This window comes from Fusarium coffeatum, assembly GCF_003316985.1.
Source record: "Fusarium coffeatum strain FIESC_28 chromosome Unknown BRIP53273_contig_77, whole genome shotgun sequence".
Classification (NCBI taxonomy): domain Eukaryota; kingdom Fungi; phylum Ascomycota; class Sordariomycetes; order Hypocreales; family Nectriaceae; genus Fusarium; species Fusarium coffeatum.
In genome coordinates, this window is record NW_022157873.1 from 344 (window position 1) to 275,566 (window position 275,223).

Here is a 275,223-nt window from a genome sequence, read left to right on the forward strand (position 1 = left end):
CCGCCGTCTTAGCAACTGTCGTGCGCAAGATCGTTGATTGGATGATTCAGTGAGGAAGAGCGGATGTGTCCCGGTCTCTCGATGCTCGTGTTTTCCTTTGCTGCTGGTCGCCAGACGAGTTTCTGCAGCTGTGCAGGGCCAATCGTATTGATACAACGATGATGTAAAGGCACAGATATTTGGTCCGGAGGTTCGATGGGTGATGTATGAATGATGTGCGAAGGATACCAATTCCTTGTCGATTGCATATATATAAGGATTGATGCTGCAGTAGTAGAGAGTTGATGTCTTGAGAAGCCGTGGCCACGAAATCATCGATATAATATACTGCTTACTTTACTTCTTAGCTGAAATACAGACTCAAGATATGACAACATACGACGGGGCATCTCTTGGACGCCCACACAACCACTACGTCTCTAGCGGAGATGGCTTGACAGTACCATGTCTTGTTACTCTGCCTACGTACCTATCTACCTACCTACCTAGTCAAAATAGGATCTGATTGACGGATGTTGGTTCATCAGTTCCTTGGTTGGCACCTGCAGCAAAATGCTTCCCACGGATCTTGTGCACGACAATGCGTACAATATATTCCTCCCCAGTATCGCCATGCTGTCATTAAGATTGGTGACTCAAACATCCAATACTGTCTTGAACTTTGCATTCGCAGTCATTGCATTGTCCAAACCTACTACGCCCATTTCCAACATAGTTCGGTCTGCATTAAACAATAAGGGTCCAAGTCTCAGTCTCCATCTCGGTCCCTTAGCAAGAGATGATGCAAGGTTCAAGGGTCGCCCTTGGAATCCCAGGACAAAGCACAAGAACCAATCGATGCATCCAGGATCAGGGGTTAGCTTGTTGACAGAGGGGGAGTTACCGACAATGAGTGAAAAGAATCTACATAGTAATTCATCGAGTGATGTGGGGGTTCCAGCTACATAGTGCACGTACAGTACTGTAGACCATGTCTGTTCATCGATATGCACCCTGCTCCAGACTGATGCTTTATTGGGATCACGCATAGACTCGATGCTATGATGAACTAAAGTAACGCTGCACATAGGCTGCATATCAACCCACAGTTAACGCGGTCTTAGATGCCCCTTCATCAAAGGTCATTGGTGTTTTTGGATTCCTCCACCATCGACTTCTGTCGTCGAGACCGGAATATTCGATCCGGAGCGGCAAGATACGGCACAGATGCGATTACTACCTATTCATAGTGCGACCTCTCGAGTGAGTCTGAGTGTTGCTGGCAGGCAGAGATATCGATGCCGCAAAAGATACTTGTTCCAAAGTTTACACTAAGCACTTGACATGTCACTTGTGGCCAAGAGTATAACCCAGATAACCTTTTGCCTCTACGATGAGCCAGGTCTCTTCCAAGCCCTTCCCTACAATGTCGCCAAGTCGAGGCTCAACTCCTACCTAGCTAGGCCAGAACCTGATGACATAGTAACCCAACAGAGGTGGAGTTTGCTTGCGACTCCCAGTCCCATACCCAGTCCCCAGTCCCCGTCCTAATCCCAGTCTTAATTCCAGCTCAAGTCCCAGTGTTCCAGTTGCAGTGTTACATTGTTACGATGGTGCATACATACATAATTCCGTCCAGACCTCGCAGCGCTAGACGCATCTGCGTTCTCTTGAAACTGTTCCTATACAAGGCTAGGTCCTCAAGTCATGAGTTCGGCTGTGTCTTCTTACCAAGGTAGACAAGCTTTTTGCGGTACCTGCGGCAGCCGCTTTCACCGCAGGGCTTCTGATCGTCTGAGACAACTCGCACTTGGCGAACAAACTAACCCAGAATCGCAACTCTTCAGTCTTGACTCTGTGCTCGTTGGATCACGCTGCAGCGGCTAATAATTATAATATCCCTTCTAGGGATGATATGTACGAAGCTATGCGATGTGTGTGTAGAAAGGTTCCACACATGCCACCATCAAAACGTGGCACGATAGTGTATTTCCATAGTCTCACAGAGTCTGTAAGTCTCATTTTGGCGCTGGCTCACGCTGAATGGTACTTTGTGAATCTCAATGCCGAACAAGACCTCGGTATGCTAGGCCGATATCAGATAGTCAGTGGAGTAGGCACGGAAGATAAGTGGCCCATCTAAGCCCACCGATAGTATCCATCAACGCCAAGAAATACTCAGTTGCATATCTCTCAGAAGAGCTTCAGTTTCGCATATCTCTTTGCGTATGGAGAGGCACACGCAGTACATACAAATCGTGTTCGTATTAAACCTTTGACAGCCGTGCAAATTTTCAGCACGAGATCGAGATTTTGGCATTTTGAGAGTCAGGAGCAAAACTACGAGTTCTCAATGGCGAAAACACGATGATCAACAGCTTGGTCTACTGTATAGGTATGTAGGATCTTACTGCACAGGCAAAGCGGCATCTCGATTCACTATAGTCCCCCTGTAGGGATTACAAGGCTGAAGTAAGACATCGAACTAACAGCGGACCAATATCTCCTTGATCAGAAACTCTGTCGGTCCGCCGTGCTGCGTCTAAGCGATATGAGACAGCTGCGCGCAACTCAGCCACTAAGAACTCGCTGTACTGAAGGATGCGGTTTGTCTCGCGATCTATGGCAAAGGCCAGAAAGTCCATCTTCTCAAGTGGGTCTAGAGTCACGAACCTCAACTTCATGAAGCTCGCATCGTGAACTAGATAGGTGCAGTAGATAGGTTCTGCGCCTGTGAATAGGGGAGACAACCGCCAGCTTAGAAACCTTGGCAGATTCATTGGCCGAGACTGCATCACAAGGTTTCCTATCCTGTTTGAGGGAGTTGTTGAGCTCCTATGCCTCGTCTTCTCGGGTTAACGGAAAGCTTCCTCGAGTCAGGTACGAAGATCGTGATCAGAGAAAATGGTCACGGAGGGAAGCAACATGGTGTTAGATAGGAGTTGGAACCCAAGAGACAAATCGCATCAAGGCATCTCGTTCAGTGTATCCATAGCCAAGAAGCTCTCAAGGCTCTTTTGATCGAGTTTCCTAGTTGGATCTCCACAGATCAACCTTGAAGTCGGCCGCTAGAGGCACGTTTTCAGCCTTCTCGAGATAAAAGGCTTGCTAAATGCAAGCTCCTGAGCTATAATCCCAGTCTCTGTTTAGGTTCGTGAACATAGTGATTGTGGTTGTATGTAGTGTTGTGTTGTGTTTGGATGCCGGTAGCGGAACCATGGCAATAAGGCAGTTTAGTTGCATCTTGCAAGGTTAGCAATGACATCCGGTTCCTCGCTTGTTGGCTAACAGATGAAGCTATCTCGGGTTTCGTTTAAGCAGCTCCAATTTTTGCCAGATATATTCTAGCCCAGAAACCTCACCCTGAGCATCTATATCCATTGGCTTCTCTACGAAAACGACGATTATCATTCCTTCTTTGGATCATGATTTTACGACTCGAATCGAACAACAGATGCTGGATCGTGCTTTAGTCCTTACGTCAGAGCGTAACGGGATATGCATTAGACTGAACTCTGAATCTGATATCCCGGCCGAAATTAGCTGATGAGATGTACTGTAGATGTTAGTGTTGCATGTAGATATCACTGTGTGCTAAGGTAAAGCAACGCTGTAATGCAACGCAGCGATCTAATTTCCGTTTCCGCGCAGTGTAGTGTGTCTGTCTGCTGCACGTCTTCATGCCTTGCGTCAAAGCTTCGACTTCATGACTCGAATTGACTTCTGTCCAGAAGCTTTGACGTCGGCCACAACGTGGCATTCAGTTGCCGGGCTCGTACTGTAGCGAGTGTGGTTTAGTGGTATTAGTAGTGCTACACTGCTAATGTATTGTGTGGTTCTCGGTAGTGGTCCATGCTTTGCGAAACAAGGGACGACGAGATGGAGGCGTTTTGCGCCCACTAGATCTCATTACCGTTACATTGTAACGATAATATGGCGTTTCGTATCGGGGGCTTCGATAATTGCCTAGCTAATAAGATGCAATCCTAAAACTGGCTCTAGAGTCAAACGTCAAAGTGAACCCCAACTGGGATCTGGGGTTAGGGAAGGAGCATTGGCGGTTACAACTTCCTTCAAGGGGTCAGAGTCAGTCAACAACTTCTGAGGAAGGAACACAGTGGACGGACTTTTCCCACCTCAACCCAAACTCACCACGTTTCCCAATTGTTCTACTTGTACTGTAGATACATCAGTTACTCGATCGATCCTTGAACCTCAGCTGAACCAGTTCATTCATTGACTAATATTACCAGCCGCCTCGAGCCCTGCACATCCATTTTTGTCCCGCAACACTACCGTACTCCACCATAACTTGCAAGCTACCCACTTTCAGTGCCATCGTCACCTAGGCTTTCAGCCAAACCAAGGAACAAGGGCTCAGCGAGCATGAGCAGCAAGCAGCCTTCTCACGAACGAAGCATTCATACCCAGTCCACCCATCCAAATCCCCTCAAACACGGTCAGCTAATTGACGCCAACCTGTACTCAAAACGCACCCCTCATAACTTCCATGTGGCTGTGTTACTGGTTTCCGCCACTGTGGAAGCAGTAAAGCTTCCATGAAAGCTTCTTTTGATTATCATCAAGGACGGCAAGTGCCTGGGTACAGTACCAGACGGTAGCACCCTGGCTCAGTTCCTAATTCAACCCTCCAAGTACCGTACGGACATGTGCTAATGGGGCATCGGACGCCGAATGTTGGCCCGACCCAACACTGGACTAATCCAGGAAACTGGTGCCGTTGTCAATCTTGAAAGTTGTCAAGTCCCGGCCGATCATGCTCAAGCCAGTATCCTGCATTGCAGAGCATAACCGGGGCGTTTGCCCAGGGCAAGCAACGGGCCACTACAGACTCCCACCGCGCAACGACATGACGATGGCATCGATGTCCCTGATTTCAACCCAAAGGGTGATTCGGACTTGGAATAGTTGACGGCGTTCCAAGGAACGACAACGTTCCGAGGTCTTGTCCTTGTTTGGGTGTCCAACTGACAGCTAAAAGACTTGTTTGGTTCTAGTGATGGATGGTATGTGCCGAGTTTGAGTCAGTTTCAATACTGGCTACATCTAGGACGACCAAACGATGAGGACAGCCGCTTTTGGGTCGTTTTCCGATCACACTCGGCCATATAACAAAACCTCGACCTATACCTATAAATGTTCTACACACATTCGGCCATGAGCAAAGCATATTGGCGGAAACGGATAGGGCCACATTTCACCGTGCCTGAGCGGCCAAGGGGATTGTGAATCTCATTTGGATCACATCGCTAGTCTCTTTCGCGACTAATTGAGTTGGAAAACACGACCAACCTTGCCGCGATGGAGCTTCCAACGCAGAACGACCCTGCCCATTTGGCTAGAGGGTTGTCTAAGTGGGCTGACCGGTTGCAAAGTGTCAATGGATCAAGCGCCTTGGCGCTTTCCATACAGAGCCTCCCATTGTCAGCCGTGCTGTAATTATCTTTACTCTGATTCCTCGGCGTGGGCGACGCCGCTTTTCATGTGGATTGAACTACATAATAGTTAATACTTCCTCACAGACGTCGTTGCGCTTGCTTCTTACAGTACAGTACGCACAAATGCTTAAACGCATTATGTGATCAAAAAGGCTAGTACAGCCAATGGCTGGTTTCACGTTGAGGATTTGACTACCTATGCATACCTATGCATTAAGGATGCTGATCGCGTGACCGAATTGCAACGGTTTCGGTACAATGGCTTTGACAATACGACGAAACGACACATGTTCAAATGGAACAAAAGGCGAAACAGTTACAGACTGAATCCAGTACGATGCAGGGTCCCAGTGGGCAGCGCTTGTTCTCTTGGCTCTTTAACAATACGGATCTTGCTTTCACTCCTAAATGGAGTCGATCTCCACAGATCAGCAAGTGCTTCATCTGCTATCAAGATGTCCAAACTATGAGATTCGAGGTCGAACATGTCGATATTGTCGCTTCTTGAACTCTCTTTGTGCAACTGTGTCATTGGTTGGTGGTTGCATCGCGGCTTCACTCGCTTTTGGTGCAGAGAAAAAAGACAAGTTCTTCTATCTTTTTCAAAAATCAGTCCATTAGGCAATGCGTCGCAGAAGATCGCGAGCCTACCATGCTGCGTACAAGTGTACGGGCTACGGACATTCTCTAGCGCTGTTGATGTCATCACGATCTTCGTCACTTTAACGTTGCTGATCTTCGCTTTCTGGCAGTAACTAGTGATGCAGGACAGTGCTAGGGTGCTATTCAAAATATCGACGTCGTTATAGACAATCATTACACAAGTCAGATCTCGATAAGCAAAGGACTTTATGAGTTGCATCACAGATGGCACTGATTTCATCATAGCTTGCGAAAATGCACTACAACGTGCAGGTACTTGCATAGAGATCAACATCTGGAGGCTCTTTCAAGCAAGTCGGTACGATCCCGGCGGACTACTGCTTCAGAATATTCTTCCGGTCAGAAGGATGGTAATTCCACGAGTCGGTTTTCGCTTTCGTATGGAGGGATATGATGAAATGACTGAACCTGGTAAATCTGGGGGGAGACGTGGCCCAACAGCCCTCCTGGCAGGTAGGCTTGATGCTTTGCATGCAAGCGGTGTTGGGATGCTATTTCGCGGTGTTGGTGTTTTAAGCTTCCAGTTCAGGCTGGATCATCTCTATCAACGCAGATCTTTCCAAAGCAAGGCTGCCGAGGTTATAGAAGCTCAGTCAGCCCAAGAGCCCTATGTACTATGCCTAGTACGAAGCTACAAAGTTGTACTTCCTGAATACACTCCGAGACTCTATCTGATCGGCGGAGCAAAGTGTTAAGGCTCTCGTTGTTTTCATCCGGCAAAGTGGTTCGAATACATGCACCTCCGCCTAAGCACTGTCTCGACCTTCGCTCTTGCTTACGTCTTGACCGTGGTGATCATAGCAATGCCTCAGATTTCAATTGCTATGGTTTATAGTTTGCCACCAGTTGTGGTAAAGCTCGCGCCTCGCGTTGCACATTGGTCACAAAGCGAAAAGTACTTTTCCAAGAGCCTAGTACTGTTATGGAATCGATCTAGGACTCTTATTATGTATGTACCTGCCTAGGTACTGTTAGGAGCAGTACTGAGGTCGGTAGCCCCGTCCAAAGTCCGGCCACGGGGCTTAGGCTGATTACCTAGTTAGTAGCCTCAAAAGATGAACGACAGGAATACCAACGTTCACAGGCGACTCAAGAAACAGGACAATTGCGGAGCGATTCTAAGGAAGAGTCCAGTTGACGCGGATCGTGCTATTCCAGACCGCTCGAGAGCTTTTACAGCGGGTTCAGCTTCTCCACGTTTTTAGAGTCGAGCCGGCGATGAATAATCCCACTTGATGGGTATCGAGAGATAACGTTAACGCCAGGAACCTATGAGGGCTATGGACCAGTGTTTCGTGGATCTCATCTTAGATGTGGTTGTTGAGGCCATGGGCTGAACAATGCGCATGTCTAGTGTTGTAATCATGCCCAACTTTTGCTGGCACTTATACTGCGAGGTGCCCAAAGTGTCGAAAACAAGGCGGAAACGGACCAGCTTGAACAGCCACGAAGGGATGCTATGTCGACTAAATGGCACTGAGTCCACTCGGAAGTGTGCGAAGTATCGTTCACGACTATCCAAACCTGTTTGATAACTCGACTTATAAGCTATCATCCCGTTTCCAGAGTTGTTGTTTCGAAATCAGTCGATCGTAGCCGCTTATTGCCTACATCATGGAACGGATAAAAGTAGAGTGTGCTCTATGAGAAGGGAAGTATTCCTTTGTTTGAGAAAATGAGACAACTTATCGTCAAAAGTTGCAGACAAGTTTAGGGTAAGCTAGCTACTAGGTGACAGAAACAACATCCTCTTTAGTCTGGGCAGCAAAATAAAGCAGCTCAAGTACTGGTTCAAGCTGGCGTAAAGTGTCTGAATTATTTCATTTTTCAGATCTGTAGCAGCTGACCTTTCTAGTACCCTGACTACCTGACGACCGGACACAAGAGCTCTGCGCACTGCCGAAATAGCCAATCATAGGTGCCTGTCATTTGTTGATCATGTTGGTTTTGATTTAAACAAGGGTTCAACCATTCCCGGCACATTCCCCTCGTCATGCCATGAGGCGTTCTTCGGAGCGCTCCGATCTCACATCTATTCAAGGAACAGGCAGGTACAGTAGGCTTAGGTATAGATACAAGGCTCAACCAAGCTGAGGCGATAGGAAAGACTACCTAATGTACAGATCTAGAACGGCGGCCTCACGTAAACGTGCCGAGATATGTTTTAAACGCCGGTGGAGCGTGCCGTTTCAAGCCGACGCACCGAAAGTTGACGGAGAATTAGTCAGTTAGTTTATCTCAGATGTCTCAATTGGAAATGTTGAGGTTTGATATTGTGGACGGTGATGCCGAGAAACAAGCCGCTAGTTTTATCGATTTCTTCTAGAAGAACACCCCTGAAATCTGAATCATACGGCCGGAGATGCTAATGCCACGAGAATGAACTGAGGCGGGTATGATTGCCGCACCGGGTAGCCTACTGCCCGCAAGATGCCGCAATTACTGCCGCTCATGAAGATAATACGGCCTTTTGCGGCGCGAGTGAGGTTTGTAGTTTGTATTTAATCAGCCACCACCCTTTACGCGCGCTCGCGGGTAATGTAGGGATTTCACTAGATTGGGTTGAAGCTGAATTGAAGCTGAAGCTACAGTCCAGTCTATGTAAGTATACATCGGGTTGTCAGGGTCTGTTGTTCTATAACAGACCCTATAAGAAGTACATCCATGATGGGAATTGCTACACAATATGGCCCAATACTCTCGCTTCACGGCGAATTGTCCGGATGAGCCGATTTACTGCTGACTATTCTGCTTTGCGTTATTGACAATCAGCACATCTCGGTCCATGTACATGCAAATGTTGACCAAAATGATGCGAAAAAAACTCGCAGACAAAAGATGGTTCGAACTGCACTGTCTATCAACCATCCGACGACTCGGGCATAGTTCGGTGACTGTTTGCGCCGGACGGCTTCGGAAGAGTCTGACATCATTCATGGCCGAAAGCCGTCATGCAAGACAAGAGGTACAGTACATTCCGACGTCAAAATTCATTTGCCATATCGTATATCCTACGTCAGGATAAAGTAAAAAAGGATGCTTCGGAATGCTCATTGATTGCAGAAAACACCAACCATTGCAACTTCCCTCACTAAACAAAACCTCGCGACTCCAATACACTTATCGTTCTTGCGCCTTTCTCTAGGTACCTCTTACCACGGAATACAGATACAGAATACCGAGTGAGAGCTGAATTGACCCACACTGGGTTTAAACCGCGCTGCAACCCACCCTCTGCTATCGTTTCCTCGTCATACGATCTTGATCTTGGAATCTCAACCTTTCGCGCCTTGGAATAGATAATCCTCACTCCCGCGACCGTCTTTCCCTCCTAATCAACCGCTCTCGTCACCAATCGCATCGCAACCATGAAGATTCTCACAAAGGAAGAAGAAGAGGCGCACTACTCGGCCGTCCTCAAGGGTGGTTTTGTCGGAGGCAGTCTTGGTCTTGCAATCGGTCTTGGAGGCGTTGCCCTTGCCTCAAGACGATACCCTGCTTTCCGCGGCCTCACTCTTCCCTTCAGGACCTTCCTCGTCACATCCGCCGGTACATTTGGCGCCATCATCAACGCCGATCGCTGGTCCATGGATTTCCAGAAGAAGCAGAACCCAATGAACTTCTATGAGGATCAGACTCAGCGCGCTCAGCAAATTGTCCGCGAGAACCAGACTACCATGGAGCGATTCATGGAGTACGGAAAGGAGAATCGTTACTCGATTGTCTTTGTCTCATGGCTTGCTTCCATGGGTGTCGCTTTCGCCATGGTCAGCCGCTCGCCCATGAACACAGCCAACAAGGTTGTCCAGGCCCGTGTGTACGCCCAAGGCCTTACTCTCGCAGTTCTCATCGTCTCTGCGATCTTTGAGGTGAACGACGCCAAGAAGGGTGAGGGTCGCTGGCAGACCGTCATGGTTGTTGACCCCAACGACCCCGAGCACAAGCGTCTCATTGAGAAGAAGATTCACAAGGAGGAGTACGAGGGCCAGGACCTCTGGAAGGGTAAGTTACATATGCAATTCTGCAAGAGAGAATGAAGCTAATTCGTGTAATAGATATGGTTGCTGCTGAGGAGCGACGATTGGCCGCAAAGAAGGAAGGCCAAGCAAGCAAGGCCTAAATGAGTCTTTGTCTCATACATAAACGACAGACTTGCCTTACTCAAAAGCATCTCACATCACAAAATCACCTTGAGCCATTTATCATTAATACCGCTCGAAGCGAATCAATTGAGTCTATATGGAGAGAAGAATGGGGAAAATTGTACACTCATGGTGGTATGAGTCGGGAGTTTCATAAAGCGTCGAGCCAGAGAGGAAAATTGGCCTGCCATTGCCCTTTTGGACAAACACTAGAGCCAGTTATTCATTTGTGTGTTTCTACTATGATTTCCATGGCGTGGGTGGAAATCATCATGACCTCGTCGAAGGTTCTTCTGGCGCAGGTTTTGGGTGGAACTTGAATTGCTTTCATTATTTCATAGTTAGCCATGACAACAAAATACCACGAATTTTCATGAATACTACACACGTCAAATCTAGAAAACTACAAAAGATGATCCAGCATCTTAAATTTCTCTATACTAAACAAAAGATCTGCACCGTCGACTCCCTGCTAGCTCCCTTGATTAAGGGTCTAGTTACCGTCCCATAACAGCAAATCAATAAGTAAAACACACTAATATATCCAGAAAAGAGCTGCAATAACTTTTGCTATTACACCTCGATGGTGAAGTGGCTGATCTGCGAGTAATACGCATGAACGGCCAGCTCTAGTAGCATAACGTCGCCAAACACCTCGCTTCCATCGAAACCTCCAATAATGATAAGACGACTATCGTACAGCACCGTTCCATGATAGCCACGGCCCGAAGGCGCCTTTCCATAAACCCTGCGTCTGTCCCATGTCATTGTAACCAAATTCAGGAGCAGGACGTCGTTGGAGTATTCGCTTCCATCGTGTCCGCCGATAACGAAGAGATATGAGCCGACTATTGTGGCCGTATGCGACAAACGACGATATGCAACAGGGATGGCCACTGCTTTCCATACTTGCGCGTCAACGTCGTATACCCACACGTCGTCGAAGCATTCACCGCCGTCGGAACCGCCGAAAATGATGAGTTTGCTACCGACCATGTTGGCTGTGTGATAGCCCCTTGCTTTAGGACGATAGTCTTTGGTCCCGGGACTCGCTTTATCAGAACTTGAAACTAATCGCCATGACATTTTGTTGACATCAGCAACGTCTAGTCGCCAGATATCATTTAAAGCCCGGACTCCGTCACCACCACCAAAGATATAGAGGCCGTTCTTGTACAAACAAGCAGTATGCGCCCTTCGTTTTGATGGCATCTTGTCCCCTATGATCCTTGGCTTCGTCCATCGGAAATTTGTCGTATCCAAAACATAAACATCGTTGTAATACTCAGGCCCGTCACCTCCACCGAACACGATGAGCTTCTTGCCTACAGCCGTACACGTCATAGCTCTCAAAGGAACAGGTATATCACCCACGACATAAGGGACAGTCCAGTGGAAGGAGTCCGCATCCAGCACATAGAGATCGTTGAAGCATGTTCTTGAGTCACATCCGCCAAAGACATAAACGTTTGAGCCAATGATAGTTGTCGTGTGTGCACGTAATGAGGTATGGGAAGCACCCGACACGGGCGCCCTGGACCAGTACATGCCGGATGCTGGCGCCACGTCGACCTTGGGAGCTGACTTCGGGTCCGGCAGTAAGGGATATGCTGTGTATGTATCTTGAGACATGCGAGATCTATGTGTTCCATATCGTGCGGCAGCTTGCGCAGTTGTCCGACTGGTTATAGCGGATGTCGAACGTGAAGCCGTAGGTCGCCGAGTACGTCTATCCCCCTCGCTCGATGCATCGCCGGCGTTGTTGTTCAATGAGGTAGGCGGGGGTTTGTGAGTGGCTGTCCTTGAGCTCGTGGTTGCTCCTTGTGAAGCGGGTTGTAATGCTGGCTGCGAGGGGGGTACTGAAGCAGATTGTGAAGCGGATTGGGAGCGTTGTCGGATAGAAAGATCTGAGGGTTTTCGACGGTTTGCTTGTATGCTTTTACTGGCGAGATGACCTGGCGTATGGCTTCTCGGCAAGGGCATCTGGTCGCTTGACTCGTCATCATCGTCGGAATCGTCGTCAACAAAGCTCCCTCCTCGGACTGGAGGTGCTGGAGCCGGCGATCGTTGCTGTGGTTGAGCACCTCTTGCATTAAGGAGCGATTTATCGGGAGACCTCCGCGGATCTGCCATGACTTCGTAGGTTCTTCTTCATAGCCTGTGGACAAGGCGTTGAGCTTGTGACTTGGACCAGGCGAGGTGGGGGAAGAGGTGAGCTTAAGTGGGAGAGCAAAGACCACAATACGTATACAAGTGGTCGAATAAGATGTGATAAAGAGCAATCAACCAGAAAAACACCCCAATTGACGATGCGCCAAAGCCGTAAAGCGAGGGAAAGGAGGATAGGCGAGCTATTGATGGTGATTGTGATAGTAAAGGAATGCCCCATATGCCAAAGCCCAGGTAGGACAGGACCATTCATGCAACGTTAGAGCTGTCCAGGGTCAAGTCTGACAATTGGCTTCTGTCGAGTCCCAAGTACCCGAGTACGTCTTAGCGATTGTAGCCCTGAATCTAGAGCGCTCTTAGTGAGGCTTGGGCCCCTGTGGATAGCTGTGGGGATGAGGCTCACTGGTGTCGCAAGTACCAGGTACTTGCCTGTGCCCCCTCTGACCTCATAGCCTAGAACGGAAAGAGAGCTGTTAGTGCAGCTGAGGTTGGGGTTGGTTTGGTCTCTGAGACGACCCAATCGAGGAATTTTTTCTATGTACAATCGATCTCAGTTTGACAATTGATCGTTTAACAGCGGGGGCAACTGGCAAACACTGTCAAGTTTATTTTACTAGCACCTAACTGGTGATTGTCTAAACGGTAAGGCAGCATCTCGAATACTTGCACTGTTTGCGAATGAGAAAGTTTTCTCGTGCAACCTCACCTGCCTCTTTCCTTCCGCTCTCTTACACACATCCACTCACTTCATAGATCGCATACTCATTTTTACAGTCGTGGTTTCGGCTTCAAACCTCGAACTTTCACATACTTTCTCAATTATTCAACTTCTCGTCGAATCCCTCACTTCATCAGTATACCATTACTATGAGTGAGCAACCCGATGCCAAGATGGGTGGTGTCTCCCCAGGTCATGAGCACGCCGAGCTCGTGGCTGATGCCAGCAATATCACAACATCCGCCGAGGACGGAGAGAGGGCTTCGAAGCGAGTTAAGATGAACGACTCGATTCCCTCCGAGTCTGTGCCTGGAGAGGGCCTACATGATGCGCCTGCTACCAAAGAAAACGGCGATGTGACAAATGGTGACAAGGAAAAAGTGACCGAAGAGTCAAAGTCGGACTCCAAGCCGGAACATGTTGATGGACGTACCAAGGGAGTCGCTCCTATCAAGAAGGAGTAAGTTGCCTAAGTTGTAGTGAACCGAAGTATACTGACTCCGGCAAGGTATCTCGTTGACATGTCAACCTACAAGGATACATCCACCGATACCGTGAATGACGACGATGCTGCTGAGGCGCGTGGCACTGCTGAAAACGAGGGACAGAATGGTGACAGAAAGTCGGGCAAGGGCAAGAAGGAAAAGAAGAAGAAGGGTCAAAATACAGAGCGTGACTTCGGCAAGTTTGACGACGCTTTTCGCCTTTGCAACAGCCGAGCTTTTTACCCCGAATTTTCACCCAGAGAGTGCAAATTTGGCGATCGCTGCAACCTCTGCCACGATCTTCGCAAGTACCTCGAGGAGGGACGCCGAGGTGATGTCGAGACCTTCGAGGGCAAATGTCCTGTGTTCGAGGCCCACGGCCATTGCCCTGCGGGCTGGAAGTGCCGCTTTGTTAAGAGCCACATGAAGGAGGTCGAACACGAGGATGGAAGAAAGGAACTGGTTCTTATTAGCACTGCCGCCAATGGTGGTGAGAATGGCGAGCCTACAGAGGAGGCATCTGAGGAGAAGCGACCCGCCATTTACAATGTTGTCGGAATGGACAAGAAGATCGCCCTCAATCGTAAGCGAACTGATTTCACACAGTCTGACCAAATCATCACCTGGATGAATAAGGAAGCCAAGCTGAGCGAGGAGTTCATGAACCGTCGTAAGAACCAGTCCGACGAGGGCATTGAGGATCTTCGTGCCCGCTTTGTCGACCCCCCTTTTAAGCCTTCCGAGAAGCGTCGTCTTTACTTTGGCGCAGAGACTCCCACTTTGGCACCTCTCACTACGCAAGGAAACCTGCCTTTCCGTCGACTTTGCGTCGAGCTTGGTGCCCAACTCACCTACTCTGAGATGGCTCTAAGTATGCCCCTCATTCAAGGAACAAAGGCCGACTGGACGCTCCTCAAGGCTCACGAATCCGAGCTTACTCCCCCCAAGTTCAACCCAGGCTCTGTTCCCATCTTTGACGACTACGACAACTCCAAGGATCTTAAGTTTGGTGCCCAAATCTCCGGAAATAACCATTGGGTTGTTACAAAGGCTGCCGATGTCCTTAACCGCTACTGTCCTCACCTTCGTCTCATTGATCTTAACTGCGGTTGTCCTATTGATATGGTCTTCAAGTCTGGCGGTGGATCAGCCCTTCTTGAGAACTCTGGCAAGCTGGAGCGCATGATTCGAGGAATGAATGCCGTATCAGGAGAGGTTCCCATTACTGCCAAGATCCGCACTGGTATTCGGAACTCTCGCCCTACCGCTACTCAGCTCATTGGTAAGCTGGCTTTCGGAGCACGAGAGCACAGAGAACGCCTTGGAGCTCCCGGATGTGCTGCCCTTACCCTTCACGGTCGTAGCCGTGAGCAAAGATATACCAAGAAGGCTGATTGGGGCTACATCAGCGAGTGTGCTGCCCTCATCAAGACTTACAACAAGGAGAAGGACGCCCTGACTGATACTGCTGCTGAGCCTGACGCCAGCACTCTCCCTAACAACAAGGATGGCCGTATGTACTTCCTCGGTAATGGTGACTGCTACTCCCATGTCGAGTACTATGAGCACATTGAGAAGGCTCGTGTTGACACCGTCATGATTGGCCGTGGTGCCCTCATCAAGCCCTGGTTGTTCGAAGAAATTGAGAAGGGCCAATACCTTGACAAGTCGTCCAGTGAGCGTCTCCGCTACATTGAGAAATTCGTGCGCTACGGTTTGGACGCCTGGGGCTCTGATGAGCTTGGCATCGGCTTCACTCGCCGTTTCCTCCTTGAGTGGCTCAGCTTTGCCCACCGCTATGTTCCTATTGGCTTGCTCGAGCATCTTCCTCCTGATCTCAACGATCGTCCTCCCAAGTACGAGGGCCGAGATGAGATGGAGACCCTCATGGCGTCGAACAACTTCAGAGACTGGATCAAGATCAGGTAAGTTGCAATCCATCATTGTGCTCAGTTGATCGAAGTGCTAACAAGATGTGTCCACAGCGAGATGTTCCTCGGTCCCGTCCACCCGACATTCAAGTTCCAGCCAAAGCACAAGTCCAATGCGTACGAGGCTGAGGGTTAGTAGAATTGCATCAAAAGGCGAGCGGCGTACGGTAGTGTGAAAGAAAAGGTTAAGTGATTTGTTGTTCGTTTTGGTTCACATCTTTGCTATGTGGGGAGGCAGGTCTAGTCAGGGGACGATGTAAGTGATACATATGCATTTCAATGTCCGGACTTCTCTAAGAAGCTTCCGCTGCGAGAAGGACATATAACTCCGGGACATATTCCCACAAATAGGAATGTTTTATATCTGTTGATACTAGTATTCATACATATGTCAAGTTAACAACCGTAAAGAGATCCGCTCAACACAACCAGATGACTCACAACTACGATCCTCACTCTTTTGAAACTACTTAAACATTACATGTAGTCACTGACCTATAACCAATACTGGGACTGCATCTCAGCGTGCAGTACTCAGGTCCGTGCCGGAGGCATGACCGAATATATTGCCCGGCAGCACGGAACGCTTGGGCGATCGACGGCTCGGAACACCTGAACCATGCCAAGTCTGGGGAAGCAATCTATGCATAAGGTCAGGCCAGAGATCTACCATAGCTCGGGTTTAAGTAATGACTACGAGGCTGTCCAGTCTAGCTCACGAGACCCTTAGACCTTGACACTTGGAAGTTCCAAGTCCGGAACTCTGATTCCAACTTCCAATTGGAACGCACAATACTTCACACGGGAGACAATGACTTTGATGATTAAATATGCAATACAACAAAGCGCTAACCAAGCTCTATACCGCGGCTTGATGAGTGAATGTATATGATGTGTATCTTCGTGGGATTATACCTCCCTTGGCATCGCAAGACATAATGAACCCGAACGCTAGGAACTAATGTGTAAGAAAAATCCAACCACAACTCCGTGATGACTTTTGTAATCCAATCACCAAATGCACCTTCGCCCTATCCAAGACAGAATCGTACATCCTCTCGTCTTCGCATGGTATTATCGACGTTTCGGTTTATGTTGCAAGAGATTTTATGAGTAGAAGTGGCTTCTCTGCATGCCGTCGGCTGTAGCGTACTCCTTGCCTCCCTCAGGGTGGGCAATTGAGCTTGTCAGCGAGTTTGCGCGGCTGTTCTCGCTGGGGGCAGCCTTGAGCTTCTTAGGCTCTTGGGCCGGGCGCTTGATGACCTCAAGGTAGGTGGAGGGTAGATAACCTTGGCGGCCATCACGAGCTCGGCATTGCCACCATTCACTGGGGTTGCCTGAGGGGTCGTTCTTGTTGAGAACGGCAACGAGATCGCCCTTGCGAGCCTCAAGCTCCATACCAGTGTTGGGTTGGGGAAGGAAGTCGAAGGTGAGTCGGCAGAACTCGAGCTTGGAAGGGTCGACTGGTTGCTGTGATTCCATGGCCTGAGCCTGGAGACGCTTTTGCTCCTGCTCTTGCGATGCAGCAAGTGATCTTATCATCTTGGACATAAGATAAGGAATACCGAAAGCGGCCAGGACAAAGAAAAGAAGAGGCTTCTTGCTAGCCTTAGCAGGAAGAGGGTTGCCATCGGGACCAACGCTGCGTCCTTCGAACATAGCGAAGGCAGCGGGCGTGAGAGCTGTGGCATCGGCAGGCGGCGGTCTACCGGTAATCTTGGCAATCAAAGTTCGGATCCATCGCATCAGAGTGAAGATACCCAACACTGAACCCAGAGTATCCCTCAAATTACCAAATTGTTCGGCGACAGAGACCATAGCTAGCAGATATTAGTAACTATACCATTGGATCAAGAGATGAGCAAGTACTTACCGAAAAAGCTGGAGTGAGTGGCCATATATGTGCTTTCGAGCATCTGCGCGAAACCACCAAAGGCTGTGACTATGCCCTCAAGCATCTGGAAGGTAGCTTGCGTGCTGTTGTTGAATGAGTTTGTCAAGCTGTTTTGGTCGCCAGGCATTCCCATACCACCACCATACATGCCTCCTCCCATGCCGCCGTACATGCCACCTCCATAGCCACCATATCCTCCGCCGTACATGCTACCATAACCACCGCCGTAGCCTCCCATGCCGCCCATGCCACCCATTCCGAATCGCGAGTAGGGACTGGAATAGCCCGACGAGTAGGCGCCGCCCATGGAGCTGTAAGGGGATGAATTCATCCTGCTGTAGTTGGCAGCGTTCTGATTGACGGTAGAGTTGAGAGAAGCAGGGCGATTGGGGAGCGGAGGTGCGTTAGATGAATCGGTTGTCGATGCGACAGTGGTTCCAACTGAAGGAGAGATAGAAGGGGCTAAGTGTCAATGGTAAGCAAGCGAGCGCTTAGATGCGGCGGATCAGATGTAGGGAAATGACATGGAACATGGAACATGACAGAGAAGTAATGGAGAAGGATGAAAGAATGAGAATTGGATGATCGCGACTTACCAGTAGCGTTCGCAGCCGCGCCAGGCTGCTCCCAGGGCTTGGGCGGAGAAGCCATTAGATCCAATGGAGAAGTGATGATAAAAAGTTGTCGTAAGGAGGAAGGGGATAGAAACCGGGGCCGGACAATGAATTACCGAACAACGGTATCGTTTTACCAGAAATCCTAACGTCTGATCTGTTGAGCCTCCTGGAGAGAGTTGACTTTGCTTGGTTACTCGCTTGGTTGCCACTCCTCGTGACGTTGGGTGGTGGACCTCGGGAAGTGTACCGGACGCAAGATCGGAGACTGACTCCGTGATTATATGCAACCCCCAGTTAGCGTTACCGTGGTCGCGCGGGGACGGCGGAGTTGCCTCGGGATACGGGTAAAAGTACCGCCGAAAGCGAAGGAAGATAAAGGGTCGAGTTGTCGCAGTCTCGAGAAGGGGAAAAGGAACGATAAATGTGATCGCGACAAGGCGTGGGCGTCGGAGGAGATAAGAAGGAGAGAAAAGCCGAGAAAGATGGAGTTGATTAGAGATAGAAAAATAGTGGAGCTCAGGCCTAGGCCTGGAGCTGGAAAGGCAGGCGCGTCCAAGTTTAAAAGGGCAGCAAAATCCGGGGGCGACACGAGACTGGGGGACCGAAGCAGGAGCCAGACCTCGGCAGATTAGAGGTTTAGAAGGTAGGCTCCGCTTTAACTTACCCGCCAACTCTCATTATTTTTACCATTTTGAGGAAGTAGCGAACGACTCGTGCGGAGTGCGGAGTGCTTGCCGTTGGAGATGGTCGTGATTATCCAAAGTTTAAACAGTAGTTTATTCTTTCCAATGATTTCCAAGTCAATGATATGATATGATCAGAAACCAAGCCTTTAATCTTGTCAAACGCCAATTGCAGTCACTCTGTTCTTGCTTCGTTCAAAGCCGTTTTACTGCCCGTTAGCCGGTTGAAAACTTTCCATGTGACGCTGAGGCTTTCCGGTTTCGCCACAAACCTTCGGCCTCCCCATTGAGTGCTAATCATAAGCAAGTTTACGTCAGTCCAACAGACTTCATCATGGCTCGAAACAGAGAAATTACAGATGTTGTTGGTTCTTGAAAAGCCCTTCCATTCTGGACTTCACGGGACAGTCATAAAATGAGGTCTCATAAGTTTAACCGTGCCTGCATGGCGGGTTAGTAATAATATGCATTATCATTCTCTTTATGGGGAGGCCGTCTGAGAGCTCTGTAACATGCATACTATGTTCACTGGATCAGAGGTTAGGTTATCATAAGATGAAGCTTCATATGCAGGGGTGAAATAGTGAATGAAACACAATCTTAACAGACTACGAATATCTTTGTTCAAGTGCCGGATGAACAGTTTAACAGCCAATCATATACAACGACTTTACTATCAACTCAACCACAACAACAAACAACATCATGACAGGAAAACGACCATCAAGTCCGGGCCTTATCCCTAACCCGTTCATCAAGAAACGAAATCTAGAATGGACGTTAGACTCAGTATCGTCCACACAGCCACCCACGACCGCTGATATAGAGTCCGGTTCAGCTACTGTAGACGACCATCTGACCCGTTTCAAGAACCATCTCTCAAAGCATATAATTTCTCCAGCCTCATTATTAATATCTGACTATGCTTCACTATATACTGCCAACGCTGGAAGTCAGCAAGGTGCTCACTTTGTCATCCATCAACATGACCATCCTGTTGCAGGCACGCACTATGACCTCCGCCTTCAGATCAATGAGACGAGCAGTGTCAGTTGGGCGATCATGTATGGACTTCCGGGAGACCCAAACTCTACCCGATTGAATCGCAACGCGACTGAGACGCGGATACATTGCCTCTGGGTACGTGGACAACCTTTCTTCTTGATACATAGACTGACTTTCATCTCAGAACCATCTTATAGAGACAGCATCAAACTCAACTGGCTCTCTTCTCATATGGGATACCGGAACATACAGTATACTGCCTCGCAAAAGCAAGCACTCGCCATCCGAAGATCCAGCATCACAGCCTTCTTCGCCCGTGTCATCCCCTACATCAACACCACAAGCTCTTCTACACGAAGTTTTCCAGAATCGAAAGATTCGTGTCCGTCTCCATGGATCTCGTTTACCCGATCCTTATGTCTTGAACCTTCGATTGACCAAATCAGAAGACGTAGCTGGCCGAGCGAGAAGTGGGAGAACACCTCGCAAACGAAGACGTCGTGGGATGCAAGCCCAGACGCAACCTGAGACAAGCGACGAGGATGATAGCGATGATGAAAGTGAGGACGTTCCTGCAAATGCTGACTCTGGCGTCAACACGGAGAACCTCTCAGCTATGGAGCGTGAGATACGCGAGCTTGAGGACGAAGAGGTTCGTAGGACGAATTCGTATCCAGGGGCATCCAATACCATTGGCAGCGTACATCAACGTCGATGGTATCTTTCTCTGGACCGCCAGGCCTGTGGTTTTGTTGAAAAGCGAACTAAGGGTCGCTCATTCTGGGAACGAGGGGACTCTGCAGAAACCGAAAACGAAGAGGCTCAAAATGGACGCTTGACATATTCATTCTATGTCCGCGGATCAGACTACGAGCGTAGCGTTGTGACGGGCCGTAGAGGCGCCGACATCCTCAAAGATGAGGGAGTTGACCAATTCGTTCAGCGCAAAGGCTGGAGGCCAGTATTGAACTAAGACTTCTTTACGGATACCTTCGGAACATTTAATTATCAAATTTCATTGTTTACACTATATAATTTACCAGGCTTGTGCCATGCTTCCCCTTTACCTTGTCCGTGCATGGTTGTATAGCTCATCTATTCCATACCTAACGAGGATCCTATCCTGTAGGCTGACCCAGACAATTGCCCAGTAACTTTGATACGCTCAAACAAAATCATCTTAATCAGATTCGTCAAACGCCTTTCCATGCTTGCTAAATCACGGATTCCCATATCCGCATTGAATCACTCCATTCCTGAACGAACACTCCAAAAACAACGAAAAACACACTTTTGAAGGCAGTATTACACTTTCTTTCAAAGTCCGATTAATTCTTGGGTTCCACAAGAGTCGGTGCGATTCGCCTCTTCTTGGGCTCTTTGCTCTCCTCCTTTTCACAGTCGCTCGCATCGCGCTTGTTGCCTGCAACACTGGCAGTCGCACTTCGGGGTGTCTCAGGAGGCGTGGTCAATGGAACACCCGTCACCTTACCCGAGTTTGCTGCAGCAATACCTGGAACGTTGCCAGAAATAAGAGTGGGGTTGGTAACTACTCCAGCAGCAGGGACGGTACTGGCTTGTGTAGTGACAGTGGCGACTGACGAGGTGGAATTTGATCTCGTAGGTGATGATGGGCGTTGTGAAGCAACTGAAGCCGACTGAGGAGGAGACGGCGCCGTAAAAGAGCTTGCCGAGTTGCGATGCTGGTGATGTGAACCATTGGGGAACGGTGAAGGTGGTGCAAACGCGTTTGTCGGCGTGGGCATAGGAGTACTCTGGTTGGACGACACAGCTGTCTGAGTCTTGGGAGGACCAACTTCGCCCTTGTAGACTTCACCCAGTTCCCCAGCTGCAAATGACAAGGTAGAACAGAACCCATCAGACGAGGAGATCATCAGAGTCAGACCATCGCTGGACCTAGTTGATATATTAGTACTGTTTCAGCTCTCCGAGTGACGATTAAACTTACCATGCCAAATCAGTAAAGGTCGCGCAGTGCAGGTTGCTAACAACGCAAATGGGAGTCTTTTGCTGGGTATCATAAAGTAGAACCGAATCTTGCGTGGCTACTGCATAGACCATGCGATAAGGGAGTGAGAATGCAGGCTTCGGGCCTGGGGTAGATGATGCTGCATCCGAGCTCGATGTTTTGGATTCAGACGTGCTCGATGGTGGTGGAGGTGGATCCATGACTGAAAGAGCTGGTGATGGCTTCGACAGAGGCTCAGGAAGAGACGGTATGGGCTCTTCAGAGGAAGATGTGTCAATGGTAATATTCCTTGTCACTGGAGGAGACTGTCGTAGAGTGTAGTAAATGGGAGAGCACTTGACTACGACGGACGGCTTCTTGTGGCCGGGCAGATGGGCAATTGGGGCCTTGTTGATACCACCACGAGTGTAGATATAGACAGTGTTGATCACCTCGTAAGTGGGCTTCGCGTCTCTCTCGCTCAGGTGTTGGTTCTGATATTGTCCAGAAGGAGTCAGCAGCAAGCTACCATCTGGGGTAAAAGTAAGACGTCGGAAGAAGGACGTCAGGGTCTCGTTGGCGTAGAGGTTGGCATTCTTCATTCCCAAGCCACTGCTCATGGCTGATGATGGCTTTGGAGAAGGATCCATGGGCATGACAGCAGGCAAAGGCATAGAGGGTGCCGGTGATACTGATCGTCGAGAGGAGAACGAAGATCGACGGCTGTGGCTGACAACACTCGGAGGGTTCATGGGGAGCGCGAACGAGGTGGGTGTACCTGGCGCAGAAGGTACAGGTGATCCAATGGAGGGTGGAGGATCGAGGACGGAGAGCGAAGAGCGATGGCCAAAGTCGGGAGGGGCTGGGCTGCTGGAAGAGATACGTCGAGGAGGAAGATCGGCTTTGATATGGCTGGCAAGTCTAGGAGTCTTGTCCTCTGCGTTGAGAGTATATTGGCCATCCTTGGTCTTAAGAGAGTAGATGTGAACGGATCGATCGGATGACTGGGTCGCGATGTATTCGTTAAGAGGATCCCAGGTAACACCCTGGACGTAATGACTGTGCTCGGCGATCTGGCGCACTAATGTACCTATTTGTTGTGTTAGAGGCTGTTGGGTATCGAGTCGGTGGTAATCGTTTGCTGACCTGACTGAGCATTGTAGATTCGCGCAATGTTATCCATGCTACCAATTATGAAGTGAATGCCGTCAGGAGACCAGGCCAAGTCATAAATCTCTGCACCACTAGAACGACACATATGCTTCGCCCGCCATGACTCCTTGTCTTCCGGAGCATCAGACCCAAAAGCTGTCTGTGGTGTTTCGCTTGGTACCCAGAGAATCACGTTGCCGTCGTCGCCAGCGGAGGCTAGAAGCTCGCCTGAAAAGAAGAATGTTAGTGGGGAGAAAGAAGAGGAGTTAGTATAGACCAACCCTTGGGTGCCCAACGAACAACGTTGACAGCTTGGTTGTGCTTGGAAAGAGTTGAAAGGTATTCGACCTTTCGGTCCTCGCCGTCAACTTGAACCTTCCATATTCTGATATGATTATCACCACCAGCTGTAGCTAAACGACCCTTTCCGGAGGGCTCGAAGTGAGCTGAGTAGACAGGGGCATTTTGGTCATGCCAATTGATGATGAGAGGAGCGGCTTTCATCGTGAGGATTCGTTTGGTCGATCAGGATATGATGGAAGCTGCATAGGTAGGGAGAGGCCTGATGAGGCTGTGGGAGAAGAGACAAGGAAGATGCTCAATTGCTCCCACACTTTGAGTTATGAAGGAAGTCGACGATCGAGGGTGAAGACGCGGGAGTGGAAATTGAGAGAAGAAAAAGAAAGTCAAGGCGAAAGTGGACTCGTTTTTTTCTTTGGTTGTAGCTATTATCGATGGTATCGGCAGTGATGGAAATCGGCAGGCCGGTATTAGTAGCTGGAGACTAATGGGTTCCAGTCTGTAGAGTAACAACGGGTCGGGTGTGAGTTTGATGGTGGAGAGCTCCAGGCTGGAGCTGGTGTGGACCTTTTAGAAGCCTTTGATTAGGTTAGGCGGATTGCCAAGCTGGGTTCTAAGGGGGAAAGAGCAGGTAAGAGTCAAGTAGAGTACTCTGTATCCGTAGGTAGAGCGTGAATTGATTTCGGTTGAGAGTCAAAGGGAGAAATGGAGAAATAAAGAAAAGAAAGGAGAGAAAAGAGGAGTAAGGAAGAGTAAAACGGCACGATTGAGGTTTATTCCGACCAACTACACGATTCTTACTTACTCTGACACTTGCTGTAACCGATTCCATCTCACTCTCCCGTCATAGGAACAAGGCACGAGGCACAGGGCGTTTGGCCTATGCAGGGCGCTGTAGGTGGAAGTTTTCACTCCAAGACCAAGACCAAGTTTAGTTACATACCTCTGCCTAGTAAAGTTGCGGCGGACGCGCGGGCGATCACATACATGGGGGAAGATCCAATGGAGAGCAATACAGGAGATGCATGTCACGAGGGGGAAAAGCAGGGCAGCGGAACACACGCAAACGCAATGCTAGGTACTAGGCTAGGCTATGCAATGCACTGTCAGGTACCTTAACGGATACAGTACTCTAGTCAGTTTAGCGATGTATTTCAGTGGGAATGATTACAGCTCTCGAACCCAATCGCGAGACACTTGCGTCGCAGCCAAGCTGCACCAACAAGTTGTTAAACCTTGCCGTACAGCATTACGATCCAGCATTCATTGACTATCTAGCAACTGCTGCCCTGTAGTCAGCGAAATGGATGTCAGAGCGGCTGCGTCTTCTGCTAGGATCCTATGGACGGTTCATCAGGTGCTGAGACGGGCTGGGTTGTAGCACCAAGTTGGTGATTGATGGGGGCCAAAGCTCATCAGACCAGAAAGGAGGCGAGTCTGTAATGTACAGCGCATCGGACAAGGACTAGTCTAACTGCAGACGTGAAATCATGAAATAAGTGATTCATCAAAGGAACAGAAAGTCTAATGCCCCCTTTCTCTTCTATCGTGCTGCCGTTGTCTTACCTCTGTCGTATGAAAGTTAGCGTTCGTATATGGAAACATCCGATGACAAGCAAAGTACAGTACGGAAACCAGCCGCTGGAAACACAAAGGGAAAGGTAAAACAAGTGTTTCGATTCCGGTTGGCTGCCTCTTAAAGACATGGATTCATGTTTCTTTTCATTGTATCTGTACGTGGCGTTTACTTTGGTCTTGGTTTGAGTTTTGTGCCTTTTCTCTGTGTCTAAAGACACTTGGCTTCCCAAATGTGTACTAACGTCCCCCTCGAGTAAACAAAAGACTTGTATTTAGCCCCAAATCAGCAGGTTATCATATCGTATTCGAGCCAACTGACATGACAGTCAACTGAACGTGCTAGCCAAGTGGGGGGTAGGAGTGTCCTACTGTACTGTACGCGGGGGAGGGAGAAACATGTCCGTCCATTGCCAGCTGAGAATGTTGGACCTTTGTTAGATGAGAGAGGTTGGTCGTCAATTAAATAGCCAATCAGGTTGAATAATTTGATCATCCGCAGAGCTATCAATGGCCCGAATCCCAATCACTATGGAGACCACGACATGTCTTGTCCTGCTGTCAGAATCCTCTGACCGTATTAATCAATTTGTGTAGAAATGTAGCAGGGGTAATGACCAGGTCTATCCGTGCAAACTAGTATTCTCAACACTTGTTTTCAGGAGTGATTTTGAGGCATGATTCGGTTCCTGGTCATTCTCGCCGTCATGAACTGTAATCTCGTTTCCGTTTCTTAAAACCTACCTGTCGCCTTCTCGGCCACACTACGGGCATTGAGTTCAGGCACATCTTACTGAACTTTATTCACACCTCCTTGAATCGAGAAATATTACTTTGTCATCTTTAACGAGTATGAGTGCCCGGTGATCTTGATATATATACTGAAACTTGCTTTAGGTATATGAAATATACATGTTTCCTGGCCAGCGTATATGTACAACGTCACAGTATTAGCCCAGTCACCTCTTCATAGTCCTATGAGGCAGACAGTGACTTGTCGTCCATGGACATTCTAGTAATACACGTGGCAATGAATAGCATTGCAAATTATACTGCAGCGCTTCCCGTAGGCGGTGACGGTCCAGTACGAGTTCCCCATGGGTTTGGCATAAATCGGAGGTGAGACAAAGATAAGCTGCCTAATACTACAAGTGCTATCTTTCTTCCCATGGGCTCACGGTTAGTCCAACGTATATACCCGAAAGATACATACCTGGTCATGCCTGTTTAAATGAGTTGGTATGGTTGCTTACATGCTCTCTTGGATGAAAGCTACTGCCTATTGAATGGCAACGTCGAACATAACCCATCTCGCAGGGTGCTAGAAGAATTGACCGCTAAAACCATAAGAGATGAAATAATTTGGTCAACTTTTCTTAACTTAGGCTAGCATTTATTCTACTTTGTTTCTATAGCCTAAGTTTTAGAGGATATTTCTTCTGTTGCCCACCTAGCTATCGCATATATAGACAAAGTTGTCAGTATCTGAGCAGTGACTACACACGTACCAAAGAGGCGCTTAGTCAAGAAGCTCCATAACAAACCGAAAGATGCCCGCGATAGGGACGGATCGGTTGCCGCTTGAAAGCTCTGGATGTTTCTGAGCCCATGGCTATAAGGCTTGTGCATGAGATGTATGCTCCAGGTACTATCAGGGAGATATAAATCTTTGCCTACAAGTCACTGTAAGTGTTAGCTTGGAGCATCCGCATATAAGTTCCGTTTCTGATTTTTGATAATTGGAAATGCTGTCGAGACCATTTCCTGCTACCAAATGGCCAAGGGACTACCCTTCGCGATGGCCTGTACAAGTGGATGCACTGATGCTTTTAACCACTTCTCTTATGTGTCGATATAACTATTTAACAAAGGGCTCGAAAGGTTTTCAAGGGCGTCTTCATATCAGTCCCTTACTCTTCAAGTGAGCAGACTAGGAGTGTTGGCAGAGTTCGTAATGGCCATCATTATACCAGTGCCTCAGGGAACTATCAGATCCCGACAAGAAGCAAGAAAAAGATGATTCAACAGGAAGTTTCCAGATTCCATACTGCTTAGTCTTCGTTAATATGGCCAGGAGGGCTGAACTGCTATCTTGTAGTCAAAACTGTCTGGTAACATACCTCCTCAAGTACCTAATTGGATGAAGAAGGAACTAGAAGAACGGGCTGGCATTTTTTAACACAAAACCATGGGCCTCTGATAGGAGCTATGTCTGTAAAAGAAAGCCAAGTCAAGCTTCGTTCCGGTGTATGTAGTGACAGCACGGCCAATTAGACTTGCGTGGGAGCCTCTAGAGATGTCATGATTGCCAAATTAATCTTCTCGGAAACATACGGAGAATAGGACTATTCGACTGCCGAATTGACGCCTTCCCACTTCGGTCAGCAGCTCTGAGCAGAGTGTCGTTTCCCAAATGGTAGCCCTTGGACTCATATAGAGTAGGGGCGCTATTCGGATTGGGGTAGATGAATCTTCATGGCGGCAACCAGACATGCTGAACATCATACTATCTATTGGTGAGCGCAGATAGCCCCCGTTATATCGACACCCGGGTCAGAAGAATCACATCTTTCTGTATTCTCAAGAAGATTTGCTTGCTGTTGCGCCATGACACAGCAAAGCTCTGTCCGAAGTTGCTTCTGGGTAGGCAATTCTGGACACTTGCTCAGCCCTTGATGAAGAACTTGCGATGCAACAGAAAAAAGATTGAATGTTACGGGATTTCTCGCTGGTATCTGCATTCTCCAAGATGCTCTAGTACCTACAGAATAATTGTCAAGGCATAGTTCGATATCTGATAATTGGTACCTGCGGCGAAACCATCATACTTTCCCTCAATAGCGAGAGCGGGCAGGATGAACACGGGATATATAAGTCCAGAAGATAAACGGGTAAAGCTGTAAATTCAAGAACGAATGTTACGTTTCTCGGGGCTTCGTTCATGCCTATGCTGCATACCTATCTCGGTTGTTGGTGAATTCGTCTGCGTTCTAAGAGCAGCTATGATACTATATGAAGAACACACGCGTTGTGTCTCATTTAGCTTGGTCTATTCAGGTTGTGTTGGTTACTGTAGTTCTCGATGTCGATTGCCCCTGTCAGTTGAGCTCCTAAAGTCAGCGACTATCCGTGTAAGCCATACTGTGAGATTATAGTACGTCCCAACCTGGCATATAGCCTCGCCCTATGGTTTGACCGCTTCTGGCAACTTTCAATTACGAATTACTGCTTTTTAGAGACCTTGGTGCACCAGGCCCAACCCTCTCCTATCATACAGTTGGGACAGCGATTGGCCTAGTAGTTCACCGCAAAGGTAAGAATAGGTATGCGTGTCAATAGGGGGAGCAGGGAACACATAGTACCTGAAATCGAAGTCACGATTTCAAAAACATATCTTTAATCTCTGAGTGAGTCAACGAGTCTTATGAATCATTGACGTCGGCATTGGGTGAACGATGGTTTCGCATCATTCGCAAACTACAGATAATGCATGTCTTGAAGCGCCACAGCTGGGGTTATACTACGCAGTAGATCAAGGTCGGCTGGTGAGTCACACCGTTGTATGTAAAGACTCTATGGCTTATGGGAGGGTTGGACAGAGGAAAAGAGTGACTGCAGTTGTCGATCAAACCGGTACCGAAGTATGCAACTGAAGATGTTCTTATTTTTGAGGATCAACAGGCTGCATCTTCACACGATATTGTTGAGCACCATGCTGCCTGAGGGTTATCAATGGAGAGAACCTACATAGGCATCGAAACCTATTATCCACCTACAATATATATTGCCTGGTTCAGGGTAGCATGCTGTGGTTCTCGAGGTGCTTGAATTGAGCCGCTGCTTATCAAGCTCAGTGGAGTGGTGCTGCCAGAAGTTGGAGGTCCTTCCTTAATCGGCTGGCCGGGGGCCCACCTTCCAATGCCAGGTTAAGCGACGCCGCACGGGCCAAACGTCCCGGGTAGGGTCTGAACGGTTCAGACGGTATTTCCTTCCACTCCACCGGCGCCGAGTGGGGGTTTGCCTTAGGTAGCCCAGATTCCTTGCATCTTACTTACAGCTACAGCTTGACCGTTCAGTATCATTTGTCTTCTTGGCAGAGATTCTCGATCTTCATGTTCATGATCTTTTGTTAGTCCCAAGCTATCAAGGCAACCGCGTACAAAAGAACACTGATGCCTAAACGACCCTCCGCTCTGTCTAAGGCTTCAATTTCACTGCCTATCTCACTATCACTCAAGATGGCTGCTACTGATTGTCGCGATACTCGTTACAGTACAACACAGTACATACTCCGATTCTCCGCCAACCACGCAGGGTTGTTTCAAACTCCGTCAGTCCTTCCATTGGCTAGATCGGAAAGACCCTGCATTGTCACTTATGCTGGCTGACGAGCGGTCTGAATGCCGGCCTCATTTTACCTCTGGGAACTACCACAATGGACACAATAAGGCTCGACAAAGGACATTGTCCTATTATGCCGGTGTTGAATCTATAATGCGGCTGTACCCAAAGGTACACTCGTTCTGCACACCATACATCATACCTTGCAGTAAAATCCTACTCTTTGTGGATCTGTGGCACCTCGCCGTGAAGAGTCACAGGCAGCCTGGTTCACTATCTGAGGAACTTTGCAATTCACTAACCATCTAAGTTAGACTCCCAACCAACCCATGATGTTGCACCGCCTACAAGCAATACTGTATCTTGAGCAACCCAACCCAGCTCGTTATCCCTACAACACCCCTCAATTCATCCATGCAAGACCATTTTTGAGCGGTTGATTGTTATTATTAAGCACCAAGACTTTTGAACTTGACCCAAAAATCACACTTTGCCGTCTTATTTCGTTGACTCAATCCACCCAAGCGCGGAAGACGGCAACATAATATGGGCCCCGGCTTTTTCTACATATCCTAGAAGCGGCATCAGCCAGCTTATTCATTACATGTGCAGAATGTGACTGACTTGAGAGGATCACATAAAGTCTCTGTTGAACCCTTGCCACTTTTCTTGCAACCTACTTCTCTCATCTCCTTCGTTTTCAGGCATGTCGATCTAGAGACTGCTTTCGGTATACATTCACAAGATCTCAACGCATCATCAAGCATAACTGCTATTATAAGAACGAGCAACACAAAATATCGCCTTCAGGCGGTTACCGCCTTTGTTTCTCAGAGCGCTTCGTTTGTGGTCTTACATATCGGTCATGATGGCTATCAATAATATCGATATTGCTCTGACTGGCACGGGCCTTGGTCTCGTAGGATTGGCCACTGCTCATGCTTTAGTCGCAGCCATCAACCAACTGCGGAAGCGCACTCCCAAGGATAACTTTTATGAAGACGTCGATGGGAAAAGTACGCCAGAGAGCATTGCTGCCTTCTCGAACCGGCTACCCAAACTCTTTATTCTCGCCTTTTCTGTTACCGGCTTTGGAACATCAACCGCCATATCAGTGCTATCATTTCTTTATGCCCCTTTTGGAGAATTGTTTATTAGAAACTGGCTTATCGCAGCCGCGTGGGTGAGTAATTTGAAGCCGCAAGTATTTTCAAGTGAAACTAACGATTTTCCTCACATAGGCTCTAATTGTTCTGCATGCCATCTCATTAAGTGCCCACCACTCACCTGTAAAGGTCCACGACCTTGGACTCTGGCTCTTGGCCTCTTCAATTGTTGTTGCGGCTATTACTGTACCCCAGTTAAGCAGGGAAGCCCAACATGCTTCGCACGAGACCCCCGCTACTCTTGCACTTCGTTCTGTGAATGTCGGCGCTGCCCTCTTTCTCGGCCTCTTCAGCGTATTACTTCCACGCCGACCTGACGTTTTTGTTGAAGATCGCAAGGTCGATGGCCAGTGGACTGTATCTGCCTTCAACCGCTACACTTGGTCCTGGATCAGCCCTCTCATCAAGTTTGCTGTTCAAAAGAAAGATCTCGACGTAACTGATGTTCCTTATCCGGACAGGACTCTGCGAGCTGAAGGTCTGAAAGAAGACTGGTTTGCAACTAAACCTGGGGTTAGCCTTGTACGCTCGGTATTTTGGGCCTACAAAGGCCCATTTGTGTTCCAGTTCTCTCTCACCACCTTTCGAAATGTCTTGGCTCTTCTGCCTTTCTGGGCTATGTTACGAGTCATCAATATTCTTGAACAGCGTGATGTGGGACTGGCCGGGTCATCAAATCTAGAGCTTTGGGTTTTAATATTTGCCATGGCTGGTTTGAACCTTCTGGATGCTTGGGTTGAGGGATGGGTTTTCTGGTACTCGTTCTCATGCATCGCTCTCCCTATTCGGTCTCAGCTTTCAACGCTTATCTTTGAGAAATCTCTTCGACGCAAGAATGTCAAATCTGCAGAAAAGTCAAAAGAGGCAGACGAGTCGCAAGAGACGCCTGACAAGAAAAAGGAAGATGAATCTGACGATGGTTCGAGCGTGCTCAAATCTCAACAAGCCATCGTTAACCTCGTCGGCGTTGATGCTTTACGAATCTCCAACTTCACAGGATTTCAATGCCTGATTTTCAACAGCATCTTCAAGTTGTTCTTCTTTTCGTTCTTCTTGGTTCGACTCATCGGCTGGATTCCCTTCATCGCTGGTTTCACGGCCTGGGGTCTTACCCTTCCTGCCAACGCTTATTTCTCGAAAGAACTGTTGGGCAGATCAGACAAGCTCATGAAGCTTCGTGATGAGAAGCTTGCCGTGGTCAACGAAGCTCTGCTCGGCATGCGACAGATCAAATTTGCTGCGCTGGAAAGTCGTTGGGAAAAACGTATTCTGACTATGAGAGAGAGGGAACTCAAAACTCTTTGGGGACTCTTTGTCATCGATACCGGCCTTTTCGGGTGTTGGGTCGTCAGTCCTATCCTTCTCGCCGCGACATCTCTTGCCGTTTACGCTATCGTCAATGGTCAACTCCTACCATCGGTTGCTTTCGTCAGTATTGGAATCTTCAAGGCTCTGGAGGTCTCACTTGGTGTACTGCCGGAACTTATCACAATGGGAGTCGACACTTATGTTTCTCTAAAACGAATTCAGACATACCTCAACGGCCCTGAGATGAAGCAGACATTGTCTGAAGGAACAGAGGTTGCCTTTGAGAATGCAACTATCGCTTGGCCTGAGGACGACGAAAAGCCCGATGAGGATAGGTTTATTCTTAGAAACCTGAACTTCAGCTTTCCAACCGGTGAGTTGTCTGTTGTTTCAGGAAAGACTGGTACAGGAAAGAGCTTGCTGCTTTCTGCTATCCTTGGCGAGACAGACATTTTGGAGGGCTCTGTCTGTGTGCCCCAGACCGTCTCCCCTGAGGAGCGACATGATGCACAGGCTCACCCTGGCGACTGGATTCTTCCCGGCTCCGTCGCTTATGTTGGTCAAACCCCGTGGCTTGAAAGTGCTTCTCTCCGTGATAACATCTTGTTCGGCCTGCCCTTCATTGAGGAACGCTACAATCAGACCGTCGAAGTGTGCGCTCTGAAGAAGGACCTACAGATTCTGACAGATGGCGATAAGACGGAGCTCGGCGCCAACGGTATCAATCTCAGCGGTGGACAGAAGTGGCGAGTAACCTTAGCTCGAGCTATCTACTCGCGTGCTGAGATCTTGGTTATGGATGATGTCTTTAGTGCTGTCGATGCACATGTTGGTCGACACATTTTCGAGAAGTGTGTCACAGGCGATATCTGCAAAGGACGAACGAGGATTCTTGTTACTCATCACGTTGCTCTGGTCCAGTCGAAGGCCAAGTACATTGTCGAGCTTGGTGAAGGTATGGCTCTGCACTGCGGTCTAGTAGCTGACTTTGTTCGTGATGGAACTCTGGATGAAATCAGACAGCATGAAGAGAGTGCACAACCGGCTACAGAAGATGAGACGACGGATTCATCTACTGCTGTCAACTCCTCAGATGCCTCTGTCACCGACCCCACTGAAACAAATGAAAACAACCCATTGCAGAAGGTGCCTTCCAAGGCCGCTAAGCAATTTGTTGAGGAAGAAGCACGAGAGAAGGGTATGGTGAAGAAACACGTTTATCTTACTTATCTCAAAGACAGTGGCGGTGCCCGGATGTGGAGTATCTGTGCTATCGTCTTCCTTGCTTTTGAATTTGGAATTCTCGGTATGTCTCGAAGTATCCAAGTATGTTGTCTTGCTAACAATTCTAGCTCGAGCATGGTGGCTTCGAATCTGGACTGGTGATGTCGACGAGAGTGTTTCTACTGGCAGTATTCATCAACAGCACGGCCATGCCTCGGTCTTTTCACTGCAACATTTCCCATACAACTCTGCACCTGAGTTCAAGGCCGCATCTCATTACGATTTGAAATACTATCTCTGGATTTATATTGCAATCTCATGTGTCACAGCAGTTGTTGGTACTTTCCGATTCTTTTGGGCCTACTACCTTGCCATCAAGGCGAGTCGATCGCTCTTCGAGAAGATGTTGTTCACGGTTCTCCATACTCCCCTGAGATGGCTTGATACCGTTCCTGTTGGTAGAATTCTGAACCGATTCTCGTCAGATTTCAACATCGTCGACAATCGCATCACTATGGACTGGACACAATTCATTTCCAACCTTTTATCTTTAGTTGGTGTCTGTGTCGCCGCCTTCTTTGCCTCTGGTTTTGTCATTCCCTTGGCCATAGCCTTGTTGGGGCTTGGTTGTATTCTGGGCAATAGATTCCTTTACGGTGCACGACCATTGAAGCGACTTGAGAGTACTTGTAAGTCGCCCGTTTTCGAGCTCTTTAACGCAGCACTCGCGGGTGTTTCTACGATCCGAGGATACAAGAAGTCCCGGGTCTACATGGACAGGATGTATCAGAAACTTGACACATGGGCCATCATCACTTCCTATATGTGGCTTGTCAATCGCTGGATGGGTCTGCGCATGGGTCTCATTGGCACAATTTTCTCGATAACTGTTGGCATCATTGTCATCGTCAGTCCTAGTATGGACGCCGCTCTTGCCGGATTCACCTTGTCCTTCGCTATGGACTTCGCCGAGAGCATTCTTTGGACCATTCGAAACTACGCGACTATGGAGCTGAACATGAATGCAACGGAGCGAATTGTTGAATATACGGAGCTCGAGACTGAGTCACTTGAGGGAGAGAAGCCATCTGCCGCTTGGCCTACATCAGGAACCATGGAGATCGACAACCTGGAGGTCTCTTATGCACCTGATTTGCCACCCGTGTTGAGGGGAATCTCTTTTGATGTTAAGAACAACGAGAGAGTCGGTGTTGTGGGACGTACTGGTGCCGGAAAGTCCTCCCTGACCCTTGCTCTGTTCCGATTCTTGGAAGCTCGCTCTGGCAGTGTTACGATTGATGGTCTGGATATCTCCAAGGTTGATTTGCATAGCTTGAGATCCCGCCTGGCTATTATTCCTCAGGATCCTGTGCTTTTCTCAGGCACCATCAGATCTAACCTTGATCCATTCGAGGATAACACAGATGATGAGCTTCGTGAGTCACTCAGTCGTGTCCACCTTGTCGATTCTCAGCCCGCCACTCCCGCGAACGAACCCTCCTCGCCAGCAACGTCAACAATCGCTGTCAAGAACACAAACATTTTCCGAGACCTATCAAGCCCCATCTCTGAATCTGGCGGTAACCTTTCACAAGGTCAGCGTCAGCTGCTATGTTTGGCCCGTGCCATCGTAGCTCGGCCCAAGATTATGGTGTTGGACGAGGCCACTTCAGCTGTCGACATGACTACTGATGCACTCATCCAGCGCAGCATCAGAGAGGAGTTTACTGATAGCACGTTGATCGTTATTGCACACCGTCTTAGCACGATTGCTGACTTCGATCGTATCCTTGTCCTCTCCGAAGGTCAAGTCGCAGAGTTTGGAACGCCCAAGGAGCTCTACGAGCAACAGGGCGTGTTCCGCGACATGTGCGATAGCAGTGGAGAGAAGGAGAAGCTAAAGCAGACGATATTTGGTTAAAAATGGAAGGAATTGAGAGATTTATTCACTAGATGAGTTGAATCGCAAAGTAAAAGTATTAATTGAGTTTACACTGCAATTTTCAGTCGGCCATCTCAACGATTGAGATGGCAAACGAACGGGTACATGTTTTATTTCTCATGTTACGTCTTGTCCTCCAGGGGAGCTTTCATATAGGCTGGTCTCTTGAGATATTGGTGCAAACACAAAATGATTTGTGAATCTGCAAAGCAACTCTGACTGAGAATTTGTCCAGGTGAAGCAATTATTCGAGCCTTTGACAAGAAAGGGGCCAACAAATGGCCAGAATGAAGAGGTCAACCAGTCTTCAAGGCTATATTGGGCAAAAAATGTGGCTCCGCCCGGGTTCGAAGAGGGATCTCTCATGGTGTTAACAAAATGCCATACTTGACGGTCAAAATTTTGGGCCCATGTTGGTGGCTCGCATGCTCGTCGAGCTTCGATGTAGGGTAGGTGGGATGCCATGATCTTGCTCGCAGCAATTCTTTGATACACGTTGCAAATCATACCAACATATCAAAAGAAGTGTAAACATAAGTTGTTAATATTAGATACTTAAATATTCAAACTGTGGTGCATGTTGTTTTCGTACAGTTGCGGTGCTCGACCCAAACCAAAACACAAGTGGCATTGAGTTATCAAACGTTGTTCTGGAAATCACAGCATAAACGAAGCGGCAACCTGAAGCTTGCAGTTCTGTGTCTTTTAACATAGTCATTGATTTAACGTTAATTCTTCAAGTATGTACCTGGTAGTGATATTTCCTGATGCGCATTTATCATGATATACAGATTTTATACAAGTCTCCATTCCTGGCCCTCCCATTTTATTTTCCAGACTTTCCAAACAGAGAAGTAATGTAGTCTCCGAATGTAGAGTTACCTTGAGCTTGTCTCTGTTTTCTTTGCTCTGCCTGGCTATCCCAGATCTTCTGGACATTGCCGGCGACCTCGGCCTTGGCCTGCAGATCGGCGCGAAGAGCAGCCTCTTCAACCACACGCTCCTCAGCCGGTAGCTTGTCCAATTGCTCCTTCCACTGTTGCTGGAGTTCTTCTGTGGGCACGACGGAGTCGTCCTTGGCCTTGGGCAGTGTAGATTTGAAGACGGGAACGGGAAGACCTTCGGCCTTGGCCTTTTCTACTGCCTCTTCGTGCTTCATCATCCGTTGGTAGAGAGCGTCGGCATGCATTTGGATATCCTCCTCCACCTGGGGTGATCTGCCCACTACTGATCCGTGGCCCAACGCACGAAGGAATCTCTGTATATAGTTAGAAATCTGGAGCATCAAATATCAATCGTGAGCAACATACCGATTGCATCATGTAACATCTCTCAAATCTGCGCACTTGATGTCTGCACATTTGTATTTGGTCGTCCCAACTTCCATGCTTCATGCAATTCACCCACTCCTCTTGATACTCAGCGCAATTCTCCAACGCCGCTTTGCCAATGGCTTCCTTTCGCTCCTTGTACGCTTCCAACACACCCATCAATTTTTCATGATCGGTTGCCGTCTCGGCTTCAATTTCGGCCAACGGGCGGTAGTTCTTCCATAGGTGCGCATATCGTCCGTCTTGATATAAGCTCGCTGAAGGAGCAGCTGGCTTTGGAGTTTGTAATTCTGTTACTGCGGCATCGAAATTGCTGGGTTGCTGAGTCGCTCGGGGAGGGTTCGTGGGTTGGGATGCTGGGTATTTGAGGGGAGATTCTTTCTCGAGAAAGTCGCGGAGGCTGGGGTCGAGTTTTGCTAAAGGGTCTGCCGACTTATCGGTGCCCATAATCGAAGATATCCAGCCCATTGTGACAGAGGCGCTTAATTTAGCAGAAGTAGAGGGTAGAGAGATCTGTTGGAGCTGGATGCGAAATCGACCCTCCAAACTTTCAGCATAGCTTCAACTGCGATAAAGTGGAGGTATGAATACGATACTGGCACTGTACGAAATACTGTATGTCTACTACATTTACAACGTTGCCAATCAGACGAAGCTCATATCAAGAAGAGCAATTCAAAGTTGAGAACTACAAAGCAGCTAATGTCACACAATTGATCCAGATGTGGTTTTGGTCATCAATTGTCATCGCTATTTTATTTTGAAGTGAACAGCACCTCATTTCCAAAGCCGAGCCATGTCTAGATATCATGAACGAAGAGCTTCATCACGGACGCAACAGCATCTCACAAGTTTAAGCATGAGCTCTTCACTGGTATTTTTGGTCGGTGAATAGTCAAAGGTATGAACGTAATCTTGAGATCATGACGACCCTTTTCCTAGCCATATCACGCCCGATTGAACCATCAACCCAAAACAATTGTCTTCGTGAATCCTTTTTTATTCGCGATTGCATCTATAGCACAATCATTTGCAACGCAACATCCGGTGTCCGACCCTTCAGGGGAAATTTTCCATTTGCCCTGATGCTTATCACGCCTTAAAAATGCCAGAAGAAAGTCCCAACTTAAAACTTAGAGAACTTCTTAACAGACTTGCCGGTTCGGGGCAGGACACGCAGGACGTTGAAGCGGACCTTGAATTCATGTTAGCGATCATCCCTGACACGTAGAGATTCCAAATTGTTCGGGCCAAACGTACAGTCTTGCTGAGAGGTCGGCACTGGCCAACGGTGACCTGGTCACCCTCCTGGACACGGAAAGCGGGAGAAACGTGGGCGGCAACGTTCTTGTGGCGCTTCTCGTAACGAGAGTACTTAGGGATGAAGTGGAGGTACTCGCGGCGGATGATGATGGTTCGGTGCATCTTGGTGGAAACGACGGTGCCGGTCAGGATACGGCCACGGATGGAGACGAGACCAGTGAAGGGGCACTTCTTGTCTGCAAGGTCAAAATGTCAGCAATGCGCTCTCCATATAAATCTTTCCCATCATTTGTCTTCCATGACACCCCGTCATTCGTTCGTCTTCCTCGTGCATTCGTTTGGCGATTTCGTGTTCGTTCTTCGTCCTCAAAATTCCCCATGTCCTAAATTCTTTCGCACGTACCGATGTAGCTGCCCTCAATGGCGGTCTTAGGGGTTCGGAAACCCAGACCAACGTCCTTGTACCATCGTCGGCCACCCTTGCCCGGTCGGGTGGACTTGGTCTTGGTCTTCGAGTTCTGGAAGATGTGAGGCTGCTTCTGGAAAGCACGCTCCGACTGGACGGTCAACTCGGTCGCCCTGATGGAAAGGTTAGCGACTCATTCGTTTTTTCGACATCGGATATTTCGTTTCGCTGTGACTGACATCTTGAATTATCCTTCTCGGGCAGGTACCGTAGCGAGATGGCGTGTCGTAGGTTGCTGGTTGGGCGGATGTTGAGACTGGCTAAGGCGGACAGTAGTTTTCGCTGAGATGGAGAAGTAGGGCAAAAATCAACACACATTTCTAGGTTAGGGCTTGGAAAATTTATTGCTGCGCCACAGCTTGATCGATGGTACACGTGATGGAGGATACTATTGTGGCTAGTGTGATACACGTGAGCTGGCGCCAGTTGCTTGTTGCACTTTAAAGTGGATATCTCGGCGACGTGGGTCCCCTGCCCCTAACAGCGCTGCCGAAGTAAACAAACACGCGTGAGATGGATGGATGTAGTTAATGCATTGCTAGTCACAACCCACTATCAGTTTATCGCCATCGCGCTTCATGTTGGGGAATGAACTTGTACCAGACAAGATTCAGCGACTTACTCACACACAATGGCGCCTGGCGATGCCACTCTGCCCGCCACGCGGCGCACGCGCAGATCAATCGGTGCGCATACAGATGTTAATAAAGCTTTCGAGAAGGAGAATGCGACAACCGACGTCACAAGTTCGCTGGCTGCGAATCGCAAAAAGTCAAGGAGCAAGAGTTTGGGTCCTGGCGGCCTAGATGCCCTTATGAAGACCAACGGGAACAGAAGAGCTGTGAGACATGATTCTTGTTTCTGTTATTTAATTCTATATCATGTACTAATAAACTCAGTCTCTTGCCGTCCCTACAAGAGCCGCCCCGCGTTCAATCCTAAAACCAACCATGCCAATTCCCGAGATACCCCCCTTGAAGCCCAGACAACCAGACCTAATTAACTTTGGAACACCGACACAAGAGATTTCGACTCCTACTTTGCGCAGCTCAGAGAATAGTGGATCTAAGATTGCTGTCAAGACCGAGGAGGAGCAACAAGCCGCAGCACGAGAACGTGAGGAGCGGGAACGTCGCGATGCCCGTCGCAAATCACTTGCCAACCGTCGCGTATCATTCGCCGCCGAGGCAACACTACATACCTTCCACGAAGTCGAATTCAATCAAGATTCAACAACATCTACAGATTCGACGAGACGAAACTCTACTGCAGCACAGCAGAGACAACAGGATGAGGAAGACAGGAATAACCGACGAGGCTCAGGCCCTCCTCAGATCGACTTTCACGACTCCGACGACGATACTGCGACGACACTTTATAGTTCAGATTCCGAGCCTGCAGATGCGGTCGAAGAGGTTGCTGATGTTGAAGAAGATGGTGACGATGACAGCAGCGAGTCTGACGACGGAACGATGATGACTGTCGACGATGTGACTGGAACAACAGCTGCCTCAGATCGGTCTGTTGATTCTGACGATGGAGAGTCGGCCACACTAGACGAAGCCCTTCGACTGGCTGCGCGAAGAGCCGGTGCCCAACAGCTTGAGGACGACGAAGATGATGACGATCTAGACGACGACGAAGAGTTCATTCCCTCGTTTGGATGGGGTAAAGACGCAAACAAGCAAAACATCGCTGCTCAGGACCAGGAGAATCTACCACCTCCACCCCGCCCTCAACAGGCTCAACCGAAACCACACACAGAGGATCCTACAGAGACAAAGATGAGCATGGAAATGGACATGGATATGGATATGGACATGACACGCGCAGTTGGTGGTATAATCAAGCCTCAGCCAAACCAAGAGTTCGACCCAGATGAAGACATGTCTATGGATGTTACTCGTGTGGTGGGTGGCATACTTAACCGTCAACCCCCACAAGAACGCAATGCAGACGAAGATATGTCCATGGATGTCACACGTGCATTCGGCGGTATTGTCAACCAACCTCAAAAAGCGAGCGCCCCTGTGGATGACGAGGAAGACGAAGATGATGCCCCAATGGAAGAAGCTACTATGGAATTTACGACTGCCATTGGAGGCATCCAACGCCCACCACCTACTGAAGAGGATGACTCGGATGTTAATGAGGACATGTCCATGGAACTCACCACTATCATGGGTGGGGTCTTGGGGAAGAACAAGAGGAAGAGCATCGCTGCTTCCCGAAGGCGTACAGTCTCTCAACCTGACGATGAAAACGACGATGACGCCCCGATGGATATAACTCTTGCAGTTGGCCAAATTCTCTCAAAACCGGACGAAGAAGAAGAAGACAACGAAGATGAAGGTGACGCTACGATGGGCATGGATATGACTACTGCTATTGGTGGTATTCTCAACAGAGTAAAAAATGGCTTCCGAGATCTGGGCAAGAGAGTCATGGAGGAAGAAGCTGATAGCGCAGCCCACCCAGACGAAGCAATCCAGGCCGCCATTAGCAAAACTCCTGCTAATGACTACCTCGCACCCCCTGCTACGAGCGAGATGCAAACCACCACCCCAAGTCCCCGACGCTCAAAGTCTCCCGCAAAATCTCCAGCAAGTGTTTCGCGAAATGCCACCAACCCCAAGATCCCAACGCCTCAACGAAGCACTCGAAATTCTAGGACGCCCTCACCTGTGAAGTCGACAACAACACCACAGTCAGCCAAAGTCAGGACTCCAGCATCCGCCAAACCAGCTACACCTCAGCTCGACTCAGTTGTATCAGAACGGATGACTACTCCTCGTTCTGCACAACGGCCCCTTTCTGCTTCTCCAAAACGACCATCATCCGCTAGAACTACCAGAGTCAGTTCCAGGACTCCGTCGCCTGTCAAGTCCACTCCCAAGCAAGGGCTCTTCCAGAACAGTTTCAGAAATGGCAGTCGGACACCGACAGTCACGTTGACACCTCAACGATCACTTTCGGGACTTGGTGCAGATCGACCTGGACTTGGGTCACCGCAGGTCACTGCACTCTTTGACCGCCGAGGCTCCATTGGCGACGTGGCTACTAACTTCGTGCCCGGAAAACGTGGTGTCATGTTCGAGGATCCCAAAGAGATGACAGAAGAGATGGACCGTGAAGCTTGGGAAGAAGAGGAGAAAGAGAATCGTAGAAAGATTCTCGAACGGGAAGCTGACGGTGCCGAAGCTACGCTTAACCTGCGCGAGATGATCGACAGCCTGAGCCCCAAACGCAAGCCGCTCAAAGGGCGCAAGAGTCTTCACGTTGGGAGTGCGAAGGGCCTTTTGGGGAAGAGACCGAACGAGCTTGATGATGAGGAAGAGGCCGAAGAGAGTGATGGCGTGAAGAGACTCAAGGGTCATCAAGGAAGCCCAGTGAAGAATATCAGACTCCAACAGCCGCCTTCTAAAGAAGAGACGACGGGGAGACTGAACCTTTCATTCCGCAAAAGCTTGGGGCCTAACACGGCCACACCGACATTATCTTCACCAGCGAAGCCTGACGCAGCAACCACACCAAGGCACCAGGGAAGATTCAAGGATGTCGCAGATGATCGAGCTGGCCATCAAGTCAATTTCGATGAATCGCCTGTTAAAGACGCCGAACAACTGGAAGATGAAGCAGAGGCAGAGGACGAGGCAGACGGAGAAAGAGTCCATCTCCAGGACTTCTTGAACATGACTTCTATCCGCTTCATGGAACTGACAACCACCAAGCGCCGTCACACGCAAGCCCCTGGAACCCTCGAGAATGGATTCCTTGACGAGGGCAAGGAGGACCTCTCACTTGAGCGCTGTGTTGTTGCAGGAGCCTGCACTGTCCCAATGCTCGAGCTATACCAGCACTCCTGTCGTGAATTAAAAAAGTATATCTCCGAGGGTCGTAGGATTGTCAAGGAGATCGAGACCGATACCTTTGAGGACAACCCTCCGCTGTTCAAGGAATATATGGCAGCCGCACCTGACGTCAAGACCTTGATGGACAAGCAATTTATGAACGTCAAGAATCACGCCCGCCTTCTGAGTAAGGCTATGTGGTACGAGTGGCGAATGAAGTTACAAGAGGGTTTGAGACAAGGCCTCCTAGGCATCGACGAAGGCATGGAAGCCGATAAGGAACTTTTGGATAAGCAAAAAAGTCTTCTTGATTCTGTCCTACCTGATATCGTGGCTCGTTACAAGTCGCTCGTGGAGGAGAGCAACAATCTTGAGGAAGTCGCCCGAGAGCTTGCCGACTGTGATCCTGCTGATCTCGAAGCTGCTCGTGATGAGCTTGCCTCTCTCGATGAAGATGTTGAGTACAAGAGAAAACGCATCGCAGAGCTGAGAGAGCAGTTTCAAGCCTCAGAAGTTGAGGTTGAGGATTTGATCACCCAGAAACAGAACTGCATTGATGATATTGCAGAGTCTGAGAAAATTCGAGAGGAGTGTCGTGGCTGGACGAGCACAGAGGTTAACAGCCTCAAAGGTACGTGTTCTTGGCAACTTAATAAATGATTACTAACCCAATGTGTAGCTCGAGTTGATGCTATCGAGAAACAACATGGCTGGTCGGTGACTGGTATTTCTGGCACTGTTCTATCTATGGCATACAAACGTGAAATCGAGATTGTTTTTGATATCACGGCATTCCAAGAGCACCAACCCAACACAACAATAGATCTCTGGTACATCGCTGTGGATCGAGAAGAAAACCCACGACCAAAGACTACGGAAAAGGAGTTTTTCTTACAAACTATTCGCGATTACGCTCGTGCACTCCCACATAATCGCACCGAGGTTTCTCACCTCCTCAACAGTGTGCAGGTTGCTTGGGACAAGGCGAACTTTGTGTCGTCACAAATCGAGCGACTCAATGCCACCTTTCCTACTACAGTACAAAGGACTTCCGACTCAAGTATAGCAATCACAACATCTTTGTTGCTTGTGCCGTTGGAGAGTCGTGTGGAAGTCAAGTTGGAGCTCCACAGTCAAACAAGTGGAGATGGCCTTAATATGGCTCTCAAGCCTGAGGCTAAAGTAATGTACGGCGAGCACTTCAATGTTCCCAAGGTCGCTGACTTCCTTGCGACAAGGATAGGCAAGGCTGTTGGGGCTGGTGAGGAGCAGTGGAGTGATGTGATGGTGGAATTGCATGGGCGATTGATTGCAAGAGGCCGTAAGGGCTAGCCAACTTTACAGACATAGTAAATAATGAGTGATGACGGGACCGGTAGCATATGGGAATCAGAAAGCGGCGTTGTTTCGAATTAGATACCTAGGTTTGGCTTTGTCTCTTTGTCAGGACATGATAGTATTGACCGCATAGTAGCTTTGTGATACATAATAAATAGATGTGACAAACAACAATGCAGAAACTCTTTCGCTTCCATTCATCTACCACGCTAAGCTATCTATTGACATGTCTTCTGGAGTACCTGGTGATTGTTCATGCTTGTACATGATGTTCGAATTCAAAGTGTGGTGGGCTAGGTATTGAACAATCGATGAACACTACGAGATTGAACATTAGAACAATTAATGAACCCAGAAAGATTTAACGTTCCTGTATTCATGATTCTGAACACAATTCAAAATGTAAAAATTTAATAGGGTGGCATTCTTTGAACATGTACTGGCAGTGACAGCCAGCTGCCAGGAAGTGACGGCAGTGCTCGCCAATGTCAATCGTCGACACTTGAGGTTTGATTCACAGCAAACAGATTCTGCTGGCACTTCTGTTTGCCTAACCGTAATTCAATTTCTCTTCCTTCCTTCCTCGATCTCTTCTTTTCTTCACAATCATCACAGAAGCTTCACACTCATCAGCCAGTTCGCGCATCAACATCAACATTCAAGTGAGTTCCCCTGAGATCACAACATATCGTATATATCTACACTACGCTTCACATCAACTTCACCTTCGCATATCGTATACTGCAGTGACAGCGAGAAAACTAACGGTTGCATCTTTGCAGGCCATTCGCTTTTTTCCTGTTGTTTTCCCACAATCATCACAGAAGCCTCTCTCTTGATAACCAACACGTTTTCCACCACTATCCTCAAGTAAGTCTCCTCGAGATCGTAGTAACCATACTCGCTTTCGTATACGACGGACAAACTGACGGTTACATCTTCGCAGGCAATCTGCTTTCTCCCTTTTTTTTCTTTCGACAGTCACAGAAGCTTTGCTCGTGACAAACAACAAGTTCGCACGCCACACCCAAGTGAGTTCCCCTCAGATCATAGCATATCGTGTTTACCTACACACTTGAGATTCACTTCGCCTTCGTGAATACTATATACTATATTGACGATGGGAAAGCTAACAAACACATCTTTCAGACAACCACCAAGATGCGAACCACCGATCTTCCTTCGTGGCTGTGGCTCCCGCTCCAGGATAACTGCGAGTGGGATTCCCCATTAAACATGGGGAACTGCTTTGACGAGCAGTACCACAACATCTTCTTCGCTATGATGAAGTTGTTGATCGACCTCACCAGGTTCACGACGTTCCCGTTTCTTCTCTTCGTCGCGGGGATGTATGCAGAGTGTATGGCCAACTTGCCCATGGCCTTCCTCTCAATCATCACCATCATCCCCATGATCCTCATGCGGCTCATCTGGGCAGAAGAATACCACATCCATGGGGGTATGGGCAACCCCGTGGTGGCTTATTCTGTCAAGACCTGGATCATTCTGTCCACACCAAACATTGTTTCGTGGGCTCCCAGTGCCGCATTTGCGGTGAGTCAGTGGGTGCGAATCGTTGATGAAACCATTATTTCTCTTCGCATTCAAACCCACTCCAGCTTCGACTTTGAAATTCTGTTCCCTGACTTCTCGGCCGGGAGTGTCTTGGATTCAGATCTCAGTCAATCCGGTGCGGAAGCCTGGATGAAGAAGCTGGTGCAAGAGGATCAAGACAAGAGACAGTCTCGACGGGAGGAAGAGGAGAGTGCTAGGGCGGATCAGGAGAAGATGGGGCAGGCCTCTTTGCTGGTAAAGAAGCTCAACAACGAAACCCATAACGTCATCTGGAGAGCTATCAGCAAGAGGCGACCACAATCCATCCTCGGACGTCAGTCAGTTCTATCTCACCGGCAAGAGACTGAACTGCTGGCTGAAGAGAGGGGCCTGAGCAAGACTGAGATATTGGCTCAGCGCTATGTGGTCGTGCCGGTGGATCAGAGCGCTCAGTCCGCTGAGATTGCTCCCGCTGGCTCCTCCCCATCAACTCCTCCTCCCCCTTACACTCGCAAGACGACACCGAAGAAGCCATCTTCTTCTACCACCACCGCCGCCGCCATCCCCGTCCCCTCCCCCTCCCCCTCCCCCATCACCCCTGCTCGAGAGGAGCAGAGGGCCGACTTCTCTCCTGTTCGAGAGCCTACGCCTAGCGTAGTGACTCCTCGACAGGAGGTAGTTGAGCCCATCCCATCCCTGCCCTCTCCCGCAATCTCTGGCGTCGGTGTCGTCTCCTCTCCCCAAGTCGTCGATGAACCCATCTTTCCCCTCGAAGAAGAGCTCCCTCCCATCGACAGCCTTCCTTCCCCAGAAGCGGCGGGCCTTGAACCCGTCCGGCATCCATCACCCCCTGAGCAGGCCGCCGCTTCTGACGCTTTCTTCATCCCGGAGATCCCAGCGGAACTCCTCATCACACCGATGAATGAAAGCGGGGTTGGCTCGGAGGAGAGCCTTTATCAGGGGCTCTTCCAAACCACTCCTCACATCTCCGAATCTTCCGCCTGGGACCCGTTCTCCGACCCCCTTCTCGACTTCTTATCCACCCCCTCTGGCTACGTCCCAGAAAGCGACCTTGATGCAGGCCTTGATGCCATGTGTCGCGACGCAAGCCAAGAGGGGGCTGGCGACCAAAACGGGAACCATGGCGAGAAAGAAGAGGAACATCACCAGCCTGGGGACGAGATGGCAATCGATGTTGAATGCGAGGATGTTGAGATGGAAGAGCAAGATGAAGGTGAGGTACAGGTACTGACTTCGTCGCAGGCTGGGGACGTTATGATGGGAGAAGGGGAAGTCGGGTACCCGACAGAGGAGGAAGAGCAGATCAGCGAGGAGTGGTGGGCGGCCTTGGCAGATCTGCTCGACCAAGACGACTTTGAGCTCGGCGATGCGTCCGCGCAAGCGGCCATCAACCAGTCTGCCCAGCTCTCAGTCCCTCAACTCCCACTGCCCCAGCTCCCAGTCCCCCAGTTCCGTGAGCCACAGCCACAGCAGCCGGCCTCCATCTTCCATCTCCCTCTGTTCCAGCCGACACAGACCCCCCCTCCAGACTTTGGCATGTCGGAACAGGAACAGTGGGAACTCGCGATGGAGATGGATGCCGAGTTCGACAGCGAGATGGTCGACGCGGTGGACCACTCTGCCCCTCCTCCTCCTCCTTCTGCCCAACAAGTCTTTCCGATGTCGTTTGCCCGTGTCGAGATTCCACCACTACCACAGGCCGAAGCGTCTCCTGCCGATCAGTCTCAGCCTCCTATCCCCGGGAACGAACAGTTCCAAGGCGAGACTGAGCAGGAGGTCGCGGAAGCACATCTCCCACTCCCATTTGAGACACGCGGCAACGCATCGAAAGACAAGCAGAGAAGGGATGAGGCCCCTGATCCGGCCCAGCCGGCCACCCAGGAGCAGATGGAGAAGAGGAGGGTGCTGAAGCCGCGCGTCAGGGGAGCGAGAAATGCTGTGCACACTCTGGTCCCGGGGTCGATAACTGCTCTGACTGCAACACCAAGCTCAAGCTCAAACAACACACAAGAGCAACAGCAGCAGCAGCAGATTGTCGCCCCGGTGATGATGGGAGGACTGATGCTTCCTGGAGGCAACCGTACCATCACAACCCTCACATCAGAGTTGCCAGCAGCACCTCAAACCCCAACCATCTCTGCTGAGCAGAAGGCCGCCTTCGAAAAGAAGAAGGCGGCCCAGATCAAAGCTCAACAACAGGCGAGGAAGAACAAGAAGCCGAGCATCTTCCACCAAAAGCCTGCCGCACCAGGGCGCTCGGCCCCTAACACACCCCGACAAACCTCCTCCTCCTCCTCCACCTCCTCCCCGATACCACAGATCAAGGACCCAGGCGACAGGGTGGCTGCCGAATCTATTTTCGGTACGCCTGGGTCTGGCAAGAAGAACGGTCTAGTGATCCTCCCATCTATCCCGCACCATTTACGGGACCAGGTTGCAGGTCATCGACCTGAGAATGAAGGCGAAGACTAAGTGACCTGCGACCTGAAGATGGAGGTGAAGACTAGACACCACCGAAGCAAGACCGCCCTAATTTTGGAACGACAATCTGTTTATGAGCGAAGGAGTTTTGGACTTCACGAGAGATTTTACAATGACTTGACGGAATGGATGGCAAGTTCAATGATCAGAGCAAGTTTGTGGCCATCAAATGGACAAGGAATTTATACACACACACACACACACACCACATACCACACACTACACACACGCACGCAAGCACGCACGATGGTCAGAGTAAGGTCATGGCCATCAAAGACAAGAAGTTTATACACACACATACATATACACACACAATGACCAGAGCAAGGTTATTACTATCAAATGGACAAGGAGTTTCACACACGCACACATACAGACACACACATACACAGACACAATGATCAGGGCAAGGTTGTGGCCGTCAACCGAACAAGGAGGCTATATATATATGTACAAATACTATCTATTCTTGACCCTCATCCAACCGCTTGTTCCCCGACGTGGAGAGCTTTTGTCTCCAACTTGTAGATCCTTATTGATCTGACTTCCACTTCCTGGCTCCTCCTCAACTTTCCATGCGTCATCATCTAGAACTTCCCAATCAGGGGTGGGCGCTTCGCTGAGTAGTTTCTTCTTGAGTTTGTCTGCAAGTTTCATTGGGCCGGGGAGTTTGAAAGATTTGCTGAACTCGCTACCTTCTGCTCCACCAAGGTGGTAGAAAGTTGTGCCGTGGGAGTACTGCCCGAACCGATTGCCTTGGCCATCGATTTCGTTCTTCGGCGTGGCCGGGTCTTTCTCGGAAGATTGGTGATTTATCAGAAGACTGTACAGGTTGCGACCCATGTTACAAATGTCCTCGAAAAGGGCCTTGTCGCCAATCGACACTCCCTGTGTGTTGCAAGCCCAAGCGACATTGTAAGCAAGCAGAGTCACACCTTCGATAAAATATGAAAAAGTGGCCGGATCTTCCTTGGCTAGTTGAGAGAGTGATTTGTCTATGAATAATGGCCTTGGCCGCGAGACACGTTGCGACTCTATGTCTGCGGTGCTGGAGGACTGGCTTGGGAAAACGGGGTCTCCAGGTCTGTAAGAGGCAGACAAATTGAAAATTGTTGGCCGGGGGTAGTCTCGATGGGGAAGAGTGATGGCAGCTGGAAGGCGAATAGAAAGATAGTGTGAAGCGAGTATCAGAAGTTGACAAATATGACTGAGCGATGTGGATATCATCTCTGGTGTTGACGCTGTGGAATGTCAGCGAAATACTTGAAACCCATGCGGTAGAGCTTACAGTTCATTGCAGTCAAATCGACAACCGGGATACCACCCAGGTGATATTCGTATTTACTAGATGGGCCTTCTCTAACCCGTGTAAGTCCATATAGCTTGGCTGCTGCCATGCAGAGGAAAGACCGAGTGCGGGCCAGTTCATCTGCACACTTCGTCCAGCGGTACTTGTGCATGCCGGTCTCCCTTTCTACCGACTTTTGTCGTTTCACTCTGCGCTCGATAAGACCATCAGATACTGCAGCGATATCGGACTTGCGTCTCGAAAGAGCAGCTTTTCGAGCCTGGATCTCCTCCCTGGCAGCTTTTATATCATTTCTGAGTTTATCAGCAGCGGCCAAGATCTGGGTGGTTCTATCTTCCGCTGTTCGTTGCTGCGCCTGAAGGGAATCTTTCCGATCCTTTGTCGGAGTAGTTGTCTCATTCAAAAGATCGTTGATCTGTTTCTGAAGAGTCTCATTTTCGATGAGAGCCATCACATTCTCAATACGGCCGTTATAAATGGCACCTCTGGCATCCGCGGCACAAAGAAACGGGAGACGCTTGGCGTCATGGCTGCGATGACAGATATCGCAGTCCATCATGGGATATGTTGTTGCCACTGGGTATGACGTTCTTATCTTTCTCCGTTGATCTGAGATTGATCACAGTGGCCAAATTCAGCCTTCGGGTATTGAGTATGCAAAGAAAGAGAGCATATTTATACGATCAAGTCAGTTTCCTTTGAAAGGTGAATGAAAGGCAGATGACTGCAAGTTTCGAGGTTAACATCGAGTCACGAGTGATCAATAACGACAGAAACTGTGGCGCATGTGTTTCAGCCACCTTTCCAGGCACCCAGCTGCCAGCACCTTCCCGGACCCATCTTTAAGCAAGTGATTAGGAGCATCCACTTCTAGTCCCGCCCTGTCATGATTTGATTAATCAAGGCAGGTACAAAACAGCCTGCTGAACTCAATTTGAAGGTCAAAGGAATTCTTTTTTGAAGTTCAACTCTCTTAGACATGCTTCAGTCAAGTATTCAGCTCACTACGCATCTAGTGTTGAAAACCTAGAGACTCCAAATCACTTGCTGTCCGACGCAGATCGAGGTAAACGAACATTCAAGTGCTCACTTACACTACCTACAACACGACCCCTGTTGCTTGGCCGACTGGAACCCTGTCGATCCAGCGCGACGTGTCTATCTAACATGGATCCACCACTTCCACCGCAAGACGACGACGTGAACCGTCAAAGAAAAGACGAAGTGAAAATTTCAGACTCTCAGGAGGCCAACATGAACAACATGAACAGGCATTCGTATACCAACAGCAGAACACCGGAACCCCAGACGGATCGACGAGCCAGTATCTCTGACTCGCCAGAGACTCCCGGCGTTCTTGAAGCTTTCGATTGGGATGAGTTCGAAGCGCGTTATGAGGCTGCTTTGCGCAATGCCGACGAACAGGAGCGTGAAATCTTGAAAGAGGCAGATGCCCTTGCAAAGGTAGATCTCTATGTCATCAACAATCTGTGACAAAGCTAAGGCATTTGCAGTATTTCAAAGTCTGGGCAGCTGCAGCTTCGGCCCATGACGATGAGCGGGCAGCAAAACGCTTACAAACCCGAAGACGCTTTGTGAACCTCGCCGAAGACAGAATGGAACGAAAACAGCAGCATTGTAAGATTGTGCTACGAAAATCGATCTTCTATAAAACTAACATTTCATGTAGATGATCAAGTTGTGAGAGCCTTTGAAAATGCGCTGGCTCTTCTCAAATCACTATGAGTCTTGCAAATCGCAAGCTCGTGGTCTTTGACATACATCGCGCACCCATGGCAAATGTGTACTTTACCTGGTCTCATGAGCCAGATGTTTTGGCACTGCACTCTTCATGCATTTTTACCAACGCAACTTCCCTTACAACATTTTGTTTAGCGTTCTTGCTCAAACTGCGCGGGTCTGTTATTCACCGACACGTGACGTAATTCCGCTTTGCTGGTCGCGTCTTCCCCCAATTTCGCCAAATCGCAAGGCCTATTTTAAATCTTGACATCGCGTCAGAAAACCTTCAATATGCCCCAGCCTAAAGATTTCACAGCAACAGGTCCGCGTGGCATACCAGACGTCTCTCATGTATGTTCCCTTGGAAATTCCTCATGTTTCTGTACTGACTGCTCTAGGATGACCTTTTTGCTTTCCATGAAGCCCACTTCTCACAGGTAGCCCTCGCTTCTTTTGGGAATGATTTCATTGATCCGCCGAGTCAAGATGAAGTTCAATATGACGCCGCTGGCGATTCCTGGGAAGAAGACGATGGGTTAGGCTATTATTCGGATGGTGTGAAACGAACATTAACGGACGAACAAATCGAGATATTCCGACACTCCGAACTCGAGGCTTTGCGCAAGGAGAAAGAGAAGGAGAAACAGCTTAACGCCAAAGCAGATGCAAGGATGGGCGAACGCATGGACTTGGGCGACGATAGTTCTGCTCTCTCGCAAGCTGAAGGCGCCCCTTCTGCATTGCCAACATCCTTCCAAAGCAACAAGAAGCGGAAGCGGAAGAAGGGATCTAAGCGTCCTGAACCGAAGCCCGACCTTCGAAAACGAACATGGGATGTTGTCGACAAAGGTCTGGACTCACTTGAGTATGATTAAACTTAACACACTTTATGACTGAGAGATGCCACCACTCCCGGACTTTATCCCATGCTATACGCAGTTATGCCGGATATAAACTGTCACATTATACAATACGCTCTCCGATCCTTGATCTGATACAGGACGAGCTCGATCAGGTGGGAACATATACTATACTTCGCCAGACACCAGGAATATGTAAGTTGCCTCTATTATTTTTTAGCATTCCTCATCATGATGAAAACCCTTCGTATCGTCATCCTTAGTCGGATCGGGACTGGAGGTGTAGGAGGCATCGGCTTCTGCTGATGCTGACACCTTTGCAGGCCCGACATGTCGAGCAATTAATCTTCTCTCTGAAAGATATATTAGTTTCTGGCTGTAACTCCAAAAACTTTGTTTGTTCGGGCCGCTAACCTTTGACTATAGGTGTTTAACAATTCGCTGGGAAACTATTGACTTCTAGTCCTGTCTCACCAAACTGATCCTCACACGTTAAGTGCCTGGAGCGATTCCAGACTTGTGAGCTTCTGTTAGTTTCACTCGCTATGCCCTGGCAGTATACACCACAGGATCGGATACTGGTTGAGAGATCCTGATACATTGACGGCTAATGACCTGTCTGACCATGATATGTAAGATAAAAGTAGAAGTGTCGGACCATGCAAAGACAGTGAATACCGCCGCTTACTTCCATAAGGAAGTGTTCTAATAAACTGTCTCCCTTTCAAGTCGAGTTGCTATAAATAGGTATCTACTTTGGGTGATGCTACGCAGAATAGTCGTTACTTCCATAACGATTTAGCCAGAACGTTACGAGATCAGATTTTCTTTCATACAAACAGGCCAGTTGGTCACTTCAGTCGTTTTCAGTTCAGGTGAATAATAAATGTTGTACGTGGTGTCACTGCATTCAGTTGAGACAAGACAAGGACAGAAACAAACGGGCAGTCGAGACCGGGTCCACAGACCAAGCTCTTGCCTTGTGATCGAATTCAGGGTGCTCGTGCCATTCAATCTCTTATCGCGGATGAGCCGATAAGCGCCGCAACCAATCACGGTCTGGCCCGCCCGCCAAAACAACGGGGTAATCCTGGGCTGGACCCGACTCGAAATGCCATCCCACCTTGATTTTGCAAACCCAAGTCAATTCAGGTCCAGCCTCTTCCTCTTCAGCCTCCGACCTTGGGCCCGCCAAGCTATATACCGATAACGAACTTCCTCCAACAGCATCTTTAGTATCACGACTATTACCTCCGATTATCTTCACCCAGCAAAACACCCTTTTCACCCGTCAGAGGCGCCTCTTGCGACGCCCTTGCTCCTTTGCCCATCATGGCGCGCGTCTACGCCGATGTCAACCAGAGCATGCCCCGCAGTTACTGGGACTACGACAGTGTTAATATCAGTATGCCCTCTCCCACGTGAGAGCCTCGCCGACGACGTAGCTAATCGACATTTGTAGGCTGGGGTCTCCTGGAAAACTACGAGGTTGTTCGAAAGATCGGTATGTCAACTACTACGGATTTATCGTTGACTCATTAACACTCTTGTGTGCGCTGCAGGCCGCGGAAAGTACTCCGAAGTCTTTGAGGGTATCAATGTTGTCAACTACCAGAAGTGCGTTGTCAAGGTCTTGAAGCCTGTCAAGAAGAAGAAGATTAAGCGAGAGATCAAGATCTTGCAGAATCTGGCTGGTGGACCCAACGTCGTTGCCTTGCTTGACGTTGTTCGTGACTCTCAGGTTGGTCCTTTGTCTGCTCCCCTAGCTTTCCGGGCTCCAACTAATCGCAGCCGTAATCAGAGCAAGACACCGTCTCTCATCTTTGAGCATGTCAACAACACCGATTTCCGAAGCTTGTACCCCAAGTTCAACGATATTGATGTCCGATTCTACATCTTCGAGCTCCTGAAGGCCCTCGATTTCTGCCACAGCAAGGGAATCATGCACCGTGATGTCAAGCCTCATAACGTTATGATCGATCATGAGAACCGAAAAGTTGGTCACCCCGAAACCAACCGGCGATTTCACGTTTACTGACAATTCCTAGCTTCGTCTCATTGATTGGGGTCTGGCCGAATTCTATCACCCTGGCACTGAGTACAACGTTCGCGTTGCATCGCGGTACTTCAAGGGTCCCGAACTTTTGGTCGATTTCCAGGAGTACGATTATAGTCTCGATATGTGGAGTCTCGGAGCCATGTTTGCCTCCATGATCTTCCGCAAGGAACCCTTCTTCCACGGCAACAGCAACTCGGATCAGCTCGTCAAGATCGCTAAGGTTCTCGGTACCGACGACCTTTTCGATTACATCGATAAGTACGAGATCGAACTAGATGCGCAGTACGACGATATTCTTGGTAGATTCCAGAAGAAGCCCTGGCACAGCTTTGTCACGTCTGAGAACCAGCGATTCGTCTCCAATGAAGCCATTGATTTCCTTGATAAGCTATTGCGATACGACCACCAGGTTTGTTTATGAGATCTTGATTTGGAAGCTCAGTGAATTTAACCCATATACAGGAACGTCTGACCGCCAAGGAAGCCCAGGGGCACCCCTATTTTAACCCTGTCCGCGACCCCGAGGTCTTCAAGCAACATCTCGCAGCTGCTAACGGCGCTGCCAACAAGTCTTGAGGGTACCCCTAGTCGTTATTCCCCGACACCCATCATCCACGACTATCCATCTTGTGGCATCCTCTCACCCATGATACCCTTCGACCGGCGGTTTACCTTTTTGTCGGTCTTCACCACCTGATAGGATACCAATATTAGGAAGAGAATCTCCCAGCCGAATTTAATTCAACTCTTTTCCCCCGTGACACCGTGTCCTGGCCCGGGGGATTTCCTGGGACGAACCCGCGAGAATCGTGGCCATGTGATTATATTCACGATTTTGGACGTGATATACGAATCGATCGATTTAATGAGAGGGAAAGCTCGCGCAACAAGCCCTGATCCCAGACATGGATTTGAGGGTGATGTGGGATGAGACAATGTGGTTTCGGCGTTCCAGGTTCTTGGGGTTATGGCACATTGGCACCGAGGGCTAATCTAATCACCAACACTGTGCTTTTTCTAGGTCGCTTCGTATTGGACGTCATTCTGTTACTTTTGGGTCAGTCTTTCTAGTAGCGTGAGAATCAATAAAACCAAAGCGCTATGCTTGTCTGTTTGCTATATACTCTATGTTTATGCACCAATTTCTACATGGCAAATCCACCTCGAGTATTCCCATGAAGCTTTATGGTTGTCAAATGCAAGTAAAGCAATAGTCCCGTCCGCAGTGATACCCATCTACACCGCATACCCGTACTGTACCACCCGGCGTCTTCACCGTGCCGACAGGACTAGACACATCATGGACACGTCTCCTACTGGGCGTCCTATGAATGTCTCTCGTCAGAGTTGTAGACCTCCAAACCTTCTTCGAGGATGGTCGAGCACTTGTTGATTTGGAGTGTGATTTTATTTTTCGTGTTAGCTCGTCGCGGGTACCTTCAGGGTCTGAATCGGAATCTGACACAAAAGATAGGAGGGAGCGTCTTGACGATGGCGCACGTTTTGTACGGATAGACCTGTGGCGAGGGGTATGGGGTTTCTGAGAGCTTGAGGGTGGTTCCAAAAGAGATTTCCTTGTATCTTTCGGTTTCCTTGGCGTTGAGGTTTCTTGAACAGAGGTATCTTCAGGTAGGGTAGGAAGCGGCTCTTGATCCCGGGTGTCTTCATCGTCGCTAGTCAACTGAACAGCATGACTATTGACCTCGGCGGACTCATTGCCATCATCAGCAACTCGGTTTTCGAGGGCAAGGGAAACGGGACTGGACGGTAATGTTTGATTGCCTTGGGCATTCTCTGGTGAGATCTCGCGATATGCTGGTGCCTCCTCCATGATGGTGTCATCTTCTTGTATAGGGGACTCTGGTTTCTCAGGTTCTCTTTGTTCCTCTGTACCATGATCTATATCCTCGATAACTTCCATCGCTTCCGGCGCATCATCCTCTGACTCTGCAATGTTATCTTCGGACTGCTCCAGCGACTCTCTCGATCTCCGGGGCCTGACGTGCTCATCCGAGGAAGGGCATTGTATCCTGTCAGAAGCAGAGTTCTTGGGTTTGGTTTTGAGGAGCCATCTGATTTCGTGCGCTAGGCGATGCGATACCTGAGAATCTTTGTTCTCTGGAATCTTATCGGCAGCTTCGTGCTCGGAGTCTTCTGGGGCATCGCGATCATTATATATAAGCTCGTGTGTGTGATCCTTCGCTTCACTCCGAGCAATTGGAGCTACAACTTCCGATTTCCTTGGCCTTCCGCGTTTTCTTTTCGGAGGTTGAGAAAGGTCACCATTTGTTGGTACAGTAGTAGGAGCAGGTGATGGAGGTTCGACCTTCTCAGCTGGTACTGCCAGAGAAACATGAGTCGGTGTTGTTTTCGTAGTGTTAGCTGAGCCTTTCGGCCTTCTAGGCTTCCGCTTGAGCGGCTGTACAGCATCCTCTACCACGTCGGCGCTTTTTCTGCCATCCTTCATCGCAGTATCTATGGCAGTAATGGGTTCAGCAGTGCGATCATGATGTCTTGGTGGCACATCGGATGCCAGAGAAAATATTTTGGGGGCTGTGGTCTGCTGTTTGGGGACTCTGATTCTTGAAAGAACAAGGGGTGCCTCGTCGTCTGATAGTTCCATCGTCGAGATAGTATTTGGAATGAAAGGGCTTAGCTCCTTAGTCTTCTCATTGGATTGAGACGCTTCAGGGGCACTGCTATTGAATGGAGTCGCCGTGTCTTGCGAGTCTGGAACAACCATTTTGGAAAAAGCTGGTTCCAGACCTCGTGTTTCTGTTGACGGTTGGTTATTTTGCGTCTGCTCGGAAGATGGGGGCTCTTCTCCCTCACTATCCTCGCTACTCAGATCGACGCTTTGATACTCTTCTCGAATGGATGGGTCGACCCTATGTATCTTCACACTCACGGTGTTCCCCGACTTGCTCATTTCCCGTGCATCTTCCCAGGAGATTTTCCCCATATATTCCGTCTGCCTTCTGGCTCTACCAGAGCGCCTACGCCCAGAGTCGTCCTTCTCCTTGGGCGGTGACGAAACTCTAGTAGGGTTGGTGTTGGTTTCTTCAAGAGATATTTGCGAAAGAGGCTGGACACTGCGTCTCCTAGCCGGGCCTTTCCCTTTCGATGGAACCAGACTGGAACGCACGATGGGCGTTGATTCTGTGGTCACTGAGCACAGGAAATCGTCTTCCTCGTCACTGGCATTGATAGTTCGATCAGACAATGGAAGTTCCTGTCTAGGAGTCTTCTCTCCCATGGACCTGGAATTTGGTTCATGGCCGTCATCTGCAGCCTCCGTTTCGCTCTCAATGGGGACGTCACTTGAGTGCTTTTTGGAGGCCTTCTTGAACGAGCCTTTCATGGAACCCACTGGTTTAGTTTTCCTCGCCCAGTTGCGACCCCAAATGGAGCTTTGCCCGTTGTTGCTGGGAAAGTCGTATCTTCCTCCGTTGTACCATGGTCCAGGCATGCTCGGTGGCATGTTGAAGTAAGGAGGGATATCGTCGCGACCCCAAGCCTGCATAGGAAATCCAGGCATCATTCCCCATGGCCCAAAACCTGGAGGTGGCATTCCGTAGCTAAGAGAAGGACCAGGTCCAAAGGGTGAGGGACTTGATCGAGCATCGTCGTGAGGGAGGTCAAAGGGTGACGCTGTAATTTTGTCTTGTGGCGGTTCATCTTGACTGCTGGCGATGTTTGGAGCATTTCCCATCGCTTCATCGGCCCCTTCATTTCCACCAGGTTGACCTGCCTTGTCGTCCTTCTCTTTCGTCCTTGCTTCCTGGGAACTCTCATTTTCCGTTTGAGAGTCACGAATCTCAGTGATCGGTGTTTCGTTGTCAGAGTATTCGTCTGTAAGATCCTCAAGTAGAATTCCTTCGTCTTCATCAATGTTGCTGTCGCCTTCCACCCATAGACCTTCGACGTCGCCCTCATCGCGCATGTTGTGCAAATGACCATTGTTCACCACAATCTCTCCGGTAGCCATATCGATTTCATCTCCAATACCTTCAAAGTCGCGACTGTACTTTTCGATAATATGAGCCATAGTGGCATGAAGTTTCTGGTTTGCGTTTGCTCGTTTCAGTGCAAATTGAATATCTGGGTCCCGGCGGATCTTGAGTTCCTGAGGATGTGAAGACAGCTCATCGTCGTCCTCTTCATCTTGGGCGTCTTTGTGAGATGAAGAGCCATGCCGTCTCTTCTTTGTAGGTGGTTCCATCGTCACAGCGGTCCTTCATGTGAATTGGTTTTCTTTATGATTTCAAGAAGTAAGTCACCGGGAATCAGCTTGCCTATGTATGTATCCGAACAATGAATTATGTATGAACTCGCTGTCTTCGCATTCTTTGATGGTGACATGGAGAAGATGAATTATGGTTGGTTGGAGGAGCAACTACAGGAGTCGAGATGCGCCATGACGCGATCCAGGGCCGTGCATCGCGTAAAGTGGTTTCCATCTTATCGTACATTTGGTGGGGTGAAGGTTAATAACATAACGTCCTCAGCACTGGCATTGACGACTTTGCACGATTTGATACAGGTTTTATATGAAAAGTTTAATCAGAAGAAGTGATCTATGATATTTAACCAGGCGCAGTATTCACCTAAATTACAATTCCTTATCAGCTGTTGCGACAATGATCTCTTGAGGTTGATCACATGCACAAAGCAGCCTGTAGCTGCCAATAGCACAACGTCACCGCTAAGATCGACCTTAATCCAACCCTGTCTCACTTTCCTACCAGCTTCATCATACCCAACACCTTCACTTCCCAGATCGCTATCAAGAGCACTCCTAGCTCATATCAACACTCAGACCATGCGATTCTGTTAGACGGAATATGAACTGCCAAAAATGCCGCCAGCCCCTTCGGCTGGACGGTTCCCTCGAGGATCTTAACCCAGCCGCCTTTGATGTTCTCGTTGGTACGTTATCCAGACCAAGTCTCGTGCGCTCTTTCTAACCCAAGCTTCAGCTTCGACATCCCCGCAGACCCTTAAGAAATCGTCTGTCCCGAACCCGACGCTTGCGCAGCCACACGATCAATCGCGAAAGTCACTATATGACAGGGTATCACGGAATGCAGGACCCCCGACGTTCAAACGCAATCATGGAGGACATCCTCGCGACTCGTCCATGTCTTTTGTACTATTATCCGATTCACAAATGGTCCGGCCAAACCCACCATCAGAACCTCCTACGACACCAGCAGTACTGCGCCGTGCTAGCTCTAGCAAAAGCAATGCGGATAACCCCGATGCGCCTATGGGAAGTGAAATGGATAGAATCAACCGCCTCTTTGCTGTGCTATCCGCGCGGTCTGATATCGATCATCCAATATGCGTCGAATGCACAGAGATGCTTGTTGAGGGTCTACAAAAGAAGCTTGAGACTGCTTCGCGCGAAAGGGACTCATATGCCAAGCACCTGAAAGAAGTCAAAGCGAACAAACCAAGCGAGGAAGACATGAAGGCACAGGAGGAAGCGCTGCGAAAGGCCGAACAGGACAGGGCTGCGGCCATGGAGGAACTAAAGAAATTGGAGTCGGAAAAGACTTCATTGGACGAGGAGCTTGTGGCTCTTGAGGAGGAATCACGACAGCTGGATAAAGAGGAGGAGAAATTCTGGAGAGAACGCAACGAGTTTGCTACCAGGATGGCCGATTTCCAGGCCGAAAGGGACAGCATCAACGCTAAGTATAGTAACGACTCGCAGCTTCTGGAGAAGCTACAGCGGTCTAATGTGTACAACGATACCTTCTGCATTAGCCATGATGGCAGTTTTGCAACGATTAATGGCCTTCGGCTCGGACGCCTATCGAACAAACCTGTGGACTGGCCTGAAATCAACGCGGCTTGGGGACATGCACTGCTGTTACTGGTGACAGTTGCAGACAAACTGGCATACAGATTCGATGGCTATGACCCGCAGCCTATGGGCAGTACGTCCAGGATCATCCGATACGATATACAGAGTCCTTCATCCAGCCGACTAGGCAGTCGTGCGGTCACTGCACCCCCAAAGAAGCATGTGCTCGAGTTGTACAGCTCCGGAGACATGCCTCTCGGACTTACCTTTATGCACCGGCGTTTCGACAATGCAATGGTGGGCTTCCTGGAGCTTGTGAGGCAGCTAGGCGCGTTTGTGCATCGGCAAACGGAAGCCACCGGCACGCCGCTTAGTTTGCCGTATAAGATTGACGGTGACAAGATAGGGGATGTGAGTATCAAACTAGGCATCGCCCAAGATGATGGTTGGACCAAGGCGTGCAAGCTGACGTTGACTTGCTGTAAGTTTCTGCTCGCTCATGCCAGCAACGTGACGTCGAATGCAAGAAACGGGGGCAGTTAATGGAGGAACAAAGAGAAAGGCTCTTTCAAGATATCTAGTTTGCTGTATTTGCTTAACTGGTTCGGGTAGGTGAATTATTAAGGAGTTTGGGCATGCAAGATGGCGTTTTTGATACGACCATCGAGGCTATACGAGTCTCCTTGTCAAGTCTATAGAGGAATCTAACATCATGGATAGCAATGAATGGAATTTGGGCCAACAACTGTTCAGTCACTGTATTCTGGACATGTTTGCCTAGATGCGCCTTTCCGCGGCAGGTGCAAGCTTCCGTTCCCCCCCAATCTTCCTTCCCCCTTTGAACTACACTGATGCTGCACTGCACTGCCGGTGCCTGCCTGTAGAAACTTCTCGCACTTAAAGCAACACTTCTCTCAGTTGCCTCCACCCTTTATTTTCTTTTACACAACCCCATCATCTTCATTCCTCCACATCCACCCCTATTCACAGATATCCGGGTCCTCGTCATGGTGAGCTGCAACAACTGCGGCCAGGACGCACCTTTGCGATGCGCTGGATGCAAAGGCGCTCCTATCTACCACGATGGAGAAGAGCTCGCTGCCTCCTACTGTAGCCGTGAATGCCAGAAAGCCGACTGGCCTCGCCACAAAACAGCTTGCCGCAAAATGAAGCAACGCAAGTCTCTGCTCCGAGCAGTCACGCTTCTCAAGTCAACGATGATTTCCCATCGAGAGGCTCAGTACAACTGGAACCTGACCAAGATCGAGCCTCGTGAGAAATCTTTGATACTCAAGCTGAGTCGCAAGCGCTGCAGCCCCCTAAAGCCTATCAAGTTTCCAGATCATCTCACTAGCAATGATGACCACAAGGAAGCGGCTCTGTTGAAACGCATGGGCCTCAAGACACTGTGTGTTCTTGGGCCCATGACACGAACCCTACTGCAAGGTAACGTAGACCCCGACCCTTCGTTCTCAAGTAACTTGCTAATGGTTGTTCTATACCTAGGCATTGCATGCAATCTGGAGACTTTTAGAGTCAAAGTCACGAACCCACCCTACCCAGCTATCCTGGACCCTGCTGATCCAAAGGGCTTTTACACCTTTATGGATCCAGGAGAGCACATGATCGTCGTGGCGACTCTTGGTGCAAACGAAAAATGGGTGGTTGATATCACAGGATGTCAGTTTGGTTTCAGAGGCGTCCTATTTCCGTTCGAGAAATATATCACCGAAAAGCATTGCACTATTATCGACACTCTTGGCTCTTACACGCAAAATGAAACCTGGGACCAAGAGAACATTATGTCTCTTCTGGGCAGCCCACCACCGGAACAACGGGCCTTCATCGCCAAGGAAATAGAGGATCGTCGACACTTTGCTGCTCTGGTCAAGGAACACGTCAACCGCAGCTTGATTGAGGGCTCTGATGCTGAATTCGCCGCCAAGGTGCTTGACTTCTCCCAGAAGGTGAAGACTCACATGTCGAGTTGTTAATTTGATGATCGATTTCTGAAGGGAATACTGAGTGACGGGAAAGGGCATATTCGGCAGACCTCTAGTGCTGTATGGCAAGCTTGTGAAGTTCTCAAATACAATGCATTTACCAAGGCACTCTAAGACTTAGGCTATCAAAATAAAGTAGCCTAAATGCTTCTCTAAGAGCATAAGATAACTAAAATATTTCGTCCCTTATGCTTATAACGGTCAATTCATTCGATACCCTACGTTGTGGTTATGCCTATGTCCCTCCCCTGTTTCCATTCTGAACTGTCACTGACCTTTCACTGCTTGTGTCTACCTATAGAGTATTCATGCACTCAATGTAAATCTCTCATCGAACTTCTCTATCTATATTATCGGCAATACAGCAATATGAGATATCCATCATTAAACCTGTGAGCACTTATTGCCGAATATTGCCGCGATCATGTTAAGAAGCATTGTTATGACCATTCGCTATTGCTCGATCGCCATTCTCTGCCACTCCATCACCCGCTCGACCAACCAGTCACTCAAGATGCATGGTGTGCGAAGATAAAAATGTTATTCAGCTGTATACAATCTGTGGTCACGATTCGTCAAAGTAAACAACCCTCCCTGCTTGGTAAATCGTGACAAAGTACGTACGCATTCTAACTCACACCCGAAAGAAGAGAACGATGGCAGTAAATAAAGAAATCACTCGCTATCCTCGTCAGATTCAACGACGGTGTCCTCAAAACCCTCAATAGGGACCGCATTCTTGATGTAGTCACGGAAGCCACGACTCATCTTCACCACGGCCCGAAGGTGCTTCACGCAGATCGTGATGTTCTCGGAAGACTCTTCTTCAGCTTCGTTCTCAGCCAGAGCAAGCGCGGTTTGCATTGCATTGCGAATCTCTCGACCGTTCCACTTGAGGCTGCGAACCTCTTGGCTCTCCCAGACAAAGTCGCGAGCAGCACTGGAAACATGGATCAAACCATTAGAATCTCGGCTCAGGCGATCGAAGTTATGGCTCCAAATGCGCTCCCGGTCCTCATGTCCAAGACTCTTGTAGTGCAAGGCGACATGAATGCGGCTCAGGAAGGCACTATCAAATGATTGAACACGGTTGGTGGTAAGGAACAGGACACCACGATAGTACTCGAGGGCTCGGAGGAATACCGAAACCAGGCCATTTCTCTTGATGTCTGAAGAACGACGACGTTCGAGATAGATGTCGGCTTCGTCAAGAAGCACAAGGGCACCATAGCGTTGACCCAATTCAAGGAAATAGCTAAGGTTGCTCTCAACGTGATAAGAGTCGACACTCAGATCACCGCTAGTGAGGGAAATGAGAGGTCGGTTGGTCAGCTCGGCGATGCACTCAGCAGTGCATGTCTTTCCGACACCCGGAGCACCGTGAAGGAGGAAGATTCTGCCCTCACCCTTATTCTTAACAAAGTCGTTACCCCAGGGTGACACTCTTCCTTCACCCATGTCAGTTGCAAACTTGCCAATAAGAGCCTTCACAGTCATCTTGACTTCATCGTCAAGAACAAGATACTTGAAAGCTTCTTTGTCTGTTTTGACAGGCTTCAAATTAGCGATGCTCAAGTGACCCCAGCGCCGATCGCCAAGAATGAATCCCGGCATAGTCTTGCTACAGACGAGGTAGAACAAATCGCTTTCTGGCGGAGAATCTTTAGTTGGGTCAAGATCCTCAAAGCCTCTGTAGGGTCCATCCGAGTCTTGGTTTGAGCGATCATCCATACAGACGTCGCAACCACAACGTGGGAGGTTTCGAGGCAGATAGTCCTTAGACGGATAGACCGCAGAGTTCTGTCTTGGGGGGCCCCTGTATCGGCCGCGGCGGATATCATCTGTTCCATCAAAATAGAAACTGTCGAATCCAGGAGCGTCGCAGATGACACGGCCGCTCATGAATCCAGTTGGACCCCGGGACTGTCGATGAGTCGTACCAGAGTTTACAAGAAGACCCTCATAGTCCATGTATGTAGGGCGCTTCAGTAATTCCCAATACAGCTTTCCAAGTGCTATGTTCTTCTCCTTCATTGTCACTCCACCTTGGGCTTCCAGATCCTCGGGCCAAAAGGCCATAGGAATGACGGAAAGCCCGCCAATTTCCTGCTCACCAATCCATGGAGAGAGATCGAAACTATACATGTACCGATTGACTTTTGTACCGTTGGACTCGAGCATCCAGCAGTTGACCTTGTATGCATCTCGTGAACTAGTGTTCACATTCTGGCCATTTCTAACACTGCTGACGACGTATGGAGCCCAGATATCATGACGTTTGGCGTAGAAGACTTGGCCGGGCTTGAGGAGAAGCCAAAAGAGGTCGAAAGTGGCCCTAGGAACCTCGAGTTTATGGCGTTCTTCCTCACGACGAATCTCTTCGCCAAGGTTGTCCTCAAGGAACTCAAGTAGGAGGTCGATATGATTAGCAGTGGTGGCAGCATACTCAGAGGTATGGGCTGCCGGCTGATGATCCTTGTAATGAGCCAACTCTTGCCTATGATGATACAGAACCTGATAAGGTGCATCAACCTCGACTGTCTTGCCTTCAAGATTAAACTTGGGGTAATAGGTCACGACAGCCTTGAGAGCATTGATGAGATGAGCTGAGTGGATGTTCATGAAGGGGCGAGAGATGCGAGGAACATAGGAGTCGACTTCTCGATCTCCATCCATAGGACCATCATCATATCGGAGGCCAGATCCCTCGAACACGTCGGTGATAGGTCTGTCTTCTTGGTTGCGTGGGGGATGAGGGTGACGATTGTAGGGTCTGGTGCTTCTCACGGGAAAGACCTCTGTGACGATTTCTATCACAGGCTTCTCATTAAGTTTCTCGCCATCGGCATCACCTTCTTCACGGTTGCGAGAGAATGGGGGAATGGTCTTGAAGGGCCGAGTGCTTTGTCGACGTTTTATGACCTGGTCCCTCGTATCAAGATACTCGACGACATGAAGGACATCTGGGACCTTGCCGTTGATCTCGAGGGTTACTCTCTTTGGGTAGAGGCTATCAGGATCATCCCATACCCTGGGCGGAGGAGGAGGATACGGGTAGCCGCCCATTTGGGGCAAAGGAACAGATCTGGAATCAGATCTAGTCCTGGAAGGCAGATCATCGAAGCTGACGATGGAGATGTTATCTTCACCACCGCTAACTTCGGCTTCATATGGTTGAGAAGCGGCCATGATGAAGTGTATGAGGTTGGGGAGAGGTTAAAGACTTGAGTGTGAAAAGATTGAAGTAGATAGTAGATAATTGATAAAACAAAAGAGATGAGATTGGAAATATCAAGAGAATCGAGGTAAAGAAGGTAGCTCCTTCTTTATAGACTCGAGTCCAAGTTGTGTCACTCAAAACTGCCCTATCATGACAGCCATGCAAGAGCCACCCAATCAGGCAAGCAGCTCTACCCAGGCAGCAGTAGGCAGTTTCAACCTACAAGTCCTTGGTCCTTATTATCATGATGTTTGCCTTGGATGGTGCCTCAGGTCGCACGGGGTGACATCGTCTGCAGCCCGTTCAAATAGAAACAATGAGTACCTATCAAGAAACGCTTATATGCAGGCTGCAGCTCAGCCGCTCTGTTGCGGAGGAGGGGCTTGCTGACGATCTCTGGGACGAACTTGAAGAGACACAGAAAAGAAGAAGTTATTTAGATAATGCACAGTAAAATAGTTGAACTGTTCCTCAATTAATCGCTTCTTTAAATACCTATGTAACGTTAGATCTAATTCTCATGCTGTTTCATGGAAATTCGGTACTCAGCTCAGACCAATTTCCAGGCCATGGAACTAGTCAGTGAGACAACACTTGATGATCCTAGCAGCGACTTGTATCGACATACCAATAATTCTCATCCAGGAGATAGAACAGGTATCATTTCTTATTGTTCCGTTTTGAATCCCTTTTCAACAACTCGAAATATTGTTGCTTGAATAACATTTGCACGGCCTCCAAGATGCCCCGCGGTACGCCTTGAGTTAGCCCGCTAATCATGCAATACGACTGACTCTCCGTAAAAATGCGGAAACTTCTTGACGACATTAGTACAGCATGTGATTTCTTCTAGAATTAGTATAATAGCAGTTAAGAACAAGACTGGAATATATAAAGAAAAGATAAGATTACTGTTAGTTGCTATGTCTGTTAGTATAGATCCAGTTCTTCTTACTATCCAACTACTAATGGCTGTGGGAGACACCAATTGAGATGAGCAAGGGTCAACTTTCAACTCGAAATGCTAGATGTTACATACATCTCAATACTATACTAAGCTAGGAAAGACTGATTGGTTCGCTGGACAAGTATAACTGGTTATGGGGTCAACATGATGATCAAACTCAGTATTCTAGAGTTATCAGATGGATTGATCTTATCTAGGTAGAATCCCCATGTTCTTATATCCTGGGTTTATAGGGTCCTGTCTATTGATGACATTCAAACTCCCTTGGTGGTCTTGGATCAGGGGTTCGTGTATATAGATCCCATATATCTACATATACAGACGCTATGGATCTCTCATTGACAAAGCCAATGGAGCCGTTTCAAAAACGTGCATGTGCCTGAATCTAACGGTGTTGACGCTTGAAGCTCAGGGGTTCGGAGACAAACAGGCGAACTGTGGGGGTCAAACGTGTTTGACAGGAGTCCGTGAATAGTCAATGGAACACACTACATAGAACAAGCCTGGGTTGTAGAAATGCCCACTTCTACAGTATGCCATTGTTTGACCGGAGTTCAAAACACCAAGATCTCGTGGCAGTCTGCCTGTATCTACACATCTCTACAGTCCGAATGTTAAAAGTGGCAATGGAGGACAACTGCAATATAAAGAAGTCAAAGTGACAGATAAGTGTAGTTTATTGCTTCAAGACCAAATATCCAATCCCAACCAATGTTACTAAATCAGGATATCAAGGCTACCAAAACTCCTTCCCAGTTCAACTTCGTCTATATCTTATTTCATAGATAAGACATCCAAAGCTGGTCAACAAGCTTAGCAGCATCCCTCGTCACAGGCACAGAGACCGCAGCAGATCTCGCATCCAGCCTCTTCACCACCTCGCATGGTCATGTCAGGCTGGGGCTCAGCAGTCTTTATATACCGTGTTAGTTGGATAAGGTATCGGGCTAGCTCTACACTTACAGGCTGCTGTGTAACAATGTCTCCGTTATCAGAGGTCATGGGGGCTTGCTGAGTGGGTTCCATGGCAGCGGGCATCTTGAAGATCGAGATGAAGAGAGATGAATAACAGGTAGGTAAGTGGTAGGCTTTAAAAGTAGAGTTGTTGGTTAGAGTTGTGTAGTGTGTAGTAGCAAGATATCACTTCCACGGCTAGAGAAGACGCTCTTAAGTACCTCGAGACAACCCCAGAGGCCTCTCTCAACACCCAAGACACAGCCACTCCTCTACTTGGAGCATCACTGGTCATCTCCAGACTACATACAAGCATGATTGGTCTCACCGTATGCCCATGATCGTAATTCAACTCCAGCTCAACTTGAACAAAGCCCCTTCTCACAGAGTGACGTACGCGCAAGATGCCGCGTAGCCGTCCCGGTCTGGACCATTGTTCACGGCTGCTCCCGTAGAGGATAAGAGAAAAAGATTCAGGCCAGGGTCCAGCCTTTCGAGGCATGCTACGTTGTAGAGCAGACGGCAAGTCTAGGCCGAATATGGCGGTTTGCTGGGTTTCTATTGGTCAGTCAATGTTGCTGGGGCTGGTCAGCAAGTGTTCCGAGTTATTGACCGGCACGTTGACTGCCGAACGGCGAGGTGCCGAACTTCCGGGACGCCCGCGTTTTCGGTTTTATGGCTTATACAACCCTGCAAGCCTGAACTGTATAACGTCAACCATAGAAACCAACAACAAAAAGGACACAGCAAGAGGAAAGTGGAACGTCCAAACAAGTCAAGGGATAATAATAGTATCATTCTAGTATGTACTCAATAATATGGAGAGAATGTAAAGGGTGAAACGAATAACCAAAACCACAAGCTTAGATAGAGGTTTCAGAGGGCCCTTTTCAAAGTTTACTATTGGAACAGCTAGTAATGTAGAAGCAGATTAGACGCCACAAAATGCAGCCTGCAACACATCAATTGTCAGATTAAAGCGTTCCGTATAACCCCGCAAGATCTTTATTAAGGGTATGTAGTTCAAAGTAATAGTCGAGTTATCCTGGGTTAGCAAGGTCAAAGCATTCGGGTCGTAGCAAGTCGATCAGTCACCTTCACAGCAGATTGGCAAGCAGGCAACTCGAGGCGAGCAATAAATCGATTTCTCTCGACTCTTGTCTCCTGATAACTCAGCCATCGCCATGTCATGTCGACTCTAGGCCTGAGTGCCTTTTTTGTCCTTTTTTTCTTTCTTGTATATCTTCTTTTTAGTATTTCGCAAGCTTGGCCGCCTTGAAGCGACTGACGCGTTCTCGTCCACCATCCTGCTCCTCCAGAGGCTGTATGGGAGATTCGTCTTCTTTGAGGAACCCACCTTCTCGCTGAATGAACTTCTTTCGCAGTTTATGGTGCTCATCCGCAACTTCTTGCAACATGAGTTCGTCATCGAATTCGTTGGGTGGTTGAGCAGCTTTTGTAGGTTCACGCTCGACTAATTTGTCAGCCAGTGTTGTACCGTCAGGGCCAGTAGGTGCTGTAGGTCGATCTTGATCGATGAATTTGGCGGGCACATCAAGAGGTCCAGGAGGAACAGTGTCTCTCGTTTTCTTGAACCGCGATGGTTTGCGTGTGGACTTGGCGGGTGTGGTATCGGAAGCCTTGGGGGATGTGGAACGCTCGACAATAACGTCACTCAACGGTTCCACTATAGGTTCCTTTTCCACAATGGAATCTTCTTGTACAGGGAGAGATGTGGGTTCGCTCTCCTGTGCAATATCCAGACTGGAAGCAAAGCGCACGCCCTTCTTGCTGTTGGTCGTTTCCGGTTGCTTCTCCTTAATATTTGATTTGGTGGGCGCAGGTTTCAACGCTGAGGCCGAGGCTGGCGGTGATGGCGTTGTCGTCGCAGCAGTCGGCTTTATAACAATACGTCCAATACCCTCCTCTTTACCGCCATCCTCTTCATCTGCACTCGACTCGGCGTCTTTGTCCTCTGGCCGTTCAGTGAAACGCGACTTGATGCCTAGCTTCTTTTCCAGCTCAAGCATCCTCTCACGGTAGTCATCCGTAACGACGCGGCCCGTGTATCGGCCATACTTATCTTCCTGGTCATCGTCATCTTCGAAGCCTTCGTCGTCGCTATAATCGTATTCATCGTCGTCGCTGTCTCCCTCTTCGAGTTGCAATTCAGCAACAACAGCGCCAACTTCGCCAGAGTATTCGAGCATCTGTCGCCGTAACTCTGCGTCCTCCTCATCCTCATCGTCGGGGATGTACGCTTGGTCGTTAGTGATCTTCTCCTGCTCTTTGGCATGGTTCATGATCTCTTCAACACGCTTAGCATTACGCGAGACTTGGGGCGTGGGGCCGTCTTGCATTTTAGTATCTCCAGCAAATGAGACACCTTTGCTGGCAGAAGGTGCGAGCTTGGTGGCCTGAAGATCTGTCTCTTGAGAAACAGTCTGCTTTGAGGACGAGGCTTCAGGTACGGGCGCGGGCGCAGGCTTTGGAGCAGACACGGGCTCGGGCTTAGATACAGGTTCTTTCTGTTTAGAACTCTCTGCGGGTGAGGCAGAGTCATCATTCTCAGAATCCTTGATACCGGCCTTTTCAAGGGCCTTCTCGATCGCAGGCAACGCGCTGTCAGGCTGATTCAGCTTGTACGAAATGACATTGTCATCTTCGTCAAGCTCCTCGATAATTTCTGTCATCGGTAGACCGTCATCTTCAGTGAGATCTGGTTGCAGCTCGGTAAGTTTATCCTCGGCAGTGCTGATTTGCTTCTGTAGATTTGCGATGTTTGTAGTAACATAATCGATGCGACGTTCAAGGATATTCAAGATCTGCTCGCTAGATCGGTGTGTCCTCTCGCCGAAAATCTCATCAAGTTCGCGATCCTTCAGTAGCTCACCCTCAAACCCGGCGTGGATTGTCTTGAGTTCAGTGTCGCCATTCTTGCAAGTAGACTGAACCTCTTCCTTGAGCATCTCATACTCGGCATCCCAAGTCTGCCAGTGCTTCAGGGCACTCTGCAGCTTGCTGATGTCATCCTCGAGCTGCTTTTGTTGCTTTTCAATATCCGAAATGTCCGACATATTTACTAACCCGGTGCAGCTGCTACGAGGCTGCAAGACAGAAATGAGAAAGAGGAAGAGGAAGAAAGTTTGTGAGGCGCTGAAGTCATGATGAATGGTTCGGGCTCTCCACTAAGGAAAAAAAAGTTAGGAGCTGTTCTTGAACAAGGCCGGACTAACTTCGGCTAACGGGACTAACAAGCTACAGTACGAGCTGTCAACTCAGGCCCCACTACAGGTCCAGGTCCTTCCATCTTTAGGTGCCTCCAGCTGGCTGGCGATCTGAACTTTAGCGTCATGCACGCCCTTCATATTACAGACAAAGCCTTCCTTCTGCTACTCTATCTCCCAGGATACAATACGAGAGTGACATGAAGTTTTCACACTGCCGGCCAAGTATCTCACAACTTACCATGTATTTTGTGTGAAGTCATGTTACGATAGGATCATGGTCGATCAAGAACAAGTACAGCAAGAGCTATCATCCAGGGAACTCATTGAAACCTGCTTGCAGAAGTGATATCAATTAATTATACCGCAGGAACGACTCATGACAACAGCTACCTGCCTATCTCGATTTCCCCGCAGCTATAGACCGCTTTATAAAGCCCAAGAGTTCTGTAACTACCTAAATCCATAATCTCTTCTCCATCAACTATTCTCTTTATCATCTGGCACCTCCACTTACACGCTTCTGTCTTATCACGGCCATGGCAGAGTCCAACACCAAAACTCTCGAAGCGAAATGCTACTGTGGCTCTGTCCACTACACAATCGACGTACCAGTCTCCAAACTTCCACTCCTCACTCATCTCTGCCACTGCAGTCTCTGCAGATTTGCCTCAGGAGCACCATGCGTCTTTCACGCAACACTTCCAGAGGGTGTAGAGCCTAGATTCGTGGAACCGTCCTCTCGAAACAGCATGACGAGCTATCCAATTGGTAAAACTGGTTGGCCATGGCTTTTCTGTTCGACATGCGGCTATCATATCGCCTCAACTGGACCGCCTGACAACGAGTTCTGGACAGTTTCTACATCTATCTTTATAGATGCTGCAGACTGCTTTGATATACGCAAGCACATCTTCAGCAAGTCCACCCAGGATGGGGGTATCGCTAAGACCTTGACACACATGAGGGGACATGAGTTCATCGACTGGAATCCCAAAGATGACAGTCCTGAGGCCAAGATTGTTCGGTCACAACCCGAATTTGGAGAAAATGGTGAAGAGCGTCTTCGTGTTGAGTGTCACTGCAAGGGTGTATCCTTCACCATCCCCCGACCAAATCAGGCAGTCAAGGAAGATAAATACTACTCCGCATTCGTTTCTCATAGGGACAATACAAAGTGGTATGCTACTTTTGACGCTTGTGACGACTGCCGGCTCGTTAACGGAACACACGTGGTTGGCTGGACATTCATTCCTCTCTCAGTCTGCGAGCCTCGCATAGGACATGACCTTCTCACCGGCACAGCGAAGACATGTAAATCATCAGATAATGTTGTGCGATCGTTCTGCGGTGACTGCGGCGCCACAATCTTCTTCTCCCACAGCTATAGGAGGCCAGATGATGACCATCATGTCGTTGACTTAGCCACAGGCATTATCAGAGCGCCTGAGGGCGTCATGGCAGAGAAATGGCTCACCTGGCGGGCAAGAGTCGCCTGGGCTGATAGTGGAAAGAGATTTGACAACGACTTTCATGAATCATTTCAAGTCGGTATGAAGATGTGGGTGTCGGAGAGAGAGGGTGAAATTGAGGATTATAACATCGGCTGATCGGTCCGGGGCAATCGGATATGAGCCGAAGAGTATGCATATTAGGGGAGTTGTTAGCGATGTTGGATCAGGCATTTATTATTGATGCAGAAAAGTGCTTTGTCTATGTTGGCTTTTTGAGTCTTGACAAAGACAACGACCAAAATGCAACTTTTCCGTTTGTATTTAACATAAACTTCATCCCTCGTTTCATTCATCATGGCTCTTATCAGCGGCGTTCTCTCCCGAAAGGCCGTCACTAGTAGCGGGAGGCAGACCGAGGAAAGCATGCGGCAAGATTGTCTCAGTAAGAGGATAAACTCTCAATTAATCAAGTCAATCGATTGGACCAACAATTCTACTTCACTGAAATTAATTACCTGATCATCGAGAAACATTAAGCTTCTTCAAGAACTGAGCCAATTGGACTCTCACGGCCTCACCCTACACCTCGTTGACTACGAGCGAATTACCCGAGTTTTCTGCGAGTCACCACTGGCCAAGACAACTTTCATTATAATTGTTAAGACATTTTGACTTCAATGCGTTATGTCTCTTGGAGAGCTTTTAGGCAACCTTTCAGCTTTATAGTAGTACAGCGAACATCTTTATCCACCATGGCTTCGTCAAACCGGTCTTACAATGTACGTCATGACTGCTTCCATGAGATGAGGAGATATACTGATCTATAACTCAACATCAGGACGCGATTGATGCGCTCAACTCACTTCAGACGCCTTATGATATAATTGAAGCTCGTCGTAAGGCTGGAATAAAGCCAAATGCCGTGTCCATCCAGGAGATGAAGACGTATCTTCATCGTATTGGATATACTGTAAGATGAGACCATCAGAGCAGGGAATGATGCTCATAAAATCACAGCCATCCGATTTGGACAAGCTCAACATAGTACATGTAGCAGGAACTAAAGGCAAAGGAAGTACTTGCGCCTTCGTCGACTCTATCCTCTCTCAGTACCAGCACACCAGAGGCACGCCCCGCAAAACCGGCCTCTTCACATCCCCTCACCTCATCGCTGTCCGCGAGCGCATACGTATCAACTCGGCCCCAATCTCAGAAGATCTCTTCGCAAAATACTTCTTCGAAGTCTGGGATCGTTTGGAATCCGCACCAAAGGATGAAGCGGACAAGCTTATGCCTCCTCGACCCATCTATGCTCGCTATCTAACCCTGATGAGCTGGCATGTCTTTCTCCAAGAGGGCATCGACGTTGCCGTGTATGAAACGGGTATTGGAGGGGAGTTCGATGCTACGAATGTCGTTGAGAAGCCAGTAGCTTCAGGGATCAGCACACTAGGTATTGATCATGTCTTCGCCCTGGGCGATACTGTAGCCAAAATTGCATGGCATAAAGCAGGTATCATGAAGACAGGCAGCGCGGCTTTCACCATCGAGCAAGTACCGGATGCGGATGAAGTGCTCAGAAAAAGAGCCGAGGAGAAGAGCGTGGATCTGAAAGTCCTCGATGTTGACCCTCGACTAAATGCCATCAAGATTCGACCAGACGCCATCTTCCAGAAGCGCAATGCCACACTAGCCATTACCCTTGCTGAAACGGCACTGGAGAAGATTGGCATTGATCTCTCACCGCGCTCCGAACCTTTGCCAAAGGAATTTGTGGACGGTCTTGAGAAGGTTGTGTGGAGGGGTAGATGCGAGGTTAAGAAGGAGGATAAGGTGACATGGCATGTTGACGGAGCTCATACCTCTGACAGCCTTAAGATGTCTTCCAAGTGGTTCCAAGATGAGACTTCAGGACGGTAAGCCTCTTGTTACGACGACGTACAAAGACTAAGCTAACATGATCTCAGCACCGGTCCTCGTGTTATGATCTTCAACCAACAAGGCCGCTCTGAAGCCGCTGGCTTCCTAGAGTCCGTTTTCAAAGCTACCAAACGCGATGGACAGCCTGCTTTCGACCATGTGATTTTTTGCACAAACGTCACATATGCTGACTCCGGTTACAAGCGAGACTTTGTCAACCACCAGTTCGATCCTAGCGAAATTGATAAGATGACGGTTCAGCATAAGTTTGCTGAGAAATGGACAGAACTTGACCCAAGTGCTGTCGTCAAGGTTATGCCAACTATTGAGCAGTCTATTGAATACACTAGACACATCGGAGAGGATCTACCAGAGGGCGAGACGGTGCAGGCACTCATTACAGGCAGTTTACACCTTGTCGGTGGTGCTCTGGGAATATTGGAGAAAGCCGATGCTCTATAATCATGATGAAAGCCAAAATGAATTCCATTTCGTGGGTGTATAGGAAGAAAATATTTATAATAGACCTTCGGGCTCCAAGGCTCGCAACATACCCCCTGCAAGATACATGCTCCCTGTTGCCAAAACCTTTTGATTCGGGGCTGCGACTCTCCTTGCCTCATTGACTGTATCTTGAATATTATCAAAAGTCTTGATCTGACATCCAGTTGCCCTCTGTTTCATTGATTCTGCAACTCGCGTCTGAACTGTTAGGTCTCTAGCTTCATCACTGGAAGCTTTCTCCTGATCATTCCTTGTAAAGAATGCATGGCTGAAAATGTTCTCTCGTCCTGTAACCTCTTGAATAGTATCAAGAAGGGTCGCCAACAGTTGTGTCGCATCTCTCTCCTGCTGGTTAAATACTAATATCGCAGATTCATCTTTGCCAATGCTGGTAGCGAACCATTTTGCGACCTCCTGCATACTATCTTTGGTATGCGCACCATCAAGATGCCAACCGATATCGCCCTGCTGAATGATCTCACATCGTCCCCTGAGACTTGCTTCTTTGAGACCAGTGACCATCTTATCAGGGAGGTCCAGCAAAGCAGCCGCCGGATCAACATCCATGCCCAGATGGTGACGCACAGCAAGGACGGCAAGAGCTTGGTTGTATTTCTGGAAATCGCCGGGCAGTTTTCCAACTACACCTCCCCATCGCTCAACGCTCGCATCGTCGAGTTCTGTAAGTTCGGCGCCCTTTTCCGTCGCCCGTTGTTGAAGGATTTGTCTCACACTGGGCTTCTCATCCATTCGGCGCACAAAGCCACGTACTCCCGGCTTGAGAATACCTGCCTTGTGCCATGAGATTTTCTCAACCGTGTCGCCCAACATCGCAACATGGTCTATGCCCAGTTGTGTGATGACAGCTGTCGAAACAGCCTCTGAGGGAACAATATTCGTAGCGTCATATTCGCCTCCGATGCCGCACTCGAGAACAACACTGTCGACTTTTTCCCGTAGGAAAATGTGCCAAGCAAGAAGTGTCATGAAACGGAAGAAGAAGGGCTTGGAATTGGGCCCATTGGCATCCGTGATACTCTGGCCGTCCTTCTTAGCGGCGTCGGACAATCGTTCCCATAGCTCAAAGAAAGCCTCTGCAAAAAGAGCTTGGGAGACCTGCTCGCCTTGAATAGCGATACGCTCGCGAGGGCTTACGAGATGCGGGCTTGTATAGGTACCGACAGTCTCATATTGCTTGAGCATGCCCGTTGCAAATGCACTCACAGAGCCTTTGCCCTTTGTACCCGCTACATGAATATGCTTAAGACGGGCGAGATCTTTTGGCTCATATCCAGCGCGACGAAGCCATTCGCGCATCTCTGGGAGAGCAAGCGCATTCAGATCTTTGGGTGGCCCGGATGAGGCATTTTGAGCGGTCGGTTTGTCGAATAAATTGGTGATTTGGCGGTTTGAGTAGAGCGTAGACAGAAGCTTGAGAGCTTCATTATAGTCGCGAGATGCGGTGGTGACGCTCCTTCGTGTAGCCATTATATGTGTTGTGAGATGACTCTTAATAAAAGAGCAGCGTTGATTCATCTTATCAATCGAGAGTACATTGGGAAAGTATTAATCCGGAGGGTCAAGGCGAGGTTGAGCGAGGCTCAATTCAATGATATGGGTTGTGTCATTGGAGCAATGGAGCTCAGATAGTTAGGTCATGTACCTAGCCATTACATACTTCACTTTTTGCCTGAGATATTCCGCACTCAAGTCCGCCAGAATTTGGAGAAGACATTTTGAAGCTATCCATAGATCGGAAAACATGCTCATCACATAAGTATCTGTGTTCCAAATTTCAATAAATTCAGCTTCTAGGTATCTCTGACAAACAGCAACTGACACCTTGTTCAGGGTCGTCCGGTATCAGTCAGCAGAAAGCAATCAAGCATGGAACTTGATGAAGATGTCGACGATAATGAACAAGCAAAAGATGGTAACCACGCCCTCATCGTCTATTGCTATCTAATACACGGCCGCCCAGCCTTTCTCTAGACATGACGACACCGGGATCCAATTATACACAACAAATGAGACATCCCTTTTTTATTTAATCCACACGGAGACTCTGAAGACGGGCTTCTGTAGCAATCACCTAGGTATTATGTTAGCAAAGTAAAAATGCAGATGAAGGGGTGATGGAACTTACGTCAAGAGCCTGCTGAACCTCCAACACCTTGCGAACCTCACCCAGCCAATCCTTGCTCAAGGTCTTGGCCCATCCATCTAGACCGTTAATTTCTCGTGCAGCAGAATCCAAATCACCCTCTTCCAAGTATGTCTGGGTTCGAGTAAGAATGCTCTCCACGTCGTTACCGTCAGCAAGTCCTTGCTTCTTGAACATGACGTGGCTGAGGACCCAGCTGGAAGCGTGGCTGGCAACACCGGCCTCATCGGGTAGCAGAGAGGCCTTTCGGACCTCGTTGGCGACACGACGGAAACGGTCAATCAGCTGGGAAGAAGTAGAGATACCGCGTTGGTAAGCGGCAGGGTTGACTGAGGCAATAGCAGCATTGACAACGGGATCGTCAGAAGCGATCTCGCGGAGGGCGACAAGCTCGCGGATAAAGGGACGAGGGTGGTGGTCATCCTCAAGGCTGGCTCGGACAGCCTCGACAGCAACGTGGAGTTGCTGGGTCTTGAGGTTAGTGTCGAGAACTTCGTTCCAGCCGGTAGTGAGCTTCTCAAGCTCTCCAACAGCAGAAGACAGAGCGCTCAGCTTGCCCAGACGGCTCTGGCGCTCCTCCTCAACTTGCTTCTCGATATCCTTGGTGAATTCCTTCTTGAGAGCCAAAGCCTGCTGAGCAAGCTGGTTCTGGAGCTTCTCCTCGTTGACCTTCTGTTCACGCTCGAGGAGAGTCTTGACACGGCCCTCGTAGTTCTCTCGGACCGTCTTCATTTCATGCTCAAAGTCTCGTTGCCATTGGTCCTCCTGGCTGATCATGGTGTTCTCAACGCGGTCAATCAGGTCACTAGCGGCCTTGTCGAACTCCTCGATCTTCTCTCGGACTTGCATGGCAGCCTTCTTCTCGAACTCGCCCTTCATACTCTTAAGCTTGCCTCCAACCTTGGCGATCTCACTCTTGGCCTTGTCAACGGAGGTGCCATACTTGCCATGAGCACCATCGGCGTTGATAACCAGGATAAGGTCGTTGACCATGTGGACAAGGTCTTGAATAACAGGCTCCTTGGCATCCTCAAGTGATAGCAGGTCAATTGGCTTCAGAGGAGGGAGCTTAGAGGGCTCGTTAACTTCAGGGGCCTTGAAACCAGTATCAGATTTGGTGGGAGCGGCCTCCTTCGCAACTTCCTTGGCTTCAACAACGGGAGCCTTGGCCTTAGCCTTGGGCTTGGGCTTGACTACTTCCTCAACCTTCTTCTTGGCGGCGGCAACGGGACCAGCACTTGAGTGACGCTCGGCCTCAGCAACTCGCCATGAAGCGCCGCTCTGAGCAGGAACTCTGACGGCATCCTCGGTGGCTTGGGACTTAGATCGGCCGGTAACGTTGGGGAATCGCTTCTTGTAGTCCATTTCCTCGAGGTAGAGGACAGCCTGCTCGGCGAATGGGACGTATTCAGTGAAGAAGTCGTGGAAGTTGTCGCTAATACGAGAGTACCAGACACCTCCAGCGAAACCAACAACACCAAGAACGAGAAGGGTGAAGACAAAGTTCTTCAGTCTTCGGAAGAAACCCTTCTTCTTGGGAGCAGGAGGCGGGGGAGGAGGTGGTGTTCTGGGAACCTCTCCGATAACAGCCTTGGTCTCGCCGACATCGTCGATAGTGGTCTCGTGGATTCTCTCGGATGAGATAGTCTGGGAAGGTGGCAGTACGGGTTGCTTAGCATCGAGTTCGGGCTTCTTGTCGACAGCGTAGAATCGCTACAGAAAAGTCAACGCGGTTAGCTGATTGCTACATACTAACACGAGGTGTGACGTTGTAAGGCAAGGGAAGCTTACCTGACCAGCAAGAGAGGCAGTCCGCGTAGCCGCAATGGGCCATTGGCGGGCAGCAGCGGCCACAACGGGCCTGCCGCCAAAAGCCCTCACAGACTGAAGCGAAGTTCGCAACATTGAGGGATTGCAATGGCGAACAGGGCGCAGTTCGCGATGCAGTTGTATATCGGGTTTGATGGAGTTGAGAGCTGCTTCAAAAACGCTCAGGGTAAAAGTTCGGTAAAAGCCAGCTCCCGGTTCCGCATGGAGCTAAATGTTAGCACAGCGGCAGGAACCGGGTGACGCAACTGCTTTATCAACTATCAAAATCTTGAATATGATGAAACAACATTAAATGACCATACTACCTAACTATATTTGGAATGGCAGAAAGGCTCGTACAATAATTCTCACCATGATGGTCTGAGATTGACTCTTTGAGAACTTTTATAGTAAGATAACGATTGGTTACCTGATCACATGCTCAACTACAATGCAACAAAGCAGCAACAAATCATGGCATGATTCCATTAAACTTGAGAGATGAAAGTGTTTCGGTACATGCTTCACCACTACCTTCCAAGTGAAGTCAGACAAGTATCGTGATGGTATCCAAGTGAGCGATACGTTCATTGGAAACAGTGGTGTCAATCATGGTACCTCTTTTCCGGTTTTTGAGCGTATCATATCCCACCCATACTCCACTCCACCTCAGAGTTGGCAGGATGTTTACTATTAACACCAAATCCTAATCTTGCACGAGTGATTGAAACCCTTTCGACGTACTGTATCACCTCGATATTATGATAGCATAGTTGCGTAATTCATCTAGTGACAGTCATCTATTAAGAAGCTGCGAAGAAAAAGAAATGCTACAGAGCGCCTCGTACATATCCCCTGTCGGTTCATCTCATGAGCCACTCTATATCTTCTGGCATGCTCAAGTGCCGAGCTCCAGCAACTTCAAGCATACAAGCCACCAATGCTACCAAGCAACAAAATTCAAGTTCGGTATTAAAAAGTGTGGACTGAACTGATCCCTCCAAAACCAAAGACTCCAGTAAATTATATGACACGCCCCAGCTCATTCGTGACCTCAGAGTTCGTTAAAGACGGCGTATCGTGCAAAGACTCACGCTGAGGCTCTGGTGATGCATGCGTGGGCGTAATGAAAGGTTGTGTCTAATCTCAATGCTTCGAACTCAGGGTCAGCTTAGCAGCTGCAAGGACCGCTGACGTTGGTGTTGGAGTTCTCGGGAGCCAGGCTGACTCCTGGTCGTTGACCGGGACGAGCATGTCGGGGACCGGCCTGGTCCAGAGGCAGCTTCTTAGCGATGGCTGTGAAAAGGGTCTGAACGTTCTCGGCAGTCTTGGCTGAAGTTTCGAAGAAGAGAAGACCAGCTTCACGGGCGTAAGCCTCAGCATCAGCAGTGGGGATGGCTCGCTTGTCGGGCTGCTCGGTGACCAAATCCAACTTGTTTCCTGCAAGAGCAATGACGATGTTCTCGTTCGCTTGGCGTTGAAGTTCCTTGACCCAAGCCTTTGCCTTGTCTAGCGATGCCTGCGGAAATATTAATATGTGTCTTTAAAACTGCTCTTCTTGATAGGCGTACCGATTGGGTGATATCATATACAACGACGGCGCAGTTTGCGTTTCGGTAGTACATAGGAGCCAGCGACTTGTAGCGTTCTTGGCCAGCGGTATCCCAGATCTCGAACTTGACGGTAGTGTTCTCATCGAGGGAAATGGTTTGAGTCAGGAAAGCAGCACCGATAGTAGACTCGCGATAAGAATCGAATTGGTCCTGAATGGCATTGATAAGTTACGTGTCTTGCATAATGAGGTTGGTTCAACAACTGCTTACCTTGACGAATCGCAAGACTATTGAACTCTGAATTAAAAAGTTAGTAGGTCGCTATTTCAAGGCGCTCGTTACAAAATACCTTTCCGACGGCAGACTCGCCTGTGACGAAAGGTTAGCAAGCATGTCATGAAACAAGGACGGGGTTGACAAGACTGATGTAACATACCTAGAAGAACCAACTTGAACTGCGCAAATCGGGTGTTGGTGCCGCGGGCGCCAGCGGGAGGTTGTCGGGAAGCCATACTGATAAACGAGGATGTGGTTTCGGGATGGAGAGATATGGAGAGAGTCTATCAAGAATGATAGAGGTAGTGTAGTGGCGGTATGACCTGGGCGTTTGGGATCGGACGTGTTCTGGACAACAGCGTGGAGAGACGGACGCTCGGGCTGAAAATCGTATCGAGGTGATTTCGCAACTAAAGCGAATCGAGGTACAAGGTAGGACTGGCGGGCGACGATGGGGATAGGTATGGTTGGTACTGTATGAAAAGACAAGAGTCGAGGCTGAAGGTGAGAGGCGAGTCTTAGGACGGGGCTTCGCTTCTTTGATTAAGACGAGACGGGATGGATGGGATGGGAGGTCACTAAGTGACTGCCTTGGTTCCTTGGTTGTGACTGGTTCAAACGGCACGAGGCACACGTCAGGGTCAGGCAGGGCCTATTTTTTTTGGTGAGGGACACCCACTGTGCCACTGTAGTCGACGGGAAGACGGGGTCTGGAGAGGTGCGTTTCACTGGACACTTGCGCAATCTAGTGGAGGTAGCGGTACTGGTCGTAGCACTAGCCTTCAACCAAATTTCAGGTACCCCTACTCTCGCACGAGCCTCTTCCAATCAAACATGTGACGTGCATCCCGCGGGCGCCACAGTGGTCCCCTCAAGGGCCCCATCGTTCCGTCATTACGATTTCCCAATGTGGCTGTGCTATAGCTTCCAGGTTCGCTGGCCTCATCAAGTTATTCGCTAACTAAACCATCTCATCTCAGCCCATCCCTCACGTCGAGTCCCTTTTTTTTCTTAAGTTTACTGTACTGTCTTTCTCAGCCGTCAAGGGCAGATAACTCGCCAAGTTGGCCACTAAGTCCCGGGCTTTACTATCCCTTTGCTTTCTTATTCTCTTTTCTAATCTTCCACCCCGAGCTTCAGCTATCATAAGCTCCGTTACAGCATATCCGATACAATGGCGCACCTAAACACTCCCAAAATGCCTTATCGTGACATCAATGTCAAGATCGCCAACGATTCTTATACATTTACTTCTCCATCCTCGCCTGATGCGCCTGCTCTTGTAATCGATCGTCCAACTGGTGATGTCCGTCTGGCTGATGGCAGCGCCGCATCCGCCAAGAGAACGACTCGTGTTTCTAGTATTGCTGGTATTCTGGGAATTATCCAGCTTCGTCTTGGTTCGTCTCTGCTGCGACACACCTTGAGATGATCTCTCAGGTACCGGTTTATGCTCTATAACTAACCATACAAAGACAAGTATGTCATCTTTATCACAAAGGCCACACCCGTTGGCCGCCTCAAAGGCCACATGGTATACAAGGTTGCCGCCACCGAGATTATGCCCATGCGCGAGCGCTTGATCCACGACCCCGATGAGGATATCTTCATACAGCTTCTCAAGAACTTCCTTGCTTCAGGGCCCATGTACTTTTCGTACTCGATTGATCTTACCAACTCCTTCCAACGCCAAGCCCAAGCCGACACTTCCAAGCCCTTGTGGATGCAAACCGACGACCGGTTCTTCTTCAACAAATACCTCCAGAGCGATCTCATCGATTTCCGTACTCGAGGCGCCCGATCGCAGCCTGGCGCACAACCTGGTGTCGACCCCTATATCCTGCCATGTATCTTCGGCATGTTCGAGATCAAGCCCACCACCTTTAAGGGCAACCCCCTGACTATGATTCTTATCACCCGTCGATCGCGCCACCGCGGAGGTACCAGATACTTCACTCGTGGTGTGGATGAAGAAGGACATGTCGCCAACTACAATGAAACAGAGCAGATCATCATCCTCAATGACAGCAACAGTGGACTGGGTGGTTATGCAGGCAGCTCTGATATGCAGAGCGGAAAATTTGGCGCTGGCGCCGGTCAGGAGATGCAGATCTTCTCCTATGTCCAAACCCGCGGCAGTGTTCCTACCTTCTGGGCTGAAATCAACAGCTTGCGATATGTCCCTAAGCTTCAGATCCGAGGCATTGATACGGCTTTGACTGCCGCACAGAAGCACTTTGATGAACAGATCCGCCTGTATGGTGACAACTACCTGATCAACCTGGTTAATCAAAAGGGGCGAGAGGCTCGTGTCAAGGAGTCGTATGAGAAGATGGTCGAGAAACTCGTTTCCGCACCCAGGGAACGACAAGAAGCAGACCTACTCACCGAGGAGAAGTTTACCACCATCCAGCCTGAAGGAAAGCGTCAGGAGTTCGACCGCCTGCACTACGTATACTTCGACTACCACAGTGAGACCAAGGGCATGAAGATGCACAAGGCCTACGCTCTGATTGAGAAGTTGGCCGATGCTCTCGAGAAGCAGGGCTATTTCCGTGCCGTTGATACCCCCTCTAGCGTTGAAGGCAAGCTTGATGCCCGCAGCTATCAGACCAGCGTTATGCGTACCAACTGTATGGATTGTCTTGATCGAACCAATGTTGTCCAGAGCATGTTCGCACGATACAAGCTTGACCGTATCTTTGAAGATGTTGGTTTCATGCCCCGCGGCTCTTCATTCCGTGACGAGGATGCTGCTTTTGAGGACATGTTCCGCAACCTCTGGGCTGACAATGCCGATGTTGTTTCCAACTCTTACTCTGGCACTGGCGCCATGAAGACAGATGTTACCCGTACAGGAAACAGAACCAAGGTCGGAGCTCTCCAGGATGCTCGAATTGGTGTCACACGTTACTTCCGTAACAACTTCCTCGATGGACCTCGACAGGACTCCTTCGATCTCTTCCTCGGAGCCTACCGTCCTGGCTCGACCAACATTGGCACTACTCTGGTCTTTACCGACCGTCGTCCGATCTTGATCCAGTCTATTCCTTACATTCTGGCCTTCAGTGTCTTTATCATTCTTGTTGGCCTCTTTACCCGCCGCGCACCTGATACGAGTGCCCTGCCCCTTCGTATCTTCCTTTTCTTCTGGATGGCCATTGCTGCCTGGTCCTTTTATTTTGTTTGGAACCACGGCATGCTTTACGTAAGTGATATACTGCACAACATTTCAAGACTGATTCTAACCTCAACAGGTCAACTGGCCCCGTCTCAACCCCCGACCATTTGCCGTCGAGGGCTACAACGAGCACTTCGCAAAGGCGCGCAAGGACTCTGTTATTGGAACATACGTGGCCAAGCATGAGAGAGGTCTCAGCACGGCTAGATACCTCAATGCTGAAGAGGGCAAGAAGAGGATTGAATAAATTAAAAACGGACGTGCGAATCTGAACTGCAATGCGGATGCTTTGCTTTTATGGGGTGGCTGCGTAGCTTTGAGCTTTGTTTTACTCGAAGACTATTAGAACTTGTTTATTCCTTTTAAATCGGCTGGACGGAATTGGGATTCTTAATTCATTTTATTTATCATGTTTGCATAAATCTTCGCTCATTGCGCCGGTTCGCTTTGATCTTTCCTTTACGCAAACAATCTTATCTATAAGGGAACGCAATGGCTCACATATATCCTTTTATCTTCTAATTGTATCTGAAAAGTTGTTCTGGATGATGCTTGTCTTGACGGTTCACTCAGGTGTGGTCTAGATTTCGCACTTTAGTCTTGTATTGAGTATAGGCGCAAATAGACACATGTCGTGTCATATAGGAGAGCCGCGATAGCAAGGCTACTCTCCCTAATTATTAAAACTAACGTACAGATATGGTGACAGGAGCATGAGTTAAACAAATGAAATAATACAAGAGGTATCGCTCAGATAAGCCATATGCTCCGAAGCTAGATGCTATTACCATAACACAAGGCGCCGCGCCATGCTGCTTCCCCATAGATATAAGAAAGGGGTATCAAAACTGGATAATGATATGTATCCGTGTAGAAAGAAATAAGAATGTGTGTAAGAATGGTAAGGATAAGGATAAGAAGGAATGATGGGAACCCTTTAACAACACCTAACCCATGAAGCAAACTCCTGTGATCTCCGGTCACTTGCAAACCATGTCATAGTGTAGAGGATTGTCTTGGAGCTCACAGCCATAGGAGCCATCTGAAGCCTTGCCAAACGCCTTTCCCGAGGCCCAGGAAGAGTCTGAAAATGGTGACGACGAACCAGACGTACCACATGAAGCCAACAAGGGTCCACTCAACGAAGGACCACATGCCACGACGGACCCATCTGAATCGTCTACGTCTGTTGCGCATCATCTTTTCGGTCAAGTCAGTGACATGCTTGACCTTGAGGAGCTGACCCAATGCCAAGTCTCTTCCAGTCTCATCGGCTTGGTCTGATGCCTCGCGTGTCATGCCTGACAGCTCATCTGCGATTCGTGAACGAACACACCAGATACGCTCTTCGAGCCTTGGTTTTGTTTGTCCTGTAAACTTGTCTGCCGATGTCTGCCATTGCTCCATTGAGTGCTGGATAGCTACACCAAGAGTCTCACTGGCCAGACGGAAATGATCGGAGCAGGGAATTGCATCATCTGATGGTAGAGACTTCTTGGGAGTCAACTTGGCTATGTCAACCCATGGTACGCCTACCATATTTGACTGTGGAGAGTTGCCTAGTTCTCGAAGGCTATCGTTGGAGAGAGGCTTCTTCAACTCATGTGAACGACGAGAGATTTCCATGGCTTTGATGCCAGAGGTAAGAACAAGTGTGCGTAGTCGAGCGACTTCACGTCTTGAAAGCCGTATTTCTTGAGAGATGGGCTGGTTGGCGATGGACCATTTCCTTGCTCTGAAATTATCGGGTTCATCGGACCGAACTATTGGTATCGCCTCATCTGAAGCCTTCTCTGTGCCTCGAAGGCCATCTTTGGCACTCTCTTGGCATGACTCCGCTTCTGACATTGCGGGCTCAAATGCGGATACCTTCTCGGCTTCTTGTTTGAGAGGACTGGATATACTCGAGATATCGAGTGGGGGAGGTCTGTTCATATGGGCACGAGATGGCGAGGACTGTCTCTTCCTGACGTCGGTCGTTGACTGACCATGCGTCTCTGCCATAGGCTGAAACTGCGGCATTGCGTCCAAGAAATGTTTTGCACCATGCTGTGGTTCGGGCTTGTTACGCTTCGAATTCACCCGGGACAGATTGAGTGAAATTCTTGATGATCGTCCCTTGGGTTGATCATTGTCAGATTCATCTGATGATAGGATGTCGCTGGGTGTTTCCATGGGGGTATCTTTCTTCCATAGAATGTCCCCGATTTTCGAGACGCTACCTCGGATCACTGTATCGATACGAGGACCTTTGAACATACCCCGCAGACCAACTTGATCATCTCTGACACTGCTGACGCTGCGTTGATGTCTATGGGCTTCAAAGGTCTGTCGCGAATTAGAAGGATGTCGTTCAAGCGGCTTCGCTTCCATTGGGGGAAGAGGTTCCGGTGTAGAAGGTCTTCTGCTGGAATCCTCTGTTTCCACAATTTGTTCTTCGGGCTCATCGCGGATCTTGTCCTTGAAAATTTGCTTGACCTTTGTGAACGGGTTTCTAGACGGAGATGATGAGCGGGAAGAAGGAGCTGAGAGGTTCAAACCAGTAGGAGGTGCCGATAGGCTGACCCGTGGAGCGAGTTCAGGCGACGGTTGAGGAGAATCGAAGCCTTCCTTGCGGTTTCTTCCATGCAGGGATCCCCCACCGGTATGTCTTCCCAGCTTTGATAGGGGCGGAATATCCAAAGAAACTCTGTTGAGCGTAGGTCGAGGCTCTGAATCTTTATGGTCAGGGGTGCCATTAGAGAGCTTCGCTTGTGAATTGCGTTCAGGCGAAGTCAAGCTCTCAACTTCGTTATACTCAGCCTCGGTCTCTGGGACGTGAGAAAGTCTCTGTTGTTGTCTCATGTCTCGAGCGACCATCTCCAGCATTTGCTTCTCTAACAATTCGGTCTCGTGGCTGGAGATTGTGCCTCGGCGTGCTCTTCCATCATTTGGCGCATCATCCTCACTGCCAGAATCATCTGAAGACGACCCCCTTCTTCTGAAACGGCGATGATGTATGGAACCGCTGGCTCGGTGGAGTTTTTGTCTGGCCCGATCTCTATGACCCGGTTCCGACCCCTCTGTGTCGGTTTTCGTGAGTTTGTAATCGTATGGGTCTGCATTGCCATTTGTCTCCTCCATCTTCTTAGTTGTGAAAGGTGAAACTCCGCTTCCAACAAGTTCAAGATCCTCTGACTGCTTCGACATTGGCCTGCTCATGACTTCCTCCGTTTGTGGGTATATCTTATTCAAGTTTCTGTCCTCAATCAACTGTTTGTGGTGATCTTGTTCAAGCCAATAAGCATCTGCAACTAGATCGCATGGCTCAAAGAACCAGTCCACTCGTGGACGTCGGGCTCGAGGGGCGGCCGAATCTGCAGCCAGCTGGGAATCAACCTCCTCCGCCGCAGGAAATGGTGGTATCACTGAACCGTCACTGGAAGGTAGCTCCCTGACTCTCTCTTCTGCTTCGCTGACCCATTCTTTGACCGATTCGACGTCAGAAAATCCTTGCTTGTCGCCATCAATAGCCATTCGTTCACGGGCTCTTACTTTCCGGTTGCGGATATACTGCAAAGGGTTGTATTCTCGACCGAGAGGTACCATAAGCTCCCTGTTTCCGAAAGCTCTCATCTTCTCCTCCGTAGGCGAGCCGGCAGGACTTGAAGCTGAATTTCTATCATAGCCGGTCTTGAGAGGAGGAAGGACTTGTAGCAGGCGTCTATACTGTGCCATCAGTTCCAAGTGCTCCCTGGCTTTCTGCGCCCTTGCCAAGGTTGAAGTCGAAAAGTGATAACGGTAAGAGACGTCGGCAGCAGGTTCGAAAGGAGGAGGGCGCAGAGGACTACTGGACCTTACACCTGGCAATCGCGGTGTAAGAGACTGGTTCTGAATTGGTGAAACTCCTCTGGTAGCCTTCCTTTGTTGTTGAAGATGAGCTCTGAGGTTACTGCCAGCCTGAGAGTCTTGGACAGGCCCCAAACGAGGAGGGTTTCCACGGCTGATGTTGCGCCGCGACGCAATGCGTCGTGACTCGCTCAAGTTCAACGCCATATTAACAATTTGGGTTGAGTCCACGTCAAGCGCAGTGCCTGGGTGCGACGTGTGCGCCCGTCGGCCTCGCTTTTGACCATCATTCCTCTTTGATATATGAAGGTCCTCCTGGGATGTATCTGGCGACACGACGCGAGCTCGAGGACCACTACCGGAGCCAATACCGGAGCTTATACCGAGGCCAAATTCCCGTTGACTGCTGGATGAATGTGATTCAACATCTTTCCCCTTATGACGAGATTTACTTCGGTGTCCGCGTCGCTGTTTATTAGAGTCGTCATCGGCAATTACAGGCTCCTGAAGCAAGAAAGCACCGCTCGGTTGGGTCTTATGCGGTCGCTTTGAACGGGCTCGTTTCGGTCGGCCAGCTTGGAGGCCACTGGTAGCAGCTGCAGCACCACGAGATTTGTGATGGAATCGTGGAAGGGATTCGTCATCGGAAAAGGCGAGGGGTCGTTCGGGAGGAACATGGAGGAGGCCGTTGATGCTATGATCGCCCCTTTCCGCGACATCATAACTAAATCTCCCTGGAGGCTCGGGGGTGCCCAGACCATCCCGTCTGCCATATGCACTCAACGAGGAGGCAGCACGAGAGTCGGCCATAGCGCGATGGTTACTGCATATAAAAGAATGACCTGTACGCTCGCGATGATGATGGGAGCGGGGAGTTGTCGTCAGAGTTGATGGAAAAAGCAGCTTAGCATTGTTTTTCGTGATTTCAAGGGTCCTTGTCGATCAAAATCGCAAGATCCTAGTCAAAAGTGTTGTCCTTGGTGACGATGGTTTTCGGGGGGGCTAATTACGGTGATTATGACGGCGTAAATAAGGTTGAGATCGGAGTGGATGCCCGGCGAGGGAATCCGCCTCAGGAGGACATGGCTTTCTCTAGAGAAGGTACACGAAGACACGTCGCAGCGATAGATGAATGCGTTGGTTGAACAAGCGACAAGACTTTTGTTAATACTTTTTAATGCTGCATATGCGGACCGTTGATGGGAAAGAATTGGATCCAATGAGTTGTTATGGATAATCCTTGGACAATGGAGATTGAGATTGGACGGTACAGTAAAGGCGCCTGTAGAGCTAAGGGTCCTAGAACGTCACGGGAATGGATGAGACGCTACAAGACCGCTGACCTACAGGGCGTTTTGGCTCTGCGCCTTTCCCACCTATCCTAGACACAAGCGTGGCGGGGAGTGACGCACGCATGTCTCGAAGTGGCAGCTCATCATTGATTGAATACAAGCTTTCAAGGGGTAACCTACACTTTATTCCAAGTACCGGTTTGTCTCAGGTCCATAACTACCGATAAGTGATAATCACATGAAAGAAATTTGACTTAACCAGAAGCCAACTTTAGCCACGGCAGAGGAAGGTCTAAGTCAGCACGCGGGAACTGGCTGAACACAGATCAATGGCGGGGAGTGTCAGGGGCATCCCCGATTTCAGAAATAGAGTCATACGCTTGGAATTTGACTCAACTGATAGAGTTTGGGGCGGGTTAATTTTAGTTGAGTAGTTTTATTTAAACATTTCTTGCAGTGGTTGTTTTGTCTAATGATACAGATCTCTTTCCAAGCCCGTAGCTGGGTTAGGAGGACCTTGGTAGCTTGCATGAAACATGGTATTGTACATGATCGAGAGAAAGAGGGGTATATCATCAAGATCGCCGTCATTCTCTTCCTGTTTCCTCTTTTCTCTCACGCCGCGGCTGGCAAAGTACCGACAACCTCCTCACATCTGCCACACAGCGCGTCTTCGACAGGCGCCACATATTTCCAGCATCGAGAGCACTTCTCCTGCTTTGGTGGAAGCACATGCACCTTGATCTTGGCATCTTGAATCTCAAACTCCTTCTGGTAGGCCCATTCAGGCTTCTCAGGAAGAGGTTGGTTCAATTGTACCGACGACACCACAAAGATATCATGCAGTTCATCTTCATAGCGTCCAAGAACAGCTGCCGCTTTGCCGTCTTCGACCTCAAGGATGACTGAACTCTGGAGAGAGCTGCCAAGCACCTTGGCTGTCCGTGCCTCTTCTAGTGTTGCCTTTACAGCGCTGTGAACCTCTGTGATGGTGGATTGATCCCTGCGCACCACATCTTGAGGAAGCGTCAAACGCAGAGGGTCAATAAGGGGAGCGTTGTATAGCTGACGAGCGGGGTTTTCCAAAGACCTAATTGTTATTAGCGCATGTAATCATGTTTGAGCATCAATTGGCAACTTACGTGTCTTCGGCCATCCATGTTGGCCGATGCGACCATGCTTCTTCGACAAGCATAGGGGTAATCGGTGCCAACATGCGCAGGAGTCCGATGAAGATGGGTTCAAGAACACCACCTCCATCACCACAGTACAGCCGGTCCTTCAGACCCTCCAAGTAGAATGCTGAGAGGTCGGCTGCGACCCAGCGGTTAATCATACTAACCGCTCTGTAAAACTCGAAGTCGTTGTATGATTCCATCACCTGGGACATGGTATCCGAGAGCTGTACAAGTGCAATCTGGTCCAACTTTGTCAAAGGAGTCTGGCGGGCTTCTTGATTCAGTGACCCAAGAAGCATCTTGATAATCGTTCGGTACTTAATCAGTGAAGTTTGAACAGGCTGAAGAATGGTTTGTCCGATGAGCACATCCGTTGTGAAGTCAGCACTTGCTGCCCACAAGCGAACAGCATCTGGGCCAAGACCAGCAGACTGTTGTTGACCTTTCTTAGTCTTGACAGGTCCCAAAAGGCTACCATCCATAACCTGGCTAGGAACGATCATGTTGCCCAGTGACTTTGACATTTTCTTGCCTTGGCCATCTAGGGTAAAGCCGTGCGTGACCAAAGTCTTGAAAGGGGCAGAGATCTTGTTGGTAGTCTCCTTTGACTTTTGTGTTGCGACATAAGTTAACAAGCTGGATTGGAACCAACCACGATGCTGGTCAGATCCTTCAAGGTAAACATCGGCTGGCCCCTCAGTCTCCGTCCAAGAGCTGCCGCTGTCGAACCAAACATCCATAGTATCAGTACCTCGGCGGTACTTGCCCTCGAGGTTGGAAGGAATCCAAGCAGGGTCATCTGGGCTATCGGAGAACCAAGCAGATGAAGTACGCTCCTGCATAACTGAGATGATATGCTCGATGGTCTCTACTGTCATCACAGCATTGCCGCTCTCATCGTACAGCGCTGGGATGGGAACACCCCATGAGCGTTGGCGCGATATACACCACTCGCTGCGACCCTTGACAAAGCTCTCGAGACGAACACGACCACCTTCCGGCACAAAGCGGACGTCCTTCAAAGCCGCAAGAGCATCCTCCTTGATGCTTCCGACATCAGCAAACCATTGGGCCGTAGCACGAGTCACAACAGGCCGCTTCGTTCGCCAGTCATAAGGGTATTTGTGGCGCAGCTTATGGGTTCCAAGCACATCGTCATTTACCAAGTCCAGGACAGATTGGCTCCCGCCATCCAAGATGGAGGGTGCGGATGTGAGCTTCTCAGGATCATCGGGGTAGGCCTCTTTGGTGAAGAAACCGCCGTCATCGATAGGAGCGAATGCCTCAATGCCAAGTTTGGAGCAAGCTTCATAATCATCCTGTCCATGTCCTGGGGCAATGTGAACAAGACCAGTACCAGAGTCAGCAGTGACAAAATCGGCCTCAATAATGGGTTGAGATGGGGCAGATTTGCCTCGTAGTCGGTTCTGGTACTCGAGACCCTTCAAGCTGGAACCATGAATGGAGTCAGTCACGACTTGGAGGTCTGGGAGCATATCCCTCATAGCCTCCACTCGATCTGACGCAACAAGGTAACCATCCGAGCCAACTTGGATCAAGGAGTAGTAGATGTCGTTGTGGATGGCAATAGCGCGGTTGGCTGGGAGAGTCCAGGGCGTTGTTGTCCAAATAGCTGCATATAGCTTGCCGTTAAAATTGGCCAGTTCAGGTATCGAGGACAAGTCGGAAACAATTGGGAACCTGATATATGCAGCTTTCGAGACATGGTCGTCTCGGTATTCCAACTCTGCCTCAGCGAGCGCTGTCCTCGATGAAGCTGACCAGTAGACCGGCTTGTGCTTACGGTAAATCAAACCTCGACGTACCAGATTCTGAAAGACACGCAGTTGCCTGATCTCAAAATCTCGGTCCATCGTTGTCCATCTCTTTTCCCAATCAGACATGACAGCAAGTGCCTGGAATCCCTTCATCTGATCCTTGACTGTCTTGGAAGCTAACTTCCGCGCTGTATCCCGGATCTGTACAGGAGTCAAGCCCTTAGTAGCGCTTGTTCCCAATGCCTTCATCTCGATTGGAAGTCCATGACAGTCCCAGCCTGGTCGGTATGTCACTTTCCGGCCTTGCTGCACCTTTACACGCACAGTCATATCTTTGAGCACCTTGTTCAGGGCGTGGCCAACATGAAGGTTGCCGTTGGCATACGGAGGACCATCATGAAGTGTGAATGGCTTTTCTTCCGGGCGATTCTCCCCTTGCCATTCATACAGGTCATCGGTACATTGTCGAAGATACTCTGGTGCGAGCTTGGGGTTCGGTCGAGCACTGCGAAATCGGCTAAATTAGCTCTCCATTTTCGAATTTCGGAGGCTCTATAGAAGGTGAACGTACGGGAAACTCGACCGAGGTAGTCTCAGGGTCGACTTCCAAGATTTGAGCATGATCGCTCGAGGACCATGTCGCACTTGATCGGCTGATTTCGAGAGTTGAGGTCGGCACGGCTGAGCAATGGAGATTTTTGACGCTACCTCGAAGCGTTCAATTGGCGATGCGCCCGCTCGGACCAGCTGCAAGGCTGAGCCCAAGCTCGTCACAGCACTTCATTACAGTGGAAGCTTGAATTTTAGCGTATCCGCGTCGCGACTTACAGTGGACGATCGCCTATTACATCACCGAATTGAAGCCTAGTTCAACCACTTCAAGGTCTCATTCACGCTTCCCTCGACAACCTCATCTTGAGTGAACGCCAACGAAATGGCTCCAGTGCGTCGGTATCTCAGAATATCCAAATATTCGGTCCTTGAGTGCCGAATTTATCTCGACAATCCCGCTCTAGCTCAATCATGGCTTCTCAACCCTCGGAATCCAATATTGCCCAAGGTTATTGAGAGCATCCGTCCTTTAGTCCTACCAAAGCTTCGTGAAGAGAAAGAGAGAATGATGAAGAAGAAGAGCAAAAAGAAGAGTATCAAGGATGTGATCGTCTCCGGTAAGCCCATCCTTTATGCTGGACGGTTTGTTCAACGGCTTATCTTGCTTAGATGAATTCGAGGTCTCGATATTCTTGACAGAAACAAGCACAAGACATTCTCTTATTTACAGGACCAAACATTTCAGGGACAAGCTGCCACCGAAGCTTGAGTCTAACTCATCTAAGCTTATCGGAGAAACGGACAGCGTTCCTGTAGATGTTGACGATGAATTTCGCGCCCCAGTTCTACAAGAGGATGATGAGGATGAGGTGAGATTGTCAGATATTCCAGTCGCCGAAACAACGACAAGACGCAGCAAGCGCCAGAGAGGAACAGCAGACCCGGATCAAGATGATTCTGAGGCTTTTGAAGATGATGAAACAGCCTCGGCCATTGAAATCGACTCAGACACGGAGGCGCCCCCGCACAAGAGACCCCGGGCCAAGGAGGACGACGGTCTCAACACAAACGATGACAAGAAGAAACTTGCAATGGATGTATCATATGAGGGATTTGCAATCTATGGCCTGGTACTGTGCCTCGTGGTCAAGAAGAGAGCGAGCGCTGCAGCCAGCAACAGCGGTGGGGTTGCAAAAGGCCGGCCAGAAGGTCAAGCCATGATGGAAAATTGGATATCGTCAACTCAAGTGCCGGTTGGAGAGGATATCCCATAACCGATCACGATTACACTTTCTTCGGGGTGTCGAAAACTCCGCGCATGCAAGCAGAGTGTCTCAGAAGCATATCAACCAACATGACGTCCTAGAATGGCGTGACCATGCATGCAATCACAATGGCAGGTCGACGAGAGCTGACCCGAATACTGGGGTTGACGGACGGGAACTGCGGATACGGCCGCCAGATCCCTGAAAGGTGTTCGGACTGGCTGCGGGCGCCAGAAGTAGACGGACTCCTGTCATGGTCAGTCTTGCAATTTGCCAATCGCAGACCGTGGCCGAAAATCATCGCAACGGTCAGATTAGTTCGATTGGGCACATTTCGATCTGCTGCTTAGCCTCAATCGATGCTTTTGACGAGGGGATAGTATCATGGCTACGGCCCACCTTGACCATGTCGCTCAGACATGACCGTCAATTGTCGGCCTTGATATCTCTTGGCATCCATCGGGGCATGGGTCGAGGATAAACTCGGCACGGCGAGAAAGATCTGGAGTCGAAAAACACCAAACCCCTGCTGCAAGCTCCATTGTGATGCTGGCTTAGGTGCTATTCTCCTACATGGCTGGGTCGTAAATTGGACCACAGTAGCGCGAGTATGGGCAATATCAGAGCTTGGCTAAGCGCATGTCTCAGTGATATGACAAGCGAATATCTCTACAAGCCTGGTGTCCGGAGAAGTTACTCCCAGTTTCGTGTATATGCCGCAATTGCTTTCGGTTCTGTGTTTGCGTATCACCAGACATACCCTGGCCTTGTCCGGTGGCATAATGGGTCTTGTTGAGTGCCATTGAGGCTTTTTTTATTGTATCCTAGTCTTGCTACAAAGCCTCGGCAGAAATATCAATGACATTGAAGAGTTTGTCTAAGCGAGGGTTCTGTTGTGAGGGTTGAAAGCGGGTGTTGAAGAGGCCCTGCATCGATGATCCCTAGTCCAATATTTCGTGAGAGACCGGATACTCGGAGGTCAATTCACTGCCGACAAAAGCATATTCATTGTAACCCTACAGTCGATCACATATCAACTGTTCAAGCTAGGCAATTATGAACGCAGTTCATAACGTTAAGACAGGTTGAACCCTGAAAAGGCAGCCATTATTAATTGTACATGTCTCAGACCATACGGTGAGGCTGGCTTGGAAATTGAATTGATATTTGACACCCAACAACCATGTCAGCCACAGTGACTAAGAGGCAAAGTAGGCTGTGAGCTTAAATCTATTGACATAATAACCAGTAATGTCTAATTTAGGACTCGAGCTTTTAATTATAGGGTAGTAACCGTAGACACGGAAAGTTTCGTCCGTTGGTTTCAGTAATTCGTTGATTATACGAACGAGATACTAGTAGTACTACTGTGCTCAGCTAATAGCGGAGGGCACATATTACATACACCATTACGAGGCCATGTAGATCATGAAACTACAAGAAAAGGAGCTGAGGTTACCAAGAGATGATTTATGACAGAATCATCCAAGGCTGAGCCGATATAACAGCTGTTTTGGCGTGGTACAAGTAGTGCGGATACGGATACGTTACCTTGAGCGCTGTGATGTAAGTCCTTGGGAGTCATACAGAACAAACCCCCGTGGACTTGAGCAAGACACGGGAAGTTCGGAGTTTGTGGTCACAAGATACATACCCAAAGCATCATCACGATGTATGATTGTCATTGTCCCCTGGTGCCTGGTACCTTGTGCCTTGTGCCTGAGATGGAGGGGGCGTTTTTGGTGAAGCTGAGCAGCCGCTGGCAACAAAGTTGCGGTATGAACCGGCACCAACAGCATAAATCTTGCCGGTTGTCTTTGTTGAATGTCTCAAAGATATGACTGTATCGAAACATCCCGAAGACGGTGTCTCAGACAATTGATATCGAAATGGGTGTGGATGACATGCCTAGTACAGTAGCAGCTAAACTATCACTACCGCTAATCAACTAACATCGAGTAACCCCGCATCCGTGCGATGACAAACTCAAGCAAGGATCACGGAAAGCTTCGTGGAGTTAAGTTGCAGCAGTTTGATAGAGTTGAGTTAGGTAGAGTGAGTGAGGGGATCGATGAAACCTGCGTTGTAAACTCGGTGAGCTAGGTTCATGTAGCCAGCCGTGGTACAAGTGGTGGTTGTACCTTGTTGTCTGAAGGGACAATGAGAAGTTGGTGACATGGATATTACACTTGTTTGTTAATTCCTTGCAAGATGCATCCTTGCTTTGCATGCCTCTACCTACAGATGTTTGTTCTTTGTTTTACACGCCACCTCCTTCGTTGCCCTGCTCTGCCCTGCCTTACCCTACCTTGCCTTGCCATACCCTGTCTGCTCTGCCTTGCATATGACTCTTTGACACTGCCCACCGGTATAACGGCATGATGTGTGATATGTACGCAATTCTTCATCAGCATCAGCAGTAAGATTCCGGTTATCAATACGTGGGCATCTTCTTACCGTATCAAACCCCTCTTTTTGGCTTTGGCCCGGCCTATTACCTCTCGGCCGGGACTCACGTTGACTGTCGTGGCATCATACAGTTGTGCTTACAGTCATACTCATGCATGCATGCATTTGCATTCGTTATCATGACATCGCATCGCTTCCCTTTCCCCATGCGGAGGATCTGCTGCTGCCAGACCGGGGCCTTGGGTTGCTCGGACATGCGAAACATGGGCCTTTCGATATCTGGGATTCTGTACGTCTCAGCCTTCCAGGCTTTAGACAGGACAATCCCATGGCTGTGGCAGGCATCACACCAACTGACCTGCTGTGCCACTGCTAGTTTCTGGTATATGGCATGGTTGCAATGTAGAGTTGATCAGGCAGACACACCATGAGATATACTGTTGTATCTGGTTTCACTGATGTTGTGTCTTGTCCTGTCTTGACTGCCTGCTTCTACCTGGTGTTGCCTTGCCTTGTTTTGTTTTACCTTATCATGGTTGCTAAGATTTGAAGCTTGCTTGAGTGAGCTTGAGCTTGAGAGCTTCCCCTCATCCGGTCCCGGTCCCGGCCCCCTCAACGATATAGCTCATTACCTAACTAAGCATAAGAGGTCATGTTGGATGATGACTTTGCAGACCGGTTATTCGTTACCACTCCAATTGAGTTCAGAACCAATAATGATCTTCAGAAAATAGGGCGCCGTTGCAGACTTTACTTCACCGTTGGGTTCCAAGGTAAGCTAAACTACGGGTTGCTGCAGCACATAGAGCTGCAGTAAGTCTAGCGTCCTGGAGGATTCGCCAACTCAGCATCCATATCCATATCTATAGTGCTCTGCTGTAGGCATCATAAAGGACCATGCATGAACTTGTACGGGTCGTTGCTTGCAAATAACACCTCGTGACTCCCTTTTGCAGGCTTTAGAGCACTTTAGTCTTTGGACCTAAAAAGATCGACCTAATCTCAGATCCTTTGGCCGTTGTTAGTGGCCGCCTGTTAGCTCTCACCACCAGCGGCAACCACACAGACAACACCACACGTCTCGCATTAATCTCAATTCTCGCATATACATAACATCAAGTTACAGAAAACTTGACCGCCAGTTTCTGACCCTCAACTGCATGCATAATACACCATAGCATAGTTTAACCGGATCGTGGAGAATGACGCTGAGTTGACCGAGACATTTCAAGCTATACCTTGCAGTCAATATGGAGATAGTCCCCGCTCGTCAGAGGCCAAGAGTATTAATCAGTCGATTTGACTGTGATAGCAGGTACAGTAGTTCGACACTAGTTAATCACATATGTGTTATCGTCAGTCATCATATGTTGATACTGGTGTAATAGTCAGGGTTCTATGACATGGTTTCTCGCGACTTCGTCTTTCTCACAGACAGAACCCCACGATCTGCAACGCATCGAGTTACATCCGTTTCTGTGGACGTCCTGTCATTTCTCCGCAACGACGCAGTAGACGCATCTCCAGTATCCATCACCGCATTCCTCAAACACGTCCTTGTCGGGCAGAATTGCATCTCGTCTAGTTGGACCCTCGACCCTGAACAACAACAATAAAAATGTCGCACGCAGGAGGTCGATCGACGCATATCTAGGACCCGCAGCGGGCCGATCTGATACTCAGTCGCTAACAACATCCCCTGTCATAACCTATCCCTCGCGAGTTGAGAGCTCCCTGTAATCTATCACGATCCATTCGTCTGCATTCTGACTCTCTCAGGCGCACACTTGAGTTGACACAGGCTCACACACATGTGCAACTAGTATACGAGTATACGACCAACAGACACACACACACACAACCCATCATCAGCTGAATGTCGATCATGATATTGATCAACCAACAAAGTCTCAGAACAGAAGATCAGGACAATGCGCAGTATAGGAAGTTGCAAGCGTCAGTGATGTTCGGTTCGTACCCAACTAGGTAATTCGGAGCATGTCATGCACGCTGACGTTTGGAGAGTAGAGTGCGCTGAAAGTCTGCAAAGCATTGATACTACAGCACGCAATGCACAAAGGGATGCGCTAATAACCCCAGCCGTGCTCTTGCCTGCCCGTAAACTTTGCAACAATCTGTATGTAGTCCACCGGAAACATCTGGGTATCTGTAGAATTGGGCAGGCTGCGCACAAAGTCCCCTGCCTTGCAGTATGACTCCCAAAATGATAGGGCCGCAGGGGAGGCGGCCAGGTCTCGCTCAACAGACAAGACATAACCCTATGTAGGCGTCACCAGTCGCGAGGGGGACTACACCCCGACTTGTCAAGCAAGGGCTATCTTGGAAGGTCGTCAAGATAGAGAATCCTCAAATGGCAACGTCGGTCACAACCCGTGTCGGGCTTGGACTCTAAAGACAGGTCGTTTATTGCGGCTGTATCTGTGCTCCATACAGAGATGGAATATGCATGCCGAGATGCATTGCCTTGGTCGAGTATCTACCAACGTGGAGATAGCTGCATGTTTGATGAACACCTCATATAAAATATGCAGCTCATGGTCCTATCCGAAAGGGACCGTGCCCCCTGCGATGATAACCTTGCGAATCATCACCACGTGCAAGGGTTACTGGGGGTCTTGGTGTGAAGTGTGAACCCTCGCTCATAAGATGTTGCAGCTGCAGAATAGTGGTGAGCCAAGAAATACTGCAACCGAGGCAGCGCAGCAGGTTGAGCACATTACCAGTTGAACCTGGATAATATGCACATGATCTGTATCAAGTATGAGCCCACAATGTATGTACAAATGGAAGAAGTTGTTTCGTGGATAAAGCACAACACCACAAGTTTCATAGTGTGGGCGGAAGAACTCGCATGTCTCAGACTCCAAGACCCGCCCCCAATAGTTGTAGGCAGCGAGAATAATCGGAGATATCGGTCAAGTAAGCACGGATAACCTCAAACAAAAGAAGAAAAAAAAGAAAAGGTGACAAAAGAGTCCCGTCACTCTGAGCGCAGTAGCAGTAATAGTCGCAGTTGGGTTACATCGTCGGATCGATTAAAGGTTTCTCGCACAGGGAAGGAAATACGCCACGTAAGATTGTTTGTCCCAATCAAGAGACTCGATGGTGATTTTGACCGCCCAAGTCAGCCTCCAGATTCAGGGCCATCGTCGCCAAAATTATCACCATCAGCATCAGCCTCGCATCATTTCCCCATGACAGGGGGTCGGACATTGAAGAGTCCGTGGGTGCATGATAGGTGTCAATAATAACCAGGCATCCCTAATCCATGTTGCGGCTGGCTGGCTTGGAGATAGCAACGGTCCAGACCAATAGTTGAGCCATGAAGGTGTCCAGGAGGACCGAAAGAATACGGTAATAGTGACAATCTCGGGTTCAAGGCTGCATGATGGCCAAGACCTAGACAGCTTCATCCGGATCATCGATTCTCAAGACTCATCGATGCCAATAATATCTTGTTTCAGAGCATGGAACTTGTCAGAAGCCCTTCAATCAATGCTCCGGTCAATCAGGTTTCTTTCCAGGGAATTCCCCATCCGTGCACCTGCAATCAGATCACAAACATACGTGTCCCAGTCCAGGTGTCGTCGCTTCAGTCGGGATGCGGGAGCATAGCATTGAAAGGGGGCTTCGTATCAAAGCTGACGACTTTGAAACTGAGACACACGCTGAAGCTTATGATCTGATAAAGTACAGAGGGTACCGTACCGCGTTGTACCTGTTTCTCCATGCCCGTCAGAATGATGGACACGAACTGGTGCTGGGATCGTCAGGGGAGCGCCACACTGCGCCATCGTCATACACATCCCCCTGGATCCCACGTGGAGAGGCCTAGAGCGAGAGAGCGAGAGGGTGCGACAGTGCATGCCCCCGGGGAACTTGAGTCTTGTGGCTTGATAACCTTGTACAATAAGCTGAAGGGTAGGTCCATTACGGATACGTATATCCATACATAGCAACTGTATCGATAAGGTACACTCCGTACCTGGGGATGCTCAAGTGGCGCCTCCAATTGACTTCTGTGGCTGGCAGCTGAACTCGATCAGCCAACCATTGCTTTTGATAATGAGCATTCTTTGGGCTTTGACCTCTTTTTCGAGGGACTCTTTGTCTTTGCAATGCTTCCGTCAGCACAATAGTTAGTGTTTGCTTATTATAGCCACTCAACTATCTCAGGCTGAATTGAGACAACGCATGAAATATTCAGCCAGGCTGAAATCCAAAGTTCGAGGCCAGCCGAGTAGGAGTAGAGTATTACTATCGATATGTCACTGACATGATACGGAGACGGGATATTGTCTTTGAGCGGAGTCGGCTGAGGGCTCAGCTATTCTAAGATGAGACAGTGGAAGGCTGAAGTTTCTTCATCAATCGCGATGCGATGCTCCGAAAGTCGGCCACTTGGTTTAGACTCAACTAGAAACCGAGAGATTGGTTCTGACATGTTGATGATGACTCTATCATAGGCACGGGCCAGTAACGGGGTATAGAGTCTTGCCGCTTGCGGCACTTGATCTCAAAGTCAAACATCACGAATGAGAAGAAAGGGGCCGAATTATCAGCAACTCCGTAACCTTTCGGCATTATAACATTACGAAAAGAGGGGATGCTAGCACTCAAAACCAAGTTTCCCAGCTCGTGGTGACCCGGCAGAGGCGTCAAGACGGTCTTGCCAAGCCGTGTTAAAGTCCGACCGCTTGGATGAGTTCAACGGTTTGTGGGAAGACCAAAGACCAAAAGAGGCTGGCTGGCTGCAATTTTGTCCAACTCTTGGACCTAAGCCTCATCTGGAGCCGAGGCACGGCGTCTCCGTGATACAGGTACGCAGCATCATCAAGCTTGACTGTGACTGGTCCATCAACCCAAAACACGCTTGAGACGGGTTACGGTGATCACTGATCCCTGTTCTGAAGAAGACAATTGGGTCGGCCGCTTTCATCTCGGTAAACCTGGCAGCCTAGTCTGGCGTCTGGTCTGGTTACTGTACCACTGGCTTGGTACCGTCAGAGCGGAACGGACATATGGAATACGTACCTTTGAGTTTGGTGTTGGTGTTGGCGTTGCTCGGACAAAACTACCGAGAATGGATGGTTAGACGTTGCTTCTGCGTCAGATGATCAGAGACGTACCAATACTCTGACAGATATTGGTAGCGTAGCATCAAAGGAAGACCTCATGATTGATCGTCTGCAGGCATTCTTTTTTGACAAGACATGACAGACCGACTGAAATCAGGGACAGATACGAACCTGAAACCTATTGGTCAACAAGATATTCTCATTCACATTCTCTCTCTGATCGGTGAATTGATTGTTTGATCAGTAAGCGGGTTCATAGTCCGATAACAATTTGCCTCTAGTTTATGAAGATCAAAGACTATCTTTGTTCTCAGCGCAACCAATTCCGCCCTTTCGTCCGGACCCTGAATAAGGTGAAGATCAATAACCATTGCAAAACAAGCGGTCTCATGTCTTGTCTCCATATCGTTTCCAGTCGAATTTGCCACCATTCCCACTTTCTGGGATTCATTAAGACTCTGAAGTCGGTGAAGCAAGAAAATGTGAAGCAGATTCCAAGACCCGGCGGTCTGGAACAGAGTACGGGGTCTTCATCTTAGGACCCCGGATTAAAAAGGAAATACATTCGCAGCTATGGCTACCGTAGCATTCGATTTCGATAGCGCAGAAGAAGCAAAGAAAGAACAAATAGAACTTGGTAAATAGTGCGACAAATCCACCTGGTTTCGAGTTGGGTTTTTTTGTGGTCTTTTTTGTGGTTTTAAAATCGTCATCATCGGCTTGAGATGGGATGAAACTCGAGTGCCATAGTTTAGTGTCTCCAGCCTCGTCACGGCTCCTTTTACTGGTGTTGTCCACTGTATTTTCACTGCCGACGACCTATTAACCTCAAACTCCAGCGCCCAATGGCCCTCTAATGGCCGTTGAAGCCGGCTTATGTTTGCCGCTAGTGTCGAGTTTGCCACCACCCGTTGATTTAGTCAGGGGCACCAACACAAAATATCCTTTTAGAGGCAAATTACCATCCAATCTGGAGATGTAGGAGATTGGCTGAAGGGGGCTTGCATTGCATACGTCGCCCGTCCCGAAATCTCATGTTTCCAGTTATTGAGGCTGAAAACAAGAGACTTACTGTAACTTTGTGGAGAGATTATTGCTTAAAGGGATGAATAGTTCAAAGTTCAAACTGTGGTCAATGCAGGGTCCAGGGATGTAATTTCCCAACAGAAGCATGACATAGGAGAATAAGAGAATAAAGAATTCTGTCCTCTATTCTACGGCATTGACCGATAGTCCGAATATGGGGACGGGACGAGATGAGATCAGTCAGCACACAATACAAACAGTGGAGGTCTACTCCGTAGTCTAGGCATGGAAGACAAGACAAGGCTGGCGGTCTGAAGATGGGTTCTATTCACAAGGGGGCACGTGCACAGACTGACTGACTGATTATTATTGACTCCATTTGAGAGGATAAAAGTTTTATGAAAATTGCAGGGGCTTTTCATTTGACAGAGCCACACTTGGAGACACACCCTCTCTCTCATCTCAGCATGGACCAACTATGAAAGAGATCCATTTTGGATGGTCCATTAATCTTGAACCAGCTTGACCAGCTACAGCTACAGCTACTCAACCAACTTGTACCGACCGACCGACCGACCGTTGGACAACTCACAACTGTATTGATGGATACGGTTCGATTCTCGCCAAGAACCTCATGACGCCCAAGCCGTAAGTTGGGCCGTGTAACCTGTAACATATGCCCAAACATACGGGATGTCGTGCATGAAAAATACTGTTTTTGACTGTCAAAGTGGGAATTCTTCTGTATGAGCGGTCTGCATCTACGTAGGAGACCCGGTATATGGGGAACGGTTACTATGCAATGCAAGGCAAGGCAAGTCTATCACATACCGCAGCGCAGCAATGCATCGCGAGCGTCTAAACGGACAACGCATCAGAGACGACTGAGACAAAGGGTCTTTTAGCAATAGCAAATCCCTGTGTTGGCATTGGCGTTAGCATTAGCATTAGCATTAGCATATCAGTCCGTCTCACATGTTGCAGTTGGGCTTGATCAAAATAAGAGTGACCCAAACTGGCGGTAAGATATTACAACACACAGACAGAAGCCGAGGTGCATATTCAGCCGCGTCCTAAACCAAAGTCAGCCACTGAGAGGGAAGATATTCATTCATTCAGAAGCATCCATCGCATCACTTCTTTGTGCGCTAAATTACGTCGTACTCTACTCCATAGATGAAATCAACGTCCGAGCTTGGCTCTAGAAGAAAATCCCGACCTTCGATTCCTTCCAAAGAACATTCGAAGGTGATCCGGGCTCTTTGTCGGTGTGTTTAGCCCAAGTTCCAGTTATCGTGTCGTGGTGCGTGGGTTGTTGGTCCATCCTCATTTTCGGTAATCGCGGACATCCATGCGTCAGCCTCGGCCAATACAGACGCCTCAATTTTGTGTCTGGAACTTCCGAAGCGTCTCCAGTTTATGGAAGCAATCGAAGGTTTCGTGGAACAATCTCCAATTTCTCTCTTACAAGCAACAACCTGGACCAGGCGTTCGATTAAGTTCGGAAAACTCGGGGTCCTCTCTTGGAAGCCATCACGGACCATGGGCATGAATCATTATTGCAACCATCTCTGAGATCTTCCCAATACGAAACCAAACTGGTGGAGACAACCTCACATGGTCGGAATTGCGACATGTTGATAAAGGACCCCTATGAAGTCATACCAATCCATCAAATGATGATCTCGACCGTGTTCGATGCCCGAGCTCTTCGCTTCGCAACGCACAGTCACAATCGCGGTGAGATGAGGTCTTTTTTGCAGTGCATGCAGTAGAGTAGAGTCCCTAGCAGGCGTGGTCTTAGGAGAAGCGAAGATCTGCTAACCTAACCAAACCAAAACCACAAGGGGGGGTCAGAGCAGAAGAAGACGAAGAAGAACAAAGTGGAGGTTTCATTTCATTAAGAGCATGCATGTCCAGTGCAACAGAATACGAATAAGCTACGGATACTTTGTGTACCGTACACCGTTAATCTAATGCTGGAACCGCCAAGACACGGTCTGGCGAGTTGGGGATTGCAACGTCGCTCGGCATTGGGAAAAGTCAGCACCATCGTCATTTTTGTTTTTTCCCTCTTTTTTTTGTGCGTGTGAGTCATCGTCAGACTAAGACTAAGACCCCGGATGCATGCTACTGTATGCTGAGGATTGGGGTAATAAACGGTTGGTTGGTGTTGTCAGACAGGGATACAGATCCAGTACGGTGTCACCTGCGAACCATCAATATCAGACCCTGGTTCAGTATCGAATACAGTGCAGTGAACAGTTGTGAATGTGAAATCTACAGTAGGGCTGCAGTCAAGTCACTACCATCTGGCTGAACTCAATAGAAACGGCACAGAAAGACAAAAAGAAAGAGGCGGCGGCACAGCAAATCGTTAACACGCCACGCGACGTCCATGTTTATAACCATGTCGATGCCTTTCAATATGCCAGATCTCTAATAAAAGAATGGCGCTTACAATACTACGTAGTAATCACGACGGCACGTATACAAGGCTGGCAGTGCTATGCTACCTATTGCTATTTTGGTCTTCTCCGTGAAGCTTAAGGAACCTTCGGAAAAGCCATGCTCAAACAAGCCAGCTGTGCCGTGTCAAAGTCAGGCACAGGCACGCAGACTACGGTAGTGCTCTCTGAGTGCTCTGACAATCTGCCCATATCCCGTTGTTTACAGTTCGACGCTTCAACCGTCAGGGAAAGAAAGTAGGCCTCTCCCCATATACACTGGAATGTATTATCGGAGGCGGCCCGTCTGTCTAAGCAGTCAAGCCAATACAAGAGCTCCTTTCACTGTTAAGGTTTTCTACGACACCTAGCCTAAGTGATGAGTAAAAAGACGGCTTGTTGAAGCGGGAGTTGTCTTGCTATACCGGGCCATACTGCCGACACCAAGGAAAGAGAAGTAACCTGAAACGAATACGTGTATTGCACACGCACTCATCACTCATCAGTAAATCGGCGTTTACGCTCCGTGCGTTAGTTGATCGTGTGGCATGGAATTGCCGGCGACCGAAAAGAGACGGAAAATGGGAATTTACCCTACAATTGCTTCGCCGTAAAATAGAAACATGCCAGCCAAGACAAACAAACACGTGTTGCCAGGCCGGGATTTAGGATAAAGTCAATTCTGTCAGATCTGAGACCTTTTGCAACATGTCAGAGATCATTTGACTTTTGACTACCTATGTAGTCTATGCCGAGGTAGACAAGCAAACACCGGTATGGCACGAATATAGTTGAAATTGAATTTACAACACTATCCCCCACAATGAAATAAACTGTCTATGAGCTGGAAGTCTAGGCCCGTCAAACCGACAGAGCAGTCCTCTTTGGCGCCCAATCATGCAGCTGAGCTCCATAAAGTCTTATGCAGATGGAGATGCACATGCAGATAGACACTACACATGCATGTAGATGTGTATCAATTATCGGTCAGTATACAGTAGTTAGTTAGTTAGCTACTGTAGTTGCTGTGGACACGATGCTTGCTTCTCTTTCAGCGGTCAAGACAACAATTAATTTGGCATATCCATCGATATGCAGGCATCCTGCAGGCTCAGCCCTAATTCTTTGTTGTTGAGCGTGGCCGTAAGCTGACCCAAATTGCGGTACAGTAAGTTAAAATTGGGATCCATCTGTGCAACACGAACTATTCAAAGCGGTGACAGAAAAAATTCAACACATTCGCCTCCCCCTGGCGATGTCCTGTCCTGGCCTGGTCTCAGCTTCGCAAGGGGGGCGGGCTCACCTCACATGTAAACGGAAACGGAAACGGGATGGATGACAGGTTCTGCCTGCTACTCTGCTTGGACCATCGAAATTGGACTGGACGTCATCTAAACGGAAGACTCTCCACTATGGAGGGAGCCTAAGAAAGAATTGTGACCAGGGATAAGTCCTTCTACGAAAGCTTCCATGCGACGTTCCATACCAGGATTAATTGTGATAATGCTGTGGAACCGACCCCCAAGGCCCCAACAAAGAGAAGCAGAAGCGAAAGCGGTCATGCTAGCGGCTCCTCTCTGGCTCATTCTCTTCCTCTCGCTCTTGTTTCACAGTCTTTGGGGGGACACACTGGACACTTGGCTGACGAGGATCAGTAGCCGTCTAAGCCGGCCAACCAAGAGCCAAGTTGGGTTTTTATGCCAATAATTACCTGATTTGGCAGGAAATGGATAACTTGGTGTATGGGATGGACAAAGAAGAATAAACGGTTCGGTAGCCGGACTGGATGGAATGAATCAGTCAGTTTAGTCTAGATTTTCCCACGAGGAAGAGTAGATTTTTTTTTGGTCTAATACTAGCAGCCCGGTCTGTCAGTTCCCCGCCATCAACTTTACTGGACAGGAACTGAACGGGTTTCGTTTTCCTGTTTGTGTGCGCCTCTACGGCGGAAGCCGCTCTGCTAAGATTGACTGGCGTTTGATAGCGTCAAGACACAGTACAGTACTGTAGAGTATCATGGCTTTCTTACGGCAGAAACCAACTGCAGGAAACTGCATGGAGAAAGAACAAGTAATTCACAGTACAGTAGTATAGAGCCTGCCTTGTTGTTGTGTTGTAGTCCTTGTCTTGTTGTTGTACTGCATTGGCAGCTTACCAGGTAGATAGCCCAGCTGATCTACTCAAGATCCAATAAGAGGCTGATTATACGCCGCACCAAGCAGATATTCGTCATAATGGCATTTGCAAAGATCCTCCGCTGTTGCTTTTTTGGGGTCTCTCGGCATTCAGAAAGTCCAATTGGCGTGTTTGCGTGCAGTATTCTGTCAACTAATAGACATACTGTAGATAGAACCCCTATCATACCACTTACTGTAATGCTGTGCTGTACAAACTGAAACTAATGTAATTTGCATGCAGCAGAATCGGTGAAGAACAATCAGGCTGGACGATGGATGCATTGCATTGTGCTACTGTATGAAAGGGGATACGGTAACGGATACGTATGTACATAGTAATTTCATTAACGGAGTGTAGATACGGGGTCGGGTCAGGAATTATGAGTTGCAATTAATTAATTAATTATTGAACGCACGGGTGGATTCTATTCTATTCTGCGCTGAGTTGTGCGACAGGGGGGCATATTACAGTACTGGACCTGGTCTTAGGTGAGCGGACAGCTCAGTCTATGCTCAGTTATGCTATCGCTCTTATCGTGTTTCAATTTCCCAAATGATTCTATTTTCATTTCTACGTAATATTCTATTTTGGCCCATTGCATTACTTTACTAATCCCCGCTCTCCCTTTTTTCTCCATCGTTTTAGTTCCAGCTCAGTCAAGACGAGACGAAAAGAATAGAACAGGTGTATCATGTTTATCGTATTTGTCCATATCAATCTGATGCGGTGTAAGAGAATGATATTATAATGGAGCCAATTGACTGGCTGCTTCGCTTCGCTTGAGGGAGAAAGAGAGGAGCCTCTCTCGTCTCTCTTGCTTCAGGTTGAGGTACCTGGGGTCAATGTACCTCGACTGACGTATCTACATTTTTTTCACCCTCGTACGAGAAGAGACAGACCTTTTCTTGCCTAGCCTGCCCTGCCCTGGCCTAGCCTAGGGGGGGTTCAGGGTGTGTGTGATATGAGGCGGGGCGTTCATGTTCATCAGGCTGATGGGCGTGTCTTCACTCCCTCCCCTCCGTTTTGTGAACAGCACACCCCCTGTATCCAGCAAGTGGTGCCCTGTGTCTTGCGCCCTGGCTGCCCGGGCTGGGCTGCTTCACTTCAGATTACCTTTGACTTTGGCTAACTAGGTGAGAGAGCTGGGCTGGAGGCACAAACATCAGGGAATACAAAAAGGGCAGCGACCTCCCTCTTCCCCACGACCAAAAAGATCACTCTCATCATCGACTCAACAAAGAATCTTATCTAGCATTCACTGCAGTCTAACTCTAGCTCATACTCTCTTACACACGAGCACTTATACACACAACAACTCTATCTACTTACAACCGAGCTACTACTACTCGGTTATCTCAACAACTACTCGAAGCCTTTTATACTTCAACTACAACAAACAAACCATCAAGATGCCTGCTCAACGACCTTCGCAGCTTCCTCCCTGCCCCGGCCCTCCTCCTAGCCGCCCTCTGCCTCCTCTGCCCAAGCGAGGTTAAAGCAGATCGACAATTATTCGACGGCACACCAACTCTACTCTACAAACAACATGACATAACATCATCATCGTCATGATACTCTCTACCGCTCTTGGCTTCAGTTACACAGCATCAACAAAGGAACCAACCAGCTGCATCTTATGCAACATGCGAACTCCAACTCGAACCCCTCATGCATCTAATTAATCAACATGATACTTGGTTCTGAGAGCTGCAAGTCAACTGCAACACTACCACTACTACATCACACACATCACATCATACCTCGACTGGTTCAGCCGTCGAATCAATCAACCTGCTTCCACCGGAAAACTTCAGCAACCACCACAAGCTGTCCCTTTTGGCTGGACCGACCGGACTCTTTCTTCACCTTCACTTCTACCGCGTGCGCCTTTCGCAAACAGCGCATCAACGTTACAATACCCTTTACTACACTATCTAATTATCTTACACCATTTTTGAACCAACTTCTCTACTTCGTTCAACAACTTATTTGGGAGGACTATCAACATCACTTTTTACTTTTATGTTCCACGGTCTTTCAGGAACTGTATCAATAGACAGGGCATTATCACGGCGTCTCAACATCATACACCACACTTCTATCAGTGTGAGTGTTTTGGACTTATTGGTTTTACGATGAATACGTCGGGTTGGGAACATAGAATTATCATTGGGGAGAGGGAAAGCAAACCTCGAATCCCTCAGGAGCAAATGGGAATTATGTCCACTGATCACTCAGTGTTGACGGGAATGGAGAACGAGATACCATGTTTATTATTACTACAATCAATGCAATACGCAATGAACTACCACACACACAATCATCTTCTTTTAATCATCAAGTGAATTATCATGTCTTGGCCCCTTTCTCTGCCCTGATTGAAAATATTAACTTTTTAGTTCCTGGCTTTTGTTTCTTGGCGAACCGATGGATCCTCGTTAGTGAGGCCTTGTTAGGTATTGGAAGCGAAAGCGAAGTGCAATACCCATACCCATCCATCCATTCTTGATTATTGCGTTACTCAAAATTAGGTACAGACGGGACTCTCTAACCCCTGTTCTGCAAATAGCGGCCTCGTGATCGTTGCTTTACCCTTGCTCATTAAGTTGATTACTCTACTCTGCCTGCTCTGACTCTCCCTTGCGTCGCTATTATCTTACCATAAGCAAAGAGAACTAATTAATAATTAACGGGATTTACAATTGCCGCTCGCTTTCATTCCCAACATGAGCAACCCCGTCGCCTTTCGCCCTTTGAACCACCTGCGCCGCGCATTTGCAGCGTCGATCAGAACGGCTGGTGCTCGCCTCAACGACAACTGAAACTCGCAGAGTCACCCCTTAAACAAGGGCTTTTGAATATCCATATCCATATCCATTGCACTACAGATACAGATATAGATACACACATCATCAACTCATAGGGGATAATAATAAATATCTAATAGTAATGTTAAAACGTCTAATCTATGTTACTTGTCGGACCCGACAACGCCGTGGCTTGGAAAAAACCTCCTCCTATTCCCAAACTTGGAACTGTCTCCGGAGCGAGGAACGATCGATTGACAGTCGTCATCCTTTTAGCTTATTTAGAGAGAAAAAAAATGGCTTTTTTGTTACCAGTTTCACGCAAGAGGCTAATTTGATCTCCCCCTAATTCACCTTAGTAGCTCTTAGCTTCAGTAGCAAGGCAAAGCACCTGTCTTTGTCACAAGTTTTGGATCGGATGGATGGCCGAGTCCCAATTAAACAGATGGGCTGAAATAGTGTTTCTGTCTCTTTCAAAGACCGTCCCTGAATTGGCGTGACGCCAGCCGGATCTCCGTTTGTTTGCTGGCCGAGTCTCTACAGTCACTGGATGGTTGGTTTGGCTTGACTTGTTAGTGGTGGTTTAGATCCTCCCAAGTCCGAGGCCCAGGGCTACTCTAGTCAATGTTTGCTCCTGTCACCAACGTGGTGGTATGAGTATTGATTGGTACCCCAAGTTTCCCAGCTGATGAAGAAGAAAACCCACGTTCGTGGTACTGGAGCTTTTTGGGCTTGCACTAGTTGCCTTGTTTGCTTTGCTTGTTTGCCTGCCCGTTCTCTTGTTCTTGTTTCTCACAGGAACACTAATAGTGCATCAAGGGATCGTCAGTTGCCCGAAAAAGGTAATCCTGCATCTTGATCTGGGATGAAACAAGCGGTCGCGGGTTTACTGCAGACTGCAGCCACAGGGCTGCCTATCTTTGACAGTTTTGGCGTCCTCTAATTACCATGTGGCGAATATGGTTAAAACTTTTCTTCGTCACTGGAGACTTTGCTCAATCGGTGCCTGTCTCAGAGAGCGTCGATCATCTCCATGGCTCGTCTGCCCGTCTTGTTACCGCTCTTGCTTCAGGGGTCCGGGTGAAGGTTACCGAAGGGTGGCAGGTGGCTGGATAGTCACTCTGACTTACCTAGAGATAGTCACTTGCAATTAGGAGTTGGTTGACGATCCTTTGTCACCGGCTCGTGGCAGTTACGCAATCGAGGATGCGTGTAATTACCAATCAATCTATTGTACCTTGAAGCTAGTGAGCTTCAACCAATTATCGATGCCTCAGACCGAATTCGCATTTAGGTTTTGTGGCATTTCCTCCGGTGTAGGTTTGTTGGTGAGACGTTCAAATTGATGTGGCTCAAATCGACCACTAAAGTGATCTACAAAACATACACACATAACGTGTAAGCCGTAAATATGTAATCTTTTCAGCTGTCATGTTTGTCACTGCAACTGTCACAAAACCCTGAACGGTCTTGACGGTTTCGTCTTTTGGGTTGGTCCAAGACTGAACCAACAGTCAACGTTGGTATGTAGATCAGAGGGTGGACCTGAAAGTGTAACCTGAAAAGGGAATATGATCAGACAGCTTCAGTTCTAGAGTCAGAGTTAACTGACTCAAATGGCCACAGCAGAGATAGCGAACATAACAAGAAAGAAGTCTTTTTCAAAAGCCATCACGAATGATATTCCTATTCGAGAACATCTTCTTCGGCCCCGAACGTGGTCAACATGTGGCCGGCATGGGGGAGGCTTGATCGTTTTAAAGCCCAGACTGTTTGAGTGGAAACAAGACAAAAAAAGAATAGATAAAATGGAATTAAATGGTGTATTCTGTGAAGGACAATTAAAGTTTGCAAAGCACATTTTGTCACTTACACCTCTGGTGGATATCTGATAGCCGCTTTCACAATCTCGTCACGTGGCTACGCGCTGTCACATATCGCATCGCCTACTCAAGCGGGTCTCCTGTAGGTTAGCTGGAAATTCCCCCACTGAGGCTCTTGAGCTAACAGCCCGCATCAAAGATCAAAGAGCCCAGACAAGGCTGGCGTTTTGAAGGCTTCAACAAGTTCCCCGAGTCTAGGATCATCAAAGTTTTGACTTGTAGATGTTGGCGTATCGCCACGAGATCTATCACAAACCTTCTTTTCCCCTCCCGTCTATCCTGTAACTCCCGCGCGCTTCTTCTTTGACGCCGACTCAGACTCACAGTTATACCCCAACAACTCCGGGATAGCTTCAACCCTGGCCCGCCGCCATGATGGATCTCCATGTATGGGGCTCAGCCTTTGGCTTGCCGTCCATTGATCCCGAGTGTCTTGCTATCATCACATACCTGCATAGCTCTAGCCCTGCATCAGACTGGCGCTTGATTCCTAGCAACGACCCTTCCGTCAGCCCGTCCAGTATGGCTTATCCCGTCCCGCTGTCTTACATTGTCTGGCCCGAACCTTGTTCCATTGCTAACCGTTTCATCCAGATACACTTCCCGCGCTTCATCATGAGGGCGTATGGGTTTCTGGCTTTGCACCTATCGTTCAGTACTTGACCGACAAGTCACTTGGCGACAACTTGGACGCTGGCCTAACCCCCCTCCAGCAGGCTGATCGTGTTGCGTACACTGCCTTCTTGTCTGCCCATGCTGCTCCCTTGTTGGACCTCTCGCTCTACGTCTCAGCGGCCAACTGGTCAGCTACCACTAGACCTGCCTACAGCACTCTGTTATCATTCCCATTGACATGGACAGTTCCACCGCTGCTCCGTGCGGAGGCGGTCAAGCGTGTTGAGCATCTAGGCTTTGCCGATATTGATACCGACTTTGATCCCAATGGAAGTCTCCACCTATCATCAGGAAGAGATGCCTTGCCAGAGACTTTCCGCAGACATATTCCTGCGCGGACAAAGAAGACAATCCACGAGGAGATGACCCCTGAGCAAGCTGTGCTCATCCGTCTCTATGGCATCACAGAAGACTGTCTCTCTGTAATGGATGATCTCCTCAAGGATGGATCTGATGAGAAGGCATATGGTTTCTTCAAGGGCACCGAACTCTCATCTTTGGATTGTCTAGCCTTTGGCTACCTTGCGCTGATGCGTGACGCTCCTGTGCCGAGATCTTTCCTGAAAGACTGGATCATGAAGAAAGCCCCGAGGTTGTCCAAGTTCGTTGATGATATCAAGACGAGACATCTGCAGGAGTCTAGCCCCTTACCCTGGGTTGAATCAAGTCAAAATACTGCATTGCGCATTGGGAGCCGGACTTTGGATAGCATCCTTCACAATGTCCCTGGACTCGGCGAAGAGTACGCGACTGAAGTACGAAAACGTGCTGAAGGAGGCATCACCGGCATCGACAGCAGGTCTCTCATGCTGGCCCTGAGTCTTCTTGCGACAGGCGCTGCTCTTGGATATGGTTACCACACATACAAGGCCATGCAGCCTTTTGGATCAAGGATACAAGTCTGGCAATCATACCAGAACAAATCCAAGTTGAGCCAGTTTGGTGCCCTTGGTTCCATGTTGGGCAGCGTGCTGGGAGGACCGGCAGAGGCACCTCGTCCTTCTCACTCGTCGAACCAAGCTCGCTTCGTCGAAACCGATACGGAAGTCGATTAAGAAAAATAAAAAAGAATATTGTAACATTATTGTACATTTTAATAGACAAACAAACTACCAAACATCCTCCTATTTGGAGGGAAGACTCTAGAAAATGTTTCCTTCTCTTTGTCTAGATGCTTTAGACTATCGTTATGTTGCTCGTGTCGTGTAAGAACCGTGTCTAACACAGCGGTATCGTGGGTTTCCATCCTTGATGGGTTGTTTTATATCTGTCTGATCTCTTTGCCCACCATCTCAGGGCGTTCAATCTCCCACTCGTCTCTCAACACCGCAAAAGTAAGATCTGTAACTAGTAGACTCTGACCAAGACTCCACACAAGCGTGATGGCATAGAAGAAATTGGCGTTGCCACTTCCTGCATAGATCCAGAGATGGTAGAAGGCTGGCCCAAGGAATGTTGCATACAGCAGCGTCGATGTAGTGACGAAAGCATACCGCATGAGTGGAAAAACATGTCGGAAGAGCGGAACTGTAGACAGAAACAGACTGGCATCTGCAAGCGAAGGATAGGGCTTGAAGATGGAGAAAGTACCCAGAAGAATGACCAACACAGCCAATGGCTGGGGGCGCAGACGAATAGAGAGCGCCGCGGGATAAGATGCGAGATGCAGCCAGAAAACACCCAGGAAGAAGGCTCTGAAGGAGTCAAACATCTCAATGAAGAAGTACCACCACAAGCCAACATTGGGTGTCAGGTCCGACAAGGTCAACTGAATGCCGTATGTGCGAGCGAGGAACTCCCAGGAGTTGTTGGCAAGCAAGAAGGACATGCCCAACAATGACACAATGCAGCCAAAAACAACAGCTACGTTGGTAGCGGCAAACTTGACAGACGATGCAACCCGGCGCTTCTCAAGTTGACAGTCATATGCAAGGAGAATGACCGGGGGCAGGAGAAGGATAGGATACATCGACAGATAAGAGGCGAACGATAGAGCGACCATGGCGTTGAAGGGAGAGCCTTGAATAGCCTTGGTGATGGCTAGAAGAATAGCGCAGTTGGTGAAGACGCCTGTTGATCGTCCGATACATGTCGCAATGGTGTATGGGTTGAACAAGAAGCTGCAGCTAGTTAGTACTGTATTCGTAACCGGAAACTGATGTCTCCCTTACCCAGTAGCAATTGCAGCACTGCCAAACCTATTCGCACGGCGCGGCGATTGGAACAACCTCGAGTTGCTCGCCACCCCTGAGTCGGCAATCTTGTAAAGAGCATCGGCGCTCAGGAGGTCGACGGCGATGTAAAGTAGATGAGTGAAGATGGGCCAGCTCTTTACATCGGGGAGTAGAGAGAACAAAGGCAACAGCAGTGGCGCCTGGTGGAAGACACCACCTTCGTATGGAGAAACATTATTCGTATATAAGAAGAGACCCTCCTGTACTGTAGAATTGTAAGCCTTTGACTCTTGAAAATCGTCATGCAACGTGGGGTTGCTGCTTACAGCGCTTGAAGCTTGTGACGGGGGTTGATATCTCGACGCGACCGGTTAGTAGATCGGGGAGGCCTGGAAATGCAAGAAAGAGAATGAGTCGGAGCAGGGCAGCACCGGCGAAAACGCTGGCTTTGCCTCGCAATGTCATGTTGTCTGACATTGCATGCTCCAAGCGAATGTTGTAGGTATAAACAGCTGAAAGAGGTTCGCGATACTGTCCCTCTAGGATAGGTAGATTGGAGGCCACTTGGCGGGTTGAGCTCCCTGCTTGGCGGCCCCTCCACCTTCGGGAGAGGGGCCGCTGAGAGAGCCGCTGGAGCTCATCCCGAGACTCCACTGTATTCGCTGAATTGGCGATGCCAGGCGCTGGAAATGCGCTTAAGGGTGCTGAGCATGTCCCCGGGCGGTGAGCGCACCATGAACCAATGATGAGCTTCCAATCGGACCTTAGCCCACATTAGCGTCGGATCAAGGCGGTACAAACTGGCATAAAATTTCACGTAGGAAAAAAAAGTTGAAAGATTGTAGGAAAAAGTGCCCCGCTGGTTTCGCTGCGAGATACAAACCACCTACAAACACCAAATCTTTCAACCACAATGCCTCGGATAAAGAAGAAGGGCCAGACCGGCGCGGCCAAGAACTACGTTACCCGAAACCAGGCGATTCGGAAACTACAGATCAACCTTCCTGACTTCCGAAAGTTGTGTATTTGGAAGGGAATCTATCCTCGCGAGCCCCGAAGCCGAAAGAAGGTTTCCAAGTCTTCTACCAGCTCGACCACCTTCTACTACACCAAGGACATCCAGTACCTTCTCCATGAGCCTCTGCTTCAAAAGTTCCGCGATCAGAAGGTCCTTGAGAAGAAGATCTCTCGTGCGCTCGGTCGAGGCGATGTCACTGATGCCGCCCGTCTAGAGGGCAACGCTGCGCGACCCGAGAAGACTGGAAAGCCTCGCTACACTCTTGACCATGTCATCCGCGAGCGCTACCCTACCTTTATCGATGCGGTGCGCGATCTCGATGACTGTCTGTCAATGCTCTTCCTGTTCGCCAATCTGCCTTCCACCACCTCGGTTCCCGCCAAGATGATTGCCCGTTGCGAGCGCCTGTGCCTCGAGTTCCAGCACTACCTCATTGTGTCGCAGAGCGTTACCAAGTCTTTCCTGTCTATCAAGGGTATCTACTACCAGGCCAACATTCAGGGCGAGGAGGTTCTCTGGCTCGTTCCCTACAAGTTCAACCAGCGCGTTGTTGGCGACGTCGACTTCCGCATCATGGGTACTTTCATTGAGTTCTACATGACCCTACTTGGCTTCATCAACTTCCGACTTTACACTTCTCTCGGCCTCAAGTACCCTCCCAAGTTCGATCAGGCCAAGGATGAGGCTGGTGCTGAGCTTGGCGCTTTCACTCTTGAGGGCAAGACTCTGGTCGGCGCTGACGAGAAGGAGCAGAAGACATTGGAGGCTGCCGAGCACAAGCCTGATCCCAAGGTTCAAGCCGCTGTCAACAAGGTTATCAAGAAGATCAAGGGTGGCAATGCCGACGATGAGTCGACAGATGCGACCGAGAACCAGGTAGAGGGTGAAGACCAGGAGACTGGCGCAATCGACAAGTTTGAGCCCGCAGCTCCTGGTGGCGATGTCCTTCTCCAGCCTTCCAACACTGGAAGCAACCGCAACAACCTCTTCTCCAACCTCACCATCTACCTCTCGCGCGAAACCCCACGACAACCTCTCGAATTCCTCCTCAAGTCTTTCGGCTGCAGACGTGTTGGCTGGGACGCTGTCCTTGGTGACGGTGCTTTCACCACCAACGAGCTTGACCCCAACATCACTCACCAGATCGTCGACCGACCCCCTGTTCAGGCTTTTGCCGAGGACGAGGAGGCTGACGGTGATGACAACCAGACCGCACAGAAGCTTGCCGCCAACCGACGAGTTCCTGGACGAACATACATTCAGCCTCAATGGGTTTGGGACAGCGTTAACGATGGTGAGCTGAAGGAGGCTCACATGTACGCTCCTGGCGCTGACCTCCCTCCCCATCTGAGCCCCTTCGTGCAGAGCGTCCAGGGCGCCTACGACCCTACTATTCCTTTGGAAGAGCAGGAGCCTGAGGCCGAGGCCATTGAGGCCCAGAGCGACGGCGAGGATGAGGTTGACGACACTGCTGAGGGCATGGATGTTGCTGATTCAGATGAGGGAGAGGATGCCGAGGACGATGAGTTCGGCGGTTTCTCCGCCGACGAGGAAGAGGATGAGGAAGAAGAGGAGGATGCTGAGGCACGACAAGACGAGCTAGAGGCTGAGCTTACTGGCGGTGCTGTCAAGTCTAAGAACACAAATGCTAAGGCTAAGGCTAAGGAGGATGCCCGCAAGGCTCTTTCCAAGAAGGCCCGTGAGGAGGCTGAGGATCTTGACCGCGCGAAGGGTATGCTTAGCAAGAAGAAGAGAAAGCTGTACGAGCAAATGGTGTACACCAACAACAAGAAGAGCGCTGAGGACCAGAAGCTGCGGGCCAAGAGAAGAAAGCTGGAAAAGGAAAAGGCCAAGGGTAAGGCCAAGGCGTAATTTGAAGTCACTGTTTAATACCATTCCGATAGATTTTAGTTATACGCGATTAAAAGCAGTCATTAAATGTTCCGAATCTGGAGTTTTTGAGATAATTCTACTGTCTTTAAGTTTTGGCTGTGCATGTTGTTCTTGCCTGTGCGAGGTGGATAAACTTGACTTTTACTTTGCGACGATAACCTCTTAAAAACTTGTACTTCGCATCACACAAACTTTTACCACCCAGCACGTTATATCCGATTATTATGTGACTTTTCGCAGTCTTATTCGACTCTGTTCATCTTTTTTCTTTTTACAATAATAATCCAGCATCGAACAACAATGGAAGCTAGCGCCACCGCCTGGGAGTTAGACAGCGATGAAATCGCATCCATCGCTTCTGAAGACTTGAACGCCAACAGACCGAACCGCTGGAAAGGACCCAAATCGACATGGCGCACTCACACAGAGGAAGACCGTCAACTATGGCAATCGATGAAGAAAATTGAAGATCAGGATCTCTCAGTGCATCTGTACAATGCATTTGCTCTTAAGCGGCAAGCTCAAAACCCGGAAACGGCTCAGAACTTAGTCGTCAAGACAGTGAGAAACCCTTGGATATTGGATACTAGCATGAAGCGAGACAGGGACTAATGAGATATATAGGAAAATGGCCAAGAGAATGTTTGGGTACCGCCTAAGGCATGGACCGCATGGCCATTAAAACACAAGCATGTGCCCAAAAAGCGTTTAATTGATGAAGAACATGACGAAGATGATCGCTTCACCTTTCGCAAGCAGGAAAAGATCATGCCGAGCACTGAGCTGGAGGAGGAGATTTCAGCCACCATACTGAGAACCGCCAAACGCCGCTTTCGCAGAAGCAAGGCCAAGATGGCCAAACCATCTATTGAAGAGCCTGACGATGAGGATGAGGAGAACGATGATGACACGTCTGAATCTGAATCAAGGGAGTCATCAGCCAAGCCAGATACGGACGCGGGGGAGAACGAGATGGCACTCGACGAAGATTATAAACCAAAGCGCAGAAAGGCTCCAAAGACATACGAACCGGTAGAATCTGCCAACGACGAGCATTCATATGCTCTTCTACGACCATCAACTAGACATATCCTTTCAAAACTTGATGATACACTGGACATTCTTCGCAAAACTCGTGAAGCGGGCATGAATTATGCATCCGACTCTTCAACCGAAGAAGATTCAGATAACCAGAGTCAAAGCGGACAAAAGAAGCCTCGCGGCCGCCCAAGAAATATATCTGAGGGAGTTTCATCTGCTTCCGACTCAGCAGCTCCCAAGACAAAAAATAGCAGACGTGGTCGGCCACGAAAAATCCATACCCCCCGAGATGGAGAAACACACGAAGAGATGCTCCAGCGTGTCGCCCGCGAATCTCATAGGAAGATTCCCGTTACGAAAGAAGATAGGGACGCAGCTTTCGAAGAATGGGTTCGTAAGGGTGATGAGATTATCGAGCGTGAGCGATCTTTATCTATCAAGCGTGCGAGATCTCAAGGTTCGGAGACAGGAAACGAGTCGGGCACAGATCGCAAGCGGCTCAGATTGGGTCTTCGTGACTGGAGCGATGTACTCGGTGCGGCCGCCCTAGCAGGATTCTCTGGCGATGTCATTGCGAAAGCAACACGACGATGCGCTGACTTATTTGGAGAGGGAATGGTGGTCCGTACCTTGAACGAAATACCTGCTACAAAGGGTAACGGCACAAGTACAGTCGAATACCGTCCAGAGCCTATTCAACTATCCTATTCCGATGAAGAAGCCGATGATGAAAGCGATGATGCCGCAGACCTTGCACAACGGCGAGTCGCATCCCGTCAAGCCTCCCTCGCGCAATCAAGCCGAAGCCCTGATTCTATCCGCAGCACCAGCCGACGCTCAACACGCTCACCAGGCCCGCCATCCGGTGCCAGATCTCCAAGGTCCCAATCTAACTCCGTGGGAGGCTTATCATTCTGCCCGATCCCTTCGTGTGATCGCTCAGTGAGAGGCTTTACTCGTAAGACTAACTTGCGACGACACTTAGAGCTCGTTCACCAGGGACAGGCAGAGGAGCTCGATAGCGACGATGAGGTGCTGGGTGGCGTGCATGTTGACGGCTTCTTGAAGCCCATCGTACCAGGAAAGGGATGGAGGGGCGAAGACACCGTGCAAAGAACTAGAAGGAAGGGGGTCTTTAGGGAGAAATCTGCGACAAGCCGGGAGGCGAGCTATGCTGAAGACAATTTGTCCTCATGAAAAGAATGAGTCGGGATGCTCTTTTAGAGGGGAAGGCATCATTAGCATGTTTGAAACTAGAGCAAACAGCATGATGGCATACTGATAAGACCACGGGGTATTCATGGTGGTTTAGCACGATACCAAATTGGTGTGGTGCTTTGAACTTGGTCGCTCTTAAGAGCTGATAGACATAAATCACAGGCCACAAGAAAGTTTAGAATCATACAGGTATCATTACTTTAATTGTGTAACAGTCAATGGGTATCAAAAATACTCAAATAACCCTAAATCACTTAAAACCACCACAACAAAGGAACCGAAAGTGAATGTAACCCGCCATGGCCATGCTTCATACAACACCAGACACCAGATCCAAAAACACGCTTCATGTACAAACAATCATGAGACAGTATCGTAAGTGGGAAACCTAGTTGATTCTAGGGCTCTTCCTCCTCGACAGGCTTTCCTCGAGCGCTGTCGGGAGTGTGTTCTCGCCGCCCTCAGAGATGATGGGATCCCTGCTGCCAACCTTCTTTGTGCTGCGAGTCGCACGCGTGTTGCGCTTAAATAGTGGCATTGTGCGCTCGGGAGGCATGGATGATATGCTGGCCCGAGGGTCAAAGCTAATGGATCCGGTTGTGAGGTTGCCTGATGCATTGGGCACATTGGGGTTCACCTCTCTGAGACTTGAGGGCATACCGATATGTTCAGGGGCGCTAGCCATGGACATACGTTGCGGTGGCCGAACTGGGGAGCTCACCATTTTCTGAGGACAATCGAGATCAGCAAAGACAATGGTAGCATCCTTATCGGTCGACTCGCGCTCCTTTGTTGGTGTCATGACCTCGTCAATGCTTGAAATAATGAGATCATGGTCTTGAGTACGGGGGAGATCGGTAGGGTAGTGGTATTGGACCTTCGCAGGGGTTTCACCGGTAGGTTGGTATTCTTGAAGAGTAGTCTTGGTGACATCCTCACGCAGGTTAGCAAGAGGGCGACAGAGCTGATCGTTCAAAGGCTCCAGGCCTTCCTGGAGATCACCAAGGTCAATCTCCATCTCCTCGCCCAGATTCTTGACACGATCGAATGTGGACTTGAAGTGAGCCGAAATGTTTCCAAAAGACTCCTCGACAGTGTTTGACAGAGCCTTGACAGACTGGTTGTGAGCCTCGTGATGGTGACCGTTCTCAGTCCTGGCTCGAGTGACGAAGTCGTCGAGAGCTTCCATTTGGACGTCGAGATCCTTGATCTGCTCATCGACAACACGAACAGTCTCAGCATGCACAGACTTAGCAGTAGCTTGAATGGAGCTACTGTGGTCATTGGCAGCTGTCCAGTCATCCTTGAGCTTCGTCTTGAGCGTGTCCCGAGACTTCTTGACTTCCTCGAGCATCTCATTCTCCTTGGAATCCCAAGAGGACATGCCCTCGCCGTAAGTGTCAATGGCCTGCTCGAGGTCGGTGCTTGTAGCAGTAATGCTCTTCTGGATCTGAGAGGCCTTGACATGGAAACGCGACTCCTGAGTCTCGGCTGTGTTGTTGATAAGAGTCGAGATCTGAGCCATGAGCTTCTGGCGGTCGTCAACAGCCAGGCGACGCTCTTCAGTCAGGGCATCTTGAATTCGAGAAGAGATAGTGGCGTTCTGTAGGACGATGGTATTGGTCGCGGATTGTAGTTGTCGCTTCAAGCTATCGCACTCGGCTCTCTGGGCCGTAATGTGCTTGACAAGTTCTTCGAAGATAGTCTTGAAGTCCTTTCCAAGAGCGCTGTAGGAGTTATGTAGCTGCAATATGTTAGTAGCTATTCTCGAGCTGGAAATGGCAAATCATACCTGTCCGTGGAAAGCAGTCATTTCACTCATCATATCTGCTGCGATCCTCTCAGCAGAGTGGGAGATGGACTGCAGGCTCTCTCCCATACGCTCCTTGACCGTATCACGAACAACCTTGATCTCCTCCAAGACTCCATCCATATCTTCCTTCGACTTTTGCTTAGATTCAAGCAATTCCTTCTTAGACCCGGCAAAGGTATTGAGGTGCTCATCCAGGAAAGCTTGTGTGGATGATAGTTTGCGCAGTTCCTCATCAACAAAGTTGCCCATACGCTCTCCAACGCTTGAGATATGTTCTTGCTGCTCCCCCTGGAACTCCTCGATTCGGCGCTCGACCATGGTTGTGACATCAGCAACTTGATCTTGAGATGTCGTCCATGTGTTTCGGTTGATGGACTGAAGGTCCGACTTTCGCCTGTTCTTGGCATGAAGACCATCAACATCGCGGACTGTCGTATGGAGCTTGTTGATGAGTTCTCCGCCAACTTCGGTAAGCTTCTGCTCTGTCTTTTGGTGCGCCTTTCTGATCTTGGTCTCCTCAGCGAGCGACTTCCGTGTTGCTGATAAAACAATCTCAGTCTGGTCCAACACTTCCTTCGTATCGTCTAGCTGAGCCCTTGTACCCTCGTGATCCTTCTTGAGACCCAGAAATGTTGACTGGAGGCTGAAAAGCTCCTGAACTTTGTTGCGCAGGTTGCTTTCAAGAGTCTCAAGCTTAGCAGTCTGTTCTTCGTTCACAATACGACGAGACTCGCTCTGTGCCGTCATCTCCTCATATACCTCATTGGAAAGGTAAACACCATTGCGTTGGCGGGTAGCAATGAGCTCGCTCTTGAGCTTCTCGATCTCCATGGTGAATTCCTTCAATAATGTCTTCTTCTCAACCATGGGATTCTGCTGAGGCTTGTTCTTGATGTTCTTGGCTCTAAAAGCATAGTCCAGTGTCGATATAGTTTCTTCCAAGTTGCTCTTCGCGGGGGAAATAGTAGCAATAATGCAGGTCTTCGTTCGGCCTCCAAGAGAGTCTTGCAATAGTCGAGTCAACTTGGATTCTCTGTAAGGAATATGGGAGCTCTTGTCCACGAGAGCATTAATGACTCGACCAAGAGTCAAGAGAGACTTGTTGATAAGACCAGCTTCAGCGGCGCGTTTGTTTTCAGCTCCAGATCTCTGAATGTTCTCACTTCCAGCCAAATCGACGAGATTCAGCTTTCCAGCACTAACAAGAGCCTCAACACCATGCTCATTAGGCTTTCGGACGTAGGCTGTGATAGTAAAGACTGTGTGACTACGAGAACTGAGATCGTTGCACTTCGTAGCCGCCACCTGACGCTTCAAGCTGCCCTCCTGGAGCACTTGAACACCCTCATTGGCGGTCTTGATGTGCTTCTCCTCCATGCCCTGAACAAGCGTGCTCGAGTGGCCTTTTCGCGATGTGTCGTCGTAAATTTTGAGCTTGGCACCGTCTTCGGAGGCAAGTAAATCGCGGAGTTCTTCGTTGTAAAGTTCGATGAATGAGCACTTGATGGTGCTCTCGGCGTTTTCGAGTTCGAGCTTGGTGAAAAGAGTCTGGAGCACTCGAGGAATGATGCCGGCATCGTCTGAGAGCATTCCCATTGTCTCAGTCATGTCACCAGACATGGTGTATGTTTTACCGGTGCCTGTTTGTCCGTAGGCGAAGATCGTGCAGTTATATCCGGCAAGCATCTAGAAGTATGGGTCAGTAACCAAAATCTGCGACCTCATATCCATAAAACCCACCTCGTCCAGAATAGGCTTCACTGTGTCGTCAAAGACCATGTATTGATCGGCTGCTTGAGAAAAGACGCGGTCAAAGTTGTAAGAGCGGTTGCTCAAAGCATTTGAGCCCATAGACAACTCAACAACCTTTCCCCTGACAGAGTCCGCTGTAACAACGACATTGCTGTTCTCCTTGACCTCGCGCTCGTTGCGTCCTCGACATCGAACAACGACCTGGATATTTGTCTCTTCCGTACTGGCCTCAGCCTCAAAATCGCGTTCCTTGCGCTTATTGCCGATGGAGTTAACAGTGGCCGTTGAAGCGACAGATGGAGTCGGTGAGACCGCGCCGTTGCGCGTCGCAAGTGAAGAACCATATCGTGTTGATGGCGCTCGTGTACTTGTTCTCACGCCTGGGCGGGAACTTGGAGGACGGACACTCGAGGTACGAGAGCTCGGAGGTGCCATTGCGATGCGGCTTTGCTCCCGCTCGGAGCGTGTCGTGCGTGACGCCACGATGGGCAACTATTTGGGGGTTTTCGCTTTTACTATGTGTGTTAGGAGAGGCTGTTGGGATGCCTCGTGAGTGCTTTAGCAACTGCACATTCGCTTGATCGAGAGCCGAAACAAAGAAACAAAATACACGTTGAAACTCGAAAACTTGAATACTTTGTGTACGTAGATCGTGGAGGGGCTGCGTGCATATAGAATAGTTAATGGTGACGGCAGGGCTGTTTGACATGGACATAAACGGTAAATAGTCCAACCGTGGAACCATGTTTTGGGCCCACGAGCGCTAGAGTCAACACAGACCTAGCGTCTATCACCACAGCAACGGACCCTTCAATGCTACTCTAACAAATCCATACAATGAGACATGTTAAAGGTGAAAGTCATACAATTAATAAGTCATTAATTCATGTCTTGTATGCAAAAGCATCATGAGATACTCTATTCCCGATCAATAATCTAGAATTACAACGTAAACGGTATCGAAGGCCCTCGTAGCCCAATCAAGTCTTGACTCTACTTGGCCAATACAAGCAATTAAACCCCAAGTTATGGACTTCACGGATTACTATTCCGTGTCCATCTTGTCAGGGTCGTCTTCTGCCTTTGTGTCTTTTGCTGACCCTTCAGCTTCGTCTTCCTTTTTTGCCTCGGTCTTGCCATTATCAGCATCATCCTTGGTCTTCTCTCCTTCTTCGTCAGAGTCTTCTTTGATCTTCTTGGGAGAGTCGCCTTCGAGATCTTCATCTGCCTCCCGTTTCGTACCAATACTCTCTGCGCTGGGACTCTTGGCCTCGCTCTCGCCATTAGCTTCGCCGTCAGCGTCAACATCATCCTTGGTCTCTTCGTCATCGTCGTGTTTCCTGCCCACTGCTGCTTCCACATCGATTCCTTGCATCCCCATGCCACCTTCAGACATGAAGCTTGTCGTTGTGGATTGAGGTCCTGTATCGCTCATCCCGATTTCTTCGGGGCCTCTGGCGTGTGGTGTTTCCTCTTCTTCCTCTTGCGCTTCCTCGTCATCATCCTCTTCCATCGTCATGCGCTCTCCTTCATGAGCAGCTTCCTGAGCTCTTGATAGCTGACTCACAGGAACCACTCCGGCGCGTTGTTCTTGGCGCAAGAGTTCGCCCTGGGTCACTCCTCGAGCATGGCCCGTAGAATGAATGCCATTGACACTAACGGACACAGTCTCGATGATGCCTCCACCATTGGGCCCTTCGATTGTCTCGGTACCTTCGCTGTGAATCTGTGCTCCAGGTGTGTCTTGCGAACTCTCGGGGCTCCGTCTCGTCAACCACGGGATAGGCGTTAATAATGCGCCTCCAAGTGCTTCATCTGTACCCAGTGCTCCCGCCGTAGGATTGCTCCATGAGACCGATGTTGCAGGATCGCTGGCCTCTTCTCCGTTTAGATGCATCGAGGACATGTCGGGAATAGGCGGTGGAAGAGGATATGTATCTGTACTTGACGTCACCTGCACTACGCGATCAACGGCATGTAGGTAAGGCACAACCGCCTTGTAATGCGCTTTGGGCCGTAGAATCAGTTCGGCAAGTCGTTGGATGGTGTGGGGAGGATGTGTCTTGAAAGTCTCAAGGTGTTTTGTGATTTCGATTAGCATATCTGCCAGCTGCTTTGGCAATGAACCTTCGATGGTTTGTGTAGCGGGAAGCGAATCTGTTGTTGATGCTTCCTTGTTCGTTTCTTGAGAAGAATCGGCTGGTTGTGATGCGGGCCGCGGCGACGTGCGCGCTGCTATAATGGGCTGGGGTACTGCAGGCGGAGGCGGTAATTTGGGTATAGGGAAGTCATTGTGTGCGATCTGAAGCGATCAGTTTGTGAGTTTATCGAACCATGATGTGCAGAAATACCTTGTCGAGTCTGGTAATTATGTCACTGCGCACTGCAGGCCAGGCCTCTCTGTTATGGTCAGAAATCACCCTCGAATAAATACAGAATAGCTGTAATCTTACTTATCGACTGTTGCGCCAGCGGCATACTGGCTAAGGGGACCGTTATCGCTATCAACCTCCATGATTTTATGATGCGCAAGTAATGATGATATGCGATGATGTTGAATCCACTAAGTCGCGATTGTCCGTCGCGCAGCTCTATGGTGGGGTTGTAAATATGGGGGTGGACGTCCCGTTAGATGCATGTAAACTTAACCTACACCAAACGGTGGAGGTTAAGTGTTACCAATATACGTTTCTTAAACAGCCAATCGCCATTGAAGATGTATACTATTTACAGATCTGATTTCCTACCTTCTTATTATCTTTCATCGCTAAGTCACGGCTGGTAGGTATGTGCATCAACAGTATAGTGCTAGTGCATTGTTAGGAACAATCCCTACGCCGATTGCAAAGATGCATGAGCTTTGTCACAAGAAGATACCAGACATTCACGCCGACGAATGCAATGGGAATTATTTCTTGTTACATCGTGTTAAATATATACGCGGTTTACCGATTATTACTATAAATACTAAAATCTCAGAAAACCTCCTCATTTCAAGTCGTCAATCAAACCTTCAAGCCATTACACCTGATAAGGGTTATACATCCACTTAGACGGCTCAAACATGACCTCAAACTTGGCGCCATCATACGTTCCAATAGCACAACTTAAGTCATGGAAACCTTCCAGTCCAGTCACAGGCAGATCCTGCTCAGCATCTGTCTCCTCATGAAGGGCCCATCCACCCGTCATAGTGCCATTGCGGGTGAAGAAGATGTCAACCTGCGGCTTCGGTCCACCAATAGGACGGAGCGTCATTCCGATACCGTACGTGTCACCACGTTGGAAGGGTTGAGTGAAGTCGCGACCACCCCAGCGGTCGTTGACGTACTTGTGTCCGTCGTCACCGTGGATTGCTAGACTGCCGCGGTGCCAGCCTGGCATGCGGAATGAAGGGTATGGCAGCGCGGTGAAACCAAGAGCGAGGAATACCTCGGGGCTGTCCCGTGCTACCTTGACTTCGTAGTAGATAGTCCTTGGCTGACCCAGGCGAATAGGATCATGTCCAGTGACCGAGTAGAGTGGTGGGTAACCAATGATACAACGATCGGGCGAGTTCTTCTTTGTCCAGCCCTGCCAATGTCCAGGCTGCAGCCAGGTGAGCTGACCACTGAAGCCTACGGGTTCCATGAGGCGGATATTACCCGCCTGAAGAGCCGCCTTTCCAGTTTGATCCAGATAGATAGGATCAGTCATAGGATACGATTGACACCAATCCTCACCAGCGTTAGCCTTATCCTCAGTAGCATTGCTCGTAGGCGATCTGTCGTAGCCGCTAAAGATAGCAGGAGGTGGCGGGAACAGTGAGGTATCTGGCACTGCTACCTCCCAGTCGTGCTTAGGGGGAGGTCCAGATGGAGGTGCATACTCTGGCGGCGCACCTTTGCTGGGAGGAGGACCCGGAGGGGCATCGTACTGTTGTGATGATGCATGTCCTGGAGGAGGTCCTGGGGGAGCATCATACTGCGCTCCGGCCTTGCTAGGTGGTGGTCCCATAGGCGCAGAATATTGCTGTGATGAAGATTGACCGGGCGGTGGTCCTGGAGGTGCAGAGTACTGTTGCGATGATGACTGACCAGGAGGTGGTCCTGGAGGCGGCGCAAAGTCCGAAGCCTGTTTCCTATCCGGAGGGGGTCCTGGAGGTGCTGAATAGCTGGATTCTCCCGCGTATTGGTTGGGGTCATTCTGAGGGTTGTATTTGCTCTTCTTCACATCTCCCTGGCTTTGAACCGATGCTGGTCTCTGCACCGGACGTGGCGCCGGATCATTATTCTCTTCCTTCTTGCTTCCGAAACACATGATGATTGTTGTGATGATGTTAAGATTAGGTGTTGTGAACTAGGAAGTAGCTTAAAGTATGACGATGTTGGAGCAGGGATCCAAAAGTGGGCACATGCAACCACTTATAAGCTTAATTGAGTTGGTTGCACGACAGTAACCAACAACGAATCACTTTATTGTGAAGTTGAATGTGGAGTGAAAAGAATTGAAAAGAATACTTATGGAATATGCATCTTTCTCGTGGCCTTTATTCGGAATCATGTAATTTTAAAGTCGTGGCTGTGCCGCTAAACTTCCACAAACACCACGCCGCTTTGAGCTTGCACAGCCCCTTATGTATCACGGGGAGGCAAGAAAAGCCTAGCTTTTGACAGAATCGGGAATAATGCTCGGAGGAATAGCCTGAGCTTAATCTCTAAAGAGCCTAATGTGTGCGAGGCTTGTACGGTGATGATTATGTTTTACGCTCAAGTACGCGAATACGCAAAGTTTCACATGTTCAAATTCAAATCAAAGGCAGTGTTTATGATGATTATATTATGATATTGAGTTGATATTATCGTTATTTATCCTCTCGTAATTTGAGTATCATAAGTCCTAAACTATGCTTCATGGCCATCATGGCCTATGTGCATCATGCCTTATTCGACATGTAGAAGAAAACTATCATCTATTCTCACCAACTGACAGCTTTCAGAAGGCAGACTAAGTACCTCCACCCCAGGCGCTGGCATCCTGTTCATCAGGGTAGAAGAAAGCCACAACGGCGATGATGATATACACCGCACAAAGCAATGCACCTTCAAGGTAGTTACTTCTACCGTCCAGTACCAAAAAGTTGACAATAAATGCCGAAACGAAGAGACAAACAGTCTCAAACAGCGTAAAGTACAAAGTCATCTCCTTATCCATGATCCATCCCAGGATCACCATAAAGGGAGTGAGGAGAAGAGCAATCTGGATAGAACTTCCGACAGCGACACCAATTGCGAGATCCATGTTGTTCTTGTAGGCGACTTTGATAGCGGTAACGTGCTCAGCTGCGTTACCAACGATAGGCAGAATAATGAGACCGATTCCAACTTGGTTGATGTGTGAAGTTTCGATAACGGCCTCGATAGAATCGACAAGGAACTCGGCGCAGACTGCGACCAGGGCCGTGGAAATCAGAAGGAGAATGACGGCGGCGAGTTGGGAGAGATGTTCCTCTTCATCCTCTTCCTGCTTGTCGAGAATCTGAGCACCAGGGGCATTCAACACAGGAGGAACATGAGCCGGCAGCATGGCGCCGGGAGCCCGAAACTGCAGGCGATCCGGGAGGGAGTTGGTACGTCGAATGCCATAACGAACAGTGGGAGCTGGACCCGCGGGCTTCTCGGTGAAAACGGGAGCAATGGCTTTAACGGAGATACCTCTCAAGGGGAATGGTCGCTTGCCCCCATTGGATGAAGGACCAGCTTCGAGGTCATCCTGGACCGCAAAGTCAACACGGCGAGGTTCCCCTTCGCCCTTGATTTCAGGTACATTCTCGGGGACGTTGTTCAAAGATTTGGTACCGTCGAGCTCCGTTTTAGCCTTGCGAGCCTCCTTCTTGCTCTTGCGGTGTCTGTGTCGGCGATAACGACGGCGTCGGCGGGAGCGTTCTGCCTCTTCATCATCGTCGTCAACCGCGTGCTCACTTCCTTCATAAGAAGGGAAACGGGGGACCCGATGGCGAGAGGCTCTTGCCTCAGAAATTTCATCCTGGGGTGAGGTGTTGTTGGTTACAAACGAAGCCGAACGGGTTCCCTTGGTGTCAGCGGTATCGGCAGAAGCAGCGCTAGATCTTCGGTGCCGTCTATTACGAAGGACCTTCTTCATTCGCTTTCGCATAGTACCGTGAGACGAATCAGAATCCGATGAGTCGGAACTCGAGGATGAACTGTCATCAGAACTGGAAGAGTCCAGCAGACCGGCGGCAGGACCAGGTGCCAACTCGGCATCAATGATGTGCTGAGGAGTGGACTCGTACATGTAAGCATGCGACTTGAGCTGGAACATGAGGTAGATGACATAAACTAGAAGCAGAACCACACTGGTTGCGCGACTGATCTTGAGCGACTCCTGGTCAGCGAGGGCATCACTCTTGAAAGAAGCATGAAAAGCTGTCGGCAAAACCAGACTGATAACACTCAGACTGAGCAGACAGGCGCTCATCTGGGTAACAGTGCTGTTATAGACCTGTTCACGGAATCGTAGACCTCCCAGAAGCATCGCCATTCCAAGAATGAGCAGCAGATTTGCTAGCACACTGCCAAGAAGGGCCGACTGTACGACTCGGATTTCGTTCTTTACCAGAGCGAGGATAAAGATGATCAATTCAACAGCATTGCCTGGGAACATGTTAGTTAAAGCTCGGAGTGAGTAGTTGTGTATCGACTTACCAAAAGTGACGTTCAACAACGCACCCAAAGCATCACCCATCTTTCGAGCAACAGATTCGGTAGCGAATGCCAAAAGTCCAGCAAGAGGGATGATTGCAACTGCATTCATACCAAAAACAAGACCTGCATGGACGCCATCGATCTGAGCGACGGCGATACCGACAGGAACGAATATCAAGAAAACATTGAGCCAGCTATAAGTGACACTGATTCTGATACTGCGTTTGACTTCGGCCATAAAACCAGTCTTTTTGCTGGTTGTACTTGAGATTTCTTCTTGGGCAGGCTCTTCAGCCTTGCCAGGAGGAGTCTCTATGACAGACCCCGATCGTGCAGCCTGAGACGATGTGTGAGAGGGGACATCGCCGGCAGAGGGGATCTTGAGCAGGGAGTTGTTCCTGCTGCCATTTTGTTTATTCGAGTGAGTCTTTTCGTTAAACTCTTTGTTTCGAGGTTGCTCATTCAAGCCCTGAGCAGTGGGCGCTGCGGGTTGTGCACCAGAGCGACTGCCATCTATATTGGGTGGTTCAGAAGAAGCTTCCTTCATCGAACAGGTGTTAGGTACTCGGGAGAGTAAGAGTCGTAACAAAGGGTCAACTATCAAGTGAAGATAGTTGTCTTGGGGCTTTTGGTGAGCTTGAGAAAGTGTAGTCGAAAAGTGTAAGTGAGAAGATGTAGAAGAAACAGGAGCCAAGGCCTTGGCTTTAAGGCGGGAAGCTAGCCAAGTTTCCTAGGCGTGAGTGTAGGCCGGGGATGACGCTGTTTGTTTAGTGGAGTACAGTGGCGCTGGTGGAGAATAAGTCACTGTAGATAATGGCTGGAACTGGCCAGACCGAGAGTCCAGTGTCTGTGATGGATATCTGATGTCGTCAAACAGCTGAGGCAGCCCGCTAGAGAGATGTCGTGATTGGTTGATAGGAGATGTGTCAGAGGCAAAGTGAGGCGGTGCAGCCTCACGTCGATGTTACTAACGTAGCGAGCGTTTGCCTCCGAACTGGGCTCCCTTTACAAACAGATCTCTACGATTCTATCCCATTCACTCTGAAATTCCAGCAGTGATTCAATTCTTACCAATGTCTAATCTGTGACAAAGACCACCAGGCAGACTCGGCTTTCATCAAAACTCCATCATCCACGAGGAGATCCAACAAACAGACTACTGGAGACACAACAATAAACAAGAAGCTTAACCAAGATATCCCCGTCTTTCTCGGCAGCAAAGTGCCGGTATAGGCTTGGCATGATCACAGCAAGTGCTCATTAACCCGATATAGTAAGAGATCGACAGGAACCACAATCAAGTTGTGGCTTGACTCCCTCCATCTCAAGATGCTGTACTGTATCAGTGTATCAATCTCAATGATTGATAATGATTACTTCGTACTGTGCTTTACGCAAGGAGGTCCTGTTTTCGTTACGACCACTAGCGAATCTGACACAGCTAGTGACGTGGTATGATCTGCCAACAAAGCATCAACCTTCCTATCGTCAGACGGAGATAGCGTTCGGGTGCAACCTAGGTCGGATCCGAAAGGCGAATTCAAGTTAAATCACCGACGGATTGAATACGCGAGCCTGCCCAGTGACATTGCTCAAGTGACGTAAGTATCTGTAAGGATTATCTCAACTCCAGAACATGATTTACCAGATAGCTACCTATCTACCAAGGTAGGTATTCTTTAATTTCCTGTTGACAAGCAGGTATATTCACTGCCTACCTTAGTACCTATCAAGCACACCTAATTGTGGCGCATGTCTGACTCGCACAAACGCTTGTCGTTTAAAGGCTAGAATCCACCTTCTGACTCGCATCTTCCTCGGCTACAAGAACCTCAGTTTGCTTAGAGTCTGGGCTTTACAATTATCCTAAGCTCGAGAATGGATTCTGAACTATGTGATCTGTTCCTTGGAGTTCTTAAACCGAGATCTAAGCTCATTGGGATAATACTGCATTGAGTGCCTATTTCAGGCAGTATAAGCTGATAGGATGCTCTCTAGACTTAATGCTTCATACAACTGGGTTAGCAGAAAAGTTACTCTAAGCTTTAGCAAATAGTATAATACCAGACCTAAGCATACATAAAGTATCTGATATCTCGTCTTTTATTCTTCAACGGTCAAAGCCTGGGGTTCCTCTGATAGGACATCTCATGTTCATGATCAGGAAGTATCAGCCTCAAAACATATATAAGCCCACAGCGGATCGTCAACTGCCTGAGTCGATCACGGGTACCGGTCCACTAGTTACTTTGTCAACCACAACGACTAGCGACAACTCACCGTCAAAGCACGATACTGACCGCCAGTTGTAGGCAGTCAAAGCACAGTCCCTACCTCGGTATCAGTAAAACTTCAAGCCACCGACAACATCACGAATAGAGAGACAAAAACATAGTATTGGAGTTTGTATGAGGTCTCTTGATTTCGTATACTAGGTATCTAGTCTAGAGTTGATATGTTATCTTCAACTAAAGCGTATTCAATAAACCCTCCTTCACTAAAAAACAAACATAACAATTCATCAATTGAAAAGAAAGGCATTTCAAGTCACATTCGATTCGTTGGGCTTCGTTCGTTAATGTCTCCTTTGAGACAAATCTTGGCTGAGATGCGTTTGTATAGACACAGACAAATAAAATAATAAAACACTTTCTTCCTTTACTCCCCCATCTTTCTCTCCCTTCCTCTTTCGCGGCGTCAGAATTATACAGAAACAAGGGGATTGTCCAGCCCACATCTTGTTCCTCATCCTTCCGCTGATGATTCAACAAACTTTGCATAAACCGAGTAACTGTGTGTAGTGGAATATAACTATCCGGGACCACCAAAGTCTCAATCTCATATCCCCTTTGCGCCATGATGTGTGTGTGTGTGTGTGTGTGTGTGCGAAATATGTAGTTATGTGTGTGCGTGCGGAAAAGGACCAACCCCGGGTGGTCTCCAAGTTGCGATTGGGCATCGTCGAGAGCCCTTGGTGTTCGTCCCTCATTACTGGTAGCTTGAATATGTGTGTTGTGGTGTTGTGTGTCCCGGCAAAAAATAATAGACAATGACAATTATTGCATCCAACTGCGAACATTGGTGCGGAACTTCCGGACAAAAGATCTTTCAAATTGAGACGGTACGCCGTTAACTCCAGGTGCTTCACGCATGCTTTGTTCACCTATCTTCACCACCTCTCGCCTTGCCACGTCTTCTGAAGAAATCCATGACACGTTTCGCGGCTCCGCTGCTTCCTTCATGACCACCATCATAGGCGTCCGCGAACTTCTTGTGGCTCTTGTGAAGAACACCTGGGCGGTCCTCACGGCTGCTTCCGACTGGTCGTCCATCGTATCCTTCAGACTCAGAGAAGTCTGCTTGGTAAGGGCGAGATCGTGAGTCGTTAGGTCGTCGCATGTCCACCGATGAATCTGAACCAGTGTTCAAATGGCTGCCTCCCTGGATATAGGTAGGGATCGCGCTGGGCCTTCGGCCATCCTGTTGCTGAGACCCGTAGCGTGTGTGATACACAGGGCTTGACTGTGCTGTGTCACGCTGGGGGTACTGCTCGTAGGGTGCATCGAAGTAGGGCTCGCTGTGTCGAGGCTCATCGTGGTTGCTGTAGCCGCGAAGTTGCTCGGTTCGAGGATGTTGAATAGGCAAGTCCTGTTGTGAATCGGCCTCAGATCCTGTCACGCTACCCTCGTTCCTGCCAAGACCCATAGCCTTGACCAGAGAAAATCGACGGTTTTGCTTGTCACTTGAGCCTTGAACACTGCCACTACGCTTCTTGCCAAGACCAAGGGAGAAGGATCTTCTAGATGCCTTCGAGTCCATTGATGGTCTAGGGCCAGCGTCCTCGCCTGGCAACATGGTGTTTGACATGCTGACAGGTGGGTACTTCCTCGATGACTTTTCGGCCTGCGGTTGCTGCGGTTGCTGCTGCTGTTCAGGTCGTTTCTTAGATTTGCCACCAAAGATGGATCCGCTGCGGCCCATGATCTTGTTGCCGAGATCACCCAGAGTGTTCGATCGCTTATGGCCCCTACCGGATGCCTTGGTCTCGTTCTGGAATGTGGACATCTTCATCACCTTAGGAGGAACGCTACCAACATCCTTGGCAATATTACCTTCCTCATCGGGGGTCTGAGGCTGCTGGATTCGGCCGTGAGCATTTGTATCGGCGATTGTAGGTGGTGCAGGCTGTCCATAGTTGCCATGAGACTGTAGACCCATCGATGTCGAGGATTGCATTGATCCTTGTGTTCGCGGTCTTGTTGTGGCAGTTCCACCAGTCATGAAGGCATTGTCGGAAGTGGCGCGAGTATCGCGAGATGGTCGGTGGGGAGGAGGGGCATTCTTGTGCGAACTTTGAGGACGCCTTGATTGCTGAGCACGAGAAGCATTGTCCTTCGTCAGTGGCGGCTCGCGAGGCAGGGGTTTCTCAGTATTAGGCTCCGGAGTATCGGCAGCCTGCTGTTGTTGGAGAGAGTGAGAACTAGGTTTCGAAGGCGCGGCCTCGGCACCACGTTGAGTTTTCGTTGTAGGAGCCACGTATTCGACCTGGACTGTTCTTCGCTTAGCATCCTTGGGTGTGCTACGATGAGTAGCCTCAGCCTCAGGATCAACACTGCCATGCGTCTTGGCCAATCCTCCAACAACAGGAGGATGAGATTGCTTGTGCTTCGAGGCTTCGCGGACGGAGTTGCTTCGGGCGACTGTGGGAGCCTCGGCGTAGTCGTCATCGGGAGAAACACCGGAATCGGGAACCTCTGAAGGTAGTGTTGTCGAGCTGGTGATGAACTCCACGAGGTTGGCATACTCGCTCAGCCAGCTGTGTCGAGCAACTTCGAACAGATCCGCTCTCTTGCGGGGGTTAGGAACGAGGATGCGGCGGAGGAGGTCTCGGGCGTGAGGGGTGACATATTCGGGGAAGGTCAAAGGCGTTGTGACGATGTACTTGTATAGGAGGTTGATGTTGTCGCCTTCGGGGTTGGCGGGATCGTCGTCGAATGGGAGGTAGCCAGCAAGCATGGCATACTACAACAGGTCAGCTCAACAGTCACTTTATGTACGCCAAGCGCGGAACTTACCAAAATGACACCACAACTCCAGACATCCACCTTACGACCAGTGTATAGAGAATCGCTAACAACCAATTCAGGCGCGGCATAGCAAGGACTTCCACAACTTGTCTGCATGAGATCACCCTTCCTGGAGCCGTTCATCTTGACGCGATCCAAGCCCATTCGCTTCACGAACTCCTTATCGGTCAGGTTGAGCTCCTCATCTTTGGTCAATTCCTCGTTGGCATCGAAGGTGTTGGCGAAACCAAAATCGGTGATAATAATGTTGCGGTTACGGTCGAGAAGCAAGTTTTCTAGCTTCAAATCTCGGTGTACTATTCCCTTCTTGTGTAGGTAACCAACGCCAGAAATGAGCTGGGCGAATAAGCGACGCGCAGCATTATCTTTTAGGTAGCGGTGGTTGAGGATATAATCGAAAAGTTCACCGCCGGACGCGTATTCGAGAATGATACCAATGTGTCGGTCTGTCTCGACCTTGTCGATCAGACGCACAATGTTGGGGTGCTGAACCCCGCGAAGGATGGCAACTTCGCGGTAAATCTTAGCAAATCGAGAGGGGTTGCTTCCAACGCTGTCCCTCTTGATGAGCTTGATGGCAACCTGTTATCGTAAGTATGGAGTCTCTTTAAGGGTAAGTACAAAAGCTTACTTGAACGCTGCTGTCCTGTTTCCAGCCCAGCTTCACTTTGCCAAATTCACCCTCACCAATAGTGTTGCCGAGAATGAAATCACCAAACTTGGTATTGCCCTTATGGCTTTTACTATGGTCGTGTCGGCTTCGCTGCCTTCGTTCCTCGCCATGTTCACCCGTTGCGACAGCGGGAGGAGGCATAGCCGAATTATCGCCATTTTGCTGGTGGCCGGCATGGTTGCGATCCCGGTCGATGGTGTCCTGAGCAGCTGCAATGGCTTTTGTTAAGCTGTCAGTGGCATCGTGGACAGGTTTCGAGGGCGTGTTGTGTGCGGATCGGACAGGCAGAGATGAGCTTGGGACCTTGCTGCCATCTCGGCTGCTTGCTCGGGCAGCAGCGTCAGCCTTGCTGCTTCGATAACCGTTCTCGGCGGCCGCTGATTCACCACGCGAACCAGTTCGTGTGGAATCGTTTCGGCGGGGAGAATTGGGGGACTTTTCGTTGGAATACTGGGACCTTCGCGAGCTACCACTCTGGTGGTTAGAGGAGCTCCGCGGAGGAGCGACGGGAGGCATGTTGCCTTGCCAGTCAGAGGCACCTTGATCTTGGTCGTTGGGCGCCGAAGCGGTGGCTGGTGCACCAAAGCCTGGAGTTAGATGATAAGAATGCGAGGGAGCGCTTTCGTTCGTTTTTCTTGAAGGAGGTCGTCGCGAAGATGAAGAAGCGGTCGAGGTCTGCTGGGCATTGTACGCCTGACTGTTAGGGGATGAGTGCGAGGGCCTGTACTGGCGGGACGACGGTGTGCTCAAGGGGGACGAGGCCAGAGCGGTGTGTTGTTGATGGGGGGCCGTCTGTAGGGCAGCCGACGACATCTTCCACGCCCGAACGCGTCGATAAAAAGAAGCGAACGGAAGGAACCGTTATTTACAGGGCGAGTCTTTTCTTTCAAGTCTCCCTAGTATTATACAACAACAAGCGGGCGTGCGCGAGTTGTGGTTTTCTGACGGTGGCGCCCAGAAAAAAAGGTCCAGCCGTCGACGCGAATATGCAGGTCGAAATACCTGGCAGTTTCAGTCGGCCCAGTCTAGGGAAGCGCTGAACCGGGGGATAAATGCAAGCGGCTCCAGACGAGTACAGTAAGGTAGTTGTAAGCGACAGATGACGGGGGGAAACCGTTTCAAAATAAGGATGAACCAAATATTAAGAGGTGAAAACAAATGAAGTCAAGTCAAGTCGAGTCAGGTGATGTTAATTCAAGTTCGTGAATCGACAAGCATTCATGTTGTTTTCTCTTGCGCGCGCTGAGAGACGAGAACGAGACGAGACGGAATTGCGAATAAAGTTATTCGAGATCGGTCGTATCCGCTTCAAAATGGGATTTGATTTCCGTTTGAAATACCGGTACCGGCAACTGTGACTGTGACTGTGACTGTAATTCGAGGCGAACTAACGGCCGCGACAGGCGGTTGAATTAATTGGACTGGAGCACAGCCGACAACTGGATGCGTTGGCAATCGGGCTGAAGCAGTTCCAGTTGATTTTGTAGGTTTGTTGTCTTGTTGCGTTGCGTTGCGTTGCGCTGCGGCTTGGGGCCTTGGGTCCTGCAGGTGCTAATTAGGCGATGAGACTGGACTGGTTCCAATTGGACTGAACGTGGTCGAAGCTGGAGGTTGGGAGATACGATAGGATCAGTTGGGTCCCAAAATCAAAGTCCAATCCAATGCGCTCCTCTCAAATGCGATGCGATGCGAACGCGCAAACGTCAGACAGAGAAAAAAGAAGCTTTGAGGTTATCGCCAGAAACAGGCGAAATGGCAAAGAGAAGAAAAGAGAGGATGGGAAAAAACGAAACTGGGACGAGGTTCAATTAAACGGGCGAGGGAGGTACAAAGTAGGGTACAGAGTAAGGTACCGTACAATTAACGTAACAAACAGCCAAGCCAAGACCCAGCCCAGTACAACAGAGGCAGAGATTTAGTTAAGTTGGGTTTAGTACAGAAAAAAATCAAGCAAGAAAAAAAGAGCAAATGGTGTGAGGGACCGTGTCTGAGTCGGGGCCTCACGCGCTACCAGAGTCAGAATAAGACTCAGACTCAGATTCAGATTCAGAGTCAAGGTCAAGGAAGAGAGACTTGACCCGACCCGACCTGAAGTGGAGGAACTTTCAGGTCTTGGTTTTAGTGGAAGTGGACGGGAGACCAGGGCAAGGCAAGGCAAAGCAAAGCAAAAGAAACAAGCGTCAATGATACGGTACTTAATTTACTGCGGGATAAAGAGTAGATCTCGAGGTACACCAACATCCTGGAACCCTGAACGGACAGCCCAGTCCAGGGAAGGGAAGCCATTCATCAATTTCCCAGAAGGGACTTTGCAGACAGACTCACTGAGAGGTACATACAATAGACTAGAGCACACCTACTCTGACATGGAGAGTCAAGGATGGTTGGGCTGCAGCAAGTGGAGTAGAAACCCTGGCAAGTTGTTCCTATGATATCTTCCACTAAACAGACCGACACAGGCCATTGATCAAACTAACGGCGCCTCTAAGCTAGGAAAAGTATTGGAGCATTGACATTGATATCCTCTGAGACCTTGTGGATTGCAATGCCATGATACTCTCTCTTTGTTTACAGTATTACATTCTCATCCAATGCAAGGAGTAAGAGGGAGGGAAAAGAAAACCTTGGCTGGAAGGGGCGCCATGCATGATCAAAGATCCATATCACTGCAGTACCCCTGAATATAGCGTTGTCGTTCCTGCAGGTACGGTACGGATACAGCTGGAACTCCATTTCTATTCCATCCCTACTCCTCCCTCATCCGATAATAGCTGGAGACCTGACCTAGGCTGGCTGCCAACTTGGCTTACAGTACTTCTCAAATAGGTGATTGATCTATTTGCAGCCAAGGTATTACAGGTCAAGACTATCAGCTAGTCGGGTCATATGAGTCCCAGTGTCAACAAATATCCCGCAAATGACGGGACAACAACAAACAGACAACTCAACAGACCCTTGACCAAATTCAATGGCGCATATATCAACGATATTGGATGACGACAATGAATCACAAGTTACTATGTACTCATATGTTTGGTCAATGGTTCTTGCCTCCCTCCCTCCCTCTCTCTTGTTTCTCGAGATTAGGATATCATGCTTCGCCCAGCCACCTACCGGCCAGTGCTCACCACCAGCATGTTCCCTCGATAATGCTCCGCAATATGAAGTCGTTCGTCTGTCTCTGTCTTTCCTCTGCGGGCTGCCCTTGTTTCGGGGCGTCTGGAGCTAATCCGAGTCTGGGTTTCCCTTCTCCCCTAGTCAGCCGAGACCTGAGTTTGTTCTGTGTTAGTCCACTGGTCCCCTTGTCTGAGTCTGACTTTGAGTCTGATGGCTGGAATTGAATTTTGGCGCCCAACGGGAGCGTCATTATTTCAACTACCGATAGTTTGACTCGATACTTTGTATAGAATGCTTCGTCTACCCCAACCACCTAGGGAGCTTTGATGAGGGAGAGTCCTTTGCTTCTAGTCTCCAGACCCAAGAAGCTGGAACACAATGCGCAAAAGGCATTGAGCAGTAATCTTACGAGCGGGCTGGCTCTTCTAGAGAGGGTGGTCTCAGCTCTGGCTTCTCTTATTTCTGAATGACATTTTCGGCAACTTGCGTCACGATCCAAAGCCAGGTCATCGGCCATACCGTCCGTCCGCAAATCTCATCTCATCTCATCTACCTATTTTACGGAGTGGCTTGACTACTTATGGCTTGAACGGGTAGGTACATAATGTGCTACTACCGTATAGTACTGCCCGCTGAGCAGCGCGATCTGCATTGCATGGGTGATATCGACGGATAACGTTGCGCCGTTTGACTGCATTATACTGTCCAGTGGCTTTGACATTTGGAAAGGCGCCCTGCATGAGTGAATTGCCTCCTCAGCATCATCGAGGTATGGTTTCAACAGCCGGTCCGTCTCGCCTGGGCCCGGTCCGTTATCTTTGTTCTCGTATTCCAGCCAACATGAATGGTAGCGTAGGACAGAACGGACGCTCTGTACAGCTCGAGGCTAAGATTCCACTTGTTTCGAGAAGTTCGGATAGAAGCAAAGGAACTGCTGTCGTGGTTCGTGCGTTTGTAGCATCATCAGTCTTTGTGGGCAGATGAAGCGAAGGAAGGATGCTACTCCGCTTCATCGGACCATGTATAGATAAACTCGAGAGACTCGGCGCTTAGGTCTTTATTCACATATGCTAAACGCCCGTTGCGATGGATACAAAGTTTCCCTCAACTCTATTTTCTCTTTCGGTGTTCCTAACTATAAATATCTTTCACCTTCCTGAGCTGCCTAGGCTGATCTTTTCTATGTATGCTTTTCCGGATGTTGTTCCGTGACAACCTCAAAGACTCAAACCTTACAGCTGCATATGCATTTACTACATAGACTAGCTCTTCTTGTAACCACTTTGCTTCTTACGATGTTATAATTGCCTCTTTTTGGATCTCTTCAATTTGCTCTGTATCACATTACGAAGATTTCCTTTTCTTTGGGCAAACTATTAATCCTTACAGTAATATTCGTAGGTGCCGTCACAATAAGCGACGGCGATCATCATCAGTGTCTCGCAACATGTTCCTTGGCTGACAGCAAGCTCTTCCTGCCTCAAGCGGATAATCGTCCGACGAACTCTGTTTGACCCTTGCTTGTATAAATCCAATATCTTAGCTATAGTTTTCATGTGGCCTTCTCACTCTGGGGTCATCTCGCTTGTCGATACGATTCCCCAGATTGAGAGAGAGACTGCACACACATTCAATGATTGATTTCCACAGCCGAATTGCATATAATATTACGAGATAGTCCCCCTCGACTGTTTGTTGTCTTTGTCTGTCTCTGACCATTTCCCCGAGACAAGTCGCGATTTTACCCGTCCAAAGTCTGAAACAAGCTAATGTCCATCCTCCAATATTATTATCACTCTCCTACATTTAGACCCACGACCGAAGATGCCATAAATACATCAACATGACATTGTCAGTTTGACTAGTGAAAGAGTTAAGACTTGACATGCGCGTACACTACTTACGCGTTATTCTCACAAGTGCAAGCGCAAGTGCAAGCTCACATAACTGCCAGCATAAATAAACGGAGATGAGCTGTGGTTAAAGCAGACAGGGATATCCGCTGACGTGAACTTGAGCTTGACAAGGGCAGCTTTGACCATTGTCTGTTCGTTTCAGACGTCATTTTTTCCGGCGTTGCCGTCTTTGCGGGTAGAAACAAAGCCTTTTTTCGTCTTTGTTTGTCTGTTCTGTTCTGTTTTGGAGACGAGACAAGACAACATGAGACGAGATGAAACCACGCGTTTGAGGTAGGTATTTGACTTACACAAATGAGATTCAACTTATACCATTTGAGCTATATCAGCTCTATTTACTTTTCTGTCCTCAGCTGAGCCACTAACATGCAGATGGTACGATACGGAACTACGCAATTCAGCTGAGATGTCCGTATCCGAGATTCAGCCCTCTCTGATTAACTCTTTGAAGCGTCTATCCCGGTTACAACAACCCGCCAAGTGACAAGACAAGCCTGCCCATACTACCCCAGTCGCAAGCTATACCTTGATAGTGCATCCCTCCAGATCCTCGGAGGGACGGGCGTGGAATCTTCATCGTAATCAGATCACGATCTCGTTACATTTGATGACGGTTCGTCTATAACGGAAAATGTGATCCCGTACTTGGCGGAGCCTTGTCTCATCTGCATTTTAGCTCCTTGTCACTTGATGATATCCATGTCAATGTCACTGCGGCCGCTGGACTAGAGATCATGCTGTTGTCCGTAGGGTAGCGAGATCAACATGACCCTGAACCAGTCATAGCTTCGACAAGAGAGAAATCGAATGTCACCATATCGGCAGATAATGCCTTTGACCATTATATAGAGTGGAGTTTGTAATGTACATGTTTTCAATATTATCCTATCTTATACGCATAAGCGTAATTGCATATTGAAACTGAGAAATTGGGCACGGCAGTGAAATGGTATTGATCAGTACGTTGATACACGTGTGGACGATACCAATGTCGGCACACAACTTTTGCCATGGGTTGCCTCGCAAGACTTGAACGACAGTAGATTCGTAATATCAACAACGTATAGACTGTCTTGTGAGCAGGCCGTGATCGAGGATGTTTCTCCGAACTGAGCCGCGAACCGATGTGATATGGTAGTGTGTGATGAGATGCCGCGATATTAGGAACGACAGCGGTTGAGAAAGAGGAGGATATTGCCAAATTAGAGCGAACGCCTGTTAATCCGAGGTGATTTCAGAGGCTCGGTATAGTTCATTGGGTCAGTCGGGCCTTACTCGATACCCTGATCACCAGCCATGATATGGCTTGCCCTGGAATAGCCTATGTTGGACGTGTCACACTGATTTCACTGCATGGAAGAAGTCATGAAGTTGGTATAGTCGAGTGACCAGACACTGCCATCATGCAGTACTAATAGACAAACTCGGTATTCTATCAAACCACTCGTGGACAATGCCGAAAAGATCAAGCACAACTTGCACTTGGAATTTGTTCATATTGCTCGTACATCATTTTGGAAGATATACGAAATGCCACGCTAATTGTCTAAGATGAGATGCTAAATGTCGCTATTATAGTTTCACGCTGATATCATATGCATCCAATACCACCGCGAAACCTGTGATAGTCGCAGTATATGCCACCATTATACCCATCGTAGCAATGGGAGTAGCATCAAGTGTGTTGACAGTCATGTTAACCAACCCAGTCAGCAAGTTTGCGACCAAGAAGACAGCCAGGCCGTTCCGATTGTAGGCTCGGATCACATGACTGGTAGCATGTGTATATGCTTCCTTCTCGGTCTTCGCATCCTGTGCATTATAGAACGCAGGGAAGAACACCGTGTCGACGACGGCAAACCCAAGGAGCTGCAGAGTGTTGAAGGCAACAACCCATAGGACATAAGGTAGGTTCGCCATGCGACGAGACACGGCCAGACCGAAACCGTAATGGTAGTTTGTGGACAGCAGATATAGACCTGTCCAGACTCCTCCCCAAACAGCCATGGTCATCAAGAGGGTATTGCGCTGAGCGCCGGGACTAGCAGTACTCTTTGGGGGTATGTTCCGAGGAATAACAAACATGCCCGTATCCTGTCCAGCAAGGAAGATGGCCAGATAGCCTATGAAACTGAAAATTCCTTCACGATTCATGCTAATTAGATCGGTCCTGGGTGCTGTAAGGACGAACGCCTTCAGACTAGTGGTTTCAAGCAGAACTTGATATGTGACGCCGACCAACAACGACAGAGCAGCAAATGAAGGAATCCATTTGAGCGCTGACTGAAAGATAGCCACGAATGGGGGCAAGAGTCCCAGTGTGAAGAAGAAATTCCAATGAACACCATACTCTGTCACATGTTCTGCATAGTCCAGACCCTTTACACTCAGGAACCTGATGAAGCCTAGGACCAGAAGTGGAATGGAGTGACGGAACGAATGCACGATGCGGTAGAAAAGTGACGAACCTTTACCAGTAGTGCGACCTATAGCTTTCTCTCGCAACACGGGACGAGCTGCAACAAGCCCAGCTGAGAAGACAAAGGATCCAACACCAAGATCCATGAGAGAAGTACCCCATGTCTCAACCTTGGCAAAGCGCCTAGGGAACAGTCGGAAATCGACAGCAAGGATAGCCACACAGGTGGCAATCATCATGCAACCACGGAAGTTTGTCAGGAACGGCTTTGTTGATAGGATATCCAACTGCCCAGAGCTTTCGTTGGACCGGGCATTAGGAGGGACCTTAGCCTTCTTCTTTCGACTTATAGGACGTGGCGGCAGAGTAAAGATGAGGACGGCAGGCGCAATTAGGAGGAGGTTGAGTAGAAGAGGCGAGTTGGAATACAAGGTCATCGAGAGAAGGATTGCGCCAACATTGAGGAGGAAGTCGACGGCAAACGCCAGCACCGTGTATGGTTCAAAGAAGGACTGGCGGGCTTGGAGTACAGACCAAAGTAGAATAGCCACCTGCAACAAGTCATTTTTAGCAACTCTTCACGGGCGGTTGGTACGGACGGGAGGTTTAGGGGGACAAACAGCTGCAACGGATGTAACATAGTTGATTTCTGCGACAGAGCCGCCAGACAGGTTGGACACAAAGGCCTCCTTCTGCTGCTTGTAGCTTGTGGCAGGATCAGGCATGGCTGGCAATGAAATTGTAGAGAATTCAGCCTTGGCGCATAGTTGGAGAAAGTATAAAGAGAAAGTTTTGAGGAAGAAGAATGGCTGAGGGAGGTAGGGAAGCGGAAGCGACACCTGTCAAAGTTGACAAGTAATGCGAAAGGAAACTCAGCCTTGTTCGCGATGGTGTAAGTAGGATACAGTACTGATTTGAGATGGAGGGGCCCAAGGCTAAGAAAACGGGTAGCCACTGGAGATTTGACCAATCAGTAGATGAGACGTTACGGGACATGGTGTCACGTGCATCCTCATCTCCATCCGACTTACACAGTATCAAACCTTCAACAGATCCAACTCATCAACTCCCTGCCGGCAAACATGCTTCACTAAATAGTATATCCCTGCGATAAACCCAACATTTCAGGGTTTTCACCAACGCCTCATTCAGTCCGTCGGGTCGGAAAGACCAGCCAAAAGCGGGCTCTATGCCGCGGACGCCAACATAATATGTCGGCACCAATTGCCTAACGCAAGCCGCATTTCTTTGTTCTCTTGCGCCAACAAACACACACTTTTGGTCCGTCAAAGATATCTGCCAGCGCTAAACCGCTCACTCCTTTGTGAAGAAATGAACTCTGAAGTCAGAGAATGTGCATCAGTCATGTCAGCCTTTATTTAAGTAAAAACGCCATGTCATCCTGGTTTAATAAGGGGGTCATCAGCTACAGGAGAGAGGAGGTCTGATTAATTTCAAGCAATACATCATACCGTCCTTCTACTCTTCATGTCTCTCTGTTTCTCTATCTCTCTGTCTCGTAAACTCCTGGCTCTTTATCGTACTTCATTCTAAGTTCCCTACACACAACTTGGTTCATATTTCGTAAAGTTCTTTATCACCTTCGTAGCAACCATGACGATGGCTTCTGCTGAAGCTCGACCTCGTCCAGCGATAGAACCCATCCGAACTACTGGTCCCGATCTGAACATCCGCTCCTTGCGATCACGCATCATTCAGAAGAGCCCTTCTTGGACTCCGTCACCCCTCTCACCCCGCAGCCTCCCTCTCCCACGACTTCGAGTGGCAAGAGATGAAGATGTTGAACAAAATGATGACATGGATGTTGATCCGCGAGAGAAACCAAGGCGTGATTCTCTCAGACAAGAAGCCAGCCTTCGCAATGTCTCTTTGAGACCCATATCAGAACTTGGTCTTCCAAGCCCCAGTCCCTTGCGATCTTCACACTCCCCCCTATCAGCCCCTCTGTTTCCACCTCAAGTTTTCCGCAGACCAACTCTTACGGAAGAGACACGAGGCAGACTACTTCGCGAGTCGGATGCTGAGCCTCGCCGGGGCTCCATGCCTTTGGATTATGAGCGTCGACAGTCTGCGCCTGGAGGTCCTCTCCATACCAGAGCCATACAGATTGCTCGACAACGAGATCAGCTCCACCGCCGAAGACTTGCTGTTTCATATAGACCTCGCGAACCTGAAATATTCGTTCAGCCCGTCGAGCTTCGTCGTCTCTCCGTGTTGCCTTCCAGCGACGCAGAGCCACCATCTCCACACCCTGTGGATGGACGTCTGACCACTCGTGTAGTTGTACACTCTCCGGGCAAAAAGGCTGTCGTCCTTACTAGAACTTTTGATTTGGATGAATTGAGAGCTACACTCCCACCGATTAGTCCCGTGGAACAGACAGATCGACGAGCATCAGTAACAAGTCTTCAGCTTCCCCTTACCAGCTCTCGATCATCTTCACCTGGATATCCACAGAGCAGAAGAAGTTCCTTTGGTGCACTCCCGAGAAAGCACCTTAGCCCATCACCAATTTCTGATAGAAGAGGTTCACGTCAGAGCCTGCCTCCTGTCCCCATCCGTAAGTCCACATCCTAGACCCAGTATGGCCCAAGAAGAACATTCCGCTGACATGCATTAGGACTCAACTATGCTCGAAGATATCTCCCCGTTTTGGCTGCAATCATTCTATCAGAACTTGTAAAGCCTGGCGACATGGTTGAAGTTCCACTCCCGCATCCCCGTGCCTGGGAGGATACCGTCGCATATGTGTACATTGGGTGGAATGCACTTACGGAGCCCATCAAACAGAACATCTTGTATCTTGGTGGCTCGATCTGGGACAGAAAACACTGAAACATAAGAAAGCATTGTAAATGACGACTAGCAAAGGACTGGGTTATGGTGTGGGGAGTTCTAAAATGTTTTCTTCTTCTTCTTTTCTTTTAATAATTCTTGAGTAGCTAGCGATTTGAACAGGCGTCTTGATTCTGGGTTCCTATAATACTGGTACTTGTTGATGATTGCAAGAACTGGGACCTTATCTGTAATGCTCAACATCATACATCCTGAGCCCCATCGCCTGACACTGAACAAGACATACCAAGCGATCTTAACCGGGCAGTCCTGGAAGTCGATCGAGTGCCCAACGAAGGTTGTAACAACTCAACTTCGGTTACAGTAGTAGAGTTCAAGTCAGCTGAATAAGGCAATGTGTTGAAGTTCATCAATGGACCTAGCAACGGTAGTGAGGAACATGATCCCCAGTTCAACAGCTCTAATCTGTGTTCATGGGATCGATCACTGTGACCTTCGTACTTGAACTTCATCTGAACTATCTCTAATTCTCAGTAAGCCAACGAAACGACAACGTTAAGAAGGTAGGCACATTGAGGAGGTCGGCGTAATGGTCTCGGGGTTACCATATGTAGCCGTTGAACTATCCTCAACATTAGCTATAGCACAGTCTGGATGAACATTGTTAACCATCTTGTTGTTTGCAAAACAGCTTTGTCGGTCAAATCCAATACCTATCACTCATCGTTGATAGGCAGCTACAGGAGCTTGTTGCCGAAGCATAGGCAGAGAGTTGACAAGTAGTTGTTGACTCCCAGGTAACGACAAGCAGATCAAACTCATCCAGAACCCATCCGTCTCTCATGATACTGATAGTTGGGCTGCATTGACTGATTCGTTCCCCAGCAGAGACCCTTCTAGCATACGACATGTTGGATGTCACTGTTTTACTTCTGGATTCATGTATGATTGTCAAGGTACGTTGTTCATAGCGATTGCATCGTGTTATATTGGAACAACAAGAAAGCCCGAACTAATGGGACTCAATATAGCTTCAAAACTGGGAGACTTGAAGAATAGCTAGACCTCTAGATCGGTATCGTTCGTGTTCTTTGTGGTCACTGACGTCCCAAGGCTGCTTAGGAGGGCAGTCACCTTGCTGGCCCAGCCATCAGACAAAATTATCCAGAATGCATCATTAACATGAAATTGACTTCTAGCTACAAATTTCCATATCGAGAGTTTCAAACATGAGGGCCAACTAGGTCTCTTGGTGTAAGTCCTACCACTTCAGTCGAGGACTGAGGTTATAGATGGATCGAAATTTGTCCTTTGATTGGACACTGGCTTCTGACTTGGTGTGCTTACATGCATGCATATGTATTCATGAAACCATAAATCACTTTCAATATACGAAGGGGTCAGATGGTTCAGAGATACAACCAACTCAGAGTTACACCGACCCAGCGTATTCCAAGTCGCTACTCGTATTCTTACGAAAACCCGGTCATATCAAATCATACCATGCTATCAAACTTACGGCAATGGTTGTCCGTTTGTTTACAAACTGAGGCCTCGGTACGACCAGGTCCGAGGCTCAACGGACCATCGTCGTATTAGTCTTATTAGATCCGGCCCCGATTGATGGATATAACAGTCTTGGCACGATGCTCTTCAGACACACCTTATTCATAAGGCGTCATTGATCTCTAAAATGTTCGATGCATCTGAGTCCGATTGACATGTGCCAACCTGGGCTGTGCATGGGTCACATCACACGATGTGTCCACAAGATCACTGACAAAAGATCAAGGCGTTGACATCTCGGGCTAGCATCAGGGTGGTGGCTCAGGAAAGAAGCCAGTTCCTGTCCTGCCACTTGTTAGATGTCTACCATGGTCCCCTCCCCCACAGGTGTTCACGATGTTGCCGACACGAACATCCCGATATCCCATCTTCGGTTGGTGAGGTCGGTTGGTGGAGAAAGACGGCGCGACGCAAGCATGGCCTGCAGGATGCACGCTCGGACGTCCATGTATGTTATGGACACACCTGGAGCACGGCTTAGTGACTTGACAGGGGACTCGAGGCACTAAAATCTATCGCGTCTAGGTTCTTCAGGTAGCGCAGCAGCATCAGAATTGTTGAACAGTCGATTCTGAGACAACAACCTGCACGTTTGAGAGATCAAAGCAAAGCAGTGAGACATTGCGTTAGCAGTCTCTGTGCCGTAGACCTACTTAACTACGACAATCAGACCTCTGGTATCCGGAGGTCATAACAACCGAGCAACAAACAGGTGCTTTTCTAGGCGAAACATAGAGTTGTGTAGAAATGGACCGGCCCGGCGGCTATTGCGGCTTTGTCCCAAGTTGAAGCGGAGTTCCGAAAGTGGGCGATGGCCACCGATGCTAAGCCGTCGTCGTCGCACTTTTAGGACGGGATGTTGCTAAACCGGTGCATCTGCGGGCGTGAGTAATTTGTTGTACGTAGGTAGTTTCAAAGACCCTGTTGTAGCCAGGAAACCCATATGAGGTACTCCGTAATTGTGAGAAGACCAGTACCCATCTCTATCGATCGATCAAGTGCATGTTGATAAGCAGAAGCAGAAGTAATAGTACCGCATAGTATGACTTGCATCGCTGTAGAATGCCTTTGCTTTTGATGTCTCTTTTTGTTTCATCATTGTACAACGACTCAACGAGCCTACAGGCTGAATCTACTGCAGATGGGTGGAAGGGTCTCTGTGCTACATTTCCTCCGGGAGAGTACGGAATCTGCAGCGATTCTTGGCTTTCGCGTTGGTGTGCCTGAGAAAACGTCAGGGTTCCCTCCATCATGAGATGAACATGCATGGGCATGGGTATGTAGACATTTTGGCGATGCGACGCCTCCGGCCGATAGCGAGCTGCAGCTAAACATTTGGGGGGGGGGGGATAGAGATCCTTGGTTGCAGGGCCAGCGACTAGATAATATTAGTGGACGCTGCAGAGGTAGGTGCATGTACCGTGGATGTACCGTACAACGCAAGACAGGTTAACGGGCGATGAGCGAACGGACTTGTCGATCTTAGAGGTGCAATGGACAGTTGATAATCGCTGGACGCCATGTTGGCCGGGGTCTTCCCGTTATTGCGCCATCGTTTGGTGATGAGGGGATATCTGTAGGACTAGAGATGGAGAAGATGGAGAAAAGACGGGAGGGAAGAGAAGGATCCAGATAATCTTGGGCAGGTACAGTAGAGTACATACGTAACTCACCTGAAAAGATCACGATGATTCGTCCTCCGTGGCTCCTTCCCAAGATAACTTGAGGTAGAGGAAGGTAGGTGCATGTACCGTGTCTGCTGGATGGTGGTTACCTTATCTAGATCCCGCTCGGTACAGTAAGCTACAAGATCTCAAGTTGCCTCATCAGGTAATCCATCCAGGATAGAAGCTTTGACCATTGCTTCTTCTTGAGATGCCAACCTCGATTTGGCATCTGAACTTTCGTTTATCGTGTCTTTACAAATCCTCTAACTATGTGATCCTTCTACAGTAGGTACCCGGTGATAGTCCGTCTAGGTTATTGATGTCGATTAGATAGAGGGTTGGAGCACAGAATCACTCCAACACGGCATTGGAGCCAAGCCAAGCCTCATGTCGTTTCTAGTGATCGACATCTACATGTCTCACTCTGGAAGACGTTTCTACTTGGCAAAGCTCATACGATTGCAAAACATCACCAACACTCAATGCAACTCTAAGTACGTTGCAGTTTTCTATCAAACCTACATTCTAGACTGAGTACTCACCTCAACCCTGTCCTACCTAACCTAGCTGTCCTTGATCAAACATTCAACTGAACCAACTGTGCCATCCCTGTTATTGCCGATTGAAGTCCGAGCTTTGGACCCACGGCGATATCTTGTCGAAAGAGGGGAAATGGGGCATTTGCAAGGGTCCCAACTCATCAACTTGTCACAATACAGCAGGTACAACGGCGGCTCGCCGAACCAGATCTGGGTACTGCACACACAAATATCGATAACCCAGTGACTTTGCCGATATGTGGCTATCCGTGTCATCTCGTGGGGCTATCGGCCTTATGAGCGTTGAGAGAAGGTCATGCCAATCTCTGGAGTAAACCTCCGGCGAAAATGAGATTGGCCCTGCTGGTTCAGGATCTGCAAAAGGGTATTCTCGGAGGATTTACAACCAGGGACCTGCGTCTAACGTGATGCGATGCAAAGAAGAAGAATCAAGATTGTGGGGATTCTTTGCAACCTTTGACCAAGGTTTGACACCAGCAGGGTCGGTCCTTTGCTGTCCCTGATGGATCTTGAAATCAGAACATCGTCACAGGTCTCCCGCTGTGGATATCTGCTAGGCTGTGCTTTTTTTGTGGTTGTCAACAGAGAGCTGTTCAGCTTCACGTGTCCAGCCATGATATCTGACATTAGCAACCCGTGCCAGTAACGGCCAAGGCCGATACTCTACCTATCGATGTACCTTATCAACAGCGGGCTATATCGTTACTCAATTCGAGTTGAGGCGGTCCAATAACGGTCATATGCCGGCAGCACACAGGAAAAGCAGAGCCCCAAAGGCCCGCAAAAGCCGGACAAGAACCAACACAGTTGCAAGGTCAAGTAGTGAATTGCAACAATATGTCACTATCAAAGCAGTCGTAATTTACCATGCACAAGAGGTTGCATGCAATACGATACAACGTAGGCGCCCGTCAGCTCCACTGCCTTTTCCTTTTCAGGTGCTTGCCTGTGCATGTGCAGAAACAGCAAGAAACCAAGTCCTGTTGCTGAAGTTCTGAACTGACAAGAACCAGTCGCATCAGAGAACCTAGGGTCCATACCCTGGCTCACACCCCCAGACTCAGCTAACCTCAGGATTATCTAGGTACAGTACCTTGCGTCGTCTGTCTCACATCATGATATCTAACTCAAGTGGATAGAGAGAAAAACCCCGCGCAAGAGAGGCTATAATCATATCAAAGCAGGCCAAGTTGCAGGCGATCGCTGTCCACAAATGCTTAGCCTGACTAGCAACCCTGGTTTTCTTCTTGGCGTTTATTCAACACTTGTCCTCCAGTCAAAGTCATCGGACCCCTCCCCCTCTAGGCGAGCTCATTACGTTTCTGTTCTGCCTTATTCCATTGGGTTGCTCATCTGATGTTGATTCGCAGTCATCAAGATTTGGAACTGTAACACGCGACCCATCTTGCTCCTGTCAGAAAACTCATCAAACTGCTTCAGAGATTGCCATCGTGAATGGTGAACTATCTTGGTTCGGCCGACGAGGAGGGGGGAGCGGAGCACAAAATGCGACGACTGCGGGGGTCTTACAGGGCTTGTCTTGTCCAACGAAACTCCCCTGTCTTCCCTGTCTCTGCAGCTCATCGCGAATTGAGTCCCGCTGGAGATGCAACGGTGATCAGGGAAGACAGGCCTGGAAATGACACGAAAGTGGTACCAAAGTAGCCTCAATGCCACCTGCTACGACTCGCGTTGTCTGGCTGGTGAGCTGCACTACCTAACAGGGCAGGACCCTGGATATCGCAAAGCCTCATCTGTGCACCAAAACTGTCATTGTTGTTTTTCTGACTTTGTGGCTATCGCCGATATCGATCCTCCGGCACTCGTTTTGGGGGTGACAGTACGTTAGCATGCGACATTGCAGAATTTGCTTTGGTCTGACAGGCTCGAGAAAAATCAAGGTCGCATCCAACAAGACCAAGACCAAGACCAGACCTGCAAAGCATCTGAGCTGTCGTACCACGAAACTAATGGTATTTGTGGGGTGTTGTTGTGATGTGGATCTACAGTGCCAACCCATAATCCATCCTTCAGTCTTCTTTAGGTATGGCTGTCATCACTAACCTTGGAGCTAAGTTAGTGTCAACGACACCATCTTGATCATGTATCTATGTATTCTCCAACTAACGGGTTTGTTGTTTTTCGATGTGGGTATATGCAGTATCTGCATCATTGTCCCCGCGAACTCATCACAGTCAGAAAGAAACAGCCAAGGCAGAGTAATTGTAGGTTGAGGAGCTTGAAAACTCCAGATGTTTGAATTATCACTATCACATGCCTCAAAGCTTTGTATACCCTTTGTGAACCTCGCACACCACGTAGAAATGCCTCCATCCGTAATCCAATCCCATATAATCCCAAATTGTTACAAAATAAACAGAGAAATGATGACCTCAGCTCGGGCTCCGTCAGCAAGTCGAGTTGAAGCTAGTATCATGATAGCCTCGACTGCTTTATGCCCACCAAAGTTATTTGGTCCAGCAAAGCTCGCTGTTCAGGTTACCACATGTCTTTCATCTGCTCTGGAAATATCTCAATCCATAAGCAGGTGACATTCTGAACCTCGTCAGCGGCCGTCGACTGGAAAAGCGTCTCCATCGTTCCTCTCAAAAATAGAAGCAAGAACTTTTTCCATTCCATGTCCCCAATCCGTCCGTCCCTCTTTTTTTGGTGGTGGCTTTGGTGTGGTGTGAAAGAAGTAATGAAAGAGAATAAGCGGGAAGAGTTTCGTGTTTTTCTCGACCTCTTTTGGTCTTGGACAATTAACTTCCCATGTGAAAAATGAAAACGTTACTCATGGCCTCATCAAAATCGTTTCGTTGCCAGGTCAGATTGCCCAACAGTGTCCGCTGATCGAAGTTTCGTTCGCATACAGCTTCGAGTCTGGCGTTGTTGCCATTGGTGTGTGCACCCGTATTGGTACATACGATGTGCTTGAATCGTAGGCGGCATAGTCGCTCTTCTCCCATGCGCCTTGTTGTCCTTGCGGTTGTCGTCCCTTCTGGCGAGCATTGTAGCGAATAAGCGAGCCCTTTCCAGGAGGAGTCTTCAAGACAATTGAAGGTTGGGGAGCGGGAGCCAGTCGCTGCTCATCGTTGGCATCACCATCTGCTCGGCTACCCCATGAAGTCATGTTCAGAGTGATAAGAGCATAGAGCTTGATCAATCCGTGGAAGTATCCAAATACGACAGAAACAGGCAAGAACAGAATATCGCTGGGGTTTCGAATGAACAAACCCATCAGCTTGACCACCTTAGTAAAGGCGAACATAAAGACAAACTGGGACCAGAAAGCGTATCGGCGGTTCTGCATATCCCAGTCTGCGGTTCCCCACCAGACTGAAGCGAGGAGAAGCGGATCAACAAGGAAGGCCAGCGAAGTGAAAGTCGCGAAATGCAGGGCGTATGTGCACCACAATTGTTGCCTGTTTTTTTGTTAGAGACTTTTTTAATCGCGTCTTGGATATCAGATTTACTCACTTCCAGATATAGCGCTCAGTAACCATACTGGTCCAGTTGCTTCGCCAGTTGCTTCGTGCCCATCGAGAGCATTGGTACAGAAACTTAGTGCTGTTCTCCAATGTTGTCTCAATCTCGCACTCCTTCTCATACTGAATCCATGTCTTCCACTGGTGGCTCACTAGCCAACGAGTCACAAAGTTGTCGTCGTCAGCATTCAAAATCCACTTTCTCCACTTCTCGTTCTTGAAGCCGTGAAGAAAGTCGTGGCTGGAGAGAATTTCAGAGCGGTAGGCGCCGGTACGACCAGACATGCAAGAAGTACCACCGTCGATGTTGTGTGTGGCCGAGATCTCAAAGTTGCGACGCTCGATGTAGGCAGCACCCAACCAGTTCCAAGCTTTGGTTGACCAGGAACCGTCGTGCTCTCGTCGAACTCGCTGGCAAGTTCCAACACCACCGATTTCAGGGTCTTCGAACGGGGCCAAGATCCAAGGCATAAGGGTAGAGGGCCAGGTCACATCGTCGTCCGCCATGATGGTGATGGGGGTCTCGACCTTGGGAAGGGCCTCGCACACTTGAAGGCGCTTGTTTGCGATGGGGGTGTCTAGAACGCGGACCTTAGGGAAAACTAGGGAGTCGGCCAACTTTTGCAGCTCCTTTCGCTTATCATGCGTTGTGACCAGGATCAGCTCGGCTGGCTCACAGGCCAGGATACTCTCTAGAGAAGGACGAAGCTCCTCAAAAGCATTGTGGATGGTAGGGATGACAACAGTCACGTCCTTGCTAGTAAATGTTGGTTTGGCAGGAATAGGCTTTGACTTGTATGTCCAGTGGCTAACGCAGTGGACTAGGAGACGGAGATAGCGGTGGACCCTGAGATATTGTTAGATTCGGTTGGCAATGAAGTGCTTTAATAGTCTGCAATAACAGATGGATAGACTCCAGACGAGCCTCATTGCCAGAAAACTGCTAATGAGGTGTGTCATAGTAACTTACCAGAGACCCAAAAACAGGTACAGCCAGAAGGAGCTCGAATACCAAAAGTTGAAAGAAGGCATCGAGAGCGTTAATGGCCCAGCAAAACCAAGAGGGCTTCGCCCAAGGCTTTGATAATCTGATTCAGACATATTGATGCCGTGAGTGTGTTGTGAAATCCGATAGAGTTGTCGTGTAAGTGACTGGTGTTGGTTTGCTCTTAGAGCAAGGAGGAGTTTTTGTGATATAAACGGCTATTGACGGATACCAAACAGCGAATGTATATGTCCGAAAGAACCAGTGCGAGAAGGTGTTTATAAGTGATTTCGGGTGTAACAAGAGATTTGATCTTGTACTCTCTGGAATTGACAGTGGTTGACCGTCCAAGATGATTGGGGTGAGGTGGGAAGTGAATCAAAGACGCTGGAAGTACCAAAGCAAAAACACTATGCACCAGAGACACAGTCGCACCTTCGTAAGATTCGAGGTAGCGGACGTATAATATACAATGACGGGAAAGGGAACTATTCAAAGAGGGCCATGACAAGAGGAATTGGCCGATGGAAGAAGAGCGAGGAGGAAAAGAGGTAGTGGCAATGATAACAGCCTGGGGTGAAGATGGGGAACGGGTCTACGATATATACCTATGCCAAACCCCGTCTCCAAAACGGACTATGCATGAACATGGAGTAGAGAGGGTCCTTGATGAGGCCGTGGGCCATCGTAGTGTGTACCTAGTTGTGGTGGCACTGGTAGGGCGGCAACTACGTAGAGACAAGCGCGCAAGTCTGTCGAGATTTGATCTTGGTCTGGACAATGGAGGACAAGACGGCAGGGGTGTATTGGGTCCTGCGCTCACTGCATTAGGACCGGTGGAGCGAGGGGTTGGATGATTTGGAGGGTTGGAGGGCCCATGTATGGCGGCGGCGGCGGCTCGACTTGGGGGGATAAGAGGGCACAACGATGTAGCTAATTAGTAGCGCGAATGGGATTGGAGGAGGGGGTGTACTAAGATCACACAAGAGACTGGCGCGCGTTATTTGAGAGGCGTTGTTGCTGAGATCAGTTGAGTCCCGTTTCCGTTGGACGCCGACCCCGGCCGCGTTACTACCGAGACCGGTACAGATTTGATTTTCTCTTTTCTCGTTGTTCAGTTGTTGCTACTGCAAGTTGTCGAGAAATACTGGAGCGTGCTCGCAAGCGGGGAGAACAGCGACTGCGTCCAGTATGGTGCAGCGACAGGGTATGGGGGCGCAGGCTCGCAAGCGTGGAGTCGTCTTTAGCACCTTTAGCTAGGTAGCTCAGTGCCTTGGCCTGAAAACTCCAGCATGTCCGTTCACTACTCCAGGACCCTATCGTCGTGGCGCCGATTCCTGGGCTGGCGCATGAGGGTCACGTCTCGTGCCCAGTGACAGCCCATGTCAAAGCCCTGATAGCCCTTGGCCAGTGCTGCTCGGCCCGCGGCGCACATCATGGTCCTGGTCGTTGTCGTTTCGTTATTTTGCCTCTGGGGTTCATATTAAGCAGCAGGGTTCACACAAAACCTCGATGGCGTCGATGACTAGTCGGGAGAAAAGACATGGGACCTTGCTCGTGTTTAGCATGTGGATCCCATTACCTTGTACTGGCGCGAGCGAGTACAGCAAAGTAGAGTCCAAAGTCAAGCCAAGACAAAACGAGACAACCATTCAGCACAGCATAGCATAGCATAGCATTGCATTGCATTGGCTTGGTGAGGATCTGGTAGGGAGTGGGTTAACAGCTTGAAAGAGGCTTGAATACACAACTAGGACTTGTCGAAAATGCTGTATGTAGGGACTTTGCAAGCTGCAACATAGCATAGCATAGCATAGTCCGTACATCCATTAGCCGCTCATCTTTTGGTGAGACAAGCATGCCTGTCGTATCAGAATCAAGAGGTGGTGTTTTGCGTCTTGCGTCTTGCATCTTGCATTCGCATTCAAGCTTCAAGGTGAACCCTGTGGAATGCAGCAGTTGCGCAAATAAAGTATTGTTGCTATTGTTTCTGCTCCCGATCCTGATCCTGATGCTGATTGTGCAGATGCGAGAGGCTGGATACAGTCCCGTATGTATGTCTTATGTCTTTCGACATTGCATGTCGACAGATGGGGAGAAACTCACGAACCCATTGTCCAACCAGAAGCTGCGAACGGCAAAGACCATTGACGAGTGAGCTATCCGGCAGGTATAATAATATCCTGGGACACGCAATGTAAATTGGGTCCTAGGATGCAGGAACTGGGCCCCGATGCATGCCAATTGCTGGTCCAATGACGGAGATGTGTAAGTGTGCGATGCAATGAACAAGATGCAGTGCAGCATGTAGAGGTAGACAGGATCCAATGAAAGAAACAATATCACATTGGATGGTGGCTGCAGCAAGTGATACGCAATTGACTCCTTCCTTCCTGTTCACGATATAGAGTAGAGATTTCATTCTGTCTATCGCACTCGCACCTGCCCAAGTTCCTTTAATCCCAGAAAGGTAGGAACCTTGGCATGCTGCTAGGTTACTCCTGCCAGTTGAAGACAAGGAATCTAGTTGGTCGGACCGGAGGTAAAATGGTAGGTGCAGATAACCTCAAATCCGAGGTCCCTGCCTCGTTAATGCTAGCTTAGTTGTCGACGCAAGAGTGGGGAAACCCGCTGCTATATGCTACTGCTGCTGTGCCTACAACCCATACTTTACCTACCTGGGCAGTACCTGCCTGTACACTCACGCCAATCTGTAGCAGGTTGACGTTTCGTGGCTTCATCGCTTTTAGCTGCGTACTAACCTTTCCTCTTAATAACACTAAATCCAAATATGTCACCCTATTCCCTTGCTACAATCACTTACTGTCGCAATCTGACAACCACGAAAGTCCGCTTTATTACGAATCCCTCTCGCTTCCTCTCCAACACGAACCTCCACATTAACCACCGGAACATGGATATCTTTCTCCGAGAGCAACAAAACAATTTGAGGTGCAGAAGCAGAAATCTCCGTGCCTTATCCACGCAGGACTATTCAACAGAGCACAGCAGAAGCAAAAAAGGTAGAGTACAGTCTGGTACTTTGATAAGTGGCCAAAGAAAATGCATCATCACATCACGTCGCATTGTCTGTCTCGCCAATGCTATTGAGATTGGAAATGCTCCGCCCATAGACAGCTGCCGCGTTGCCTTGCTTCCTCCAATGATACTCGCATTTGCAGTACAGGAACAGCGGCCGATTACACACGGAGGGAGACCGGCCTGGAGAAGGTAACCAGCAAGCGGACACTGCAAACCGCAGATCGTCCAACACGGCAGCTAAACAAAAGCAGACCAGGGTTGCAGTATTGCGGATCCTCTTCGGCTTCGGCTGGTTGATGAGATTTACATATTATTGAAAGACTCCGAAAGAGAACATGCAGCATCTCCGCCAGCCCTGGTCTCTTCCACTCACGGACGGTTGTGTTACCTGCGCTGCGTGCCTGTGTCGACCAGCAGCCTTAGAGCGTTATGGTGCACGGTTCAGCGCACCAAAACCGATGATCCGTGTCCACCACAGGTGACTTAGCTTCTCAGGTCCTACAGCTTCTGCTAAGATACTGAGTTGTGGATGGAATATGACAGATGTCGCTGTTTGGGTGGCTTTGGGCCATATGCGATATCACGGCATTCACCAAACATGCAACTTTGCTTTGTTTCTCCTCGCTCCCCCGGAGTGGAAGCACAGGCCGCTCTTGGCTGCTCAATCAATCCCTGTTCATTGATTGACATTGACTTGCTGAACATCGGATCTTAGATTGGACCCCTCATATGAAGAGCCTTCATATGCAGTTGGTTCTCACTGGAGTCGCTGCACCTTGTTGATTAAGGATTTTGAGCATAGACAAGTCCTGAATGATCGGAGATGGCAACTAAAGCCGTTTGAGTCACACCATACCTGGATCTGTCACGGCTACATGATGCTCAACTTCAAAACCCACATGGGCTGTTGTTGGTTTTTCCTCGAGACAGGCACCACAAGGGTCTTTCGTGTAGTCTCATGTAGCACAGCCAAGACGGAGCCACAATCTTTAGGGCCAAATGAACATCATCGGCCCCGGCCAGAAGAGGGAACTTCGGACATGAAGCAAGCAGACTGCTCAAACACCATGCAAAAATAGCTCAGCTGCAATGGACGTACAGTACAGTACGTACTGATCAAATCGATTTGTCTAGCGGCATGTCAGTGATGGTCCGCTCCAATTGGCGCAACGATATCAATCTTACAGCGTCCTAAGTTAGTGCTTGTTTGGTTTACTGATCGATGATGAGCCGCAAGATGACCCATCCATCTTTTCTCACGAGAGTTAGTGGTTGTTTTCTCATCTGCACTGCCTGTCCTGTCCTTGACTTAACCATCCCCACCGTCAGCGGATTGGTACTCTGCTGTAACAGTTGCTGAGTCGACACTGATCAAGCAGAAGGCTCGCCAGCTCCCGAGCCCTTGCCGAAAGCGATCTAGGCTCTCAGAGACTGGCGCGTGCGCTACAGCATGGTGGGTATTTCTTCACACGTCTGCCCTGTCAGGATCCTTCAATCAACACCTAGTTATCAGCCAGCATCTGTTGGTCCAAGGCCGAGTCAAGTTCAACGCGGCGCAACGCAGCTCGACATTTTCGGCAACAGTTATCGTCCTGCAGACTACTGCAGAGCATCGGCCGTATTGTTTTTCTGGTTGGTTGGAGTAGGTCTCAAATTTGACTTGGCTATCTTTCAGTCTCAGCAACTCTACTGGTCTGAAGACATACAGTACCGTTACATAGAACTTTGAGACATCGGATAACTGTCACGCATTCTGCAGCTGTTTACAGAACGGTGCTTTTGCTTCTGCTGATATCTAAAGGGTGCTTCCTTGATACTCGACCTCGAATAGTATTTGAGACTACCTACCATTATCTGCAACATCGCAGGTAACACAGGTGATAATATTTCATTCAATCCAGTTTGGACCACTGTGGGTCAGTCCTTTTGTTTATTTTTCAAGACATGACAGGCCAGGCCCAGGGCCTTCGGAGGGAGTCTGCCCATCAAATTCAAGAGACCACAGGGGATCCCCACTGCACCCTGATCCTGATGCTGCTCGTTTACTGCTCAAACCTCTCACATTTGCACCTCGATTTGCCGCTATGGAGCCATTGGTATATTCATGGGCACATGCTCAGAGGTGATTTTTCTCTTACGCAGATCTTGAGTAACATTGCCACCATGCAGTAGAGACAGAGAATGCAACTGCGGGCGTTGTTGGTCCAGCATATTACAGCAATGTAATATATGATCCTCACAATGCGTTGTGATATCACGACCATGTTCAAAGGGCCAGCAAAACCGATCTTGATGCCGTTGTTTTCATAGTTACTTCAGACGGGAACGAAACTTGTGGAGGGGCCAGGATAACCCTAGCTTCGCTTGGAAGCCAAGGGGATCGACTTGACAGGGGATGGACAGGCGATTGAAGCACGGAGCATCTGCTAAACCGACGTCGGCAGAGCTTGCAATGTCGAAGCTCATCAAATCAGAAATATGTTCATCCTTGTCCCATTCTCTACGAGAGACTCGGCGCCAAACATCCTTCCATATACTGTGAAGCGTTATATCTTCTTCATGATCAGTATTGGCAAGCACTTCGGATCTGCCCAGGACAATGTCTAAGAATATCAAGAGTCTAGACTATCTAAAAGAGGAGACCTGTATTGCTGCGTAGAGGTATCCTACTTCAGCCTATACCCTGGTCATGGTTAAGTATCCATGTCATGATGAGCAAGATATACGGCAACACGATATTGACAGCTTTGATGTCATGCTTCCTGCACCATTGCAGGTGGGGGGTTACGTCTGCATTTGTTCGTCAGAACGAAAAGTCCACTCGTCTTGAACAATAGCCTGATTCAAAAACGTCAACCGCAGCTATGCGTAAAGGATTTGACAAACAGGTTTTTGAGGCACATTTATAATCGATTTGGATCTTGGTCGCACTAGAGATCTAGACTTGCGCTTACGATAGGCGCTCGAGATTGCCGACTCTAGTTCATATATATACTTTGATATATAGATAGATAGTTACATTTATTGCCATATGTCATATGATTGACATATGAAATTATCAGAAACTTGAGCTTTCATGATACAAAGAGTTGAGAGGTGCAAATACATGCAGTTGTAACACAACTGCTTCAAAGACGGCCTTCTGTCTCTATCAGCCATAAGAAGCTTTCCAGTCTGATGTTCTCAAGCTCTACTTTGACTCGCCATATAACCGCTCATTCTGTAAACGTTTCTTCAATAACCGAGAGGCCATGGCGGGGCATTGGCATGCCTCGGGGAAGCACAAGGTGCTGCCGGAGCTGCTATCGGAATAAGCATGCAGCATGGGAGCTCCCATCGTGGACTTTATAGTGCTGTCAGTTATGATAGGTTGATGTTCATGGTACCTGCACTAATCTTTATTCTTCCCCTGCATCATGGATATGGAGCCGGTGTTCGGGTTGCGGAAGGGTTTGAAGCTGGGACTGCATAGTGAAGCTGACGATGCACTATGCTTTGCTGGCAACCGGCAAACGTATCACGGGGTGTTCTCAGACATAACACAACGACTAGTAAACTCGTATTCTATTGTTTAATTACGCTTGTTCTCTCTGTTACAGTTGTCGCGATAATGGGTCTCAGAGTGATCTTGTCGCTGGCTGCCAGATGACATCTTCTAGTTGACAAGTGAAACTCGGACCTCTATCAACAACCACGACTAATGTGGCATACCGAACTTGCCTAATAGATTCCAGGTACCTAGAAGATTGATATACTCTAATTATAACGCTGTATGGAGTGCGTCTGTGCCAAGTTGTGGATTTCCACCTCACACCGCAACTTTGCTAGCTACCCTGTAGAAAGCATGTGCTGTTCCTATGTGCTGTCACGATAGTTTTCATGCAACTCATAATGATCAGGAGACTCGGCTTAATATGCCGATAACTCTATAAGTCTCTAGGTAGTCTTTGAAGCTACTTAGATAGGCGGTATCGGGCCTGATAGGAATCCGGGTTGGTGTGTGGCGTGAGGACCAGTTGTGAATCAGTCAATTCGAAACAATCGTAAGACCTCGATAACTCGGCTACGCGGTAGCCACTTAGTAAGTGATAGTATGAGGGAACCGAACGGTACAAAGCAATTGTTGGAAACCTGTTCGAAGGCTAATCGGCTGCGTATAGCTTCATCGTTCTCACTATCCACGGCGCCGCCATGGCTGAATCAGTCGCGGGATAAGAATCCCAAGAGGAACAACTCTTCTGCGAAGTATAACATAGTCTCAGGAGAGATGGGTCAGGTGGGTAACAGAAGAATTGTTCTCTAAGATCTAGTGTGCCAGACCAAAGTAGCTTAAGTGTTTTCTAAGCTCGCACAACGTAACCATGTTATTTCGTCTCTTATACTCTCGACAGCCAATTCTTCTGACACTGACGGGAGTGAAAGAAAGTCATTCAGGATTACGGACTGTATAGGATGTTGCAATGGTACTAGCCAAAGTCTTGATACCAGTCATGATACTTGTCGCTGATTGCTCGTCAAGCACTTCTTACTTACAGGAACTACAGATAGGCCTAGGAAACGCATATCACCTCTCTTAGATAGACTTATATTCCGGCACCGAAGAGAAATACATACAGACTGGCTTCCTTGCCGTGGTCATCACCACCTAGTGTCGTATATGTTTTCTGTAACTTCAACACACAGAGACACTCGACTCGCACCACCGTTCGAATCTATAGAACATGAATTCTCCAGACACAGATGTTACAGTTTATATAGGAATGTGGCGGTCTATTAACTTTAACCTGAAGACTATTGAAACATCTTCAGTCCGGTACCTTGTATCATAGATGTATCAGAATGAAGATCTTGAAACGAGACGAATAAGAGCCGAAGAGATCATCTCAATCAAACCGGCATTGCTTCAAGAGGCTTAAAATCTGTACCAAGACGGCTCATGCCGTGTTTCAACATACAACAGCAGGGTTATTTATATCAGATACAATTCTGTTTCAACGATGGAGTTGTTTGAAGATAGTCCCAGGTGAGTAGCAGAGTAGTCGTCCTCTGAGGCTTAGGGTGCCAAAGCAAAGTGAAGCAAGTGCCAGTATAAGCTCAAATAAGATGGCCGAATTATTTCGTCCCTTATGCTCTCGGCGGCCAATTCTTCTGGCGCCCTGACGAGCCCCAGATGAGGCTATAGAGATCTTCGATACACACCCAGACACCCATAGAAGTCAGAACATGGTCGATCCTTCTACCCTGCATATGCTAATCGCAGCGAGATGATATCTTTGTTTCTGTTGATCCTCAGCTTCCAAGTGCTATGACGAAAGAAGTTTCCAATTTGTTTCCAGAAACCTCCGACAACAAAACTTGGAGATGCAGTAAATCCATGTACGTGGAGTCACCAGTAACAATTCAGTGATTGTCATAAGAAACAAGATACATATGTAATTCTGCAGGAGTGCATATAGTATTTACCTTGTAAGAGTGTAGTTTGAAAAACAAGAAGGTAATTCCTGGCTTGTGGATACAGATGTCATCATGCCGAGCCTGGGCTGTGGGTTTTGAGGCATGACATGATAAGTCTGGAGGTGAGTTTTGTCTTCTCCACCCGGCATACCTCATAGGGACAAGGTGAACGGAGACGATGGAGATGGGGGACGTTGAGACTTTTACACGTTTGAAGAGATTTGCACGGGATTTCTGCATGTCTCGACTAACAATTGCCCATTCAGAGAAGAGGCGAATATCATGACTAGACACTTTACTTGGCGGGGGGAAGAGAAGAGTAAGATCTGTGGGCGAAACGTCTGTGCACTAGCCACCGTTGGAAGATCCATCCATTAAATGTCATTCAGGGCCCAGTCTGACTGTCTTTATTCCCACCTGACTTGAGCACGAGAGAGGAGTTAGAGTTGTAGAGCATCAAGGCGGGGGAAAGAGGAGAAGAGGGGTTGATAGAGAGGAGAGGAGAGGGGCAAAAAGAGGACGCTATGGACAAAGTGGCGTACGTTAGAGTGAAGAACCCTTTTGGGGAAGATTTATGACCATGAGACAGTTGCAGTAAGAAGGACAGGGTATCCGTGGGTTATCGTGTATCGTGAGGCTTGGTGTTGAGTCAGAGTTGAAGATCGCGTGACCCTGAAAGCACTAAACCATTAAATGTAATCTTGCAAGGGTCTGGTCTGGCCTTTGAGATGCAAAGCATTTATCGAAAGTCTGGGGGAGAGAAGGGATCGCCAGGAGAAGACGGTTTGATGGCGTCCCCGTACCTGATGACGATGGCTAGTGGCGCAGTCTGGATTCTTTCTCCTCACTCAACAAAGCATAGGTAACTGAATACGTAGGAATGAGGAGGCACATGTTTAAAAGCCTCATTGTAGTTTATTTGACACTAGTAAATTTGCCTCGAAGGATTTTCATTCAAGAAGGCTATGTTGAATGTCGAATGCACGAGGCTGAGTGCTATGCTGTGTCATCAACCTCAAATCCCATACGCGTCTATCTAATCTAAGCCCCGATAAAGACGTTATCGCTTTCGTCTTCAATGATGAGACTTTCTCTCTTTAGGCTATGAAAGGGAAAGAGGCAGTGATGACATCAAAAATTGGACTGGCCTAGAGTGAATGATCGACCACTAGTGCCAAGGGACATGGGGGTCGAGAGCAGGACCAGCTTGTGGTCGAGGCCAAGATAAGGAACGCGGGAAAAACGGGCGAACGAGGCAATTAAAACGAGGCCAAAAGTGTCACGGACGCGTTGAATAGATTAAACTAATTAATCGCGTAGTTTTGAACTTTGATTGCTGCAGTATGCACAGTAAGAGGTTATTGGAAACAGTCAAGAGATGTACAGGAACGAGAACACGTTGATGTTACAGGAACCGAGATCAACCACCCCGCAAACAGTAGCATTGCTAGACGATCCGGATGAATATGACGGATACTGGTTCATAGATGATACTGATATCCGGGGGATCAACATGGATGAAACGATATATGATGCAAAGAGGGCGACATCGATGTGACAGATCTGGGAGCACATAATTACACAAACATGAACAAGGCTGAAGGAGATTATACGATAGATATTATACTGTCCTTATTCCCAGCCGAAAAGGACCGATCAAGTAGGTCACCAGCAAGAATCTCACCAGAACTTGAGTGTAGTGACTTGCGTGTGCCCAGACTCTATCAACTTATCCATTTATCCTAGTGAACATCAATGAGAGAACCGGCAAGGCTACGGAGTTGTTGCGAGCCAATAAGTCTTGATTCTGGGCGGTTATGTTCTTGGCCATTTAGTTCCTTGACAGAGTTGGTAATTAATCGTCAATTTCGTCTGGGCAGAAGCGTCATGAATTGAGGTTACAGTACGGATAGTATATCCTCTTTGAAACATTTTGGCCGTGAGATGGTACTTGGGTATGAGCAAGATTTGTTCAGGGAATTCTTTTTCTTTCATTCTTCTCTTTCATCCTCATCTGTACACAACAGTCACAACTTCTGTGCTTCATCGAGGCGCATCACCATTTCTGCCCATCCTACTCTTCCTATTGGATGATTTGTTCCCCCCTCCATCTAGACAGATACGATACACTATACAGATACGGACTGTTGCATCTCATATTCCAAGGATTTCCCTCCCCGCAAACGCCCCCAATCTCACTCACCTTTGGTGTTATCTGCCGCTTAGCTACATATTCTTTGCTGCAGTTTGCAAACTAGCAGACTAGGCAGAGTACCATACTGTACTGTACTGTACATACAGTAGAGACTGGGGATTCACGGAGTTACTGAATCCTTCTCTTCCGGTTCTACTCTCACCTTCTTTCTCGTCTCTTCTTCCTGTCTTAGACTTCTGGATCTTTCCCCGCCTTGTTCAGGGTTGTCTTATCCTTACCGCCTCTCCTCCTGAGTCCTTCAAGGCTCAACAAACCGTCAAGCCAAAGTTCGATGGTTACTGTTGATCACATTTTGACAGACCGACCTTCTTCGCTTGGCAGCTTCCGCGGACGAAAGGCCCTGACCAATCCCTGTTCAGGGTGACAGCCTGTGGATGAAGAAAGTGGGAATACAGAAGCTCAACAGACTCTGGTCACTGGTCAGTAGAACTTCTCCCCACTGAACCCCACGTGCCCATGCACTGAATGAGGCTGAATCTGGCTTAGAACGTCCCGACATTGGCTGGGTTACTCGGCTTCGCTGCCACCGAAACCCAGTTTTTCTTGGCCTTGTCCCTCCACTGTCCTGTAGGTACGGATACAGTACAGAGACTAAGACTAACAGACTACCGGTATCTTGTTCCATGTCTTCCGGGGCTATGTTGTGCTGAGTGATAGCGATTGTAGTACCTTACCTACAGTAGCCCGCTCTCGTTCCGGACGCACCGCCATTCTGTTTTCTCTCCACTTACTGGACAGAGACTGACTTGACTGGACTGCCTCCTCCGCCGCTTTCACCGTCGTAATCTGCCGCCTCTTACACGGCCACAGAGAAAGACGAGACACTCAGTCAGTCAGTAGAGAGTGAGAAGTGAGAACAGAAATATTACCGTCTTACCCTCCCTGTCTGTTTCTTATTTCCCCTCCTCTCTCTTTTACTTCTATTCTCTGTCATATCATTCATTCCAAATTAACTCAGATCGAGTCAGATCATCAAACAAAAGGAAACTCTTTTTTGTTTGGACTCACTTGGTATCCTTGGCTTAACAGTCTGAGTTTCTCTGGGCCGACTCCTCCTTTCTTACCCACCCACTACTCTCGGTTCTCTGGGACACCCCTGGTAGCCTAGAACCAAACCTAGAACTTTACAGAGAGCCAGAGCCAGGCCCTCCCCCGTCTGGGCTTTACTCTTCTATTGCGACATTTCCAGTCCAATTCTTGTTATTCCATCTTGTCTTGTTTCTTGTTTACTCTGTTTGTCCTGTACGCTGGTCGTTTCTTTAAACAAGTTGAGCGTTTGTTTGTTTGCATCCTCTTTGGTCTTTCCAGTCTGTATCTGTACAACTTGAACAGAAGAGTAACAGAACTCATTCATGATGCTCTGAGAAACGCTGGGCGTGCGACAGACTCCTCACCCACCCGCCTGCGCTGCGCCCGTATCCGTGCAACGGCGACAAGAGACAAGAGAGAGACAAGAGACCAAACCAACAAACCCAACCTCTACCTACTCAAAAACACTCTTACTTATATCTTTATAACCCTTTTAACATCGCTTTTTGTCACTTGACCTTTACTGGTTCCAAATGGCAATGGCGCAAACCAGCAGTCCTATACCGATCCACGGTTATGGACATGGACACGGACACGGACACGCAAAGATAACAAAATCACGAAGTCGACCAGCTGTAAAACCAATCCTCAAGAAATTACAGTCGCACTCAGAAAAGAACTCACTCGATTTGGATCGCGGTTGGGACGAACAAGGCCAATTTGGTTATTCCTCGTATAATGTCGACGGCGACGACTCGTCTTACACGGCAGGTGCCTCTGCACTGCCAACGCCTGCCGGCAGAGCCCGCGATGTCAGCTTTTCAATATCGGCCACTGACCTCAGCAGTGGAGGAAACCGCTCAAACAAGTATTCTCATGCTCGTTCGACTAGCGGAAATTCCCACGCTTCTGTAGCTACTTCTGCCAGTGGCGGTAGAAACGGTTCCTTTGTGCATCCTTTCCAACAAACACCGCGAACCTCGACGCCTCCTCTATCCTACGCCAACTCTCTCGCTTCTCTTGACAACACCAGTGCTCCTCGCGATTACTCACCTACAATCACCGAGAACGAAGACGACGTCGACTTGGAGTCTGTAAACCTACAATCTTCGGCTCGTTCATATCCTCTGCAGCACTCAGCTCACCACCCTCGCCGACCCTCTCTTGCAAGTAACCGCACTAGCTCGCTATCAGATGTAAATCAGCCTTTGCGAATCACTGCACACGGCCGTACTTCTTCTGGTGTTTCTTCAAGAAAACCCCACAGCATTGTAACTCGCAGCCGCTCCGACCTGCACCTCAACACAGACTCTACAACGGCTATCGACTCTGCGTCGAGTGTCAGCCCACCATCTGGCTCTTGGGTCTCCCCACAGATGATTGCTTCATCTACCTCTTCAAATGCTATGTCCCCTTTGCGTAGCTCTCTCGACATGAGTGGTTTCCGTCTCCGCTCGCGCAGCGAGGTTGATACCGTGACACGCCAGGAGAACGTTCGCGAAGCTCGTCGCAAATTTGAGGAGAAGGAGAAGGCCAAGGAGGAGAAGTATGCTCGTGAACAGATTCGCAAGCAGGAGCGCGCCGAGAGCCATCGCTTTACCAAGAACAGCCGAAAGGGCAGTTTTGGAACGTCTCGCATGTCGTGCGATCGGGTGTCCACTAGCATTGACATTCGACCTACGATCTCCCGCAAGACTACCGGCCCTAGCACTGGTGTTGGCTTAGGCTTGACCACCGAGAACGAAAAGGTCGATTTCGCTGCGTCTAGCTACGACACTGCGCACAGGGGTACTACACCCGGCTCCAGAGCTGACGATGTGCACTTCCAGTCAACGCACCGAAACAACACCGCTAAGCGAAAAACCAACAGTGCATGGACTGCCTTCGTTCTGTGGCTGAGAACACGCCTGCTCAAGCTTGGTCGACGATAGGAGGAGTTAACCAGCAAGATCAAGACTAAACTCAAGACCAAGCTGTCTGGCAACAAAAAGAGTTTTGTTGTCAAAACTCCCTATCAGTATTACCACCCGTAGCAGGCGGGCGAGTCTGTTCAACACCTACCTCCCGAGGCCATATACCCCACGCCGACAAATCTACACAGACTCGGCACTACTCGACGAACACAAGTCCACCGTCGGCTACTACTTAACACGATACCTTGATTTTTACCCTACGGAACATATGGGAAGCAGTTTAACACCCACTTCTCGTCCGCTTACGTATACGCACACACGCTCACGGCCTTGAAAGCAACGCGGCGATGGAAACGGTCAAACATTTGACGACCGGACAGGACAGGACAGGACAGTTATGTTTTGACATTTTACCAGGCATGGAGTTGGGGGTTTACCACTTTTGTTCTTGCTTTTATCTTCATTTTCTCATTTTCTTCTTTATACTGGCGTGCATGGCCATGGTTGCATCAACGGAATCAAAACTTATGCGGGGTGACGCCCAAGAACTGAACTGAAAGTTCTTCTGATTTTGAGGGGATCTTGTTTGCATTGTTTCTTTGTTTTACTCCCGAGGTATCCTACATACCCCGGGCTCGACCGATATGGTCTGAGGCAATACGGATAGGATGGATGGGCTTTAGGCGCTTCTACTAGAACCGGATTAAAACACGAACAAGCATGACTGGCAATTTGCCTCTCTTACGTTACTCTGTCTTGCCCCTTACAAATCGTGAGATAACACCGCCTCATTTTTCTTGTGACTCTAAGCTATATGTCAAGCGAAATTGATCAAGCGAGGAGGCTAAGATGTTCTGGAATTGTGGAAGATTTACATAACGCTACCGAGTACTCTCTAGCAAGCCTCGGTAGATACTGGTTGTCTGATGAACCAGAATCGATAGACAGTAAAGTTCCAATCTTCAAGGAGGCTGTACTGCAACAGATACTTCTCATCACTAACAAAAGCCAAGAACACCACCTCGTCGTACGTGTTTATCATGGTGGCTCAGCATCGCCCCTTTGGCTTTCACATGACATTCATTTGCACATGACGTTCGTTTGCAGCTGGGATCTTCACTCCGACATCTCCTAGGTAGGACCCAACCTAGGCCCGGGCCAAATGTGGGTCGATCAAAAGTCAATGTCAATGTCAAGTGTGGGGAAGAAAAAAGAGGCCAGGAGCCAGGGTTCTCTATCCGTAGAGAGACATGGATTCAGTCTCATGACCTCTTGAAGGTCCAAGTGCACTAACTAATTGTTAGACTGAGACTCAGACATTTGGGTAAGTTAATCTGGGGGTGAGACAGAATGCGGTTGGAATGGATCAATGGTGGGAATGTCTCACTTTGATGAAGATTCGGTGTTGTGGAACGGTATTTTATACAGTAGAATATGCAGAAGTTAGACTATAGCAGCTTTACAGTGATAAATACAAATATCAAAGACATAAACACACGAGCACAATACAAGACATGTCTCTAGCAACAAGAGTCACCGTCTACAACTTGGGTCTGGCAATATCAACTGGCGTCCACCATGGGTAGATCTGGGGCGCATTCTTATCCATAGTCCCAGTAAAGTCTGGCTTCCTCTTCTCCAGGAAACTCTTCATTCCTTCCTTAGCATCCTTACCAGTAAACAAATCCCAAAAGATCTTACTCTCAAGAAGATGCGCCTCCTCAGGCGACGATGCGCCGCGGTAGATCATGTCTTTCATCACCCGCGTAGAAACGCCGCTTACATTAGTCGCAATCTCATCGGCGATCTTGAGCGCTGTAGGTAAAACCTCATCAGGGGCGACGATCTCGCTGAAGAGCCCGTCGAAAAGCCGGTGCGTGGCTGGGTAGACGCTGCCCGTTGTGGTGAGATGCAGAGCGCGGCTGGTCCCTATCAGGCGCGGGAGGAAGAAACTGCTGCAAGCCTCCATGCTGAAACCACGGCGACCAAACACAAATCCAATCTGGGCATCGCGGCTCACAACGCGGATGTTGGCGCCCAGAGTCATGGTGATACCCACGCCGACAGCCGAGCCGTTTATGGCTACGATAACGGGCTTGTTGCAGCGATACATGGGCAGAGTGACGATGCCGCCCGAGTCGCGATGGTCTGCAGCGTCTTTACCCAGGGCGTGCTCCTCGTTGAAGTCCATGCCTGCGCAGTACATGCGGTTCTTGGGGTCTGAAGAGGTAAGAACTATGGCGCGAACGCGAGGATCAACAGAGAGGGTGTTGAGCGCGTGGGCAAGAGAAGCGGCCATGGTGTCTGTGAAGGCATTGCGGGCTTCAGGACGATGAAGCTTGATGACTATGACATGTGTGACTTCTTTGGAGGAGGGGGGATGGTGGAAGAGCTGGAGGGCTGGGAGGTCAAGGGCGGCGTAACTATCGGGGAGTGAAGGAGATGCCATGGCGTTTGTTGATACTTGGAATAAAGGCGTTGAAAGATGGAGATTAATCAAGTAGAAGTCAAGACGATGTTGGTTTAGAGTTCGATAGGTTGGGCGTTGCGATTGCAGCCTCGTGATGATCGGCAGCGAATACCAGCGACTTGACTTACAAGACTGAGCCGAGGGCCACAGTTAGGAATGCAGAGCTGCAACGGCGGGGGATATCTGTGTTGAGAGCTGCTTTTATTGACTTGTGCAGATACTGTACTGTAGCTAATATGTGATATGTAGTGAGGCTTATTGGACTGCAGTATTAAGTGATGATGACTCGAAATGTTCATTCAATATGGACGATCACATGTAAATAATATCGATGTTGAGGGAGGTCAGCTTGCACAGTTCACAATACGGTGTTTATAGGAATTAAGACTGTGTCTCGATTACTCATCCGATCGCTGACCAGCCAACACAAACTCCGGACGCCCAAATCAACCAGCAATGCAAAAGCCTCCTTCAGATCCCCACACAACCTCAGCCATTTAGTTGAGCTTTTCTGACAAAAGACGCAGAGACAGTTACAGTTGGCTGTGCTTACAGTAAACAGTGCTGCCTCTGCGACAATGGTCTACCAATGGGAGCAGCACAAAAATGCTTGCTACCAGCTGTACATCAATGAGCGTCGCTCGCTCGAGGACATCATGGTGCATATGAAAAATGTGTACCAATTCACACCTAGGTTAGTCACTATTCCCGGTGTAAGCGAACGCGAACTGGCCCTCGGCTCACACGGTCTGCTCCAGCAAACGTGCTTTCCAAGTGCAGTTCAGTCGTTGGAAGTTTCCTTCGAAACAGAGACTCAGACATAAAGATGATCGACTCGTGAAGCGCATCCATGATCTGTGGGAGAAGAATGTCCCGCAGGGTGAGATGCTGCGGATCCTCAATGAAGAGGATGGCTTTGACATCAATGCGCGTGAACTGATAAGAGTGCGCTCTCGAAACCGATGGCTTCTCAGAGTTCGAAACGGTGACCGTGCAAGATCCGGTGATGCTGAGAATGATGATGCCCTTGAAAACGACATACCACTCGATGATGATGAGGAAGGTGACTTGATGGCGGAAGCAGAATCATCTGGCCAACCTGGAACCACAGGCTCCCTGAACTCTTTCCAAGATGACTCTGCTTCTGCTACTCCCGCGCCCAAACCACGCAAGATCAGTAAAAGGCAAAGCCGAAGAAATCGTCAACATCTTGGTGAATCCGAAGACCTTGTCCGCTTTCCTTCTGAGATGACGTTGAACGAATCGAAAGCAGCCTTGAGTCTTGACTCGACTACCTACCCACAAATGCGTGAATGCTTTGCCAGAATATGCCAAGAAGAGTCAATTGTCAAGAAAACCCTTGCTGGCCCGGGCAGGTGGGACTATGTCAAAAACCGCCTGATACACGAGAACCAAAATCTACAACAGGTTCTTTGGATATCAAAGGACGACCATGAGAGAAGACAGCTCGCTTTGGACATCATCTGTACTGATGTAACTAAGCGTCTTCGCAACCAAGAGACCAAAATGACGCTTCTTGATGCGAAGAATGAGCTAGGTCTCAACCCTGAAGAGTCCCATGCTGTTCGTGCCGCGTTGCATATTGTACTCAGTGATGCGAAATTCACTTGCAAGTCTGACGGAACGCCAGAACAGTGGGAAGAACTAAAGAAGCAATGGCTGGAGAAGGTTGCACTTCTGAAAATTCTCCCTCTCGCTCTCGGCGGAGACGATGAGCAGTCTCGTCGAAAGGACCGGGCGATTGAAATCGTGGCTCGAGATGTGATCAAGAGAAAGAGAGATGAGAAGAGGGCGAAGGTCAGGGCTGGCGAGACGTCTCAGCCAAAAGAGACGACCCAGCGCAATGTCCAGAACGGTAACATACAGCATGAGACTCAAGGTACGCAGCGTGCGCCCACAAGAAACCAGACCGCGCACCGTCGCGAGATACAACAAGAACAAGGAACGCCATCTACCTATTCTTCTATACCCCAAGGGGCAGAGCCCCAGTCGAGTCCATCTGCAAGCCCAGCCGTATTGGATGATGGAGGAATGGACAGTAACATGGATACTGGTTATGAACCGATAAGTGAACCAGCAAATCCACGGATCGAATACACAACAAGGCAATCTGCAGCGTCGAGTCGACCTGTACAAATGCAGACACAACCATCCAACATGTCGAATACCCAGGGAACCCTCCCTCAACCTCATAGAATGCTAGGTTCGTCTACCACTACCGGCGTACCTATGAACAACCAGTATGGGTCGTCCATGTACATGGGCAACCAACCTCAAACGAACTATATGGAACAGCAATATGTGCAGCATCAGTTTTCGTCACCAGCACCCAGTACAATGTTCCAGCCTGTCCCCACAGTATCAGCTTCTTTTGCTGTCTTCTTGAGACTGCACCCTTCTTCTACTTATGTCACAAACACAAACCTGTGGATCTCAACAATGGCTTCACAATCCATCCAAGAGCTACGACAGGCGGCAGTCACCAAGTTTCCTGGAGCGATGTGCGTTCGCATCGAGGGTATCATAAAAGACGCCAAAGGTAACGAATTACCACTGCAGATTCAAGGCGACGACGAATTGGGAGCCTATTTTGCGCATATGCAGGGTGGTTCACCGACGTTCTCTGTCCAACTTGTCTAACATCGGAGTGTACGAAAGGGCTACATATGACCAGATGACAAAGATGACGGTAGTATTATTGGGAATGGCAATGTGAGAACGGACGTACGGAGTTTCGGTATAGAGGTGCGTTTTTGATTGGATAAATGTAGATGGTGTACAGGCGTTGAGATGGAGAAGGGTTGAGGTGCCGAGAGAGCGGACTTGGTCTCCGCGATGGGATCTGGGGAATGCATGTTTGGGGCTTGGCGATGGTCGGACCCCGAGGACTTACTACATAACTCGAGTCTTTGAGATGTAACATTCAGACGTGAAACCACAATCTTCGCATTCAGATCAAGACCTATATGAATGGGCCTGTTTACTTTACTCAGTGCTATTGCTCAACTACAATTACCGCTTATTACTGGTGCCTGTGGTTTTAGACTCTACGTTACCAGGTGTTTATGAAAGTCGCAACATAAGCTATCTATGGTTCGGTTCATAGTTTATTATCAGTAGAAGAGCCTCGAAGTAGAAACTGAGAGTTAGAATAAACAAGATATGATTTGATCGATACTGTCAATGGCTTCTTATGTCACTCTCCTGAAAAGTATAAAGTAAAATACCTAGATACCTATTCAGTTGATACACCATCGAGTTATAACCAAATAACCAAGACCCAACTGTCGGGTAAAAGAGACATTGCCTTTGAGGTACTCGAAGAAACTCTAGCAACGGCCGGATGGAGAGATGATAAGGAAGACGGACATGGCGCAGCGCCATTGGAAATAAGGCCGAGGATAGAGGTCAAAATAGAGAGACATCAAATTCAAAACAATCCAAAGAGCCAATTAGATTCATTTCATATCAATGACAGCTGAAGATCTTATCAAAGCGAAGGAGATCAGATCTCAAAAGGTGCCGCCGTCAGTGGAGGTGGGGCTCGGGATTTATAGTGCGGGATTCCAACTCCGCCTGTCAAATTTCCATTTCCATTGATTGCCGTGCGCTTCAAGTCTTAAGCACGCCATCGACTGCCCTCGTCGAAGGCCAATTCCCTTCTCGACAGACTCCCATAGCTCCAATTGACCCTCTTGCGCCTCCGACCGACCTCGACGCTTTGTTCCCTCGTGCGATTGACTCCAGACCCTCCCCCGCGCACCGGCTATAGCTAGCCCGCTTCCAATTGTCATGGCTTCTCTTCAATTGCGCGCCCAGCGTGCTGCTCTCCAGAACTTGCGAACTCCTACCACAGCCAGCTGCAGAGCTTCGAGATTACCTTCCGCTTTGTCCCGTACCTACGCTACCGAGATCGAGCCTGGAAAGCCAAACACACCCGCCGCCCGACAGAGCAATGAGACCAAAGTGGGCAGGTCGTTCCAGGGCCAGGTTATGGGCAGTATTGGAGCTCGATTAAGGCGTGAGAAGGAGCAGCGAGCACAGTATGAGGAGTGGCGCAACTTGACAGATCCTACAAGGAATTGGATGATGACTTTTGGTGAGCTCATATCATGACTGCACTACCTAGAGCCTTGAGCTAACAGACGGTAGTCTTCCTCTCGGGTGTAGGAATCTCATACTGGCTTGGAACTTACTGGCCAAGAGAGCCTGAGCCTCGATCGACATTGCCTCTAGGCAAGACTACAGCGCCCAAGCACAACACAAAACTCGAGAATATGCAGGCCGCCTGGGCCGACTTCACTAAGATTGTTGGCCAGGATAATGTTAGCACCGCCGAGAACGATATCGAACACCACGCTACCTCCAGCTGGTCCTCGCACCAAGCCAGCCCCGAGGACCGACCCTTCTGTGTTGTCTACCCCGCGAGTACCGAGGAGGTATCCGAGATCATGAAGGTGTGCCACAGGCGCAGGATCCCAGTTACTGGTTACAGTGGTGGTACCAGTCTCGAGGGTCATTTCACTCCTACCCGCAAGGGCATTTCTATCGATTTCGGCCGTATGAACAAGATCATCAACCTTCACAAGGAGGACCTCGATGTTGTTGTCCAGCCTGCCATGGGCTGGGAGGCTCTGAATGATCACCTTGGCCAGCAGGGTCTCTTCTTCCCTCCTGACCCAGGCCCAGGTGCTATGATTGGAGGCATGATTGGTACTGGATGCAGCGGTACTAACGCCTACCGCTACGGTACCATGCGCGAGTGGGTTCTAAGCTTGACTGTTGTCCTCGCCGACGGCACAGTTATCAAGACCAGGCAACGACCTCGCAAGAGCTCCGCTGGCTACGATCTTACCAAACTCTTCATCGGCTCTGAGGGCACCCTCGGTCTCGTGACTGAGGCCACTCTTAAGGTCACAGTCAAGCCCGAATCCACCAGTGTCGCTGTCTGCAGTTTCCCTTCGATTCGTCACGCTGCAAACTGCGTGAGCAAGGTTGTCGGCCAGGGTATTCCTGTTGCAGCTGTCGAGATCCTCGATGACAACCAGATGAAGTGTATCAACGACGCGGGTATGACAACAAAAGCTTGGGCTGAGGCGGCAACACTCTTCTTCAAATTTGCTGGCACTCCCGCTGGCGTAAAGGAGCAGATTGCTCAGGTACAAGGCCTTGCCAAGAAGACTGGTAGCAAGACCTTCGAGTTCGCCAAGAGCCAGGAGGAGCAGGATGAGCTTTGGAGTGCGCGAAAGGAGGCTCTTTGGAGCACCATGGCTGTCAAGAAGCCCGACGACCACGTCTGGACTGGTGATGTGGCTGTGCCTATGAGCAAGCTGCCAGATCTGATTGAGACAACCAAGGAGGACATGGCAAAGAGCGGCCTGTTTGCCTCTATTGTGGGACATGTTGGTGATGGCAACTTCCACACTATCCTCTTGTATAACGACTCCGAGCGACCAAAGGCCGAGGCCGTGGTGCACCGCATGGTCAAGAAGGCTGTTGAGATGGAGGGTACAGTGACGGGCGAGCACGGTGTTGGTCTTGTCAAGCGGGACTACCTCTCCCACGAGCTTGGCGAGACCACAGTCGACGCTATGCGACAGGTAAGCACCCTTCTATCTAAAAGCGACGGACATTCAACTAACTGACTGGCACAGATCAAGAAGGCTTACGACCCCTTATGTCTGCTTAACTGCGACAAGGTCGTTCGTGTGCAAAGGCCCAAGAAGGGAGAAGTTGCAGAGTGGTAGAGCAATCTTGGACGATGTGAAAAAGAGAAACAAAGGAGTATGGGGAAGAATATACCTGGTGTTTGCCTGTACGATGTAGGAATAGAAGGCTTCAATGACGATTCAGGAGGTTCATCCTTGTTCGTTAGAGCCTGTGTATTTGGACAATAAACAATTCTTTGCAATTATTACGCGAGGTTTGCAGCAATCTGCATCACTGTCGAGTCTTTTGAGAGTGTGATTGTGCCGCTTTCCCTCTATCGTGATGTTCTATCCTTGCTGTATGTTACGACTGTGATTGTCTCATTGTTAGCTTGGCTTGTATTGTTGCTAGGTTATTTGCGCTGCAAGTTTCCATTGCTTGCTATTGAAGATGGGAGGTTTGCTGACCCCCACCGTTCTGCTGAGAGCATGCCCATTGTGTTTACTCAGACAATGCATCTCTGGTCCTCATCATTATAAATTAGGGATGCACCCCCCTACCAATTTTTGCGCGCTATTGCCATTCAATATATATATATATATATTACCTTCTTCGCAACTCACGGCCGGTCCACGCAGCTGTGAATGCGGCAAGCTGCATGAAAGGGACAACCGTTTTCCGACTCACTGCCGTATCTGACTCTCTATATATTCACCATCCTGCCCTCCTACTCACGCAAACCCTAAGCCTTCACTTTCCTACCCAGCAGAGCACCATGACCACCAGCAAAGGCAAGGGGAAAGCCCAACCGGTGACCAAAGAGCAGGACATTTTCAACCGCATCATGGCACTTAAGGCTGATGTGCAAGCTATGTACGCCCTAGTCGACCAACTCGACAAGAGCATTCAGGAAAGCGGAGTTAAGCTTGCGGAGATGCTTCAGGAACGGCATAAAACATTGAAAGCTGAGTTGAGCAATATGATTGACCAGGGGGACGTTGAGCCCCTGAGTATCAACCATAATGCGTAAGTGACTAAGCTATATCACCATGCATACCTGTTTGTACTGACGGCTTTGTAGCTCAGATCAGGACCCGAATCAAAATCAGACCAGTCCGAGCCAACTCCCTAGCTGGGGCGCATCTGATGCCTTTCCTGATTTCTAGAGATCACGGTGGTATGTACTTAATTATCTCAATACCAGAACTTGAGCTGATGTATCATGTCACAGAAGACGGGTTTATAACCTTCTCACCCAAAGACGACACAGATCATTGTGGACAATCTTACATTACCTACGACCAACGAATGCGAATTTATAGCGCTGTTATACCAACGCAAGAAGCGAGGATTGATATTCCAAGTTCAGATAGAGGTATCAAATACAAAGAAATCAGAGCTACACATGGACTCACTAAACACCATCAACTCCAAAAACAAGACATTGCTTAATCAAAATACCGTCACCGTGTTGACATGTCCATTCTTCAAAACCTCAAACACCATTCCAGGAAATCCATACAGCGTTGTCGTAGAATCGCCATTCGCTTCGGCGCGCTTTGCACCACTCTCTTCCCATCCACCCAGGAACTCACAGCTACTGCCTGGACTATCACCCCAGCCACGATTAAGGACCATGCCGCGCTGTCTTTGCTGTGAGTCGTTGCGAGGGAATGCGGACGCCCATGCTGCGTTCATACGATCTTCTATCTGTGGGAAAGGTGTTTCCGAATCCGTTGGCGAGTTGCTGCCGTCGTCTATAGAGTCTAGGTATGCTATTTCCCAACGACAGCGTCGATGGCGGTTGAATTCATATGAACCTGGTATATTGCCATGTAGGACCAGCTTTGTGGCCACTAAACGATCTGGAGAGTGTGATACGATACCATTCTGGCCCTCGGCTTCGTTCGTTTTGCTTCCGGGAGGAGCTTGTGAAGGAGGCACGCGGGTAGATATCAAAATGTCGAAACCAAGGTAGAAATAATTGTAGAAGCATTCGCCATTTGTGTTGAGTCCAATCTGATCGTCGATAGCTTCTTCATCATCAGATGCATCAGATGCGTCGTGCATGGACGACTGATCTGTATCGGTAAGATCCTCAGGTCGACCAATGTCTGCAGCTTCCGGTCGAGCTTTCGTATTGCTGGCTGTGCGCATCTTGTGGATGACCATCTTCTGGTCGTTCTTGCGATAAATAGCATTTGGAGGACCCAGCTCCATGAGAAGATCTTGGGGTGTCGTTTCGCCGAGAGTAATCATGAAGGAGTTACTAGTCCATTTTCTGAACATTTGTATTTTCCCGCCGCCATGTAGTCGAACAAGCGAGATCTCGTCAGGGTACACATCTTTACCACGAGGTATCACAGTAGTCGATTTGATACTAGGCAGTAGTTCTGTCCAGAGAGTCGGTCTGGCGTCGGCCCAAGAATCACCACTAAATACCGCCATAGAAGTCGCAACCTGACTTGAAGCCGATGCAAAAGTTGACACTACATCCTTCTCGGGGGAGTATTCGGAAGGGTTCAGTGAGAAATTGAAAGCAACGCCAGGGTATGATAAGACGTATATGCCGTTGTCGTGGGCACTGGAGGGAGGAATGAACTCTCCTGCATACGTCGGCCCAAGCAGCTTATGGTATATGTGCCGAAAAGTAGGACCTGATGTCGAGTCTCCTGGCACAGGCGACCCGTTAGCTGCCGGCTTGACAAGATCTCTCTCCTTGAAAGTAATATGGTTCTTGGTGAAGTCGGTAACTTCGATGAGGCGCAACCGTTGTTCGGGGCCATCGAACCTTAGCCGGACTCCATTTGCAGGCAGACTGACTCCGACGGGTTCGGTAACAGGTCGATCGGGGGAGTACAGAAGCTCGATCTTGGGGAAGCGTTGAGGTTCGGCTTTGAGACGAGTAAGGACATCGTGAAGAGTTGCGCCGAGGACTATAGGCAGGACTATTAGTGGTGTTTCCAGCGGTTATAGAAGCGACAAACCTAGAAAGCCCAGTGCTCGGCCAGGATGAAGTTGAGCGGTAAAGAGTGACATGTTGTTGATGGCAAGTGAAGATATGGATAGTTGGGTATGGAGTAGCTTAACGCGGGGCTGATTTAGGGGTCGAGCCGTGTAAGAGCTCGGCTCTCATAGTCGCTTTTGAGATTATCTGTCGCTAACCATGAGATGATGATTTCGGTAAAGATTGAATAGTTTAGAGAGGCATTTCCACAGCATGAGTAGAGATCAACAAAGAGAATAGAATAGAATGGTCACGGGTACTATTAGTTTGTTGATTACTGTATGTGGGCTTATCGAGTGAGGAGTGACACTGGCAGTGTCAGTGTCAGTTAGTGTTACCCATGTGATGCGATGCTGTGACGCGGGGCACTCAGCACTCTTACCTCTAGTTTGTGATGACGTAAGGCGACCACATGGGCTTTTCTCCTTCTTTGATATGGTCTTTTGATTAATTGGCTCTGCCGTAACCGTGACCGCCAAAAGGAGATAAAACAATTGGGTCGCTTTATCCAGTTCAAACCATCTTTTGGACCATCTTATTTCCATCACCCTACTATAGTAGACCTTGGAGGATAGCTTTCGTGATGTATCATTACTGGGCTATGCGTAAACAGTTATATGCACCTGCGTAATCATTTGGCCTGATCTACGATAGATAAGGCAGGTACACACATCTTAGCTTGTTCCTTGTTGGGTTCGTGAATGGTTGCATGTTTTGAGAGGACCTCGACAACGTCGAGGTACCTTGTTCCCTTTGAGCTTGCACTTTCTACCTGTTTAAATGAAAGAAGCATTGATGGGAACAGTTTAACAAACTGTATTTTTTGGTGATGATGTTAGATTATATGCTTACCTTATCATTATCCCTTTCGTCATGAGAAAACGAGTGTCCGTCAAAGAAGCTGCTGATTGACACGATAATTAATACGAGCCTCGGCAAGCTCCATAAGTACCTCTTTGAAACCGTATTATCGGGTAGGCGCCTGTGGGTCAACGTCAAACCTAGGCTAGCATTAATTACATGGGGAAAACAGCTTAGGTAGCTTTTAGCTTCCGTATCTTGACGGGCTCTCAAATGAGTGAACTTCTTAAACCAATCAACTCAAGAGCTGCATAATTGAGACGTGTAGCTTCCTTCCTTGTGTTTGCCCTGGCAATCAACCTGATAGTCTCTCACCTGGTCCTGCCTTTATCAAATCTTCACATCATGACTCCATCCGACTTTGCCGACTATCCCAAGCCTGTTGAGGCTCCAGCAGCAACTTATAATCCGAATATCGAGAACAATCCTGTCTTTCGAGGTCTTCCTCTTGTAATTGGCGCCAACATGTGAGCTTCTCCCCCAATTGGTAACTGTACCAAAGTTGACACCGTTCAGCATCTCCAAGGTTGGGTTCCTCCAGCAGTACTTTTGGGACAATGCACGCTTTGGCATCATCAAAGACATGCCTGTTCTTGACGATGTACCTTACAGGTTCCATGTATGAACCACCTCGCATGCGCAAAAATTGCCTCGATATCTAACTCTTCTTAGCCAACTGTCACTCCCTTAGGTCCTGCAGAGCCTATGCTTGAGCTTGGCCCAGAACTCGTCAAGTCCCAGTATGCAGAGTCGAATGCGCGATACTACTCCGCAAGTGACTATCATGAGATGTATAAGTCTGGCAAGGTGACCCCTCTTCAGGTCGCTGAGGCTCTTCTGCCCCTCATCTCTAAGCCAAGTGGAAAGTATGCAGATGGCTGGGCTGAAAGCCATGGCAAAGAGGATCTCGTCTTAGAGGCCGCCAAAGCTTCGACAGAGCGTTGGGCTGCTGGCAAGCCCTTGAGTGTCCTGGACGGTGTACCTATCGGTGTCAAAGATGATACTGATGTTAAAGGTTTTCACAATCACACAGGTATGAAGTACAACCCGTCGGTTGAGACTTTCAAGGAACAGAAGGAGTCCTCATGGCCGGTGAAGAAGCTCCAAGAAGCGGGTGCCATTGTCATTGGCAAGAATGCAATGCATGAACTTGGTTCTGGTAAGTCCAGGTTTTCCTTTGAAGTTGAATAAATTGAAATACTGACTGTCCTTGGCAGATACTAGCGGATGCAATGTAAGCACAAATGTCAGCACCTTATCCTATCACTGACGTTTTTAGCCGGCTCAAGGAACGCCTACCAACTGGCACAACAAGAAATATTACCCGGGAGGCTCTTCCTCAGGTGGAGCGTCTTCTGTCTCAGCTGGCATCGTACCGATTTCTGTTGGTACAGATGCTGGGGGCAGCATTCGGATTCCTTCGACCTTCAATGGTATCTATGGTCTCAAAACGACACATCACCGGACGGTGTACATGAATAACAGCATGTGCATTACCGGGCCCATCGCGGCAAACGTTGCAGACCTGACCATTGCTTATCGTGTCATGTCACAACCCAACCCCGATTGTCAGGTTCAAAGTCGGTTTGGGCTTTCTATGCCGCCGCCCAAGGATCAGAAGAAGGTTATCGGTATATATCGCGACTGGTGGAAGCAGGCCGATCCTCGTGTTCAAGAGGGCTGCGACAGAGCAGTTGAGTATCTTACGAGCAAATGCGGCTACGAACTGGTTGATATCACCATTCCCTATATCCCCGAGGCCCAGATTGCACACAGTGTTATGTGTATCACCGAGATGGCAGAGTCCGCTCGCCGAAGAACTCCTAACCCAGCTGACTGGCTTTCACTTGTAAGCTCTGCGAATAAGGTCTTGATGACTGTCGGAGCCAGAACACCTGCTGCAGACCTTCTCAAGTATAGCGCTCTTCGAGAGCTTATCATGCGGCATCTGGCCTTTTTGTTCCAGAAGCATCCTGGTCTTCTCATCCTCACTCCCACTACACCTCTTGTCGGATGGCCCGTTGTTCCCGGCGACGAGGCGTACGGTATGAGCGATACCAACACTACGGTCCGCAACATGCTCTACATCTTCTTGGCCAACTTGACCGGAACTCCTTCACTCTCAGCACCTGTTGGTTATGTCGATCCGGATCAAGGTGAGGGCAAGCTACCTGTTGGTTTGATGGCTACAGGAGAATGGGGCAGCGAAGAGCAGCTTCTGGCATGGGCAGGCGAGGTGGAGGGATATTTGCACAATTCCACGGAGTCTGGTCGACGAAGACCTAGTGAATGGTTGGATGTTGCAGATGTAGTAACGAAGGCATGAGCCTGTCTATCCTCTTATTTATGGCTCGTGTAAAGAGGGCGATCACCTCTTGTATAACTAAGTCCTTTGGACATCTGCCAAGCCTAGCGAGACTCGATTATTCTGATATAAGCACGGTTTTCAGTTTGACCGCCTGGTGTCAAGCCTGCAGCCATATAAGCGGTATCGATATTGGCGTTTGTAACCCAGCTACAAGTTAGTACTTGTAGTTTAGGACAATCTTTTGCGACTGCAAGCTCAAGAATTTATGTTTCATTTCGTCATTGCCTAGGTTGCCCAGTACCTCACTTAGGTCTTCGCTATAAGACTAGATAGTTTCTGCCAGAGCTCCATGTTTACTTGGCCAGGAACTTGGAGGCAAGGCTCATGAGTCCTCCAGCACCACCGGACTGTCCACCACCACCACCCATCTGTTGCTTGAAGTACATCTTCATAGCGACTTCACCAGCCTGCTGGATGACGCCCTCCTTGCTGGTCCCCTCCGCTACCTTGCCGTTCGAAGCCTTGTTGTCAAAGAGCTACAATATCCATATTAGCCAACGTCCCGTGTATATTCAACACGATGAACACTAACCTTGCTGGCCTCGGCCAAGGCAAGACCCAAGAATGCAGTCTGGCTGTTACCGCCGGCGCTGCTACCGCTTTGACCCTGTGTGAACATCTTGAGAGCTTGCATGGCAGCGGCTGTGCCAAGACTCTTGCTGTCCTGCTGAGGCTCGTCGTTATCGTAGGTGCTCTTGTGCTGCTTGATGGCATCTAGTAGTGGCTCGCAGTTAGCATATTGATCTTTTTAGAGATGTCTGCAGTAATCTCTCACCTTCTTCATCAAGGTCCTCCTCGGCAAGCTTGCCCTTCTTCTGTCCGAGAGCACCTAGGATGCTACCAAAGAGGTCCTTGTCGCCAGATGATCCGGCCTTCTGGTGGGCTTCCTCCTTGGCGTTGTCAAGGTCCATGTCTCCGCCCATGAAGCCTCCAAAGCCGCCGCCGCCCTGAGCCTCTATTTCATTGTTAGGATCGCTTATTGAGTCGTTGGGAGTGTGGGTGACTGACGGATACCTCCGGCAGGAGGGTACTGCTGCTGACCATACTGGCCGCCCTGCTGTTGACCATAACCTCCCTCTTGTCCGTAACCTTGCTGTTGGCCATAGCCCTGCTGTTGACCGCTGTAGCCTTGCTGTCCGTGTCCCTGAGACTCTAATAAGTAGAGAATAGATTAGCATACATATCTCCAAGCTTGCTAGACGCAGTAAAGATTGTGAAGATATAAAGCTATTCAATAGCGACGCAACACCATGTGATGATGGTATCGGATGAGGGGCATCATGAATACATGGCGGGGTAATCGAAGCTCTCCTGAGTTCAAGTCATGACGATGTAGACTTCAACATACCTTGACGCTTATCCTTGTCATCATCAAGGTAGTCCTTGGCGGCGTTGATGAGCTTATCCATGATTTCGGTTTACTGTGGAAACACGGTAGAAAAGTTTTGTATTGAAAGAGCTAGGTGTTTTGTGAGAGTGGGAGAAATGTAAGAATCAAGTCGATGATGGAAGAGGAATGGGCTGGAATTGAGGGGTTGAGTCTATTGTCTCAAATACAGGAAAGTGAAGCACCAGTTTTCAGGCCAAACCAATTAAAGGCAGCTATTGAGTGACCCATGGCAGATGCACCAAGTTACTGTGTAGGTAGTATTGTATCGCCCTATACTCTGAATCCCTATTCGATACTTTCCATGCCATCATCACTCATGTCAGACGTGGACCCAGCTGCACAGTTAGGCCTCGTCCAGTATGATTCAAGCTGTATGTTATTATGGGGAGCTTGGGCGGACCTACGCAATCGATTCGGGGCAGTGGGTCGTCCTTAGCAGAGGTTAGCTATTGCTTATTTCAGCTACCCATGGACCCCTCAAATTCAGCTGAGCTGCATCGCTGTTGACTGATAATCGCATCGCCCTGAATCATTGTGCTAAATTATCAGTCGCTATTCAACCTTGCAATCACAGTCAGCATCTGTCAAGCCAATGCGTCAATTCATGTACGTGGCGTTTCAAGGGCGCTCGCGTCAACTATTTGCCAATTGCTCCCTACACCCCAGGTATCTGTGTGGTAGTATCCAGTCGTGACAAGCCTCCAATTGAGCCATGAGCAAGCTCTTCAAAAATAGGAAAAATAATAACCGGGCTGTGAGCGTCTCGTGTATCCCGCCTTCGCCGTGTGAAATGCAATTATAATAGCAGCCAAAACTCCGTTGTGCCCCTGGCACCGTGTTTCTAATCGATTCCTGTTGTGTCGCGCCATACGCTGGTCTTTCGTGCCGTTTCGTTTCGTTCGATCGTGCGTCTCGTCGCTCGTGATTATTTGAGCACATTCATGATCTTCGAATCTAAGCAACCGATTGATCCACTGTCGGGGGATGGCTGGTGGTCCTCTTTTTCTCCCTCTTAGCCCATCGTAATCCACAGGCGTTGCATAAGGTTTTCGGTCCTTGGGGTCCTTTTCTCCATTCCGGAGAATCCAATGTGCCTAGTAGTATCATCAGTATTGATCTGTATGGTGTCTATCAAGTCACTTACCGCAATCGGTACAGACGTATTCCTCAGAAGTCTTAAGCTTCTTTTTTTTATCGCCAGTGCGTGGATCTCGCTCCATTGGAATCGCGATACCTGCATCACCCTTGATTAAAGTAGGGCTTGCATTACCCGTTGTAATCCCCCTGCTGCGTTCACCTTCAATATATCGCAACCCAGTAAGCATCTCAATCGTGTCGGTATGAGAGGCCCCTTCGTAACGTGCCATTTTGTCTTTAAGCGAGTCTTGGCGATTACCTCCAGAGCCCTCGAGATTCTCGCGTGTGAGTGCCTTGTTGAGAGCAGCACGATCGGCCTCTGACATCCCTCTTTCGCTACTGGGGCGGTAGAAAGTTCCCGATGATACGCCTGTTCCTTCGGAAGGCGTCATGTCTGACCGGCCCTCCTGACTCTGCATCCATTGCTTCTGCGCCTCGTCATTTTCAGCCTCCTCTTCGCGACGAAGCTCGGCGATGCGTCGTTTCAATCGTTCGTTTTCGATCTTGTGTTCCAGGAAGGAGTCCAAAAGTCCGGCATTCTTGGTCGGATAAGGACGCGCCATCATAAAAACAGCCTGGCAGAAGGGTGACTGATTATTGGGGTTAGGGGCGAATTTGGCGCCTGCAATATGAGCATGGCCGACCGTCTCAAAAATCGCATATTCGTCATCCTTCTTCTTGAAGCGATAAAACATTCGCAGAGGGTTGCCGGAGGCGATGGACTCGTTGAGCTCTGCGACGAAAACACCTCGATCGTCGGGGTGAATCAGATCCTTCAGAAAAATATCTTGAATCTCCTCCACGCTATATCCGGTGACCTGTAGAATACTCGGTGACGCATACTTGATGCGACCGTTGGCATCAAGAATCTGTAAAAAGTCCCTGAGCTCTTCTACAACTTTGGCGGGCCAGTTTCTTCGCTTCGTAAACTCAGTGAGGGTGCTGGCACCGGCAAGATTCATCTGTGCGAACGCGCCGGCTGGTAGGGGCCCTGCGCCAGGTACATTGTTGGCCGCAGTGTTGAATTGATTTTCGGCTCTCGCGACAGATTCTTCTGTGGATTGTTGGCCGTTACCGTAGGAGCCGTTCATGTTGGAATCATCGGGGGTTTCGAGCATGGAGACGTCGTCAATACTGCCAAGCATATTACTGTCAAGCATGGCCATGATATCGTTATCCTGACCACCAGCGCCCATCTACAGAATCGGGTTAGCCGGATTGATCGCAGATTGAGTTTGCGATGGCCTAAGCTGAGGGGAGGGGCGCTATAGGGCCATAGCCCCGGCTTCGGCATCGCGGGGGAAGGGGTTGGGTATTGACCTGGCTGCCTGTCATATCAGGGAGAGAACCGATATCGAGATTGAAACCGTAGAAGTTGTTGAAAGTGTTTTGGTGAGGGGCGCCATGAGGCGGAGGAGGCGGAGGTGGTCCGTGAGACATGGTTATGGTTATGGTTGCGGCCTGTCGAGTATCCTTAATTGCATTGGCAGAGGCCCAACAAGGGCAATTCCAGTGGCCTTAGGCGTGGCTGAGGTCGGTTCAGTGCTGGGCTCAGTGGATGCGACAGCGATAGCGGTTGGAGCTGGGGATCGGTCGTGGAATTGGTTGGAGATGACGATGTGATGACGCCAATATCATGAGGGAGATTCGAAAACGTCATAAAGAAAAGGTGTCGGATAAATTTAAGGTCGTTCGAGGTCGTAAAGGCAGTTTTTGTTCTCAACTCTGGTTTTTGCTGCAATAAAAAAGAAAAAATGTATTTCTTATTTACAGCGGACTAGGTTGAAGTGTCGGGCTAATCGTTGGTTGTTCGTTCCCTGCAGACAAATCTCCACGAAGAAACAAAGAGTATAAGAGAGTTGATTGACTGTGGTCAGGAAACGAGGAAACCAAATGTAACCCTGAGAAACGCCTGTTGAGAGTTAGGAAACATTTAAATGGACAACGTCGTCGTTAAAGAAGTCGAGGGAAGAGGGGTCGTGGAGTGGAAGGAGGCCATGGAAATGTTGTACGATTAGCACAGAAGGAAGGTACAAGAGAGTCAAGTTACCTGACTGACAGGACCCGACCCAGGATATAGCAGGCGTCCAACGTACGACGCCCCGGGCAGGAAGGTAGGTCGGTTAGGTGAAGGAATCAAATTTTGGAAAGGTATGGATGAATGTGATAAAACAGGATAAGATGAGATGAGAGGCGATGAGATGGACGCGATACAATATCAGAACTTGCAATTTACTTACTCACCTGGTAGCGTCACTTTGGAATAGAAAATGGCCCGCTTTCCGAGTCAAGCCAAAGGTCAAGATCGTTTTGAACAGTACAGATCGTTGACAGTAAGAGACAAGAATGAATTTTATTAATTCCCCTTGCTTTGGGATCGGATGACAGGGCAGCCGGGCAATCAGTAAACTACAGTACATACGCCATCAAATCAGTCTATCTATGGACTGGGCTTGGCCAAGCAAGTCAACGTACAAGTATGGAGGGTACCACAGCACCAAAACATGGCACTTTTGCAAAACTGGATTCTCTCAGACATGGGATTTTGGGCATGAAACGTCACCTCTTGTGCCCGAAGCTTCTCGGCAGGGCTCCCTGTCCTGTCTCTAGCCTCATGAGCACTTGTCCAACTGCCCAGCCAATGTTGGGCCTTGGTCCGGAGGTTCTCCCCCGGGAAAAGCGGGTTGATGGCTCTCTGGAGTGCCTCCGGACATATTCATTGGATCTCATTGAAGCATCTCCTTCCTTAGCGCACCCTTAGATCGTCTTAGAGGGTTCCAGTGTGAAGGGTCCAGCGGGCAGTAGCGCATTGCACATCCACAGTGGCTTACCAACTCTTCTTGTAGTGTCTCATTCGAGGCTCAAGTGCTTTGCAACGGCAACTCGATTCTCCTATGATTTCATGATTCCAGATTTGCTTAGTTTTCAGGGGGATCATCGCGGGGCGTTTTCTGGGGTCCATTACTATGTACAGATACCAGATCGTGATATTCGAGGAAAGAGACGGAGATAGATACCGCTTTGTTGAGATAGAACTGCCTTCCATGACCTTCCAACGATAGATTTTAGCCGCGATTTGCTGCCTATCCTATAGGCTCAGTCCCCCTTGATGATCCTTTGACCGCATTTAACGCATATCAGATATATCTGCTTCGTATTTCGCCCAAACAAAATGCTTTTATCGCAACTTCCGTCTCAGTTTTCAGTCACCTCTCGCCTCTCTAAGTCTGCGGATAGATGCAAAGCAAGCGCCTTCCCCCCACTCCCTTAGCCTCTCAAGATGCTACCCTTGAAACCCTTTTGGCCCTAGGCCCATAGCCAAGCATTTTCCTAGGGTCTGACGGTCTGGCTCTACGGTTTCAAAATGGGGTGGCGCTGAACTGGTTTTCATTCAAAAAGGGACCGTTCAGGGTCCTTGGAACCTGTTATGAATTTTCTGACGTCGAAAAAACGTAATCTTCCAGGCGGTGTCATGAAACTGTGAAAACTCCTAACACTTGTCATGATGAAGCTTGGGATCATGACAGTGCATATTGTTGCTGTCATTGCCAAAGTTTCATAGCAGAGTCTAGAACTGGCTATTTCAAATGAACGAAAGTGATTAGTGAACAGACAGGCGTTCGTCCGGGCAGGCAATCCGCTGTCCGACGAGTGGCATTGTCTTGCTATGAGGATACGGATATAGTGAATGCTACCCAGGTGGGTAACAGAAGAGTTGTCTTTTGAGGCTTAGGGTGCCAAGATAGAGTAGCCTACAGATAGTTGCCAGCACGAGGTGACCAAGTCATTTCGTCTCACTAAGATGTGCTCGGCCAACTTTTCTTACGTCGGCCAAACTTCGGATTCAAGTTCAAGAAGCACGTGCTCACGCATCGGTTTCTCCAAATTCCGAATCTCTCAACGCGTCTCTCCTTCCTTTGTCGCGTTACCCGTGAATCCGGCTGCAGCCTGGTCCAAACCTCAACTAGCGTAATACATCCAAGATCATCAGTCACCTTAACGTTTGTGTGATCTGTATGCTACAGCTCTCAGTCTGTAGATGAGTCAGTCGACGCAACCATACCAGCTGTACATGCTACATCCCTAATGTGGTAGCTGTCACCATGTCTAGAATCGACAAGCTCTCGATTTCGGGTGTCCGATCTTTCAGCCCTTCTGTTCGAGAGGCTATCCAGTTCAATACCCCACTAACTCTCATTGTTGGTTACAACGGCTCTGGTAAGACGACGATTATCGAATGTCTGAAGTATGCCACAACTGGAGAGCTGCCGCCCAACAGCAAGGGCGGCGCTTTCATTCATGACCCCAAGGTATTCTCAACCATCTGCCTTCCTAATTGGCAACATGTATACTGACAAGATGTAGCTTTGCGGCGAGAAAGAGGTTATGGCCCAAGTAAAACTACAATTTCGATCGATCAACGACCGTCAGCATGTCGCGACCCGAAGTCTGCAGCTTACTGTCAAGAAGACCACTCGATCCCAGAAAACCTTAGACTGCTCCCTTGTTGTTGTCAACAATGGAGAACGAACAACTACATCGACTCGGCAGGCTCAATTGGACGAGATGATACCCGAACGTCTTGGCGTTTCGCCCGCAATTCTTGATGCTGTGATCTTTTGTCATCAAGATGAATCCCTCTGGCCACTGAGTGAACCGGCCGCCTTGAAGAAACGTTTCGACGAAATCTTCGAGGCTATGAAATACACAAAGGCCATCGATAATCTTAAAGTACTTCGAAAGAAGCAAGTCGAGCAATTGGGGAAGCTGCAGAATGACGAAGCTCACAATAAGGTGAATAAAGATCGAGGTGATCGTGCTGAAAAGAGAATGAAAGGCTTGCAAGCTGAAATTGAGGGTGCCCGTGAGACTTGCGAGTCTATCAGTGCTGAAATGGAAGAAACTCAAGAAAAGATTCGAAACACTCGAGAAACGGCAAACAGCCATCTGGCGATTGTGCAAAACCTCAACACAAAGCGCGAACAACTTGAGTATAGAGAGGAGGCCGTCAAAGAGTTGCAGACTACCATTGAAGAGCTTCCTGATGACGACGACAAATTGGAGAGCGATCTTGCACACTACGAAGACCGTATGCAACATCTACAGGATGAAGCCGACCAGAATAAGGCCCAGTACAATGATTTGCAGACCGAATTGGGACGGTCGCGAAAAGAATTGTCTAGCAAGCTTTCGGAGCAAGGCAAGCATCAGTCGGACAAAGACAAATATGAGCGCCAGTTGAAGATCAGAATGGAAATGATCCAAGAAACCGCTCAGTCTTATGGCTTTTCGGGCTTTGATGGAGACCTGACGGATAGCCACGTCAAATCATTTAATGATCGCCTTCAGAAACTCCTTGGTGAGAAGAAGCGGGATTTGGAGCGCTTGCAGAAGGAAAACTCTTCCGAACTAGACCGGGCTACCAGTGTCATTACCGAGCTGGAGGGCCGCAAGGCTGCTCGCACACAAGATCGCGTGTCAGCCAAACAACGAATGAATGCCATCGAAAAGCGCACTGCAGTACTTCAGAACGAGTCCAGTCAGATTGACGTCGATGAGGGTGCCAAAGCTGTACTCGACGGTCAGATGCAAGACCTTGAGAGTAGATTCCAAGCAGCGCAGAAGACATTTGACAACGCGGATTGGGATCGACTGATTACGGATGAAAACGAAAAGCTCCATTCACTGGAGAACGAGAATGATAAACTTGGCCGGGAGCTTGTCGAGTGCACTCGTCTTGCATCAGAAAGAGCACAACTTGACTACAGGAAGAAAGAACTCGGCGATCGTAAGCGTAAGCTTGATACTCTGACAAGTACTTGGAAGCCGAAACTGGACAAGGTTCTTGGTAGCGACTGGCAGCCAGAAACATTGGATTCTAAATTTCAGACGTTGGTTAAGGATCAACATAAAGTTGTCGCTGAAGCCCAGAAGCGCCGCGAGCAAACGCGCCAAAAGCAACAGAAAGTAGAGTTCCGATTGCGAACGGCCAAAGAGTCCCATGACAAGAAATCGAAGGAAGCGGCTGCTTGCCAAAAGCAAGTAGTAAATGCGCTTCTCACGGTTCGCGACAACGCCATTGTCGAGGATTACAAGGAAGAGATCGAGGCCGCTGAATCACAGGTCGAAGAATTACGCAACGATCTTAGCCTCTTCGATGCACTTGTCGACTACTACACCAAATGTAAGCGTCTGCTGGATACAAAGAAAAAATGTTTACTTTGTGATCGTCACTTTGATGACGATCAAGCTGCAAGCATGGAACGGTTGAGCAAGAGGATAGACAAGCATCTTGACCCCAAGGGCAAGGTTGACACAGAAAAGGATCTCAAGGAGAGCGTTTCAACTCTGGAGAAGCTTCGATCGGTACGCGGTTCTTATGACACATACGAACGATTGACGGCCGAACTGCCTGCACTTCGCGAAGAGTGTAAGACGGCAGAGACAGAGTTTGAGGCTTTGGAGAGACAAGTTGAAGAGCATGCGTCTATCGTTTCAACCGAAGAGGAGAAACAAAAAGACCTGGAGGACATGTCCAAGACTGTTTCCAACATCTCACAGACAGTCAAGGACATTGCCGAGTCTGAAAACCAGGTTGACCGCATCATGTCTCAACAAATATCGGGCGGGGCAACCCGAAGTCCCGACGAGATCCATGAGCTCCAGGCCAGCTTAAATGAACAGATGAGAACTCTCAAGGCCCGCATCTCCAAGTTGACTGCGGATCGGCAACGTTTGAAGGATCAGCTCAACTCTCTAGAACTAGAAAAGAGCGAGTTGAGAAATAAGATCAGTCGTGCAGCTGGCCAATTGGACAAGAAGCAAGACCTCCAAAACCAGGTTCAGGCCCTGAAGGAAGAAGTCTCGCATCAACGAGAGGTCATTCAACGTGCTGACGAGGAGTTGGAGACTATCGAGCCTAGCATTTCTGAGGCAAGATCCGCTCGTGATGAAGTTCTACGACGTGGCCGGGCCAAGGAACAAGTTATTGTTGATGCCCGTGACAATGTCGCTAACTCGGTCAATGAAATGAAGATGATGGGTGCCGATATCCAAGATTACATCGACCGCGGTGGTCCCTCTAACCTTGCGTCCAACCAAAGGGCTATTGCCACACTCGAGAAAACAATCGCGAGTACCGAAAAGGAGGTTTCAGATCTCACTGTCCGCACAAACAAGCTGAAACAGGACATTGACAATGGAGACCGCAAGAAGAAGAACATCAAGGACAATCTCAACTATCGCAAGAACCTTCGTACCATCGATGTTATTCGTCAAGACATCGCGGAACTGGAGGATCGCAACGCCGACGAAGACTACGAGCGACTTCAAGCTGAAGCTCGCTCGCAAGAGAACCATTACAACCGTCTCTTAGCGGAGCGGGGTTCTGTCATGGGAACTATGAAAACCAAGGATGAGGAGCTTGGAAGACTCCTTCAGGAGTGGGAAATGGACTATAAGGACGCCAAGAGAAAGTATCGAGAATCCCATATCCGTGTGGAGACGACCAAGGCTGCTATCGAAGATCTAGCACAGTGTAGCTCGGCCGTTGACAAGGCCGTGATGCAGTTTCACACGATGAAGATGGCCGAAGTGAATCGTATCGCAGGTGAACTATGGCAGAGTACCTACCAAGGAACCGATATTGATACGATTCTTATTCGTTCGGACAATGAGTCAAGCACAGGCAAACGCAACTACAACTACCGACTCTGCATGGTGAAGCAGGACACCGAGATGGACATGCGCGGTCGATGTTCGGCTGGACAAAAGGTGCTCGCATCCATCATCATTCGTTTGGCGCTGGCCGAATCGTTTGGTGTTAACTGTGGTCTCATTGCGCTGGACGAGCCTACGACCAACCTGGATCGCGACAACATCAAGAGTCTGGCAGAGAGTTTACACATGATCATTAAAGCCCGCCAGGCCCAGAGCAACTTCCAGCTCATTGTCATTACTCACGACGAGGACTTTTTGCGACACATGAGGTGCAGCGATTTCTGTGACAGTTTCTTCCGAGTCAAGCGTGACGAGCGACAGAACAGTGTTATTTCGCGGGAAAGTATAACAAAGATATTTTAGTGCAGAGCGGAACATGTACATTATAAAGGGATCTTGAAATCCCCAAACATTGGGATGGGCGTTATGAGAGTACAAAAGAATACACGTTTATTATCTTTCACTGCTTTGATGTTTGACGATGCCACAGTGAAAGCTTAAACTGAGCTGCAGGGAGAACGGCATTCTAACAATGCATAGTCAACGTGTCTGCTAGACAAAGCAAGGATGCTATGTCATTGTTCGTTTTGTTCCTGATGGCAAAATTCCTAACTCGATGCAACATGATGAAGTGGATGATATCACCTGTAGATCGGCTGTAACGGTCATGCATAGGATATCCTTGTCTATCATAATCAGATCCCTGAAGTATTAGATTTTGCTATATTGTTTTAGAAAGCTTCAGTTGTTTAATGAGTGACGGTGAATCAGTAGTTAGCTTGGCAGCTTGGTTACTGTAGTTATCCTAGCTCATCAACTCATATTATAACCTTGACTCTATTCGGCAGGTAAGATGAGCCTGAAATACGTAAAAAAGTATACGGAATTATGCCCCGGTAATAATATTCGGACTCCACACCCCCTTAGATCAGTCAGTTTTGGGTGTCATTGACGCCTTTATTTTTCACTTTGCAACGGAATTACAGCAACTATTTCTCCACCCTCCACGAGTCGAGTCAACGACTCTCGGCACCACTCAGCCGAGTTGAATTGCTTGATCTGATTTCGGTCTCGCGCCTCGGGTTTAAGAATTGGATCTGATTACTGTACTGTAGCATTAGCTAACTAAGTCTCCCTGGCCCTGGTCCTAGTCATGGACCGTTCTCGGAGAAAGAATCACAATGGTCTTGTTCACTTCATCACACCTTTTTCACCTTATGCATGCTTTGCCAGAAAATTCTCTATACGGACTCTTGCATAGTGAACGCGTATGAACCACACAGAAGAAAGTGCATCGCAGTACAACCTACCCAACGAGAGGATATTTGCTTAGCAATCACCGTTACGGTCGACGCCGGCCTCCGGACCAGGGTCTTGAAAACTACTACGTCGACGACTGTCAATCCCCAATTCTAAAGAGCTGAAGGGAGAGAAGGGGGTTTATACTCGTCTAATCGCAGCCTCGCAGGCTTACAACTTGCACGGCAACAATGGCTGCTTCATCGCCAACACCAGAGCGAAGGACTAGCTCAGACAGTACTCTGGATGTTGAAAGAGATGGAGTAAATGCAGGCACCAACGACCATACAGCTACCGAAACGAACCCCAATGGAGCCGAGACTGCGCCGGCCGGCAGCAGCCCGTCCCCCGGTGCGCCTGGGGCCGATGATCCCGAGGCCGGACGGACCAAGTCGGAGAACATCTTGGTCATGAGTGCGCTGTGCCTTGCGCTCTTCCTCGCCGCGCTGGACACGACGATTATCACCACAGCGGTTCCCACCATCGCCAATGAATTCAACTCAAGCCAAGGTTATGTCTGGATAGGAAGTGCCTATTTGCTGGGCAACGCCTCGTTCGTGCCGACATGGGGCAAGATCTCTGATATCTTCGGCCGCAAGCCTGTTATTCTTGCTGCGGCCATCATCTTCTGGATTGGATCTCTGCTATGTGCTGTGAGTGTCAACATGGGCATGCTCATCGCGTCACGAGCGATCCAGGGTATCGGTGGAGGTGGTCTCATTGTGTTGCCCAACATCGCTATTAGCGATCTCTTTTCCATGCGAAACCGTGGCATGTACTTTGGTATCCTCGGTATGGTGTGGGCGTTGGCCTCTGCTGTTGGGCCCATTCTCGGCGGTGTCTTCACTAGCAAGGTCACTTGGCGATGGTGTTTCTACATCAACCTTCCCATCAGCGCCGTTGCATTTGTTATTCTCGTCTTCTTCCTGAAGCTGCACAATCCTCGCACGCCGATGAAGGAGGGCCTCCTAGCGCTGGACTGGCAGGGCAGTATCCTTATCATCGGTGGTACTATCATGTGGTTGCTGGGACTCGAATTTGGCGGCGTTTCTTTCCCCTGGGACTCTGCCACGACCATCTGCCTCATCGTCTTTGGTATTATCACCGTTGGGATCTTCCTTGTATACGAGTGGAAGGTTGCCAAGATTCCTGTTCTTCCTGTCCGGCTCTTCAACACCCGGAACAGCTGCGCTGCTTACGGAGTTGGCTTTACTCACGCGTTCGTTTTCATGTCTGGTAGTTACTGGCTCCCTCTTTACTACCAGGGTGTTCTCGGTGCCTCGTCGCTGCTTTCTGGTGTCTACCTGCTCCCATATGTCTTGGCTCTCTCGTTCGTCTCGGCTGCAGCTGGTATCTTTATCAAGAAGACGGGCAAGTACAAGCTCGTCATTGTGCTCGGTCTGATTATCAGCGTTGTTGGATTTGGTCTGTTCATCGACCTCGAGCCTCGCGCCAACTGGGCCAAGATCATCGTCTTCCAGATCGTTGCTGGTATTGGTATCGGTCCCAACTTCCAAGCTCCTCTCATCGCCCTCCAGACCAACGTCGAACCTCGAGATATTGGTTCTGCGACCTCATGTTTCTCTTTCATTCGCCAGCTGGGCACTTCCATCTCTGTCGTGGTAGGTGGTGTCATCTTCAACAACGAGATGGAGAAGCAATATCCAAAGCTCGAGTCAGAGCTTGGCCCTGAGCTCGCCAACAGACTCTCCGGAGCCAACGCAGCGGGCAGTGTCGAACTCGTAGGTTCGTTGACCGGAGAAGACGGTAGAGTAGCAAAGACAGCGTTTTGGAACAGTCTGCAAACCATGTACATTGTGTACACAGCCTTTGCTGGTCTGTCTCTCGCTATCAGTCTTTTCATCAAGCAAGTCAACCTTAGCAAGGAACACCAAGAGCACAAGACTGGTCTCAAGTCGCTTAAGCGACGTGGCGAGGAAAAGGATGAAGCTAATGAGGGAGAAGGAGTTACTGCAGGTAACGAGAAGACCACGGATAACTAAAAGTAGCAAGCGTAGCGTCTGTAAAAACATGGTTGCATTTAATAGATGGCGTATAATTAGCTGATTATAAATTGATAATAATATATACGAAGGATTCTAAGTCTTATAACATGTCTAAAGGATTTTGGTCAGCTTAGAAGAGCTTCTCCCCCTCCTCAGCAGTCCTCCTCCACTCCTCGTAATCAAAACCGAGATCTTCCAATGTCCTCAACTCGTGTCTTTTCTCGCCCGCAGCTCTGCTCGCCAGCTTGATCTTTGGCACCCTCTCCCGCACCCACCTCTTGTCCAGTCCCCAATATGGCGGCATCTTGCCCTCCCCTTCATTCTCGAGACCCAGTTCAAGGGCTTTGACTGCCGTCTTGCTCATCTCATGCAGGCGATTGATGTAGTCTACATCTTCAGGGAAGGACATAACATGAATTGCCTTGCCTTCTCCTTTGCTTTTGTGTTGCTCCTCTACCCATGCCTCCATTGCAGCTTCAGTTGGTGGACTTAGACGACCAGACCAGACGCGGGCAACCACAGCGCTCTGTGCCTCTGCAATAGGGAACGGGACAATGCGTTGAGGAACGCTGAGGAATGAGAGAGTCGGGTCTGCAGTGTAAAGAATATGTTCCCAAAGATGAGCGGCATGCCCACCGCTGGGTACCACGATAGGAGGATCAAGAGATTTGAGGAATGGATACGAGTAATGAAAACCAGTGCAGAACAGCACAGCATCAATGTCAGTCTCGACCTGGCCATTGGCGAAACGGACGCCTCGCTGCTCGGGGAGGAACTCGACGATCTCCGGAACACCGGCTGCCCATGGCTCCTTTGCAGGTGGTATCACAGTTGCCTTCTCTTTTTCGGACACAAAGATAGGATGTTTTGCGACGCTGGCAAGTTGTGCGCTTACATCAATACCAGATGCAGAGTTGCCGACAACAATAACTTTCTGATCAACTATCAGTAAACATTACATAAACCAACGTCAATGGACATACCTTGTCTTTGAAGTCGTTGGGTCGTCGGTAGAACTTGGAGTGCGAAATGGCACCTGGGTACTTCTTATCAAACTCGACCAGGCCGGCGATATCAGGGATGAAAGGATCATTGTAATGTCCGCTCGCCACCACAACAGCGTCATACTCATCTTTGATGACCTTGTTGGCTTTCAGATCAAGTACTTCAACGGACCATGGCTGCGAGCGATCCTTAGTCGGTTTCTCAATATTTAAAACTTGAGTTTGAAACGAGATATGAGGAATGATCTCTTGAGCGTAGTCTTTGAGATACTGTAGCACAACGCTATGACGAGGAAACAAAGATGAGCCTTGCGGGAATTCCTTATCGCTGTATCTCATGAGAGAATGAGGAATGTTTGTCTCAAGAAGGTCGTAGATGGGAGACATGAACTCGACGTCTCCATGGTCGTTGGGCCAAAGTGCTTGATCTGGCGCATAACTTGGCGTGGTTCTAGGGACTGAGAAGCCTTGCTCTCGGGCTAGAGGGGTGTAATTCCAAACACCGCCTGGTGTAGCACGTTGTTCGAATACACGGATCTTGGAGAACTTCTTTTCTGCAAGGAGATATCTGAATAGTTGTTAGTCTATGATGTAGGCTGTGATTTGCTAAGGACAGTTACTTGGCGGCTGCAAGACCACTTGGACCGGCGCCTATAATGGCAATGCGACGAACGTCGAGTTTGTCTGAGACTGTCATTTTTTAAATCGAGTCTGTGATGAAGCAAGTTGAATGGTGTATCTGCTATAAATGTGATGAAATAATGGGGCCGTTGAGTAACAGTGATGTAGTGCTGTTAGTACCTATGTACATGAAATGATATCGTTGTATCTTCAGTAGAAAGAACTTGTAAGTTGAAGCATTAGGGTAGGTAAACACCAAATTTCCCGAGGGTTTCAGATGCTCCTTCAATCTTCTTATAATCAGCTTCTCATCTCATTCGACATCTGATAAGAGAAGCTGCCGATGGATCCCGCGAAATAGCCTCAATACTACATGTAAATTCGGCGCTGGTCGGCTCCATTCAACAGGTCGAATGATTGCACCATTTGAGGTGATTGCCGCTTTCGGTAATCCCGGTCGGCCTCCGCGCGACTCCGACTCCGGGCATCGGAGCAGGCCCGCTACTGCCAGCTCTTCCTTCCGTTTTTAAGAAATATGGCTCCTGCCTTCCGGGTTACATTGGGAGGAAGGTGCGGATATGACGATACCCTCAGGTTCCTCCATCCATGTTATCTTATCTGTCTTCCACATCCTGGGACATCTTGCAGATGATCAGGCTAACACTATTACGGCTCTACGCCTTTAACGTTAGCTACAGTAGCTGAAAGCTCACATGGCAACGGTAACATCGCCTCTGAAGCATAAGCACGCAATCCGGTCCACCTTAGCTTCCTCAACAACGGGCACGATGGCGCCTCTTCCTTGGCTGAACCGTCACTGAGAGCTCTCTATCTTATCGTCAAATGGGACGATGGCGAGTTTTCGCCGATTACTTTCGCAATAATACCAAATATAGAGATTTCACGTTTATCTACGTTTATTTCGAACAGCTCAAGAGTCGTTCATACGTTGACAACATTCACATCCTTTATGCCCCTCTAGGGTCAGCTCACACCAACCATGCCAATCAAGACAGCGTCAATTACCCAAAATGGCACCTGAGATGAAGGCCTCGATCCACCGCTTCCGTCTCCGCAGGTCATCCCCGCCTCCGCGCGACGTTGGTCGGGCCCGGTCCGCTTCACCTCCAGCATCGGCTGACCAACAAGAAGCCGGACGGCATCAAACTGCTACTCAGCAGGCATCTGCCGGTCGGATTGCAGGTGCAAGATCCACGCCCCCAGCTTGTGATCGCTGTCGCAGTTTTAAAAAGAAGTGCAGTCGCACCTTTCCTGTTTGCTCTCTTTGCGCCGCCGCTGGTCAGCGTTGCTCGTATACCAGCCCGATAGCCAATGCTGAGGCTCAGATACACCAACTGCGAGCCCGGGTGCAATGGCTTAGCCAGTATATTGATCAGAACATACTGCCGCCAGGTTCACAGGGTGGAATAGATGGGATCAAGACAGGCGCTGATCTGGTGAGCATACTCGGTCGAGGACCACGGGCCAATGTAGGAAACCTCGCAAACCAAGAGGCTACGTCCTCTCCTCTCTCAAGAGTGCCGGGTCCAAACACTCCTCCGGTAGATGCCACGACGGCTCTACCTGAAATACGCGTGGAAGAAAGGGATCCGGGCAGTGTGCGAACCACCAGTAGCCACTTCTCTTCTTACCAAGGATCAACTGAGGGATCAGTTACACGACGAAGGTTGATCGCCCGGCATGCTCTGCCTTTAGATATCGCACCAAGCTGCTTTGTCGATGCGTTCTTTCGTCATGTGAACAGGGCGTATCCTTTTGTCGATCAGATGAGGATGCGGCGGGATCTTGAGACGCTGGGAGATGCTTCGCCGGCAGATCAAGACCCGCCTATGACATTGTTGTATCTGGTCATGGCAATTGGATGCACATCACTCGTGCGAGCTGGACAAATTCCAAGCGACACAGCACGACAGTTCGATGTAGTTTATCCAGATATCATCCAGGAGTGCCTCTGCAGTGAGAGCATCGAGTCAGTGCAGATTCTTGTTCTTTTGGGACTATACTCTCTTTTCGACCCGGCAGCGACGTCTGCGTACTTTATCGTTGGTATCGCAGCACGGCAAGCTATGGTTATTGGCCTCACTCGTCCAGACGAGCAGCCACGGACAGTGGTGGAGACTGAGCTCAGGCATCGGCTGTATTGGAGCATATTCGTCCTAGACCGTATGATGGCCTCATCTCAGGGCCTTCCAGCAGCTCTCACGGACGAACATGCAAACATTCCGCTCCCAGGCCTCACAGTAGAAGAGTTTGCCAGTTCAGACAGGGCTACATATGCTCGTAATCTACAGACCAGTCGGCATATCATTCAGCTTCGGCAATTAGAGTATCGAATATTGGAAGCTGTGCATCTTCAGCGAGACACCGAAACCTCGCGCCTGGCACCTTCTGATAGAGGAGCGATATTGAAGAGCCTGCGAGCTGAGATAGAAGATTGGTATAGCAGTGGCTGCCTTATGTCACCAATGGAGGCGGACAACTTGCCTATACATAGCAGCATCACCTGGCTGAGCGCGCAGTATTATCATTTGCTTATCTTTCTCTACTTTCCTAATCACTTTAACAGCTCAGCTTCACCGCCAGCTGTTACACGAAAAGAACAGCTCGAATTTGCTAGCAAGCAACTTCAGGCTAATTCTGCACTTCTTCAACAAAAGCAACTGCCTCTAAACAGAGTATCATTGGGTCGGTTGCTGCCAATAGGGTTGGTGTTGATGTCTGGCTTCATGGCTAGTCAGGGGCAACCATCTTTCGTAGCCCATGACGACTTCACTATTCTCATCACGCTCCTGGAGGCATTTCCCAGAGGCTGGACAACCGCACAAGAGGCAGCCCAGATTATGCAGCAATTTGTGGACGTTATAACAGGACAAGGGGTCACAACGTTCTTTGGCCCAGCAACCGGGGAAGCGATAAACGAGATAGCTAGACCATGCATCATCAGCTTCACGGGACTGCTCCATCAGTTCCTAGGCAAGGCGACGTGTTTTCAGTCGGTCACGTATGCTCAAGAGACGCAAGACATTGAAGGGATGGCGCCGATCGACTCTGCAACGCAGCAACAGTCGTCAACTAACACGTTGTGGTTGAACGGAGTAGAGCCAGGCACTGGTGTAAACGAGGAAGCTGTACTAGGATATGGATGGGGTTCATGGGATCTTGATTTCCTTTGATGAGGCTTGAAGGAACTACCATGTATGGTAATTGGAGTTCAGTCATTGGACGAGCGTACGGATAGTAGCCCTTGATATTGGGAACTGATCTCGAGTATTAATTAATTAGTTAACAGGAGTCGGGGAGTATAAAAACTCAATAAATAAGATCGGCATCTGTTATGCTATTTTCTGCATATAATTGTGCTATATTTAGTCGAGATGCGGGATCTTCGTGAGACCCTGGCTTGATTGAGTATTAATTTACCGTGTTCACCGTCTGGACGGAATGGCTTGACTTGCACCAATCAGAGAATTTGAGGTTTAAGGCCGTTCAGTTATGCGATAGAAAATGACTCTGATCAATTGGAATTGAGTAACTCTATGTCATTCCAAACACCGGCACAGCCGCATTTCTTCAAGCTTGTTCCAGGTAGAGGCCTCAAACGGTTGCAAGTAGAAGAGAGAGGCTCTGCTAGCCCTATAATACACAGCTGCCGACTGGATTGAAACATGGGTGCACACCATCAGAAAAGCTTGGCCAACTTAGTTTAAGTTAATGGGGATTATGCGAGAATCGCGGTGAAAAAGCCTTATTTAGATCGGTTGATTTGCTGTTATCGAGTACAATGAGTACTGTACTTTGGTGATGACGACGACTACAATAATAAAACAAAGTGGGTTTTGTTTTGCTGACATGCATTTAACTCATCAGAGTAGGGGAATACGGGAGAAATTCGCTGATTGCTACGAAAATGGGACATGCCGTACAGTATTAGAAGTCTTGTGCATTGTCTATTGGCCGCGCGGTTTTATTTATGGAATTGTTAATGACAGTGTGGAGTGATGGAGGAGATTAACCACTGCAACGTCCTATGCCAGGGACACGAGATACTGTACATACTATCCTGGGGTGGCAGTTTAGTTTCCGGTTTCCCGTACAGTCAGCAGTTGAACAATAAATAGATATGCAGTGAACCGTGAGTTGATCATCGTCAGATTAGGTTGAGTTGGGTTGAGTTGTGCTATACTCTGTAGAGCGAGATGCAGGAGTAATTCCAGGTTTTTGATGAAGTGTGATGGGGCTGAAGGCTGAAATGCATCTGCATCTGCATAGCAAAGAAAGGCAAAGAGTCTTGTGGAAAGACAATCATTAATCAAGAGGCAATTCGTCTTGATCTACCTATTCTGACATAGTCTGCCTCATTGAAAAACCCCATGACTTGCCATGTCACATCATATCATATCATGCAGGCAAACAGAGCTGCTTATAAGCTTTTGTTCATGATTGAATGTGACGCGATACAGGATACCTCTCCTCTCAAAGTTCAATGCAAGGTTAAAGTGGCTGTACGATACGGAGCTGGGCTGAGTCCGACGGACATTCCCACCCAATCGCATGGTACCGCGTATTAACTGTTACGCATGGGCTGACAGTTTTGGTGGCATTTCAACGGATGGCAGGGCTGTTGCACTAACAATGGGGACTCTTCTGCATGATTGCACTGCCGCAGGCCTTCATCTCTGCTAGAGTTATTACTGGTGCAGGGCATACATTCCCTTACCCCCAACCCTCCCTACAACTTTGTGTCATACCGACGGAAGTCTGGAGATGACGGAGTTATTTTATGCTGTATTACTGAATTGACAGTGAAGGCCTCCGACGAACAGAAGATTGAAAATCTGTAGCATAGCCTTAAACCCGGCAGTTCTCAATGGGTGTGGGTATGATTGAACCCTCCCAAGGCTGATCGGTAGGTAGGTTGGGTTCATCCACACAGTAGATACCTACTGACCTAACGTTAGCCTGTAGCTTTCCATGGAGTCCACAACGTTGTTAATGTCAATGTCCCCGAACTAAGGCAACGTTAGCTGTTAGAGGCGGGATGCTGCGTCCCGTCTTGATGGTTCTCCCCACCCGCCAACTGTGCAGCGCAGTCAGCCCGTGTAACTTTAAACTGGAATTGGAACTGTTCCTACAGTACTGTACAGCACCTGTAGTGTAGCCTTGGCTTGAACTGCTTCTCTTTATCTCTATCCCTCGTGTTTCTCTTGGCCTTGGCCGGCTGCGTCATCACGCCGGAATCGGTATTCATCGTCGTTCTCTGTTGCAAAAGACGGAACTATACGGATAGAGAAACAACTTGAGACAGATCAAGACAGATAGAATCAAGAAAAAAACCCTCTGTCCCCAATTGAGGACGTCTTTGGATGAAAGGCTAGAGCCACATACTCCACCTTGAAAGACCTGCCCAGGAGGGAAAGCGAAAGAAAAAACGCCTGGGGCTACTGTGAACCCCTGGAGTCTTGGTGCTCGGGCAGCCACCCTTGATCATGAACTGCCCGCCCCAGACCTGGGCAGGTGGAGGCTACCTCTAGACGGGCAGGCTCTAGGCTCTCTCTGGGCTTTCCACTTCCTCTTCCCTCTTGGCTCACCCCTGTCTGGACTGTTTCAGCAACCAAATCTGCGCTGCACTTGACTTGCCTGCCCACCCTCATTCTGGTTTAAGCTGACATCCATTTTCTTTCTTTAACGCTTGGGCTCTCATTCTCTCTCATTTTGTTCCATCTCATTTTCTCTCTTCTCAACATCCATCAATTCGCATCTTTAATCAACCAACCCCCGGTCTGACCGTTTTCAACTAAAACGCTCGCAATCGCGTCGTCGCCTCTCGCTTCTATCTCTTCCATTTCTATCAATTCGCGACTCCTTTTCTCATCTCATCGAATCATCGAATACGTTTTTATCTATCGACAGCACTTGCCCGTGGCAGCATCCGCGTAAGCTGCTGCACTGTAATTTAGACATACGACCGGCCCCCGACCGAATCCCATCGCGTCGCCCATCGCATTTGACTTCCTTTTCTTGTGTCCAACAACCATCGTCCGTCGAACGATATCGACGAGCGCTTTTGTTTCTTCTTCGACCTTTTCTCCGTGACTCCAGGTTGGGGTCTCCTCATGTCTGTCATGACTACCCGATTGGATTCTCGTAAATCTCTCCTGGGAATGGACCAAGGCTTCGGTTACGGCCACTCGCACAGCAACTCATACGGCGACAACAGCTTCGATCCATCTCCAAGCCCAACTCCGCAGCCTATCCCTCAACCGCCCGCATTTCAGGCCGCCGTTGAACCTACATACAACCAAGGTTTCGCTTATCGGGAAGGACTTACGCCTTCAGTTCCCCCTCAAAGCATGAAGAACGGCAAGATCGATTTTATGAAGAGCCGTTGGCCAGCTTGCTTCATGGCAGTTTCTCTACTGCAAGCTATTCTCAACATTTGCTTTGAAGCGTACGCCACCCCGATGCTTCTATCATGCGTTCATGCTGCTAACTCCTAATTTTAGTTACGTCTTTGGCAAATTCCAGGTCAATCTTGGTGACCACAACCCAGATCCTGAAGTCCAGTCCCAATACAAGACTATCCCTACTTTCCTGACGCTGTTCATTTTCGGTTTCCTTTACACCCTCGTTGTCGTCTGGGATGCTCTGCGACAGAAGAACACCATTCAGATCATTGGTGTCTGCTTCTCCAACCTCGCCCTCATGGTTTACACCACCATTCAAGTCGATCAGATTAAGGAGGCCTTTGATATTCTCGGCGCTAAGAACGCTCTCCGACCCGAGATGCCTGCTGAACAACTCTGGCATGATGTTAAGCCTTATCTCGTGGCTATTCCTGCCATCATTGCCCTCGCTACTCTTATCATGGGTTTCCTTTCTTGGAAGATCTACCAGGAGTATGCTTGGGACATCCTCAAGAACATTGGTGCCGACTACCGCATGAAGAAGCGATTTCTTCATTATCAGGTACGTTTCATTCTCGACTTCGCATTTATTCTTTTCTAACTCAATCCTAGATTTACATCGCTCTCCTCAAGTTCGATTTCTTCTTCTTCCTCGGCTTCATCGTTCAGTTCGTTGTCGTTGTCGCTGACAAGGATGATCCCGAATTCGCGCTGACCATCGTCACCATCCCTATTACTATCCTGATCCTGCTTGCCGCCGCTTTCTTCACTCGCCGTGAAAACAAGGCTGGCATGATCGGAGTCATCATCCTCTACCTCGGAGGTCTCAGCTACTTCATCTTCAAGCTGGTCCGAATCTACCAGCCTGGACACAAGCAAAACTACGAAGCCGTTCGCCGATCATTGACCGCATTCGCCGTTATCACCATTCTTCTTATTCTCCTCACCATCATCAACGCCGTTGTGTGCATGCTCAACTTCGGCAAGGGACTCAAGCCTCATCTCCAGTCTTTGTCTCGCAAGCGCAAGGTTGAGGAGAAGCCCGACGTCAACTCAATTAACATGCAAGACGTCAAGCCTCAAATTCCTAGCCGCATGACCATCGATTAAGCGATCCACCAGCAAGTCGCGATTCTTCACACATTGGAAGCATCGCTGTACAAAGACACGAATTTACGAAAGGATACACAAAATTTCCCCTTTTCAATGGCACCAGTCACATAGGGCAGGCTCGGAATGGACGGTGACCAAACGGTGCGGCGTGAACAGAAGGCGACGAGATGATGTCCCTTGGTGTCGGAAACTTGCTTGGACTTTTTATTTTCTCTTTGATTTGGTTGTTTTTTTATTTCCTATGTTAGACCCGACCATTTTTAGGCGTTTATGCTCCCACACATGGAATAAGATCCAGGAGCCGATATCTAGTTCTTTTGTTATTACCCTTATTTTGTCCCTTGATCGGCTGGATCGTGCAGTTCCACGATCAGATAATCCACGATAGGAATAAAAATAGTGAAACCTTCAATAACTATGTCCAGACAGGCGTTGACGTCTATACAGCTTAGTGAAGTTATGAACTTTGAGTTTCAACCATGGATGAAAACATATGACGGAGATGTGAAACCGAGAGGATTCCAGCTTAATACAGGTTTCAACTTTGTGTGAAGCATGACTCGAGACAATAGTGCATCTACAACGCTGAGTGTTTCATAACTTCACTTGGATAATGATCGACATATCTATGAAGCAGGCGGACTACGCCTGTATGATAACAAATACAACGAACGAAACAAGAAATACCAAGCGCCCGCTGTCCATTTATAATCTCGAATCAAAGTCCAAACGTAATCTCTCACTGTGTGCGTCAACCCCCAGTAGCCGTCGGATCATACTACTCTAAGCAGTGGGCTTCCAGGCCGTGGTATGTCAAACTATGGTGGGCTTTCAAATCGTGGGCTATCAGGCAATTTAATCGCAGTCGTTAGGGTGTCAGAAGAATTGACCGCCGAGAGCATAAGGGATGGAATAATCTGGCCATCTTGTGCGAGCTTAGACAAACATTCAGACCACTTCATTTCAGCACCCTAAGTCTTAGACGATAATTATTCTGTTATTCACCTGGCAGTCCCCTACAGTCTGATTTTAGTAGCATCCTTAAGTTGGCCCTCTGTCGGGCAGTACGGGCATTTATATCGCGCTGCCTTCACAATGTTGTGCAACGACTCCATACAGATTACGTGGCCGCAGGCCAGCATCATAGGTGGGTTCTCTTGCGTCGTCTGTTCTTTGCTCACAGGGCAAACAAAGATTGGGTGGTAAATCATGGACTCTGGTAGTGGCGTCTCAAAAGCCAGCTCATTCTCAGTCGTCCATTCTGTCTTCTTCTCCTTCATGTATGTTGTGTACTTGATCAGACGTGGCAGGGCGATTGAGCCAGCGGTGACAGCAACATAAAGAGGCGATTCGGCTGATAGGCCGAGAAGGGAGCAGAACTCTCGTGTAAATGACATGGCGACATCTTCAAAGGCTGAGTCGGTCTCGAATATGTGCTTGTATGGTGATCCAGCAAGATTAGATGCGTACACCATCGCGCAGCAAAGCTGTTGGATCTCTGACAGATGGCGGCTTTGGAAGCGGGTGAATTGCTGACGACCGTAATTAACAGCACCGCACAGACCGTTGGTCGCAGGGTCATCGGGCAGACCATTTACAGATGGTCCCTTGAATAGCCATACGTACTGAAGCTTGGTGAGCTCAAACTCCAGGGTGCTTCCTTTTGCTTCGAGTTTGTCGCTATTTGTGTTGGCCCAATTAATGGCGGGTATCAGGTTGTGGTTCTTGAGCTCTGATAAGATGTTATACATCTCAGAGAACTTGGACTGGAGGTGCTCTGAATGCAGGCCACCCATATCATCTTCCAGCTCGTCGTCATCATCGTCCATGTCATTGTCACCGTCTTCGTCCGTACGTGGGACCGAGAGGGCTTCGCGATGGGGAGGATAGTCAGTAGCCTCCTTGAGAAACGTCGACGCAACGGAGAACTGTCCTTCTCTAAGGAGATGCATGGCTATAGCTCTGTTAATCAGACCCGGATGGTCGGCCATAGCGTCGGTTTCCATGGGAAGTTCTCGGTGAGGAAGAGCCTAAAGAGGTCAGATGCTATCCTGAACAAGGTAATGATAAAGTGCAGCCACTAACTTTGTCAAGAGCCTTTCCATAGCCCTTCTGTGCCTTTGTCACCTCCTTCAGATCTGTAGTTATACGTTCGAAGCGGGCTTTGACCGGATTTTGAAGTGTCGTCATGACCATGCTGGTTCTATCTGGCTCTATACAGAGGTTAGATGGTCGTTCTCTTTAGTTGAGGAAGCGGCATACCTTGAGCGATCTGATCTCGAGCATTGACGAGAAGATCTATGACACTATCTACATCATCGATTGCTGACTTGAGATTCTTGTTCCTCATGCGCGCCAGCTCAGCCATGAGCGGTGCAAAGGGCGAGCCACGATCGTTATCGGTCGCCATGGCGGTGGTTTATGCGGGGGTTCGGATCAATCGTGGGATTAAGTTGTAGATGCCTTTAGCGAAGCATGAAGTTGAGGCAAAGGCAAGAACGCCGGTAGAGTCTGGTGGATAAGATTTGTTGGTGGTGAAGTAAAGAGCTATCTGAAACTAACGTCCGATGTCGTTGAAGGTATGGAGCTGGACGATGATGGGTGGGAATGGCTGGACTTGCATGATACTAAGCCGGGATAACGCATGTATGGAAGGTCGTTATCGATAGAGTTATCGATAAGGCAGCTACCGAGGTCGTTAGGACGCTACTAAGGAAAGGGGACGGACGTTGTTTAGTTTAATTACAGTGATTCAGTAACTGCTCGACAGATTGCACTTTACAAATTATTCACATTTCGCAACGATCACAATTACTTCATTACCTTCGTCTCGAGCTTATACCAGACACACGTACGTACTAATACGAGTTGTGCCGACTGACCCCGGTCCCCCCCAGGGGTGCACGTGGGCCTGATTGAATTAGTTGCCCCGCATAAGGTAGCTGCAAGATACTTTAAGTAAGGTACAGAAAGCTAACCTGGGCCTGGAAGCTATTGCATCACATGAAGTCCCTGTACTGTACCTGCTATACCTAGACACAACACCGAAAAGGCCTCCCACGATCATTGCGACACCGCCTTTAGAAGACAACCTCTTGCTCCTCACTCACCACGGGTGAGGATGAAGCACGAGACTGCTTCTAAACATCACAGGGGCCGATGACGACACCATGGCTTTCAGATTTCCTGATCCACGACTACGAGTCGAAGACGAATATTTAACAGGCGCCACCGCCAAAGGGCCCATCGCCCGTACAACAACCAACTCGAACCCCAGCACTGCACGAGAAAGCCCCCCCAATGGAATCCCCTCGATCGATGTTCCCGCATACAGCGAGGCTATAGATTCACAGGCTGCGCCATCACCGAAGCGCAAAAACATTGTCTTTGCGGACCCCAACGCCTTGAAGTAAATTCCAATCGAGCCAGGCCTATGAAGGATTTCCATCGCTAATGCCGTGGTAATAGATTACTTGAAGGAAGTAGCAATGTTATCGTCCTTGAGCGTCGAGGTGTTCTACGCGGATACGAGTGCTATCTAGTCGAGCAATGGGCGTGCTCTCGAAAGCCACCGACCCTATCGATCGTTACTTATACTGGAGATGAGAAACACTCAGTCGTTGTCAGTGTACTCTCTGTGCCGGTGGACGAGAACCTTTGGCCTTCGAGATTAAAATTCTATTTCGATCAACTACAAGATTCTCATGCGCGACCCAAAGAGACTGAGCTGGGAGAACTCATGGTGACCAACCTGAGCAATTTCCCTTCAGCTCTCACCGTAATTATGGTGCCTGAGGGTGATATCAAGAAATATCGCTCCTCTTTCATCGTCAATGAGGATTTGAAACGCTTGGGGTGCTCTGGACGATCCGGCATGACTCTTTCAGATCCTACTGAAGCAACGCAACTCAAGTTTTTGCAACTTTACAAAACGAGTGACCGGGTACCTGTTACCCAGGCTGTTCTTGAACTCGTCAAACTGTGTCAAGTTACATTATACATGTTTGACAAGTTAGGTCATGAATTCATTGATGGTTTGCTTTGCGACAAGACAGAAATGGCCATCAACAACTGGTGGATCGAGGTTGGTGCTGAGCACTACAACTTTGAGCCTACAGATGGTATATTAGGTCCTAGTACAGTGGCTGCTCTGCTGGGAATGTTCTTGGGTGTCCGAAATCGACTTCACTGGTACGGTGCACCTGTATCGAAAGATGCATTTGACCTTGAAAATACTAAGCGTGGTATCGGTCATTTCCAAAAGTCGCAGAAACTCGAGAAGACAAGAAGGTTGGACCGCCAAACCCTTCTTAAATTGTATGCTGTATCTGCCAAGGCTGCTTCTGGCGAAAGCTGGGGTGTGCAGAGGGCTGTCAAATCCACTCTTACAGAAGTAGGAGGCAAAAGGGGTGAGCTCGTCATGGGCATTGTATCTGGCAAAGACAAAGGAGGACTGGCCGATATTGAGACCCTTGACATTGGTACATTCGCAAACCTTGCATATGGTGAGCGAGCCAAATGGCTTTGGCACGGCAAGCCTCGAAGAACTCTCGCAGAGATGCCTAATCATAGTCCTGAACTGAACAAGGCGGTGCCTTGGAAAGAGGACGAGTCAAATCCAAACTCTAAACGAGTCTATTCTGCTCCTGCAGAGATCGAACTGGACTCCAAGCGACTCGAAGATAGCTCTGATGTTTATGCGACTCGTCCACCTGAGTCTACCGTTAGTATCGGTGATGGCTCAGGCGATAAAGAGGCTTCAAAGAAGAATGTGTTCAAGAGTGTTGCTGGAAAGATGAGCGATGCCAGGTCTGGCTTCGGGCGCATCAAAGATGCTGTTGGGGGAGGCCTGCGTGGTCATACTAATCGGCCTTCAATTTCGACCAAAGATGACTTTATAGGATCTGACCCTAGAACCTCTAGTTCAGGGCTCGCTCCTCCAGGGACGACACAGCCACCCGCGCCTACGCAAGGAATAGGCAGGGCGTTTACATGGAATAACAAACCACAAGAGTATCTTGCTGCTATGAAACGAGCAGATGCGGAAGGGGGGTCGACTTTCCCCCAGCTCTCACACTTTGCATCCACTTCAACAATCGACATCAAGCCAGCTTCAGCTCCTATCGACCCTCACAAGATGGAAGGTGAACTTTCTGATATGGGTGTCGAGGTGCGGAAGGATGTCCTATCGAAGGCGCCTTCGGCTGTTGGGTCTCTCGTAGACGAGAGCGACCTCCAAGGGCCAGTTTTGGAGGCAGAACTCAAGGACAACCATTTCAAGAAGGGCCTTTCACGTAGGCACAGTATCCATTTATTACGTTGCCCAACTAAGCGTACGCTCAATGAGAATCGCTGGCCGCGACGAATGTCGTTCAGTGATGCGGAGGAGGCTGTATTGGAATGGGAGCCGTTGATTGATGTTACCGACGCTATGGACGACTTTGCCACCGTCGAAGCATTTAACTATTTGGCTCACCACTTTCATCAGCGCATGGAGGAGATGAAGCATGGTATCGAGCCATGGGTCGCTGAGAAGATCAAGGCGGTCGAACTTCTTGATGACCGTTTTGCCAAGGATAAGGAGGAGCTTCATGCCCTTTATTACCAGCTCAATGAGGCGTGTCAGCGCATGCGCATTAGCTCTCATGAGCTTCTAGCCGAGGAACGATCTCACCTAATGGAGGGCCTCAAAGATGTCGAGGTCCTCGTCGCTCGTCTTGACTACGAGATCAATGCACTGCTGCAGAAGGTCGTCGATGTTGAAGATGGCATCGTCACCTTTGAAAGGCAGGTTGAGGATATGGAGAAACGGGCCCAAGATCTCAAGGTGCATCTCGAGACTGAAGGTTGGTTTCACTGGTTGTTTAGAACAATCACCGGGATCGGAACTGGGCCTGATATTACACGGTCCCCCTCTTAATCATTAAATTGGCATGAAGCCCAGGAGGTTTATCTCGGAGCGTACATTCTCGAATGCGGTTTATTAGCACGGCGTTTGGGACATTGATATCATGCTATATATAAAGCATTGCTCACACTGGAAAGATGTTCATTTGTTCGGGATCTCATAGAAGAAACATATTCTAGTTGTTTCATAGTCGAGGCGTTATTCTGGTTCAGACACACATCCAAGAGTATTATACAGTGACACTTCTGTCGTATCCGCTCGTCATCAATTCATGATCTAAGCGCCAGACATCCGAACCAAACCCAATCATCTAGTTATCCATCACTAGATGTCTCTCCGTAATAGTCGTACAAAGCCTCTCTGGTCACCCCTCCAATTCGATATCTTAGCGATTTGTGTCGCTTATCGTCAAGGACAGTCATTGCGTTTACTGTGGCATGCCACCACCGAGAGCCTGGCCCTGCTGCTGCATAATCTCGCTAACCTTCATCGATGTATCGAGGAACTTGGCTGTGCAACGGTCGAGGCAGACGGACTCGCCCTTGTTGAGCTCGCCCTCGCGGTAGTCGGTAGGAACGCACTTCTTCTGGCAAGACTGCTGGAGACTAGACAATGCATGCATTAGTACCAATGCCTTTTCTTCTTCATCTCTTCATGAGAGCTACTTACCGGTTGTAGGTATCAGCCATCATGCGCATCTCGCTCTCCACGGCAGCAATCTTTTGCTCCGAGGTAGGCTGAGGTCGACCCATTCCGAGGAAGTTCATTTTGGCGGTGTTGTTGTGGTTTGGACTAGAGAGGTAGTGATTGTAGTGGTTAGAAAGCTACGTTATGACGGCGTTCCCAAATCCTTGGTTGAACCATGGGAAAATTTCCACTTATCGCGATTGGGTGATTATGTAAGGTGACATATCACCTACCCTGCACCATCAACCGTCCGACGACATTCTGTCTTTAGGGCTTCAGATGCAGTGAATTGATTATAACGTTACAATGGATCTAATTAGACCGGCTCGGCTTACTTGAGAGATCTTCTGTTGTGTAACTATGATGTTGTGTTGTGTTGCGTTGAGTTGAGTTGAGTGATTGTCAACACATTCCACCATACAAGAACAACTCTCCAATACCAAGCAGCGATGATTTCGATGAACATTTACAGATGTTAGAAAATAGAGCATGGCTTTACGCCAATAAATACTTTGTGAGCTTGTGTGACCGTCTGCCATCGTAACGAGTAATTTATTCATAAACTTGCGCTATCCTGGTATCATTTTATCTAGTTCTTGAATGTAATGTTCTTCGTTCGAGTCCACTCCTCGAGACCAGCAGACGCACCAAAGCGTCCGTATCCGCTAGACTTGGCTCCTCCATGAGGCAGGCCACTCTCATCGTGAATGCTCATGTTGTTAATGTGAACCGCACCTGACTCAATCTCACGAGCAATGCGAAGGCCACGCTGAAGGTCGGTGGTGAAAACAGCGGAGCTCAGACCGTATTCTGTGTCGTTGGCGATCTTGATGGCCTCCTCCTCAGTCTCGATAGAAATGAGAGAGACAGTAGGGCCAAATGACTCTGTCTGGTAGATGTCCATTTCAGTGGTGACATCTTTAATGACAATTGGTCGCATGCGAGTCTTGCTTGTCTCTTCGGCATCGACGTTTCCGTGGACAAGAGAAGCACCCTTGGAAATGGCATCCTTGATCAAAGCCTTGTTCTTTTCGACAGGTGCTGATGCAACAAGGATAGGGGCATCGGCCTTGGAGGAGAAGATCTGCTCAATAGTGGCTGAAAGCTTCTTCTCGAACTCGTCCTTAACGTTCTTGTGTACCAGAATTCTCTCAGTGGCCATGCAAACTTGGCCGGAGTTCATGAATGATCCAAGTGTGCATTGCAGGGCAGCAAGGTCAAGATCCGCATCCTCCCAGACAATTGCGGGAGCTTTGCCACCCAGCTCGAGAATAACAGGCTTCAGATTCTCACCAGCAAGTTTGCCAATGATTCGGCCAACTGGTGTGCTGCCAGTGAAGTTAATCTTCTTAACTTGAGGATGCTCGATCAGGGCCGTGGTGACTGCTGCGGCGGTGGCTCGCTCGTGGAAGATAACGTTGAGAACACCGTCGGGGAAGCCTGCCTCACGGAAAATGTCCGCAATTGCCCAGAGTGTTCGGGGAGAAACCTCGCTAGCCTTGAAAACTACTGTGTTTCCAGCTGCAATAGGGAAGAGAACAGATCTTGTGCCTAGGATATAAGGAGCATTCCTGAAGAATGTATAAATAAAGGCTACGATATGGGGCAGAGGGAAACAACATACCAAGGGGCAATGGCAACAACTACACCATATGGCTCTCTCAGGACAAGAGCGGTTGTGTTGGGATCCGAAACAGTAGGGATGGCACCCTCGAGTGTTCCTACACGACCAGCAACCTCCTTGATGTGACTAATACCAGTGTTGATATCAAAGTTGGCCCAGGCAGCATCACTGCCGCACTCTGACATGGCGTACTCGCGTAGCTCATCCTGCCGTCTCTCCATAATCTCAGCAGCCTTGAGGAGCAGATCACGACGCTCTGAGGGCCTCGTCTTGCGCCACGACTTGAAAGCCTCAGCAGCAGCATCTACTGCGGCATTGGCATCTTTGACGTCAGCGCTGCTGTAACGGTGGACAACCTCGCCGCTTCGGGGGGAAACGACATCGACGGCTCTTTCGCTGACTTGGTCGCTGCCATTGATAAGGAAAGGAACAGTATGCAGTTTGGTCGACATGATGAAGATGATACAAAGGTGGGTGGTATGATTATATGAAGTTGTAGTCGATTCTTGAATAAGAGACGACAGACGGACAACAGAGTAGTTTAAATAGCCACCGATAAGATAACCACCGGGAACTATCCGTCAAGTCTCAATGCAGCTTGCTATACCTATCTGAGGTACTTTGTTTATTTGAATCGCCTCTCCCTCCACATGGAACACACAGGGTATGGATTCTTGGGCCCCGCATCGCGAATGTGGGCGACCCGCGGCATGGATGAGGGGATTGGTAATGGTGATGCTCTTCGGCAGTTTCACCGGGTTGGGATTGAAGACTGCCATTTGACAGAAACTTGCACTTAAATGGATAGACTAGGTAGCCAAGTCCGAAGCTTGACTAGCGCAGGATCTAACTAGAAGCTAGAATATCCCCAACTTTTAGTTAGAATTGGGGTCACAGTCTAATGGACGTTGAATCAGGGTCCAGCAACAACTGCGGATAGTCGACAACGATCCGTGAGGAGTCTGTGCCATGATAGACCTGTGCTGTTTCGCATGGGGAAAATGGCGATTGCTAGTGTCCACCAGCCCGGGGTATGTGACAAATCGGGACCCAGAGATAGATGTAGGGTTCAAGCTTGCAAACATGCAACGTCTGGATGACAAGGAGGATTCAATGCTGTATCAGTTGAGTGATGTGTGGCATATCGAGCTTCAAATGCCTTTAAGGTTTTTGCATTGATGTCGGGTCCAGGAAAGGCTGCGCTACATCGGCGGTACGGATGTTAAGAGTCTCTAGGAATTCAGTCAGAAAGAACTCGACATCAACTTGTTCCTAAAATCTCACCGATGTCTGGTATTGATCCTGGAAGTGCGAAGTGGACCTCTGAATTGAGCCGTGGAGAATGAACATACTGCCCAGGACGTTGAGGAGCAGGCTTGAGTTGGCGTTTAATCGCCGAACGATTCTTTTCTGACTCAGGCATGGCCCTAGTTGCACTCGTGCTTCTAAGAGACAGATTGAACGTTCCAACAAGAACTTTCTTTTTCAAAGTTGTAAGATGTTTGCCGGTTGGTTGGAGAAGGTTAATGAGTTGGTTCGAGATGGCAGGAAGGTGCATTTGATAGGAACAGCGGGGCAGCTTAGAGCTTGTCTTAGATCGGAGCCACACATGCTTACTACCTTATCTATTGAGCCTCATGTGGCCAAGAACTAGGCATTGATAATCAGTTTTGATAACTGGCACTTCTTCAGATTATCGTTTTCTTCAAGACGTTGAAATGGCCTTCCAAGTGTTGTACAGTACAAAGACATGGTACCAAGAGGCTGGAACTACATAAGAGTACTTCTATGTCAAGCCAAGACTGATTTAGGTAGGACTTGACGATACTTAGGTATCTAGTCAATCGAGGAATTGATCGTTATAGCTGCGAATATAGTCTTTGGACCTAGTACACTTATTCCAATTCAATTGAACACTGCTTCTTGTTTATATCATCTAGCACATACTCTTCATATACTTGTTTCATGGGTTTGGTCGTACCTTCCTTCTCTGGTGGCCTCGGTATGGAGGATAGGACATCACGTGAATGACAAGATCAACCACCAATCAGAATGTCGATGGCTGTTTGAGCTCCACCTCTGGACGGTGATTTTTCTCCTTTGCCCCGCTTCCCATCAGCTCAGGTCGCTCAAAAGTCGCCGTTTGAGGCAAGACTGGCCAAAGAGTACCGCAGCTGTACTTTGCCTGGACCTGGGCCTCCCGTAGCGAGAACAAAAAGTTGAGAAAAACACTTATAATTGGCCCGTATTATTTGGCCACTCTGAAGAGTCGCCTTTTTTCGCACCTGGAATAAGGTAAAAAAGCAATCTTCTCCCAAACAACCAAACCCCTCTCCTCCGTAGTCGGCCTTTGCTTCGCGCGCATTGTCTTTGCCAACACACGACGCGCCCACTCAGCGCCGCGACCCGGAAATCGATATCAACACCAACACCGACACCGGCCGGTCAACAACCTCCGGCTACTTGCTTTTCGGTGTTGTTCACTTTGCGCCCGTGTCCGTCTTGGCCCCGGCGCATAATCACATCGTCTCGCCGACTCCTTGGGACCGAGGGACCTCGTCCTTATGGACGGTTCGTCCATGATGGCCGGTGGGGCTGCCTCCATGAGTCCTACCAGCCCTGTCAGCTCTCGTCATGGTCATGGCCATGCTAACAGCAATGGTATTAAGCGTAAGAGAAGTAGCATGGCCGGCATTGGCAGTAGCCCAGGCAGTGACATTGATGACCACGACCACGACGCTGAACAAGAGAAGAAGCGCCAGCCCGGTGTGAAACGAGCGTGCAATGAGTGCCGTCAGCAAAAGGTGAGTCAGACCCCTCCAAAAAGTTACAATGCATTGTGCTAAACGAAGACTTCAAACAGTTGCGATGCGATGTTGTGCAAGATCCGTTCCAAAGCTGTTCCAGATGTAACCGCCTAAAGCTAGAATGCAAGATCGAGTCGAATTTCAAGCGAGTTGGCAAGAGATCCAAGCATGCCGAGATGGAGAAGGAGATTGATCGCCTGCGTCGCAATCTTGCCAGCGCAAAGTCGCAAGGCTTCACACCCGAGGGCGACGACGATATGGACTCTCCCGCTGCGATGAGCAATCCGACTTACACTCACACCCACACCCGAAATCCTTCTTTAATGGGCTCCGATGAGGCTGTCTCATCTCTTCTGCATCTCAAGCGCGGCGGCAACTACAACATGCCTCGGTATTCGCATGAACTGGAAAACGTTCAGCTGACCGAAGACAATGTGAACAGCCTATTCCACCAGTTCTTCCAATTCTACCATCCTTTCTTGCCATTCCTCAACCCCGACCAGGCCCCCGACTTGTATTATCAACAGCATCCACTCCTTTTCTGGTCCATTGTCTCGGTTGCCGCTCGACGGTATAGTCCAACTAATGTGCCGGCACTTCTCAACAATCTCTCAGGGCCCCTAACACGGTTTCTGTGGTCAACGATTGGAGAGGTCCCGAGCAATTACTACGTGGTCAAAGCCATGTGTCTGCTGTGTACCTGGCCACTGCCTACGAGTACCACTTCGTCCGACCCTACGCACATTCTGTGTGGAGTCATGATGAAGACGGCTACCGGAATAGGTCTCCATCGCCCCAATAACATTCAAGACTTTTCTAGAGTGTCAGTTGAGTTGAACAAGGAACAGCTCAGTGATCGTGTAACCACATGGGCGGTTTGCAACATTGTTGCGCAGTCCGTTGGAACCGGATACGGACAGCCAGCATCAACCCTCTACGACTGGACTCTTGCTTCAAAGCTAGGAGAGGAGAGCGCTTTCCAGCTTTCTCGAGAACTCGAGGCCCGATTACAGATTGAAAGGTTCTGTGACAAGGTGTCGAAAGAGATGTACAGTAACGCCAGTGACCCTCGTGGAGTTGCGGGCGACGAGCATCGAGCAATGCTGATGCGTGTTTATCGTCGTGACTATGCAGAGCTACACGCTTCTGTCTTGTCGCGAGAGCTGGGACACATTGTAAATCTGCATCTCAGGGCGGCATGTCTTCACATGCGTTTGGCAGGATTCTTCGATTCTAGCAAGACACCGGGCTACATGGACGATTTGATGGGCTTATGGCGCGCCACTACGACTTTCCTTGACGAGGTGCTTCAAGCTGACAAAGTCACGAGCCCGGGGGGCAACCTTGGTGGGAACCTGCTCCTACATTGCAGCAACTACATTGGCCAGATGATGGTTGCCGCAGGATTTGCCCTTCTGAAGCTCATGAGATCTTTCTTCGCAAAAACAATCGACTTCCAGCGCGGTCGAACGCTTTTCCATCAGACTATTCGAGCCATCAGGGCTACCAGTGTTGTACATAACGATTTACAATGGCGGTTGGCTGAACTCATGGTGCAGATGTGGAACGGCGCTCGGCTCGACAACAACCAACACCACTTCAACAGCAATGACGACTTACCTATACAGATGGACGATAGCCTGCAGCTCAAGGTCCGATGCCGCCACAGCATGAGTTTAGTGTTCGATTCGGTCTGGAGGTGGAGAGAAGACTTCCAGGCAATGGGACGAGGTACTATAGATGGTAGGTTGACACCCTTTCTCCCCTTTGTTTTGGTGATGCCCCTTGAGTAGAGCATGTCTTGATTTGTCTCGTACAAATATTGCAAGAATGCTAATACAGACAACAGCAGCCAAACAACCGACAAATCCAGATTCGGCTAATGAGTCATCAGCTTCGTCGACACACATGGACAGCACCCTCGTATCCTCGCACACTCTACCGCCCTCAAGCCTTCTCAACACCAACCCTAACGGCAACCATGCCTCAAACGGCGCTTTAACTCCTGGAGCTACAGTTCCACCTGTTTCCTCGGCTCATAGCATGATGACGGGTGTCAGCTACGGAGACACAACGAACTTTGACTTCTTCGATCCTCAGAACTGGATGTTGGACGGCCTTCTTGACTTTAACTATTCCTTCGCGCCAGCCCTGGAAGGTGTCTAGCATGCGCCAGAACAGTGGAATCACTGAGAAGAGCGAACTGCATTTTTAAAATTTGTTTCTTGATATGCTGTGAGTTGACCTTGTAAAGGAGCATCCTGGGCACAGCAAGACCATGTCTTGTGGGAGTAGAGCGTCTTTCATCATTCACTGAAGGGAGCGAGTCTGCTATTCTTGGCTGACACCGAGTTGGCACTGGCACTGGCAAAGCTAAGCTCTTCCTTCTTTCTTGTTTTCTCTTCGTGTCAATTTCGTACTTTTTCACATGGTGAATCTCGAAGCCCGATCAGTGATTGGCGCTTCACCATTCTTCACGGTTCTTTCATCACTCTTGTTTTACGTTCTCTTACATCTAATGGAATCGAGATCTGCCATGGACTAAGCATAGTCCTCTAAGCTGCAGATGGTATATGAAAAAGGGGAGAAAGACGCTGGGTGGTATAAGCGATGTGACAGTGTTATAGAGAACACAATACAATTCATTAATTCTGCTTCCTCGCACCACACGTCTGTCCTTTTGGGGGCACAGTTCTACCTCATGAGATTTTCCAGTTTCCTCTTTTGTTCTGTTCCCACAAATGCCCCCAGGCAGACACCATGAGGGATCTCGAGATGGATGAAGCTTGGGGGTATCTGCCGACATAAGAAGGCACAAAAGCTCCGAGACGAAGCAAAGAGAGAGGAAAAGGTTAAGCGAGCGAAAATCCCCCCATGACAATCCGCAATACCAAGAGACAAGGATGATGCAGGGCAACGGAGACGCGGGGGCTTGATCCGTGAGCCGATAGACAGGCCGAATCTACTTCAAGGTCCACGTACCGAGGCTACGCAAAGTATAGTGACATTGACACTGACAACTGACAGGGAGGAGAGAATTGTTTTCTCATCCATCCTCGGCGGCACCATTCGCCTATCAACTTATGGGGACCCTTATGGGGCAAAGAGTGAAACTGCGTAGTATTCTTGACAGCGAAGCACAGTCCAGCAAAAGCATGTTTCAAGAAAACTGTAGATCTAATTAGCCTTGGGGGACTTGGACCAACCCTCGGCTCGACTCGCTTTCATTTCACGGTTACGCGACCTGGACATGACCTGGGCAGGCAATCGCCGAATAGGTATGCAACTCATGGACCCAGAATCCTGGTTATTGGAGTTGGTTCACGCTCAACAGTCGCATTTATCGCCAATATTGACCTAGTGACTCTCAATTCCCTGGTCTCGTCGCTAAAATTTCGGGATATTCGGGGCGTTGAAGAGTCCGTTGTTGGTGTTGGTTCTGGGTGATGGATCACGGTCGTGACTCGATTTATCCTCCTAGTGCAAGGAACAATAGAACGATCTGCGCCACAGCCGTTTTACATCTGTATTTCCGAATTCCTTTCGTGACGGAAATGATGCTGCCCTTGTCGTTTTCAATCGGATCCGCTATGTTGATCTCAAGAATGCAAAGGAGCCGTTCTAGGTGTCAATGATTTAGCACCAATAAGAGCTCGTCTATACAATGAATAGCAGTTCAAAGTTAGTTTTATGAATCAGAGAGGCCCTGCAGATCAGGTGGATATCGTGTCTAAAACAGTCACATTCCTGTTCAACGATGCAAAAGACCCTACCGAAACCGCCTCGTTGCAAACAACGTGTCTTTTTCGTAAAGTGTAGAAAGCCTCAGCAGTCAAATTCTCGATGAAGAATTTTGGGATAATGCCTTGTGGTGGACCTGATAGCATGTCATATGTCGTCAAGTAAGAGCATGGCCGCATTTCAGGCCCGGCGATGCCCTTGGCCCATTATGGCGACCCATGGCCACATGAGACGCCCTGGGGATCTGATATCGCGGTTGAAGACAAACCAGAAGCCTAGATTAAGCGCCGTCAAACGACAGTTTGTTGTCGACAACTAACTTCCAACGATAAACGGTTTGTTTCCAAACCTTGACTGGCGAGGCATTCTCGTCAGGCTATGCACACAGCACAGCAATGACTTTAGCCAACGTCTTGTCTGAAAACCAACAATGTCATACCGAGTCTGTATATCCTTCCAATCTCAGAATCTCCATCTGATTGCAAGGTTGTGCCAAGTCGATGAACGCCGGAAACTTACAAGAAAACAGTCAGGGGTATTCAACAACATGACTCATAATCGAATCGGGGAATGACTTTTGATTACTCTTTTAAGGCTGGGACGGCCCCTTGATCAAAGCCAACCCATTTTCGGCCCTTCGGTTGTCGTTCTCGTTCAGTTGAGACAAGACAAGACAACGCAACCAACAAAACACGCCCCCCGGATCCTTCATCGGCCGCTCATGAAACTGGACTGGCCAAAGATCTGCGCCAGGATCATAAGCCCTACAGCCTGCACTGTACATTATTGTGGCAGAAATCATGGCCAGAGCAGAGCCATGTAGCCTGTATTTAGCCCCAGTCCACTTCACTAAAGAACGCAAAGACCTAGAAAGCCGTTGGACGGCGCTTGTAAATAAATGCCGGGGGTAATTTGCCCAGATTAAAGGGTCCCTTCACAGTACGTAGACCCTTTTGCTGTGTCTTTTGCATTCCTTGCCTATGCCCAGCCAAATCCGAACGTGGCTTTCTGGCCCTCCCATTTCTTCAGAATATCGTGCTAGCAGGTTGAAGATGCCTCCCATTCCTCAAAATTCGAAAGCACCATTCTGAAGAGAAGTGGTTTGACCAGAGCTATTTGATGTCCATATTGTGAGGAAGGTTTCGCCCCCAAGTGGCATTGCTTATCTGTATCACGAGCACAGCTCTCTACCCAGTGAACCTGGGAGTTTGCCACAAGAAAGAAAGACAATTCTCATAAACAATCTGCATAAGGAGGATTCAATTGCCGGGTGGAAACTCGTTTGAGATCTTGTTGGGGTCACCCTGCTTCACAGTTCGCGTTTCATGTCTCAAGAGTCTCTGTTGGATATTCTCGACGCTCCTTGAATTTCAGAGTCTCCAGAGAAACACGGTGACCGCAATTACATACGGGATGTTTGCAGTAAACATAAAAAAAGGGCTGAGACGTCCTTCGAGTGGTGCCAACCATGCTATCGCTGATGGCTTGCAGGTAAGAATGCTATCAATAGGCTATCTTCAAGCCAGAACGAGTCCGTGTCACCTCAAACCATCAAGAATCGGTCAATTAGATCGATGAGATGGCTGGTCTGTCTTGCTTCTGAGTTGTACAAGGCTTTCATATCGAATATTGTCGTCATGTTGTGACCGGGGCAGGTTCTCGACCCTTGCTCTTTTCACCGTCACGACCTGAGATGAAGAACAGGTTTAGAACTCATTATCATGAAGGGTCCAGAAACCGTTCTACAGAACCCTGAAGAGGGAGCTAAACAAGCTTGATAAGCTATTGGAAGCTATCACCACTTGGTGGCAAGTTGTTATCCTGGTGCGGAGCATCCGCTAGCCGCACACGTTATGGCGCCCCCCTCCCACAAGTAAACGTCAAATTAGCTCGAGCTATCCACGCAACGGCGACGCCGATGAATAGTAGCAGTAGACCTGGTCGACTCTGGGGTAACAAGAATCGTATCATTGATACCAAGTCGAGCAAGCGGGGGACGGGCGTCCCAGAACTGGATCTATGATCGAAACAATATGTAGCCACAATAGGCTGTTCACAGAGATGCTCCTCTATTGAAACCCAAATAGGACAAAACGTCCATGCTCATTGCGGGCGTACTTCAGCATGCAGTGCAGTTGATGGTGAATGCTTTCTGTTTTGACCCCTGCTGAACAAATCATGCGTGAGATGTGCGGCTCGATGTAGTGGCACAAGCAGACCTGAAGGTGTCTTGTGCTTGTCATCGCGCCTGCCGTATGTTTGCGCCGCATGTTTGCACTGACTGCCAGACTCTAATACTCAATCATGATGCAAAGAGATAAAGGCATTGGGTCTGTCGTAACATCGCAGCTGGGGTCAGGGTACAGGAAAGAATGTCCGACGCCCCACGAGATTGGCTTCTGACATGGAAAAAAGTTCCTTGAACGATGATCGACCGATAGATGATGAGATGGACTGCCAAGCAAAGCAGTGCAGCAAGAGTTTGGGGGCGTCGCCCTGGGCCTGTGCGTGCATGATCCGGAAGACATTGTTGAAGCGAATCAGCCTAGCAACTAATTGTAAACGTCTTTCGAGGCTTGACTTGTGCAGTGGTCGCAGATTCGGCCGATGGCAAGGTATATCCCGGTAGGAGCCATGTCACAGCGGGGGGCCCGCTATTGTAGACAGACGGATGTGCAGAGTACCGAACCGTCGACGCCGCTGAGCCTTGCCATCACCTGCCTGTTCTGTTTCGAATGTACCAGCAGCAAACATGGCCGACAAATCACTCAGTCTAGTTCAGTCCCGACAATCTGGTAATACCGCTCACTCTGCATGAGCATGCGTGTGCTTTGAAATATGACTGGAAGAAGGGGGAGCGGGTCGGACAGAAATGCAACCCTGGGACCGACATATACGAAGTCTTGGGTTGAAATCAGAGACGCCAAAACCGCGGCTAAGCTCACACACCTGGCGGAATAATCGCGGCAATCCACTGAAAGTACCGTGACAAACATGTTTCGGTAGTGTTGACATGAGATAAGTTGGAAGGGATGATCGTCGACACTGACGCGACAAGAGCGCTTAGAGTGGGCGTGGACGAGTCAGTTGAAGTCGAAAAAGCCATCGAATCGAGCAATCTCCCGCAAAACTTTCCTTTTCAGGCCAAAGCCTTGCCATGTAAAGTGTCCCGGCAGTTGGGTAAATTAGATGGAGAAGTGCGAAACCGGAAACAAAATCAAGAGCATCAGTGCCACGCATGCTGCCCGGGCGGGGTTTTTGAAAACAGGGTCGTCCTTGATTTCCAGAGGGCCGATAGCAATAGCAGCAGCCATCGATTTGAACTGAACACAGATCTCTAGTGAGACTCGGGGTTCAAGGGTCAATGGCTTCACCTCTGCCATATCTAAGCCTACAAGGTCAGATATTATGAAACCGTTGAGCAAGGCGAAGTAGGGATCCATCCATCTTCACTGCTCAGGAGCATGTGAAAAGCGATTCACAATTTAGAAATTCAAGCAATTTAGCCGGAAAGTGTCCATATCCATGTGGATAGATAGATATGGACATGACACGACAAGGCTGTGTGTTATCTCTATGACCGGCGACGTTAGATCCGAGGACGGATCTGCAGGAACCCTCAACCAAACCCCAGATCTGGCGGCAGCGGCGTGCGACGGAGGTGGCGTTGGGACCAGCCGAAGGTGTGAATTATATCAGACGACCTATAGTATAGCGCCGTAGCGAAAAGACAGGCGAGGAAATGGCGCCCAGGGGCTCGATACGACCAACACAACACCCGGCACTTGGCTTGTGATATTGCGCGAGCCAACTCATATCGTGGGTTGAGTTGGGTTGGCACAAAGCAACTGCGGCTATGGCATGGCCCGCATGCCGCTCACATGCTCTTGTCTCTGAAGAAAAGATCGGTGAGTGGTATTGACATTGCCAGAAGGGAAGGGCAATGGGTTATCGGCACGACAAAGCCCGGCGGTGGTTGAGCAAAAGATTGATATTGATGATGTGAGGTAGAAATTAAGAGTAGCGTCCCGTCATGGGGGGGTGTGACAAGTGACAAGAGCAGAGCAAGAGCAAGAGCAAGGTAGCAAGGGCAGACACGGCCGGCAAGGAAGGAAAGGCCCAGCCTGAGTTGTGTGAGTTGGCAGGACGTTCGCTTGTAGTCCAACCGCTGTCCAATGACAGTTAACGACATGGTAAACGCGCGCGTGACGACTATACCTCATTAAGCAAAGTGTTCGCAGCCGGAGCTTTCGCCCATTGGTTCAGTTTCACAATGTGGGAGAAGCAAGGGCTGATCTTTGAGAGAACCAATGAAAGCATTGAGAAAGACTAATCCGGCCCACTCCAGGAGCAGGATCTCCCCTGCTCGGTCTATCCCCTTTCGGGAAGACGAGTCACCTTACAGGGTTTAAGTCCCTGCTAGCGCGTCCCGGCAGTTTGGTAAGCTAAGCTTTTTAGTGTAGTCACTAGCTTGCGGCACAAAGTGCTGAGTGGATGGCTGCGGGGCCGCAATTCTAAGCCATGGTGGGGCAGCATCTAACTCCGATACCCCTGTCATTTTTCTCAAGCGCCAGGCGCATGCCATGGCCATGTTCTCTGGTCTGTTATGTTATGTTTATGTTATGGGTTGCATATTGCTATGCAAGTGGACGTGTAAACTTGGTATCAGCTACGCAATTACTCATGTCTTTTCGGTTTCTGCTTGCTTTCCCCCTACAAACAGTGAGACAATGACCGTGCCCAGCCAGCCAAAATTGAATCGAGTAGAGTCGAGACAAGTCGAGCCTGGCATTAGACATCATAATCATATGATGTTGTTTCATTTTCTTTTCCTTTCAAAATGAACTAAATACCGTATGCATGTATACTGGGCAAAATACTTCTTATCTTGATTAATTCTGAACGTCATTTAGCCCGGCTTCTTGTTCGGGCTCGGGTCGCATCCGCGGACCAGGGGAAACCTTGACTGCACCTATTAAACCCCTTCTGATCCGAGTGCGGCGGCAGAGAGGCGGACGGTCGTTAATTTAGCACCCCAGGGGCCCTTACCCCCCCAGAAACGACCTAATGAAGTAAACCTGTCAAGGCTAACACCGTCCATCCACAATCCAATCCATTTTACGACGAGTGTCCAGCTCCAACTTCAACGGCTGCGCGCTACACGCGGTCCTATCACGTTTGTGAACAGCGCGTGTATCGGATCGATCAATTGTCTGTTGGTGATAGCGTTTTCATTTTTCCAGTATTTTGCCAACCGCAGCAAATGGATAACCGCAGTGATAATGCATATGATCCATGGTTGAATTGATCGATGATTGATTGACGGAATCTTCAGCATTTCCGAAGTGTGCTACGCTATGCTCCGCTCCATCCTCCTCCTCTTCCGCGCAGCACATGACGAGGCAATCTGCCGATAGATGCCAAGACAAGACCAGTGGAGTCAACTCGCCTGGCTCTGTTACTGTAGTTTAGTCTAGGCTGTTGCAGGAATAGGTTACTCTGCTCTCTTGTCATGTCTTCTTTTTTGGGCCTTTTCATCCTCCATCTCCGTTTCCGTCTCTTGTTTTATTCCGCTTTCGCTTCTATTGTCACTTTGCCGGACTCACAAGTGGGCATCATCACACTTTGTCACTGACTCTTTCATATTATGGAGTTCATTCAAGACATTTCCTGCTAGTAAAGAGGTTGTTTGGCTGTGTAAAGAGTGCTGTGCTGTGTTGGCCTTGACCCAGCCCAGCCCCAAACTGCTACTCTACTTGCAGCACAATTCTCTACTGCCCCCAAATAGACCCCTGCCCATACTTTAGATCAATGGCGTCTTTCCAACCCTCTTCTCTGCCCTCTTCTACCGTCCTCCACTAAGTAAGATCCCAGTACAGTACGGCAAGAAACGTCACTGGTGCACCCTTTCTTTTCAAGCTGCCGATCTTTGAGATCGATGTACATAGTACGCCAAACGGCCCGCAGAGGATTGTCAAGGTCCCGCGTTCCTGCTGACAGCCCTGGCACGTTTATTGCTTCATGACCTCAGACGCGATAATCTTGAGTAATGTAGTAGTAAGAGATGGAGAAGAACTACCCTCGTGGAGATGCCTGAGGTTCAATATGGGGGCAGGCAGAACAAACAGGCAGGCAATCACTGACAATTCCCACATTTCTGGTTCATCCTCTCTTCCCTCACTCACTTCAAGGCGACACAAAGGGTCCTTGGTCACCACTCTCTGTTCCCCACCTTGTTGCATTTATTGTACTACTGTATCCGTACGGAGTAGTCTACCCAGGTTTGTTCACTTTCTCCTTCTGTTTCTCTCTTGGTTCCTGGTCATTGGCCCCCATGTCATGTAAACGTCTCTTCTCTTGTCAAGCAGGGCCTAGGTTTAGACCCGGATCCGCCTTCTTGTCTGGCTGAAAAAGTAAGTACTGACTGTATCTAGGTTTAATGGTCAGTGCTTGTGTGTAGCTTCAGCTTGTCTCTTAGCCTCCAATCTAGCTTCTTTTCTTTAGTCATGTTTGGCTTTTCGTTTCCTCTCTTATAATAGCGGTCATGTATATCCGTACCTTTTGCTATATTGTTTTATAGTCGATATGTCTCCGTGTTGAGTTTGATCTGGTCCCCCATTGTCTCTCATCCAAGACATTTGACAGAACTTTTTCCCGGACAGCCCCGAGAGAGAAAGGCGAACGTGCTCGCAATTTCCTCCAGGACTTGGTCTTCATCTCCTTCTTGCCACCGTCGGTGATTAGGCCGATAACCAGACCATTTCCATTACATATGCTATCCAGACTGTCGGATTCGAGGACTGCTCGAGACCATGTCTAGGAAGAGATTTGGGTTCAGAGCGCGCTTGGAAGACGCACAAGTAATGCAACGTAGACTCGCAGAAGGGAAGGGCAGGGAAGGGATTGCAAAGTAACGGTCCGTGGTGAATTGGAAGAAACATCCGAAAGAGTTCGGTGTTGTTTTCCTTGTCGAGAAGATACGACTCCATTCTCTTGTCTTTTTTTCCCCATCCCATCTTTCTTCTCTCTCTCACACCCATAGACAGTCAACAAGGATGGAAGAATGAATCAATGGACGGATGGATGGATGGAGAAACCCCTGCCCACCCCATGTCCACACCCACGCCCATTATCCATGCCCACGTCAACGCCACTTCCACTTACATTTCTTCCTCTACAGCACAGTACTCCCTTCCACACGCCCCCCTTTGAAGCCTCATGCCGCGATAGTCAATTCATCAACTTCCCCTCGGCCCCAGCGTCATATCCACTGGCATGCTATGCACGTCCACTGCCCTAAAGCCTTTCCTCTCTATTTCCAGCCCAGCCCAGCCCAGCTTGCACAGCTTAGCTTTAGACCCCTCGGCGCCTATTCATATGCACGACAGTTTAGGTGTCGTATCCTGGTATGGAAGAGGATGGCAAGCCATCATGGACCTAGGTAAACCCTCCACTTTGTAGGCAACGCCAGCCTGTACCCATACTTCGTATCTGAAGTCCTCCTCTGCTCAGTGCATGCTCAACACCCCCCAGCCCTCCCTCAGTAGCCCCTGGCACTTGGTCCATGAGTCCCTAAACTTGTAGAGGAACGGCTCTCCAAATGTCCTAGTACTTCGTCGCTGCTACTACTGCTGCTGCTGCTCTACATACTCTCTGGAGAACTACCTACACTCCAACGATCTGCACTCCACTAGTCTTCATCTCCAAACACCATTTATACAAAAAGGCCGGGCCGTCTGTGACCCCACAAGGCTCTGTCTCCCTCAACTTCTTCCTCCTGCCCTTGCCCTTGACCTTGGCCTCGATCTCTGGACACCCAGGTCTTCAAAAAGCGGCCGCGGCCAGAAAAGGCTGAATCCTACTTTACTTCCACTCTTCCTATCTGCCTCGCCAGGTCTTGATGCTTTCTTGAAGCATCTTGGTTACTTCTCATAAATGCACCTGTCTCGGACTGAATCTTGAATTTGCTAGCCATAGCATCAACGATCATCTACCACTTTGCAAACATCCCGCCATACAGCCCCGCCTATAAACCAACAAACTTGGACTGCAATTGTCCGATCCCTCAGACACTAATACCCACATGATCATGGTTGAGCAGCAGTATATTGCCCCAGGTCTACCCCAGCCGGCTGGTCTTTCGGGAGCTCCCACCTTGCACGACTCAATTTCTACAACTACAGCTCCTAACTACCACGACCTATCATCATACGCATCTGTAAGTTATTCATCTTCTGCATCCAACGGACAAACTTCTTGTTGCGCTCTACAATATCCGTCGATAAGGGCAAAACTCATGCTTGCGCAGATTCCTTCCTCTTTCAACACCCTCCCAAACCAGTACGACCCGAATCTCTTGACTCCTATATCAGTCGTGGACTCTCCTCCATTACACGGAGTGTCCAAGATTGGATCACAATACCCTCCTCCCCCAAGTACACCTAACCAGCAGCCTTCCCCTCCAGGAAGCTCAGACATGTACAATCATCAGTGGGCAGGACATTTCGACGTTAACAACCAGTCACCACAAGCCAGCTCACCCATGACTTCCCAAGCGGCTCAAGTCTCTGGAGAATTCCTCCACACCAATTATGTCCATGACGGAAGACGAACACCAGGACCACCCGAGCCCTATATGGGAGCTTTCGGCGTGTCAAATGGGCCACCAGAACAACAGCCCTTGCCACAACCCTACTATGTCATGCCCCATCATCCAGTCGAGCAGCACCAGGAGCATATGATGGTTAGAGATCACCACCAAGTTCCAATGGGTATGCATCAGCGCGAGATACCTGGTACACCACTTCTGGGTGAACCGCACCGGATTCAGTACGGTCGACGCCCAAGCCCTGAAGAATCTAGCCTGCACAACCTTCCTTCTGGCGTCCCACGCTCCATGACAGCATCACCTCGTCGAAGATCTGCTTTCCAAAACACTGGCCGGGTGAAGAAGCGCCACTCTAAGCGAACAGGAGCATCCCGAAACGCTGCTTCCGAAGACCCTGTTAGCGAGCACAAGAATTGCTTCGGTCAGGAGGTACCGCCAGCCCTCAAGAGCACATGCCCCGACGAGGAGCGCTGCATATTCGAATCCCGTTGGCAGCATCGCAACCAAAAGGGCCAGGACATGTGGGAGAGCATCCAGGGCGACTTCAAGGAGCGATTCCAAAAGTGCCCTGGAAAGGAGATGTTGCAGATGAAGTTCAAGAGAGGTCGAGCCAAGTACTACGACTGGATACCAAAGGATGTAAGTCACACCGGCCCAAAGGATGCTAGACATCATACTAACGATACTCAGGAGAATTTACTTCGCGAAGCTTGGTTGAGAGTCGAGAAGAATCGATATCAGCAAGTTCTCGACACCTTCCTCGAAATGGGAGGCTCTCGGAACATGCGCCTAAACGCCAGCGATATCGAGATCAAAGTTACCAATGATCTAAAACTTGAAGAAGGGCTCTACATGGAGTCTTACGGTGACGCCAATATCCGTCGACGGCGCAAGCCTGCATCAGTCAGAAAGCGCGTTGGCCACGGCATGGAAAACGAAATGTCAATCAACGATGAGATGATGAGTGTTGGTTCACACACAACACACGAAGATGAAGTTATCAACCAGGTTCATGGTCTTCCAACTATGAAGATGGAAGAGGATGCCCCAGGAGATCATATGGAGGCGCAGATGTGGGATCACCAAATGAAGATGGAACCTGGAGCGATGCCCCAAAGAAACGACCGCATACCACATATGATGAGAATGAGTCCAACATCACAGCCAATGTATGAAGGACGCAGGGGATCATAAAGCCGAAAGCTTTTGACACTTCAGCCTGGTCCACGATTTGGGTAACGTTATAGACTGCTTCATCTTCCCAACGAAGAGCCCCTCCTTCTTTGTATTCCTTTGCTTTTCCCTCATCATTTTGGACATTGCGCATCATATAAGAGGCCGTTTATATACCCCAAGGAACAGTTTTAGATAGAGCTCCGGAGAACTTTGAGATTTTTTTGCTGTGTAAATCAAGAGTGGCTCGTGCTTCGCGATGTCCCTATGACGGCCCATAAAGAATTTCCCGTGTCTATATTTCCTTTGATCTACATATCGTAAGTATGTGATGATCATGCCAATCTTCATTGTATCCCATCAAACGGGCTGTTGATTTTGGGTTTCGGACTTTGTAGCTTGAGACAGCAGCGATATCCGAAATGTGGAAGGTCAAATGACACCAAAAACGACTTCGCAAAGTCAGTGCCCATGGCTGGCGACAGCAACAGTGAGTGGAATGACCTAGGTTGTGTGTGCCATTGCCTCAAGAACAAGGGGGACCACGAAAGACCTGGAAAGAATTCGAAAGGGGGACAGAGATAACACCCAACTCGTATTGACCAAACTTGTCCTTGTTTGCGGTCCCGACAGTTTGGAAAATTGCGCTTCAAGTAAATTTGATTTTCACTGCAACTTGCATGCGGCTGGGTCAGGTTGACAAGGATAGGGACTCAAGTCGCCAGTGAGAGCCGGGAGGGTGTCGAGACAAGCTTGACGGGGTTGCCCTGAGCCTAAACTAGTGGAGTCCAATGGCCCGTCCGTGGAGTCGTGGATGCCCTAGCCGTCAGGGATTCAGGCTTCTAGCCCCCGATGCAGATCACGCCGTTTGACAGTTCGGCAATGCGAGGCTTGTCAGTGATGTGAGGCCTTTTTCAGGCTAAATATTTCCGTGAACCTAGCGCTTCTGACGACACCCACATAGGTGCATCAAAGATACAAGAGATCTCGACTGCATCATTCTTTAGGCGAAGAGTAGGCAAAGCGAGGAATTGCTTGGGAGATGGGCGACGGTTCATGGGCAAACTCAAACGACTACTCATGCGTGCGGTCCCGGTCCCTTTCGCGAGAAAACACCGTGCCTGAACCAAAATATGCCCTGAAAGCAACGTGAATGAAGTGTGACACTTCCTATGACATGTGTGCCGCAGATTGCTCTGAAGAAGGCTTCAGAGCCGACATCAAACATGGAGTTGCGCCCTGTTGTCATGGACATGTTATAACCATCCGCACAAGTATGTAGATTGCTCGAGCAAGTCAGTGTATGAATTGCCAACGACCGAATTTTGCATAGTTCAAAACCCTACCCCAAAAGGTTAATCGTGTAAGAAGACGTGGCAGAGGACAAACAACAGCGAAACCACGCGAGTGGCTTACCTAGGCAATAATCGTAGCTATTGTAGTCCAGCGCTAACGATTTCGCAAGAAATAGTCTCCTCGCACGGTTACCTTCGAAGCACATCGTCGACAGGAAAGCACCATGATTGGATTCTTTGAAACAAAAAGGTTCCTTGCAGTTATCCAGGGCTATTGTAGATCGTCGATATTCGACCAGTACAGCGTCGTGGGGCTATGAGAAACACAGAGAGTTATGCTGTGTATCGCAACCGAGAACGATGGCTCTAAGGGAAGAACCTATCAGACTCCGACCTGGATGCTGGCAACAGTCCTCATTCAGAACAAGAAGGTGACACACCTGCACGCTAGGACCTGCCAATTGTCGACCAGCGCCCAGTTGCCTTGCGTTGACAGTATTAATGAACGGGTTCATTCGAGCGGAGGATCGTCAATGGATTCCGAGTGGGGGCTGATCTGATTATTCCAACCTCGAGGCATCCATAGGCTATGGGTTATTGTTCCTACGTCCGTTGACATCTGATCTAGCCGGGGTCGATACAACGATTAATCCAACAGGCTCAGCGGCCGACTGGACCAAACTGTAACATGGTTAACTAGTTCGAGATCATGAAGAGTGGCGTTTTATTGATGGGCCCGCTTCCGCCTTACCTAGCGGCTAGGGTAGTGACGCACTGGCGCATGAGGTATTCTCATCGTGACCTTCGATCTTGGCACTTCTTTTTTGGGCTTCGCGGCGTATGAACATAATTAATCAAACTTGTACTCGTAGCCCTGAGATGAGCAACTCTGGAAAGGGTTCGGTTTCGGTGTAATAGATACCGAGGGAGAAGATTGGTTGTACATGGAGGAGATGGAGAAAGAATATGATCAAGTGACCTATGGCCAGGCATCGAAGAAAACGTGCAGATTGCCGATGAAGGGAAGGAACCAACCGAAACTGGCTGTGTTAGTGATTACCTCGATTACCAGGCAGCTTCTCACCACTACCACTTTACTACAGTCACCCACGTAGATGGTCAATAATGACACTCGTTTATGACTCGAAAGTCACATTATAACAAGTCGTTCATAATGAACGTAGCAGTAGAGCGCTATAATATGGTCTTGCCTATTGGCCGCCCCAGCCTAAAGGTCAGGGGTCACAGACATCAGCCACAGGTGGCTGTATGATGACAAGACACAACTATCATCTTGACTTTACAACGGCTTTGCCTTCTCAACCTTCACATCGCGACGCCGAGCGCCCGTCGCGCGCCATACTTAAGGCGTTCCATAAAACTATTCTCGGGTGTTTATCCGCCTTGTCTGCTTGTTTTTACGCTCCCCGATGAGCCCTGCAGTTATCGAGCGCCATTTCCCCTTGGCTAGCACCTTCGAGTCTTGGGCTTCATGAGCGAAGAGACAGGATGTTACTGGTTCTTTTCAAATTGCTGACATGGGCTGTGCTATCATGGACGACGGCTCAAGCAATGCGGCAAGACCACCTTGGGCGGTTGCGTCGAGAAACCGTGGATATGTTTTATCATGGCTTCGACAACTACATGGAGCATGCCTTTCCTGAGGATGAGGTATGTCGGACATCGGAATGTCGGTTGCATAATACTGATTGGTTTCTCAATAGCTTCGACCTCTGACATGCCAACCCCTTACACGAGACCGAGAAAATCCCGCCCATATCGGACTGAACGACGCCTTAGGGAACTACTCCCTGACACTCATCGATAGTTTATCAACACTCGCGATACTCGCAAGCGGACCCGAAGATGGCTCGGGAACAGGACCAAATGCTCTGAGTGACTTCCAAGACGGCATAGCGGATTTCGTACGATACTATGGCGACGGTCGCCCAGGTATTTCAGGGCAAGGCAAACGGGCGATGGGATTTGATCTCGATAGCAAAGTCCAGGTCTTTGAAACCGTCATCCGTGGATTAGGAGGTCTTCTTAGTGCGCACCTCTTTGCCATAGGTGAGCTGCCTATTGCTGGATATACCGTGGAGCCTGCTTGGAGGGCCGAAGCCGATGATCCTCTCGAACTGGCACCTATCGCTTGGCCGAATGGTTTTAAGTACGATGGCCAGCTTCTAAGACTGGCCCTCGATCTCGGACAACGGCTTCTTCCAGCTTTCTATACAGATACAGGTATACCATACCCGCGAGTCAACCTCCGACACGGCATCCCTTTCTACACCAGGTCTCCCCTGTTTCGTCAAATGGGCGGCGACAAACCAGAAGAATCCTCGGCAGAAATCACAGAGACGTGCAGTGCCGGAGCTGGAAGTCTCACTCTAGAGTTTACTGTTTTGAGTCGACTGTCAGGGGATGATCGGTTTGAGCAAGCAGCTAAGCGGGCTTTCTGGGCGGTTTGGGGCAGAAGGAGTGAGATTGGCCTCGTAGGCAACGGGTTGGATGCGGAAGGCGGACAATGGATTGGTCCACATGCTGGAATCGGCGCAGGGATGGACAGCTTCTTCGAATATGCTTTGAAGAGCCACATCTTGCTGTCAGGACACGGCACGCCGAACAAGACCTCAACCAATCGGCAGACCAGTACCAAGTGGCTTGATCCCAATACCATACATCCCCCTCTTCCCACCGAATTGCAGACCTCTGAAGCATTTTTAGATGCATGGCATCAAGCGCATGCTTCAGTCAAACGTTATCTGTATACCGACAGAAGTCATTATCCCTACTATTCCAATATCCATCGAACCACAGGTCAACCTTACACCATGTGGATTGACAGTTTGGGAGCCTTCTACCCGGGTTTGTTGGCTATGGCGGGTGAGGTCGACGAAGCTATAGAAGCGAATCTTGTTTATACTGCGCTCTGGACACGATACTCTGCCCTGCCCGAGAGATGGTCAGTTCGTGAAAATAACGTTGACCAGGGGCTCGGCTGGTGGCCAGGTCGTCCTGAGTTTATAGAGTCAACATACTACATATACCGTGCCACGCAGGATCCGTGGTACTTGCACGTTGGCGAAATGGTGCTGAGAGACATCGAGCGCCGATGTCGAACATCCTGTGGTTGGGCCGGCATTCAGGACGTCAGGACAGGTGAACTATCTGATCGCATGGAGAGTTTCTTCCTTGGTGAAACGACAAAGTATATGTATCTGCTCTTCGACCCCGACCATCCGCTCAACAAGGTCGATGCTGCATTTGTCTTTTCAACAGAGGGCCATCCCCTTATCATTCCCAAACGGAGTCGTTCGAAGCCTGCTCTGTGGCGTTCTTTGGCAAAACAGCAAGCAGCCAGTAATAATACTGAGGATGAGAGTTTTACTCGCACGTGTCCTGTCCCTACAGTCCCAGGGCTTGCTGGTTCTGCTACAGCTGCTCGTCCTGATTTGTTCAGTGTCGCACTATTCGTCGATCTTCACAACACCCCCGACGTACACGGGCCGCTCGAGCCGGTGGAAGTTTTTGATAAGAAAAAGGGTCTTGTAACGAAATATCGAGCCACAACCAATTACACAATGTTCCCCTGGACGTTGCCCCCAACTATGCTGCCACAAGATGGTGTATGCACGGCACCCCCTGAGCGCGTGCTGGCTTGGATAGAGTTCCCACCAGGTGACACAGCCAGTTCTCTCGTTTCTCGCTTCGGTACTTCACTCGTGTGGTACAGTCACAATGGACCAACAGTGCGCAATCTTGACAATATGCGGCTGCAATTGGAGCGACAAGGCAGCAGAAAAGAAGATGGATTTTGGAGAATTACGCATGCGGCAGGTCGAGAGCTCGGCAGACACGAGAATGTGTTTTTCCATGCAGAGCATGTGAGAAACTACAAGGATGAGGCTTTCACTTGCCTCCGACGGAAAGATATGGTTGAGATCGACCTTCTTCTCGACGCCCCCGAGAAATTGAATACCAGTGCACCCGCACCTGCTCCAGGTGTAAATGCATCTGGTGAAATTCTCGAAAACCATGCAGCACTGCCGTCAGAGTCCCTTTTCAAGTCATTGCTCCGTGCCGTGAGCTCCGTCTTCGAACCGGCTTATACGGACCTCCCGGAGTCGGAAGGGACCGACCCCGGCCCCACTACGCTCCGGTGGTCGGCCTATACGGCGACCGGCCCAGGCGCATTCCCGATGCCGCCGATTGTCGACACACCAATGGCTGGCTCGCCAAGCTACAACTCTCGCAGACCTGCTGCCAACTTCCCTTGGCGCACTGTCTTCCTCGGTGGTCAAGCATGCGATGCTCCACTGCCCGAGGCATCGTCCCGACAACACCAAATCATAGTCCTTCGACGTGGCGGCTGCTCTTTCAGTGAGAAGCTTGAGCGTATCCCCAACTTTTCACCGTCCCCACACGCGTTGCAGCTTGTCATTGTCATTGACGAGGATGAGGACGAGGAAGGTGTCGAGGACCTCATACGTCCCCTTTTAACTGTAGCACAAAAGACACCCAGAGGTATGGAGCGGCTCAACGGTGTGCCGATGGTTCTCATGCGTGGTGGCAAAGGTGACTATGCGCGTTTTGGCGAGGCCAAAGGTGTGGGAATGCGGCGCAAGTACCTGGCAGAGAGTCAGGGGATGCTGATAGAGAACGCCATTGTCTTATAACACCTGGAGAGCGTGATGCATGTCTCGGAGTTTTACTAGTGGTGTCTTAGAATCAATTTTGCATGAGCAGCGCATTTCTGTGGACAAAATAAAAGAGTTGGACTTCCTCTGGAGTATATTATCAGGACATTATGATCAAGACCAGTTCTACTACCTATTTAGAAGTATAGTAACCAAGTTGTTCTTAAATGCAAATAACGTTCCTAAATGCAAATAACACCATCATTGTGTCATTACTTAGTAGTTTGAGATCTTTCTTTATATAGGTATATCAAAGTATCCTAGACCCCCCATTCTATATGCGTAAAATTGAAAGACTTTTGCTGTTGTTGAATCGTGAAAAATCCATCCACAAAACGCCAACCAGTATGAACCTCACTCAATAAATAAGTGAAATGCTGTAAAACTTATCCACCACCACCATACCCATAACTTGAGTTGAAAACAAACAGGACAAAAAGAGAACTTCGCAAGTCTAATATAGTTTCCATACATGCGCTTTACCACATGCCTCGCAAAGATTTGACTGACGTCGATCTATGGTCCAATACCTATCGCTTTATCGCTGGAAGCGGGAAAAGGGAAGAGGAATCTCGGCATCAACCCGCTTAAGCGTCCTCAAGGAGAATCTTGGTGGGAGGAGCACCGAGCTTATCACGCCCGTTGAGACCAGGGATTTCAAGAATGAAGAGGTATCCCATAACCTCACCCTTAAGCTGTTGGACGAGCTCAGCTGCGGCCTTTGCAGAACCGCCTAGTAAAACATGTCAGTCTCGGTTCAACACAAGCTCCATGCGAACAGAGCTACTTACCAGTGGCAATGATATCGTCCACAATGAGGACCTTCTGGCCCTCACGAACAGCGTCCTCCTGCATCTGGAAAAGATCCTTGCCGTACTCCTTGATGTACTCGGCAGTAACGCAAGGTCCGGGAAGCTTGCCCTGCTTGCGAACAGCAGCGAAAGGAACGCCGAGGCGGAGCGCAAGACCAGGGCCGAAAAGGAAACCACGGGCGTCGAGGCCAACGATAACGTCGGGCTTGGTAGGGAAAGCCTCGGCAATCTGGAGCTCGAGGGCATCAACAAGGGTGGCATGGGCGACGGGGTCGGCGAAGAGAGGCATAATGTCGACGAAGTTAATTCCCGGGATAGGGAAGTCGGGGAAGCTGCGCAGCGACTTGCGGAGGCTTATCTTTGCACCGGAGAGTTCGGAGGAACCGGCGGCGGCGGAGGAGGGCTGTCGTCCCGAGGCATCTTGAGTGTTGTTTGTCGTTGACGAGTTGGTAGAGTTGAGGGGGTCTTGAGAGCTCATTGTGGAGGGAAGAAGAGAAGAAGAAGGAAGAGATGGGAGAGGCAGGGTAGAAGAAGGGTGGGAGGGTCGGCAAAAAGAAGTAAGTTAGGTAGGGGAGGAAGGAGAAAAGAGACGAGGGATAAGGTACAGGTCGGGGAAGGAAGGAAGGAAGGGTGAGCGGAGGCAGTTACCAGGCACAAGGAGTGATTTTTTTTTTTTCCTGGTAAGTAGTCGGTGGTCGGTGGTCAAGCCGTTTCGGAAGAAGCAGTCACAATAGTTTTAGTGAGAGAAAGTGGCAGGCGGGAAGGTACAAAGAAGGTACGTGCTCCGTCTGCGTGAGATACTTGGCTGATTTTTGGTACCTGACGGCAGAATAATGATGGGCAGGTACAAGGCAACCTTGGGTTTGATCCGGCTGAGAAGGAACTACGGTAGCTACAATTGTACGAGGTGCAGTCGCAAGACGGATTCACTGTGATGAGGCAGGAGGGGTGCAACCCCAGTCGAGCAATAGTGCTCACTTCTTGCTCATTTGGGCGTGCGAAACGAGGCAGGCACTCAGGGCTTGGTGGGGGAATGGCATGGTATGGCAAGGCAAGCACGATTGATTTGAGTGATTGGGAGCGAGGGGGAGGGGAAACCCGACAGGGCTTCGATTGTAGGGGTGCAGTCCAAGGTGGGGGAGGGGAAAATTTTGTTAACTTTTTTTTTTTAACCTCGATACAGAAAATTCCTAACGTTACCTAGCAGTCATGGATTCCATCAAAATTCGGCCGCTGAGTCGGGGACCAGAGGCCCGTATGGCCCGCTGGTAATCAATGCCCAGCACGCACCATTAAACCCCCGGGCCACCAGTGCCTAAAGTAGACTTCAAAGTACTGCGGAGGTATCATGATTCGCGCATGTCACCAACGTCCACATGCTGCTATCTCCCGTCTGTGGTGTCGGTTGTTCATTGTGGCAGTCTGTGAAAGAAGGGATCTCACCTGAACAGTAAAAACTAACAAATACATCATGACCAATATCAGTCTAACAAAGACACAATCTCATCATAGAAAAATAAGCAAAGCCGGCGGTCAAGCGGGCCCGGTGAGGTGATATCAACGATTCATTGTATTAGTCTTTGCATGACTCAATGAACACCAATCATCCGGCTCATGTGTAAAAAAGTAGGCATATCCAAATAGAGAATGCATTTCATACAGGCATACCTCTGACTATGAACCCTGCTTTACCAGTAGCTAGTCAAATGGTCCATGTTCTCAGCTCGCTGTACCATCATGAAACACTCTTGTCTTGAAAGCCAGTTGCGTGATAATTCGACATGTCAAACGCCTTCTTTCCACCACAATCAATGCATGCTCCGCGGGATGCATGCATGCATGATTACTGTATCGGAGTGTACGAATACAATATCGGATGCTAACCGTCAACTTTACCCTCTGTTGAATTCTCTCATTGGAGAATTGCGCTCTGTTATACCCTCCTCCTCATAGAGGTTGAACACGAATCGGACTATTTGCAGCAGTGGACCACATGTATTATCCAGGCTCGTAACAACCTCAACCAGGTACAGTACCACAATATATTGCTCTTACCGCGCGTCCTCTCGCCATAAAAGTTTCAGAAAAACGTAAGCCAAACAAGTCGAGAAACACGGCCAGTCGCCCGGTGCTACTCTGTGCATACATGTCTGGTCCAGGATTCACGCTCGTACCATTTAAGTACATGCATTTTCTAGATCGCGGGACCAGGACCAGCCCCAGCCCCAGTCCCAGCCCGAACGTACTTAACCGCCACACGATGGACCCCGTTAGATGACGGTTGGTCCGTATTGATCCTTGCACAAGCAACATGATACCTATCGCACAGGATCAAGTGTGTTCTATTCTCTATTCTGTGTCAAGATCAGTGATTGCAACAGCTGCAAAGGACATTCAAACGTTCCATAGACTCCGATGCCTTATCCGAACCCATTCGGCTGCGTCGATCCGTTGGCTTTTATCGATCCCTCCATCCCTGAACACCCTAACACTAATACCCAATTAATTGCTTTACCCCAGTATCGGGCCTGCTACCACCCAAACTCCCATTGGTAAGACGCTAGGAGTCTTTCCGACTACAGAAGGGACCAAGATAGACAAGATCTCGGAATTAGATAACGCACAAAGCCGGATAAGGCTTGAGAAGCAGGCAACAGCGTTTGAAGATACAAAGATACTACCTAGGTAGATGTCTACAGAACTCAGAAGAGCATCTACCAGCCATGTTCTGAGATACGAGCGTTAGTACTTAATATAATTCAGTTTGCTTTTCTCGATTAGGTTCCCGGCAGGTGCTTGGCGCCTAATAAACTTCTTTATCCAATCTAGCGATCCTCTCCACTTTACAGCTGACATGTTATGTATCTACTATTGTTAGGCATCGTCCATCGCAGCTAGCTTCTCAAGCGATATATAATGTTGTTGTCCAGCTTAATCCAGAGAAGAAGCTTCGTATGGTTTTGGGATATAAATTTCAAGCCAAAGAGAGATAGAAACTTAATCATGAGGTCGTAATTAGAGGCCGAGGTTGTTCAGTAACCTGCCTTTTTAGGCAACTCCCAAGAAGAAAGGAAAGAAGCGGCTAGAATGTCCTTATTCGGTTCCTTCCTTCGTTCCCCAGCCTCTTTTCCTTCTTTTTCTGGCTCGTAAACTCGCTCCCTAATGCGAGGGGTTTATTTCCGTTCTAGCATGTGTTTGTTCAGGAAAGAGGCACTCATACCATTGCTTCAGTATAAGTCCTGCACAAAGCAGGTGCTACTTAACAGCAAGCATCCAGAAGGTTTTGATTCGACGTACCTTCCATAATGGCCCGACTCAGCAATCTGCTCTTACTTGCTTGCCCAGCACTTTCTCTCTTTTCCCTATCATCTAATTGCTGGGTGAAAGGCCCATCTTTCATGAAAACACTTATGGTTCTCTCATGCTACGTCTCATTATAAATGGAGTCTAACCTCGGCCAACAATTGTTTGACTCGTGCTTCAGAAACATCCATCTTCTTACTTCAGCATCTGTTACATTAGATACTACTTTACTTGCTTTCGGATTTATGCGGCCATGGTCTGCTTTAACTCTCCACTCTTTGCTGAAGTATCATTGTTCCACTGCGTTGCCGTTGCCCGACCCCGGGCCTGATTGACCTGTGCAACATGCAGCCCAGCGAGCAACCACCATTCTATAGTGGTGCACACAGGATGCTTGGCTTATCGCTTGAATCTGCCGATTGACAACTCAGGCAGCACAGCTACGATGTTTAGGTGGGATGCCTCTTCTGTTGTGCTGTTTCCCAGCAGCGGCCTATGTCGTGGTATTCAACAACCAGTCTATTCAGCCCATGATCTTTTGGTGACTTATCTTGCCTGAGTCCATGCTTGCATGAAGGTGAACTATGTAACAGCAACGGGGGCTACTGATGGCTACCTTATGTCGAACCAAGTGACCTAACTCATACAATATCAATGTTGCACAGTGTCTATCAAGATAACATATCCGTGCCTTCACCACAGCTTACAATGTGTCATGTCCTATCAGCTTAGTTGGCATTCCGGCTCATTATTTACTATTTGTCACTTAATATAGCATTTTCATTTATGATATTGGGGGACCTCACCGAGACCACCTCTGCAGCCAATTCGGATCTGTGCAGATGAAGATGCGGATGGGAAACACAACGTACACGATATACAAGCCAGGTACTTTTAGATTCGTGCGTATAATGGTGTATCCACATCAATCATTGGAGCAAAGGACAATTGAGATGTTCACTTCAGCTCTCTGCAGGTCACTATTGCATGTCTGATCATGGCACTTCCACCAATACCACCTACGCGCAAACCTCAATAGCCCGTACACCTGCTGCGATCTGTTCCTTCAGCCCTGATCCTAGGATCCTTTCTTGTATTCTATGCAGGACTTTGCTGCGTTTGCGTCGTGCATCTGCAGCCGTGCCGCTTCTGTATCGAATTCTTTGGCTTCTGTATCATGTCCCCTAACCATTCCGGCATATTCTGTCGTGTAAGTGGCAGGCAACCCCCATGATTGTGGCGCCTTATATATGCTGTGCCCCATGTTTCCCCAGCTCTTGATCCAATGTTTTGCATACTCTCCCCTCCAGAAACCGCTGACCGGCTGCTCATACACTGCCGCGTCATCCAGCTCTTGGTTTTGTTAATAGACCGGTTGTTGATAAGGTTCAATTGTTCACCGCCGTTTGTGGTACATGTTCCGCGAAACGAGACTGGCTGAGACTTGCATTAGCCGCAGCTGCGTGTTCGTCTTTGCGGGCCGCTCGGCGCGAGGCTTCGATACAGGCCGTCTCCATCTTTCTCCAGAGGCAATGTCGCCATGATTCGATATATGGGTCTAGTCGTACCAGTATGACTTTCGTGCAGAGACTAGACTAATGGTATAGGCGCAACTCGTCTTCGGCAAACAAATATCTGAGGATCGACCGATGCCACAGGGCTTTTTGAATGGCTGCCTATATTTCGACATGGGACTAATGATAATTTGCTCTCTGTGTTCAGAGGACTAGGCACTCTAGGTTCTGACTCGGAGGCAGTCATGAGTGACTTGTTCTATCACTTCCAATATGTGATAAGGTCAGTACAGCTAAAGTGCTTACAACCAGGAAAACATCTGCAAGACGTTCATCTTAATTCATCAAACCCATTACAACATGTGACGTTAAATTCGTAATGATCAGCCGACTGGTTACATTCTATGATAGTAGATTTAAATGCTGCAACTCAAAGTAATTATTAAAACTAACAATCGTTATGCTCGTAGACAGTCGTGGTATCTAATGCTAAACTGAAAACAAAATAAGAACTCTTGGAAAACGTTCTAACGGGTATCTATCTACATGTGCCACGAGCACTCCTCCTCGGTCTAAGACAAACCATGCATGCATGCATATTAACAAGCCGCTCTTCTCCTAAGACAATCAAAACCAGAAATGACAATTGATAAAGCCAGAGTGGCAAAAAGCAATCTCGTAAAAAGCACAACCTTGTGTAGGTCTCGCAGATACAGTACGCATCATTGGGCGCACTATCTCGACAGCTGCACCTCTCGGCAACTTTTCTCGGGCCGTTCCGACCCTCACTCCGTGTTAGTGGGCACGAACGAGTACCCCGGGTTGATAACGGGAGCCAGGATGTATCTTTCGCCACTCAATGGAATGACAGTCTGATAATGGAAAATAACATGTTTTGCAACACATGCAGCATAACTGCCACGCACGTTGGCATCAGCTCCGGCCAAACGGCCAAGTCGAGTTTCCCTTCCAGGCCAACGTCAATTTGGAAACAGAGTCGGATGAGACCCCGCACAACTAGACTAGCCACCAGCTCACATGCCCACGTCACGGACGAGGCGTAGAAGGTGAGGCCAAAATTGTACTCTTCATCGCCCTCGGTGTCGAAAGCGAAATAAGGGTATACATCCTTGTTGGCACCGAAATGCAAAACCAGAATGCTTCCAAGGAATGCAACCATGGACACGTTTTCGGCAAGAAACCGAATGAAGATGTTGCGAACTTGAAGCTTCTGATAAGACCCGAAGCTCTGTCCGTTGAGTCCCAGCAAAGTCAGGGTCTTGTGCATAAACGAGGTCATCATGATAGGCGTAATAACAACAAGGCCTGTTGACGACATGATCTGAAGAGTGATGAACTGTTTCGGTGAACGAAGTCGGGCGTATAGTGCGCGAACGTACATCTGATAAGTCAGCATGAAGTATCTTATCCAATATGTTAGCAATTGCAAATCTGACAAGCCGAAGGTCTAAAACTCACAGTTTGAAGATCCAACTTAAAGGATAGCTTCCAACACGTTCGCCCTCTCGGATGCCAAGAACCCAACCGCTCAAGGCGTCTAGAAGATGCACCGTAGCAACCCAGCCGTACACGTATACCGCTGTTTCCAAGGTGTTGTGTGGTAAGGTCCGAAGATAGATCTCAGCATACGCCTCTCCGATCACATAAGCCATGAGGCCAATAAAGAGAGCAACGCAGAACCACAAAAAGCGAACAAAGCTTGCTGGTAGCCATCGTCTGCGCATCCTAACGCCTTGCGGTCGCGGCTCGGGTTCAACTTGAGTCACATCGGCCTCAAACAAATCTGCAGTAACATTTCGACGTCTACGGTCCCTACCGTTGATCGTGTCCGGTTCTCCAGTCCACCAAGACGTGGTGAAAATTCGTTGGGTCTCTGATAGGGAATGACGGAGCCCGATATGTCGTTCGTTTGTGGTGAGAATGATGAAGGCTATCGTAACGGGTAAAGCCATGATAATGAATGTCCAAGAGATCCAAGCTGTGTTGTGAAGAAGAATATCGCGAAGCTCCTCGTTATAGTATATCGGAATCGGCACAGCGATGGATAAGATAGCGATGAGTGACATTGTAAGTGGGAAGCCGAGGGATTGTGGCCACCAATTGAGGCTGTAAAGGTTGAAGACCTTGGTGATCCAGATGAGAGCGGTGAGGTTGTAGAAGCTGTAGTAGACGAAGAGAAAGAACCAGAAGTTGACTTGGACTCGCGCAGCTCCGTGGCCAGGTACCTTACGTCCGTCCGGTAGACTGTCTTCGTCTCCGTCGTCAAAGTCCTCGTTGGGAATTTTGTATTGGGGAAATGGAATAGCGCACCATGCAACAGCCTGACAAGGGGTCAGTTGAACTCAATTTGTTCATGTCAGCGCAACATACCAACAAGGCTGGCATCAACACCAGAAATGCATATCGAATCCACCACTTATCAACCACCCTCTTCACCGCCGACTGTCTTGGATTGACCCAAATATCCAACACCCATCGTTGCCATGCACGTTGCCAAATAGTCCGATCATCTTCAAACTCGTAGTCGCTATCATCTGTGTCCCCGTCGGCATGCGCATCAAAGGCACCGTATCCAAGAATATGCACGCTCCCTCGATTCTCAGCGGTATTCGATAAGAGGCCAAGCTGACTGCGCCGACGGGCGACGGCACCAGGGCGAGGAGGAACAGCGCGGAAACGGCCTAGAAGAGGGGCCGAGTCGTTGGGACGGACATGCGACTCGGTGCCCTGCGTGAACTGAAAGAAGCTGGGCATGGGATGGAGGAAGGAAGTCGGTGTGATCGAGTCGTGATGTCTGGCTACATCGAGAGTATTCGAGGTTATCTAGGTATTATCGTGTTTCTGTATCAAGTTCGCGGTTGTATCTATCGAGCACTGGAAAACCGCGATTTCGACAACGCACAAAAAGAAAGAAAGAAAAGCCCTTGGATTCAAAAGTCGGTATCGTTGAGTGGGAAATGTAATGTTTTGTCTAAGTGTCGGGCTAGGTAGGTGCGACTCACGCCTGACAATCCGTGCAGGGGTCCGAGTTCCTATTTCCTGGCATGACGCGCGCTACCCTCTTTGAGTGGGCTTCAGTGGATACATCTGGCAGACAATTGCAGGGTCCTTCTAATGCAAGCAACTTGATGCCCACTAACTGCATCCTCTTTGTGAGACTTTTGATCTTATCAGATCTGTCATTGTCGTGCATCAAAGATTTCGGCTCATCCAAGGGTCCGGGCGATTACCAGAACGGCCATCTAGCATCCAGGAACAAATTATGTATCATTGTAAAGAGAGAGGGATCTAGTGCACTTGGATTTAACCATTGCGGTATATTCGAACAAGCAGTCTGGCTCTGAAGGGTATAAAAAGAATGGCGTAGCTACATTCTCATGTATTATTACAAGATATAAATACTCAAACGCCATAAAGGCTCAGCGACGCTTGAGTCAGCCGCTATCCTAGCCTTGCTCCGATGTCGTGCTCAGGCTCTCTACTAATGATTCCCCGTCTTGCTCATCCTGGTCATCTTGTTCATCTACAAGTACGCCTCCAGTGATATCGTCTGAGAAAGCCACTGTCTTTGCTGAAGCATGCTTCGCAGACGGCTCTACCAACCCACCACTCCAGGGCTTGCATTCTTTAACATGCTCACCGCATCGCAGACAGGTCCAGCCCTCGCCTTCTTCCCTCTCCAACCGGGTAGCCAAGCATACAAAACAGTATACACACCCACAAGGAATTGTCTCATATGGGTTCGTGATATCTGTCTGTGCTGAACCGATAACACCACTGGATGCTGCCGCCGCCATGACTTCGTTTTCCGAAGTTGCGTTATTTTGGTCCTGGTAACAAATCGCGCATGTCCGCTCGGGAAGGAATGCATATTCACCATTCGCCTTGCCCTCTTCCTGCGGTCCAGTCCTGATAATGTCTTTGGTCTTCCGCCAGGTCCTGGTGAGCCAGCGTCGCCATTTCTGGATGCCGATCAGAGGCAGCACAAAAAGCAAAAACTCGGTGAAAGCATGCCAAACAAGCTGACGGTTGAGGTATTCGAATGAAACCTCTCGGCTTACTTGGCTTGTGGGTGGCGCAAGTCTCATCCTTAGAACTCTGTCGAGAAGCGTTCGATACCGTCCGTGCAGTAGGAAAACAAGAAATGAGACACAAGCCGCTGCTGAGTGGACAGTCGACACTGCAGAGGTCAATTTCGAGAGTCGCTTCACTCGAGGGCTCGGCTCGTCGTAGCCATCATCGTGTTCCATAAGCCAATCCTCCCATCTCCTCCAGGCGTAATTTCCAAAGACTGTGATCAGGCCGTAAGCAGACTTTTGCGCCTTTGAGGGCGCTTTCAAGATAAGTCCGTCATTCCTGGCGTCGGTATATTTGAGGTTCTGAAGAGCCGCACCGTATGTCGCATCATGATCCCAGACAGTGAGCTTAAAAAGGACAGCTCTTAGTGCCAACATAATTTCAGCTGACCAGTCATCGTGCAGATGTCCTCCACCAAAATACTTTAGGCCTTCAGAAACCTGGTCTTTCAGGATGTCCAACAGCTCTACATCAAGCAATTCGGCGTCGACTTGTCCTACTCGAAATGCAGGGCGCGTGCCCTCCCTTGTGGACACGGCATCCCAAGCAGATCCGATGCGATTTAAGGGGTATGGTAAGCGCTCGAGGTTGGCTCTGGGTCGAGATGATTGTCGCTGTGCAGCGATGCGAGCAGCGGCTTCGGCCTCACGGGTTTGTCGACGCGCAGCGACGCGGCGCTGGGCTTGTGCGAAGCTCGAGTCGGTCATTTGACTTTGTGCATGTGAGGGACCGCTTGAGGGTAAGATACTGTATGTCTAACCGATGGGGGCTCGATCGGTCGGTTGGTAGTTGGGCTTGGGCGGTTGTTGGTGTGAGCTTCGTTGTATGTTTAAGCAAAAAGGAAGCGCGCCGTACCTCGGCGCATCGTATCGTATCTGGGGTTAGGCGGACCCATGACGACAAGGTCGGGGTCCCATCCCGGGGGAGGTCGTCCAACAGAAGCCGAGGTGTTACAGTGCCTGATCGGTTACTTTACCGTGCCTCGACCCCTTTCAGTTACCTACCTAGGTACATGGCACATGCATAATAATCCAAGGATTTTCCCTTTGAACCTGTGTTCTTGGTCTTGTCTTGGTTACTTCATGTGAGTTATCGCTTATTAGTCTTAGCTTGTCTTGTCTTGTGCTTGGATCACTCCTGCCCCCAAAATCCCTCCCGTCTCCTTCACTCTTTCCTCCGATTACCCCGGACCCGCTTCAGCCCTCGGCCAATAAGCATTCGACTACTTGGGTCTCGATAGTGGCAGGAGCCGCTGGGCAAGCAGGTAACGGTGTAAGTCACACAGACAAACCCAAGGACGGCAAGTGCGGCTCAACTGCCACTGAAAACGCCTTCAACAAGGAAGCTTCTATTGCTTCTGGAACTATCATCAGTCTAGCGATGAGCTAAGAAAACCTCCTTTCTCAAAGCGTCGTGTATCGTCAACGAACCAACAACCAGGCTCTGGGGAAACGAGCCACCCTTACCAACTATCTCACCTATCAACCCTTGGCAAAACCCAGATCGTTCAGTACAGTACAGTCAGTACGTATTGGAATATCGAGCAGGGGCCTCTTTGCCATCTCCGATGGCTTGCATACAGCCAGTTGGATGCGCGTATCTATGTCCCGAAACCCGAAACCCTGGGAGCCGGAAGTGTAGCTACCAACCGCCGGAAGAGTTACGTTACTTTACCTACATTACTGCGTCGCGCCCATGTCTCTCTCTTTCTCGCTCATTCGAGAAAAAAAAAGCAATAAAAAGCACCGGAATGTCTTATGTTTGCACCCGCCCGCTTCCTACAACGCTCTCACGCATCAGAGCCGTTTGTTCATACCTACGTACTGCACAACCGGCAGCCAGGCACAATCTTCTCTGTGGAGCCCTTTGCAAACAATCAGAGGTCGAGCTGGCCCCTATTGAGACAAGATGGCTGTTTGTAGTAACTCTAATCTGTTGCTCAGCCCTGTCTACTGATTAAAGTAGGCGGGAGCGTTTGCAAGGCCCGCTCCGGATGGTTGCTTCGATGGGGCTCAGTACTAGGGCTACACATACGCAACATCTCTACACAGTATCAAGCAATACAGATTCAATCAGGAGCTTGGTCAGGATGAAGTTATCTCGGTCTTGAGCGCCATCTACTCAGTGTCTAGACCACAGAGATACCAAGACTTCATCAAATTAGTGGTGAACAACTCATACTCATAATGGTCCTCGCGAACAGCAAGGAGGCATAAGACAGGGCCAACAGCCCTATGCTACTTTCCAAGGATCATCTGCCACTTTACAGAGGTTATGTTAATATCCTCCAATGGCAACCTAACATGAATATGTAGCCAGACGTTTTTGTTAGATCGTCCACTGTCTAGTCCTTGACCGGGAGCCAGATCCACGCCACATACCGACCAGCCAACACCACAAGGTGACAGGTTAACATTGCAGCATTGTTTGAGATTCACATCTAACTCATGTTCCATTCTTGCAGCCATGGTACGATTGGGCATTTGCTTTTGTTTGGTCCTGACGATCAGTCCTTATGCACAAACGCTCCTATTGTTGGCCGACGCCTATTCGTGTTAAACTCTTGTTAACACCAGTCGTGCTCCTATATTTAACTTACCCCTTCATCTATATACATCAACTCTATGGCGTTGATGCTTGACACAGACCCGTGCCGATTGTTGGTTCCAGACAAACAGTCCCAATTCGGTACCACACGACACCCTCTATTGAATCTGACCCGCACAACTGTCTCTTCTGTAGGCATCTGCCAACAAATAGAGGTATTCCCGGACCTCGAGTTTCCTCCTCGTTATTCCCTCGAAACACTCGGTCTATCTGTCGGTCAGACAATGGCAGGTTCACCACAAGACGACATTTCAGTCAAGGCTGAACTCGACTCAGGCCAGAAGCGAAACCGACCCGAGCGTTCAAGTGCTCAGCATCGTGCTTCTATCGCTTGCATCCAATGCCGTACCAAGCACTCTAGGTGTGATGGGTACATGCCCTCCTGTACACGCTGCAAAAACGATGGGAAAGTATGTCAGTATGCCAAGTCACGGCGAGGAATTCGCGATCCGAAGAAACGCAACATGATCAAGGATGAGGCTTCGGTGACAGACCAAGACACCAGAACGGAGAGTACACCTTCGCCTAATCCTCCGAGTATCGATAACCCCCTTCGCAGCCAGATGCGTCTCTTGGATCTGTACTATGCCAATTTCCATGTCGCACATTCGTGGCTACCACCAAAACCGACTTACGAACAGCTTTTACAAGAAGAACCGATTGAAATGCGATTTCTTGAAGCAACAGTCGACTACATTGGCTCTCTATACTCCAGCACAGATAGCACGCCGTTGTGGGAACGAGCTTACGGGATGTTCCAGGGCCCTCTTCCTTTAACACGTTGGTCTGTGCAAGCACTTCTATCCTTATCCGTTGCTTCGTTCGGCGAGGAAAACAGTATTTATCGCTATCTATTCGGCCAGGCTCGCGAATATGCACTACAGCTTGGACTTCAGCACAAAAGCTATGCCGATGAACATGATAGCATCATTGCTGAATCGTGTCGTCGAACGTACTGGGGGTTATACATTCACGAGATGTTACTAGACATGAGAGATGCCTCAGGTCGTCAACTTCTATACCTAACAAAATCGAATGGGTGTCCAGAGCTGCCTTGTGGAGAGCGGGAGTACCTGGAGTGCCAGGACGGCGTGAGTATCAAGTAACGACGATGCGTATCGTAGACTAACTCGTGTAGAAATTCCCCGTTCAGAACCCACCTCACCAACACTCCTCTTGGGCCTATCTCGTCGGTCTCATGGAAATTCACGACCATTATGTGGCATCGCTTCTCAAGGGCTTTGAGTTAAACTTGGATGCACTTGAAGAGACGAACCAACGTATTACTTCATGGAGGTTAAGTCTCAAAGATTCGAGGATAGACCGTGTGGACGATGATGGGATGGTCGATATGATAATATATCATGCTGTAAGTGTTTCTCCTAACCCAAGATTGGCTCGGTCACTTACAAAAAACGTTACAGTTGGCTCTTTCGTACGGGTAAGACTGTTGAATCCTAAACTCTATTCAATCCCAACTAACCTATATGCGAAGTCTCCAGATTCACTCCAACACCGAAGCTCCAGAGATCGCTCGTAGTAGGCACTCGGAATATGGAGGTCACTCACATGGTAGCGTGGCCCCAGAACCAAACGTCTTACTGCCGCACACTCTTCAACCGTCGTTGCGCTTGATATCACTCTTCGTCCACATCCAGCCAGAGAAGTTTTCTCCGTCCTGTATGCCCTACCTGAAGATGGTACTGGACCCTCTTGCCGCCAGTCCCGATCACAGATCAAGGGCTGATTTTTTGTTGGACAACCTTAAAGAGTCTGGCAAGTTCTGGTCCAGATCAAAGACGCTCTTAAAGACTCTGGAGGATATGCTAATGAGTGCTACGCACGGAGCCTCGCACGCAGCGCAGTTCCCAGCCATGGCAACCGTTCCTGGCACACACTCATTATCACATACGTACGAACCTCTCTGGTACATGTCGAACACAGCGGGATATATGGTACCTTGGCCAGAGTATGCTGCGCAGTCAGGTATGCCTTGGCCAGGGATGTTACCCCAGGGCTTCAGTGATGGGTCGGCATCATCTGTGGTGGCCACAACTTCAGGAGAATCTTTCCAGAGTTACAGTATCGAAGCAGAGGGCAGCGATGGTAGATCAGGAACGTTGTCTCCCCATGTAAAGACTGAGGCACAATGGAGGTAAGACGAGAACATAGAGGGGTTTCTTGATTAGAGGGGAGGATAGAACTTGGTTCGTAATGGTATGATTAAAAAGTAGGAGTTTGGGATATGACATGATCCTTGACGAAGTCTTGGGTCTTTTGTCAGTTAGTTTTTGCGGTCTTGTCGAATACTTTCTACTGATGTAACCATTCTAATTGGTATGAATATGATGTGCTGTGTCTACCCTTCACCCCGGCCATCAAGAAAACATTGATTGTGCTTACAGGCTTCACTTATCACAACCTAACCTATAAATCTCTAGACACCTATGATTAAGGCCCAACTTTAGTTAATAACGCACAAGAGCCAGCCTCCAATTGGGTTAATTGACATCTGTCTAAAATCATGACCGTTGATACCCTAGACTAAAACCCGACCACGGGATCTGTCTTGGTCAGTTTCTCTCTATCTATTGCCCCACTATTGGCCGACACTAATTAAGGCAGCTTTAGCAAGGGTCTTTTGCCTCTTCCCCACCAAGACTCGGTCTCGGTCGGTACCTAGTGACCTCACCTTGCCTCTCACCTTTATGTCTGACGCCGCCAAACTCTCTCTTGCATCATTCATCAAACTTACCGTACGGATACATTGACCTCTTTTTGACGCCTGTTCACGAATCGTGCACAATCACTTTTTGGCGTGAATCTACTTTTTTGGCCTACATGACTCATTGTTTATAAGTCCTAGCTCTTGCTGCCTTCACGACACCCGTCAGAGATTCACGTTTCATAACGCTGGCGCATATAGTCGCTAGAACCTCGACATAAATTACGACGATTCCACCTACCCTCATACCTATCTAATGCGACCAGGCGTTGCAATCAGATAACATCTGACCTGGGGCGACGTTACAGTGACGCGCGCTCTTGTACGACTCGACTGTACTCGAGTGTTGGCGGTGGATAACAATGGTTACTACGCGCAAGCGTGAGCTTCGACCTGAAGACTCGTGGCGCTTTGTCGAAGGAGAGAACGACAGTTTTGATACGAGTATTCTTCCATCGCTTGGTGAAGAATCACCACCACCTACGTCTTCTGGAAACTTTCCTTCTCAGCCCTTCTCCCAAGACACCATCGGCTTTGCTTCGCAAGACAGCATTCGCGACTTCGGCGCTGACCCGGACGACGAGCAAATCATCCTCCGAGAACCGTTTCGGCCAAGTCTTTCTCGCGCAAGTGTAAGCGCAAGCGGAGAACGGGTCTTTAGAACGCCTGATCCAGAGTTCCACATGCCTCGTTTAGATGCCTCATATGAGGGAAGTGCTAGGAGTGAGCAGACGGTAAGAGGCTTGGGGATAGGATATGGCGGCGATGAGGGCGTAAGAAGGAGGGGGAACCCACAAGTACCAAACTATTCGCGACAGAAGGGAATGGGGCGCATGAGATCCGACGCTGAAGATGATTACTACCGCCGTCAATATCGCCATGCAGCGCCACCGACAGTTGGCGGGCAACTCGCACAGAGCATTCCCTCAGCGATTTACAATACCCTCGGTTGGTTCCTCAACGTCGTTGGACTTGCGTTTAGCTATGCGCAGAAACCTTTTGCGATTCTGTTGTCGATCTACCTCTGCTTTGGCGGCCTTATTATTGCGCAGAATATGGCAACTCGCTCCATCGCCGCATCTCTTTCACCGATCTGCCGTATCCCAGGCGCATCGATTCTCAACCTTCCGTTTTGTCCATCTCCAGATTCTATTGTGCCACCCGGTAGCGATGGATCACCTGTCGAGTTCGACGATCTCATGAACGTGCAATCCAAGTTCGAGCAGGTCCTCGAAAAAAGCTCTGATGGCGTATCTTTACCTTTTGAAATGAAACGGTCGGAAACGGCTATCCGGGACCTTCGCAGCCTTGTGCGACACAGCGATCTCCAGGCCCGCGATGAGCTTCTCTTTGAGTTTGATGGCTATGTGGATACAGCGCGACAAACAGCTGCTGACTTGCAGAAATTCAATACTCATGTTGGTTCGGCCGTTGACGCCGTCATAAGCATCAATCGCTGGACGTCTCGCTATCTCGATACCTTGGGCCCCGAAGCAGATGATGCGACTGCGCTATCTTCGCCATCTCCGATCCTCGGCTGGGCATCTTGGCTCTTCCATCCTTTCCAGCCAACTACCGAACACATCTTCAACGAGCGCGTTCTTCTTGACAAGTACATTGAGCACACGGCTCTGGTTTCAGACCGTATATCGACTTTGATACTCGAAGCGCAAGCCGTTCTACGTTTACTCACGAAAGCGGAGGACCACCTAATGCTTATCTACGACATCAGCTCACGCTCATCTGCTGATACAGCATCTCGCCGCGAAAACATCCTCTGGAACATCTGGACGATTGTCGGCGCCAACTCGAACCAACTAAACAGCCTTTCACGCCAACTCGCTCTCCTACGCCAGGTCGATACGCAGCGTTCTTCAGCAGTTGCGCAGGTCAACGCACTTATTCTTGAGCTAGAGAGCATCCAAGCCGGTCTTGGAGACCTTCGCGATCGAGTGGCCGAGCCCGAAGTTTTACGCAACAGCATTGGTGGAAGCACTCCTGTCCCTCTGAGTGTGCATATTGAGACTATCGATCGGGGAGTTGAGCGCCTCGAAGACGCAAGAAGCAGGATTCGTGCTGCTGAAAATGATCGTGTACGAGATGCATTAGCCAGAGGAGGAGTGCGCAACGAGCCGCTACTTGAGGGGCAAGGAAAGTGATGTGGACAAGATTGGATAACATATGTTCAAGTTTGTATGAAACAGGGAGACTGATACTCTCATTTCTTGTAGGGTGTTGGAGGCGTACTTAACTTAGACTATGGTGGTTACAAAGAATGGGCAGAACACAAGGTTCACCCGAGATGGGTATCAGTTGGCTGTCAGAGGAAATGATTTCGGGTTCAGAATACACAGGCTTTTGTATCCTTTTCGTTTAGTTTCACCTGGTATATTACTCGATCAATGATTTGTTGATTCCCCACACGGGCATCTAGCCATCGTCTTATAACATTGCCTGATATCATGTTATATATCTTTTCCCGTTGTAATGCGCCATAAGAGCCAACGGTGACCACCGTTGGCCCGCTGTTCAACAGCTAAATTTGACACTGGTTGTATATACAGTTCTCGTAAACCGAGCCAACGCCTCATTAATGCCTACCCAATGCACCGATAAATCCCAGTAATAATCGTGAAAAACAATTGCCGTCCATGGTATCAGTCCATATCCTTAAAACCTATTCATGACACAAAACGCCAAAAAGCCATGCTTGTCCAGTAAATGCAACATGAGATGCCTCCAAACTTTGAAAATACTCCGAAATGGGTTAAAAATAGCCAGGGAAAACTTTTGAGAGTGCTCGCAGCCCTGTTGATTATGTCAGTCTGTGAATGTTACGTTATATTAAATTTGACTTACACACTGCCCTTTGAGAGTCGGGGTCGTCAAAGGGTGCATTCTTGGCTGCAATTTCGCGCATACGCTGTCGTGCAAACGAAGAAGGACTTCCACGTCGCGGCGTTGGCTCTGTACTCAATTCTGCATTCTCTGGCTGGGTCGGGAGCATATTCAAACGCTTGGGTTTGGGTCGTCTTGTTCGTTGGGTCTTGGCTGGTGCAGGCGGTTGGGTGTTTGTATCTGGTTCTCCAGGCTGTGCTGCGGGGGTGGTGGAGGGCGTCGGTGCTGTCTCTACTCCTTCCTGCTGTCCCGTTGTAGCAGGCTCGGCAGGTCGTCGCATAAACGTGGGAAGTTTCAAGGAAACCAAAGGCGCAGAGGAAGGTCTTGAGGGCGATGTCGAGGTTCTGAAGATTCGCTTGCCCCAATCCTTCATCTTGGTGTTGTCGGCTTCCTCAGAAAGGTCTTCAAGATCAACTCTTTGGCGTAGTTTACTAAGAGCGCGCTCTCGACGGACCATGCCATTGGTGATTCTAGGACTGTAGCCCCTAGGCAACATAGAATGTTTGCACATTGGGCAGAGAGAACTATTCTTCAACAGGAACTCGTCAATACACTCCGGATGGAAAATATGACCGCATGATAGCTCTCGAATGATCGTTACTCGGTGCTCGAAATTGGTAAGGCAAATATGACAACTGGGTTGGAAGTTGGTGGCAGCATTATCGCCAGTTGTTCCGATACCGGATCGCTTGCTTCTGACACTCACGCCAGATCGAACGCTTTGTTGGTCGAATCCTCGAGTGCTTCGATGGCGGCGTGTGGACGAAGGCGTCGGGGGCGGTGCTATCGATTCGGGATCGGCGTTATAAGTGAATAGCGGGAAACTATTGATATGGGAAGTGGGTACTGTCAATTGTTTGATACCCATGGCTTCTAGATCAACTTCGCCGGACTCGACTCGTTTTCGAAGCGATATTCGGCGTCGTCTTTGTACCAGGTGCATGGTTATCGATACGAAAGCGAAAATAGCTAATAGAGCACCAATAACGATGAGAAAGAATGCCCATAGTGGGGGGATGTCGGATTCATCCTCCACGGATAGTTCGGTCCAGATACGGACATAATCTCTCGGGTTTGGGCCGTAAATTGTGCTGATGTTGTCGCCGTAAGGAACATTATCCACACTGCCAGAATAAAGACTCAGTTGGTTCATCATATTCTGACCTTCTTGGCCCGAAATGGCATAGATAGGATACTTGTTGAGGGTCATCCATTGCCCTCCGTCCTCAAGATTCCAAACAGGTGAGTCGGCATCTTGAGGCTGGTTCGAAGAATTGTTAGGTTTATAAAAGATAAAAGCGCGAATGGGGTCGACACGCGCAGAAGCGAGGTAAGCTAAGGTACAGTCGATGCTGAACCAGGGAGCGAGGGCAATAAGGTTGTAATTTTGTGGTGGAAGGTTGTTTCGGCGGGTGACATTTCGAGGGATGAATTGGTACTGCTGCCGGTCGCACTGACGATCGTTGTCAAGGTCGGGTACGTATAGAAGGCCGTTGATAATACCGTCTTTTGCATCGGCATTGGTGGTAGTTAGGGTTGTGATGTTAGTGGGAATGCGCTCCTTATATGCTATGTCGGACTGTTTTCATTCGGTAAGCCAAAGCCACATTGACGATAGAGGTACCTCCGCGCGATCGATTCGCGAAGTCCCAGTGACGTGGACGTACTGAGAGAGCCGTAAGGTTCCGAATGATTGTAGACGGAACCGTGCTTGCGCCGCTCCATACTGGGTTACTAAACAGGAGGCTAGCGAGGCTGGTCAGCAATGCTCATGGGTGATAGCAAAAAATGCAAAGCGGTGCCGTCTGGTCGGGAGTTTTTAGTAGACGACGTCGTTGTTCGCTGAGGTTGTAATAGTGGGGAGGTGAGAGCGGCGTAGTCGTGAGTGTCACGCCAGCTACGGTGATGACGACAATGGCCACGATGGTGAACGACGGCGTAACGGCTGGAGATGATAGAAGATCAAGTAAAATACATACACGACATTTCGTATCTCGGTGAGCGCTAGATGAATTCGATGTCAGTTCGTGAATGCCAAGACTGGGGTATGATGCGAGGCTCTTGGCCTCGAACCCGCAGGAACGGATGAGCAATAGAAGCAGAAAGACATAGAGCGAACGAATGAGTTGACGCTGAAAAGGAAATAGAGAAGTCAAGTTGAATCGACAAAAAGAATAAATATGGAACTTACACATGCTTCTACAACATATTCAATCATGGAATCGTAGGCATGATATGGCGTGCACCGGAGGCGCAAAAAAATCAAGTGAAGGCCAGGGTGAGAGGAGGGCGGACGCGATCCTACGGGAATGAGGCTGAGAAGATGAGAATCGGTTTGACGTCGGATTGAATTTAAAACCGAGAATGAGGTTGGAAATAATACGAATGAGTGAAAAAGCAGGAGCGAGCGAGTTGTTGTTTCCTGGGGGAGAAAGAGAGAATCAAGCGAGAGTAAGGTGGACTTGGAAACCAGGACGGAGTGTGGAAATGGCCCGGATGCTGAATTGGGGCTGCCGTTTCCGCTGGGGAAGAGAAGCAGAAAGCAAGAAGTGCTGGTGCTGGTGCAGGTGCAGGTGCAGGAAAGAGGGAGCAGGAGCAGCCCAGTAGTAGCAGGTAGCAGGTACCTAGCAGTAGTAGCACCTCACAATAGCGTGTGTGGATGAGCGATGAGATGGAACAGGCGGCTGGTGGAGACAGGAGAATGCAGGAGAGGCAATACGAATCCAAAGGGAGAAAGCGCGAGTGCGAGTGAGCGTTTTTGGGGGGTGACGAATTGATTACTGCCCAGGGGGTATCAGAAATCAAGACTTCCCGCCTTTGTGGTCCAAAAAAACAAATGAGCAATGGCCGTTTTCTCAATGCTGACAGTCTGACGAGATTATTTCGGCTCTTTTACTCGGAGGAGTCAAGTTTTTTTTAAACGCCCCGAAAATGAGCAGAGAGGGGAGGGGCCGGGGGGGCTAAACTGAACTGAACTGGGAACCTGGATTCGATGGATTCCACGTTCAGCGTTATACTGGGGTCAAGCGTAGAATCGGCGAATTAGGAGACAGTTTGGGTACTCTTGGTTGGTGGCGCGTTTCGGCTTAGAGGTGTGAACAATGAATGGGAGTGAGCATAATATGGATATCACTTTGATGCAGGGACTGTCTATTGACGAAATATGAACGAACACCAACAAACAAACACGCTCATCCCAAAATCCTTGCATACCATGAAAAGGAAGAAAAAGTGATGATGATACCGAATATACTCGGACACGGGTTCGAAAGGTCTGGACAAGATGCTCCAGGCACACTCAAGCTACGATTCGAGACTTCCACTTGCCTACACCAAAGGCGCTAAGAGTATCGGGGGCCACGATGCGGATGCATACCGACCACTATACGATAGTGCTACAGGCACAGCTAGCTTTGTTTTAAAGTTGCAGGAACGCACAGCAGCAAAAGGTCGAGACTTGAAGCCATGGCGGCAGGTTGAAATGCCAAGTCGGTAATATCTGGTCGAACCGAACATCTTGTAACTCAAGAGTTGAGGGACACGCATCTCTGGTATGTAGAATTTTTGAGCAATTCGGATTGACTTTATTGAAGACACACGCTATCGAGCTCATGATTTGTCACTAAACACAAGCACGGAGCCCGAGTCGGAAATAACATCGGAGCAGACCAGGTTCAGGTGAGTAAACTGAAGCCTTACATTCCAGCGACTCTCAAATATACTGCACATTCTTAAATCTCGTGTTCTCTCTTCGACCATAAACACAAAAGAGAAGCTGTCGTATAATAGATGTCGATCCCACGAATAGTTCGAGTGTGAGAAACAAAAGTGCTCACTGTACAGTGCAGTAAGTATTTCTCAGGCGGTTTGCATTAGCAATGCCTTTCCTTTTTGCAGGGCAGTTAAGATTGGCCCGTCCACTTCCCCACAAACCAAAAGCTTGTTGGTCAAGACTTGTACATATTAGGACAAATGGCCCGCAAAAGAAGTCCTTTTATATCTCACCGTCAGGGTTAGGGATACGTACTTTGTCACCCGGACGTTTTGGTGCGTGCAGACTGAAAGGGGACGGGTTTGCACCGTTACTTAACCGTGGTTCTTCCAGCGATGGATGAGAGTGTAAGATAGGGTATTTAGACTGTTGAAATAGAGGGCCCAGATAAGCATTACGATGGCACGGTATCTGTAGAAGGTTATCCCCGCCGATTAGACCATTGTTAGATCGTTCTCAATTGGAGTCGATTGTAGTTGTCGATGATGAACAGCAGGATAGTGATACTGTACCTCTCGGATCTAACCTTCTATCGGGCCCAGCCAAGCTTCTCGATCAAAGCTTGTTGCACTCGACACGTTTTGACCTCTCCACCTTAGTGTAGCGCCATCGATGACGAGGGACATTTCCTTGACATAATACTGTAACCCGTTGCAAGTTCATGATTCAGTATGCAGTTTGTCTCTCTGTCGATGATAATAAAAAAGAATGTGTCAAATGTTACAGCACATGGTGTCGGTTGTTTCAACCGTGCCGTAGAACCCTTGCGTTTTTTTACCCTCTTGACCTGCGGAGACAGGGGCATACGGGGCATGTCTCTGGCCTTCGCTGACTGGCCAAAGGCAAAAGCTCACCCGTCACCCGTCCTCTGCCCATCCTTCTGGCACGACGGGTAGGGCAAACGTGCTAATCCACTGGTTCAACGCCAGCCTGTCACCTCTATTCATTAACTTTACTGTGCCGTACATATTCCGTGTCTCAGTAGTTTAGCAGGGTATAATGTGCACTGTACGAGAAGGACTTTTGATTGAAAACACCAAGACAGGCAAGTTGACTGACTATCACTGATTCGAGGGTCCTGGGGCTGGCAAAGTGGAAAGGGAGCTATCTCGGCAAACCGGCAAGATTCTATGCCTTAGTGAGTTTCGGATGCCAAGATGCTGCAGAACAGTTCCAAGGTTGAGGACTTGAGGTTGAATTGTCTGATACTCTAATCGTACCTAATTCATCTGCCGTACCTGCTTTGAATCTGTGTTGCTACAGTACGACAAGGTCTTTGAACCACCCGCGGGAGTATCAGTATGGATCTCTTACAATTCGGCTGCCTTGAACTGCTCCACTGGCTTTCTTCTCAATCTAACCAACCATAGCCAGATTTCTATCCTTCGCACCCCCTGGCCCTGCAGTTCAAGGTAAAAGAATCCTTGTCTTATCGTGCTACGCCACTTGACGTAATCAGAAAGCGGGTACGGATAAAGCTATCCAGATCCACGAAGCCTGAGGCACGCTATTCTACTAGGAGAGATACTAGCATCATCACAATCAGCTCACTCAGAGATAAGGTAGATCTGAATGTAAGACCATTCATTTTCTCACCAACGCAGTAGGATGTTTAAACGAAAATCTTTGTCTTTTAAGCGAACCAAAGCGTCATCTGAGTTACACGTGGTACATCTGCGAATCGCGTTGAGGATGGATGAGCCTGACGTTATGCCTTACACTCACTGCCTATTTCGGTCTGAGGTGGAGGGCAGGGAGGGGGGATGCTCGCGCAATCAACTTCTTTTGAACATATCCTGGAGATGTACACAGAACATCAGTGTATCAGAAAGATTGATTGCGGAGAGCATAAGAGACGAAACACTTGGTTGCTTTATGCTAGCTTAGACTAACTATCAGACAAGCTCTTGTTTTTCTGTTAAGTATCATAAGCTCAGAGAACGTCGTTTTCTGATACCCATTCGGCACTGTAAAGGAGCTTAGTACTGTGTGTATGATGTTGGGCCTCATCCATAGGCCAAAGATCGACAACAATCACCATCAGTAGGATTGATTGGCATGAACAGCATAGTGAGCGGTGTAGATCCAGGAAGAAGTCAGACATGTCCTCAAAGCGAGCAACGCCGGTCACCAGTACCCAGTTGAAACCACTTGTCTAGCTGGCATATCTTGTTACGATGACTGCAATATGGACTTCTCAAGATTCACATGTGTTCTTTGACGGGCTCAAATAATCGTAACTGTCATTGCTTTTTCTTCAATTAAGACTCAACCCTGTGTAGGTACCTAGTGAATCAAGGCCTTTGGGCTCAAAGTTCTCCAAACAGAGTGATCCCAGTTCTTACCAGCGTCGGTCACCACCGTAGCCGTTACCACCACCATACTCATCATTGTCACGGCTGCCGCGGCGCTCACGGTTATAGCCTCCTGAGCTCTGTCGGACATAGTCATCAGCAGAGCCTCCGCCGTAACCATTATCGTCACGGCGGCCGTAGCTATCACCGCCATAACCACCCTCTTCTCGACGATCGTGGCCACTACCACCGCCGTAGCCGCTCTGCTCTTGACGGCCGTAACTGCTCTCTTCTTGACGACCGTAGCCGCCGCCGCTACCACCATAGCCACCACCATAGCTGCTTTGTTCCTGGCGGCCATAGCTGCTCTCCTCTTGACGGCCGCCGTAGCCACCACCGTAGCTGCTCTCCTCCTGTCGACCGTAGCCACTGCTGCCACCGTAACCACTCTCTTCTCGGCGTCCGTATCCGCTGCTACCACCATATCTGCTTTCTTCTTGACGTCCATAGCCACTGCTGCCGTAGCTGCTTTCCTCTTGACGACGACCGCCATAGCCACCATCGTCATCATCACGACGGCGACTGTGGCTCTCCTCGTTAGAGCCATAGTACTCCTGTCGCTCAGTGCGCTGCTCATAGCCTCCAGAGTAGGATTGATGAGTCTCGGTTCGCTCCTCGTAGCCGTAGCCACCAGTGTGACGACCATCTGAAGAGTCCCGCTGCTCATAACGACGGTACTCCTCATGTTGGCTACCGTCAGGACGCTGAGTCTGAGAGTACTCGGCCTGACCGTAACGGTTGCCCTGATGACCATACTCGGTTTCAGTCCTAGTGTACGAGCCATCGTCTTCACGGCGGCTGCTGGTTTGTCGCTTAGTGTCGTCATCGTTGAAAGCGCCGCCAAGAAGTGAGCTTGCTTGGTTGAGGAAGCCACTAAGACCACCCTCTTCCTTCTCCTCCTTATGGGAAGAAGAGGGCATCTTATAGCCAGTGTTCTGCTCAACCAGTCCAGAGATGGCACCAGTGGCACCCTTGAAGATGGCGTCAGCCGCAGCACCAGCAATCTTGTCCTCGAGAGTCTCAGGACCGCCGCCGTACAGCTTGCGCATCTTAAGCTTGCCAGCACATCCGTGGCCGTGACCAGTATCGTGGACACCCTCCTTGTGGTTCTCGCCGTTTTGGACACCCTCGCGGGTCAGCTTGCGACGATAATCCTCACGCTGGCCGTCACCCATCTGTTGCCACCACTCCTCGACGCCTTGGAAGAAACGATGACGACCTTCCTGAGCCTTACGGCTTCCAAGGTCTCGCTGAGCGGGATGGTGCAGAACACCGTTGACAATGTCGTCGAGGAGTCTATCCACATCGGTGCTCTCGTCATCGATGGCATCCATGAGCTGAGGAACGACCCATTGGACCATAGAGGCAGCATTTCGGCCGGCAATCTCGTTGAGAATCTGCCGTTGAGTTAGTTTGTCGTGCACATATATCAGGCTATCAGGCTGAACTTACGTTAGAGAAGTGATCCTTGGAGAGCATGGAGTGAGTGGGGTCGGTAGATCGATCATCGTTGAAAACGATGTGCTGCTCACGCTCACTGCTCGCAATGATCTCTTCAGAACCGGTCTTGAGCTCATTGCGGATCTGTTGAATGAGAGGAACGATGAAAGGAGCAATGATGGAGAAGATGAAGACAGAGAGCTGCTCCTCCAGCTGCTCGATGATCTTAGGCAACACGGGGATTCTCTCCATAGCGCCCGAAATGCTCTTCATGATGTCGTCGTGGAACTCAATTGCGGGCATGACTTGCTTAAAGACATTCTGGATGTATTGAGTGAACTCCTCGGGGTCGCGAGGAGAGACGCTTGTGTTCTCCATCTGAGCAGCAGCAGCGTTGTTCTGGAGTTCGTCAACTCGGTCACTCTGGTGCTTATCACCAAAGATGCCATCAGGGATCTTATCCAACAGATCGCGAAGCATGCTGGTGTCGGTTTTGGCACCTTGCTGGAGAGTGCCCTCAAGCTCCTCAATCTCGTTCTGGGTCAACTTGTCGGAAACTGAAATGGTTAGCGTTGCTCCTTTCCTATCCATAAAGTCATATTACTAACCTTCACCAGTGACGGAGTGCAGGAAATCAACACCACCGAAAGTACCTGTGACAACGGGGTAGACTGGTCCACGAGCACCCTCGATCTCCATCTCGGTATCGCGGCCGACATGGGCGAAAGTATCGCGCTCACCCAGCTCAATGAGGGCAAGCTCGCAGTAGTTGCTGTGGGCAAAGAAATCTAATTGCAGTCATGTTAGCCTTTGATTACACAGTTCGGGCTTCATGAGTAGTCAAGAAGCAGCCTGTTCTACTTACCCTCCAGACAATGCAATCCAGTTCCCATAAGGCGAAGAGCCTCGTACTTGTCCGCCTTTCGTCGAGAGTCCTTGTATCGACGAGCAAGCTCGATGGTGCCACTAAAGAGTTTCTTGATGTGCCTGGCGGAAGTCATGCAACGGGCACGCTCATTTGCAATGTAGTTCTTCATGCCTGTCTCGGGATCGACAGACAGCTCTCGTTCTTCGTCGATTGGGCCTCGAAGGCGCTCATCATACTGACGAGCATCAACGTTCTCGGCGTAATCCTTGGGGTTGTCGATGTGGTCCTCGGGACGGTAGCAGCCCAGTCGTTCGGCAGTGACTTCGAACTCGCCAGAGCCGTAGCCGAAGGTCATGAAGCCGAGAACGCAGAGCAGAAGGCGAATGGCCTCAGCAGAAACAGACTTGACAGTACCGACATCGATAGCTTGGGAGTAGTCTCGAAGCCAGTTTCCGAAGTAGACACGAGAGACGTTGATTTTGTTGAACTTCTTGCCGTTGAGGGCCTGAGCCTGTGAGAGGATCAGGAGTGCATCTGTGATGTCGCCGTGACGCCCTGCAAGTGAAGTCAGTCGTTGATGCCTCTTGCTCCGTGCATGCGAATTACTTACAGTTTTGGCCTTCAACCTTGGAGATTGAGGCAATGTTACCAGCTCCAAAAGCAATAGCCGGTGAGGCCAAAGCAGCGAGGATAACAAGCCCCACCAGGAGGCTGTGAGATCTGAGGGTGAACATTGTGATGGTTCACTGCTGGGAGTGTCCCAGATAGCAGGTTGGTGTTGTGTTACAAAGACTGCAAAGGAAAGAACCCCTTCTGAGCTAGCAGAAAGGCGCACAGTATGTTCGATTGGTTTGCAGAAAGGAAGAAGAAGAATTCCAGGGGAATAGGATATTGAAGTAGGAGAAGAAGAAGAAAACAGGGAGTCGGTGGAGGATGGTGAAGGTGGAGGGGACCTCACCAACTGAGGGGCAGCCGTCGGGTCGATTGGAGCTCAGCTAGTGACGCAGCTTCAGCTCCCGGCCATGGTCTGTCCTCCAGTGACAAACAGATGGCCCGATCTAAGGAAACCAGCCGAAACACTGGAGCTCACATCATTTGTCCAGTCCAGACCATCTTCAGGATACCAACTGCTACTGTACCTCAAACAAGACAGACCAAGCCACCTCACCTCTTACAGCGCTAAGCTAACAGCGCAGAAGGGGGTCCGGCTGCCTCCTAAGCTGACCTGACTCAATCTTGAGATCCATTACAGTAGCAGCTACTGTAAAAGTTCCTAACGAAATCCAGTTTTCCCGGGCGATCAACCGGCAGTCGAGCAATGGTCTGCCTGGTCTGCTTTGCATTCGTGCCAAGCATGATTTCATAATTTCATGCGCAAGCTTTCAGGGCCCGCAACGTTAGAGAATGATCCATCGAGGGGCAAAGGGAGCTGGGGGGAGCTTTTGCAAGCTGCGACAGGGGTCCAGTACACGTTCTTTTGGTGTGTTGTTGGTGCAGAAACAAGTACCTCACCCCTCCATGATGGCAATAACAAGGGTCTGTAACGCGAGTTGATGGGGCTATTGGCTGACGTCGAATGAAGCTTAACGAGAAACGCGTGGTTGCCGGAATAATGAAGTTGGTCACTGAACAAACATTAGCTAGTGCAAAGCTTACGAGCAGGAATCAGCACCTCAAAGGCTCTGAAAACATATCTCGTGTGTCCCTGAATGTTATCGCCCAGTTGTAGCTGGGATCCCACTATCGGCCTCGAGGTAGTGATCCAGGCGCAGATGTATCCTCCTGTCGGTTTTTCTTGCTACTGTACTGAGGGGTTGCGCTACCCCTCCATCGCGTCTGACTTTGACAGAGCGATGCGACAAGAGACAACTTCAAAGTCTCCAAGTACAATGAAGGATAGGTATAGCAGCGACATTTTGGACGGAGATATTGCTACGCAGTTCATATCAAGTCTGAAACGACAAGTCTGCGAAGAATATCTGGACGGTCGTCGCGTATAAGGTACCTAGATGCGGCGCGTTAAAAACGGTCCAGCTCGAGTTCCATAGGTGGTAGAGAGACATACTGGGTAGCATAGCGGGATAACACAATTATAGCACGATGCTATCCGAGACGTGGCTGACGGATAGACAGTCACGCCAGCTTGGGACTGAATGATTGCAGAAACACATCATTGAGATATAAAGACGCGTTTGCCTCTTTATAACACCCGAGAATATCTAACCGGTGGTGTCAAGGTTCTCGACGAGAAGCTACGCGGCGTCAGATAACAGACAGAAGGTCATCAAGGTGCTCTCATAATGCTTGAGCCGGCGAGTGTGTCTATTCTGGTTTTTGGAGAACGAAGACACTACGCTTATACTTGTCTCGCTCATGGAATCCATGTTCTTGACGTACTCATACTCTGGCAAAGGTCACCCACTCGGCTACGGGCCACTGATTACACGAATTGACGAGTTCTTCCTTAAGAAGTTGCTGCCAGGTCAGAAATGGTTCATGATATAGGTAGCCGTGCTGAACATGCCAGTTTCTTGTGATGCTGCAACAGCTATTAAGGAATGCTTTCAGTAGTGGTTTTGGGCCTTCAACAACTGTGCTGTACTCCAAAGGTCACCATTACGAGAAGAAAGGCAAAGGGCCTGAGTTGGGCGTTGCTGACCATAGGCTGCTCAGATGCGCTGAAACTGGGTGCCCGTGGATGCTAGTGGATGCTAATCGAATTAATATCACAGCACTCAATTAATGTCTGATAAAGCGTGAAATGGAAACGAGCGCAGGGGCAGATGCGCCACATGCTGGATCCTATCGTAGAATAAAGCAGTCTCTCGCACCAACAACCTGAATAACTGAACTGGACAGGAGGTTGCTCGTAGCTCGAACAGGCATCATCAGGGTTCGGCTCTGCTGGAGAGTTGCGGAGTTTTCGTCGCACAGCGGCACGCTGGGGGGACGCCAAGTGCCTGAAAAGAGCCTCGAACCTTGAGCGCCAGTAGTGGTCGTCATTCCATGTGTGGCCCCCTGGCTCATCGTGCTGAAATGTACAGGCTAATAGGTCAAGGGTGAAGGTGCTGGAATGACCCCGCCTGATCAGTTTCCAGCAACCTCAGCAGGTGAAGGCGCTCGCGGATTGGGGTTTGAGGCGGTGAGTGGAGGGCAGCACACTCCTCAGGGTGTGACAGTGACACATCGTTCCGGTATGCCCTGAGAGGCGTCATGTAAAGCGCTAGGACGATCGCTGAATGAGTATTTCGCTGGTATCACTGGAATATCATAGCTTTGGCGATTGTGATCGCGAGGGGCCTCGAAGGCGCTGTAAGTCCATTTTGGCAACGAATTTGTGATGCATGTACAACCAACATTGTTACCGTCACAATGAGCATACGTATAGAGTAGAGGAGATAGCGAAGTAATCCTCAATCGCGATGCCCAAAGATGAAAAATATTAGACGAGTACAGACGCGATACATTTAACGTTGAGAATTCCGCACTTGCAGCAGTAGCACCCAAGAGGCTGCACGACTGAGCGGGCGGAAGACTTGTTCCCTCGCTGGGAATGGGTGATTGACCAGTCAGCGATCCTCGCTCGAAGGTTCGTTTGGCCCTTTATGTTTGCGCGTCTTCGCTTGGGTGTGTTGTGTTTGGGATTTGTGAGTGTCAAGGTTTGAGTGACAGACGCGAATAGATTCCCGACTTATAAGAGTCAGGCGTGGATTGCATTGTGGTTGCTCTTGCCTCTTCACTGAGTATCAATTTTGGTACTGCACGGGCTGTTCTGTTTGTGCAGCAGGTGCCTTATTTCAGGGAAAGTGCACTGGGAGGTAGTTGCCGTCTACGGGCTACCTGCCTATAGAAAATGGAAGGAAGCTGGAGGTTTGGGCTGGTAGAGCCTGGCATCTGGAATATCTACGGGACATTCATTGTGTGAGTCTTGGAGGTTACTTTGCCTGCGACAGCCCGCTAAGCCCAAGAGTTCGGTGGGTTCCGTAGGAGCGGCCAGGTCGGTTGCCGCGGGACAAAGGGTCACAGAAGGTGCTGCTGTAAGGACTGAGAGACTGAGAGACTGAGAGACTGAGAGGAAACTTACCTGGAACTGGACGGGCGGGCTTCCTGTGCAGCTTTCCTCAGGCCCCATTTTCAAGCCCCCGCCTGAGTGGTGAAATTTTTTAATTGTGTTCTGGTGGCCTAGGCGGGCGACTCGGGGGGCCACTCGAGCGGGTGTGTTACAGCCAATCAATCGGCGCTCGACCACTAAAAACACGCGCCTGCTGCAGCTCTTCCCTTTTTTTCCTTATTTAATTTTTGAAGTGATTTCTTTTTTTCTTAGGCGCTACCTATTTTTCTGACGCCCCCGCCTTAGCGAGCAGTTACTGATTGCGCGTGGCACCTGGCCCCTACATATTCAGCGCACCGCCCACCCCGCGCCCGTTCTGACTTTCCCCCCGTTCTTCAGTACTCTCAGCACTCTCGTCTTCCAGCACTTCTCAGTAAATCGCTGCATCCTTATTCCCATCAACGCGCCAAAGTCGCCTGAATCTGCCCGCTTGACACTTCGCACTGCGTCGCGTCCACTACAGACTAATCGCGTTTTTTTTTTTTTAAATCGTCTGTCTGCCCGCCACACATCGTCTCTGTATAGCTTCGGGTGAAGTCTATACCAGCAGATTTATCGCATCACTACCCAACTTCAAATACCTTCACACAAATCAAAATGGCTCGCCCTAAGAAGCAACCTGTCGAGAAGCAGCAACCTGCTCCCGTCCCTATGCCTCCTCAGCACATCCAGCAATACCCTCAACACCCCCAGCCTATCGCTGCCGTCCCTCAAGCTATGGCTGTTCCCATGCCCGCTGCTGTCGCAGCCCCCCCTCAGGCCGTGATGCCTCAGCGCGTCGTTGATAACGACAGCTTCCTTCGCGTTCGCGATTCGGTAAGTCTTCATCTTTCATCTGGTTTTCTGCGATTCTACCACCCACTTTACTTGAACAACAACGCGCTCAAGTCCTGTCAACTCGGCCCTCGGGCTTAGACTAGTCGAAGGCGCGTTGTCAGAAAGCTTGTCGCAAGTCGAGTCTTTACAAGTTCACAGTAGCTTTACCCCACAATGCCTTTGTACCCACTGTAGCTCCCCACCGACTCACTTACACCCAACTTCCCTATGCCGCACTACAAGTTGTGTCTAAGATATTTGAGAACAAATTCTAACCTTGTCTAGGCTGTTGGTCGCTTGACTACCATTCTTGAGCTCTTGCGCTCTTTCACTGCCGACTATGTTCGCCAGACCAACCTTCTCCTTGGCGAGCCTACTGCTGAGGGCTCCCAAGACAACCTTCTCGCCAACTTTGAGCAAGCTGCTCAGCAGCTTATTAGCATCCAGCCTGCTGAGCTGGCACCTCCTGTTGAGGAGAAGAAGGAACGCAAGAAGCGAACCATTGACCCTAACGCTCCCAAGCGTCCCTTGACTCCTTACTTCCTGTACATGCAGCACGCTCGTTCCATCATTGCCAACGACCTAGGCACTGAAGCACCTAAGGGCGCCGTCCAGGAGGAGGGCCAGCGACGATGGGCACACATGGGACCCCATGAGAAGCAGGGCTGGAACAATGCCTACCAGTACAACCTTCGTCTCTACAACGCCCGTGTTCATTCTTACAAGAATGGCAACCCTCTTGCCAAGGGCATGACTGATGAGGAGGCACTCAAGTATGCTGAGGATTTCCAGATCCCCATGCCTGAGCTCAAGGATGTCACTCAAACTGAAGCGCCTGCCAACGATCAGGACGCCCTTGCTGAGCAGCTCCAGGCTGTAGCTGCTGCCCCTGCTGCTGAAGAGCCTGAAGAGGCCGAGACCCCTGCCAAGACCCCCAAGAAGGCTGCCGGTGGTCGCAAGCGCAAGGTCGCTACTCCCGCTGCTGCTGAAGAGAAGCCCGCCCCTGCTAGCCCTGACAAGAAGCGTAGAAGGTCCACCAAGGCAGCAGCCGCCGCCGAGCCTCAAGAGGAGCCTAAGAAGTCGGGTCGCAAGAAGACTAAGAGCTCTTAATTACCCTTCGTCTGATTTCTCTTTCTCACTTGGCATTGGTTTATCTTGGCTTTCAGCAGCTCTCCGTTAAGCTCCTGCCACAGAATCACTGCTGGCAAGATGCACGATACCTAAGGAGACTGCTATATACATACATAGGGTGGTTTGCAGGAGTTTAGAGGAGTTGTCTATATTGCTTACCCATATTTCACATGGGTTCTTGTTACCTTGGGATGGTAAAATCTGGGTTCTCAATGATACGGCTGGGAAGAGTGAGATCCACTGGATTGTGTACGATGCGATGCCTATGTTGTTTTGAAGCGCACAAAGATGCGGCAATGATAGCATGAATAAAGCAAACTCATTGAAGCAATTGTTAAAGCAATCCTGTTGATTCTATACTTTAAGAATCTAGTGACTTTGTCTATGATATCTAACGGCCTATTTCCAGCTGCAGAAGAGTCAGGCCAGTATTTGGAACGGAATTGTCTGCCAGGTCGCTGATTGAGTAAAGGAAATGTCACTAGGTTTGGTTTGTCAAGACCAGAATTGAGTAGAAATTTGTTGTCGCGTAAGAAGCAGCTATATTCAACAACTGCAACGACCAGATGGTTATCTCACACTACCTTCTACCAACGTTAGGTAGTATAAGCCCTTCCATTGCGACTCCAGTTGGTGACAACGCATCCATGGCCTGTTTTTCTATTTGAAGCTATTTATCCTTTCAAGGGCTATCCATGATGTATCTGTAGAGAGTAACTTAAACTAGAAGTTCCGCAGTAGCTTTCCAGAAGCTAATTGTTTCAGTACCTACCTGCGTCTTTAGTGGTGTTGCTGCAAAGGTCAACGGATTTCGAGACATCATTTCCACAATCAGTTATCGGTGTGCATGTAACCGTGCTCCCACTCTTATCGGGACGTGCCCCTAGAAGATCGCCAGCTCCCGCAGTGGGACACAAAAAGTCTGGAGCCCCAGGTCAGGTCAGCTTGAGGCTAAATGCGAAAGACGTGCAACAGTGACAGTCAACCTCTATCAAAGCGCCTCTGCTACGTCATGCCCTTTGCATCTGCAGCTTCAGTCCTCTTTACCTGCCTGAGTGCTTAAACGTCAAGGTTCTCTCTGCCCTCTTTAGAAGACGATCTCCTTGAAGAGTGCTTTTTCGCATTTTAGTCCTCTGAATCCTAGGCGTCTACAACTGGTCGCCCTTGACAAGTCGAGTCGCTCGTCTTCCTATAGGCGCATCTTGCCCATCTAACGTTGTGGCTTGCGAGAAACGGATTCTCTCGACCTCTGTCAATCTTCTCTCGAAAAGATTATTAAACTTCGACTACTCCCGAAAGAGGTCTCCCCAAAAACCACTTCATCATAATGGCTTCATTCATTCGTTGGTAGGTCTTTTCAAGCCAATTCCACATTCAAGCATACATCATGATAGCGTCCGTGCTGATCTATATCCAGGTACAACGCCAGGTTGGCTGCGCGCCCACTGCTTACTCAGAGTGTAACCACTGCATTCCTCTTTGCTACAGGTGATGTTACAGCTCAGCAGCTCGTCGAGAAGAAGGGTGTTCAGAAGCATGACATGGTTCGAACAGGCCGTATGGCTCTCTACGGTGGCTGTAAGTGTCCCCTTGGTTCCCTACTCAGCTACTCGACAGATACTGACTCTTGACAGTTGTTTTCGGCCCTGTCGCTACTACTTGGTTTGCCTTCCTTGCTCGAAGGGTCAACGTGCCGAACAAGAAGGCCGAAGTCCTCACCCGTGTCGCTTGCGACCAGCTTGGCTTTGCGCCTGTCATGATCGGTGTCTTTCTTGGTAGCATGGCCACCATGGAAGGCAAGAGTGCGAAGGAGCGCATCGACAAGACATGGTGGCCTGCTTTGAAGGCAAACTGGATGCTCTGGCCTGCTGTCCAGGTCATCAACTTCTCGCTCATTCCCTTGCAGTATCGTCTTTTCTTTGCCAACATCATCGCGATTGGCTGGAACTCATACTTGAGCTGGGTCAACTCCCAATAAAGAACAGCCTGTTGCTCAAAGAATCGCTAAGCCACTCGTCCTTCTATAGACATAGACGCATTGTCTTTTTGCACGTATCAGGCTGATGCTCTGCTTTCACATGAGTTGACTGGATTTGTTTTCACAGGGTTTGGGGTATAAACGGCGCAGAAGGAATCAAGCCATGCGGTCTATTCAAAGGGTTTGACCGCGTTTCGATAGATGCTATACCTATGTATAATAAGCCATCAAAAGCACATGACTTCTCACTCTAATGGATACTTGATGGGTCTCATGCGGCTTATCTTTGAGCACGCGATGTACTGCCAAGAGTCATGATACAGCGGCAATCGATGTCCGGGCTGTCCTGGATCGGTTATCAGTCGAGATCGGTGCCCGGGGCAGTGACCCATGATAACCGCCGAAGGCTTGCGTTTCCCGCCATTTTGAGTCACTTCCAGGTTCTCACTGCCCTGCTGTAAGTGCGGAGAAAGCCCCGTGATGAAACCAGCTGCAGTGGTTGGGGTACGGTCCGTGTTTAGAATGCTGGGCGTGGGCAGACAGAAATAGTACAGGTCGATCATCAAGAGTCTCAAGGTAATGGAATTAATTGCAGAGCATTGTGAATACAATTCAGAAAAAAACAAGGCTTTATAATGGTTAAATAATAAGTCAGGTTTGAACAGTCGTAAATAAAGACAGACCAGATTCAGAATCACATATGGAAATAGAACATCATGCTCATGGTCTGATGTCTTTTATGTCACTAGTTCAGAGTGGCCGTTATCGCTGCCTTAGGCCACAAATAGTTAGCGTCTGAAACCCTGTTCCATCGCAGCGCAGCCTTTTACCTGGCGGCCAAATCCGGGTTTGAAGATACAACTGAACAACATCAGGAACTCGTCCTGACCTCTAAAACCGCCCCTCTCCTCACTTCCCAGACTCTGCGGTTCCTCCGCACCTGGTAACTCATCATGTTGCCTTCATCGGTGCGCCGTATCGTCACCTCGGCCGTCTCCTCTACCCCTCAGACCGGCCTCGTGTCTTCCATCGCCCCAACCACTATAAAGAGCACTCCTATCTTGATTCAAAATCAGCAGCGCCGATACTCCTCCTCGAAACCCTCCAAATCCGATAATGGTTCCAACGAGATCTCCGCCGGTCAGTCGGTTCCCGCCACCACAACGCCCAAGTCTGGCAGCGAGAAGCGAAAGCGCAAGAGCAGCAAGGATGCATCCGATCGAGCGGCCTCTATGAAGAAGCTACCCAGCGTTCCCAACACGCATCACATGTCACAAGAAGGTAGGAATCCAGGATGCTCTAATGGTATATCTAGAACGATTGCTAACAGGCTCAGCCCTTGGTCTATCAAGTTTCTTCTCGCTACACAGACCTATCTCTGTTACTCAAACCATGCCCCGAGCCGTGTCCGATGAGCACTTTGCCTCCATCTTCGCCGCACGAACCAGGAACAACAAGATGGCCGACACCGATGCGACTCTCTCCAACACTATCGAGCAACTGGAGGGCCCCATGGCTCAGATGACTATTGGTGGCCAAGAGGGACAGGAAGTTATGCATAAGGTGGATATCAAGAACCCCGACGGTACAGAGTCCAGCATGTACCTCCAGATCGATGCTATGTCCGGCGAATTCCTCCCTTTCCGACCCCCTCCTCTGCCTCAAGTCCAGGCTGCTGGCGAGTCAGAAAGTGCTATTGCCGAAGCCGAGGCCGTGGAGGATGTCCCCCAACACCGCGTCTACAAGGCCCTCTTTACCATTGAGGAGTCTACCGACCCCGATGGTCAGATCCGTATCATGGCCCACAGCCCCCGAATCATGCAGGATCAACCGCGAAGCTTTCTTGAGCGCCTGGCCCTCCGTCAACTCAAGTTTGACGAGGCCCAGGGTCGCCGTGATATGCATGCCATCAGTGTGAAGCGACAAAGAAAGCTCAAGATGAAGAAGAAGAAGTACAAGAAGTTGATGAAGAGGACGCGAGTCCTGCGCCGCAAGTTGGATCGAACTTAGACATGTGTACATATTCCCCCAAACCGTTCGAGTCCTGTTTCTGATCTTCTCACTATCTCGCATATGGGGCATTCGGACATTTTTCATTCGTGGTGTCTGGGCATGAAGGTGATGATTTCTCTACAAGTTTGGATGGATGTGGCATTGCGATTCGAGGCTTTTCATATTTACATATAGACTCGCGCATAACAATCATCGTTCTAAATCAGTTGAGATGTTCTTCTTCGTGACATCAGCCCAGACCAACGGATCATGTATCATTAGCTGTACAATTCACTCATTGATCCTCGCTTATTACCGCCCATATATGTGATTCTTGTCTGAGAGACTGGTGCTTTCTTGGAAGTCCGTCTAACTTTGGAAGAGTAACAGCACTCTTGTGAGTTGAGTCGTGAACATGATGCATTTAACGTTTAATGCCTATCAGTGGCTCAATCATTTTTTATATCTAAGTTTTAGTTTTAACGACGCCACACTCGAAGACGCCTTTCAATGACTACCTACCTATCTCAACAAGCTAATCATGACTATATATTCAGCTCCATGTGACAGGGTTTGACAAGTAGACCCGGGCTGTTATTGTATCCTAGAAAATCCGCAGTCAACAAGGATACGAAATCGAAGACCACCTATCCGTACACCGAGCGCCACCTTATTCGGACTTCAAGAGTCCTCGGTGAGGTCGGATGCTAAGTCCGTCAGTGCCCCACTTCTCTGTGTCTCACCGAAGCTTGACCGCCCGGCAGAAATTCATCAACCGCCAAAATTTTGGATTTTTTGAGCCAGGTCCCACTTGAAGACGAGATCGCATTTGCGCCCAGGTGTTTTCAGAGCAATTGGTCGTAGAAAAATCTGAAATAATGCAGCGCAAAGCGGTGTATGTACCTCTTTTGGCTTCTCAAGCTTGCTTCATCAAGCTAACAATATCATAGGGACTCGCGCATTCCTGCGCTCATTCAAAATGGGTTGCAAGAGAAGAAGAGAAGCTTCTTCGTCGTCGTCGGAGACAGATCCAAAGATGTGATCGTGCGCCTGCACTACATCATGTCCCAGTTCGATATCAAGCAGAACAAGTCTGTGTTGTGGGCTTACAAGAACAAGCTGTTGGGCTTTACCAGGTAAGCAGTTCTTTACATCCTATCGCTCGTTGCGACGCAGCTAACGGAAGGTTCTCAGTCACCGAAAGAAGCGCGAGCAAAAGATCAAGAAGGAGATCAAGCGAGGAATCCGAGAAGCCAACACCGAGGACCCCTTCGAGCTGTTTGTGTCGCTACACAACATCCGATATACCTACTACAAGGAAACCGACAAGATTCTCGGTCAGACCTTCGGCATGTGTATTCTTCAGGACTTCGAGGCCATCACACCCAACATCCTCGCGCGAACGATCGAGACCGTCGAAGGTGGTGGATTGGTTGTCTTGCTGTTGAAGGGCATGAACAGTCTGAAGCAGCTCTACAGCTTGTCCATGGACGTCCACTCACGATACAGAACCGAGGCTCACGACGATGTGGTGGCTCGTTTCAACGAGCGATTCATTTTGTCTCTGGGTAGCTGCGACTCATGTTTGGTTATCGACGATGAGATGAACGTGCTTCCCATTTCCGGTGGCAAGGGTGTCAAGAAGTTGCCTCCTCCTGACCTCGATAACGCCAAGACGGAATCCCAAGTTGAGCTCGAAGCTATGAAGGAGCAGAACGAGGGCCGACAACCCGTTGGGCCTCTCATTTCTCTCGCCAAGACTGTCGACCAGGCCAAGGCTCTCGTTACATTCACAGACGCTATCGCGGAGAAGACTCTGCGAAGCACAGTTACTCTTACTGCTGCTCGTGGTCGTGGAAAGTCTGCAGCACTGGGTGTTGCTGTCGCAGCTGCTGTTGCATACGGATACAGCAACATTTTCATTACTTCACCTTCCCCCGAAAACTTGAAGACTCTTTTCGAGTTCGTCTTCAAGGGATTTGATGAGCTTGGTTACGCTGATCACGCCGATTACTCTATTATCCAGAGCACCAACCCCGACTTCAACAAGGCTATCGTCCGAGTAAACATTCACCGACAACACCGACAGACCATCCAGTATATCCGACCCCAGGACGCTCATGTTCTCGGACAGGCTGAGCTGGTAGTTATTGATGAGGCTGCAGCCATTCCTCTGCCTCTTGTTAAGAAGCTGATGGGCCCTTACCTGGTCTTCATGGCATCCACCATCAACGGTTACGAGGGTACAGGTCGCTCTCTTTCTCTCAAGCTCATCAAGCAGCTGAGAGATCAGTCACGCACAGCTTCCACCGCAGGTGAAGGCATGGAGATTACAGACCGATCAACGGGCAAGACATCGAAGACTGAGGAGTTCCAGTCTGGACGCAAGCTTCGTGAGATCACCCTGTCTGAACCTATCCGATATGCTCAGGGAGATTCTGTCGAGAAGTGGCTTAACACTGTGCTTTGCCTTGATGCGACTCTGCCCAAGTCAAAGTCCAACATTAACGGATGCCCCGACCCTACCCAGTGCCAACTTCTGAACGTTAACCGAGATACTTTGTTCTCCTTCCACCCTGTTTCTGAGAAGTTCTTGCAGCAAATGGTGGCGCTGTACGTTGCCAGTCACTACAAGAACTCGCCCGATGATCTTCAGCTTATGAGTGATGCGCCTGCGCACGAGTTGTTCGTTCTTGTTCCTCCCGTTTCTGAGGATAGCGCAAGATTGCCCGAACCTCTGTGTGTTATCCAGGTTTCGCTTGAAGGAAAGATCAGCAGACAGAGCGTTCTTAACAGTTTGAGCCGAGGACAGCGACCCAGTGGTGATCTTATTCCCTGGTTGGTCAGCCAGCAGTTCCAGGATGAGGACTTCGCTTCTCTTTCTGGTGCTCGAGTTGTCCGAATCGCCACAAACCCTGAGTATGTCTCCATGGGATACGGAACCAAGGCCCTTGAGCTGCTCGTCGATTACTATGAGGGTCGCTTTGCCAACCTGTCAGAGGACGAGGATCAAGTTATGGAAGAGACAATGACCCGAGTTACCGATGCCGAGCTGGCCAACGCCAACCTCCTCGACGACGATATCAAGGTGCGAGACATCAACAAGATGCCTCCGCTGTTCTCTAAGCTCTCAGAGAGGAAGCCTGACCAGCTTGATTACGTGGGTGTGAGTTACGGTTTGACCAGCCCTCTTCACAAGTTCTGGAAGAGAGCATCTTTCTCCCCCGTCTACTTGCGACAGACAGCCAACGATCTGACTGGCGAGCACACATGCGTTATGCTGCGACCTCTCGAGAACAGTGGTGACCGAAGCTGGCTCGGTGCTTTCTCCCGAGACTTCCACAAGCGTTTCTTGTCGCTACTCTCGTATCAGTTCCGCGGATTCTCCCCCGCTACAGCCCTGAGCATTCGCGAGTCTGCGAATACCGGTGCACAGCTGGACACAGTTGAAATTCAACCACTGGTCAGGTCCGATCTTGATGTTTACATGACTCCTTTCGATTTGAAACGACTGGACTCGTACTCTAAGAACATGCTCGACTACCACGTTATCCTTGATCTGGTTCCAACGATCGCCCTTCTCTACTTCACAGGACGTCTCAAGGGTAAGGTTACCCTGACACCAGCTTACCAGGCGATTCTGCTCGCTATCGGTTTGCAGCGCAAGGACATTGAAGTCATTGCCAACGAACTTGGCAAGCCCGTGCAATCGATCCTTGCCATGTTTATCAAGATTATCCGCAAGATGGCTGTATACTTCGCTGAAGTTATCTCGAATGCTGTCGATGCCGAGCTTCCTAAGGCCGAGCGTCTGGGCGTGTCACGCGAGGATGCTGATGGTGCTCATGATGACGAGATTATCGACGAGCGTTTCGTTCCTCTGGCTACTACTCTCGACGATGAGCTCGAGGAGGGTGGCGACGAGGCCCTGAGGGAGCTCAAGAAGAAGCAAAGAGAGCTTATTGACTCTTTGCCCCTCGACCAGTAAGTTACACTCCTAAAGTCAATGAAGTACAACACCTAACCATGACCAGATACGAGATTGAGGGCGATGCTCCCGCGTGGGAAGATGCCGAGAAGCAAGTCAAGAGTGCCGCCAAGGAGGGCAAGTCAAACCCTGTCGTCAGCGTGAAGTCGTCCAAGCAGAAGCGAAAGGCCGGCCAGCAGACGGCGGCTGAGGTGTACGAGGAGGCATTCGGGGAGAAGAAGAAGAAGGGCAGCAAGAGGGCGAAAAAGTCGGATTAAATGGGTTGTAGAGTATACTGAATCTGTTATTGGGAAAGGCGTTCTGTTTGATAGACAGTCGTGTCGTAATCTATACCGTTTATTGTCAAGATATTTCACTGGCTGATGTACACTGCATGGACAAGTGATGATGTACAGACACTTATTCTAATCTATCATGAAAGCATCGAACTAATATCGTCAATGGTAAATCTATGCTGAGATCCGTGTTCACGAGAGCGGTTAAGTAAGCCATCTATGCATGCAAGTCAGTTGGGTTGTTCGTTCTCGGAGCATTGGGTCACCATTAATACGTGCCCGTGTAAGTCAAAGGGAAAATCAGGGGTATCAATTGTTGCACTGCTAGTCTTACCTCGAGACAGGTCTACTGCCAGAACACTATACAATCTATATCAAAATACCAATAGCTACACTGGTTGGATTTCCTCTGGGGATGTTCATCAACCCAGGCAACTCATTCTTCTTCCTAATTCTTGACGACCCTGCACTTTCGTATCTTAGTCGTTGAACTCTCTATCACGTCCCATGTCCATGAAAGGATGGAACGAAGTCCATACAGGGGCTAGGTCTTGGTACTCTTCTCGGCTGCTCTTGGCTCTCGATGTCTTCGCTGCTTCTACGGTGTTGCTCCTGGTGTCTTTGTTAGGAACATAATCGACCACGTTACCGTAGAATAGGTCTAGTGGATCAATTTCCGAGATCTCAGAAGCTGAATCGACTGCGGCGAAATTTCGTTTGTTGGCTTCGTCAGTCTGGGTATGAGTATCCTCGTCAACTTCGGACTGGAGAGTCTCATTAGCAATCTCGCCGTCGTCGATAGACGAAGTAGCAGCAGACGATGAAAGAACAGATTCGGTATCTGATTCAAAGAATCCCTCAGGTTCCTGTAGAATCTGGATAGGTCTT

At 49.1% G+C, this 275,223-nt stretch overlaps 74 protein-coding genes across 74 annotated transcripts in view; 37 read left to right on the top strand and 37 right to left on the bottom strand.

Moving 5' to 3' along the window:
* Window positions 1–9,469: 9,469 nt before the first annotated feature.
* FIESC28_03617 (uncharacterized protein) lies at window positions 9,470–10,221 on the top strand (the record flags this gene model as incomplete). Its single annotated transcript, XM_031157766.1, has 2 exons — window positions 9,470–10,103; window positions 10,157–10,221. 2 exons carry the CDS (start codon window positions 9,470–9,472, stop codon window positions 10,219–10,221), a joined length of 699 nt encoding a protein of 232 aa, XP_031018026.1.
* A 595-nt stretch (window positions 10,222–10,816) lies between these two features.
* On the bottom strand, window positions 10,817–12,376 carry FIESC28_03618 (uncharacterized protein; the record flags this gene model as incomplete). Its single annotated transcript, XM_031157767.1, has 1 exon — window positions 10,817–12,376. One exon carries the CDS (start codon window positions 12,374–12,376, stop codon window positions 10,817–10,819), a length of 1,560 nt encoding a protein of 519 aa, XP_031018027.1.
* A 903-nt stretch (window positions 12,377–13,279) lies between these two features.
* FIESC28_03619 (uncharacterized protein) lies at window positions 13,280–15,682 on the top strand (the record flags this gene model as incomplete). The annotated part of the gene is made up of 3 exons (XM_031157768.1): window positions 13,280–13,590; window positions 13,639–15,540; window positions 15,601–15,682. The coding sequence occupies 3 exons, from the start codon at window positions 13,280–13,282 to the stop codon at window positions 15,680–15,682; spliced, it is 2,295 nt and encodes a 764-aa protein (XP_031018028.1).
* A 971-nt stretch (window positions 15,683–16,653) lies between these two features.
* FIESC28_03620 (uncharacterized protein) lies at window positions 16,654–18,091 on the bottom strand (the record flags this gene model as incomplete). Its single annotated transcript, XM_031157769.1, has 3 exons — window positions 16,654–17,366; window positions 17,420–17,902; window positions 18,037–18,091. The coding sequence occupies 3 exons, from the start codon at window positions 18,089–18,091 to the stop codon at window positions 16,654–16,656; spliced, it is 1,251 nt and encodes a 416-aa protein (XP_031018029.1).
* Window positions 18,092–19,445: 1,354 nt separating this feature from the next.
* Window positions 19,446–20,718, top strand: FIESC28_03621 (uncharacterized protein; the record flags this gene model as incomplete). Its single annotated transcript, XM_031157770.1, has 2 exons — window positions 19,446–19,880; window positions 19,930–20,718. The coding sequence occupies 2 exons, from the start codon at window positions 19,446–19,448 to the stop codon at window positions 20,716–20,718; spliced, it is 1,224 nt and encodes a 407-aa protein (XP_031018030.1).
* Window positions 20,719–21,073: 355 nt separating this feature from the next.
* Window positions 21,074–23,370, bottom strand: FIESC28_03622 (uncharacterized protein; the record flags this gene model as incomplete). The annotated part of the gene is made up of 4 exons (XM_031157771.1): window positions 21,074–21,662; window positions 21,715–22,804; window positions 22,861–23,094; window positions 23,148–23,370. 4 exons carry the CDS (start codon window positions 23,368–23,370, stop codon window positions 21,074–21,076), a joined length of 2,136 nt encoding a protein of 711 aa, XP_031018031.1.
* Window positions 23,371–29,950: 6,580 nt separating this feature from the next.
* FIESC28_03623 (uncharacterized protein) lies at window positions 29,951–34,701 on the top strand (the record flags this gene model as incomplete). Its single annotated transcript, XM_031157772.1, has 3 exons — window positions 29,951–30,265; window positions 30,324–32,862; window positions 32,909–34,701. 3 exons carry the CDS (start codon window positions 29,951–29,953, stop codon window positions 34,699–34,701), a joined length of 4,647 nt encoding a protein of 1,548 aa, XP_031018032.1.
* Window positions 34,702–35,548: 847 nt separating this feature from the next.
* Window positions 35,549–36,521, bottom strand: FIESC28_03624 (uncharacterized protein; the record flags this gene model as incomplete). Its single annotated transcript, XM_031157773.1, has 2 exons — window positions 35,549–35,980; window positions 36,033–36,521. The coding sequence occupies 2 exons, from the start codon at window positions 36,519–36,521 to the stop codon at window positions 35,549–35,551; spliced, it is 921 nt and encodes a 306-aa protein (XP_031018033.1).
* Window positions 36,522–37,179: 658 nt separating this feature from the next.
* Window positions 37,180–38,100, bottom strand: FIESC28_03625 (uncharacterized protein; the record flags this gene model as incomplete). Its single annotated transcript, XM_031157774.1, has 4 exons — window positions 37,180–37,248; window positions 37,314–37,552; window positions 37,720–37,895; window positions 37,991–38,100. 4 exons carry the CDS (start codon window positions 38,098–38,100, stop codon window positions 37,180–37,182), a joined length of 594 nt encoding a protein of 197 aa, XP_031018034.1.
* Window positions 38,101–38,413: 313 nt separating this feature from the next.
* Window positions 38,414–42,965, top strand: FIESC28_03626 (uncharacterized protein; the record flags this gene model as incomplete). The annotated part of the gene is made up of 3 exons (XM_031157775.1): window positions 38,414–38,623; window positions 38,682–42,264; window positions 42,313–42,965. The coding sequence occupies 3 exons, from the start codon at window positions 38,414–38,416 to the stop codon at window positions 42,963–42,965; spliced, it is 4,446 nt and encodes a 1,481-aa protein (XP_031018035.1).
* A 1,167-nt stretch (window positions 42,966–44,132) lies between these two features.
* FIESC28_03627 (uncharacterized protein) lies at window positions 44,133–47,018 on the top strand (the record flags this gene model as incomplete). Its single annotated transcript, XM_031157776.1, has 1 exon — window positions 44,133–47,018. The coding sequence occupies one exon, from the start codon at window positions 44,133–44,135 to the stop codon at window positions 47,016–47,018; it is 2,886 nt and encodes a 961-aa protein (XP_031018036.1).
* A 468-nt stretch (window positions 47,019–47,486) lies between these two features.
* Window positions 47,487–48,892, bottom strand: FIESC28_03628 (uncharacterized protein; the record flags this gene model as incomplete). Its single annotated transcript, XM_031157777.1, has 2 exons — window positions 47,487–48,268; window positions 48,316–48,892. 2 exons carry the CDS (start codon window positions 48,890–48,892, stop codon window positions 47,487–47,489), a joined length of 1,359 nt encoding a protein of 452 aa, XP_031018037.1.
* A 611-nt stretch (window positions 48,893–49,503) lies between these two features.
* FIESC28_03629 (uncharacterized protein) lies at window positions 49,504–50,082 on the top strand (the record flags this gene model as incomplete). The annotated part of the gene is made up of 3 exons (XM_031157778.1): window positions 49,504–49,800; window positions 49,851–49,974; window positions 50,027–50,082. 3 exons carry the CDS (start codon window positions 49,504–49,506, stop codon window positions 50,080–50,082), a joined length of 477 nt encoding a protein of 158 aa, XP_031018038.1.
* Window positions 50,083–50,370: 288 nt separating this feature from the next.
* Window positions 50,371–50,954, top strand: FIESC28_03630 (uncharacterized protein; the record flags this gene model as incomplete). The annotated part of the gene is made up of 2 exons (XM_031157779.1): window positions 50,371–50,430; window positions 50,478–50,954. The coding sequence occupies 2 exons, from the start codon at window positions 50,371–50,373 to the stop codon at window positions 50,952–50,954; spliced, it is 537 nt and encodes a 178-aa protein (XP_031018039.1).
* Window positions 50,955–52,271: 1,317 nt separating this feature from the next.
* On the top strand, window positions 52,272–53,574 carry FIESC28_03631 (uncharacterized protein; the record flags this gene model as incomplete). Its single annotated transcript, XM_031157780.1, has 5 exons — window positions 52,272–52,344; window positions 52,402–52,443; window positions 52,502–52,935; window positions 52,988–53,407; window positions 53,461–53,574. The coding sequence occupies 5 exons, from the start codon at window positions 52,272–52,274 to the stop codon at window positions 53,572–53,574; spliced, it is 1,083 nt and encodes a 360-aa protein (XP_031018040.1).
* Window positions 53,575–54,143: 569 nt separating this feature from the next.
* Window positions 54,144–57,220, bottom strand: FIESC28_03632 (uncharacterized protein; the record flags this gene model as incomplete). The annotated part of the gene is made up of 2 exons (XM_031157781.1): window positions 54,144–54,179; window positions 54,248–57,220. The coding sequence occupies 2 exons, from the start codon at window positions 57,218–57,220 to the stop codon at window positions 54,144–54,146; spliced, it is 3,009 nt and encodes a 1,002-aa protein (XP_031018041.1).
* A 622-nt stretch (window positions 57,221–57,842) lies between these two features.
* FIESC28_03633 (uncharacterized protein) lies at window positions 57,843–60,804 on the top strand (the record flags this gene model as incomplete). The annotated part of the gene is made up of 3 exons (XM_031157782.1): window positions 57,843–57,927; window positions 57,978–59,291; window positions 59,729–60,804. The coding sequence occupies 3 exons, from the start codon at window positions 57,843–57,845 to the stop codon at window positions 60,802–60,804; spliced, it is 2,475 nt and encodes an 824-aa protein (XP_031018042.1).
* Window positions 60,805–61,488: 684 nt separating this feature from the next.
* FIESC28_03634 (uncharacterized protein) lies at window positions 61,489–64,002 on the bottom strand (the record flags this gene model as incomplete). The annotated part of the gene is made up of 1 exon (XM_031157783.1): window positions 61,489–64,002. The coding sequence occupies one exon, from the start codon at window positions 64,000–64,002 to the stop codon at window positions 61,489–61,491; it is 2,514 nt and encodes an 837-aa protein (XP_031018043.1).
* A 1,811-nt stretch (window positions 64,003–65,813) lies between these two features.
* FIESC28_03635 (uncharacterized protein) lies at window positions 65,814–66,038 on the bottom strand (the record flags this gene model as incomplete). The annotated part of the gene is made up of 2 exons (XM_031157784.1): window positions 65,814–65,912; window positions 65,964–66,038. 2 exons carry the CDS (start codon window positions 66,036–66,038, stop codon window positions 65,814–65,816), a joined length of 174 nt encoding a protein of 57 aa, XP_031018044.1.
* A 1,166-nt stretch (window positions 66,039–67,204) lies between these two features.
* FIESC28_03636 (uncharacterized protein) lies at window positions 67,205–69,031 on the bottom strand (the record flags this gene model as incomplete). Its single annotated transcript, XM_031157785.1, has 1 exon — window positions 67,205–69,031. The coding sequence occupies one exon, from the start codon at window positions 69,029–69,031 to the stop codon at window positions 67,205–67,207; it is 1,827 nt and encodes a 608-aa protein (XP_031018045.1).
* A 689-nt stretch (window positions 69,032–69,720) lies between these two features.
* Window positions 69,721–70,791, top strand: FIESC28_03637 (uncharacterized protein; the record flags this gene model as incomplete). The annotated part of the gene is made up of 1 exon (XM_031157786.1): window positions 69,721–70,791. One exon carries the CDS (start codon window positions 69,721–69,723, stop codon window positions 70,789–70,791), a length of 1,071 nt encoding a protein of 356 aa, XP_031018046.1.
* Window positions 70,792–71,387: 596 nt separating this feature from the next.
* FIESC28_03638 (uncharacterized protein) lies at window positions 71,388–73,017 on the top strand (the record flags this gene model as incomplete). Its single annotated transcript, XM_031157787.1, has 4 exons — window positions 71,388–71,414; window positions 71,474–71,605; window positions 71,653–72,551; window positions 72,603–73,017. 4 exons carry the CDS (start codon window positions 71,388–71,390, stop codon window positions 73,015–73,017), a joined length of 1,473 nt encoding a protein of 490 aa, XP_031018047.1.
* Window positions 73,018–73,071: 54 nt separating this feature from the next.
* Window positions 73,072–74,547, bottom strand: FIESC28_03639 (uncharacterized protein; the record flags this gene model as incomplete). The annotated part of the gene is made up of 1 exon (XM_031157788.1): window positions 73,072–74,547. One exon carries the CDS (start codon window positions 74,545–74,547, stop codon window positions 73,072–73,074), a length of 1,476 nt encoding a protein of 491 aa, XP_031018048.1.
* A 559-nt stretch (window positions 74,548–75,106) lies between these two features.
* FIESC28_03640 (uncharacterized protein) lies at window positions 75,107–77,407 on the bottom strand (the record flags this gene model as incomplete). Its single annotated transcript, XM_031157789.1, has 4 exons — window positions 75,107–75,151; window positions 75,206–76,936; window positions 77,015–77,260; window positions 77,405–77,407. 4 exons carry the CDS (start codon window positions 77,405–77,407, stop codon window positions 75,107–75,109), a joined length of 2,025 nt encoding a protein of 674 aa, XP_031018049.1.
* Window positions 77,408–78,203: 796 nt separating this feature from the next.
* FIESC28_03641 (uncharacterized protein) lies at window positions 78,204–79,097 on the bottom strand (the record flags this gene model as incomplete). The annotated part of the gene is made up of 5 exons (XM_031157790.1): window positions 78,204–78,551; window positions 78,604–78,795; window positions 78,856–78,882; window positions 78,935–78,954; window positions 79,022–79,097. The coding sequence occupies 5 exons, from the start codon at window positions 79,095–79,097 to the stop codon at window positions 78,204–78,206; spliced, it is 663 nt and encodes a 220-aa protein (XP_031018050.1).
* A 938-nt stretch (window positions 79,098–80,035) lies between these two features.
* Window positions 80,036–82,289, top strand: FIESC28_03642 (uncharacterized protein; the record flags this gene model as incomplete). The annotated part of the gene is made up of 3 exons (XM_031157791.1): window positions 80,036–80,261; window positions 80,337–82,069; window positions 82,119–82,289. 3 exons carry the CDS (start codon window positions 80,036–80,038, stop codon window positions 82,287–82,289), a joined length of 2,130 nt encoding a protein of 709 aa, XP_031018051.1.
* Window positions 82,290–83,065: 776 nt separating this feature from the next.
* On the bottom strand, window positions 83,066–86,680 carry FIESC28_03643 (uncharacterized protein; the record flags this gene model as incomplete). Its single annotated transcript, XM_031157792.1, has 1 exon — window positions 83,066–86,680. The coding sequence occupies one exon, from the start codon at window positions 86,678–86,680 to the stop codon at window positions 83,066–83,068; it is 3,615 nt and encodes a 1,204-aa protein (XP_031018052.1).
* A 1,097-nt stretch (window positions 86,681–87,777) lies between these two features.
* On the bottom strand, window positions 87,778–90,739 carry FIESC28_03644 (uncharacterized protein; the record flags this gene model as incomplete). Its single annotated transcript, XM_031157793.1, has 3 exons — window positions 87,778–88,252; window positions 88,305–90,623; window positions 90,690–90,739. The coding sequence occupies 3 exons, from the start codon at window positions 90,737–90,739 to the stop codon at window positions 87,778–87,780; spliced, it is 2,844 nt and encodes a 947-aa protein (XP_031018053.1).
* A 313-nt stretch (window positions 90,740–91,052) lies between these two features.
* FIESC28_03645 (uncharacterized protein) lies at window positions 91,053–91,944 on the top strand (the record flags this gene model as incomplete). The annotated part of the gene is made up of 2 exons (XM_031157794.1): window positions 91,053–91,312; window positions 91,416–91,944. 2 exons carry the CDS (start codon window positions 91,053–91,055, stop codon window positions 91,942–91,944), a joined length of 789 nt encoding a protein of 262 aa, XP_031018054.1.
* Window positions 91,945–110,156: 18,212 nt separating this feature from the next.
* On the top strand, window positions 110,157–111,514 carry FIESC28_03646 (uncharacterized protein; the record flags this gene model as incomplete). Its single annotated transcript, XM_031157795.1, has 2 exons — window positions 110,157–110,304; window positions 110,379–111,514. 2 exons carry the CDS (start codon window positions 110,157–110,159, stop codon window positions 111,512–111,514), a joined length of 1,284 nt encoding a protein of 427 aa, XP_031018055.1.
* A 206-nt stretch (window positions 111,515–111,720) lies between these two features.
* Window positions 111,721–113,098, bottom strand: FIESC28_03647 (uncharacterized protein; the record flags this gene model as incomplete). The annotated part of the gene is made up of 3 exons (XM_031157796.1): window positions 111,721–112,579; window positions 112,631–112,898; window positions 112,960–113,098. 3 exons carry the CDS (start codon window positions 113,096–113,098, stop codon window positions 111,721–111,723), a joined length of 1,266 nt encoding a protein of 421 aa, XP_031018056.1.
* Window positions 113,099–113,546: 448 nt separating this feature from the next.
* Window positions 113,547–115,523, top strand: FIESC28_03648 (uncharacterized protein; the record flags this gene model as incomplete). Its single annotated transcript, XM_031157797.1, has 1 exon — window positions 113,547–115,523. One exon carries the CDS (start codon window positions 113,547–113,549, stop codon window positions 115,521–115,523), a length of 1,977 nt encoding a protein of 658 aa, XP_031018057.1.
* A 321-nt stretch (window positions 115,524–115,844) lies between these two features.
* FIESC28_03649 (uncharacterized protein) lies at window positions 115,845–117,782 on the top strand (the record flags this gene model as incomplete). The annotated part of the gene is made up of 2 exons (XM_031157798.1): window positions 115,845–116,105; window positions 116,169–117,782. The coding sequence occupies 2 exons, from the start codon at window positions 115,845–115,847 to the stop codon at window positions 117,780–117,782; spliced, it is 1,875 nt and encodes a 624-aa protein (XP_031018058.1).
* Window positions 117,783–118,191: 409 nt separating this feature from the next.
* On the bottom strand, window positions 118,192–121,803 carry FIESC28_03650 (uncharacterized protein; the record flags this gene model as incomplete). The annotated part of the gene is made up of 3 exons (XM_031157799.1): window positions 118,192–119,547; window positions 119,596–121,302; window positions 121,357–121,803. The coding sequence occupies 3 exons, from the start codon at window positions 121,801–121,803 to the stop codon at window positions 118,192–118,194; spliced, it is 3,510 nt and encodes a 1,169-aa protein (XP_031018059.1).
* A 610-nt stretch (window positions 121,804–122,413) lies between these two features.
* On the bottom strand, window positions 122,414–123,883 carry FIESC28_03651 (uncharacterized protein; the record flags this gene model as incomplete). The annotated part of the gene is made up of 3 exons (XM_031157800.1): window positions 122,414–123,670; window positions 123,720–123,768; window positions 123,822–123,883. 3 exons carry the CDS (start codon window positions 123,881–123,883, stop codon window positions 122,414–122,416), a joined length of 1,368 nt encoding a protein of 455 aa, XP_031018060.1.
* A 506-nt stretch (window positions 123,884–124,389) lies between these two features.
* Window positions 124,390–125,667, bottom strand: FIESC28_03652 (uncharacterized protein; the record flags this gene model as incomplete). The annotated part of the gene is made up of 1 exon (XM_031157801.1): window positions 124,390–125,667. The coding sequence occupies one exon, from the start codon at window positions 125,665–125,667 to the stop codon at window positions 124,390–124,392; it is 1,278 nt and encodes a 425-aa protein (XP_031018061.1).
* Window positions 125,668–126,354: 687 nt separating this feature from the next.
* On the bottom strand, window positions 126,355–128,619 carry FIESC28_03653 (uncharacterized protein; the record flags this gene model as incomplete). Its single annotated transcript, XM_031157802.1, has 2 exons — window positions 126,355–128,021; window positions 128,073–128,619. 2 exons carry the CDS (start codon window positions 128,617–128,619, stop codon window positions 126,355–126,357), a joined length of 2,214 nt encoding a protein of 737 aa, XP_031018062.1.
* Window positions 128,620–131,231: 2,612 nt separating this feature from the next.
* FIESC28_03654 (uncharacterized protein) lies at window positions 131,232–134,645 on the bottom strand (the record flags this gene model as incomplete). Its single annotated transcript, XM_031157803.1, has 3 exons — window positions 131,232–133,094; window positions 133,148–133,741; window positions 133,791–134,645. 3 exons carry the CDS (start codon window positions 134,643–134,645, stop codon window positions 131,232–131,234), a joined length of 3,312 nt encoding a protein of 1,103 aa, XP_031018063.1.
* A 5,792-nt stretch (window positions 134,646–140,437) lies between these two features.
* FIESC28_03655 (uncharacterized protein) lies at window positions 140,438–142,009 on the bottom strand (the record flags this gene model as incomplete). Its single annotated transcript, XM_031157804.1, has 2 exons — window positions 140,438–141,835; window positions 141,884–142,009. 2 exons carry the CDS (start codon window positions 142,007–142,009, stop codon window positions 140,438–140,440), a joined length of 1,524 nt encoding a protein of 507 aa, XP_031018064.1.
* An 889-nt stretch (window positions 142,010–142,898) lies between these two features.
* Window positions 142,899–144,140, top strand: FIESC28_03656 (uncharacterized protein; the record flags this gene model as incomplete). Its single annotated transcript, XM_031157805.1, has 2 exons — window positions 142,899–143,865; window positions 143,926–144,140. 2 exons carry the CDS (start codon window positions 142,899–142,901, stop codon window positions 144,138–144,140), a joined length of 1,182 nt encoding a protein of 393 aa, XP_031018065.1.
* Window positions 144,141–150,656: 6,516 nt separating this feature from the next.
* FIESC28_03657 (uncharacterized protein) lies at window positions 150,657–152,483 on the bottom strand (the record flags this gene model as incomplete). The annotated part of the gene is made up of 4 exons (XM_031157806.1): window positions 150,657–150,777; window positions 150,822–151,319; window positions 151,375–152,229; window positions 152,353–152,483. 4 exons carry the CDS (start codon window positions 152,481–152,483, stop codon window positions 150,657–150,659), a joined length of 1,605 nt encoding a protein of 534 aa, XP_031018066.1.
* A 12,163-nt stretch (window positions 152,484–164,646) lies between these two features.
* On the top strand, window positions 164,647–166,038 carry FIESC28_03658 (uncharacterized protein; the record flags this gene model as incomplete). Its single annotated transcript, XM_031157807.1, has 1 exon — window positions 164,647–166,038. The coding sequence occupies one exon, from the start codon at window positions 164,647–164,649 to the stop codon at window positions 166,036–166,038; it is 1,392 nt and encodes a 463-aa protein (XP_031018067.1).
* Window positions 166,039–167,560: 1,522 nt separating this feature from the next.
* Window positions 167,561–168,469, bottom strand: FIESC28_03659 (uncharacterized protein; the record flags this gene model as incomplete). Its single annotated transcript, XM_031157808.1, has 1 exon — window positions 167,561–168,469. The coding sequence occupies one exon, from the start codon at window positions 168,467–168,469 to the stop codon at window positions 167,561–167,563; it is 909 nt and encodes a 302-aa protein (XP_031018068.1).
* A 599-nt stretch (window positions 168,470–169,068) lies between these two features.
* On the top strand, window positions 169,069–171,151 carry FIESC28_03660 (uncharacterized protein; the record flags this gene model as incomplete). The annotated part of the gene is made up of 2 exons (XM_031157809.1): window positions 169,069–169,184; window positions 169,249–171,151. The coding sequence occupies 2 exons, from the start codon at window positions 169,069–169,071 to the stop codon at window positions 171,149–171,151; spliced, it is 2,019 nt and encodes a 672-aa protein (XP_031018069.1).
* Window positions 171,152–172,303: 1,152 nt separating this feature from the next.
* On the top strand, window positions 172,304–174,258 carry FIESC28_03661 (uncharacterized protein; the record flags this gene model as incomplete). The annotated part of the gene is made up of 3 exons (XM_031157810.1): window positions 172,304–172,610; window positions 172,664–174,111; window positions 174,166–174,258. The coding sequence occupies 3 exons, from the start codon at window positions 172,304–172,306 to the stop codon at window positions 174,256–174,258; spliced, it is 1,848 nt and encodes a 615-aa protein (XP_031018070.1).
* Window positions 174,259–174,935: 677 nt separating this feature from the next.
* On the top strand, window positions 174,936–175,326 carry FIESC28_03662 (uncharacterized protein; the record flags this gene model as incomplete). Its single annotated transcript, XM_031157811.1, has 2 exons — window positions 174,936–175,186; window positions 175,242–175,326. The coding sequence occupies 2 exons, from the start codon at window positions 174,936–174,938 to the stop codon at window positions 175,324–175,326; spliced, it is 336 nt and encodes a 111-aa protein (XP_031018071.1).
* A 286-nt stretch (window positions 175,327–175,612) lies between these two features.
* On the bottom strand, window positions 175,613–177,199 carry FIESC28_03663 (uncharacterized protein; the record flags this gene model as incomplete). Its single annotated transcript, XM_031157812.1, has 2 exons — window positions 175,613–177,096; window positions 177,148–177,199. 2 exons carry the CDS (start codon window positions 177,197–177,199, stop codon window positions 175,613–175,615), a joined length of 1,536 nt encoding a protein of 511 aa, XP_031018072.1.
* A 1,174-nt stretch (window positions 177,200–178,373) lies between these two features.
* On the top strand, window positions 178,374–180,354 carry FIESC28_03664 (uncharacterized protein; the record flags this gene model as incomplete). Its single annotated transcript, XM_031157813.1, has 5 exons — window positions 178,374–178,495; window positions 178,545–178,647; window positions 178,701–179,187; window positions 179,246–179,262; window positions 179,308–180,354. The coding sequence occupies 5 exons, from the start codon at window positions 178,374–178,376 to the stop codon at window positions 180,352–180,354; spliced, it is 1,776 nt and encodes a 591-aa protein (XP_031018073.1).
* A 335-nt stretch (window positions 180,355–180,689) lies between these two features.
* FIESC28_03665 (uncharacterized protein) lies at window positions 180,690–181,805 on the bottom strand (the record flags this gene model as incomplete). Its single annotated transcript, XM_031157814.1, has 5 exons — window positions 180,690–180,872; window positions 180,929–181,110; window positions 181,172–181,351; window positions 181,405–181,548; window positions 181,745–181,805. The coding sequence occupies 5 exons, from the start codon at window positions 181,803–181,805 to the stop codon at window positions 180,690–180,692; spliced, it is 750 nt and encodes a 249-aa protein (XP_031018074.1).
* Window positions 181,806–182,740: 935 nt separating this feature from the next.
* On the bottom strand, window positions 182,741–184,363 carry FIESC28_03666 (uncharacterized protein; the record flags this gene model as incomplete). The annotated part of the gene is made up of 3 exons (XM_031157815.1): window positions 182,741–182,880; window positions 182,931–184,119; window positions 184,244–184,363. The coding sequence occupies 3 exons, from the start codon at window positions 184,361–184,363 to the stop codon at window positions 182,741–182,743; spliced, it is 1,449 nt and encodes a 482-aa protein (XP_031018075.1).
* A 2,663-nt stretch (window positions 184,364–187,026) lies between these two features.
* On the top strand, window positions 187,027–191,005 carry FIESC28_03667 (uncharacterized protein; the record flags this gene model as incomplete). Its single annotated transcript, XM_031157816.1, has 2 exons — window positions 187,027–187,233; window positions 187,289–191,005. The coding sequence occupies 2 exons, from the start codon at window positions 187,027–187,029 to the stop codon at window positions 191,003–191,005; spliced, it is 3,924 nt and encodes a 1,307-aa protein (XP_031018076.1).
* Window positions 191,006–192,132: 1,127 nt separating this feature from the next.
* FIESC28_03668 (uncharacterized protein) lies at window positions 192,133–193,944 on the top strand (the record flags this gene model as incomplete). The annotated part of the gene is made up of 1 exon (XM_031157817.1): window positions 192,133–193,944. The coding sequence occupies one exon, from the start codon at window positions 192,133–192,135 to the stop codon at window positions 193,942–193,944; it is 1,812 nt and encodes a 603-aa protein (XP_031018077.1).
* A 133-nt stretch (window positions 193,945–194,077) lies between these two features.
* FIESC28_03669 (uncharacterized protein) lies at window positions 194,078–195,648 on the bottom strand (the record flags this gene model as incomplete). Its single annotated transcript, XM_031157818.1, has 3 exons — window positions 194,078–194,881; window positions 194,931–195,519; window positions 195,572–195,648. The coding sequence occupies 3 exons, from the start codon at window positions 195,646–195,648 to the stop codon at window positions 194,078–194,080; spliced, it is 1,470 nt and encodes a 489-aa protein (XP_031018078.1).
* A 955-nt stretch (window positions 195,649–196,603) lies between these two features.
* On the top strand, window positions 196,604–198,766 carry FIESC28_03670 (uncharacterized protein; the record flags this gene model as incomplete). Its single annotated transcript, XM_031157819.1, has 1 exon — window positions 196,604–198,766. One exon carries the CDS (start codon window positions 196,604–196,606, stop codon window positions 198,764–198,766), a length of 2,163 nt encoding a protein of 720 aa, XP_031018079.1.
* A 2,988-nt stretch (window positions 198,767–201,754) lies between these two features.
* FIESC28_03671 (uncharacterized protein) lies at window positions 201,755–203,107 on the top strand (the record flags this gene model as incomplete). Its single annotated transcript, XM_031157820.1, has 3 exons — window positions 201,755–202,041; window positions 202,097–202,559; window positions 202,610–203,107. 3 exons carry the CDS (start codon window positions 201,755–201,757, stop codon window positions 203,105–203,107), a joined length of 1,248 nt encoding a protein of 415 aa, XP_031018080.1.
* Window positions 203,108–204,126: 1,019 nt separating this feature from the next.
* FIESC28_03672 (uncharacterized protein) lies at window positions 204,127–205,520 on the bottom strand (the record flags this gene model as incomplete). The annotated part of the gene is made up of 3 exons (XM_031157821.1): window positions 204,127–205,140; window positions 205,196–205,323; window positions 205,373–205,520. The coding sequence occupies 3 exons, from the start codon at window positions 205,518–205,520 to the stop codon at window positions 204,127–204,129; spliced, it is 1,290 nt and encodes a 429-aa protein (XP_031018081.1).
* A 760-nt stretch (window positions 205,521–206,280) lies between these two features.
* FIESC28_03673 (uncharacterized protein) lies at window positions 206,281–209,030 on the top strand (the record flags this gene model as incomplete). The annotated part of the gene is made up of 2 exons (XM_031157822.1): window positions 206,281–206,519; window positions 206,579–209,030. 2 exons carry the CDS (start codon window positions 206,281–206,283, stop codon window positions 209,028–209,030), a joined length of 2,691 nt encoding a protein of 896 aa, XP_031018082.1.
* A 415-nt stretch (window positions 209,031–209,445) lies between these two features.
* FIESC28_03674 (uncharacterized protein) lies at window positions 209,446–209,785 on the bottom strand (the record flags this gene model as incomplete). The annotated part of the gene is made up of 2 exons (XM_031157823.1): window positions 209,446–209,623; window positions 209,688–209,785. The coding sequence occupies 2 exons, from the start codon at window positions 209,783–209,785 to the stop codon at window positions 209,446–209,448; spliced, it is 276 nt and encodes a 91-aa protein (XP_031018083.1).
* A 509-nt stretch (window positions 209,786–210,294) lies between these two features.
* FIESC28_03675 (uncharacterized protein) lies at window positions 210,295–211,781 on the bottom strand (the record flags this gene model as incomplete). The annotated part of the gene is made up of 2 exons (XM_031157824.1): window positions 210,295–211,276; window positions 211,330–211,781. The coding sequence occupies 2 exons, from the start codon at window positions 211,779–211,781 to the stop codon at window positions 210,295–210,297; spliced, it is 1,434 nt and encodes a 477-aa protein (XP_031018084.1).
* A 2,130-nt stretch (window positions 211,782–213,911) lies between these two features.
* Window positions 213,912–216,302, top strand: FIESC28_03676 (uncharacterized protein; the record flags this gene model as incomplete). Its single annotated transcript, XM_031157825.1, has 3 exons — window positions 213,912–214,133; window positions 214,193–215,879; window positions 215,986–216,302. The coding sequence occupies 3 exons, from the start codon at window positions 213,912–213,914 to the stop codon at window positions 216,300–216,302; spliced, it is 2,226 nt and encodes a 741-aa protein (XP_031018085.1).
* A 9,664-nt stretch (window positions 216,303–225,966) lies between these two features.
* FIESC28_03677 (uncharacterized protein) lies at window positions 225,967–227,679 on the top strand (the record flags this gene model as incomplete). The annotated part of the gene is made up of 3 exons (XM_031157826.1): window positions 225,967–226,095; window positions 226,186–227,124; window positions 227,176–227,679. 3 exons carry the CDS (start codon window positions 225,967–225,969, stop codon window positions 227,677–227,679), a joined length of 1,572 nt encoding a protein of 523 aa, XP_031018086.1.
* Window positions 227,680–230,525: 2,846 nt separating this feature from the next.
* FIESC28_03678 (uncharacterized protein) lies at window positions 230,526–233,632 on the top strand (the record flags this gene model as incomplete). The annotated part of the gene is made up of 2 exons (XM_031157827.1): window positions 230,526–230,624; window positions 230,678–233,632. The coding sequence occupies 2 exons, from the start codon at window positions 230,526–230,528 to the stop codon at window positions 233,630–233,632; spliced, it is 3,054 nt and encodes a 1,017-aa protein (XP_031018087.1).
* A 608-nt stretch (window positions 233,633–234,240) lies between these two features.
* Window positions 234,241–234,943, bottom strand: FIESC28_03679 (uncharacterized protein; the record flags this gene model as incomplete). Its single annotated transcript, XM_031157828.1, has 2 exons — window positions 234,241–234,386; window positions 234,445–234,943. 2 exons carry the CDS (start codon window positions 234,941–234,943, stop codon window positions 234,241–234,243), a joined length of 645 nt encoding a protein of 214 aa, XP_031018088.1.
* Window positions 234,944–240,138: 5,195 nt separating this feature from the next.
* Window positions 240,139–242,057, bottom strand: FIESC28_03680 (uncharacterized protein; the record flags this gene model as incomplete). Its single annotated transcript, XM_031157829.1, has 4 exons — window positions 240,139–240,154; window positions 240,209–240,706; window positions 240,762–241,624; window positions 241,674–242,057. 4 exons carry the CDS (start codon window positions 242,055–242,057, stop codon window positions 240,139–240,141), a joined length of 1,761 nt encoding a protein of 586 aa, XP_031018089.1.
* A 692-nt stretch (window positions 242,058–242,749) lies between these two features.
* FIESC28_03681 (uncharacterized protein) lies at window positions 242,750–244,087 on the bottom strand (the record flags this gene model as incomplete). The annotated part of the gene is made up of 1 exon (XM_031157830.1): window positions 242,750–244,087. One exon carries the CDS (start codon window positions 244,085–244,087, stop codon window positions 242,750–242,752), a length of 1,338 nt encoding a protein of 445 aa, XP_031018090.1.
* A 2,124-nt stretch (window positions 244,088–246,211) lies between these two features.
* FIESC28_03682 (uncharacterized protein) lies at window positions 246,212–248,146 on the top strand (the record flags this gene model as incomplete). The annotated part of the gene is made up of 4 exons (XM_031157831.1): window positions 246,212–247,078; window positions 247,126–247,356; window positions 247,412–247,428; window positions 247,483–248,146. The coding sequence occupies 4 exons, from the start codon at window positions 246,212–246,214 to the stop codon at window positions 248,144–248,146; spliced, it is 1,779 nt and encodes a 592-aa protein (XP_031018091.1).
* Window positions 248,147–249,074: 928 nt separating this feature from the next.
* Window positions 249,075–250,871, top strand: FIESC28_03683 (uncharacterized protein; the record flags this gene model as incomplete). Its single annotated transcript, XM_031157832.1, has 2 exons — window positions 249,075–249,485; window positions 249,531–250,871. 2 exons carry the CDS (start codon window positions 249,075–249,077, stop codon window positions 250,869–250,871), a joined length of 1,752 nt encoding a protein of 583 aa, XP_031018092.1.
* Window positions 250,872–251,479: 608 nt separating this feature from the next.
* FIESC28_03684 (uncharacterized protein) lies at window positions 251,480–253,335 on the bottom strand (the record flags this gene model as incomplete). Its single annotated transcript, XM_031157833.1, has 3 exons — window positions 251,480–251,520; window positions 251,572–253,179; window positions 253,278–253,335. The coding sequence occupies 3 exons, from the start codon at window positions 253,333–253,335 to the stop codon at window positions 251,480–251,482; spliced, it is 1,707 nt and encodes a 568-aa protein (XP_031018093.1).
* A 3,980-nt stretch (window positions 253,336–257,315) lies between these two features.
* FIESC28_03685 (uncharacterized protein) lies at window positions 257,316–260,778 on the bottom strand (the record flags this gene model as incomplete). Its single annotated transcript, XM_031157834.1, has 6 exons — window positions 257,316–257,349; window positions 257,728–259,133; window positions 259,189–259,733; window positions 259,785–259,964; window positions 260,042–260,599; window positions 260,655–260,778. The coding sequence occupies 6 exons, from the start codon at window positions 260,776–260,778 to the stop codon at window positions 257,316–257,318; spliced, it is 2,847 nt and encodes a 948-aa protein (XP_031018094.1).
* Window positions 260,779–264,752: 3,974 nt separating this feature from the next.
* On the top strand, window positions 264,753–266,081 carry FIESC28_03686 (uncharacterized protein; the record flags this gene model as incomplete). Its single annotated transcript, XM_031157835.1, has 2 exons — window positions 264,753–264,971; window positions 265,257–266,081. The coding sequence occupies 2 exons, from the start codon at window positions 264,753–264,755 to the stop codon at window positions 266,079–266,081; spliced, it is 1,044 nt and encodes a 347-aa protein (XP_031018095.1).
* A 1,348-nt stretch (window positions 266,082–267,429) lies between these two features.
* FIESC28_03687 (uncharacterized protein) lies at window positions 267,430–268,080 on the top strand (the record flags this gene model as incomplete). Its single annotated transcript, XM_031157836.1, has 3 exons — window positions 267,430–267,449; window positions 267,520–267,680; window positions 267,737–268,080. The coding sequence occupies 3 exons, from the start codon at window positions 267,430–267,432 to the stop codon at window positions 268,078–268,080; spliced, it is 525 nt and encodes a 174-aa protein (XP_031018096.1).
* Window positions 268,081–269,033: 953 nt separating this feature from the next.
* Window positions 269,034–270,090, top strand: FIESC28_03688 (uncharacterized protein; the record flags this gene model as incomplete). Its single annotated transcript, XM_031157837.1, has 2 exons — window positions 269,034–269,361; window positions 269,417–270,090. The coding sequence occupies 2 exons, from the start codon at window positions 269,034–269,036 to the stop codon at window positions 270,088–270,090; spliced, it is 1,002 nt and encodes a 333-aa protein (XP_031018097.1).
* Window positions 270,091–270,950: 860 nt separating this feature from the next.
* On the top strand, window positions 270,951–274,317 carry FIESC28_03689 (uncharacterized protein; the record flags this gene model as incomplete). The annotated part of the gene is made up of 4 exons (XM_031157838.1): window positions 270,951–270,967; window positions 271,023–271,208; window positions 271,267–274,056; window positions 274,107–274,317. 4 exons carry the CDS (start codon window positions 270,951–270,953, stop codon window positions 274,315–274,317), a joined length of 3,204 nt encoding a protein of 1,067 aa, XP_031018098.1.
* A 497-nt stretch (window positions 274,318–274,814) lies between these two features.
* FIESC28_03690 (uncharacterized protein) overlaps window positions 274,815–275,223 on the bottom strand; it is a gene marked incomplete at both ends in the record, with an annotated part of 747 nt that continues 338 nt past the window's right edge. The window contains one exon of the mRNA XM_031157839.1: window positions 274,815–275,223. This exon is cut by the window's right edge and continues 338 nt beyond it. Within this exon, the coding sequence (XP_031018099.1) occupies window positions 274,815–275,223 (409 nt within the window).